Genomic DNA, 245,597 nt, shown 5'->3' with positions numbered 1-245,597 from the left:
CTTCAAATGAAAGGTGAATGATGGGATTACTGTTCTACCAATATTACTTCCCATGATAGGTTCAACATATAAGACTAGTTGTAAGTATTTGTTATGTCTAATATAACAAATAGATAATATTTAATAATTAGTAAATATAAAATCAGTATTTGACATAGGGCAGCCAATTTAGATAATACTAATAACTATCAAAGCAAATTTTTCTTCTCTTAATCCCTGCATTCATCTTTTTAAATCTCTCAAAGGCCAAAAGAAAGGAAAATACTGAACTTAATCAGGTCTCTTACATAATAGACCCATTATGTTTAAAAATGTGGTTTGTCCGGGAGCAGATAACTGTTGTGGTTTCTAATATCCTCCTAGACTCTCTTAAAAATTCTCAGTGCTTCCTTTATTCATCTGTTATCTTGTAGGTAATGCATTTAAAATGAACTTCATATACTAGAGCTATATTTTGAATTATATACAAAAAGAGGGGGAAGAAAGAAAGGACACTGAAGTAAAGATGCTAAGCAGAAGTACAGCATTTGCTTAAATGATGAGGCGGTAATCTACAAACAGCAGAAGCATCATATAATCATAAAGAGGATATGGAATACAGAATCTGAGGACGTATTAGCTCTATGACCTTGGGCAAGCCACTCAGTGTCCTTATCTATAAAACAACTATAATAATACCCAGCTAGTTTTTAAAAAGTTGTTGGGAGACTCAAATGAGATAAGATTTGTGAGAGTGCTTTGTAAACTAGTTATCCACACAAACTTGAGGCACTGTTACTGTAGGAAGGAAACATCAGCATCTATGGGCAGATGTACAATACCTGAGAACTGAATGAGACAAGCTTATGTGAATGAGACAAGCTTATGTGAATAGAGTTGGTTATATTCAAGATGTACCCACCACCGAAAAATAATTAGTACCTAGATTATATTATAAAGAACTACAAATCAATAAAAATCGAACTGGAAATTGGTCAAATGTTATGGTAGACATATTGTGGGAGATAAAACCCAAATGGCAAATAAAACATGAAAAGTTGCTCAACTTTATTATCAATTTTAATCTGTAAATTTGCAAATTTGCAATTTACAGATTAAGAGCCCAACAAGACAATATTTTATAGTTACTCATATCGGTATATATATTAAGAAGTTTGATAATACTAAAGACTGGTGAATTTACAAGTCAAAAGGGTATTATACACTGATGGAGGTGATGTAAATTTGTGCAATTACTTTGGAAAAATTTGGTACACCAAGCCATTCCATTCTCAGGTAGGTATATACTTAGGGAAATTCTTATAAATGTGTACCAGCAACATGTTTGTAATAGCAAAAATATAAAGCAATCCAAATGTTCATTTCAGGACAATGGAGTAAAGAAATTGTGATGGTGTACCCAATAAAATATGTCAGTAAAAATAAGTAAACCATAGATGTATGTAACATTATTAGCTGAATCTTGAAAATATTGAATGAAGAAATCAAGTTACAGAGGAGTACATATAATATGAAAGTTTTCCAAAGCTGAATAAGAAAAACCTAAACAATCTATTGTTTAGGAATATGTACGTGTGATAAAAAGCTTCTATTTAAAATGGAAGAGGGTGCTAAGAGCAAAACTCAAAATAGTGACTGTCTCTGGGAGAAAGGCAAGGGGATGGGATGGAAACAGAGCACGCAAATGCTGCTAGTAATGTTTTAGTTTTTAAACTAAGTAAGGGGTTCCTGGATTTTCGTTTTAATGTTTACTAGTAACATATATATATATATATATATATATATATATATATATATATATATTGCATATAATCTTTCGTGAGCTTCAAATATGTCATAAGAGGAATCATTCTAAGATATTTGAAATATTCTTGTGCAAGTTAAACAATGCTGAGAATGTGCGGTATTTTAAAAGATACTTACTTAGCAAAACAACAATACATTTTTTTGGCTTCCAAAATTTGACTTACATGTGATTCATTTCCAGTACATTGTAGTATGTGAAAGTGTGAAAGTACAGCTGTGATGCATTGGTGCCTTTGCCTGGTGAGAGATGAAAACTGGCCATGTGGATTTATCTGTGAAAACTTAAGAAGAGCCATTGCTTGGGAGCTTGGATGGCAGGTGAAGTAGGTAGAATTTGCAAAGGATGAGAGGTTTGTCAGCAGGTGGGGACGAAGTGAAGTGCAGTTTGAACTGTTACTGTTAATGCGACGTGCGTGTTACCCATAGGCCTGAGGACATCCAAATGACATTAAAATCAGAGGGCTCCTTACTGAGAAAGCAAATCAGCCAGAGGAATTAGTTACATGACTTGAATCAGTGGTCCTCAAACTTTGGCACAAAAAACCTTTCCAAAGTTTTATAGGTTTTTAAAGGAATCATTGTTAAGATCTTCGACTTGCATTCCTCATCTTAAAATTGATCCCCCTAAAAAAAAAAAATAAAAAAATAAAATAAAATAAAATAAAATAAAATAAAATAAAATAAAATAAAATAAAATAAAATAAATAAAATAAAATAAAATTGATCCCCCTAAGGTGCCTGCTCTCCGGGCCTCACATTGGTCCCCCTTTCTCAGCCACCTTTTCCCACTTGACAAAAGAAAAGGTATCACTGTTAGCCATCCCTACTACAGCATTGCTCTATGGTATAAAAACCATCTGGGGGCCAAAGGGACAATTAAATTCATTGGTGTTGACGTTGCCACAGTCAAGGAACCAGGGGCTTACATAGCACATGTAGACTTGATGTTAAGAACGCTCATTCTAGGGATGCCTGGGTGGCTCAGTGGCTGAGCATCTGCCTTGGGCTCAGGGGTCCTGGGATCGAGTTCCACATCAGGCTCCCCACAGGGAGCCTGCTTCTCCTTCTGCCTATGTCTGTGCCTCTCTGTGTCTCTCATGAATAAATAAATAAAACCTTTAAAAAAAAAGAACTATCTCATTCTATCATTAATATTTGCTCGTGGATACATTAACTAATTGGAGGAAAAAAGGGATCATCTATCTTGTTATGAGATTCATTTCCAGGGAAATTTTATTTTCAATGTTTAGTATTCTTCTGTTATAATTTGTAATATGCTTATTTTGTTATTAATTGTCTACTACTAACAATTTTAATAATGAAAACCAAAAGAAAACTCTTGACCATTGAATCTTACAGTCACATGAAATGTAAAAATGTATAAAATTCCAATTTATATTTATATGCTTGCTGAAGAGAAACATGATAGGATGAGCAATGAAGACCTCAAGCACAAAAATATTTTATGTAAGCATAAAAGTCTATGGAGAAAGTGGAATAAAAATAGAAGTTCAAGTAGGAAAAGGAACTTGTAAAATTTCCCATTTAGAGATAAAGTGGTTCATGTCTTTTTGATGGTGGCTAAATATCAAATCTTTAACATTTGGGATTCCATTAGATACACTTGGTAAATATAATGATTTAAATTGTAAATTATAATTATTTTCAGTACACCAGCAATTACATCCCTTGTAACTATTTAAATATATGCTAAAACATAACAAATTCCACCTTAAGAATACATTAAAAGGCAAAAAAAAATTAATTCTTTTAGGAATTTTGAACAAATATTTTGGAAAACTGCTGATTTAGATATCTAACAACATCACACTGCAAAACCTGGCTATGTCTATGTCTGACAGAGAGACATGCTTGCAGACTCACTTCACTTCCTCCAATTTTTCTCTGATTCTGCTGCCTCCACTTCCCACCATCCCTCACAGCCCCTCCTATCCACTCTTGTTTCCCAGACAGACTCAACTCCTTCTCCAGTAACATTTTTTTTTCTTCATATGGTACTATGGTACTATGATGGCATAGTACCATCAATTAGGCTGAGGACAAATTCTTCTCTTCCTGCTTTTGTTCTGGAGATGTTCTCTTTCTAGATATTCACCTTTGGTTTCTTCTTTCTCTATCTTGGATCTTACTGGTCCTTTGCTCTCTCAGGTAAAATTTTGAATTGACTTCTCAAGTTCTGAAGAAACAACAAAGAAGCCTGTTGGAATTTTTTTATCAGAATTGTATTGACTTTAGAAGAAACATACATGAGCGTTTCCTATCCATGAACATCATGTATGTTGCAAATGTAGATCTTCCTTAATGTCTTTCAGTAAAAGCTTTGTACCTTTTCCATAGAGGTTTTACATATCTTTTGTTCCATATATTTTTGGATTCCTTATATCTCTTCTTGCTGCTGTAAATAATTGCTTTAAAATATGTCTTCTGTTTGTGGCTAGTGTATAAAAATAACCCCGATTTGCTTTAGTTGGTATTATATCCAAATACCAGTTGATCCTTGATAACTTAAATTCTCTTATTATTTCTAATAAATGGCAAGTTTGCAGAGGGCAGGGGGTGGTATTCCATGTAGACAACTAAGTGTGAATTTTAACAATTTTGTTTCTTTCTTTTCTAATTCTTATTATTCTTACCTGACCTACTGCAGTGGCTAGGACAAGCAGCTCATACAGTGTTAAATGGGAACTGAGAAAGTGAACATGCTTGTCTTCTTCCTGATTTTAAAGGAAATGTTTCTAATGTTTAACCACTTCTTTATCTCACTACATATACATCTTGTTACTTTGGATTTATGGCCTTCATTTATAAGAATTAACTCTTTAAAAATTGCCTCTCCTGTGTTCTCTCTGTCCTGTCAATTAGGGACTACAATTAGATGTAAGTTAAATCTTATCCTATTTCTTCATCTCTTAACCACTGTTTTATATTCTCCAGTTTCGTGCCTCTTTGTGGCTGTATTCTGAGTATTTTTTCCATCTTCCTATTTATTTATCTGAGTCTAATTTTCCCTTAAATTTAACCACTGAGTTTCTTTCTTTCAACAATTATATTTTTCATTTATAAGAGGTCTACTTTTGTTACTGTTTTATATCTTCCTTGTCACTTTGGGTAATCTTTTGTTGCCTGAGCATTCATCTGATTCTATTTTTAATTTATTTCAATATTTTTCATAATTGACATTCTGTATCTGGTCATTCTAATATTTGTGGTTTTTGAGGATACTAATTTATGTTTCCACTGACATTTACTCATGGTGACTTGTTTCCTTGTGTTCTGTAACCTTACATTGAACTTTCGAAGGTAGCTAATCTCAACTTTCTTCCAAAGAAGATTTGCATAAGCTTTTGCTGGGATCCATAAGGTCCTAGAAATGGGAGACCATTTAGCCCAAATTCCTAGGTTTAATATCAAAATCTCAGGCGCAGGTCCTTCTAGTTGCCTCTGGCAGAACAAAACCACATGTGTATGTGCATAGCATGTGTGCCGGTATAGCTTATAGCTCCGGTTTCAGCTCCTGGTTGTTTGTTTATTTTGGGGTTCTTTTGGTTGTTTTAGTTCCTTAAAAGATATTTCTTCTTTCCTGAGATTTTAGCAATGCTACAAAAGTTATACTTTATGGAAAATTTATGTTTTACACAAACCTGTTCAATAATAAGAGGAACCACAGTTCATGAAGACTGCCATATTGCTGATACAGAAGTCCAGAGGAAAGAGTATTTTAAATACCAAAAATATAAGAAGTATATAATATTCTGCACTGCAGTCTTAAACTGCACACATTTGGTTTTAAGGGAAAATTGCTATATTATCTTTGTTTTTCTCCTACCACCTGAAAAAAGTTGTTCAGGGTCCCAGTAAGGTTACCATTGTTCACCTTTGTACAAAGATGAAATTTTTCAGAAGATAGAACAAAGAGCAATGGAGAATAAATAAATTGGAAAAACCTTTTCTCTCCCTTTGGGATAGAGGATTCTTAAAATACCTGCCCCCTGGGATTTCACACTTGCTATAGACAAAAGTGTTGTGTCTCGCATTCTTCTCTTTTCTTTTTTGGAAGTTGCCCTGAACATGTTTCACCAGCGTATACTGGATGTTTGGCAAGCAGATGACTTGCCCTTTTAGTTTAAAGGGTTTTTTTTGGTTCAAGAGGAACCACAGCAGACATGAAGCACATTTCTCTGTGATGTAGGGACTACACTGTAGTCTCATCCATAGATCCTGTTCTTTGTGTTTGCCCTCCTCCCTAAATGTCACTTTTTGGTTTTTCTTCTTCAGGGAGGGTGAATATGTATTGCCTATAGGAAGGAGAATGGATTGAATACTTGGTACCTTGAAGGACTAATGTAATCGGTGACATTCACAGAATACTTCTAATCTGGTTCATTTCCTCATAGGTTTGCCCACTTGCAGTTAGCCATGACTGTGAGGCATGCTTTGGCTGATGAACCATGAATAGAAGTGTCTGTATAGTAACGTTAAGAGCAAGTGTGCAATTTGCTACAATTTTGTTTCCCTCTGTCCCAGGGACAAGCAACTTTCCAGGTAGTGGATGGTACAATATCCTGGGTTGCAGAGGGACAGAACTAAAGAGAGCCCCAGATATCTTGTGATAGACATGTGTTAAGAGCAAGAGATATGTCTTTGCTGTTTTGAGCCTCTGGAGGCAATTGTTTGTTGCTACAGAATCATGTAGGCCACCCTGACTTATGCAAGTACAAAACCGAGAGACAGGATTTAAAGTATAGCCTTAGACCTGCCACCTAGTATCCACACGCCAAGTTGCTTTGTGTCTCTAAACCCAAGTTCCTTCACCTGTCACGTAGGACTGATCATTCTTCCCCTGTCTGCTGCACAGGCTTGGTTTTGGTATCCAACATTTGTGAAGGTGTCTGAAAAATGTAAAGGAGGTGCAAATATATCCCAGTAGTATCATTAACAACATTGAATTGGTTTATTCCAATCAATATAAGGCCAACCCCAAGAGGAAGATGTTAAGGAAGTTATGAAAACCTGAGAAGTAAATCAGTTAATAGTGTAATGAAGACTTGACCATTTCAGCATGAAGTAGTGACATGTCCATCTAAAATATCTAAATATACCTAACTCTGGGACATGAACAAGGGGTAGTGGAAAGGGCGGTGGGTGGGGGGTTGGGGTGACTGGGTGATGCACACTGAGGGGGGCACTTGGCAGGATGAGTGCTGGGTGTTATGCTATATGTTGGCAAATTGAACTCCAATAAAAAAATAAAAAATAAATAAAAAATAAAATAAAATATCTAAATAGCTACACACACTTTATTTTGCAAGCATAAACTTCTTTAAAAAGTCTTTAATGCTTTTGAAATGTTATTGTAAGTTAAAGAATTAAAACTAAGAAAAATAAAACCCAAGGTAATTTTGGAAGAAAAAAAGTTTATTTTGTGGCCTTAAAAATTATATTTTTTGTGTATATGATATCAAGGTGATCATGAAGTTGGCTTGCTTACTGTAAGTTCCAGAGCCAAGCCTATTAGACTGCTTTATTTCCAAACTTCTTCAGCCATTTCCTCACCACAAAATTTCGAGTTGTTGGAGTTGACCCTGGTCTTCCATCAAGAGTGCCACATTAGAAAGAATAAATCATAAAGTCTTATAAAAATACCCTTCCTGTTATTTTCTGAAAATGAAAGGCAGGAAAACATCCTGTGACCACTTTCCAGAGTTTTTGAGCCAATTTGGCAGCTGTACACTAGTTCACAAAGACCATCAACTGAACACTAAAATTGTTCATGAGAAGGAACTCCAGGTCTTACAGGATTGTTGTTTTTGGCTTGTCATTTGCTGAATTATGAATGGCCAGGCAGGTAGGGCAGGCTCCATTTAATTCTGTAAAGTGCTGTGTTGACTGGTGCTATCACAATAATGATGATGATGTGTAATGAATAATTATACACGAAAATCTGAGCTCCTTCTTACATGTAAGACACTGGATTGGATTACTTATCTCTGTCCTTTCCAGTTTTCAATGGGAAATCTAAAAGATTTAGAATTCATTTTGAGCTGTATAAGCTTTCCTGACTAGTTATGCTCCAATTAAGTGTTAAATAATAGCTAATGCTAGATGAAAGCTTACTTATTGATGACCACTGCTCTAATTATTTTCCATTTGTTAACTCTGCCATGAAGATAATTTCATTTATTCAAACCATTTCTTTATTACTTACAGAAACCATTCATTTATAAAACATGCACTAAATTCTTCAGCTGAAATACATAAAGTATAAGATAGTGTATAGTATCAATAAGAAACTTTGTCACCAAAAAAACAAACAAACAAACAAACAAACAAAACTTGTCACTTGTGACTCAAATACCATGGTTCTGACTTCTTGAAAGGATACTTATGTAGGTTTGAGGGTATAGTCATCAGATATACATCTTTATTTTTTTATGTCCTAACAATCTCTTCATCATTTGGAGTTTCAATTCTTTGTTTTGTGGATGTTGAGATAACAATGTCTCTCCTTCTCCCTAACATGGTATAAATAAATTCTGAGATTTTACCTGCAAGTTTAATGTGTCTTCCTTAATGTGTAACACTAAATACTTTGAAGAATTCACATACTAATCATATACTGGATTCATATTTTAAAAGTGTCTAATGAAAATATTCTTTTAAAATGCTGTACCTAGGGGCAGCCCCAGTGGCCCAGTGGTTTAGTGCCACCTTCAGCCCGGGGTATGATCCTGGAGACCGGGGATCAAGTCCCACATCGGGCTCCCTGCACGGAGCTTGTTTCTCCCTCTGCCTGTGTCTCTGCCTCTCTCTCTCTCTCTCTCTCTGTGTCTCTCATGAATAAACAAATAAAATCTAAAAACAAAAAAATGCTGTACCTAGGGAAAGATACTCATATTAAATAGAAAAGAAAACTGGTGATCTCCCTGCTGAAAGAATTTTCCTCCCAATGCCCAATATCTCATTTTTCTGTATAGTTTTTATTTAATTGAATTCTACCTTGCTTCCTTGCTTAATACTTTCTTATGATCAGGCTAATAATAGAAATTACATACAAAATTATATGTATTTTATTATCTAAGTTGTAATTAGTTTCCACTTTTGGACATATTGACGAAAACTAAATTTGGCTCTATTAGCTGTGCTTCAAATTCATAAAATTAATAAAATTACAAGAATGGCTATGGAAATCTGGATTATCATAAATTGCTTTTTAACATAATGCAGTGTTAACAAAAATGAGTTGTGTAAGTTGAAAGTATCTGTAGAAGTAAAAAAATACTTAAAATGCTCTTAATGTATCTTATTGATTTTTTCCTAGATCTTAACTCATTAGAGGAAACAAATTATTGATTAAGCATTTAACCACCTTTTTATTACTCAACAAGATATTTCGCCTGAAAAAATTTTGATTGTCCCAGAAAATTCATTTTAATGAATGACAGATTAGATTTGTTAAAAGAAATTTTACTGGTTATATTTTGAATACGAGAATGGTTTAGTAATTATCACCAAGTGTACAAGGCAGATGCTATGCTATATTTTTCTAAGGTATAGAATTAAATCTATTGTAAGCAATGTTAGCAAAAAAATGTCTGGGCTGATGGCTTCTTTATGGTTTAATCAGGTCAGAATTTTATGACTATTGGCAAAATGTATTATAGAATTTTCAGAGCAAAGAAGATTTAATCATTAAAATTTTAGAAATTAGAACAAGCTTTAGAGAATATCTACCTAGTTCTATTCTGCAGTTTTGTAGAAGAGAGTAGAAACAATGTAATCATTATAAAACATAAAAATAACAAAAGAATTTACTGCTTATTAAGTACCTTTAATATACTACTGGGGTATACTGATAATCTCTTCTTTTTTTAAAAAAGATTTATTTATTTATTCATGAGAGACACAGACTGAGAGAGAGGCAGAAACACAGGCAGAGGGAGAAGCAGGCTCCTGGCAGGAAGCCCGATGTGGGACTCACTCCCGGATCCCGGAATCACGACCTGAGCGGAAGGCAGGCGCCCAACCACGGAGCCGCCCAGGCATCCCTGATAATCCCTTCTAAAACATCTTTGGTAATATGATAACTTTCCAGCTTTTATTTCTTATGTTTTTGTATAAACATTGATAATACTATATGGCATGATATACAATTCCAACATATGATAAAAAAATTCACACAGTTGTTTTCTGATGTGGCCTTTTCCATGACAACATTTACTTCAGGACCTGAATTGATTGTTAATGATGAACTACCGCAATATTTATTTTTTCCATCATTTCAATACTGCTTACAGTATTGGCAAGAGTTCATCCAGGTTGCAATACATGATCTCCCCAAAGGCCATCTCCATATGTTTATCTTGCTAGGACAAAAAGAAAAGATGCTCAGCACTGAAGATCCTACCAAGCTACTTGTTTTCCTGCCTCCAAGATCCAATTGTCATAGTTTGAATAAGACAAGACAGTAATCAACCAGGGGCTCAGTGGTTGTGACAGTTGCAATGTCTTTTAAATGAAGTGCTTCCTTGATTACACTATGCTATAGCTGTGCCCACCACAGAATAAATATAGTCCTTCGTCCACTGAGAAAGTAATTTTATTTCTTCTTTGTAGTAGCAGCAACTTTTCTCTTCATATATAAACCAAGATCTAGCTTTTAAGATAAAGCTCTTGAACAATAGTCACATTTTCCTGTCTAAAGCCAAGAGTCAGCCTCAATGCTGTTGAATTTATTTGCAGGTTTTTTTCCAACAAAAGTTGGAAGTATAATCAAACGTACAATTTCATCTGTTGAATATAATATCTCTAATTTTTCAGATGAAAAATACAAAAAAAAGCATTGCCACCTCCACCCTCAGCCTCAATACTCTCATATACTTTGTAACATTAAATAATTTTTTAGGATCATCATTATTTATTTCTGTGGCTACATTTCAAAACTTAAATTAACAAGATTAATATCAAAGGGTTATACAACACTAGGTAAAATGTCAGTCTGATGCCATAGTAATTAATTTAAAAAATGAGACTACAAATTTAAAACTGTTATTATGATCATCATATTTATGATGGTATGAATAAAGTTATTCATTCTAGAATGCTAACAAGATATCTTTCATGTATCATTAAAATAACATGTCAAATACTTGGCTAAATTATTGAAGTACTTTCGATATTAATAATTTCATACAAATGTCTAGCATGAATAACCAGTCAAAATTAATTAATGATCAATTAGGATAGATTATTTCTCTTGGCTCTCAATTGCTTTCCTAATAATCAACTTGCTTTTTTCTAAAATAGGTCAGTCAGCAATAAGTCTTAGTCATTTCACACTTCTATTTTTTAATAAACCAAAACTGTATAAATAAGTGATTCTCCTGTAAGTTGTTCATCCTTATGGATATTATAAATCATGTTTTCATCCTTTAAATTTGATGTGCTCATTTTCTCTTTAATTATTGTATACTAATGTGATAATACTGTAGTAATTTTATTAGTTCTACTTCTAATATATTTTATGAAAATTGATTTATTCTACAATTAATGATATTTGACTTCAGAGCACAAACATTCCTCTCATTAAAGTATTGATTAGGGGAAAATTATTTTCAAGATGTTTAGCTAAAAGTATAAAAGGGTACATAAACATCTTTCATTTTTTAATTATTTTGTACCCTGGTTTCAATTTTTGTGATTCTATGTTTGCTATACAAATCTCTTATTAATTTAAGCTAGAACCCAAGAGATTAAGAATCAAATTATTTGACTTATCTTTTAGCAGAAGATATAATATCAGCAAGAAACATGTTACCTGCAAGCTATAGTAAAGAATAAGAATCTGAAATATCGATTAAGAATAAGTCTTAATTCTTAAGAATTAAGTCTTTGACTCATAGGCATGTCGAAGAGATGGTAGATTTATGACAAGGGGTTAAGCTCTTCTATGGTTACTGTATTTGAGAAATGTCATTCTCTCTATATATTTCTAGAATTTACCACTTCATTTAGCAATTGCTAAGTTACAGGTGAACATTAAAATGGAAAAATGTGAAAATAACTGCAGAATTAAGATAAACAGAATTATTAACCTGAAAACACAATTCTTGAAAATTCTAACCAATTATTCTTAATGTTAAATTTATCATTTAACTTAATTGGAGCCAATTCCTTTCTTACGTACATTACTGAGAAGTAGTATGTATCTTCCCAATGGCTTTGATTTCATAGCTTACATACCTACTCTTAAATTATTTCTATGGACCTTAGTATACTAACTAAATAATGTGCTTATGAAAGCATTCCATTTTTTTTTTGTTTTCTATGCCTTCTAAATATTCTCCCCACTTAAAAATGGAATTGAAGTCTGTTTGCTTGGGTACTACTTAATCTTTTCAGTAGCTCCATGATATAAAGTATGAATTAGAGACTTTACATATAATAATAACAGCAGGTGCAGCTAATATTTACTTGGGCATTTTCATTCTGCAGTGATGATATTTAGGGTGATGTATGTTCTATCTTATTTGATCCTCACAGCTCTGAGGCAGGTGAATACATGAGAGGAAGGGAAGAAGATTCACAAATTAAGTAACTTGCTTAATTCACACAACTAATAAATGGCCAACCTGGCTGGGACTTAAACCAGGTCTGTTTGACTCTAGAGCCTACTACACTACCTTTCCCCTTGTGATAGAAGAGAAGAGAAGAGAAGTACAATAGGAGAGCCTGTGTCTGATAGGGTTAGAGCCATATGTTTTTTTGCTATAAAGAAAAAAAATGTCAAAACTCTAGTTTCTACCACAGACACCACTCTCAAACTTGGTAAGATTCAACTGGTTAGGGGAGGTGAAAAGTATGAGGAGAAGTTAAGAGAGCTTAGAAACTATGTGTCCCTGAAAGAAGGAAACCCCAGATCAGGCTCCAAGATCAGGATGACCTAGGACTCACTCCTGGATAGAGATTGGAGAAGCAGTGAGGCCTCAGAGAAGGGATGCTTGTCTCAGTAAGTAAATGTGCTGGAAAAGGGATCAACAGTTTCCCTCACCTCTTTGTAGGAGTGGAGAGGATCCCCGCACCCCCTTCCATGCCCAGAGGGACAGGTCCTTGCTAGCCCTCCCAGAACCCAACATAGCTTGGGAGCAGCATGTGGATCTCTGCATGCCTCGAGAGTGGCACTGGGGTTGCAGAAAGAAGTGGACCTGAAGGGCCTTGCAGTGAGGGCACATCCTCACTCAGCAACTGGTGGGAACCTGTCATTAAGGAGCAGACAAGATAGTAGCCATCTCAGCAGATGCCACTGAAAGTAGAAGTTGCTGGAGCCACACTGTACAAGTCACACTGTACAAGATGGCCACCCCAGGGAGAGAACAAAGCTGAATCAACAGATCACCACAAGATGAAAATGTTGAACTTATTAGAAGTATGTACACCCTGTTCACATAAACAGAATCTTTAAGAAGAAGCTGAAACAAGGATTGCTTTTAATTCCTATGGGTCACCCAAGTGTCATCCAAGATTGAAGGATTTACTTGATTTCATTCTTTTGTTATTTAATCCATGACATCATTAGCCTGAGGATTTTAAATATTCATTTTGCCAATTTGAGGGAAAAGGGCAGTTTCTGATTATTCATTGTTCATCCGTGAACTGCCCTTATCCTGGGCTGTGTTGTGGAGGCTGACCCCTGTGACCCGCATCTCCCAAGCTCCTTTGCTGCTGGCCTCTGGTTGGTTCAGCCAGAAGGAGGCACTGGTAGTAGTTGAAGGATGGGGGACTAGAGGGGTCTGTGTTTCTTCCTCATTCCTTCCTGCTTTGAGTCGTTGCTGTATGCCTACTTCAAGACTCCAACTACCTTTGGGTTTCAGTAGTATCACTTCTTCTCTTTACCCTTCTAGGCATAGGGACACCAATGGCTTCCCCTGTTGCTAGACCTTAGGTACCTCACTATGGCTGGTCGTTTCCCTTCTCTCAGCTCATATCTCAGGGAGAAGGCCCTTCATTAGAATCTCTTCAATCTTCCTGAGTTGACTTCTCTTCTCTCCAGGTATCCTGACTGATATTTTTAAAGTTTGAATTTAGAGTGTCTTGGTAGGAGCTAATAAAGATTCAGGTGAGAACTAAAGCTTCCATTACCTTAGTAATAGTCTGGGCACATGGTTGTGACCAAACCACATGTAATTCTTGGCCTGATAGGGCTCTAAGATGGACTAAAATGTCTAATGTATAAGGCTTCATTCCTCCTTCATTCCTTCACCACCAGATGTGGTCCTGCCTCAGATACAGCTGGTATGTTTGTTCAAAGCTGATTGCTTTGACAATTCCATGTCCACATGGACATTGATGTTCAAACTTCTTGCTCTAACACCACCATTTGTTTTCAAATGTATAAACAATTTGACTTGATTAGCATAAAATTATTTTATTACATTTACAAACATTTCTATAGTACTATATTGATACAAAATAACAATAAACAAAATATTAATATTGGGTATTGATTGCAAGTTGCAGTCATAAAGTACTTTAAACACCCATGTCTTGGGCATGAGCTAGAAAACAATGAAAAAATTTGGATTCACATAAACTAGTAATGGAAATTATACTGCTTTTCAACCACTCACCTTGTACTCTCAGGGTGTTTTTTATTCAACAAAACAGTGTTAAGAAATAACTTCACTCTTAATCTTAGGAAAATCAAATTAACATGCACATGTGGTAATACATAGGTAGATATTCAAATTGAGTTTTTTTAATGGCAGTTTTTAAAAATAATTGGAAATGTTAAAACAGTGATATTTGAATCAAATATTTCTGAAAGTACTTCTGTGGATCTCTCGGATCAGTAAAGGCCACCACCTGAAAACTACTATATTGGGCATTGTGTCAGATTTTGCTCTACTTAATATAAGATAGCGACTTAACAATACTTAAGATGACCAATAGAGCTGCCAAATGTAGATTAAAGCAAATGCATTGTGTTTTTCTCTTGACAATAAACTTAGTAACTAATAAATCATTCAGTAAAAAAAATTAAGCTGCTAGTATAAGGATGGTGTATGAAGCTAAAATTGTTTAATAAAAAAAGATGTTTAAATATTCTAAAATTCATTATGGCATATATTAAACATTATTCTAAGTAAGAAGAATAATTTAATGAATTCTCATGAATCCATCACCTGGGTTCAACACTATCAAATCATAATCAATCTTGCTTTATCTAAGTTGCTCCCTCCTTCCAGCTCCAGCCCTGATGAATTGGAAGCAGATACCAAACAGCATATCACCTCTTCTGAAAATATTTCAGTAGGCTCTATAAAAGACATAGGAACATAACCACAATCCTATAATTTAAATAATTCCTTACTGCCATAAAATATCCAGCCAGCAAATTCATAGTTCTCTTATCACAGCATAATATTTTTATACTTTGTATGAATCAAGGTCAAAATATGATCCATATATTGAAATTGATTGATACACTTCTTGAGTCTTTTTTTTTTTTAAGATTTTATTTATTTGAGAGAGAGACTTCATGAGCAGGGGGGAGGGGTAGAATCAGACTCCCAGGAGAGCAGGAAGCCAGAGGACACAGGGCCCAATCAATCCCAGGACCCCGAGATCATGACCCAAGCCGAAGTCAGATGCTCAACAACTGAGCCACCCAGGTACCTCTTTTTCAGTCTCTTTTAATCTCTTTTTTACTCTTTCCTACAATTTATTTGCAGAAAATAAAGTAGATCATTTGATCTGCATAACTTCCCACAGTGTAGGTTTGTTGATTGCATGTCCCATTCTTCTGTCCTCTGAATTTGTAAATTGGAGTAGGATCTAGACTAATAGTTCTCAATCCAGGCAGTTTTGACCGCAGAGGACATTTGTCAATGCCTGGAAACATTTTTGGTTGTCACAATGAAGGAGAGTTCTATCGGCGTCTAGTGGGAAGAGGCAAAGGATGCTGCTAAACATCCTACAGGAAGTGGGTCAACCCCATTCCCCCAACAAAGAATTATCTGGATAAATTGTCAATAGTGCTAAGGTTGAGAAGCTCTGGAGGCCTGGTCGCATTCAAGTTTGATTTTATCCCCAACTTTTCTCAATTTGTCTATTTTTATCATCTTCATATTTTAGTACTGATTGCACTAAAAAAATATTATGTCTAACATATAATTTGAATTACACCATAGATTTAAAAAATATTGGAATGACTTTAGAGAGACTTCTAAACTACAGTTAGGATTGGCCTTTATCTTAGTTCCCTGATCAGATTATAGTTTTATTCACTAATCTACAGTTATACTCAGAAGAATTTGATATCTCTCTACATCATGGTTGGGGTACAAAGCTCATTTCTTAAATAATACTCATTCCTAATTAGTCCAGCTGTCCTTCTGATACCTATTTCCAGAACCCATTATGAAAGCTGAGGAAATTTAGTATTTACTAAAGTGCCTGAAATTTTTTGAGAAAATTAATACAAAAAGCAATAACAATTTGGCTCCTCATATGTACAGCTATAATTAAATTTGAAAATAAACAAGCCATCTGTCCTGGTTTTTGAAAAAATAAAGCAACATCATTTAGAAAAAATTGGAAAGAATATCTAATTTGCAAATGATTCAAGCCTTAAAAAGTTAATCACCAAAAAATGCACTAAAGAAATAAAATTTTTACTGAAAGCAGCCTAGTTTTTTTGTGCGTGCGAAGAGAAGAACATTTCTGAGTCCCAATTCTGCCAGTCATCTGAGTTCAGCTTTTATGTGTCTATGCTCTTTGGTCTTTTTCTGTAAAAAAATTTTTAAACAGTGAGCAATGGAATGACATGCATTTACAGAATGTGTGGTGGATGAAAGAGCCCAGTAATCTTAAATTCTGAAAATATTTTTATCTCAACAATTGAAAACAAGATAAAGATGAAGAACCCTATGAAATATTAACTGATCTTATGCTGAAATTGTCCCAAAACTCTATTTGTGAAATATCAGCTCAGTTATCTTCTCAGTAAATGCGTGAGTGGTCTACTTAACACATGGCAATGTCTGAGTCACCTACATGAAGATATGGACAGCAAACCCATATTCTAAAACTGAACAATCTTTATAATTTTTATTTCTTTGGTAATAGCACACTTATCTATAAGAAATTTCTCTTAAATATTTTAAGATTTATAAAAATAATTTTTTAAAATGAAATATTTTATTGGGCATAATTGGTTGCAAAGGACAGAAGCTGATTCAAAGTAGCTTAAAAAAATGAACTATTTTTCCTCAGGTACTTGGAAAATAAGTGTAGTAGACCCTACTAATGGTCACCCCCTGTCCCCAACATCCCACCCCAAACCATTCTTTCTCTTGACAGAAAGGCCCATCTCTCACTGGGCAGGTCAAAAGTGACGTACCCAGCTTCCCAACTTCCCTTGTAGCTAGGGTATGGGCATGTGACCTAATCCTGGCCAATGAAATACTAAAAGTCAACTTGGAACCCCCAAAAGGACTTTTCTTTGCTATTTTTAGTCATGGCTGCGTGAGGATGTGATGCTGCCATGGTTACGCAAGAGATGTGGGGCAAATCTGGAACAATCTACCCCTGAACTCTTTGTTAGCTGAAATGCAATGATCACTTCTATTGCAATGTTTTGTTATATGTAGCCAAAGGCATTGTAATTGATAATACTGATTCCAGGTATGGTTAGGTTCAAAATAATGAGGGATACTATCAAATGTTTATCTGTTTTTCCCCACAACTCTTTTTCCCTCAGATTTGGCTGCACTCTCAGGCTCTAGGTAGTGGCCCCAGACAGGTATAAACTAACATCAAATTTACTGATACCAGTTTTACCTTAAGGAGAATTTCCTCCAAAAGAGTTCCCAAAGCCTTCTAGGATTTAGTGAGATTCATCTTCTTGAGTTCTATACAATTTCTCCAGCCAAAGACATGAGATAGTGACCAGGTCTCCTGAGACCACTGGAGCTGAAGGTAGAGTCCACCCGACACAACCACACACTATTTCCCAATGATGCTAACTGACAATGAAAATGGATGTTATATAGACAAGCAAGACAAATATGCAACAAAAAGTCCAAATGTTTGGTGCAATAATAAAAATAAATGTTTACATGGGACACCTGGCTGGCCCAGTTGGTGTAGACTCTTGACCTCAGGGCTAGGAGTTCAAGCCCCATGTTGGGTGTAGATATTGCTTAAAAAATAAAATCTTAAAAATAAATGTTTATATTGCCTAAGCATAGAATGTATAGGGGAAAATGTAGTCTTAGAAATAAGAAGACTATTAAAAAAAAAAAAAAAAGAAGAAGAAAGGAGGAGACTATAACTATTGAATGAAACTTTTAAATACATAGATCAGTAAGCTCCTAATATTTCTGGGTATCATGTAGGCACTGAAGATACAGAAAGTCAGATGCGCAATACCTGTCCTCCCAGTCTAATGAAGAAGGGAAAAGAAATCAGCGATTACTATGTAGCAGACAGGTGTCCTGAGCATTGTGTATCGTGGTCTTACAAAGGAGTGGCAGAGGCAAGGTGAGGTGAAAGCTTCCACAAAACTTTCCAAGAATTGGTAAGACTATGACTGTGTTTTAGAAAGTTGAAATGGTGAGAACTTCCTGAGCAAAGTCAGAAGCAAGTGAACTCTTGGTTCCTATGCTGGATCCTAGGCTACTTCCAACTCCGCTGGTGGCCTTCCACAAGCTCTCTGGCCTCTCTATTCTCTCATCAGGAGATAAACAGGGAGTGGGTTGGGAAGCAGGGAGAGTAGATAAAGTAGGACTTTTCCAAGATTCTGTACAGATTAAAATGGATTATTCTATTATGTTATGAATATCTCCAATGGGTATGAAAAAGGCTGAAAAGTGAGGCCTTTTAATTTTGACCCATTGTGAAATTGACAACTGACCCAGTTTTCTAATTATTGCCAAAAAAACACCTGATTTTAATACTGAATAATCAGAGTCATCACGTTTGGAAAATGTTCCCCTAAAATTAACTGCCTTTTAGTTAACAACCCATTTTCTAGGGATACATTTAGCTCTTTTTTTCCTCCCAGTGAGTTCACCAAAAAAGCTATGTTTTTAACGTTACAAGTTCATTTAGTGCTTTCCTGAGTTGTGTTGTTTTGACAATACTCATTTCTTTTTAAGACTAAAGCTCTCTTGATCTTCCTTTGAGTCTTCTAGGACCCATTCATACTCATTTACTATAATTATTGTGAAAATCTGCATTACGAAGCCTCCACTGAATAGTACAGTAAAGTTCAGAAAATGAAATGGAGAAAGTGAGGGAACAGACCTTACCTAGGGAGGTTAAAGTTGAGGACAGAAAATTTCCCCTGAGACACGTCCTATCATGAGAGGATAACCTGTGTCAGACTACTGATCATCCTGAACTTAATACCTATACTTCTTTAAAAAAATCACTTTATCTCTTAGTATCTTTTATTTAATAAATACACATTCACTTAAGTCCTCCTCTTAAAAACTTACATATTTCTAAAACGTGTCCTAATGTTCATATTAACTTGGAATGGACCTATATGTATACACATCTTGAATTTCATCTTAGAAAGCATCTTGCCAAAAAAAAAAAAAAATCTTGCCCTTTAGGAATGAAGGAGATTCCCATCTCTTTTCCATCTTCTCACTTCTATAAACCACATTGATAGCAATGGAAAATTCTAATGTCTATTTAAAGCCACTTTTGAGCATGATGGAGAAGCTAATATTTGTTGATAAATGTTGGAAGATTTCAGTTTTGAGGCTTAGCATTTTTAGTGTCCTATACTGGAAGATTTCAGTTTTGAGGCTTAGTGTTTGTAGTGTCCTATATTTCTCAGTAGATTCAGGAAGTTATATTCAAGAAAGGAAGCCCTTATTATGCTTCTGTTATTCTTTCAGAAATTACAGTGGAAGGAATAGAAATAAGCTTTGGAAATATTTGAAACCATATAGATCTATTCTCTGACTATGGACCTGTTTATTTCAAAGTTTGACAGCAAATCTGTAAGAAAACAACAGTGTCATACATATTAACTGTGTGGTACATTAATTTAAGAATATTCATTATGACAAGTAATGAGAGGAACAGAACGCTCTATTTGTTTAAGTGATCAGAAAACTCATTTGGAGGAATAATGGGCTTTCTCTGGGAGTCTGACATAGGAAACTATGGGAGGGCTCATGCAGCTTATTTAAAGTATGTCTTTGTATTTGCTTTTATTGGAAAGTTTCAACCTTTTGTTGATGAACCCAAGTATTTATTTAGAAGACAGAGTGTTCTTTGGCGGTGCTAACCTAACTGGATATTCAACTTGCTGCAGTCAGTGAAGTGGAACACCCAGCACAAAGAAAAAAAAATTATTTCAATTTAATATATATTGGGATAAAAGTACTCACCTTAATTTACCACTCTGAACAAAAGGGATCTCCCTTCCTCTGAATTCCACACCATTAATGGAAGTTCTGTTAAGATTTGTAACTCCATGGGGCAACATGGGTTGACTGGTGACTCAGTCAGTTACATGTCCAACTCTTTTTTTTTTTTTAAGGTTTTATTTATTTATTCATGAGAGACACAGAGAAAGAGTCAGGGACACATGCAGAGGGAGAAGGAGGTTCCCTATGGGGAGCCCGATGCGGGACTCAATCCCCAGACCCGCAGGATCACAACCTGAGCCAGAGGCAGATGCTCAACCATTGAGCCACCCAGGCATCCCCAGTGTCCAACTCTTGATCTCAACTCAGGTCTTGATCTCAGGGTTGTGAGTTCAAGCCCCACATTGGGCTCCACACCCAGTGTGAAGCCTACTTTAAAAAAGAAAAGAAAAGAAAAGAAAAAGATCTGTCATTCCATAAATCCCAGATAGTATTGCCCCAATCAGTTCTTCAGCACTGTATGGATATTTAACCAAATGGAATGTATGTTCGGCACACATGTCTACGCATACATGCAGGAAATAGACCAAGGGGTTGGAGACATTCCATTCAGTGGTGGTGACATCACCTTACTCTGTGAAAATTTACACATCATATATCCTCAACGGGGCCATCAGTCTCTTTATCATCTTAAGACCAAATCAGTATAAAACACTTTTAGGTTTGTTTTGAAATCCAGTGTCGAAATAGCGATAAATGTTATTTAATCCTATACAAAATTTCAAAAGGGAAGTCCCACTTACCAAGAGAAAATTGCTTTTACAGAGCATTTTATTTCTTTTGAATATTAAATACCCAATTATACCTCAGAAGTTGGTTTATCGTGCTGTGGTGAGCCTGATTTTCCATTTAACATAAAAGAACAGATGTTCTGTGCACACCAGAGATGGGGGGGGGGGGATCTGCCTTCCTTCCCCTGTCTCCCACCCACAACCCCACTGGCTATTTTACACACTGTAGATACACATCCACTCTCTGAATTGTGCAACACAGAATTAGGCATAATGCTACCAATTTCCTAACATTTGGTCATCATATTGCTAAAAAAAAACAATCTTAGATTAATAATAGAGGTGAAGCCCTCACACAAGTTTGTAACATCTGGGTTGGGGTGGGGAGGAGTGGAGGCAGAGAGGTAAACTTCAGAGGCAAGAAACAATTTGTGAGAGTTAAAACAACAATTTGGAAAATGTTATTTTGAATCTAATTACATTTCCAAAGGCGATCAATGACTGAGGACTAAAATCTTGATTCAAATTAGTAACAAGTAGAGTGAGACTTTATCTTTCGGAAATTCTGAAGACACAGGCAATAAAACATTTCATACATGGCTTCTAGTATATTTTGTTTTGATGTATCTAATAGATTTTGTTTCAATTTTGAGTGATGTAGTTATTAGAGTTTAGTGCTGGTTGGCTTCTTAGAAATGTATAGTTAAGACAAAAAAAAAACTGGTTTATTTGTTTGGGTCTCATTTTCAACAGCTGGGGGGATTAGAGAGTGGAGAAAAGAGCTACCCACAGGGCAGCCCTGGGAAGTGGAGACTGTCAGGGTTCAAGGCAGAGAAGGTGGATGGCTAAGAAGTGTCCCAGAAGGGTCACCCAACCCAGCAGGGGTGGGGATTAAGGTCAGCAGCTGTGTAGGTGGGGCAGGGCAGAAGCAAGCTAGGGGAAGGCAATAGTGTCAGTGCCCAGGAAGATTTCTAGATACTATAGTTTTGGTGTTTTTTTTTTTTTTTTTTTAATTTTTATTTATTTATGATAGGCACACAGTGAGAGAGAGAGAGAGGCAGAGACACAGGCAGAGGGAGAAGCAGGCTCCATGCCCAGGAGCCTGATGTGGGATTCGATCCCGGGTCTCCAGGATCGCGCCCTGGGCCAAAGGCAGGCGCTAAACCACTGCGCCACCCAGGGATCCCTGTTTGTTTTTAAATAGACTAGGTCACAGGCATTAAGGAAGGCACTTAATGGGATGAGCACTGGATGTTACACTATATGTTGGCAAATTGAATTTAAATTTAAAAATTTTTTAAAAATATAAATAAATAAATAAATAAATACATACATACATACATACATACTGTGGAACCAAATTTGGTTTTCAATACTTCAATTTCCTAAGTAAGAGCCTTGTAGCAGACACTGCCTGTTACCTACCTGTCAGCGTTTTCTACCATCCCAAGAGTCAGACTCCTTCAGTTAGAGAGGAGATCTCTTGACCTTAGGAAGGGTAGGCCTTTACTTCTAGCCTAAGGGTGAATCATGAGACTCAAGACCAATGGATTCATTGATCCATTGATTCTATGTGTCATCAAACATCTATGAGTCAGGCACCATCCTAAGCATTAGGGATACAGCAGTGAACAAAACAGACCAAGCCCCTGCCCTTGAGAAGCTTATATTCTAGTGAGAGGAAACAGTTAACTATATACATAAGCAAATACAGTATGCCAGATGGTGAGCTAGGGAGAAAAATTGAGCACAATGAGGTAGGAAGGGGCAGGCCAAGGTGTGGAGGATGGTGGTTTCTTTACATGGGGTGGCTAGAGACAGCCTCAGTGAAAGGGGAGTGAGTCACCCTGGCATCTGGAAGCAGAGGTCGCTTCAAGCATAGAAGCCTTTAGGAGGAGGCATGCTGGGTGCATTCGAAGAGCAGCAAAGAGGCCAGGCAGGGTGTTTGGAATAGGATGAATGAGGGTAAGAATGAGTGAGGGAAAGATCAACAGGGAATACACCAGTGAAGGTTGGATGGTATAGAGCCAGGGTAGACTTTGGCTTTTACCCCAAGCACAACGGAGAGTCCACTGAAGGTTAGAGCAGAGGTATCACATGATAGGGATTTGTTTTGAAACAGCTCTCCAGCTGTGATGTCCCCTGGTCAGTGAGTGGTCTAATGAAATATAAAAGGACATCTGCTAGGGAGGGCTCCTTCTGCCAAATTCTTAGTCAACTAAGCATTATGAATAAATGCCCTTCCCTTTACTTTTTCTGCCTGGAACTTGAATGTGATGCCTTGAATTGCCTTGCCTGTCTATCATGAATTGAGGAAGTATCATGCTAAGGATGGAGGAGCAGAGCTTTAGAAGGAGCCTGAGTCTTTGGTGACACCACTGAACCTTCATAGGGGCTCATGACTACCTACTGCCAACCTTTTGCTAGACCTATTTTAATGGGTTATTGTTCCTTGTAACTGAATTCCAAACTGTAACTGACATCGAAAAAATTTGAAGAAAAAATGATGTCTTCCATCACACACTTGAAATGACATTTAAGTACTAAAAAGAGTGGGAAGAGCATAATCTAAGAATATGATGTAAAATTTTAAATTGAATCAATTTAGCTTTAAAACAAATCTCAAAATTGGATTTTAATTCTTTTTTCCCTACGGACCAGAAAAATCTTCATCACAGACTAATCTCTAAAGCAAAAGGACAGAACATCTGGACAGGTCAGCAAACCAGGCCCTTAATGGGCACGATCCTGATGCAGACACTACCAGGGTTAGGGTAACACTTCAAGGTTGGGTAACCATGTTGTTGAGGTTTGCTAAGGACAATCTTGGTTTGTGCTTGCTGTCCCTACATGATTATTAATAGCACCTTCTTTCACCCTCAAAAGTGTTCTTGATTTGGGTAATAAATTATAAGATCACCCACAGACACACATATATGCATGTATCTACACAGGAGTAAATTAATCACACCTTTGTGAAAGGATTTACAAGGAACTACACAAGAGATTTTCTCTGGAAATGGGACCAGATTTGTGGAAGAATTATTTTTAATATAGTATTTCTTTGAGTTTTGTATCAGCTACTTGTTTTATTTTTAAAATTAAAAAAATAAAACTTAAAATAATCAAAGGAAGTCCTGCAAGTTATAAGGATTCTAAACTTTTATTTTTCCTATGTAGGTAATCAGTCACAGACCAAAATGTCAGACTCATTTGGAAAACAACATTCAAATGAGACAGAAAGCTAATATTTGATAATTAATGTCAGTTACTCAGCTTTGAGAGTGTATTCAGTTCGCAAGATAGGATCTGAGGTGCCTGGTTGTGGTGCCAACTGTGACACCTCATTTCCTCAGCACTACCTGCCGCACACGATCAACATGCTTCTTAACACTATTGTAGTTAGGGACTGAAGACAGAATGGAAACATTTCTGTTATGTCAACATATGTTATGCCTACTATGCAAAAGGCACTGGGTTGGGGTCTGGGTAATGAAAGTGACCAGCTCCCGGCTCAAGTAGAACTTACAGTTAGGTAGGAGACACAGACAATAAACAAGCAAATACATACATATACAGGGAATTACAGATTGTGTAAGTATTGTGAAACAAATGAGAAAAGTGCTAGAGAATAAATATAACACAGATTTATTTTGCTGGAATAAAATAATAACAATAAAAAGCCTGAAAGCTTTTATTTCCTCCTACGAGAAGAATTAGGTCCAGGAATGGAGATAGGACTCTGTCAAAGAAGTTCAGTTCTGGTTCCACCACATAATAATACTAGGACTATAAAAGTGACAAATATTCTAAGCCTCATTTTTTAAGTTGACCTTCTTTTGTCATAAGGTTGCTGTGAAAAACAAGACGAAATTAATCAATGTAGGTGAGATGCTATATAAAGTACTATTTATTATCTACTCTGTCAACAAATATTTATTGAGTACTGTCTTTGGGATGGGCTTCTGTACTAACAGCATGATATATAAAGCTTCAAGAAAAAAGGCTGTAATCACAAAAATCTGTGATTTGGGGGGATAGATAAATATATGTAACTCTGTGTGTGTGTGTGTGTGTGTGTTTATATATGTGTATGAGGTTTATTTTTTATTTTTAAACAAATGGGAGTAAAAAACTCACATAAAAGATTGATTTTAAAAGCATTTTCAAAGTTTTTCTTGTGCATTACTAGAGACCCAACCCCGTATTTTTCATGATTTATGCTATCGTAAACAATGAGAATAAATATTTGCAATGTGATACTGAGGCTCAATCTTTGTTATTTCATTCAAATCACCAAAGATTAAGTAATCATCAGCATAAATTAGGGTGAGAAATCCATGCATATATGGTCAATTAGTTTACAATGAAGAAGTCAAGAATGTGCAATGGGGAAAAGACAGCTTCTCCAATAATGGTGTTGGGAAAGCTGAACAGCATGTGCAAAAGCATCAAACTAGACCGTTATACTATACATAAAAATTAACTCAAACGGAATTAAAGGCTTGAATGTAAGACCTGGAGCCATAAAACTTCTAGAAGAAAACATAGGTGTAAAGTCCTTGACATGAGTCTTCGTGATAATTTTTTGGATCTGACTTAAAAAGCAAAAATAAATAAGTGGGACTGTATCAAACTAAAAGGCTTCACAGCAAAGGAAGCCATCAACAAAATAAAAAGACAATCTACTGGGCAGCCCCGGTGGCACAGCGGTTTAGCGCCGCCTGCAGCCCAGGGTTTGATCCTGGGGACCCTGGATCGAGTCCCACATCAGGCTCCCTGCATGGAGCTTGCTTCTCCCTCTGCCTGTGCCTCTGCACCCCCCCCCCTCTCTCTCTCTCTCTCTCTCTCTCTCTGTGAGTCTTTATGAATAAATAAAATCATTAAAAAAAAAAGACAATCTACTGAATAGAAAAAAGTTTGCAAATCATATATCTAATTAAGGGTTAATATTCAAAACATATAAAGAACTTGTACAACTCCATAGGAAAAAAAATACCAAGCAATTCAATTTAAAAATGGGTAGAGGATCTGAATAGACATTTTTCCAAAGAAGGCATACTGGTGATCAACAGATAGAGGAAGAGATGCTCAACATCCCTAATTGGGGAAATGCAAATCAAAACCACACTGAGTTATTACTTCACACCTGTTACGATGGTTATTATCAAAAAGACAAGAAATAGCAAGTGTTGACAAGGATATGGAGGAAAGGGAACCCTGGTGACTGTTGGTTTGGACTGTAAATTTGTGCAGCCTCTATGAAAAATAGTATGAAAGTTCCTTAAAAAATTAAAAATGGAACTACCATATCCAGGAATTTCACTTTTGGATATTTATTCAAAGAAAAAGAAAATACTAATTCAAAAAGACATATGGATGCCTGTGTTCATTGCAGCATTATTTACAATAGCTAAGATATGAAAATGACCTGAGTGTGCATAAATGGATAAATGGATAAAGATGTGGTACTTATATACATACCAAGTCATTATGTTGTATACCTGAAACTAATGTAATATGTCAATTATACCTCAATGAAAATAAATAAAAAATAGCAATTTTTAAAAGAATAAAATAAATTTGTAAGAGATATTTTTGTTTATTTTTTATAGATGTGAAAATCAATAATTTGTACAAACTACATGATCACTTTCTGGAATTTTAGTTTATAGTAGCACAGTATCCCATGATGACAATGCCAGACAAATAAGTTTTTTCTACTAAAAAAGAAAAAATACTTTCAGTTTAAATTCTGGACTATGCAAAGTAAAATATTTGTAGATGAACTGAAGATGATTTTGCCAAAACTGGAGTCTTTTAAAGAAGAGAATGTGTTGGAAAGATTGTTCTTATAGCTAGACTTTCTCAAGAGTTCAAGCAGAACCTTTGCCTATTTAAATTTAAATTAAAAAGTTTAAAACATCTCTTTGCACCTTTAAAAGTGAAGAGTCCATGGTGTTATCTGAGTCATAAAGAGTTATTTGGTTCACAAGTTCTATAACCGGTATGCCTGAAGAGATTGAATTTTTATGACTCGATGAGATATTTTGATATGTTATCTCTATGCCTGTAGGTACTTGGAGATTACCCACGTCCATATACCCTCTCAAGTGGCCTATTTCTTTTTCAAAAGTGTCTCACATTCCTACTTAAGTTTAGTTTAATATTTATAGAGCATATTATGTAAATGCTCCCTGAATCATGTAGTACTTGAAAATATTCTTGGAACAATTAAGGAGATGTTCTCAAACAAAATTGAATAAGCAACTTAAAGAAGTACATAAAACTTACTGAAGATTCATTTTGATAATTTTATAACAACTTAAAAATTCCAGGCTGCCTTATACTCTTATGCACATGGCCCTCTCTGCTTAATTGGGAGCTAATTATTACTATTTCTAGAATATTATAGTTTCTGCACCCTTCCTTCTCTTTCTCTTACAAATTGACATTTGTCTTCAGCAAGAGACTAAATGATATGACTTTCAACATTTCCCTATTCATAGCTCATAACAAGAGCTAAGGTTGTCTCATAACAACCTTATGAATAAGGTTGTGACAAACGCCAAAGCCATTTATAGAAAGGAAGCATGTGGATTACTGGTTGATAATTATTTCCTGTCAAGTGGTCACACCAATGGGAGCAATGACCATGTACACCAATGTTCAACACCACATCTCCACCTGGTATGGGAACTGGTACCTGACGGGTGTTCAGTAAAATATTGATTGGATAAATTAACTCACCTTAATGTTTGGTCTGGCTAATATTCATGACACGGGCTAGTTGCATAATCATGGTAAAATCAATGTGATAGGAATCAGAATTTGGCCCATAACTCGATATAATACTGAATAAGATGCTTTGTTTCTCAGGATGTGGCTTTTTAAAATTGAGGTACAATTAACATAACGTTGTATTAATTTCAAGCCTGCAACATATTGATTCAACAATTACATAGATTACTCTGTTCACCATGGTAAGTGTAGTCACAGGACTTGGCTTTTTAATTATAAAATGAGAATTTCAGATGAGATCACTGTTTTGAACACTTTTTTGTTTGACAGTTTTGTTTTAGTAATGAAACATTTTTTTAAAAGATCTCTTAAGTGAAATATTAATGTCTTATGCAGCTACTAAAAGCAGAACAAATGTGGATTGAAACAGAGCCAGAACCTCCCTTGCTTGGCAATTCTATCCTTGAGTCACCTTTTTTGGAACCCTATGGCTCCAGAGAACACAATTTGAGAGCCAATGGACTTGGTTGTTTTTAATATTCTAGTTTGAAAATTTTATAACAAGCATGAAAAAATGTCATAGTGAAGAAAGAACACATAGTTCTCAGTAATCACTGAAATCAAGCTCCAGCACTGCATTACTGTGTGATTTTGTGGTTCAGATTCTTGTCTATTAGATAGAGCTAGGTTGCTTAATAGTGGCATGCCGATCAATGACTAAGATAACTTAGGAGGCAATGATTCTAGTTATCTATTTCTATAAAACAAACCTCCCCAAATGTTGGTAGCTAAAACAATATCTCACAATTTTGAGTTCAGGATTTCAGGCAGAGGTTGCCTAGAGGATTTTCTGTTTGCTTAATAGTATTCAGAGTATTCAGCTGGAAAATGTGGGCTGGGCTGGAAGGTCCAAGTCATTTTCATTCATGTGTCCTTAGTAGGGATGGATGACTGGGAGCCTGGACTCAGCTGAGATCATCAACTGGAATGCCTACTCCAGGCCTTCCCCAGCATGGCAGACTCAATGTGTCAGATTCTAACAGAGAGGTTCAAGTCTCGAAGAAAAATGTTCCAAGTGCCCTCCTCAGTGCCCATCACCCAATTACCCTAGCCCCCTGCTTACCTCCCCTTCCGCAACCCTTTGCTTATTTCCCAGAGTTAGGAGTCTCTCACGGTTTGTCTCCCTCTCTAATTTGACACTTGATGGGATGAGTACTGGGTATATATACTATATGTTGGCAAATCGAACTTAAATGAAAACAAATTTAATAAAAAGAAGAAGAAAAAGAAAAATGTTCCAGCAAACAAGACTTGCCCACATGGCCTTTTATGACCCAGACTTCTAAATCACAAAGCATTCCTTCTGCTCTACTCTCTTGGTCAAAATTGTCACTAGGTTTTCAAATTCAAAGAGAAGGGCCAAGCTCCCATCTCTCAATGGGAGGAGCATCAAAGAATTTGCAGCCATGTTTTATTTAATTTTATTTCTGAATTTTTAAATTTTTTTAAATTTTATTTAAATTCAATTAATTAACATATAATGCATTATTGGTTTCAGAGATAGAGGTTAGTGATTCATCAGTCTTATATAACACCCAGTGCTCATTACATCACGTGCCCTCCTTAATGCCCATCACCCAGTTACCCCATCCCCCACCGCACCCCTCCAGCGACCCTTGGTTTCCTGTGATTAAAAGTCTCTTATGATTTGTCCCATGTTTTAAAACTGCCAGAGTTATTCTAGTCTTTAGTATCTATCTTATTACTGCAGTAGTCAAGGAAAATTCATAGGAGTGAGTAGTACATTTCTCTCCACCATCATATGTGGAATATTGCAAGGGATTCCACATTTTTCTGAAAACTTTATACTGGGATTAAATGAACCAAGCTAAACCAAATGACTACTGGATTTTTTTAAGTTCTGTACTTCAGGCAAGCCTCATACCTGTGCTACAAAATGTTTTTGGCAGAATTCTTGGCCATCGTTATCATTCTGTATAAACAAGGCTTCTGTTAGGATACACTAAACCACTCCAAAATTGTTTGGATAATGGAAACAGGACATGCATATTTGGAGGGCTGCTTTTGGAATTGTGACTCAAAGAGTTCCCAGCATGCAGGTTTTGTTATACAATTCAAATCATTTGAATCTTTTTCCCCTGCCTCCCAGTAATACTAGAAACACATACTCAATGTAGAATGTCTGTTGTCTAGGGAAACATACTGAATGTACTTTTGGACACAGCTCTTTTTAAAAATTGTATTATAATGTGGGAAGAGAATGTGAAAGTGTTTAGGAAGTGAAATTACTTATTGTCCTTGATAATGATAAATGGACTTGGCTGGGCTTTTTCTACTCAAATGAAAGGTAACAGGGAGTATTGTTCCACCACCAAAAATGATTTTCTTTCTTACCTCTGTTAATTCTACGTGTTGCTTGGGGAATTCCTCTCCTCATGTGGAATATGTAACTCAGAATTTGTGAAGACACATAAGGGAAAATGATTTCAGGAATCAAATTACTCTGGTGGAGAACTGCCACAGAATTTTTTCATAAAACCAAATATGAGAGTTTTTCTAATGCCTTGCGTAAGACCACTCTGTACCACTGGGTCTGCGGTCAATAATAACATAACCACTAAAACATGTCTTTAAATTATCACGGCAGTCTCTAAAACTACTAGTACAGGTTAAGCACTTGTTTAAATTAAGGTACTAGGTCAACAAGAGTTCTTGCTAGCCGCCCCCCAGAGAGGGAGTAATTAATACTTAGCAGCAAGTGCTGTGGTGTTGTTATCTTAATAACTTGCCCCTCCTTTCATAGGGAAGGTAACTGTGGCTGGAGCAAGGAGCAGTGCTGGTGTGACAGACCAGAGTCAGGTCCCAGAAAAGGGAGCCTTGAACCCCGAGAGGCAGCACATGATTCTGTGGACAAGAGGCACAGAAAGAAAAGCTGAGGAGGGGAGCAAGATGGAGGGGTACACCCATGTTAAGTGCCAATTATACTGTTTTTGTTTTTGTTTTTGATAAGGGCGAACCTATCTCTATAAGATTCCTGGTTAGGAAAATAAAATCTAGTTAACCACGTGGTTATAGTTAACTTCTGTTCATCAGCCTAACTTGGTTAAGTGTGGACAAGATTCAAATGAAATGGCATAAGCAGTGTGTAGCCCAAAAGAAGTTCTTGATAAATGAGAGCTGTGTCATTAGGGTTCCCCAAAAGAAACAGGTGGCACATTCCAGGTGATTAGTTTGAGAAGAGTTTTGGAAAGGAACTCTATAAATGTCTGGGAAGAATGTAGTGAGACCCGAGCTAAGTACAATGGGGCCTGAACTAATAAGAAAAGGGAGCAGTTGTCAGAACCTGAAGACAGAGAGAATGGTTGGAGAGGGCTGCCTGACAGGAGCTGTGACTTTCAGTAAATAGATGAAGCCAGTTTATGGAAATCCCACAGGGAAAGAACTGGGGGAAAATAACCCTACTAGAGCGAAAGAGTTAGGGAATACACAGTGATGACATTCACATGGGTCAGCCCCGCAGGGGCACAGAGCAGGATGCACGAGGAGTGGATTTAGAGGGGCAAGTGGAAAAGGGACCCAGAATAAATGAGAAAATGAATGAACAAATTCCTGCCTATGACTGCTTCAGGTTGGTATTAAAAGAAACCCAATTACAGTGGCTTAAAAACCCAAAATTATTTTCTATATAAAAGAAATCTGAAGGCAGATTTGAAGATCTGAAGGCCAAGATTCCCAAAGAGGTAGTATTTTTCCGAGTACATTTTTTTCCTTAAATAAAATGTATTTCTAAGGAAGAAGGTCAGCATTCTCTTAACCAAATGAATGGACTTCAAAAACCAAATTTTGATGCCTGAGGAAAGCTAGATTTATGGAAGAGCCACGTAAGCTGTCTTATCTGTTTCCTAGGCTGGATTTGGACTAGCCAAATAAACTAGTGATTTGAAACAATATTCTGGATAGTGGAGGAAAAAAAACACAACAACAACAAAAACCAATGACTGATGTACTCTGTGTGTGTGTGTGTGTGTGTGTTGGAAGTTAGCTTCCATTTTTAATTTCATAAATCTCTCCCCATCTCACCTGTGCAGTTTACAAATCAATCATAATCCTGAATCAAATCCCAGTTTGTCCCCTCAAAAATAGCTCTAAAATGGCCCCAAAACTTCATTAAATCTAAAGCTCAAATGAATTTTTCCCCTCAAGTTAAAAAAATAAATAAATTCAAGAGAGTACAAAGGATAATACATCAAACTCCCATGTTCTCTCCAGTCATAACAGAAAATAGACATCTAAAAAACATTTGCTCCTTTTAAAAGTAAAAATTATAAAACAAAACTTCCTTCTCTGGGCCAAAGCCAGTGATATAAGAAAAGTGGAAGGGAATACTAAGGACAGAAGTTTGTTCAAATTCAAATTTGGGCCTCTGGGGGAGATAGCCTTGCAAGTTTTCCACATACCAGCCACACTCTGGCAGGGGGTGGCCACATCAGTGTGAATTGGAAAGTTCTCTCCATGGTAGATATAGACAGAAATACAGCTTTCCAGAACTCTTCTAATTCCTGTGTGTCACTGATTGGTCCCAGGGTTTCCTGAAAGTGGAAGTGGGAAATGAGGTAGGGAATAAGGATCAAACATTAAGATTGCTCTGTAGAAGTCAGCAGGCATGAGCAGGATGGTTCTATAGCAGAGGCAATGGCATCAGACCCAAAGTAGAGCCAGATGGAAGATATGGGTGAGACCTAGGAAGCCTTGAGCACCAACAAATCCTAAGACTAAGTCAGCTTGGTAGCACCACTCAGCCAGACCCATTAGAAAGACCAGACAGTAGAGGACAACAGTTGCCAACTTCAGCTGCAGATGCCAGGAAGGAAAGCATGACCAGGCAAAAAAGAGAGGTCACTGGCAGGCATCCAAATTCCCCTCACTCCACCACCATGAGATACCTTCATCTATCCCAAACCAGAAAATTAGGGTAAGTCTCAAGGACAAGTCTTTTTACCTAGCAGGGTAAAGATACTATTTAGATCACCATCATTGGTTGAATGTTAATTGCTTTTTAAAATATGCTTCATTTTTATAACAATATGTTCACATGATATGATACATAAACTGAACCAATGTACAGAGATTTACAGAAATAAGTCCTGCTTCCCTACACCCCATTGCTAGTCCCCCAAGAACACTCCTCCCAAAGGACATTATTTTAGTTGACTTCTGGTGTATCTTTCCAGAGTTTATGCTATTACTAGCAAATGTAAATATATATTCTTAATCTTATTTTTCACTGTCTTAAATCAAAGGTAGCATAACTATTTTTTTTCTCATTCAAAATACATTAGTGGGATTTCCAAATCCATATAGTGTATAATGTACTCATTGTTTTTTTGGAGAGTATTTCATTGTAACGATGCTTCATAAACTTATTCAACTCCTTCCTTAAGGATGGGCACAGATAAAATTTTGCTATCACAAACAGGAGTACATTAGATAACTTTATAAATGTGTTATTTTTGTCTACATGAGAGATATCTTTAATAAAAACCTAGAGGATTGAACTGTAAATGAATATGTAAACTGGATGTAGCCGTTATGCCACAGCAGACAGGAACATTGCCAAGTTTAATGGTCTGAGGCATCCAGTGATTAGTATCTTTTGGGTAATCAAAGTAGGTCAATTAATGAAGAAATAAAGAGGTCACATGACCTTGTTACATCTAAGAATACTGTTAGTAAGTTTGTGACTCTACTTCACATGCACACATACATGTAAGTACATATTAAAAATATAAAATTGGGCTCATAGTCTATATACTCTTGTAACAGTTGCAAGAAAGGGAGCCCCTGAGGCAGCCCATGCAAAGGGCTTACTGACAGGATTTACAGAGAATGACAAGGAAATTGTCTTGGCAATCTAGGAGTCTGGTCGGGTTAGGGCAAGCCCTTTGTGGAACAGGCTGGAGTGTGGGTCTGCATCCGAGGCAGCTGCCGAGACTTCCCTCCATCTGTCTTTTCACTCTGCCTTCTATCGCTCTCTCTACTTGTTCTTAACTTCTGCTCCCTCATACTTTCAGCTTCCTATTTCTCACGTGGCTCCTCCAGTGTCAATTTTACCTTATGACCTTGTAACTGAGCTCTCACCCTTACTGTCTCATGATCTCTGGGTTTTTAGAACAAATTTCAAATTTTGCCCTGCTCATTTTTCCATCAAGCCTGTCTATACAGATAGTGGGTTGTTGGTTAAGTCTCCTGTTTGTTTACTCTTCCATCTGTTACTCACTCCTGAGTCAATCAATGGCAGGACCTCGTGGTCCAGCAAGCCTCATCCCCCACCCTCCTGTGGCAGGAGGAGCAGGTGGGGTGGTTTCCCTTACAACCAAGAGTGATCAGGTGGGCACATTAACATTTCCAATGTCCAGAATCAAAATATTTTATTCAAGTCCTTTAATATGAATTTAATATGATAATAAATGACAGCATAGTCATCTATCATATGGAAATTCTGTGATTTATATTATGAATTCCTATTGCTAGACACTAGAGAATATATGTAGCCAGGGGAAAAGTATGAAACAGTGATGAGCGTTGAAGGGAGGTCAAGAAATTGATCAAAATCTGATCACCGTTTCCCCTTTATGCATGTGTAGAAAGATTCAATATTGAGGTATTAACTGATGTGTGTGTCCTCTCCTCCCACCCCACCCCCACCATCCTCCTTTGCCTCTTGTGACTCTCCTCACTGCCACTGAGACAGCTTCTTGGAAAAGCTGACACAAGAGAAAGGAAGCACAAGTAGGTGATTCTCTGTGCTTGGGTATTAAAGTAGGCCTTTGGAAGGATAGCAAAAATAATTGCCTTGAAAGAAAAGGTGTTTTGAGTTGCAAGACCCTGGATTTTGAAGACTCCAGAACAGAGTAACAAAGAAAATATCCTCAGGTCAAGACAATATTTCCCATCCTTTCAGCTACCGTGTCCATAAGAAAGAAGAATCAGAGCACACTTAGACACTGTTATTTTCTGGAGAGGGAGCCTGGGCCTTGGTCCCCACTGCTGGGGCTGCTCCTCCTGGAGCCAGGAAAGGCAGCAGGCCTGATGGGTGCCCTTTTAGCATCGTGGTGGAGAAACAAGAGAGGAGATAATGGGGGAGGAGTCTCTGCACAGTGGAGCCTAAGACTGTTCACATGGTCCCCCCAAACCTAGGAGAGCTTGGAAAGCAGTAGAATGCTTTCCTGAGAGACCAAGCATGGGCAAAAGCTGTTGACAGAGAGAGCTGGACCTAAGTGACTTTGTTATCAGGAAGAAACAGGCTCCACATGTACCCATGATCTGAGGCCAGGTAGGAAAGAGGTTATTTCAGATATTTCTGTCCCGGGACAGAAAAGGACCAGGGACCAGACCTACTTCATGATGTCTTGGAATTTATTACATCCCCTGGATTAGATACAACCATGGGCATGGGCAGACTGCATTAGATTATCAGGATAATAGTACATAAAAATAGAAATTAAGTTACTTACAGAAAAATGAAATACATCTTAAAAATGTCCACTTGTATCCTGACACATATTTTTCATAGGTGCAAATATTTGAGCTTAGAAGCCCTTTAGAGTTCATCAAACACTTGGGGGGAAAATGTCCTCTGTTCTTGTAAGTGTTTTTACATTTCATTAATAGTTGAACTGGTGTCTGGCTCCCAAGAGGTTTTGATAAACATCTCAGAAGTGGACACATGATGTTCATATTTTTTGAGGGGCGATATTTCAGACTTGGCATACTTTAGCAGTGGAACTCTCCATACAAAATATGAAGGACCTCAATATACAAACAACTAGGAGGGGTGTTCCAGTGGAAGATTAGCCCCTTCCCCAACTCTCCCCTTTTAACCCCTGAGGTGGCACTGAAGACATCCACTGGAAACCCTGGTGACTCAAGTATAAGCTGGAAAGCCACCACTTCAGGCTGCTTCAGTCCTAATGTCCTCATAAGTAAGAAACAAAAAGGTGACATCCCACTTACCTGGCTGGTCCTCAGTCCCTATGTCTGTTAAGTAGCAGGATGTACTAACTCAGTAGGGTAATAATCATTAAATCTCCCAAGTGGCTTTAGGGATAGCTATGCTTACTCCTCCTCACCCCTACCCTGCCTCCTGCTAAGATCAGTCTGAAGTAGGGCCCAGAAATCTGTATTTTTTAAAAACTCCCACCCCCACCCCATTCTAATACACAGCCAACATGAGAACCATTGAGAAAGATGATCTGTGAGGATTGCTACCAACAGTAAAATTCACATGAATAGGAATTTGGAGTGGAGTGCCTTAATCTGACAATCCACGGAACAAACTCTGGAACAAATTCTATTCTCTCTTTAAGAAAGTAAGAATTTCTCTCTAACAAAAAAGTGTCCTTGAAATAATTGTTTGTCCTTGGCTCTTTGAAAAATCATGGCTGATTGCCAGGTGGTGGGTATAAAAGAAGGATGATTTTGTTCATGTGAATGTCAATATTGCCTTCAGGAGGTAGGAATGTTAAAAAACAATTTTAAAAATTTGGAGTCTAGTTACCATATAATTAAATCAAATCTCGGCTAAAATCTTGCCTTCTCTGAGAAGACTATTATCCTAGTTTTGTTAAATATTTAAAAATTAACCCATAAGGAAATGAAAATCATCATTTTAATCCTGCCTCATATTTGTTTAATAATCTCAAATGATTAATTTTCTAATTAAGGAAATGGAATTGATTTTGGAAAGTTATCATGTAGTATTCATGGTTGAAGTGTTCAATATTTCATAATGACATTTAGCCCAGTTTAATAAAAATTCTGCAGTTTTCTAAAAAAGCATTCCCAAAATGTGTCCTATTGCTTTTGCAAGAGGTTAATAGAAGTCATACACATGAAATATTTCTATATGGAAAGAAGTTTGGGAAACATAGCAATCATCTATAGAAGTTTGAGTTTGAATTTCAATACCTTAATTAAAGTTCTTAGAAATGTCCTTTATAATAGGTGCTTTCACCTCAAACTATTTATAGACCTAGAATAAAAGGCAAAGACATTTTTTTAAGCTGTAATTCCCAGCCTCACCTCTGCTTACTCAGAAACTGCAACCAGGGGAAACCCACTTCTGATTCTTGGTTCTCCAAGTGGAAATGTTGACAGATTATATGGTCATGGTAAGCAGTTCTCTGGGAATTGAGCAGATCAAGGTCTTAGTAATAAGGTTTCTGTAAGAATTCCGAGAAGGAAGCAGATGAAAAGACACAATTTGGGGGCAAGTTGTTGATTTTTATCCCTTCATCAGAGTGAAGTCTGTTGCATGATATAGTAGCAGCACTCGCTAGCCACATGGGGCTATTTAAATTTGAATGTAATTAATTAACATTACATAAAATTTAAAATTCAGCTCCACAGAGGCACTAGCTACATTTCATATGCCCAACAGCCACAGATGAATGTTTCCATCATCACACAAAGTTTCTTTGGAAACATAGGCCTGGAATATGGGTCCTAGCAATTGAACCCTAACTCTGGGTCAGAGTTTTGTATTCTCCTGTTGGTCTGGGACCTTCCCCATCTACCTACACTGAGAAGCCTTGGCAATTGGTTTTCATTTTGTATTTCACACGATTTTCTGTCTCCAGTTGCTCTCTTAGTCTCTACTGTAATTTCAGTTGTCTATTTTATTTTAATGATTCTGAGAGTGAGCTGGGCTCAGTTGATGGCTCTTCCTCTTGTCATGGTATTGACTGGGATCCCTCCTATGCCCACAGTCAGCTGGAAGCTATGTGTGACCCAGAGTGTCCCAAATGGCTTCAGCCACTTGCCGGGCACACCAGCGAGGTGACTGGCATGGCTGGGAGCTGGCTGGGTCTCTCTCTTTCTCTCTCACTCTCTCGTACTATTATGGTTCAACTCACGTTACCCCCATAAACAAGTGAAAGCAGAAGCCACCAGACTTCTTAAGGGCTGGGGCGAGAACCTGCCCAGCCTCGCCTCTGTTAGGGGGAGTGAGATGGGAAAGGAAAGAAGAAGCCTCAGTTCTCTTCGTGGCCACAGTAAAGAATCACAGGACTGAGAAAGGAAAGTAAAGCAGAGCAAAGTTCTATTAAGGTACACTCCAAGGGAGGAGCCAGCCAGTCAAGAGAGACAAAGGTCCCAGAAACTCAGGGTGTGGGCTTTTATCATTTTTTTTTTCTTTTGGGTGGGTCTTAGAGTTGCAACATTTGAATGACAGGACTGGATTATATAATAATTCGCCAACTACGCATGTCCTTTCCCAAGATGCATTCAAAATCCCTGCAGGGGTAGGAAACAGGCAACGTTATTTCTATTCTAGAGACATCGGTCAAATAAGGACAGGAGGCTGCTTTCTGCAGAACTGCAAAAAGCACAACAAACTTAACTCTTCCGCTGGGATGCTATGACCACAAATCTGCCGCTCCATGGGTGGAATGGGAGGGTTCCCTGCGGTCCTCGGTTGGGGTGCCCCATCAGCACCTCGGAGGTCCATGCCCCTGTCGCTCCTGCCTAGCTTCCTGCCTAATTACTTTCCCTGTGTTCTATAGGTTACAGCAAGACCCCAGATCAGCTAGAGTCAAGGGGAAGTAAACTAGTCTTCACTGCTTGATGGGAGGGACAGTTATCTTTGCAGGCAATCTACTACACTCTCTAACCCCCTCTCTGGTCATCCCATAAGACAGTTCTTCCCCCCCCCCCCAATAAGACAGTTCTTAAGGACCAATATATAACACAACTGTACAACGAGTAGCAACAAACTTTTATTTTACAGTTTTTACACCCAGTAATATAGAGCCATAAATAATAGTCCCACAGCATCTGGGACCCAGAGGTGGAATCATTACAAACTGCTGTGGTAAGAAAGGTGGGGCAAGTTCTTAGATGGGCAATTCATAAGTAAAAGAAATATGTGATGCTAAACCCAGTCATAATTTCAGAATGCAAATGAAGAACAAGATATGTCACTTTACAAATTATGTTTTCCATAGGTAGAACATTAGTAACTTTCACAATGAGAATTTGTGTGTGGAGAGGGTACTATAAGCCTGTGGGATTATACATTTAAAGAACTTTTTAAAGGGCACTTGGGTGGCTTAGGGCATTAAGTGTCTCGTTTGGTTCAGGTCATGATCCCAGGGTCCTGGTATCCAGCCCCACTTGGAGCTCCTTACTCAGCAGGGAGCCTGCTTCTCCCTCTGCCTCTGCCTGTTCCTGTCCCTGTTTGTACTCTGTCAAATAAATAAAATCTTTTTCTTAAAGAACTATTTAGAGAGCATTTTGGCAATATATATCAAAATTTAAAAGGCGTATTATTTAAGTCAGCACCTCCACTTAGAGGAATTTTACCCTCATTCCAATAAATCCTTAGTCAAATCCCCCTTTTAGTATACTATATATTTACTATATATATATATTTTTTAACTTAAGTATAATAACATACAATGTTATATTAGTTTCAGGTCTACAATACAATGGTTCAGCAGTGCTATACATTTGTCAGGTCTCATCAAGATGAACATACACTTAATCCCCTTTATCTACTTCATCAATCCTCCCACTTCCCCTCTGGCAACCACCAGTTAGTTCTCTGTATTTAAGAGTCTGGGTTTGGGAGTACCTGGGTGGCTCAGTGGTTGAACATCTGCCTTTGGTTCAGGGCGTGATCCTGGGGTCCTGGGATCAAGTCCCACATTCGGCTTGCCACAGGAAGCCTGCTTCCCCCTCTGCCTAGTCTCCGCCTCTCTTTCTGTGTGTCTCATGAATAAATAAAATCTTCAAAAAAAAAAGTCTGGGTGGTTTTTTTGTTTTGTTTTATTTTGCTTTGTTTTTGGTTTGTCTCTTTGTTTATTTGTTTTGTTTCTTAAACTCCACATGTGAGTGAAATCATATGGTGTTTTTCATTCTCTGAGCTTTTTTTTGCTTAGCATTATATCCTCTAGGCCCATCCATGTTAGTAAATTCCCATTTTAACACATTCCCTGTATTTAATCATCTTTTTCCTCAAGGAAAAAGAAATATCAAATTGTATGATTACAACTGTTTGCAAGTAAGCCATATCAGGATAGGCATGCTCCTTGAAAAGAATTTCACATCATAAATTGAACATCCAATCATTGTAGAGTTTATGAGAAATCATTAAAAAAATCTATATGTGTATACTTGAATACATGCAGGAAACTTCTGAAAAAAGACTATGTAAGAAATTTATCAGGGGTAATCTCTGGAAAGAATATGGGGGGCTTTTACCTATATCTTACTATTTGATCTTTTTTTTTAAAACAATACAAACAAGCATTACTTTTTTAATTCTTCAAAACTAATTAAATGGCAAAGAAAGAAAACAGCAAAGAAAATGAAAAAGAACATTTAAAAAATAATATGTTCTAAAACAACCTCATATGAATGTAGTTAAATGAATGATCATTTTAATCTGAAGCTCATGCAATCGATGGCTTTTTCATACACAAGAAAGACTGTAGGGTTTGGAACCAAACTGAGCAAGGAATAAATCCTAGCTACCCAACACTTAGAGTAAAGCTTTGGGCAGGTCATTTAAGCTTTCAGAAACTCAGTTTTCACATCTGTCAAATGGATATAATCAGACCTTCCTTGTGAGCTCATTCTTTGCAATCCTTGTTGATAAAATACTTGGCATCCTGCTTGTCCCACAATATTTCCTCAGTAAAGCATTGCTGCTGTCATTACACTAGATATAAGCTGTAATATCTTAGTCTCAACCTTGGTTTCCACATCTGAAAACAGGAAAAGTCAGTACTTATTATATGGACTATAATGAGGTGTGCTCAGGCAACTGGCAAATAGTATTTTTAGTATTTCTGCACAAATGTCGTAAATGCTTCTCTGGAGTGGCTTCAAACTCACGGAACAGAGGAAAAATATTAGTTCCCATTTCACCTAAAACATCGTCAGCCTACAAAAGCCACATCTAGTTTAATGTCCTCACAATTCTTTTCTTTTACTGTGTGGCTCACAGCCTTGTTAGTTGATTCCTATCAATGTATCTTTGTTTTTGTTTGTTTGTTTTTTAAGATTTCATTCATTTATTCGTGAGAGACAGAGACAGAGAGAGAGAGAGAGACACAGGCAGAGGGAGAAGCAGGCTCCATGGAAGGAGCCTGATGCAGGACCGGATCCCGGGTCTCCAGGACCACACCCTGGGCTGAAGGCAGGCGCCAAACCACTGAACCACCCAGGGATCCTTCAATGTATCTTTGTAAGAAGAGTTCTATGGTTTAAAAATCTTAAACATATTTCTCAGTCTTTTCAATTTGCTCTATGAGCAAATTCTATAAAGCCTGTACTTCTAGTAGATATAACCATATTCAACAAATTTAACAATGGTTCCTTAATATCATCCAATGTATAACCTGTATTCCAATGTCCTTGTTGCCTTAACATATATTTTTCAATCAGAGTAGAAACAAGATCTGTATACTGCATTTGGCTATATGTCTCTTAAATATATAAAACAATACTTACAGACCTAAAAAGAGGAATATCCAAGTCCATAAGAATAATGAGAAAATTTACATACTTCTTTCACTAAGTGATAAAAAATAAGCAGTCAAAAATTCATTCCTGTACAACGTTGGTTAGAAATGTAAATTGGTACAGCCATTATGGAAAACAGTTCCTCAAAAAATTAAAAATAGAGCTACCATATGATCCAACAATCCTTCTTCTGGGTATATATTCAAAGGAAATGAAATCGGTATCTCAAGAGATATCTGTACTCCCATGTTTACTGCAGGATTACTCACAATAGCTAAGATATGAAAACAACCTAAGGCCCATGGATAAATGAATGGATAAAGAAGATGTGGCATGTATATACAACAGAATCTTATTCAGCTATGAGAAAGAAAGAAATTCTACTATTGCAACAACATGGATGAAACTAGAGGGCATTTTGCTAAGGGAAATAAGCCAGAGAAAGACAAATACTATACGGTATCACTTATATGTAGAATCTTAAAAAATCAAACTCCTAAAGGCAGAGTAGAATGATGTTTGCCAGGGGCTTACAGTGGGAAAAATGGAGAGATGTAGGTCAAAGAGTACAAACTTTCAGTTATAAAATGAGTAAGTTCCAAGGATCTAATATATAGCATAGTGACTGTTGTTAGCAATATTGTATTGTATACTTGAAATTTGCTGAGTAGATCTCAAGCATTCTTACCAAAAGAAGGAAGGAAGGAAGGAAGGAAGGAAGGAAGGAAGGAAGGAAGAAAGAAAGAGGAAAGGTTAAAGGGAAAAAAAACCCCACAAAACATTAAATATAAAGAAGATTTAGGGCAGCCCTGGTGGCCCAGTGGTTTAGTGCTGCCTTGAGCCCAGGGCATGATTCTGGAGACCGGGGATCAAGTCCCCTGTCGGGCTCCCTGCAGGGAGCCTGCTTCTCCCTCTGCCTGTGTCTCTCATGAATAAATAAATAAAATCTTAAAAAAAATTTTAAATAATGGGATTTACAGATTTGCCCTAAATTGCATTATATAGAACACTCAACCCAACAGTGATGTTAGAATTCACATTTTTCCAGGCGTATGTTGGAATATAACTTTGTTGACCACAGGCTAGGCCATAAAGCAAGTGTCTACAAATGTGCCAGGATTGAAAACAGAGAGAACATGCTCTTTGATTGTGGTAGGATTAGACCAGAAATCAATAATAAAAACTAGAAAATACCCCTAATTTTTGAAGATGAAGCAAATACATTCACATAAATTATGAGCCCAAAAGAAGTCACCATGGAAGTGTCTCAAATATAATAATATGAAAGAATATCTTAATAAACTCGAGGGGTGGATTTCTTAATCAGGAAACAGAAGTCATTCATTACAATGAAAGCATTGAAAAATTGAGCTACATTAAATTAGAAGTGAAAAGTATAGCTCCTTTGGGCAGAGTGTAGTTAGTGACTGGGAGGAAATACAAAGGAAACTTCTGGCGGAGGTGTGCTGGTAATGTTCAAGTTCTAGATTTGGTTAATGTTCACTCGAGTGTATTCTGTGTTAATTCATCAAGCCATACATTATGAGTATGCTCATATACTCATGTATATGAAATTTTACAGAAACAGTATTGTAAAATGTAAGGTGCCTAGGACAAATCTAACAAAGAGAGCAACTTCTTTAAAGAGAAAAAATTAAAACCAAAACATTAAATAAAAGGTGCAAAGAGAACTTAGACACTGTTACTATGGGTTTTTTGGTTTGTTTTGTTTTTAAGATTTTATTTATTTATTCAAGAGAGACAGAGAGAGAGAGGCAGGGACATAGGTAGAGGGAGAAGCAGGCTCCCTGCAGGGAGGCTGATGTGGACTCAATCTCAGGATCACACCCTGAGCCAAAGGCAGATGCTCAACCACTGAACCACCCAGACATCATGAGACTGATGCTATGTTAATAGACTGAAAGATTTACTAATGTGAAGATGTCAGGATATTGACAAGCCTATTTAAAAATTGTATATGGAGAAACAATGACCTAAAATGAACCCAGACACTACTTTTTTCACTTATTTTAATTTTTTTTTTAATTTTTAAGTAGGTTCCACACCTAGTAGAGCTTGAACTTACAACCCCTGAGATCCAGACCTCAGCTGAGATCAAAAGTTGGACATAGAACCCACAGAGCCACACAAGTGCCCCTTCAATTATTTTTTTAATTGTGAATAAATACATATAAAATTTACCATTGTAACCATTTTCAAGTGTACAGTTCAGAGACACTTAGTGCATTTCCACTGCTGAGCAGCCACCATCATCATCTATTCCAGAACATTTTCATCACCCCAAAAGGAAATCCCAAACCTATTAAGTAGTTAATTTCCATTCCTCCTTCCCCACAACTCTTGGCAAACACTGATCTGCTTTCTGTTTCTATGAATTGGCCTATTCCGGGTTATTTCATATAAACGGAAATATGGAGTATACGGCTTTTTTAATATTTCATTCATGTTATAGCATGTATCAGGACTTTATGAGTCCTTATGGCTAAGTAATACTCCATTGTACAAAATATGCTACATTTGTTTGATAGTTTCTGGGTGGCTTCTACCTTATGGCTCTCCTGATAGTGCTACTATGAATACTTCTGCACAAATTTGTTTGAACGCTGGTTTTCATTTCTTATGGGTATATACCTAGGAGTGGAGTTATATGGTAATTGCCGAGTCATATGGTAATTCTATGTTTAACTTTTTTTAAGATTTATTTATTCATGAGAGACACAGAGACAGAGACAGAGAGAGGCACAGACACAGGCAGAGGGAGAAGCAAGCTCCATTCCATGCAGGGAGCCCAACGTGGGACTCGATCCTGGGTCTCCAGGACCACACCTTGGGCCGAAAGTGACACTAAACCACTGAGCCACCCGGGCTGCCCCTACATTTAACTTATTAAAGGACTACTAAACTGTTTCACCCAGTGGCTATACCATTTTAGGTTCTCACTGGCAAAGTGTGAGAATTCCACCCTGGGCACCCATGTAGCCTTCTAGAGTCCCAGATTGATGCAGAAGATTTTCAAGACTCTTCTTCCTCAAAGGATCTCACTTCCCAGCCTTTCTCCCAGGCTTTTTGGAGTGCCAGTTGTTTGCCTCAACTGATATCCTTAGTCCCAGAAAGTAAAAATTCTACCTGCAAATGAGAGAGAGAGAGAGAGAGAGAGGCAGAGACATAGGCACTGGGAGAAGCAGGCTCCCTGAAGGGAGCCTGATGCAGGACTCCATCCCAGGACCCCAGGATCATGACCTAAGCAAAAGGGAGACGCTCAACCACTGAGCCCGTGCTTGTAAATGTTTTTGAAAAATCCCTCCATGTTGCAGCTTCTATGCTCCAAGAGAGTTCCAACTTAGGCAAAGTAAAGGCAAGTCCGTGTCTAGTCCTTCAGGCAGTAGCCAGATGGATCAAACCACAAGCAAAATTCTTTGAGAGCAAGATCAGCTTTCCTTGTTCCATGGGCTGTGGTCTTCCAGAGCACCGCTCAGCAGAGGAAGTAGAGTGTTTTTACCTCCGGGACAAAAGGAAGTTAGAAATGCCACAGAGATCTTCCACCAGGTTTTGGTTGCTTCTTCTTAGTTAAGTATTTGCTTGATTGCTGTAAGCTATTGACTGCTTTCCAGAGTTCCAGTAGATTCTGACAATTTTTGTGGGTTTTCAATATTGAGGGACAGGACCTTGGAGTTCCTGACTATGTCATTATTCCTGATATTCCCCACTCTTTAAGAAATAAAATAACATGGGAGTTTTTTAAGTTATTAAGAGTCATTATAAAACCAGAGTAATGAGCCAGTTGGCTTTATTTTAGGGTAGTCAAACTGATCAGTAGAAAAGAAAAGAAATCACATAGGTGGGCTTCAGTGATACTGTTAATATTCCATTTTTTAGTTCTGTTGATGGGTGCTCTTACATATAGTCTTTTGAACGTATCCCAGATATTACATGATGAAATGTGTTCACATTTCAACTACTTGGGCACTGAGAAATACACTTCTAAATAACCATTGGATTAAGGATGGCTTCAAAGTAAACTATGAACTGTTTAGAAAGCAATATAATGAAATCACTTCCGATCAAAATCTATGAGACACTGCTGCAAAAGCCATGGTAAAGAATGAAAGTATTAGCCTTAAATACTTCCACTACTAAAGAATAAATAACAAAAAAAGAGTGAATTCTTAGTCTACATCTCAAGAAACACTTAAAAGTTCAGCAAAATAAACTAAAGGCACTAGAGAGATAGGGTTTTAAGGTAGGAAAGAAACAATAAAGCTAAAAAATTTTTTTTCAAAAGACAAATAAGGCTTTTAAAATAATAAAGATCAAGAAAATTAAATTCCTCGAGTCTGAGATAAAATAGATAATACATGTTGTGCTCAATTTAATAAGGAAGCAAACAAGGTCCTGTGATGAAAAAATAATTCTAGAGAATTAATAGCGATGGTACAATGGGGGAAAGTTTTCCTAATCTAAGGATAAGAAGGACTCAGTCTAGGGCTAGGACATTTGAGGGTGGTGATGGGAAGATTTCTAGACTGTTCTTGAGATCAGATAGAGCATGGTGTGCTGAACTTAGTTTCCATGTCTAGCATTCCATAAACCAGGATCACATGTGATAGTGCAATACCTGAGTGAATAAATGATATCACAGAATCTTTCTTTGCAAATAACCACAAGTTGGCAACAAGAAGGAGAAATGAGAAATGCATCTTATTAAGATACATACGATTAAAATTGTGTATGTAGATAGAAACTAAATAATCAAGCCCTGGAAAATATCTGAAAACTGATCCCAAAGGGGAAATTTTTGTGTTCTTTCTTCCTGATAAATTTTCATATCAGGGAAATTCTACTTGCTTTGCTTATTTCATCATGCAACTTAACCCTTGTGTTAGTCACTTCCTGTGTGTTCCAACCACTGTGTGGATAAATTGGATCCCCAGCAACCAGGAAGTATATGAATAATCTCTATGAAGCTCTTACTCACCATGCATTAGTGATTTGAATACTAATTAGTATTTGTAAAGTAGGAAGAGAAATACAAGTGAAGCAGTGGTTGATTTTCATTACCTGATAGTAATGAACATATGCAATATTATTGTGAAGAGTAACATCCTAGTGTCCTTTAATCTTACCAATTTAAAGAAAATGTCTTTACCTCATTCTACATGGAAAGATTTGGAACTGATAAGGATAATTAAAATGTCGTCTTCAAAAGGGATAAAAATAATAATGAAACTTATCCTTCCACTCCTAGTATCTTCCTAATTGTCATATCCATGTACACAAGGACTTATTCAGTGGATTCAGCTAGATGTCCACAACTCAAACATGTTCAGAATATTAAACATCATCTTACCCCCAGCTCAGCAGGTGTATCATGGAACTCTCCATCTTTCCCTCTAAATCTACTCTACTGTATGTTCTATCTTCATTTTCAGCACAAATATGTACCCACTTTTCCAATCCAGAAAGTTGGGAGTCATCTTATGTCTTCATCTCTTGCCACAGCCATTAAAAAAATAAATAAATAAAACTCCCTGTCCTGCTGATTCTACCTCCTAAATTCTATTTAAGTCCCATATTTTTTCCATCTCCACTACCACCACTTCAGTTCAGTTCAGGTGCTCATAACAGCTTTCTGAGTCCTGTGATAGCCTCTTCATTGTCTCCTGACTCAACTCTCTTTTTCTTACTCTTCTCCAACTCTTTTCCAATTGATCCCTATAAAATGCAATTTTCATTGCCTTTCTCCCTGATTTAAAATTCATCATTGTTCCCTATGATATTTTAGATTATACAAAATTTTTAGCTTGGGTTCTAATGAACTGACCATCCCCTTTCTCCCATATGTACCTGCAACAATAGCCATGCTGAGCTACTTGTATCAACCTATATACCACACAGTTTTATTCCTCCTGTACATTCTGCTATTCTCCCTGCTTGAAGCACTTGCCCTCTTCCTCCTATTCTCATGTGTCTTCAACACTCCACAAACCTGGCTAAATCAAATCTGACCATCAAGATTCAGCTCAAACATCATTTCCTCTAGGGATAAAGTGTTCTTAATCTCCCACTTCCAGTAGTCTGAGTTAAACAGCCTTCTTCTTTTCACTACCCTATAGTGTAGATCAGGAATCATTTTCTGTGAAGGGCTAAATAATTAGTATTTTAGGTTTTGAGAGTGTAGTAGGCTGAATGGTAGACCCTAAGAAGATCCAGGTCTTAAAGCCAGGAACCTGAGAATATCGCCTGATTTAAAAAAAAAAAAAAAAAAAAAAGATTCTTGCAGATATAGTGGATCTTAGGATGAGGAAAGCATCCTGAATTATCCAGGTGGGGCCTAAATTCAATGACAAATGATTTATAAAATACACAGAAAGGAGAAGACAGGTAAAAGAGGAAGAAGCAACGTGACCACAGAGACAGAGACTGGAGTGAACAAAAAGTGGATTGCTCTCTCCCTGTAGGGAATGTAGCCATACTAACACCTTGAGACTTTGTACTTCTAACCTTCAAAACTATAAAAGATTTAATTTTTGCTTTTAGCCACCCAGTTTGTTATAGCTGCCATAGAAATCTATGTCAGGAGCTATACAGTCCACAGCCATGTACCTCTGCCACAGTAGTGTGAAAGCCGTGAACAGTAAGTCAATATATGGACAGGATTGTGTTCTAATAAAAACTTCATTTACAAAAAGGGATGGTAGGACAGATTTGATCCACAGGCTTGACAACCCATGTTATATTATAGTGACTGTCATATCTGATCATCACTCCTCTAAAATATAAGCATACTGAAGACAAGGAGTGTGTCTTCTATCTTAGAATCTCTATCTGAAGAGTCTCAAACTTTAATTCTAATAGTGACCAGGTAGGTAAAATTAAATAGTGAAGTTGCCCAGAAGAAAAAGTCAAAGTGTCATCTAACAAGGGCAACTTTTACTCAGCTCCTGGCAGCTACTGCCACATGGGCCCTCCCAAATTAGGCCAAATAATATGGTTTTAAATGTAGTCTCTGAGCCACAATTTTTCAAGTTTGCATAACCAAGGCCTGGCATAACACATAGTGAATACTTTGTTGGATGAATTCATGTATTCACAAATACCAACATTCTAACACCAAACAATGAGGGTATTATAATTATGTTAGTTGGAATTAAGTTCAGCCACATGTGACAGAGACAAAAAAAAATTAATGGTTATAAAATTGTATACTTTGAATATGTGCACCTTATTGTATGTCAATTATACCTCAAGAGAACTGTTTTTAAAAGGAGATAAATTAAAGGCAAGAGTACAAGTTGCGGGGGGGAAGCATTAATGGTATAAACCATAAAAATGAGATTTCTCTCTCAAGTAAAATTCTGAGCTGGTATGGTGCTTCTGCTCCCTGAAAATGTGGGGACCAGTCCCCTTTTCACTCCTCTTTTCCTAAGGTGTTGCCTTTGTCCCAAGTAAAGATGTAATACAAGATGGCACACTACCACAATGTGTATTCCAATCTGTGGGAAGGTGGAAAGAAAGAGGCAAGAGCAGATTCCTTTCCTTTGAAGATACCACCAGGAAGTTGTCCACATAATTTCTGCTCACATTCTAAGGGAAAAAGGATCCACACCTAGCTGCAATGGAGGATGAAGAATGTAGTCTTTACTCTGGGCAGCCATGTACTCAGGTAAGAGTTGACGGTTCTTTCACTAGGGAAGAGGGGGAAGAATGGATATTGGGGGGCAACATAAGTATGCAGCAAAACCAATGAAATAACTTACATATTGAGAACAACAGGAAAATCTGATTTAAAAACTTCAACCACTTCCCAGCAGGACATAATAGATCATTTCAGGCTAATGCTGTATTGCAAAACTAGAAAAGGCCAAGTAAATTCTAAAAATCATACTTTTAAAAACCTCAGTGATCTATGGAAGCAAGACTATCTTAGTCTATTCAGGCTGCCATAACAAAATACCTTGAACTGGGTGGCTTAAACAACAGAAATTTTCTCCCATTTCTAGAAGTTGGAAATCCAAGATCAGAGTACCAGTACAGTCTGGTGAGATGGCTCTTACCGTCTTGCAGATAGTCACCTTCTTGTCATATGCTCACATGGCCTTTCCGTGTTGTGCATTTATGAAGAGGGAGAGAAAGAGAGCAAGCTCCCTGGTGTCTCTTCTCTTATGAGAGTGAACAAATCTCATAATGAAGGTCCCTCTCTCATGACTTCATCTAACACTAAGTATCTCCCAAAGCTCCATCTCCAGATACTACCATATTGGGGCTTAGGGCTTCAACATACATATTTTGTGGGGATCCAAACATTTGGTGGCTAGCAAGGACTAGGTGACTATGATGCATTCATAGAGAGTAAAGAACTTTGCCAGATGAGCTGTCAGTCACCAGCTCTTCTTTCCGTGGAGGCATTGGTGATCCTAGGTTCAGGATAAAGGTCTGGTTTACCCAAAAGGAATGCCTTTGCTCAGGGTAAAGAAAACTAGTAAGTTTTGGGATCATGGGGGCTGGAGTGACAAACTGGAGGCAGCCATGGGGAGCCTCAAAAGCACAGGGGATTCTAAAGCTATGTCCCTCTACAAAGTCCCTCTACTTCTACTTTGTAGAAGTTAGGCTTCTACAAAGCAAGGTGAAATATCCTGCAATTTCACACACTTGGGAAGGGGTCCTATCTGAAGCACATAGCTGGTTTCCACAACATATTTGCCTGAACAAGGCACTGTCTTCCTCCAAAGGTGATTCATAGGGAGGGACCAAACTATGCTCTGTCAGCATGCTATACTCCTGGCTAGAGGAGAGTAAGTACCTCCATCTTAGAAGAAGAATCTTGATAGTACCCTACAACTGCCCTCACACAATGAAAGACAATTATTGATGAGATCTTTAGAAAGCTAAAATAAAATTATTTCTAATTTTATATATATCTAATTCTATATTCGGTGAAGATATCTTTTAACAATGATGGTGAAATAAGCACATTTTTCAGACAAACAAAATTAAGGGAATTTGCTGATACAAGGTCTTCTCTAAAGGTAAATTAAAGAAATATCTTCAGACAGAAGGAAAATGATTCCAAATAAAAACATGAAAATGCAGAAGAGAATGAAGAACAACAGAAAAGGAAACTTAATTGGTAAATACAAATATGAATTGTACAAAACAATAATCATAATGTCAAATGAGGTTTAATATTATATGTAGAACAATAACACAAAGTGAGAGATAGGTAATAGTAAAGTTGCAACTTGTTTTAGTCTATTATAAGATGAGAATGTATGTTGTATATCTAGGCGAACCACTATGTGAATAGTTAATGACAAAAAATATAAGATAATAGAAGGGATAAATGGAATAATAATTTTTTTAAAGTTCAATTAGTCCTAAGGAAAGAAAGAAAAATAGGAAAAAAGTGACATAAAACAGATAGCTTCAATAGAAAATGAATGGTGGGCTCCTGGGTGGCTCAGTTATTTAAGTGTCTGACTCTTAATTTCGACTCACATAATAATCTCGGTCATGGAAACAATACCCATGTCAGGCTCTGGGCTCAACACTGAGTCCGCTTGTCCCTCTCCCTCTGCTCCTCCCTCTGCTCTCGCTTTCTCTCTCAATCTCTTTCTAATAAATAAATAAATAAAATCTAAAAAAAGCTTTTTTTAAAAAAAATAAATGGCAACATGGCATATATAAACTCAACTATCCAAGTAATTACATTAAGCATAAATGAACTAAATACACCAAGGTTTATGGTTGTCAGATTGAATTAAACAACTTTATTGTGCCTAAAGACTCACCCTTTAAAGATAAAAACACAGAAAAGTGGATAGTAAAAGAACAACAACAAAGCCACAAAAACACTAAACCAAAAGAAAAGTGGTATATCTATATTAAAATCAGACACGGTAGATCTAATGCAAAAAAGAATTATCACAGATAAAGACAGCTGTTTTGTAATTATAAAAGGGGGAATCCAGCAGGATGCTATTATACAATCCTAGATTTGCACGTTCTACATAATAGAGCTTCAAATATTGAAGCAGAAACAGACAGAATTAGAAATAGCAATGAACAAAGCCATACTCTTAATGTAAAACTTTAGTATATTTCATTTAATAGCTTATAAAATAGCTTAACAAAAAAGTCTATGTAAAAACATAACACAATCGACCAACTTGATCTGACTTACATAGAATACTGCATCAAAGGACGATAGAATTCACCTTCTTTTCAAGTGCAAATTGATCTTTGCTGAAATTATAACGTCTTAACATTCTTTATGTCATTCTTAGTGTGCTATTTTTCCACGATAGAATCAAAGTAGAAATCAATGACAAAAATATAACTAGAATAGGGATGCCTGGGTGGCCCAGCGGTTGAGCATCTGCCTTCAGCTCAGGGTGTGATTCTGAGTCTGGGGATCTAGCCTACAATTGGGCTCCCTGTGAGGAGTCTGCTTCTCCCTGTGCTTCTCTCTCTATGCCTCTCATGAACAAATAAATAAAATCTTTAAAAATATATATACCTAGAATTATGCAACTATTCAGTAATTAAATAATTTAACAACAATGAATTTGACAATTTAGGTGAAATGGATAAATTCCTAGAAAAATCCAACTTATCCAAACTGCCAAAAGTAGAAAATCTGAATAATTCAATATCTATTAAAAATAGTTAACCCATTATTTTAAAATCTCCCCCAAAGAAAATTCTAGGTTCACATGGTGCCACTGGTAAATTCTTGCAAAATTTAAGGAAAAAAAAAATAACACAAATCTTGCAAACTCTCAGAAAATAGACCGTTTTTCAAATGCAAGTTTTATGAGACAAATATAACCACAATTTCAAAACCTGACAAGGACATTACAAGAAAGAATTGCAGACCAATCTCTCATGAACATAGATGTAAACATTTTTTTTTTTTTTTAGATGTAAACATTTTTAACAAAATTTTAAACAATTGACTCTAGTGACATAAACTGAACCTATTGTGGGAATGTAAGATTGGCTTAACATTTGAAAATTAATCCAATGATATTAACTAAAAACAAAGAGAACGTTTAAATGAACATCTCAATGAATACAGAAAAAATAATTTGACAAAATTCATCTCTCCCTCATGTTAAGAAATAGTCTTCACAAACATAATAATAGGCAAACTTTCTAAAACAAATGAAGAATATTAAAAAAAAATCAAGGGGATCCCTGGGTGGCTCAGCGGTTTGGCACCTGCTTTTGGCTCAGGGCACAATCCTGGAGTCCCCGGATCGAGTCCCACATCGGGCTCCCAGCATGGAGCCTGCTTCTCCCTCCTCCTGGGTCTCTGCATTTCTCTCTCTCACTCACTCTATCATAAATAAATAAATCTTTTTTTAAAAAAGTGTTAAAAAAATCAAGAGCAAACACCAAACTTAATGGTGAAAAATTGAAAACTTTCCTTCTATGATTGGGAATGAAACAAGGATGCCAGCTATTACTACTTATATTCAATGTTTTACTGGAGGTACTAACTATTGCAATTTTTAAAAAAGATATTAGGATTTGAAAGAAAGAAAAAAAGCTGTCAGTATTTGTAGACTGCATGATTATATTCCACAAAAATTCAAAAGAATCTATAAACTATTTGAACTAATAATTGAAATCTGCAACGTTGTTGGATATAAGATTATTTAAAAATCATTTGTATTTCTATATATCATTCACAAATACAAAATTATATTTTAAAATATACTATTTACAATAGTATCAAAATATATACTACAAGGTTGTCTGGGTGGCTCAGTGGTTGAGCATCTTCCTTTGGCTCAGGGCATGATCCAGGGGTCCTGGGATCGAGTTCCACATCAGGCTCCCCACAGGGAGTCTGCTTCTCCCTCTGCCTATGTCTGTGCCTCTCTCTGTCTCTCATGAATAAATAAATAAATAAAATCTTTAAAATATATATATATAAACTACATAGGAACAAGAGATTTGCAATGCCTAAATATTAAAAAGTATAAACATTCTTGAGAGAAACTAAATATCCAAGTAAACTTAGAAAAACACTTTTAATATTTAGATAGCTCAATGTGTCAGTTCTTTGCAAATTAATCTATAAATTAACACTATCCGATCAAAATCCCACCAGATTTTTTTTTTTAAGAGAAATTGACAAGCTGATTCTAAAATTCATGTGGAAATGCAAAGGGCCAAGGATCTCAAAGGTAATTGAAGAGGAAGAGCAAAGTTCGAAGATTCATTGTATTTGAGAACAAAACCAATCATAAAGCTATAGTAATGAAGACCTCATGGAATTGAACCAAAGTTACATAAACTAACCAATTAACTAGATTAGAGAACCCACACAAAAATGGTCAGCTGATTCATGACAAAGGCAATAATGCAATAGGTGAAGAATAATATATTCAATAAATGTCGCTGGATGAATTTGGCATGTGAAAATATATATTTATGGACCACTTTCTCTCCTATTACTCAGATATTAATTTCAGATGGATTGTAGATTTAAATGTGAAAATTAAACAATATTGCATTTGGAGGACAGCACTGGAACACATCTTCATGACCTTGAAGAAGTTATTTTTTTTAAGATTTTTATTTATTTATTCATGAGAGACAGAGAGAGGAGAGAGAGAGAGAGACAGGCAGAGGGAGAAGCAGGCTCCATGCAGGGAGCCTGACGTAGGACTCGATCCCAGGTCTCCAGGATCATGCCCTGGGCTGAATGTAGCACTAAACCGCTGAGCCACCCGGGCTGCCCAAAGTTAGAGATTTCTTAAACAAGACATAAAATGCACTAACCATAAAGAAAAAAGTCCCCATATGTATATATAACAAGGGATTCATATCTAGAATGCATACAAACTTGCACTATAAGAATATATATATATAAGAATATATATAACTATAAGAATAAAGTAGACAACCCAAAAGAAAAATGAGGAAAAGATTTGAACATTTCACAAGATAATATCAAATATATAGAAAAATGTGTGAATGAGCACTTCAACTTCATTACCCATCAGGGACTTGTAAATTAAACCATGCTGAGATTATCAGTACATATCTACCAGAATGGCTCAATTAATCCCAGAAAATTCCAAGATGGAGAGGATGTGTAGTGTTTGGGACCCTTCCACACTGCTGGTAGGTTTATAAACTGGGATAATATTTTTGAACATTTTTAGGCAGTATCTATCAAAACCAAAAAGGGTACATGCACTATTATTTCATAACATAAAGCACACAGAGGCAGGCCCAACCCATGCTATTAGCAGTCGGGATGATGGTTACCCCAGGGGAAGAAAGGATGAGTACTTGATAGGAATACAAAGGAGTGTTCTGGGAAGCAAGGGATTGCTGTTTCTTGATCTGGATGCTGGTCACATGAGTGTATCTAGTGTTGAAAATTCATTATGATTTACACTTATGATATGAAAAGTTATTATCTGTGTATATGTCTCCAATAAGAAGTTTAATCGAACAACTTATTTTTACAGAGGAAGTAGACTAGATGGTAGAGACTTAAAAACACTACTCATTTTCACTTTATAATAGTCATGTTCCAAAGAAACTGTCTTTTAAAATCACCTTATGATCTTAGCCTTGAGTCACCTAGTACAATACATCTCTTAGCATAACCTAGGAAATCAGTCCTGCATTGCTGGGGATGAGGGTAGGGGGGAGTAGGGCAGGGGGCAATCCTTCTTCCTAATAAGAAGAATTATTTCTATAAACTGTATTTTATTTTCAGGTTCAGTTCTCTCTTGCCTATAGTTATAAGTGTTCTCTTTTCCCTCTCTGCTTCTAGAAACAAAATTTTACCTAAAATAGTGGAGCAAAATTGCCTATGTATTCTACGTCCTAGAAAACAGGCCCTATTTTGACAGAACATCAGTTTCATAATTCAATCCTCACATAATTACATAATTCAAACTCATTATCTAACAATCCCCCTATTTTAACTCTATCTTTTTCTGTATATTTTAGTCCATAGCAACGTGTTTTCTAGCTCTCCCACAACCATTTTGCTCAGGGGAGATGTCTGAAAGGTTCCTCTTCACATAATAAACTACCAAGAAAGAAAAGGGCTTGAAGATTTATGAATAATAGGTTCCAAGAAGCTTCTAGCCTACTGGTCACTTACTGCACATTCAACACTTTTTTTTTTTAAGATTATTTATTTATTTATTCATAGAGACAGAGAGAGAGAGAGGCAGAGACACAGGCAGAGGGAGAAGCAGGCACCATGCAGAGAGCCTGAAGTGGGACTTGATCCAGGGTCTTCAGGATCATGCCCTAGGCTGCAGGTGGCACTAAACCGCTGTGCCACCAGGGCTGCCCCTCAACAATTACTTTTTGAGAGCCCTTAGGGTGCCAGGCAATGATGGAAGCACTAGAGATACAACAGAATCATGGTCAAGCATGTTGGTTTTGAATTTTGGGGTTCCAAGTTCAAGTCCTAGCGATATAATTTGCTATTTCTGTGAAAATGATCTGTTTACTTTGCATTTCTGTGACTCAGTTTACTCCTATATAAAATAGGGATCCAGTAATGCCTTTCCCCTGGCCTCATTAGGAAGGTAAAATAGCATAATCTGTGAAAACCATTTAGAACCATCCTTGGCACATCGTTAAGTACTTGATACACATTAGCAGTTATTACCAGAAGAGATGACAACAAACGATTTTTGCCAAATTGCCTGTTGACAAAGTTCACCACCATTACGACTGCCTGCCATATCTTCTCCCCTAGTCACTCCACCCATGGTAGGAAGGCAGTGACAAACACATCAGACTAGGCCTGCGGCACTGGAAAGTCCTTAATCCATACTGGCTCCTGCCCTTTACAGATGAAGACTATAAAACCCAGAGATGTTGCCCCACCCAAAGAGAACCTCACACAGCTCATTAGCGGGTGGAGCTGGCCTTAGATCCTTGGTCTCCAAATTCCTAGTCCAGGCACTGGGCTGGAAACACCTGCAAACTGGAAGCCTGGCTCATTCCTTCCTATGGCCCACATTTGACCCCAGCAAGGGGAGCAAGTAAGTGGTAATCCTCGTGGGTGGTAGGGGTGCAGGGCATCTTGCTGTAAGTTGTCTATTTTTAGCCTCTCTATATGGCCTCCTCTCTGCAGACTGACTCAGGCTAACAGACTGCTGTGGGATTTAAGGCACTCTCCATGGTGTTGCTTGGTGGTTGCCATGCCAACGAAATTTTGCAGAAATAGAGTTTTATAGTAGATTATTCTGGTGGAGGCTTTAAAGCCAGATTAGAGCTCCGACTCTGAAGCTGAAATGATGCTAGTGATTAGTAATGGAACATAGTAGGCATGCCATTATTACTTGTTTGAAAAACAGAATACATAAATGCAATTAGGTGCATTAGGGAGATAAAGATGTAGCAACAAAGAACTTATGTGCTATGTAAAGTCAATACTTAAAGTCATTCTGGAGCAAGTTTACTCATATCCTCCTTGGATTTTCATAATTAGCTGACATTCTGTGTCAAATGATTTGTTTGATTGCAGAGGACTGCCTCTGATCTTCAGGCCACTTACTAGCTCTGCAACTCTGCAACTCACAACTGCACAGATACTTGCTGCAGTCATGGAAAAGGTAACGGGAATCTGATCTGGGGTCCTCCTCTTAACTGGGGAGCTTATTCACATTTGAGAGGGTCTGTGTTCTGTCCTTCTAAAGTCCCTCTTTGGCAAATGTAATCACCATATTTAATAAAATGCATTTGTCACTTAAAAAGCCTCTGTGGTTCAAGAAACCTGTGTTTGAAAGGCTGTCCTGGTCACAATGAGTGGATGCTATTAGATAAGGAGCGGGGCAGGGCAGCCCATAAATCTCCATTCAGTTCCCAGGGCTTTCAGCAAGGCTACTTTGACAAACCTGTCCAATAGTCTCTTTCCCTCTTTAATGAAATCTATTTTCCCTATTAAGCATTTGGCCTTCCTTCTCTCCTCCTCCTTGCCTATTCTTCCATCCTGCCCATCATCTTTTCTTCTCTCCATCCCTCACTGCTTTCGCAGTGGCAGCACAGGCTTTTGGAGTCAAAACGATTCAAATCCTTACTATCTCTGATGCTTGTTAGTGATGTGACCTTCAGCAACTTTCTTTTTATCTAAAGTGGCATTTCTCCCTTGTGCTACCAATGTCTGCCTTGAATGGTTATTTTAACAATGAATTATTTCTCAGATTTTAGGGAACGTGAGAGTCACCTGGAGATAGGTGAAAATGCAGATTCTCAAGACCCACATCCATAGATTCCAGATTAGGTCTGAATCCCAGACATCCGCATTTTAACAAGCTTCCCAGATTTCAAGGGCCTTACTTTGAGAAACATTAGATACGCGCATAAACACGGAGTAGCAGGACATTTAGTAGCAGGAGACACGTTGTAAACATTCCAAAGGTAGAAGCTATGATCATTATTCACTCAGTAGACATTTACTGAACATCTACTATGTACTAGGCATGATACCAGGCCCTGTGGATATATCCCACTTAATTTCTTTACTATGAATTGAACTTGTCCTGTATCTATGCCTTGTCCATCCCCCTAGTTGTAAGTTCCTAAAGGGTGGGATAAAGCAGCATAATGCAGTATAAAAGAATATAAATACTAGAAAACATGAATTCTAATCCTAATTCTATTATTTACTAGCTATATGATTTCAGGGAAGTCATTTTCTCTCTCAGAACTTTATTTTCTGTGTCAGAAATTAGAAAGGCTATGAGAATAGTGGTTAAAAGTCTGGAGTTTGGAGTCCTGGCTTTAATACTTTCTAGATGTGTGATTTTGGGGAAATTACTTAGCTTTTTTGAGCCTCAGCTTGCTAGTAAGTAGAAAGGGAATTCATTTTCAACATTCATTCTTCAAGAAATATTTACTGAGCACTTTGTATGTGATAGGTACTGAGAATACACTGAAGAGTAAGACAGACAGGGTCCCTGACTCATGTAACTTGTGATTGAATACTGGACATAAATAATTAAATAAGTAGCTACACAAATAATTCCATTGTGATAAAGTCTGTTGTGATAAATTTTACTAGCAGGAGCTGGCCTAGCTGGGCAGAAACAGGGTGGACCTCCTGGGAAACGGGGCAAGGAAGTTGAGCCCTGAAGCATAAATAGGCATCTGGAAAAGAAGGACCTGAGACTGGAAAACTGGACTCTTGGAGAAGTAAGGGAATACCAATGTGGCTGAAACCGAGTGCACAAGGTCTCCTCCCCTTCACAGGTGTCGGAAAGAGAAAATGAGATAATAAAATGCTTAGTACGGTGCCCAGCATCAACACAATGATCATGGAGATAACACACCTTTTGGTTTGTTGTAGACAGTAAATGAAGTACTGTGTAAATGAGAGGTTCCTAAAACTAGTATTCATCAGAATTACCTGCACGACTTGTTAAACCACAGATTGCTTGCTCCCACTTCAGTTTCTGATTTGGTAGGTTTGGTGTGAGGCACATGATTTGCATTTCTAACTATTTGCTAGGTAATAATGCTTAGCTGCTGGTTGGAAGTGGGAGGCTATCCCTTGAGAACAACTGCTGTAAACTGTTAGGTCCTGAATGCCTCTATCAAAGTTGAATCTCCCACAATCTTCAACTCTACATCTTACATAGTACAACTTCTCCATAATTGTTTGATACTCTCCTTGATACTTTAAGAGTGAAAGGGGACCTTGAAAACCGCCATCCTCTAATTTTTACAGGGGAGAAACTCAAGGACCAGAGGCAGGAAATTGCCTAAGAAATGGGAGGAGCCTGAACCCAAGAGCTTTTTTTCTCAAGGGCTACTTTTGGCACATTCTGTTCTAAGGCAGGTGCCAGGAAGCCTCTGAGAGAGAGAGGCTTACCCTGTATGCTGCTCCCATCTGCTAGATGACCAAGATGAGGTTGCCCTCCATTACATGCACATTTCACACTGAAAATTATTTTACTAAGTGAACTGATTTTTGGAATAAACATTTTTGAGAGAGTCATCAGATAAATTCAATGAAATCTTTTCAAAGGGAATGCACCCCAGCAAAACAGCCCATGTCACCGTTTACATGGAAATGAGTACACATTAGTTCCCCTTCTTTTTTTTTTTTTTAAGTGCAGTCTCCTCTCTTGTAACTAAAATAATGAGAGCTGATTTTATCAGTGTGTGTCCCGGTCAGAGTGTGTTTTACCCTCACAACCTCATTTGATCCTCATCACCACATTAAGAGGTAGATGCTGATCCTCTCCATTTCACAGACGAGAAATGCAGGGCACAGAAAAGTTTAACTTGTTGCAGGTCCTAGAAGTCAGGATCTGAATCCCAGAATTAGGATTTGAATCACGTCTGACTCCAGAGCTCGGGCTCTTAATTACATTGATGTGAGGATTCGCTTGTCCAGAACAAATAAACAAAATCTAAGATAATTATGGAGACATTTACAATGGAAATAAAATCAGTTTTGGAAGGAGTAATATAGTAAGCTCTGAGAACAGAGACACCCTTTAAGAGTACAGAAGATGCATTGAAATATCTATACAGATGAACAGAACCTCTCTAACAAAAAAAAAACAAACCCAGCACTAACTTTTATCCTGGTTTCTTATTTCAAGAGTTAGACTAGGAATACCCCCCAAACAGGTTAAAATAAAAAGCTGAGTCACCAGGGTCTTTCAGAAGGAAAGAAACCTCTTTGGGAAGAGAAAGCTTCTCCTGCGGGGAGGGGCGGGGGCTGGGTGCCTGCGGACCCGGGAGGCAGAGGCGCGGTCCCCTAGAGATCCGGGGGAGGGGAGGGGGGAGGGGAGGGGGGAGGGGAGGGCGCGGCGGGGGAGGGGAGGGGAGGGAGGGGAGGGGAGGGGGAGGGCGCGGCGGGGGCGGGGAGGGGGAGGGGGAGGGGAGGGGGGCTTCTCGTTATTTCTTCACGACCCACACACTGGCTAGATTTAGTTCTGCCGGCTAACGTAGCCTCGGGATGCTCGTCTCGCAAGGCGAGGGTGGACTCGAGGTTATCTGGGGACTTCCCGGCCCCGTGGCCTAGGACCGAGAGGCCCGAAGAACCCCCGCGCCTCCCTACGGGCCGATCAGGGAAGATCCCCGGGAGCCGCGCCTCGCCCTCACCCACACCCTCCCGCTCCCCCGCAACTGGAAAGTGCCGACTAGAGCTGGGCTGGGCCCGCGGGAGCGCCGCGCCCCCGAGCCTCGCACGCCCCCCCCCCCAGCGGTCCCGGCGTCTCCCCGCGTGATGTCAGCGGGCGCCGGGGCCGCATCCCGCTCCGCCGCTGGGGGCGGGCGCTCGGGGCTCCCCCGCGCGGGGCAGAGCGGCGCGGCGCTCGCGGGGCCGGCGCTCGCGGGGCCGCGGCGCCGCAGGCCTCCCCGGGCCTCCCCGGGCCTCCCCGGGCCTCCGCGGGCCTCCCCAGGCCTCCCCCGCCCCGGGGCGCCCGCAGCCGCGCCTCGCTCCGCCCTGGACGCCGCCGGTCCCGGCGCGGGGGCGCGGGGGGGCGCGGGGGGCGGCGCGGGCCCGCTCAGCCTGATTTACGGCTCTGCTGAAAACCGCTTCGCTCCCGCAGCACCAGCACCGGCCGCGGCGGCAGCAGCAGCGGCTGCAGCTGCAGCAACAAGTCGGGTGAGTGGCGGCGGCCGGGCCGGGCCGGGCCGGGCGGGGGAGGGGAGGGGAGGGGAGGGCAGGGTCGGGGAGGGGAGGGCAGGGTCGGGCAGGGTCGCGTCCTCTCCGCGCGGCGGGGGCGGGGGGCGGGGGGGCCGGGACCCTCGGGGCGGCGCCTTCGCGGGCCCAGGAGGTCCGGGCTGTGCCTGCAGCCCTGTGGCCCGGGGTCTCCGCTGGGCCCCTGAAAGCAGGAGTACCCCCGGGGCGGGTGATTCCCCATTCAGGGACGCCGGCCCTCTCCCGTGGCCCCCTGGAGCCCCGACTCCCCCTGCCTTCACCTCTCCGCTGCCTCTTCGGGCCAGGGCTTGCATCCCGTCTGCACAAAACTGGCCCCAAACAGCCCGGCGTAGCACAGGAAGAGGGCCCCTCTCTAGGGGCCGGAGGCTGGGGAACCTGGAGGCTTTGCCCGCCGGCTGGGGACCGCCTGCGCCTGGGCTTTTGAAGAGGTTGAGAGCCCAATAACTGCACTTTCCAGTCTAGTCCCTTAGTTGAGCTTCCTCTTTTGGGGGCCCAGTGCGTGTTACATTTAAGTAGAAACCATTCCTGGAGGCAATAGGTAAGCCCTGTTTGCAGAGTAAGGCTGCTAGCAGTCATCTGTTGCTAGGGCTAAGATGATAAATTCCTACAAGGAAATAAGAACCTCCTGTCCTCCAAAGAGTTATACTGATACCTGCCTGGTTCACGTATAAAAACAGGATCAGAGACGAAATAAATCCATTCAGAACACTGTATTTTTATAATGTCTTGGCCAGGGCCAGAGCCCCACTTGGGTCAAAACATATCTGCGATCTTGAGTTCCCAAATGTCAGTAAATTTGGAATATGGGCGGCTATTATTGTGACGATAACATTTTGATTTATGCCATCAGAGTAAGCAAAGGCAAAATCTGAGGTTGAAAAATTTCCCGCTGATGGCGTGTCTAATGCCACTGTGCCTAACTTCAGTAATATCTTCCCTATGGTTGAAGGAAGATCAGTGAACTTGCTCTCTCAGGACAAATTTTGACAATTCATGTGACTTCTCTCTCTCTTTCTCTTTTTTTTTTTTTGGAATTCATGCTTATCAGGAGTGTATCGGTAAAATAGGGCATAGGTTTGCAGTTAGAGTATTAATAAATTCAGGAGGGCAGGATACTTGAATTCCACTTCAGAATCTGCCACTTGCCATCTGGCTTTGAATTAATTACTGTACCTCCTTGCTCCAGTTTTCTCATCTGCAAAAAGAGGACATTACCCACCTTCCAGATCTTGGACAGGGTTTGGCAGGCTTTTTTGTAAAGGCCAAGCAGTAAGTGCTTTTGGCTCTTCAGGCTCTCGAGGTTCTGGCTCAACTACTCACCTTTGCCTTTTGTGCAAAAGCAGCAGCAGGTGTCACAGAAATGAGTGAATGCGGCTGGATGTGGGCCCCCGATGGCAGGTTTCACCTTTAACATAAGACAGTATGTGCAAAAGTCATTTGAAGGCCAAAGCCCCTGCCCTGGTGGAGATGAGCTGCCAGGAGCATTTTAGGGGCGTGTTTTAAATGGGCTTCTGATCTACCTGTTTTATTTGTCCCCTGAGCAGGACTTGAAGAGTGATGCAACAGAAGGCTTTTGAGGACAGCAGATACCCCTGGCAGGAGTCCTTCGAGAATGTCGCTGTGTGCCTGCCGTTCCGCTGCCCGAGGTGTGGCGACCACACCAGATTTAGAAGTCTATCCTCGCTGAGGGCCCATCTGGAATTCAGCCACAGCTACCAGGAAAGAACCCTCTTGACAAAATGCAGCCTCTTTCCGTCCCTCAAAGACACGGACCTGGTCACGGCCTCAGAACCCCTGAAGCCCGGGAAACTGCAGGGCAGCAGCCACGTGGCGAAGCAGAAACCCAGCTACGTGAGCTTCTACAGCATTTCGCACGAACACTCCCTGGACCGGAAGCCGCTGGAGGTGGTGGCCGAGCGGCCCGTGTCCTACCTGCAGACCTACGCGGCGGCCGACCTGCGCGCAGACCCGCTGGAGGGGCAGCGCGCCAGCCCGGGCCTGCCCGCCGCCTCCGACACCAAAGCCGCTTTCGAGGCTCACGTCAGAGAAAAGTTCAACCGGATGGTCGAGGCCGTGGACAGGACCATCGAGAAGAGAATCGATAAACTCACCAAAGAGCTGGCCCAGAAAACCGCCGAACTGTTGGAAGTCCGGGCTGCCTTTGTGCAGCTGACGCAGAAAAAGCAAGAAGTGCAGAGGCGGGAGCGGGCCCTGAACCGGCAGGTGGACGTGGCCGTGGAGATGATCGCGGCCCTCCGGCAGCGGCTGACCGAGTCGGAGGAGGAGCTGCTCAGGAAGGAAGAGTAAGTGGTGCTGTGCCTTCACTGTAGGCATCTCCCCACCCCACCCCCAAGTTACAAGCACCTGTAGAGCCAGGATTGCTGTTTATTGCTTGCAGGTGCTTTGGCTGCATTTCTCATTGAGACAGTTGCAAGTAGCATGCACAAGGCTTTTGATCTTACTTACCTCTCTGGGTATAGTCTGCAACCCAGCAGCAGGAAAGTCAAAATATTCAGCCCATTCTCGCCTCGGGAAGTACAGAACGTTTTTACAGAGAGGAGTAGCACAGTCTATCCACGGTGGGCTCTGTTCCTGTCACCGACTGGTGAGCCGGGGGCGGCGAATGGGAAGGCAGAGAGGGGGCGCTAACCCAGCCATTGCTTCTTGATCGCCCCCATGTAGCAGAGTCAAGAACAGGAGATGCTGTCTTGTTCAAGTATAAAAATATGCCCTAAATACCAGTAATTTTGGCTGCTTTGCCATTTTGGATTATCTGCTTGTGTTAATTAAATGTTGGTAGCTGAGAATCCATTTAATTATAGCTTTTATTTGGAAGAACCCAGAAGAGACTTCTGATAACTGCTGACTTCTGTGACTTAAATTTGAGAATTTTCTTTTTGTAAAATGATATGTGATACAAGAGTAAGTCAGGCCTGCTGGCAAAGAGTTGACAAGTGGTTTTCACAAGATATAGGTGGTCAGAGAAACTATTACTTTAAAAGACCTCATGCTTGGAAAAGCATTCCCTTATCAGTAAGTATAGCTTCAACTCAAACTAGGAAATCATACATAACAGTGCAGTGTATTCCCCAAATGCAGAATGCTGGATTTAATTTTAAATGGAGGCTGAGAATTCATAAAATCAAAGGGCATAAAAATCAAAGGGCATACACTAGGATAACCTAGAAGGAAGGACTCAATTAATTTGGATTATATTATAGAGGTAGACTTAATTTCATACTTTCTGTGTCCCCTAGCACTCTTTTATCATGTATTGTCTCTTAACATGTAGTAATTAAAGCTTCTCCATTTGTTGAGAGGCTGAGAAACCCTATATAGTAAAGAGATCATCACCTAGTATATAAACATCGCCTACGTTGTACCTACAGGTAAAGTCTGCTTTGATCAACTAGAAATTTTTTAGATTGCATTGTGGAGACAGATTCGAAAAAGCCACAGATCTACTTTACTTTTAGGGAAATGATCTATAATGAAAAATGTCTCTCTCTTAGCTTCTGGAGTTTCTCAGGGAGAAGGTAGTGCCATGATGACCCATTGCAGCCACCAGGGTGATTAACATTGCATCCCTGGAAAAATGGGGTTCCCCTATGTGCCAAGGAAAGCTTAGAATTGAATTTGTGGTATTTCCGTTTGAAGAGCAGTGAATTGAAAAGGAAAACAAACTAAGTGTTTGCACATATCTGTCATATTTCACTTATTAATTATACAAGTAATAGTGAATTTAGAATGATGAATTTGCTGGTGGTTGCCTGCAGAGAAGCCAGTATGATGGAAGGGAGGGTCATATAATTAGATATAGATTATCGTCAAGGATCTTTTATTTGGGGTTGTGGGTTCCAGAGTGTCTTCTTCTTAAAAATCTCTGGTTAACTAACTTAGTAAAAGTGGGCCATGCATGGATCTGTTATGATATTAATCCAGTGTTGTCAACTGAGGACCACTTCAAAAAGTAGTACATGCTTGTAAAAAAAAAAAAAAAAATTTAGCAGGGTAGAACTGTATGTATTAAAAGTGTCCCTTCCTCTCCAAGTATACCCTGCTCTGTCTTCCAGAGACAGTTACTGTGTAGCTCATTGGATGTCCTTCCAGACCTTTCCTATGTCAGTACAATCTTATGTACTTTGTACAGAGTTGCTGTATTTTCCCAGATGGAATCATGACACATACTATTCTGCATTTGTTTTTGTTTTATTGTGGTATGTTGTAGGCATCTTTCACGCACTAAACCTCTGAGCCACCCAGGCTGCCCCTCTTTCACGCACTAAATATAGGATTATGTCATTCCTTTTGGCTATTGTATGGTATTCTGTGGTGTGTTGCATCGTGGCCGATTTCTTCAGTTTTCTGTTAATGAATACATGGTTTTGTTCTATTTTCCAGTATTAAAAATAGTGCCTCAGTTAACATCCCTGTGCATATATCTTTAGGTTTTGTGAGTATATCTGAAGATGAATTATGAACTGGTTTTTAGTATGTCATTTTGGACTACTGGCGGGGGAGGGAAAGCAATAACATTGAAAAAAAAAAAACAACCTTAAATTAAAGTACAGTGAAACTGCCTTAAACTTTTAAACATAAAATTAACAAAGTCTTCATTTTTTTTAAGCCTTCATTTTGCCTGTCCTGTCAGTTTCTCTATTCAAGTCTCAAATAATCACTCTTTCTGTACACAAAATAGCACTGAAAGAGTCTTGTTTATAGGAAAGACACTAGAGCTCTTGGTCTGAGAGGGTGACTGTGGCCAGCTCCCTCAGGGTCTGTAGGGTTCGGCCTCACAGACACCCACCCTTGCCTCCAAATGGGGATGCGGAGCAAGCCAGCTGCCCAGCTGCCACGCCATTGAAACCACGTTAATTTGATGAGCTTTGCCTGGCTGGGACGTGCCCCTTCCCTCCTCACCATCCCTCACAGAGCTGTGTTTTCCACCTAAGAGGTGACCTTTTAGATATGGGAAGATCCTGTTTGGCCAGACAACAAACCAGGAGTTGTGCTGCCCTGCTAAACCCTTCCAAAGGAGCTCTCAAGATTCATTTATGAGAGAAAGCAAGTGGTTACAGTCCAATTTGAAGTGGACTTAAACTCTGGAGACTCTTTGAAACACATGGTAGATTCAGTTTTTTTAAAAAAAACCCTCAGGCATCTCTACATGAGGCTCTCGTGTATGGATTTTTTCCCCTCAACTTTAAAATCCTTTCTCTCAAGCCAAAATGAAAGACTCTGGGGCTGTCTATAGGTGGAATCACCTTGCATTGTAGAAGTCCTTTATAAGCTCTGTAACAGAGGAGATGGTTTAAGTAGGCAAGATCTTGTACTTTTTTGTGCTGGTGAGCCTCATTGTATCCCTGGAGAGAGTGCGTTTCTGAGGTGCAAATCCAAGAGACATGTTGTACATCATCTTTACGAAGTTTCTGCAACTTTAAAAGTCCTAGTGAGGCAGGCATTTACTTATTCAAAAGCTCTAGGGTAGCACTGCCCTAATCAAGTAAATCAATCCCAGCCAACCTTGCAGTAAGATATCCCTTAATAAGAATGGACAGACTTGGATGGTAGCACATCCTTGTAATAATGGCAATCCCAAGTCTTTCTGTACCTCCTTTGGTAAACCCTAACTAAGGACCTGTGATGTGCCTGGCATTATGCTAGGTGTATATGAGGAACATAAAATTCATGCTATTTTCCCCTAGGGAGCTAACATCCTACATAGGAAGAATAAAACATACCTGTGAACATGTCCATGTTTGGACCCAAGGTAGTTAGAACAAATGGTGAAATATAAGGTGTGGTTTCAAGATGATAAACCATTAGAGAACAGATTTTTTTTTTGTTTTTTAATGTGGAGAAGCCACACTGAGGAAGTGCGGATGAAGGGCAGTATTTGCATGGGAGGCCAGAGGCGAGTGACATTGAAGGGACAGCAGAGAGAAGAACTATTAGAGATGGCCCCCAGAGGACATTGTGTGATTTTTGGAACTGGAAGGTACCCCTTGTCTCCTTCAGGATAACACTCATTTAAAGAGGTGGAAAATAAGGCCCAGAACAGTGGAATGACTCGCCCAAGAACAAAAATTAAGTAGTAGAGCTGAAATTGAAACCCATATTCTCTCTCTGCTGAGTGCTTTTTCCATTAATTCACTGTGTCGCAGCCAGACTTTTGAAAATGTGGTATTTGCCCAAAGCGTCAAGACTTATGTAATACTGAATCTGGCCCATTTTGGAATGGGCTGGCTTCTTTGCTGTTTTGAGAGAGCTGCTATGGTGACATCATTTATTTTTCTGATGGGATTAAAGGAAAATTCAGCTGGCATCAAAGGTGTTGGGAAATAGGAAAATGTTGGTGTCGTAAGTGTGGTTATGATATTAAGTTCTGGAATACCAGCCCAGGGCTTTTAACTTGACTCTGGATGTCCGTGGCCAGTCAGATGGAGCATATGCTACTGCCAGCCTGTGATTATGGTGAGGGGCCTCTGTAATTCTATCTCGTCTTCATCTTACTCCCTTGCGAACTATGATAGAAATCATCTTTCCCTTCTTCCTTCATTATTTGCCCTGTTCCCAGCTGGGAGTCAGCCAGGAGATAAAGCTTACACTAGGTGCCTGCTGAGTGCCAGGTACTGTTCTAGGTCATACAGTGGTAGACTGAATGAGTCTAGTTTCTGCTTTCATGGCAGGAAGAGAACAGAAGGTAAAATTAAACATTAAATGGACTGTTAGGGGTATGATAAAAGAAGCATAAAGGGATGGCCTGAGTCAGGAAACGTGCCTTTAGGTTTCTATCCAAAGCTGGCTTTTTAAAAGGGATGCTGGCCTTTAAGAGGTAAGTTTGACTTGGTAACTTGCTTTGCACAGCTAACCCGTCTTGCCACTTAATTATAGCATTCCCATTTTTGATCAGCTAAAGCAGTGAGTAGACAACTTGGTCTCCAGATGGATCCATAGCTAGGAAACAGGCCAGGAAAAATCATGTTACATGTAAGGTTCAGTGGGACAGGGAGGGGTCTGTTTGCTCCACATTTTAGTGTGTTTGTATAAATGAGGTTCTCTCTTTCCAGGCTACTTTCCATGCAGACTTAAAACTAATGTGGGAAAAACTGAACATCAAACATGCCCCCCGATAGATGGTAAAAGTTGGAGACCAAGGAAAATATTGTTTTTCCCTGTCTAATGTCAGTGTACCTCCTTTCTCTCTCTGGACCAAGGGGCTTAGATGTAGTGTTGATCTACTTATTACCAACAAGAGTCATTTGACTTTCTCATTAGAGTTATTTTTTAAGCTCTTAGAACTATATGCCTTTTGGTTTAGTCAAAGAAGCCTAAAAGAGAAAGGTGAGGCAAAGGGCCAACAAAAGTAGAGATGACATGGCTTCAGATGGACAGCAGGTGCAGATTCCAGCCTCTTTGGCTCCATGGGGTACACAGGAGCCCATCACAAGCCCCAGATTTGCAGCCAGACTCCCAGCACTGGAAGGTAGTTGGCTCCATCTTCAGGATTTGCCTCCTCGCTGACATTAGGGTCTGTCTGAGGTGCTCTGTGATCAATAGCTAGCCTATTTTTAGCCAGAGGTATTTTTACCATTTCACATACCTCCAAAGAGGTTCATAAATCAGTAATGTAAAATGAAATTTAAATAACTTGGTAGAGCTTTGCCTTTGGGAGGAGAAGCTGATTTTAAAGTGTTGTTTAAGAATAGAAGAGAAACATCAATTTAGATCCCACCCTCAGTCCTGTGGGAGGTACCTGGACTGTGGATTACTTTTTGGTTTTATGCCCCAGTACTTGTCTGGAAAAAGATAAAAAGAAACCTCAGGCTCTTTTTGTCAGTTAAAGATTTTCCACTAAAGATGTGGTTGTACATTTCGTGCATCCAGCAGAAATCTGTTGTGCCCCTATTGTGTGCTGGGCTCGTGTTTGGTGCTGGGGCTACCACAGTGAAAGAGCAAGCAAGGTCCCTGACCACCCAGATGTCACAATGGAATGGGGGTAAATGGCATAACTAGTGCTGTCTGCAGTTTGCGATCTGATAGGATGTAACGTTCTGCGGGAGCACACAGCAGGTCACCTAACCCACACCTAGGCATGTGTGGAAAAGCTTTCTAACACAAGAGCCCTGAGGTTACAAGGTGCACTAAGAACTGGGGCTAAGGAGAGGCAGGGGGAGGGACCCCAGTGAGAGAACAGCATGTGCAGAAATAAGAATCTGGCTCACAAGCTGAATGGAGTTCCCTGGTGCTGCAGCAGAGAGGGAGGTGATGTGCATTCATGAGGCCCAAGGGGACCATAAGGCTATAAGATGGCCATGAAAGCTGGAAACAGGGAAATAACTGTAAATTACAGTACATGATATGATCAGTGTGTTGTCTCCTATTAACAATGCATGGTTCAATGGGTATGTAAAATTGCAGTGAACACCACGGTGCATTAATACACATTTCCCTCTATCTCTACACCTGCTTTTAGAGTGGATTTGTCACATGATCATGTACCTTTAATTTTTTCTGAATTATCCTATCTTTAAGCCACCTCAGAAGAAGTAACGGGGGGTTCAGTCTGTAAAAAAAAAAATAAATATCACCTGTTTCAGACCCAGGCTATCCTGTAAATGAATGAATACATGAGGTAACAAATACTTTTTCTAAATAAAGCTTTGATTACACTGAAAGGGCTATTTCACTCGATGCCCTTTTTGTTTCTGAATCTCAGGATACTAACAGATTTCTAGCTCTGCAAGTCTTTCTGCCTAATGGTGAGCTTCAGGCCATTTCTAATCCTATACTGGTACTTTTTCCTTTAGTATCAAATATTGATTTAAATAAGCATCTTTTCCACCAAGGCTTAAAACCTTGCATTCTATCATATTTAGCCTTTTTAGAAAATATGTATATGAGAAATCAAAGTTGGGGCTGGAAGTGGCATAAAATCCGTTTCCCCAAAGCTGGTTTTCACCACAGCCTTATGGGATTTCACTCAGGCTGTCTTTTCTTCCATCTGGCCCTTCAGTCTTCCCCCTGTATTCTAAGTCACAGGGTTGAGAACCTAAAATAAAACCACACAAGTCTCTTCCTCTTCTCTCTGATGACATTATATTATTCTTTCTTTTAGTCATTCAGCTCAGCTTTGTAATTACATATTTATTGCAGCATTTGTTTCTTTTAATGTTTGCTTCTCCCACTCTATCAACTTAGCGCACCACCAGCCTGATCCAGCCTGCTGTCTGTTTTTGAGGAGCTTGTGAGCTAAGCATTTTTAACCTGAAAAAAATTCAAAGGAAAAATAATAATTCACAATATATGGATAGTACATGAAATTCAATTTTCAGTGTCCATAAAGTTTTATTGTTACACAGCTTCTATGGTTCCTTTGCATTAGGCAGAGTTGAGATCATATGGCCTGCAGAGCCCAAAATATACTACCTGGTCCTTTACAGAAAAAGTGGGCTGACCCTGGGTTAAGCAGTAAGCTTCATGAGGACAGCCATGGATTCCTGAGTGTCCCAACACCAAGCCCAGTACCTAAGCTAATTCAATAAATGTTTGTTGAGTTACCAAATAGTGAAACAAATAAACGTGTGGACGGTGACTACATCTTACTGGGGTTCCAGCCCTCATTGTCCACCCCTCTCGCGAGTTCTGAGGTTCAGGATAATAATTTGTACGCAGCCTGGCAGCACTTCTCAAACTTGTTGACCCCACTTCTCCTTATGTCGCTAAAAAAATAATCTGAGGGCCTCCAAGAGTTGTTGTTTGCATGAGTTTTGTCTACCAACATTTACTGTGTTAGAAATCAAAACTTATAAAAAACAATGAGTAATTTATTTAAAAATAGCAATAAGAAATCTGTTACTTGTCAATATAAATAATATATTTCTATGAAAAATAACTATTTTCCCAAAAACAATTTAGCTAAAAGAGTCACATGGTTTTATAAGTTTTGCAAATATTTTTAATATTGGATTTAAATAGAAGGCAGCTGGACCTTGTTACTTTGCATTTAGTGTGTTGCAAAAATATGTATATACATATATACATATGTAGTAAGAAAAGGGAGGGGTGCTTTAATAGTTTTTTTTTAGAGAACAGAAGATATTCTGCTTAGATACTATGTCAAAAGTTGACAATTGGTAGTTTCTCCAAGAATCATGGAGATTGCAATCTGAAATCCTGTCAGTCAATATCTTGTTCTCCCTTATATTGAAATCTATTGGTCTGTCTTACCCTTTGAATGGATATTTTACTGTTTGGTCTAATTATCCAAGAGATTATAAATGTAAAGTGGTCAAACCTCGCTCTCTTTCATTCAGGAAATTCCCACGATTCCTTGGGGGAAATATGAGGTGTTTCTGGATATTGTCAGCCCAGATTGAACAGGATGTGAAAGGGGAATCTGAAGTTGTATACACATGCTAGTCCATAATTAGTCACTGGGTTTTGTTACTGTTTTTATATAATACAGACACCCAAACATATTCTCAGCATGAGGCAGTCCTCTAGCTGTTGTCTTGTATAACATCTTATTTAAAATTAAATCATCAGGCTTGTTTTAACTGTCTTTTCTTTTTCTTTCTTTTTTTAGTTGATGTGAAACACTCATAAACTGAAATTAAGTTAGTATTGACGCCAGGTTGGTTGAAAAATGCAAAGGGTGTTAACTTCTCAGCTTCAGGGCACAAGGTAATTGGATGAGAGAGAGGTTAGAAAGAGATGCTTCTCTTCTACAACATGACATAACACTCCAGAATCAGCTAGGAGCATTAATGTTCATTTGCAAAAGTTTTATATAGAACCAGTAGCAGAACATTACATGATTTAAAAATATAGCCACAGTCATAAACTGTACTGTACTCAAGATTTGTTTTCTTGCTTTTGAGATGTTAATCCTGTGGGATTAAGCTGTCAAATATTGCTGTTTTACATTCTAAGCTTACAGCCTGAGAGCCCCCAAATAGTAAATATGCATAGAAAAAAAAAAAAAAAAGACTGGAAAAATATACTAGGATGTTGATAGTAGTTACCTCTGGGTATTGGGATTATGAGTCATTTTTTGTTTGTTCCTTGTCCTTTGAAAATATTCATTACAAGAAATATGTATTTAACATTACATGTCATGTATTATATTGAGTGATGGGTTTAGAGCAGAGAACAAAAAAGCTGATTTGGCCCTTGCTCAGTTTTAGATATTTTAATAAGCCAATTTTTATGTTTCCCCAAATAAATGTAAAATGTTTATAATATAGTAAATATTATAAACCAAAATGAATTGAAAAAATACATGAGCTCTTTTTCTCTGTTTTTCTTTTGGGTAGGGGAGAGGGTTATCGGTTTTGTTATTTTCCCTATATGTACAGTTTGGAGACTTGTGTCATGATTCAGGTATCCTAAATATCACCTACAAAGTCTCTACAGTGGACTTAATTCTGAATGGATGGGAGCCTTAATGTCAAGAAGAGGAAGGAATAGCCATATTCTAAAAATAGCCAAGGTCTGTTTTTTAAAGGAAATCAACTGTTCCTCAGAGCCATGAGTGGATGTAGCATGTAGCATGCTGGATGTAGCACCCGGATGAACTCTCCATTATTTTGCTCTTATTTAAAGTTACTTAGGAGGCAGATCAAAGCTGGATGATGATAGAGCTTGAAAATTGGCTGGTGTCTGTGGCTTCAACAGTTTGGAAAGTGCATGTCTTCCACTTAGGGCTCATACGGAAACATCTGGAAATAAACTTGAGACTTGATGAAGGGAGAAAAACTGCTTTCCAAAAGGATTCATTTCTTTTATGTGAATATTTCTTAGCTACTGAGAAGGAATAGAATTATTATGGGATTGGGGTTTAGGTTTGATCCTGGAAAGGAAACTAGAAAAAAAAGGGGCTAGTATAATAAGCAATCTGTAATGAATCATGTCAGAACCAGTCTCTTTTCTATTTTTATAAATATATAATTTTCCAAGGTTTTGCAGAGACTTTTGACTCTGTAGGAAGTGTCTGAAAAGTTTCAGTATAGCCAAGTGTGACATTTGTGAGAGAAAAAAAATCACAACTAATTGTAAAAGTGAGTCACTGACTAGTTGTGTAGAAAAAAGGAGCTGGAAACTACTACCAGATATTTTACGGAAACCTTTTGCAAAATTTCATGAGTCAGACTTACCTGAAGTTCTGCTCTCCAGAAATTATAGAGCTAAGTGGAAGGTACACAGAAGGCAATGGATTTCATCAACTATCTAGAACAACTGCATGAGGTTAGATTTTTTTTTTTAACATTTTATTTATTTATTCATGAGAGACACAGAGAGACAAGAGACATAGGCAGAGGGAGCCTGTTGCAGGACTCAATCCCAGGACCCCAGGATCACAACCTGAGCCGAAGGCAGATGCTTAGCCACTGAGCCACCCAGGTGTCCCAGGTTAGATTTTTTAAAAATAGGATTTCTTAATCTGAAATGAAAGAGTCTGCGAGGACAATGAGCAGTCCTTAGAATCTTGGTTCTAAGATTTCTAAGACAATCTTGTAAGTTGAACATGGCCAGAAAAAGCAGGGAGTGCTCCTTGACGATCAAGAGAGATTCTGAAGACCTATAAAAGGAACACTATATCCACCAGGTAGTAAAATGATGGAATTCATTACCCCGGGTGGGCATGGCGAAACATACAAAGGGAAAGGCTGAAAGGATCTTCATAATTTCTTATTGAGAACTGGATGCAGAGTTGTGATGATAGGTCATGCTGATGACCTGATGCTTGGCCTGAGAAAAAGGGCAAGCACCTGTGCATATGTGTGTGTTTGTAGAGTTGCTCATGAGAATGGCTACCAAACTGTTACAGATGGTAGTCTCAGGATAATGGGGTTTCAGATGGTATTTTCTTCTTAATATTTCTAATGTATTTAAATTTTTATAAAGAGTTGCTTTCATTATAAATTGGGAAAGTATTATTTTCATATGTGCGTTAGGAATAACAAGATATAAAATTCTAATACAGTGATTAAAATGTCTGGATTTGTGAGTCAGAATGAATTATGTAGGTAAAGGCATATTGTTTGAGGTATTCTGCTCAACTTTTTTGGGGGGGAAGGATCGCCTGCACATTGATTCTCCTCTTTCAGCAAAAATAGCTTTCCCACAGACCCGAGGTCTACCTCAGGATGGCATTTCTTGGGCTGTTTCACTTTTAGCTCAAAAAGACACAGTTGGACAAGGTGACTCATTTTATGCCCTTCAGTGCTCAGCATGGCCTTTGTTTCCATACTTTCCCTCCCTGTGCTCTCTTCTCACCCAACAGCTAGACTTTTGAAATGAAAGTCAGAACTTTTCTCAAAAGCGGCCAAAGGTTTCCCATGTCATTTGTAAGAAAATCTGGGGTGGCCGCACGCCCCCACCTACCATCCTCCTCTTGCCTGCCGTGCTCCAACCACGCATCCCACCATCGGTGTGTCCCCCGAAGGCCTGGCTTGCTCTATCCAGGAATCTGCCTGGCTTATTCCTTGCCTCCTTCCAGCAGAAATCTGTTCACGTTTCTCCATCCTGAAGGTTGCCCCTGACCTCTTTCTAAAACACCGTTCACACTTTCCCTTCCTCTGTTACCAGTTCTGTTCTCTTGCACCCAATTTCAGTTTTTTCCTTAGTGCTTATCACCACTGACATAGATATTTATTTCTGTACTTGATAATGACTGACTCTCCCGAAATGTAACCTCCAAATGAAATCATTACAATGTAACTTCATGTCTTTCGCCAATGCTGCGAGGGCCCAGCCAAGGACAGTGCCCCACATGTAGTAAGCACTCAATAAATATGTGTCAAATTAATGAATGCCTGATTTCTCCACCTTGTGTTCTGACATTTTTGCCTTGCAGAGAAGTTGTTACATTCAACCATTTCCTGGAAGCAGCAGCTGAGAAGGAGGTTCAAGGGAAAGCTCGGCTCCAGGACTTTATTGAGAATCTGTTGCAACGGGTAGAACTGGCGGAAAAGCAGTTAGAGTACTATCAGAGCCAGCAGTCCGCCGGCCTCTGTCGAGACATCAGTGAGCACATGGTAAGTCATGCAGGCCCAGCCACCAGGCGTGCAGGCCTTGGGTAGGATGAGACGGACGGGGTCAAGGACCCAGGAAAGGGGAGCTGGGGAGTGACTTGCAGGAACCTTCTAGACCTCATTTGAAAGCACAGCACCGGCCATGCCTGTGGTATGAAGTGATGCAGGTGAATCCAGGACACGGGAAATAAGCAAAATCCACGATGCACAGTTGTCTTCGCCCTGCCACTCCACACCAAGATGGATAGGTAGAGATAGTTTTATATTATAGATTAACAGTGTAGGAAGTGGCCAAAGAACTCATCGGTCTCGACCTGGGTGCCCAAGTAGATTGGAAGGTATTAGCCTGTTCTGGAGCTCTTCAGGAGAATCTTAAGAAAGCTTTGGCCTTTCCTTGTAACAGCAAAATCTAACCACGTACCTCTTTTTTTCCTTAAGGGGAAGGATGGCACTATGTGATAGACTTTATAGGTGAAACATTCTTTAAGTAGATTTTCAGAAATTCTTAGAAAATTTCACAGGTGGCAGTTCTATAATACATTTTTGTATACAATTATATATGTTACTTCAGAGACCTAAGAAACCGAGAGTCCAGATAAGAACCATGAATATGGCTGAAGGTCCAGATGCTACTAAGTAGCTTGATCAAGATTCCCTGGTCTCTTTGGGGGTGGGGAGAGATACAAATAACCACGCCCAAATGAGGGAGATGAACCCTCCAAACAATTTTTTTGATATCAGCAACAAAGCCAAAGAAAGGATTTTTGAAACCCCACAGTGGTTTATTTTTAACATTTTCATGATCTCTTCAACTTTACTTATGCTTAGCCCTTCCCCAAAAGATTCTAAAATGATTCTTTTACTTCCCCCCCAAATGGACTGTACACATAAGGAAAAGAAAAATAGGAAACATTTATGCTAGCCAAAATGTTGGTAAAATTGCTACTGGTTGATTAAAACGTTTAGTTTGAGCATTCTGGAAGCCAAGATTGAACGGAAACAAGATTAAAAAAGAAAGAATGAGATGAAAAGCAGGCGGATAAAGGAAGGAAGGTGGGAGGGACAGATAGACAACAGGAAAAAAATGGGGAGGGAGGGAAGAAGAAGTGTTATATAACTGTACTGTAATGTACACTCAGCGCAGTGTGGCAGCAGGAACTCTAGAACTTTCCAGTCAGGAACAAAAGTATACTGGAAAGAAGTAAGTTTGTTACCTCTGTGAGGTTCCAGTAACTGTAATCAAAGCAGTTTCAGCCACAGTGACATGTTTATTATTTTCCTCTTGGTGTTCGTGGTCTCCACAGAGGGAGCTTATACTTCCTTCCTCGATTTTTCTCTCATCTCCTTGGGAAACTGTGAGTCCAGTCATAACTAACTATGGCTAGAGGGATACTCTGAATTCCTTTCTGCCTTCTTCCCACCCTGCTCTCTATCAGCAGGGAGTGTGGCATTAGATCATGGAGCCTAGATGTGAGGTGAAAAGGCCTGGCTTCCAGATCATTCCAACCCTACTCCTTGTCTTCCTGGGCCTATAATTCTTCTATAAAATGAAGCAGTTGGACTAGATGCTCGCTAGGATCTTGGCCTCCTAAATTCTCTGATCATCACCTGATTTGGTTAAGAATTATAAAAGTGTAGCATTATTAAGTTTTAGGCTTACAGATAACCCAGAGCTAAGAAATGGGTAAAATTCTACTGTACCAAGCCAAGAGGATCTTAAAGAAAGGGAGAAAGCAGTGGAAGGCAAGGATGAAGAGAAGCAGCATATTCATTCTCTCTTATTTATATTTCTGTGCTTGTTTTCCTCTGCTCAGCTTATTTTTCCAGCTTGAAAATTAAGCATCTTTTAAGAGACATTGCCAATGATTATTTTCACCAGATGGTACACACCGTCAAAAGTTGGACAGTTCTCCGCTCTTCTAGTCAGCTGTGTATATACGAGGTTATATGTGTGTGTGCCTGAACACACGCAGCGCACACAAGTATACATATAGAGACATAGATAAACAGACACACATGTACACATACATCCATATATACATATACAGCAGGAAATTAGTCCATATGTTTATGCTTCCTGTGTCCCAAAGGTGACACGATCTGCCTTCATCAGACGTGATCTACCTGAGGAAGAATGGACTAATTGAAATAAAGTACAATGCAGTTAAGATGATTGTGGGGAATGTAGAAGTGAGAGCTGTCTGTAAGTAGGACACAGTCACGCCACATGAGATGGACTATATGACTGTTGTCGGGAGGATACATCGCCCTGAGAAGACTGAAAACGAGGCACATTGTTTTTGAAAGGATTGAGTGGAGACACATTTTCCCCGTGTTCATGGAAGTCCTCCAAGCTCCTCTTTGGACCATAGCATCGCACGTGACCAGGTAGTCTACAGACCCTCAGACCACTACTCCCTTATCCTTCATCTCTTTAATCTTAATAGTATAGATGCATCTGTGAAATTGGAAACAGTATCTTTGATGTAATGCAAGCGCAAAGTCTGGCCTCCCAGGGTTGCTGTGGCTGTCCACAGACAGAAGAACTTAGATCTTTTAGCAGGAAAAGCTTGGAATCATTGCTTTGTTGACTGACTTGGCCCAGCTTAGTGAGGGCACAGAGCCCTGAGAAGCCCTAGCTTCTGGATCCTCAGCCCTTCCCAGGAGAGCTCCTTGCCCCAGTGTGCCCCAAGATATGGAGCAAGGTGTTCTGACCCATAGCCTCCACGCTGCAGCCTACGACAGCTTGGAAGCCATCCTCAGCTTGGGCTGGCTCTTCATCTCCCCTAAGGCTGCACTGCAGAATCACTGTCTGCCCTCTTCCCTCTTTTTCTTATTACCACCTCCAGACAGCAGTGAAATTTCTAGATTGATGTATGAGTTGCTTCTTTCCAAAGTGTGTTCTAGCTTTAAGATTGTTTTATGCCTTAGCAAAACTCCCCCTCACATTTAGTGCCTTTTCTGCAATGATGTTTCGGCATCTGTATTTTCCCCCTTAATTCCCTTGAGAATTTGTGTTCTTTTTTCACCTGGCTGATTTCTAAAAATGTAACATGCTTACTCAGATATTTGTCTTTATGCTCTGAAAAATGCTGTCGAATTAGACATAAAGTGACCTAATATCCCATCTGCCCGAATCATGCACGGAACTGCTCAAAGGGAAGGCTATGAAACAGCTTGGGTAATCTCATTTTAAGTGTTGCATTCATTTCTTGCAGGTTGCTAAATCGGGGCTAGCAGCCATGCATTCCATATGTATTTACTGGGGACACAGCCCTGACTGGGTACTGAGGGCTCAGGGCGAATGGGGTGGGTGAGGCCCCTGCCCTCAGTGAGAAAGGGCAGTGCCACCAGAAACAAGGCAGCACATAACTAGGATGATCTCAACCCCTGTAAAGAAAGAAGTAAGAGGATGTGTGAGAGTGACCCACTATCCCTCCGTGATCAGGAGAAGCCTTGCAGAGGAGGCTACATTGGGACTGGGAGCTGCATAAGAAGACCTCGACGGCTCAGTGAAAATTGGGAAGTGGCTTAGGAGGGGACAAGCTTGGCACATTCGAGTAACAAGATGAAGTCAGAGATGCAGGAAGGCTCTAGATTGTGGCAGGGCTTCTGAATCACAGAAGGAGCTTAAATGGGTTGCAGAGCATAGAGGGAAGCCATTGAAGGTTGAAAGCTGGAGGTGATCTGTGTTTAGCAAAATCACTCTGGCTGGTGAGTGGGGAATACCCTAGAGGGTTGCAGGACTGAGAGACAGGTTAGAAGGCCTCTATGGTGTGGCAGGGGATGGCAGCTTGGGGAGAGTGGGGGCAGAGAGAAATGGTGGGCACAGGATAGATCCTGGGGATAGCGTTAACTAAACCAGTTGGACTTGCTGAAGGATTCAGTTTTAGCAGGTGAAGGAAAGGGAGGAATCAAGAATGAATTCAAGATTTTGGCCCGAGCAGTTGAGTAACAGCATTGCTAAAATACAGAGAGGGGAAGTGAAAGGAGGGCTGGGTGTCCAGTGTCTCCACCCTGGAGCAACTGGAGACCCCATATTTGTACTCACTTTGGCTCTCAGTGCACTTACTTATATTCTTCCAACCCAGAATCTTCTTTAAGGACTCTCTTGATCTCTATCCTCATACAAAGTATTTGGACTAGGAGAAAGTAGAGGCAGGGAGGTAAGCTAAGGGGGACAGGGGTTTCCATCTGCCTAAGGCTGTGGGACCAGAAGGAACAGTGGCCTCTTGTGTTCACAGGGTGGAGGGCACATGAGGCTCCGCCCTACCCCAGCCTCATGATCTGTAGGATCACTGGAGAAATTCTAATCCAGCCACGGATTCCATTTAACTTTTTTGTATGAACATGCTGGCTCTTACACAAACACACACTCTTCAAGGAGACAGGGCAGAGTGAAGTCTTGCTCGGACTTAGAATGTGCTAACTTGGGTTTGAAGCCCAGCTCAAAAACTGGTAAAGCATTTCAGTATCAAACCAGCTACTTAACTCTTCGGCCTCACTTTCTACATCTGTAGAATGGGGATGACAGTGCCTACCTCCTAGGGTTGTTTTTAGGGTTAATTGTGGTGGTTATATGATCAACATTTTAGCCAGTGTGTGACATACACACCTGCCCAAGTTATGGTATCTGTATATAGGTGTATAGGTGGGGTTTCTGATTCATCTTTACCCATATTTATTTGTACATTTCCTTTTCAGTAATACACAGTAAACTCTTCTAATTTCCTGAGGTCTCAGCAGGGTCAATCAGTGACATTCAAAGGCACCAAAGTTTTGGTTCTCAAAGCATTTTGGAAGTTGGGGACCTCTTTGAACATTTGATAACATTGTTAGCTTTTTCCCCAGGGAGGAAAGTATGTATATGCATGTAAACACACACACACACACACACACACACACACACACTTCACATAAAATTCCAAGGAGTATTATATATACATATGCAACACACCATCAAACCTTATGCTTATATACATATATAAAGTGAAAAAAATTGTTATGCCTTAAGAATAATTTTAAAAAGCAGGAATAATTTTATTTATTTATTTTTCTTTTTAAAGATTTTATTTATTTATTCATGAGAGACACAGAGAGAGAGAGGCAGAGACACAGGCAGTGGGAGAAGCAGTTCCATGCAGGGAGCCCGATGTGGGACTCGATCCCGGATCTCTGGGATCACACCCTGGGCTGAAGGCAGTGCTAAACCCCTGAACCACCTGGGCTGACCAAAAAGCAGGAATAATTTTAAAAAGCAACTTTTGGGATCCCTGGGTGGCGCAGCGGTTTGGCGCCTGCCTTTGGCCCAGGGCGCGATCCTGGAGACCCGGGATCGAATCCCACATCAGGCTCCCACTGCATGGAGCCTGCTTCTCCCTCCGCCTGTGTCTCTGCCTCTCTCTCTCTCTGTGACTATCATAAATAAATAAAAATTAAAAATTAAAAATTAAAAAAAAATAAAAAGCAACTTTTAAAGGAAGAAAAACTCTCTAAACTTTTTTTTTAAACACAGTTTACATATATACATACTAAAGTCCATTCAGGGAGCCCAGCTGAGAAACCCTTATTGGTGGTCGTGGGGCCACGGCGGGATGATGGAAATGCTGGTACCTTTGGGCTTTCCAGAAACCGCCAGCCTGATGTTTGCCTGAGCCATCTGTCCCAAGTTCTTTGTGTATTGCATGACCTCAGGACCCTTCTATAAGGAAGGTGCCTTTTTCTGTCCACCTTTATTCATCTCCTGTTGAATCTAGCCAGTGGGAACAGGGTCCGCAATAAAGCTTATCTCATCTTGCCTTTCTGAGGACATGAGCCTCAAAAGTTGGTTTAGGAAAACTTCTTTCTGACTTGCTGCTGACTCCAGCTCGAGCTGCAGGCAGAAGACCTGGGAGAGTGACCCCATTACGCTGAGCCTGGTTTCTCTGATTATTTGAATAAAGAAGGACTCATATCTTGGCCACATGGGGCCCCAATACCAGAGTGGCCCTTTCTACACATTTTCTTTAGCATCCTCTTCTTCTGTTGGTCTGTCTGCTGATGTGGCAGCAATTCTTATAGTGAAGGCTACATGAGGGAGGTCAGGAAATGAAAAGGTTGGGAATTCACTGGCTTTGCCTCTAAAGTGAATGGTGACATCTGGCTCACAAAATGATAGTTACCAATTTGTTCTGCAAATGATATTTGAGCCCAGCCACAAAAGTGCATGCAGATACTTTATTGGGAGTGGAAAGTAATCTCAATGATAGATGGCCTCAGGGACAGTTGTGGAGTTGGTCCTCATATGCTCCCACTTTAGAAATGATGTATTTTAGGCAATAAACATTTTATGCCAATTTTCCCTTTAGTTGATACACTGTGACCAACCACAGCTGTAGTAAATTAGCTTCACATGCCGCCTGAATGAATCAAGAAATAATGGCATATCAGTCTAGTTTTAAAAGACATGTTTCTTTAAATGTTGCTCCATTAGAGGGCTCTTTGACATTTTGAAATTTTTTAGATCTACTGATAAAGGCTTCTTGGAAATCTCAGAACAGGGAGCTACAGAGGCTCCTTGAAGAAGCAGAGGCTGAGCAGGAGATGTTCTTGTTCCCTGGCCCCGGTGGAAGGTGCCATGGGCATGCTACTGATAACAATCCCTGGCTTCCTTTAATGGGAATGGTTTCTTAAACACGAGTGAGAAAGATTTTTAAAGCCAAATCCAACCTTCAAGGGAAGTAATGTTTTTTCTTATTTGTTTTCCTTCAGCTTACAGATATCTCATCAAATAGGAAACCCAAATGCCTGTATGTATATCTTTTTATACTTGGGCCATTTAATAATGTTTGCATAATGTATTTTCCTGTTATGTTTTATATATATAATATCTGTATTATAAATGGATTTGAGAGTCTCAGATGAAAATGTACCTTACCTGCCCAGGTGCCTAATTTTGTAAATTGTGGATACAACTTTTAACTATGCTAATAGTCTATTAGTATATGGCAGTATGATAGTTGTGCAGGAGTATTTTCACAGTATCTTGTAGTGGAACTTTCTCTTATTGGGGTGTAGTGTAATCATAATAGCTGTGTAGTAGTATTAATGTAGTATACTATATTAGGTATATATAATATAAATATATGTATAAATTTATGCTAGGAATCACATATTTTATAGTTGTTCTACTACTACTACTACTACTACTACTACTACCACTACTACATATAATCACTTAAAGAGTCAAGAGGTTTGTATTCGAGTCTCATCTTTCCACAGACCAGCTGTATGTATTATCTTGGATAGTCCCTTACATTTTCAGTGTCTCCGTTTGGTCACTGGTAATAGAAACAGTAATATCCTCCTGGGAATGTGGCATCATGAGTTCATTTCAGGAAGACCACAGGACTATTTGAAAGAAAAATACCAACTTTTATTGGTATAATACTGGCAGCATTATTATCACTCTAGTGTGCAGGAGTGATTGTGCCATGGATGGTTTTTTTTTTTTTTTCTTTTAAGGTTCTAAACAAAATCTTTCTTTCTGCTCATCTCCTTCTGCTCAACTGTCTGTAGAAGTAGAGGGCACCCACATCCTGTGTGTAACCACGTTGATCTCAAGACCCATTTTCATCCAAAAGGAAGGAGCTACCTGAGAAAAGCCAAGGATGACAGAACCAGCATGCAGCCTGCTAAGTCCATTCATGAACAGGCTGAGTCCCCAAGAGAACTCTGCAGACCATCGAAGAAAGGGGAGCCTCTGGGCTTTAGCCGGAAAGGCAACATCAGGCCCAAAGTGGCCAAAAAAAAGCCAACAGCAATTGTGAACATCATCTGAAAGGGTCGTGGCCCTGGACTACCATTGCTGGGCTTTGCAGAACGTTGTTCTGGGAGCCAACAATGCCCTTTTGGATGCATCCCATAGTAAGACACATTGGGAAAAAGAAGGGCATAACACATTTATTTCACATCTATACAGGCACCTGGATTAACCAGAATTTTTGAAAGGGGAATCTTGGGGAACCAGAAATTTATTATAGGCTCCTTTTAGAAGCAAGAGGCAGATTATAGAAAGATTTGAGGAAAAAAATGAAAACAGTCTTCTCCCAAAATTTTAGTAAAAGAAAGCTCCCAAGTTGTTAAATAAATTGACCACTCTCCAATAGTTTCTGCATCTGGGGTTCTGTGCAGGGACCACACAAGATTCAGACACGAGGAGAAAAGTCTTCTGTGTCTGCTGCTCCCTAACTTGTGGGGCAAAGGATGGGAACACAAAATTCTCTTAATAGCAGTGAAATAGTAATAACTTTTAACTTTGCCCTCAGTTATTTTGAAAGCATCCAAAATAAGGATTCCTGTTTCCCCAAGTATTCTGGTTAATCGAGCTTTCAATGTCTGGGTTGCTTCCAGGATTCGTTTTGTTAGACTTCAGTTCTCATTCCTAGTTAGTTTGATTCAGGTTTGTTGTTTCTCTGGATGTATGTTTATTCTGGCTTTGGGGCGCCTCTGCTCTCCTTCAGCTGAGCATTCTGCACCCCAAGACTGAGCTGCAGCCTCTATCTTCAGGGCTGTTAGTGTTACCTGTGGTTGGCGCAGAAAACCCCCCTAAAGCCCTTAAAATCTTAAAAGTCTTTGATCAGCGCCCATCACCAGTTGCAGGTCTGCAGGGCTGGAGCACCGGTGGATGGCACGTCTAGTGTATCATGAGCCAGCCTGGAGACATGGCAGATGTTACTCAGCCCTTTCCCAAAATCTGCTTCCCTGGTAGTAGCAACAGCCTCCAGGGGCTGTAGGCATGACTATCCACTTGCTGGTCTCATTTTTCCACCTCCCGCTGCTCCTGTGCCCTTTGATGACTAAATATACATCCTTACCTTTCAACCAGGTGTGTGAAGTGTTCACTGTACACTGCTTTCTAAAGTAGTTTCTGAAACAAACGGTGCATGTGGGATCCACAGTCTGAGACTGTCCTCCTCTCCCTCCCTAAAATAGCCTTTGTTTCCACAAAGAACCATCTGTTAAGAACCTCCTGCTTTATGATTTTCTTCAAGAATGAATTTCCATTATTTTTAATGTTAACAATATCATCAGGTCTTCTGTAGAGTTTACAAGTGCTGACATCCTTCTGGAAAACAGAGTAGTTATGTCCACAAATGTATACATATATATAACACAAAATATATATGTTGAGTATATTAATAATTTATTTTTAAATACTCCTGCAAAAGGTGTGTGTTTGTGGTGGGTGGTTTTTAAACTATATACATTAGTTCATGTAAGTTGAATTCTTTTATTTTGAAAATTAAAACTGTAACTTAATTAACATTAGTAGGATGATTGTTACTGCAATAAGCATCAGATTATCAATGCATAAAAATAGGTATTAAGCAGTTATTAAAATGCCAGTAAACTGAAAAGTGTAACTTATCATTATACAAACATTTTGAACCTATCATAGTGAAAATGTTGATTTTTGACCTTCGCTTTGACATCTGGCTCACAGGGGTGGGCCATTCATATGGTGTATAGGCAACTATCAAGTGGGGAAAAAACATTGCTGTGAAGTGAATATCACTGTTTAGGCTAACATTGTAAAAATTGTAATGTTACAATTATTTATTTGGAGAGTTAGTCTCCTACAAAGTTATTTATTATTGATGTTTATACCATGATTGCACTCTAGCCTTTTACATACTAAAAAATTGACTTGTTAGTTGTATTGCATGCCCTTTGTCCCGTAACATGTGTGTGCAATGACAACAACTTGTTTTTAAAGGTGGTATAGCCAGATTTTTTTTTGTTTTATTTAATGTAACCCACATTTTCAGTTTTTATTTAATATGCCTAGAGGGCATGACAGCCCTCTTTGACAGTGGTACTCCGTGATCTTCAGAAAGCACCATAATGTCATATCTACTCTATGTACATTACCCAAGACAAATGATTTTAAGAGTTACTATATTAAAAAGTTCTTTTTAATTCCAACTAAATTCTCACCTTCATATAAGGAAATGTATTCTCACCTTCATATGAGGAAATGTATCTTCCTTAGAGACATAAATTTGCTGTTGAAACATGGGAGCTGGCTCACTCTAAGGGATATTCCACTTACATGCCATGGCCTGAGCCATGTACCATGTCCCACTTGGGTCTTATTTTTAAATATATATATATATATATTTTTTGTCCACATGGGCAGTCAGCCTGCGAGTTGATTTTTGAAGAAATTACCAAAGTTTCTGGGAAAACATGTTCAAGGCTAAACTGAAGAATGGATCTAATTTTATTATTTGTTTTGTAAGGAAGGAATCTTTCTTTGAACTGGTCTTTCATTCTTTCTTCCCAAACTAGGTTATAGATTTTCATTTGCAAAATTCAGGTTGCTTAGACACTGTTTTCCAGCATTCTGCAGGGTAGATCAGTTGTATGGAAGTTGGAATGTTCTTTTCCCAGAATTGAAAAGAAAAAGTTTTTAGATTATGAAATAAATATTATAATAATAAAGCTATATTTATGAATAATGTGTTGGTATGTTTTGTCCAGTTTAAATGTTTCCGGGGAGCCAAGTGTGCCGGTCCATTAACAGGAAACAAAATGGTTTATCGTGAATAAGCTGTTCACTCTACATAAAATCAGCATGCCCTTGTACCTATAATCTTTCTTGAGAACTTAGCATGATCATTTTTATTTATCACAATGCCTATATCTAAAAGTTCTTTTTACATATGTTCACACTGAGAAGTCCTCATTAAAAGCCCATTTGGTGCTTTTCTCCCATCTTCCTCCACACTATGAGTAATTTTCCTACACTCTATTTTTAAACTTGGCAACTCTTAGCAAAAACCATGAACAGATTTCACAGTGTATATCCCAGCTTATATAGGCTATACATGTCAGTCATTGCAAGACCCAGAGAGTGATTACAATAGATAATGGAGAGAAATACTGTGTATCACTGGTAGATTACTCAACCATGGAATTAGGAAAATTTGGGGGATGCCTTTTGTTTAGGACCATTTAGAGCTTTTAGGGAGATATCTGTTCTTACACGTACTCCTGTTAAAGTTGCTGGATTCACCAGGTTATAATATTCTTGAAAAATAAGTGTAACATTCTCAATTATCTCTGGGCATTAGAAAACATAAATAAATCCCAGTATCTTGATTCTTTTTAGGCTGAATCCTTAAAAAATGAATTCCAGGATGGCATACATGCAGGCCCAAATGCAAGCCCTGGAACAACTTCAAAATTTAAATGAGGGAATGCTTTAGAAACTGGATTTTTCTTATGTGTATGGAATTAAAGTGGTGAACTTTTTTTCATTCCTTTCTGTCCATGCTCTATATCAATAAAATGGACACATCTGAAATTTTCATTTAAGAAAAAGATCTTTAGGATGCCTGGGTAGCACAGTCAGTTGAGCATCCAACTTTTGATTTTGACTCAGGTGTTGATCTCAGGGTTGTGAGACAGGGCCCCATGTCAGGCTCTGCGCTCATCAGCGAAGTCGGCCTGAGATTCTCTCTCTCCCCTTCCCTCTCCCCTTCTCCCCGACACACACACCCTCACTCTTTATTTAAAAAGAAAAAAGGATCTTTACTGTGTAGTGCTATGATGTGTTTACTCTGCATTTGTAGCCATTATTTTAAGACATTTTAAGCCATTCCAAGAAGCAAGTTTTTCTCTTAGAGGAAACTCACATATAGGCAGGCCTAGCTCTACTGCCCACACTGTAGTGGGGACACTGATAAGTTTTGTATATAGGGAGGCAGGTGTTGGGGATGTTGAATGAGAGTTTTGGTAACCCTGTCCTTTGGGAAGAGGAGACATGATTGCTATCCCTGAATATCTGAAGTGCTGCCACATGTAAGAATATTTATTTCGTGTAGTTACACAAGGCACTACTAAAATCAGTGAAAGTTCTACAAGAGCAGACATTAAGTCATTGAATGAAAAATAAGTGCAACACAAAGTAGGTCACCTTTTGAAAAGTGAGCTTCCCATCACTTTGTGGTTGATGGGATTCAGCTTTGGTAGGGAATCAGACTGGATTCCTCAAAGAACACTGAGCCCTGGGGTTCTATCATATGTGCTGAAACTCTATTATTGAAAATGTTGGCTGTGTCAAACAATATTGATGTGACAAACTGATTTTGGAAATTTTCCTTCACTGACTTGGACTTTGTGAAATCTCCGGTGACTTGTTTCCACAGCTAACCTCATAGAATGCTTTTGAAGTGGGTAGGGATGAGGAGGTATCATTTTCTCCTTTTAGCACATGCAGAAACAGGGAAAATGGGAAATAGACACTTGGCATTCTTCCTTCAATGGGAACCATGAGCTTCTTGAGAAGCATCTCACCTCACTGAATGTGGTTTTAGTGTTTAAAGAGAAGGTATGCTTTTTTTGGTTACAACAGAGCCCCTGAATGCAAGCCAGCCCTTCATCTAGTGTTCAGTTGAGTCAACAGTGATGCTGTCCAATGTTGGGGTTGGGAGGGAATTAGTAAGAGATAACATGTAGTATATCAGGCTCCATTATCGTGCTGCCTTCCTCAAGCATTTTTCAGGTGGTTTTAATGATACTTGACTTTCGCCTCTTAAGACTGTGACTTCACCATATTTTACATAAATGAAGGTGGGGCTTGTAATTGTTGGAAAATGTTGTCCAGGGCCCAAGAGCTCCTTCATGACAAAGCCAGAGTGATACCCAGAATACCATCTTCCCGAATCTCATCCCGTGTTCTTTTCACTACATTGTGCCATCTCCTTGAAAGAGTCCCAGAAAATGGCCCTAAGTCTGTGCATTTGTTGATCACACAATGTTTCCCAATGTCCTAAAATTCAGTTTAATATTTATTATCAACGATTGCACCTCTTTAATGCAAGCTGCTGTGGGGGGATATAAATATCACCACTTTGTAAATTCTTGATATCCTCCTTGTAACAGAGCCAGCCCAGCTTGGCAAGAAATTACAGTTTCAGATCTGTCAGAGTTTACAGCCCACATTTTTAGACACTTCAAATTGGTAGTTTGCAGACTGATGAGAGAGGGGCACTACATTTACCTTACTGGGTATATCACAGAAATAGGTGATTTTATATATCTCAATCCCTTGTCTTTGTTCAAGGCAAGGGTGTCCATTTCCCTCATTCTCAACAATGCACTCTTTTGATTTTATCCCTATTTAAATCTACCTGTAACTTGACAGCATAGCTGAAATTTTTTATATAATCCTAAACACAGGGCTAATGGAGGGAACCGGATTTCTACTGGGGAGGGACACCCTAGCATAAACACAAAGAAGTTTGAGGTAGGGGGATGGCAAATGAGTGGGGATGCAGAACAATGCCCCAAGCTTGCCTTTGTGCTCTGACTCTGGCCTCCCTCTCCTATTTCCTCTAGTTCCTCCTCAGTGCTGACTTGCCCCTCACCCGCCACTGGCTTCCTTCCAGAGCCCTCAGATACCCTGCCCTCCCCCTACACAGCTGTTATAGCAGATTATGCCCTCTGCCTGGAATGCTCTTTTTCTTCTCCACCTGGTTAATTTCTACTCAGCCTTCAGATTCCAGGTGAATTGTCACTTCCCCAAGGCAGTCTTGTAACTCTTAAAACACCACGTACCTTTCCCCAGTAGGACTAATCCCAGGTGCCTCTTTAGACCTAATAATGTGATTCCTTGACTCACACCTGCCTCCTTCCCTAGTTCGTCATTCCATGAACAAGAGGCCATGTCTACATCTTTTATCCCCAGTATGTCCCCAGTGCCAAGTGCAGTACCTGGTACAGAGTGGGTCTTCAGTAATGAGTGTTTGCAGAGTATGTGAGCATCAGTGCCGTCAGATATGTTAAAAGAAAAAAAGAAAGAAAAGAGAAAAAGGAAAGAACAGTGAGAACGTACATTTTCTTCTAGCTGGGGAGGATCAAAGAGGAAGTGGCATCTGAAGGATGAGTCAGATCAGGAGTGACAGAAGAAAGGAGAGCATTTTAGGAAGTCTGAGCAGAGTCATAGGGGTAGAAGGCACGAGGACCAGTGAGACCTGGGAAATAATTTTGTTTCACTTGTGTAATATACAAGCCACGTTTGCCTGTCTGCGAAATCACTAGAATTAACTACACATCTAGGAATGCATCCATCCAACCAGCCATTTCACCTTATTCATTGGGCCTCTGTATAAGCCAATCACTGTAGTACATACGAGGGATATAGGCTGCCTCCTGACCACATATATTCGAAGTGACTGGTGAAGTTTTCTGAACCATCAAGGCCAATCTCAGTCACTGTCAGCCTCTGGAATGGTGTCCACATTACCCTGACTGGCCTTAGGGCTTTTGCAGTCTTCCAGGACCACAGTATGTAAACAGAATCCCTGATTCAGTCATTCTCCCCTGTGACACTATTTATCTTCTTCATGACATGGATTACTATCTGAAATTATTTGTTTACTTGTTGAATGGCTGCCCGCTGCCCCTGCCTCATGGAAGTGCCTTGCCTGTCTTTTTCACTGAATACAACCAGATCCTGATTGACGAAGATTTGTTCAATGAACAAATGAGTTGGTTCTAGAGAGAACTCTTTTTAGGAGATCTGATCTAGAGCAGAGCTAAGGAGTAGCTCCCTCTCTGTTTTCCTATTACAAAATAGGAAAAGAGACTTGGAAGACTCCCTCCAGTATGTGGAATAGAGAGAGAGGAATCTTTGGGTGCTTCATATGGTCTGAATGTTCTTTCTCAGATGACAGTAGTTCATAGCTGATACTGGTCTTCCCCCGGATAGCCTAGGTTTCTGCAAGATGGAAGCTGAGCTCACAGGTAGCTCCGTGTCCCCAGATGGTAACAAATTCTTCTTTAAAAAAAAAAGATTTTTTAAAATTTATTCATTCATGAGAGGCAGAGAGAGAGAGGCAGAGACACAGGCAGAGGGAGAAGCAGGCTCCATGCAGGCAACCCAATGTGGGACTCGATCCCGGGTCTCCAGGATCATGCTCCCGGCAGAATGAAGGCAGGCACTAAACCGCTGAGCCACCCAGGGGTCCCCACAAATTCTTCTGAGATTACTCTATAGCAGTGATTCTCAAACATTCGTGGGAATTATGATCACCTCGGGAATTTGGTGAAAATACAAAGGCTTAGGACCTGTCCTGCTTCAGCAAGCTGTGACATCTGTGTCAGCTCTCTGGCTAATTCCAATACAGACCACAGTCTGAAAACTACTACTGTAGTGTATGGCTACATTTCCCAAAGTTTGTTCCATGGAACACCTGTTTCTCAGAATGTTAATAGTTAAATAAATGAGTTAGCAGGTTAAACACATTTCCCTACTGCAAGTAGTCCAGAATCATTAAAATGCAAATGTGCATTGTGAATCTCCTAGAGGGGAGAAAAGTAAACAAATGCTTCCCAAACTTATCTGACCATGGATCTGTTTAGTTCTAGAATGCACACAGTAACATCTTTTGCAACTACAAAAGTAGTTAGTGTTCAGAATATACTTTAGGAAACACTTCGAAAGTACAACCACTGGGCACCCCTCTCTCTCCTTAGGAGAACTTCAAATACTCTATCTTAAAACTGCTCACAGTTAACAGCTGGAGTGGCCTATTTTTAGGTTATTTTTGAATTTACCTAAAACCTTGTTTCTTAAAATCATCTGTGGACGGGCATCACTTAGCAGTTTGTTAGAAATACAGAATCCCAGGTCCCTCCCCAGAACTATTGAATGGAATCTGCATTTTAATAGGATTCCTGGATGATTCATTTGCATCCATATAGAGAAGTAGCTCTTAATTAGGGGTATAGAAATACGTGGAGAGCCATTTAATATGCAATTACTGGCCCACTTCTCACCATCCCTTATTCGAATTTCTGATTTACACTTATAAAGAGAGAGAAGGAGAGAAAGTGCCCCCTAGGCAATACTCCTATACTCTAGATCTTCCCTTCTTTAGCCTAGATTTTCCAAGACTGGACTCCTGAGAGAAACAGGGATAGTAGTCCTCGATCTTTAGGATACCCAGCAAATAGCAAACACTTCCTGAAACTTAAAGTGTTTCTCAAACAATACGTTATATAAATTAATTTATTGGATATAATAGAAAACTGGTTGTGACTCAAATTAATTAGTGTGAAACTTGCTCGGGATTTTATCATGGTTTTTAGGCTTCTTAACATAAGTGAACTAAGAGTAAAGCTCAAGGTTATCCTGTCCTGTTCTCAAGAGCTTTCACCTTCATCTCTGAAATAGTCTGCTAAGTGTACCACCCAGTGGAGCTTCCAGGTAATCATCTTTTTTTGTTGTTCAGACAGCCTTTCCTAGTTTCTGGCCTTTGCTATGTACCTAGATTCTTTCCCTTGACTTGCTCTTGGTTTAAAGTAGTTTTATTGGGATGCTGAGCTCAGTGGTTGAGCATCTACTTTCAGCCCAGGGCATGATCCTGGAATTCCTGATCTGGCTCCTTGCTTGGAGCCTGCTTCTCCTTTTCCCTCTGCCTGTGTCTCTGCCTCTCTCTGTGTCTCTCATGAATAAATAAATAAAGTCTTAAAAAAAAAATAAAGCAGCTTTATGATGTGCCTCAGTATGGTTTTCTTTATATTTATGTTGCTTATGGTTTATTCTTGAATCTGTGCCAGAATGTCATGATTTTGTGTGTTGATATCATTTTTCAAATTAGGAAAATTCTTGGCTTTTATATCTTTGAGTATTTCTACCTCATTTTCTCCTGTCCTAGGGTTTCATATTATATGTATTAATACTTTTTGCTGTGTCCCACATATCTCTTGTGGTTTTTCTATTATTTTCCATTCCTATTTGCTCTATGCTTCAGTTTGGATGTTTTTTTATTGGTCATTCTTCCAGTTCATTGATCCTGTCTTCTGTGTCTAATCTCTACTAAACAAAATATCATATGTATTTTAAAATTCTAAAGTTTTCATTGGATCCTTTTTAGAGATTAAAATTCTCAAAATAAAAAATAAAAAATAAAAAAATAAAATTCTCTGAAAAATTCTCCATTTTAACATTTATTTTCTCTGAAAAAAATATTTTCTATATATTCTTGGACATATTAATCACAGTTATTTTAAAGTCCTTGTCTACTAAATGCAGTATCTGTATCACCTGTGGTGCTATTTCTACTGAATATTTTTTCTTGTGGTTTTCATAATATGGTCCTGACTCACACACATCATGTCTAGAAATTTTTCTTTGAATGCTGGTCACTGTATATAAAAATTATGTACCTCCAAATGACTTCTTTTTTTTTTAAGATTTTATTTATTCATGATAGACACAGAGAGAAAGAGAGGCAGAGACACAGGCAGAGGGAGAAGCAGGCTCCATGCAGAGAGCCCGACGTGGGACTTGATCCCAGGTCTCCAGGATCACGCCCTGGGCTGAAGGCAGTGCTAAACCATTTAGCCACCCGGGCTACCCCAAAATGACTTTTTCTTCCTTCACGTGGGTTCATTTTTTCCTCTGCTAGGCAAATGAAATTGTGACTAATTATCTTAAGATAATCAGATACTGAGCTGAGTTGAGACTGATTTTTAGTATTGGTAAGATTTAGCATACCTCTGGTTTGTTATTGAGGTGTTGTCCTTCAGGGTTTCCAATTGAATGCTTGGTGGTGTGTTTACTGTTTACAGGATCTAATCGTTGTCTCTTCAGCATTATGAAACAGTGGAAAACTTCCTCTGATTTTCAGAGGTTTTGGCTTAGCTTCCAAGTCCTAAAGTCTACTCTTTGTTTCCCAGAAGTCCATGAAAAACAAATGTTACTTTGTGTTTCAGAGTTTTTATGCTTAGCTTTTTAAACACTTGCCCTCATAGCCTCAGAAATTAAATGTCTCTCAAATGTCTCTCAAATGTCTTGAGAGACTGTGTGTTTGAGGACCCTAAGCCTCTAATAACATTCTGCAGCCCCACAAGACCATTAAAATCTCTGTGGGCTTTTCTTTCCCACCGCTGTCTGGGAAAAATCTCAGATTGCCAATCTCTTTGAATCTGCATATGTCCCAAAGGAAAAAGTCACTGTAGATTAACAATGAGCTGAAGTTCTGTCCTCTTGAGAAATTTAGCCATTCTTGTCTTCTTTAATTCAGCAACTGGCTGATGTCTTTAAGTGAATGAATCTGTATGTTAAATAGTATTTGTAGTTGTTCTTGAAGGAAGCATTGGTCAGCCTCATACTACTCCATTCTACCCAGAACTAGATGTTCTTATCTTGCTTTTTGAATTGACATTTTGATCACATGATTTCTGTGGCTTTTCATTTTGGTTTCACTCCAGATTCTGTTTCTTGGATCACCTTCAGCTCTGAGCAGTGCAGATCTCTCATCCCTCCCCAGCACAGGTTTCCAACACAAGACAAGTGTCTTAGGCTTCCATCTGATCAAATGGAATATTATCAGAAAAACAAAACCCTATTATGAAACTATAACAGCATAAGCTGAACACAGAGTGAGCTAAATGCAAGAAATAGCTCCTAGTGGAAGAATGATTATTTGTAGTCCAGTGATGTTCTCCTAAAAAAAAAAAAGCGGAGGAGTATTTTCTCGAGGTAGTCATTCTCTGAAGAATTATCTTTATCTGAAATATTCCTATGTTTTCCTAATACTGAATTTAAAAAAACACATGTCTGGGACGTCTGGAGGACTCCATCGTTGAGCATCTGCCTTCAGTTCAAGTCATGATCCTGGGGTCCTGGGATCAAGTCCCCACATCAGGCTCCCCACAGGGAGCCTGCTTCTCTCTCTGCCTATGTCTCTGCCTCTTTCTCAGTGTCTCTAATGAATAAATAAATAAAATCTTAAAAAAATCAAAATAAGATAAAAAACACATGTCTGATATCTTAAGAAGAGAGCCTATTCCAATTTCTTGATGACAGAAAATAGGAATAAGAATGGATTAAATATTTTTGAAAAGCTTTAAATCCTGAAATATTAGGTGACACATGACCACTCAAAATAAACTTTTTCTATTCACATGGAAGTCTTATGAGAGAAAGGGAAAGAGAGAGAGAAAAGCAAGTTGAGCGGATATGTAATTATACAGCATGAGGTTATTACTGTGATTTGATGTGCTTCTCCAAACCAATTATAAAAACCCTTGAAGGCAATGCCCCTCTGTAGTTCAGTAACCCAGAGAATTTCAGATTTGAGACCTAATAGACCTATTTTGTTCACAAAAGAATTATTGGAAATAATATTAAAGTATGCATTTCTATTAAAGAGAATCAGCCACAAGAAATGTATGTACTTTGTTTACCAAATAACCACTTATATTGCTCCTAAAAATGTCCAACATTGATCATCAATTCCTTGAATCTACTTGAATTAAACACCTACCTTTCTCCTTATTTTACGTCATTACAATGTTTATTCATACATCAGCCTAATGCTGAATATTACTGGGCATCCTGTCTAAAGTGCTTAGAATGGATTGTTTTAGTGCTTTGTGCCCTAGTAGTCATTTTTAAACATACTGGTAATGATTCCAGTGGGTAAAATGTTCAGTACTCTTTCATAAATAAAAACTACCCGAAACATGAACAAAATGTCCATTCTCATTTCTTTGCTAATGCCATGTTTGAGTCAACTAAAGTTCTTTTCTACAGACTTTACCTCTGAAGGATGTGGAAAGTGAAAAAAAAATGAAAATCAGCTCATCATAATAAAAACATTAAAGCATTGCTAATAGTTGTCAGATATTGTAGAGGAGGAAATATACTTTTTCCCTCTATCTTTCTAGGTTTTTGACGGTGACACCTCCCCTCTGCCCCATAATAAAAGATGGATTAACAAGAGAAAAACAATTTTAATTATATGTGTATGTAGGGGAGTCTCACAAGGGAATGAGACTCAAAGAGTGACCAAAAGCAGGAAGCCATGATACTTTTTAGACAAAGAAACAATAAATTTATGAAGAATTGACAAAGCAAAGAAATTGGTCTGAGGATAATAAAATGGTGAAGAAGTAACAAGATTTGTTCATATAGCCTTATTAGCCCTAAATTCCCTGTCTGATGATAAGGATGGTTTCTACCCTCCAGGTACAGACAGGGTAACTTTTACATGTCAGATTAATCTTCTGCTTTCAGGAGGGGAGAGGAAAGTCAGAGTATTCTTTTTGCATTGGCTGTTTCTCAGGGACCTTTAATTCAAAATAATCAATATGCTAAAGGAGCATATTTGGGGCAACATTGTGAACCCTTGTAATAGCTAACTAAAGCATGATGCGCATCATCATCCACAACTCAGACATTATTGTGGCATATTTTATTGGAGATGGGTAGGACTCCCCTTTCTTTTTTATACATGGGGAAACTAAGATATGAATTAATAGTGTAATTTTCCAAGAATCACATGGAGAGTTATTAGCAGAAAAAGAACTACAACCTGAGTCTCTTAATTTTTCTTAAAATTGAAACTCCTTGAAAACAGGGAACAAATTTACTTTTCTTTAGAAACTTACTTTCCTCTTAGAATGCATCTGTATAAAAAAAATAGCTAAATCAGAATCTGTGTGTATATTGTGTATTGTGTGCCACCCTTACACAAAAAGAGAAAGGGAGGAATAGGAAGTATGTATTTGTTTTGTTATTGTTTTATAAGTAGGCTTCATTCCCAGTGAGGCTTGAATTCATAAACCTGAGATCAAGACCTTAGCTAAGAGTCAGATGCTTAACTGACTGAGCCACCCAAATGCCTCGGGAAATAATGTATTTGGAAAAGAAACAATGGAAAGATAAACTAAAAACTAATAAAAATTAGTTCTCCTTTTAAAGGAAGGGAGAGAAGGGGAAGGAGGTGACAGGGATACAACCAAGACTTCTCTGAATTACTGTGTTTCATAATTTTGATTTTGGAATCAACTAAATGTTTCACATAATGAAAATTGATTTAAATGTATAAAAATTGAATACGATGACAAAAATGCACAAATAACTAATGGAGTAAAAAGTAGGATCCAACATGATTACAGTCAAGAGGGATTTTAAGCAGTCTTTTAGTGAGGATATTTGAATATATCACTGAAAGACTCAACTCTGGTCAGTGTTTCTTAGTAGAGGAAAGCCAACAGCAAGTGTATACATTCTGCTTTGATACAGCCTATTCCCAAAGATTGTATAACATAGGTCTACTGACCAATCTCAGGACTGTGTCATTTTTAAAGATGGTATATACTGGTTCTGATTTAGGCTATATAGTCAGATTAATATCGGATCCACTATTTACTACTTTTGTCACCTTGGGCAAATTACTTCTCTAAGCTTACATTTGCATGTATATGAAGTCCACATAGAAATAGTTCTTATCTCAAGGACCTGCTGTGAGGATTAATATAGATAATACACATAAAGAGCCAAGCACAACCTCAGGTAAGTAGTGAAAGCTCAATAAATTTTAGCAATTATTTAAAGAAACAATACTTTAACAACTAAAAATAACTGAAAAACACATAGATCTATTTTACATTAAAAATGTAAACTACATTATACATACAAAGGAGTATATATAATATATGGAGTTATTATCTGGAGAATAATAAAATGAACCCTTAAGTGTCCCTACCTAGTTTAAGATACAGAACATTTATAAGGAATTTTAAAGTCTACAAACAGTACTCTCTTTAGTTTTGTTTCAGAATTTTTTTAAAATGCTATTTTACTCTATGTATCATTTGTGATTGTTTTCTCTTTTTTTAATGTTTCTTTATTTGAGATTCATACTTATTACCTGCATTTCATTCAATTTCTTGGTTGCAGGGTGTTCTATTATATGAATGCACTGCAATTATTTTTTAAAAATCCATTCTACTGTTGATGGTATTTGGATGCGTTTTAGTTTTTGCTATAACTAGTGTCAAATGACAAAATAATACAACTTAGTAATGAGTTTGATGTTCTTTATTCAAGAGAAAACAATCCATGGATTGGGAGTGGGCGGTCCAGTGCCTCACAGGGAGTGGAGTACTCTTCCCTCAGGGATTTTGGGCAAAGGTGACTTTTATAGAACGTTAGAAGCAGTGATGCACAAAGAGGTCATGACGGGTTAGGACGCTGGGGATTTCTTTCTAAGGCTAGCACATCCTTTTCTAAAGTAAGGTAAGCTAGCTAAAGCTCAGTTGGAGGATGGTGATGCATGTATGTTAGGTTTCCTTGACAGTGAGGCGTTTCTGGAAATGCAGGCTGTGAGGCGGACTGGGGGGATAGGTCGGTCTCTATTTTGTGAGTTCTGATATGCCTATTAACTCTATTGGTAACAATGTTGATGTGAACATTCTTGCACATTTTCTAGGTGCAAATGCACAATACTTTCTCCAGCACACATTCATATGCATGGAATTGCTATGTTAGGAAATGCACATTTAACTTTGCTGGGTAATTACAAGTTGTTTTCTGAAGTAGTTTACTAATTTGTCATCACTCCAACAGGTATGAATGTTGCTCTTATTCACCTCCTTGTCAGTACTACACGTTGTCAGTCTTTTTAATTGTAGGCATTTTGTTGGATATGTATTGGGATTTCATTTTTGTTTCAATTTAATTCCATGATTACAAGTTAGTTTGATTTTTAAATGTTAACTGCCTACTTTCTGTTGAGTTAACTTTCTTTCTCTTTCTCTTTTAAAAAATTAACCTGTAGAAGATCTTTATCTTCTCTGACTTTCTCACAGTTTTGTGGGTCTTTTTTTTTTTTTTTTTTTTTTGTATTTTTTATGTTTGGATGAGCAGAAGGTCAAAATGTAAATTTTGAATGAAAAAAATTTTCATTTTTCAAGAGGTTTATGCTTGGTACATTTTTGTTTCTTCAAGGTCATGGAGATAGCCTCATGTATTAATGTTTTATTAGTGAGTATGATAATTGCTATAGGTTTTAGGTATGTACCCATTCTAGGTTATTATAGTTCCTTTCAAGTTTTGGTTGCTAAGAGATTTTCTTTTTCATTATGTATACCACAAATACATGCAAATTTGAAGGGATGTTTTCTTTTATACCTAATGAGTTTTATTCTGTTTTTCTGCTTTAACCTTCAAATATAGAGAAGTATGGTAGCTTATATTGTTTTATGTTATAATATTAACTAAACCTAAATTCCTGGAATAGATTCTATGTGGTCAGTATATATTATTTTTATACACTTTATTGCATTTGAGTGGAGATTGATTGGCCTATAATTTGCCTTTCTTACATTGACATTGTCTTATTTGGATATCAAAGTTAGATTATAATTTACTATTTTCTGGAACAGTTTATGAAAATTTGAAATTAATTCATAGTAAATATTTGTTGGAATGCACCTGTAAAACCACCTGGGGCTATATTTTTTAGGTTTTTTTGGTGAGAAAATTTTTAAACTGCTGATTCAATTTTGTATCAGTCATAGGATTATTCAGGTCCTTTACTTCTTGACTTTGTCAATTTTGGTATACTGCAGTTTTCCTTTCTAATTTATACACTTAATTAAGCTTTCAAGTTTCTCAAAATAATTTATCTTTGTCTTCTCTCTCTTGTCCTTGATTAATTTTGTCAGAAGCTTATTGTCTTATTAATGTTTTTAAGGAATAAAGTCTTTCCTTTGTTGTTTCTTTCTACTGCTCTTTTCCTTTTTATATTTCATTAACTTTACTTTTGTTATGTTTTATCTTCTACTTTATTTGAATTTTTTCTGTTATTGCTTTTCTAATTTCTTAAATTGTAAATTTAGCTTACTGTTTCAGGTTTTCTTCTTTTCTAAGATAAGCATTGAAGGCTATAGCTTTCCCTTTTAGTACCTCTTTACTTATATCCCACAAATTTCAGTGTGAAATGTTTTTATAATTTTCAATTCTAAGTATTTTCTATTTTTATTATGCTTTCTTTTTGGCCCATAAGTACTGGAAAGTGTATTTTTAAAATTTCCAATTGAAAGAATTTTCCCTCTTTTTATATTTTGTAATTAGTCATGAATTTGTTATATACCAGATCGAATATGTGATGCTTTGACACTAGTCCTTTGGAATTTGTTGATGCTAGCTTTATGGCCTAGCACATGATCAGTATTTATATATATTGAAAAAATATATTCTCCGGATGTTGGCTGCAAATCATATACATATAAAATTATTTATTTGACTATTCATTATATCATCTATATCCCTACTGAAATTATATTCTCCGGATGTTGGCTGCAAATCATATACATATAAAATTATTTATTTGACTATTCATTATATCATCTATATCCCTACTGAAATTATTTTGCCTCTGTGATCCATTAACTATTGAAAAAACTGTGCTAAAATCTTTTACTATAATGTTGCTTCAACTTTACCCATTAGTTCTGTCGATGTCCACTTTATTTTAGGCTATATTATTAGGTACAAAAAATTTGGCATTTTGTGCCTTCCTGAATAATTCTTTCATTGTTATATAATGGTCCTTTTTATCTCTGTTAAAGTTTTTTTTGTCTTTTTTTTTTCAGATTTTATTTATTCATTCACAAGAGACTGTGAGAGAGAAGCAGAGACACAGGCAGAGGGAGAAGCAGGCTCCAGGCAGGGATCCTGTTGTGGGACTCGATCCCAGGACTCCAGGATCATGCCCTGGGCTAAAGGCAGGCATTAAACCACTGAGCCACCCAGGAATCCCCAGTTTTTTTTTTGGTCTTAAAGTCAATTTTATCTGATGTTTATAGAGCAACAGCTCCTAATTTGAGTTGATATGTGCTTGGTTATCTTTCTATCCTATTACTGTCAGTCTTCCTTGTCCTTAAGTTTTGGGTATGTCTTTCATAAATAACATATAACTGAATTTTTTTCTGGTCTGATTACTTGCTTTTTGATTTGAGAGTTTAAACTATTTATAATGATATGGTGACTTATATATCTGTATTAATACCCCCACCTTCTTATGTAATTTCTATTTGTCTTGCTTTAAAATTTTCCCCTCTTTTTGCCTTTCATTTTGGATTGAGTTTTTCTTATTCTTATTTCTTCTGCTATTTGTTTGGAGGTTATCCACTCTATTCTCATTCTGGATTAAACTCAGTTTTTATTTATCTAAACCACTTTATCCTCTCTCAGTCATGAAAGAGTTTCATTGCATTCTGAACACTAAATTGGTAGTTCTTTTCTCTCTGCACATTGACGATATCATTCCATTCTCTTCTTATTTACATTGTTACTGTTCAGAAGTCAGTTGTCACTCTAATTTTCCTTCCTTGGTGAGTGATCTTTCTTTTCTCTCTGGCTTTTTTAAAGATCTTTTTTGTTTGTTTTTGGTATAGTGTTCTGAAATTTTACCACAGTGGGCCTAGTTATGGATTTCATTGTGTTTTATAGTTTGGGGGTAAATTGGACTTCTTGAATTTGGGAACTGTTCTTTCAACTGGCTTCTTTCAACAATTGAGACAGAGAAGTCTCAACAAATACTGTTTTTAGAATCTATTTGCTTTTCTAATTTATCTATTTCTGGAAACATGAGAGAACATGTATTAGTCCTCATTCTATCCTCTTTCCTCTTAACTTCTTCACATATTCAATGACTTTGTCTCTCTGAGTTGAATTTCGGATACAGTTTTGACACTCTTCCCAATCAATAACAATTCCTTTAGCTATATCTAATCTGCCATTTTATCTAGCCATGAATTTTCCATTTAATGCTTAAATTTTTAAATTTCTCCGTATTTTGTTTCTTTTTTTGAAAATCTTTTCATTCTTTATCATTTCCTGTTTTATGGTTATATCCTTAAGTTGCTGTTTTTGTCTTTATATATATTCTTTCAGATTGTCTGTTGGTACTCAACACCTTCTAGCCTATTTTCATTGCATCCCCATATAGCAGGGACTAGAAGCCTTGAAACTATTACCCAGAATTTCCTGCCAATTGAGTTCCAATTTATACCTGCTAGTGAGAGGTACCCATGCACAGTTTGGAAGGCAGAGGGAAGCAGAGTCTGTGATTCTTTTTAAGACATCAGGCACATACATTAGTTTGGGCAGGTATTAAATTTTTCAGCAACCTCCAGATTAACTGCCACCTGTTACTTCAGTGCTGTAGGCAGCTGTGACCACTAGTATCTGTATTAGTCAGCATACACAGGTTATTATTCTTCAGCAATAAATTAACCCTGAAATCTAATTGCTTAACACAAAAAAGTTTTTTTTTTCATTTGAACACCTGATATTCACCATGGGTTGATAGAATACTTTAGTGTACAGTTATTTAGGGATCTAGGCTGATAGAGCTGTCACCACCTTTGTAATGGCACACACTGATCCTTGCATCCTTCTAGATAACCATGTCACAGAAGTGAAAAGACAAGAGAATTACATGGAATTTTCTTTTTCCTAACCCAGAAATGATGCACCTAAATTCTCACATTTCAGTGGTGTCCACATAACTGCAAGGAAGCACAAAATAAAGGAAAGCAAATAGAATACTTGGCAATCTCCTCTGTTTCTGGCAGCTTTTTGAGTTCTTGGCCTGGATGATTGAAGTAATATCCTGATTCCCTGAAAATTGGCAGTGAACTTGAAAACAAGTGATGGCCTTCTCTGACTTTCTCTCTTCTGTCCCTTCCAATGGTTTTATAAGAGCCTAATTTCCTAATTAGGTCTGATAAGCACTTAATCCCTTCTAGAGTAGTTTCTGTTTTTCTTTCTGAACTTTTATTGAGAAAGCATTTTGTACCAGAAGCAGTTCCAGGAAACAAACACTCCAAGATGGGAATGTGCCCTACTTAGGTTTAAGGTCATTGATAACTGATAGTGATAATTCATGACATTCACTGGCAAAATATGTATTTATATATTTCATTTATTTTGATTGGAATGAAATTTTTTTTGAGAGGAAATCTTTGGGAAGCCAAGTGACTGTTACAATTCATTGTTAAGGTAAGAATAATAAAAATGGCTAGTGCAAATTTTTTTTTTTTTGCTAGTGCAAATTTTAACTGAACTTACAAGCTCAGGGTTTTAAATTCTTAGGTTTAGACATAGTTGAAAAATCATAATTCATATTGTCCTTAAAATACACTATCTCTTATAATTGTGGCATTAACATATCTTAAAAATATAGTTAAAGTGTGATTCTACATATTGCTGAGTGATAATATAAGCATAGATATCTTTTACAAAAATTATAGCACTGATTGAGACCCTAAGAATTGGAATTGGGAAATTTGCATGAGTAAATCCCTCAAATCCCACTAAGCCTTACTGCTTTTCTGATTTCCCCTTGCTTGACAATTCTATTACAACTTTACCTTAGGCAATTACTTTGGAAGGGGATGCTGATCTTTTTTAAGACCCATCCATCCCTACCCTATACTGTCTCTAAATTGGCAACCAGAGTGAAATTCCCAACATGCTAGAGGGGAACAACTACAAAGTCTAACCAATAGGGGGGAGCTTAAATGCCAAAAGAATTGCATAATATGGCTGATTTATAATGGTAGAAACTTGGAGAATATGTGTGAGAATGGATTACAAGTATACTAGACCAATTAGGAACAGATCAACATTTTTTATTGAGGTACTTTCCAGAAATTCTGGATTCATTGTGTTAACTTAAACAACTGAGAGTGGCTTTATTTGGTTTAGTTGATTTTAACTGAAATCGATGGTGACCTACATTAAATGAAGTTGAGTTGCTAGAACATTCTTGATATAACATAGAAGTATGAATCTAAAGGTTTAGGAGGACAGAATATTGGAATGGATATATCATGTGTGGCCTGCTCCTCACTCTTTCACTTTATTCTCTCAGAAGGTCCATTGGACACTTCATAACCAAGGCAATGAAAAAAGAATATGTATTCTTGGAAAGCTTTTCAATAGCTGTCTTCTGCAATTCAAAGATAATGATGGGAAATGCTATAACTGAAAAGGGCTCTACTCTTTCATTGTAGTGAGGATGAGGGGATCCTGAAGTGGGAGAAGTGGAGTGGCAGCACTTAATTTCTAGAGACAAAGTAGATGTGGTTACTGTAGGAAGTGGTAGGACCAAAGCAGTATTCAGAATAGTTTTACCCACAGACATCTTTGGGGGCACCTGATTTATTATGATGTACCTTGGACTGAAATAGATAGGTAGCCATTTGGTTTGATGATAAGAGACCTAAGTCATCAATAGTCATATTCTTATCCACAATTTCCAATCTGAGCTAGTTCACAGGGCCCTGTGAATGGAGGGCCTTCAACTTGATGAAGGATCTTAAAACAATGGCACAATTATGTGCTGTAAATCTGTTACCTAGCCATTTTCAAAGGAATCTGTGGGCACTTACCAGGGTGATTTGCAGTACATAAGTAAAATACCCCAAATTTTCAGAAATTGCTTTTCACTGGCTCTGAGCCAATGCAAATCAGTAAGGACTCTAAATATTCCTATGGTCCATTAGTTAGAATGGGGACTTTAGAGTTTAGGTAGAAAATGGAGTATTAACCTAAGTTCATATCACAGCTGGCCTAAGAGGTCTGCAAAACTGTACTGTGTTAATCTCAAAAAGCATGGCTGAAGTAGATTTAATGGGCTACTGGCAATCCCCTCACACTGGCATCCTAACCTCTGGAGTAAAGACTTTTTTAAAAAAGATTTTATTCATTTATTCATGAGAGACACACAGAGAGAGGCAGAGGCTAGGCAGAGGGAGAACCAGGCTCCCCTTGGGGAACCCAGTGCAGGACTCAATCCCAGGACCACAGGATCACACTTTGAGCTGAAGGCAGATGCTCAACCACCTAGCCACCCAGGTATCCCTGGAGTAAAGACTTTTATGATAGGAAAGACCAAAAGGAAATCCTTGTCCATTATTTGCTTCCCCCAAATAGTAAACAGTGATTAATTTTGGATCCCTGAAGTAATTGCAAGGATCAGCTCCACCATCAAACTCTTGAAAGCTACAGGGCTATTAATTCATTTCATGTCAACATTAACTCATCTGCTTGGTCTATACAGAATACAGAGGAGTCTGGAATAATAAGAGCAGATTATTGCAATTACAACTGCAGATATTACAGGTATGGACTCTTTGCTGGAACAACAGCTGCTACTCAGTCATTGATCTGGATAATGTTTCTCCCTCTCTATTCTGAATAGTAAAACACATCAAAAGCAGTTGGCTTTGATCTGCAAGGGGCAGCAGTATACCTTCATCATTTTCATTCACAGCTATGTCAATATTCTGGTTTTGGACAATAATCTAGCCCAAAGAGACCAAGATTTTCCCACTATTTTCTACAGGAGGGTGTGTCCATCCATATGATGACTCACGCTGATTGGACCAGGTGAGTAGGAAGTAACAAGTACAATAGATGCCTTGATAAAATACCTGCATACTGGAGGTGGGAGAAACACCACATGAATATTCAAGTCATGGCTTCTTGGTAGAATTTCTGGGGATTGAGTGGCCTGGGAGATATGATATTTCCTAAAAAATGGAAGACAAAATACTATACTTTGTATAGTATAGTATAAATATAATCTGTTTTTATACCCTTACCATTAGGAAGGTTCAATATTGGGTGGGTTTCTATAGATTTTTTTATTGGAGTTCAATTTGCTAACATATAGCATAACACCCAGTGCTCATCCCATCAAGTACCCCCCTCAGTGCCTGTCACCCAGTCACCCCCACCACCCACCCACTTCCCTTTCCACCACCCCTTGTTCGTTTCCCAGAGTTAGGAGTCTCTCATGTTCTGTCTCCCTCTCTGATATTTCCCATTCATTTTCTATAGATTTTAAAGGCAACATACACCACATTTGGATATACTACTTTGACCCATTAAGTAATGACCTGTCAGTTTGCAAATTTTGAAGGGGCCTACCTAGCTGGTCCATACTGCTGTGCATGCTGCTCTGCTCTTTGAGCCTTATGCCCAGGCAAGCCAGCAGCTAGAGATACTGTATGGAGATTTGAGAAACACATATAAGATAATCACAGTGCAGATCCATAGGATTTTAGAGAAAAGTCATGCCCTTCTGAAAATATTTATTCTTTATTTATGAAATAATTCTTAATGTTCTACTCAGTCCTAGTGAAGAGTAAATGCTGAAACAGGTCACCATGTGACCATGCGATCTAAGTTGTCCATTGTGAGTTAAATGTTACCACATCCACTGAACATAAAACCAAGTGTTCACAGATAACTCCATAATCACAAGAAAGAGAAAGATCTGTCTATGAGATTGAATCCAGCAGATCTTCTGGTGTCTTAAAGACTTCCCTGTGACTTATTGTCTGAAGAAGGAAATATCTAGACCTGGCTAATGGACGACTTCATACAGTATTTTGGTACCAGCTAAGAAGGGATTTATTATAATGGTGAATGAATTCATTGTGAGAACTAGCACATATAATAGATGTTCCATAAATATTAGTCCAACTCAGCAATTTCCAAACCGTTCTGTAGGATGTCACTAAATAAGACACTCAAAAAGAATTTCTGGTCTAATGAGTTTGAAAGAATTTGAATAGAAACTTAAGAAAAACCCACAGGAGCTCTAAAGGAGATAAGATACTAAGATATATTGTGAATTTCAACATCACCTAAACTTATTTGACCCTAAAACCCTTTCTTCACAGAGCATTTCATGAGAGTAATGCTTTTCAGAATCTGCTTTCTTAATTGTGGTTTTTAGCGATTCAGGCTTTGACTGAGTATTAGTTTTGATAGCCAGGAATTAAAGTGTTAAATTTTTATAGTGACTAGCATATAAGATGTGTTCATGTTGGTTTTCCAGATGACTAGAATTCTTAGTTCAGAGAGAGATTTTAATAGAAAATCCTTGCCATGAGGGTAATGTAGGTGACACTACCCAAAAGGAGTGTATAAATCAAATTTAATGATGATTTTTCCATTTTGTAATAGGGATTAGGGTTACAAGGAGATCACAGCTCTGTGAATCCAATTAGGACATAATGAAATGCGCTCTTTGAGCTTACAAACCAATTGATTTAGAGAGAGAAATAATTATAATAATAAGCATGATATATTTGGCATTATGATTATACATTAGGTTACTCAGATTATTAAAATCATTCTTAATTTCAAAATTGAATGTACCTAGTTTTGCACAATGCGTTAAAGTTCATGGAGTCTAAAGTATATCATACTTTCTTTTGAGATACCAGTGGAGGAAATAATTATAAACAAAGATAAAGGCATGAGGTTAGAATAAAGAAAAAAATAGATCTTATTACAAATGACTCTGTTATAAATGAGCTTTTATAACAGACCATATCAAACATTATTATGTGTAGAGAGAATAAAAAATGATTGGTCAGGCCAAATTTCTGAAAACCCTATTAATTTGATCAGCCACAAGTGAGTGTGCTGGTCCAATGAAATTTAGTTTGACTTTTGTCCTCTTGCCCATCTTTGCTACCAGCTTCAACATTTAGTGTTGTTTGTAAGATATAAGGGGGTAGATTTTTTTCTTCTCACAGGAGCCATGTATATAGCTCTATTGTAGTTATTACATGGTATAGACTAGCTCTTTTCAACCTGTGCTTTGGGGAAGAATTAATAATAATGCCCTCAGTAATTTATTATACAGAATGAATTAATTCCCTCTTATGCACCAAGAACTGTGATAGCTTTGTCTCATCCTTGGGAGAATTGAGAAAATAGACATTCAAATAATTTTCTGTAGGGCTTATTCTCTAGCAGAACCTCTGTCCACTCTGGATACTGATTGCAAAATACCAGTCAGTGAGAGCTTTAAAAACTTCTGCATGTCATCCTCACTGATTCTGATTCAGTAGAACAGGCATGAGGTTGAACAGTCTGTGTTATAAAAATCTCTCTATGTATCATTGAGAGATACATAGAAAGATTGACTTCTTGTAACCAAGGCTAGGAACCACTGCTCCAGGCAGAGCACGAGCACACTGGTTCCTAAGCTGCCTTGTGAAACAAAAGTGCTCCTGTTGGAGATTCTCAGTGATATTATTAAAGGATTTCAATTGTCCTAGAGTTAAAAAAAAAATATTCCAAAATTTCCAAACTTATTTTAACACAGAAATATTTTGCTGAATATCTATAGTCATCTTGTAAAACTTGAGTGCAACAGAAGCAATATGGGAAATGAGACTGGGGGATGGCTGGTGATATCAGAGTGTCAAATTTAATAGGATCTTTTCCAGTTAATTTCAACACAACCTTGCCTGCTATATCATATTTAGAAATCCATTTTTTTTATCTTGAAGTTTTAAATTTATTATTTATTTATTTTTAAAGATTTTATTTATTTATTTGAGAGAGAGAGTGAGAGGGAGAGAGAACAAGCTAGGGGGAAGAGCAGAGGGAGAGGGAGAAGCAGACTCCCCAGTGAGCAGGGAGCCCCATTCAGGGCTCAATCTCAGGACCCCAAGATCATGACCTGAGCCGAAGGCAGAAGCTTAATCAACTGAACCACTCAGGTGCCCCTGGATCTTGGAAGTTTTTTAATTTCAAGAGTCCTTTGCTTTGTAAACAGTAAACCCTATTGTATTTATTACAATATAAGTTCCAGAGGATGCAAGTTCTGAATGTCTTTTTTCACTTAACCATAAAATTAAAAGAATAAAAAAAAGAATAAATTTTTCTTTATCCTTGGAGTGTGGATGAACTTTCTTAATAAAGCACAAACCAAGAAGCAATAAAGAAAAGGTTGATAAATTTTATTACAAAATTTAATAGTTTTGTGCAGCAATTATGTCTAAACATGACATACACTCATATATGATAAATATATGGTGATACACCTGCAAACATAAATGATGAAAATATTTGTAATATGTATTTTAGGCAAGGGCCAATTTCTTCTTCTCTCTTCTTTTCTTTTAATTACATCAGTGAAAGAATGTATGAAGACAATGTAGTACACGTACACGCACACACAACACACATACACTGGAATATTATTCAGCCATAAAAAGGGCCAATTTCTTTAACATGCAAAGAACTCTAATTCCTGTAAGAAGACAGGAAACCTAAGGGAAAATGTGCATGTGAACAGGTAGTTCCCAGCACTAACAATGAATTCTCAATAAGTATTTGAAAAGAGGGAATTAGGTACAGTCTAGGCAAAGGCTTTCATGCTTACTGTTCCTTCTGCCTAAATTGTTCTTTTGACAGATCTCCTTTTGGCCCATACTCTTACCTGTGAAGATTTTGCTGAAATGCCACTTTCTTATGAGATGTACCTATGTAGAATCATACCCTCAACTGCCAGCATTTTTAATTTCCCTTTCCTGCCTTATTTTTCATCATAACACTGATCACCATTGGATACAATATCTATTTTTTTATTTCTTTAGTTATTATTCACTGCTCTTCACTAGAAGCCAAGGTCCAAGAGATCAGGGAATTTTGTTCCTTGCATTTCCTGCTCTCTCCCTTACACAGACTGGTACCGACACCTAGTAGAAATTCAATAAGTATTTGTGGAATAAATGAGTGCATGAACAAAAAGATGCTCAAGTTTGTTATAATTAAAGAAATGCAAGTCAAAACAATCATGTTACAACAGGTTTTCATTTTGACTCTAGAATGGTAACTTGTCAACAATCAGTCAAAATGTTATGAATCCTTCCCTTTAAGCTAAAGCCTATACTGGAATTTTGATTCTTGTAACTCAAGAACCAAACTCTTCATCTCTGTCCCCAAACTAGCTTTTGTAGTTCACTTTCTCTATTGATGGCATCACTGTCTTCTAGTCCTTAACTCTCCCTTTTTCCTCTGTGTTTTGATGCCAGCTCCTCTGGATGGCTCCACATTCTTTAGACTCCCTGCCACGGCCTTGTCCAGTGCCACAGTAGCTGGAAACACAGCTCTGCACCTGCTACTGCCCTGTTCAGAAGCTTCTGTGGTTTGTTTTACATCACAGCAGTCCAGATCTTCCACAAACTAGTCAACAAACCTTCAGCTTCCCCTCCTAAACATGCACAGCCCAACATACCGGAACTTCCTCCCTTTATAGTTGTTGGGTATTCTTTTATGAGATGGTCCATCAGGTGTGGTCACCAGAGGGGAAACAGGAGAAGTTTAGGAAGACTAAATGTGTTGTAATCACAGGTCCTAGAGACTGAAGTCACACCAGCCAGCCAGGGCCGTGGGAGGAATGCCAGATTTTGGTCAGATGGCCTAAGACCGAGGCCAGAGGAAAGCCTATACAGAGCCTTTTTGGGGGTTTCTGTAGGAGAAGCAAGGCAAGACATGGTAAACAGCTTAGGATTGGATACTGTGAATAATTTTGAAAGGCTGTGAGCCTTTGGGGTGGTCTCTAGTTGCCTGGGACCTAGCCTTGGGAAGAGTAAGGCTGAAGAATATTGCCTCTTAAGGTGCACTGGCCAGATAGAGGAGAATGGGCTCTAGTTTGGTTGGTTTGCATATCAAGGGCAGGTTCCCAGTAGGTGCTTGCTAGGTCTAAGAATTGATTAGTCCCAGGACAGGCAGTCTCTCCCCAGCCAGAAAGGTTTTTAAGATGGCAAAACATCAGAATACACAAAATAAACAGTATAAATGATACAGTACTTCTGCCTATGCTGTCTTCGTGACCTAGAATACTTTTTGCCAGACACTCCCCTTCCTCCACATCAGTAACTAAAAGCCTACTTCGCCTTTAAGTCCCAATTCAAATACCAGTTTCCCCCTGGGAAGTTTTCTGATTTCTCCCAGCAGGAAACACTATTTCCCAGTGTGCTCCCTTAATACTTAGTACTTTTCCTTTTACCTCCCACTTGGGTAATTTGTATCCTTGCCTTTCCTCACTTCACAGTGTTAACCCAGAGGAATGCAGAGCCCTGCTAAGCACAGCCTATGAAATGAGGGGGCAAACAGCTCCTGTCCCTCTCTATTGGTGCTCTTCTAGATGCTACAAGGCAGCTTGTGTGTGGGGAATCTTCGTTGGTTCTGTTGCTGTAGTCAGTGGCAGATCAGAGTTGCCCTACTCTTGTAGAAAAGTCTTCGGAGTTACTGAGAAATGGCTCTGGAGACCTAAACATATGGGAAAATTCATAGTCACTGTATTTGAACATCACCGAGGTCAGTATGATGAAAAACCAGGAGTGGTACAGGACTCTGGAGCTTTACTCACAGGCTAAGTCACAGAAACAGTTTTTAGACTATCTCTCACTTGGCTTGCTGTGTAATTGATTCCCTGCATGGTCTTTCCGGAGACAGGACCTAGTAGGAAGCATGTCAGAATGTGGATATTATGATACTCTCTTTACGTGGCCTCTCCTACCTCTGCTCTTCAGTGAGAATATTGACAGTACTATTGTGAGGTTGGAAATACTCAGTTTTTAAAGACTCCCAGGATGTAGATATGTACTCAGAAACACATGCTAGATCTCACAGCCTGTCTTTCTAGCCCAACATTAGAGGGGCCCATAGCGGCGCTATGGGATCCATGGGGTAAAACTCACCTGAGTAACAGCTCCACACCATATTGCTGATTGTGGCTTGCCCCTCCTGACACCCCATACCCTAGATGTGTTCTCTTTCAGGGACTCTCCCAATGGTATGCTGGTAAATACTAACGACTGTTTTGGGAGGGAGGTGTGGGGAAGGCCCTGATTTATAGCATTTGATGCTTTCCATGGTTTAAATACCCACACCATGGTCAGTTTCAGCCTACAAATGTGCAGCCACTGAACAGGGAGCTGGGAAGAGAAGTGCACGATGGCCTCTCTAGCTGGCAGGAGTGGACTCTAGCACACCTCTGGGTGCTGATTCTGACTCCAACCAGGATTGCCTGTGGTGTCATCTCTAGTTATGGACACTAAGTTCTTTCCAGAAGCATCTCAGCCCCCTGGTAAATCAAGTGGATGTACAGAGTGAGAAGTGAAAGTGGTTGTCACTATCGCCTACGTTCCTGTCTAGTAGGGTATGTCCCAGGCTCAGTCTTGACCCATTTGAGAAACCCTGTTTCACATATTGCTGGTGCTGACCAAGTAGGTACTAATTGCTGTTTAGTCCTATGCCTCTAGGAACTCAAATATTTGTTATGTTAAAAACTGAATTGTTATAAGCATATTTGCTATTTAAAGAGATCGTTTACCATAAACTTCCTTAGGGATTAGTGAATCCTTTTGGTTCTTCCTTCACACATCCCTATTCAAGAACCACCCCAAGAAAAACTAGATTTTGTCCTTTCAAATAAATTAGGAGATAAACAATTTTATCTCATTGTTGGTAACAAGTTTGGGTCAGTCTATTACTCTTCTCTCTCTCTCTCTCTCTCTCTCTCTCTGTGTGTGTGTGTGTGTGTGTGTGTGTGTATCTCTGTGTGTTGTGGGGTAGAACTGTCTGGATGTTCATATCTTAGTTTTCCACAGTTCAACTTATTGGGGACATAGTAACATCCAATGTGTCATTCTTCTAACTTCTAACTTCTGAAACTTCAGAAGTCTCAGGAATTGGCTTGTAATGTCAGGAGGAGAAATGGACCTCTTTCTTATTGATGGGCTTAGGGTTACTGTCTTTCTTTTGCTTCTTGGAAACCAAGACAGACTAAATCTAGATATTTGCCTACCACTAGAAGGCATAATTGGAACTGAGGAAAAGTTAAAGTTCTGGCTTTCTTGCCCCAGCATTGCTTACCATAGAAGCTACTCAGGTTCAATCTCAGTTTGGTGGCATGCTTACAATGATGGTGCTGATGCTGACATTGTGGTGAATGCAGGCCAATGGGCAGGTGGTAGTTACTGAGCAAACTGTCCTGAAAATTGGTGACATTTTTACATTTATGTTTTTCTGGTAATGAGAAATAGTCATTGTAGGAAACTTAGAAAGTACAGAAAAGCATAAAATCATCCCAAATCTCAGGAGAGTGACAGCATTAAAAATAACAACATTGGAATGGTATTGATGTGCATAGTTTATATGAATCTTGTCATTGATATTCTTAATGATACTGTATTATCCTGTCATATGAATTTTACTGATTTTGCTACAGCTGATTTAACTCTTACTGGTCTATATAAGCATGACTCCACTATAATAATAAATCTTGTCTACCTCTTTGATTATGTGGTTAGGATCAAAGTATAGATGTAAAATTGTTATATTAACAAGTAAAGACATTTAAAAAGGTTTTTTTTTTTGTATAGTTGACACACAATGTTACATTAGTTTCAGGTGTACAATGTAGTAATTCAACTTCTTTATCTGTTATGCTGTGCTCACTACAAATGTAGCTACCCTCTGTCACCATACAATGCTATTACAATATGATTATATTCCCTATGCTGGGCCTTTTATTCTTATGACTTACTCATTCTACAACTGGAAGCCTGTGCTCCCCACTCTCCTTCACTCATTTTGCCCAATCCCCCAACCCTTTCCCCAGGAGAAGCCATCAGTTTGCTTTTTGTATTTATAGGTCTGATTCTACTCTTTGTTTATTCTTTTTTTGTGTTTCAGATTCCACATGTGAGTGGAATCATATAGCATTTGTCTTTCTCAGTCTGATTTATTTCATTTAGCATAACACACTCTACATCCATCCATGTTGTCTCAGATGGCCTGATCTCATCCTTTTTATGGCTTCATAATATTCCAGCGTGTGTGTGTGTGTGTGTGTGTGTACATATATATGCCACATCTTCTTTATTCATCTATCAGTGGACACTTATGTTGTTTTCATTATCTTGGCTATTATAAATAATGCTGTAATAAACACATGGGTGCATGTATTTTTTCAAATTAGTGCCTCATTTCCTTTGGGTAAATACCCTGCAGTGGAATTATTGGGTCATATGGTAGTTCTATTTTTAATTTTTTGAGAAACCTCCATAGTGTTTTCCTTCATAGCTGTACGAATTTACATTCCCACCAACACTGCTTGAGTAAAAAGTAAAGACATTTAAAAAAAGATTTTATTTATTTATTCATGAGAGATAGAAAGAGGCAGAGACATAGGCAGAGGGAGAAGCAGGCTCCTCACAGGGAGCCCAACACGGGACATGATCCCAGGACCCAGAGATCACAACCTGAGCCAAAGAAAGACACTTAACCACTGAGCCACTTAGGTCCCAAGTAAAGACATTTTTAATGTTCTTGTTTAGTAGACCTGAAACTGCTTTTGAGAAAGGTTTTAAAAGATTGTATTTCCATGAGATTCCCATCTTCCTTAAATGAGTGAAGGCCCCCCTCATTTTAATATTAATAATATAAATCAAATGGAATGGACCCTTGTGAGGTTTTTACCTTAAGCTTTATCTGCCACAAAGCTAAAATTCTGGAGAAAACTGGAAACGCTAGTTTGGTGACATTTATAAACAGTCACCCATCACTCATCACCAAAGTGCAAGTTGCCAAAATAGGAAAGAGAAAGACATTGGCCATGTTTGTGGGTCTGTGCAACTGCTTAGCTAACCTGGATAGCTTGCTGGGTGAAATTTCTTTGGTTATTTTTCTTTCTGTAACACCAAACATAAGGTATCTGACAAACAAGATGTAATATGACAAACAAGGTGTGGCTTAAGGTGTATTCCTGAATGAGTGGCTGTCACACCCATCTTCCGAGAAGGTGGTAATAAGGATTAAGAATTCAATCCTATCATTTTGCTGCTGTTTTTATTTATCATGTAGGGTGTAATTATAGCGTTTCCCTTTTAAATGGCTCTTAAATGTGTTTGGCCAAAGGGGAAAACCAAAGCAGTTGGTAAAAATCAAGTGTTTCACCATCTGTCTCTATCATGTTTCCCTGGTTGCAGTTCCAGCAGCCCTGTTGGGGAGGACTAACTTCTTTTTACAAATAGGCCAAATCTATTGATTTTGGCCAACAGTCTCAGATTTAGAAAAACATAATGGCTTTCCCTTTATCTTATCTTTCTTATTACTTATGAAATCATCAAGTAATAGTGTGAATAATAAAAACAGTACCCACTCTTGGGTATCCTTCCAGAATTTTCTATATAGAAACAAAGATATGTATGTATATGAACACTTAAAAACAAACCCATGCAGTCATCCTACACACATGCATACTGTTCTTGGTTTACTTTATGACATATCCTAAACATCTCTTTGTATCAATGAGTAGACATCTTTTCTTTCTTTCTTTCTTTTTTTTAATGGCAACATGGACTACGTATGTCTCTAATGCAATTTTTTAAACCAGTTCCCTATGATGGGTATATCCTGTTTTTGATGGTTTTAATCATTGCTACAATGTCGATTCCAGTAATACTTTGGGGAGTATATGTCTATGATGAATTTCTAGGTCAAACGGTATGGGCAACAAAATAATCTTTCAGTGATAACAACAAAGCAAAACAGGTCATGAGCTTCTGGATATAAGAATGAGGTAAGAATGGGGAAAATTTTAAGGAGGATTTCATAGAAAGAATAATCTGATAAATTTTCCAGTCTGCCATTGAAAATAGGCTTAAGTATCATTTGTTCTTTTTTGTTGTCGTTTGCTTTTTTTTTTAATACCCACTGCAAATGGAGACTCCAGTAATGATACTGAGATCCAAAAGTTATACTTAAAAAAAAAAAAAAAAGATTTGATATAGAAGAAAGAATGGGAGACCTGAGGTCATGCTATGGTTCTTCACAAATGCCCTATGATCTTTGGCGAATCACCTATTGGAATCTCAGCTTTCTCAAATGTGAATGGAAAGAATTGGAAGATCTATAAACTTTCCTTTAAAATGGTTTTCTGTGTTGTGTCTGTGACATAGGGCTTCTGGGAGAATTGCTCATGAGTGGACACGCCCAAACCTGGAAGCTACAGCGCTCCAACCATGGACTCTGTTAGTGAGTTCAGCCTATGCCTGGATAAGCACTGCTGGATGCAAAGAGGCAAATAGAAGACACTTTAGGAGAACATTTTTCATGTTTCCCATACTGTCTTTGTTGTGTGGCCCCAGACAAGTGCTCACCAGCTGCAGGAGAAATTTGAGCCAATATTCTACCTGACTCAGCCCTCAGAATCTTCCAGAGTAAGGAGCAACCTTAGGGATGATAGAATGTTAGTGTTCCTGCTATAGTTTGAGAAACCTGGTCTTTTCCATCTTGGAGTCTGATTTCCAGAGAGTATTTCACTGAAATAGACACTTTGGCCTTCATAAATCTAGCACAGAAAGATTGGTCATTGATAATATCTGGGTTCTCTTTCTAAATTCCTCACTTAAACAAATAATTAATATTTTTAAGTTCCTTAAAAGGCCACCACTTTTTAGACCACTCCAAATAAATTAATACCTCCATATTTTCAAGTTAGCCCAAGACTGGGTAAAAAAGTAAGTGCTCACTAACAATAGCAACTACTAATACTATTATGATAATGGAAGGTGAGCAATTTTGTAGAAGCCAATTAAGATAAGGTTCATGATCTGGGAAACTTTCAAATATATCAATAGGTTTGAAGAGAATATAGGTAGAAAACATAACTTCTTTATATCAAACAGTATATAAAAATTTCACTCCCTAGCACATTTTACTATAAGTTTTAAAATTTACACTGCGCTCTCTCAGTAAACACAGACTAGGCATATATTTCTACTCACTTTTCTTTGTTTCTTTTTCTACTTATTTTTCATTCATCATGAGGTTTAACAAATCTGTGGATTTGTCCTTGGCAAAACCACTTCATACTTTGGGTTTCCCCTGAAATCCCAGATTACCAGACACATCAAACCAAAAGTAAGTACAAGTTCACCATAGATATGATATGTTCCTCTAGGACCTGCTGCTTGATATCTTTTAAGTTCAGTTGGGTTTCTTTGAGGAGGGATAATAACAGTGTTAAGGAAAAGGCTAGGATAACTCAACTAGAACCAACAAATTACTTATGAACTTAATGAGCTTTTGGAGGTCCCCAGAATTTAAGTTCCTGAAATGAATTTCCTCAGACAGTAGACAGATGATTCACCAACTATGGCCATCAAGGCAGGCTGAGTCATCAAAAGTCAGTTGAATCACCTGCTTTCAGCTGGCTGGATATTTCTGTCTCTTTGAGCACAAGTATTAAGCACATAAATATATGGAGAGTATGATATCCTTCTTAGGAAAAACCATACAAATTGCTCATGCACAGATGGACTGCATTAGTGAAAGCAGATCAGTAATTGCTCTTATTTCCTGATGATGAAAACACTGCCCTCAACACCTACCTCCCAGATTCTCTTACACACCAGATAGATAAACCAAGTGAAACCTGACAACATTCCAGATCAGGATTGAAGAGACGGAAGGCCAACTCCATAGAACCACACGCTAGTCCAGAGAACATCATGAGATGTCATTTGTGGAGCTTGCTTCTAAAGTCTGGATGTTAATTTGAACCATACACACATACACACACACACACACTATTGAGTAGAGAGATTTTGAAAAAAAAAAAAGTTTCACAATGAGGGAGTATTGAAAGAAGTCAGCTAACATTTTTACTGGAAATACTGAGGAAGCATTTCTAGGTGTTCAGTTCTCTTGCATGATTTTAAAAGCTTTTTTTTTTGGCGGGTAGGGTGGTGGTGGGGGTTGGCTGCCGAGTGGAATGGAGATTTAGTGGAGGCCAGGTGGCATTAGAAAAAGAATGAGGTCAAGAAACATGAAGATTCTTCAGCCATGTGATCCAGATGAATAGCCAGATGAAAAAGTTGTATTCGATTAGTGTTTCCCAAACTTGCTTAAATATGAGGATTGCCTGGGGCACTTGTTAAAAATACAGCTATCACTTGCCTCACCCAGATCTACTGAATTCAAATCAACAGGGTGAGGCCTGAGAAATGACTTTTTTAACCAGCACCTTGGGTGATTCTAATGTTCAGACAAGTTTGGGAAACACTGTATTAGGTGATCAGCAGGATAGCTTTCAGCTCTAAGATTGCTCAAATGACCCTGCAAAATACCCAACCTTTTTTTTTCTCCCCTGTCCAAACTGGGGAGGTAAGAATCAAATAGAAAACAAATAAAATTAGGTTGTGGGAGGAAAAATATTGGTGGGGCTGGTCTGCCACTAGATTTTAATATATATGAAGATTGTCTTGGGTACACTGTACTCAATCTTAGATCCTGAAGGGTTCTGTGTAGTGCCTACTCTAAATTGACACCTCCGCTCAGGAAGGGCCTGAGAATTCCTTAATTCTGTAGTTTTTTTTTTTTATTTTTATTTATTTATGATAGTCACAAAGAGAGAGAGAGAGGCAGAGACATTGGCAGAGGGAGAGGGAGAAGCAGGCTCCATGCACCGGGAGCCCGACGTAGGATTTGATCCCGGTCTCCAGGATCGCGCCCGGGGCCAAAGGCAGGCGCAAAACCGCTGCGCCACCCAGGGATCCCCATTCTGTAGTTTAAATAGCTCAAGATCCTTCTTGAATTTTCTCTCTAGTATATTAACAAGCTCTGAAGCCAACAGAATGAAGGCATCAAGAATGTCAGTAAGCAGGGTAAGCACCCAAATCAGGCAATGACCTCACCTACTCAGAAAACCGAGCCAAGCTGGTTCAACATGAAGCTGGAGAGTGTGCATCAGTTCAAGGATGTTGTCATAGGATATTAGTCAACCAAGCAAGGAAGTATCCCAGAAATCAGAACAAAATTAGTTCCCCATTGCAGGGTACAAACTCTAGATATCCTCCTTGAGCAGTTTTAATTTCTTCTCACTAAGCCATCTGCTGACAAGACACATTGGAGCAAATTTGTTTAGAAGATCAAACATTCACAAATCATAAATTCATTCTTTCATGTATTTAGTACTACATATTGAAGAAATTCATCTATTCATGTATCAACATTGCTTACTGAGTCCTCCAGGCATTTTCTAGGTCCCCTGAATAGAGCAGTGAGCAGGACATGTTCCTCGGTGCATTCTAGAAGATGTTCTGGAGCTTGTATTCCAGAAGGTGAAGGGGACCAGAATATGCTGCCCCAAAATTTGCCACTTTGGCAGAAATATTATTTTGACCTGAACTAAGACACAGCAGATGTAGGTAAAAAGCTCCTTAGCCTCCCTCATCTATCTAAAAGTGAATACAAAATTCCCTTCATGAATGTGTCCCCTCTCCACCCTCCTATATCAGGAGGAGAAAAACAGCCTTTATCACCTGAGACAGACATAGTGCCCACAGGGACACATAGTGCCCACAGGGACACAGAGACAGAACATAAAGACTCCTATCTCTGGGAAAGGAACTAGGGGTGGTGGAAGGGGAGGAGGGCGGGGGGTGGGGGGGAATGGGTGACGGGCACTGAGGGGGGCACTTGATGGGTTGAGCACTGGGTATTATTCTGTATGTTGGCAAATTGAACACCAATAAAAAATAAATTTATTATTAAAAAAAACAAACTTTAAAAGAATAAGAAGGAAATAAAGCATGTCTACACGGTAAAAAAAAAAAAAAAAAAAAATGGTGTCTACGTCCGTGGTCTAAGCGTTCCTTTGGGATTCTCACTTTATTTCTTGAGGCCCTCCCTACATATGCGTGTGAAATAACCCCTTGTCTCCTGTTAATCTTTTGTCCATTTGATTTTGAGGACCCCAGGTGCAGAAGTGAGAGGAAGTTTCTTTTTCCTCTCACACAAAGGGGAGATAGACAACACACAAGGGAACAAATAAATAATAAGACCCCGTCGGAGGTGAAGTCTGAGCCTTCTTTTTATTTTTATTTATGATAGTCACAGAGAGAGAGAGAGAGAGGCAGAGACACAGGCAGAGGGAGGGAGAAGCAGGCTCCATGCACCGGGAGCCCGACGTGGGATTCGATCCCAGGTCTCCAGGATCACACCCTGGGCCAAAGGCAGGCGCGAAACCGCTGCGCCACCCAGGGATCCCAAGGTCTGAGCCTTCCTTGGAGGCCTCGCTAAGGAGATCCGGGAAGGGCCTTGAGATGGGCGCGCCACCCCAGGTGCCCATGTGTCCGTGTCTGGTGGGTGGAGGAACTGAGGTCCCCAGTGGACCAAGGACCTTCCCCGGGGAGGGGGGAGGCTAGAGGCCAGCTTTCCTAGTGTTCAGAGCTGGTAAGCTTAACTTTCCGAATGCTAATTCCCAATGAAGAGGTTTTATTATTGCCTCACAGATGCCCTCCATGTATTTCTGTGAGCCCTTTTATATTGATTGCTTGTGGGATTTAAGTGCTGGAGCAGTGTAAGACTCTCTAGTGTCAGCACTGAGGAATCCTCGCAGCTCATTTTCAAAAAAATTAAAGGACAACAATGAGCAAGAAATACTGAGGTGCTGTAGAAATGTATGCTTTTAATCTCACCAGACAGAGACTCTGGGAAAATTCTTTGTTCCCAGTCAAGGGAAATCTGAAATGGTTTGATTGCCAGAAAGGAGACCCGTCCCAATTGTTATTCATTCTGTTCACTGGCTTGAAAGTTATTTTTACCATGCATCTTTACAGCCACATTTGCCTCCAGACTACTGATAATACTTGAATCCTTCCACAGAAAGAAAACAATGAAACTCTTTTTTTTTTTTTTTTAAACATATTTGACTCAGTCTGCTTTGGTTTGTTTCCCATGAGCCACATGGATGAAGGGCATGTTCAAATATGATGCTGTCTCCAAAATATTTAACAAAAGATTAGTTATATCAAAATGATTTTTCAGCATTAGTACAAGATAAGTTACTCATTCTAATGTTCCTATGGCATGTTGTGCTCTCCCCTTGATGCTTGGAAGGTAGGATTTTACGCCTGCAGCTGATGGAAATAATTACTTTAGTATTTGTTTTTCCATACTGTAATACTTCAAGACTGACTTTCTTAATCAACCTGACTAATGCACTAGTCTGAACATCTTTGTGAGGTTCACTTTTGTACATATAAAGGAGCCACCGCCATCTGGTGTATTAGAGAAGATACTACAATTAGCATGTTACTTGCAATCCCACCAGGCAAGCAGCCAATTTTCCAGACCATGAGAATTTTCTTATAGACAGATGGGAAAGTTCGAATGGCCACACAAATTTAATAGAATAAAATATTGGTTAACTGGTACTAAAGTAACTAAAATCCTTAATTAAGTTATTTTCTTGATGATTGAAAAGAAAACAGTGCACTATACTCTGCATTTAGGGAAAATGAAAGCAAGTGTCAATGAAAGAAGTAATGGGTCTGTGTCGAGGCGTCGGGAGGGCCTAGGTTCGTGTGCAGCGCCCTTCGGCCGGCCTGAGCCCCAGAGTCAGCTCCCCTTTCTCGCCCAGCGCCCCCAGGCCGCTCTCGGGGCTCACGGAACAGTACCGAAACATATCCACAAACATCTCCTAGGACAGGAAGGAGAGCACAGACCCTGTTTGGATCAAGCCCACCGCCTAAGCCTGAATGATGACTGCGGAGTCAAGGGAAGCCACAGGTCTGTCCCCCCAGGCTGCCCCGGAGAAGGACGGGATTGTGATCGTGAAGGTAGAGGAGGAAGACGAGGAAGACCATATGTGGGGGCAGGATTCCAGCCTACAGGAGACGCCGCCTCCTGACCCAGAGATTTTCCGCCAGCGTTTCAGGCACTTCTGTTACCAGAACACTTTTGGGCCTCGAGAGGCTCTGAGTAGACTGAAAGAACTCTGTCACCAGTGGCTACGACCAGAGATCAACACCAAGGAGCAGATCCTGGAGCTGCTGGTACTGGAGCAGTTCCTTTCCATCCTGCCCAAGGAGCTCCAAGTCTGGCTGCAGGAATACCGTCCCGATAGTGGGGAGGAGGCTGTGACCCTTCTAGAAGATTTGGAGCTTGATTTATCAGGACAGCAGGTCCCAGGTCAAGTTCATGGACCTGAGATGCTCGCAAGGGGGATGGTGCCTCTGGATCCAGTGCAGGAGTCCTCGAGCTTTGACCTTCATCATGAGGCCACCCGGTCCCATTTCAAGCATTCATCTCGGAAACCTCGTCTCTTACAGTCACGCGCTCTCCCTGCCACACACGTTCCTGCCCCTCATCACGAGGGGAGTCCCAGAGACCAAGCGATGGCATCTGCACTATTCACGGCAGATTCCCAGGCAATGGTGAAGATCGAGGACATGGCCGTGTCCCTCATCCTGGAGGAATGGGGATGTCAGAACCTGGCTCGGAAGAATCTCAATAGGGACAACAGGCAGGAGAATTATGGGAACGTGTTTTCCCAGGGTTGTGAAAACAGGAATGAGAATGAGGAGTCAACCTCAAAGGCTGAAATTGCAGAAGACTCAGCGCCACGTGGGGAGATGACAGGAAGATTCCAAAAAGATTTTGGAGAAAAACGTGAACAGCAGGGCAGAACAGTAGAGAGGCAGCAGAGAAACCCTGAGGAAAAAACTGGAAGAGAAAAAAGAGATTCGGGGCCAGCTACAACCAAGGAAAAAAAGCCCGCCACAGGAGAGAGAGGCCCAAGGGAGAAGGGCAAAGGTTTGGGAAGAAGCTTCAGCCTGAGTTCAAACTTTAACACCCCTGAAGAAGCTCCGACGGGAGCAAAGTCCCATAGATGTGATGAATGTGGTAAATGCTTCACAAGGAGCTCAAGCCTTATTCGCCATAAAATCATCCACACTGGAGAAAAGCCCTATGAATGTAGCGAGTGTGGGAAAGCCTTCAGTCTTAACTCCAACCTGGTCCTGCATCAGAGAATCCACACAGGAGAGAAACCTCACGAATGTAATGAGTGTGGCAAAGCCTTCAGTCACAGTTCAAATCTCATTCTCCATCAGCGGATCCACTCTGGAGAGAAACCCTATGAATGTAATGAGTGTGGGAAGGCCTTCAGCCAGAGCTCAGACCTGACAAAACATCAGAGGATCCACACAGGGGAGAAACCCTATGAATGTAGTGAATGCGGAAAAGCTTTCAACCGAAACTCATACCTTATTTTGCATCGGAGAATTCACACCCGAGAAAAGCCCTATAAGTGCACTAAGTGTGGTAAGGCCTTCACCCGGAGCTCGACCCTCACTCTGCATCACAGGATCCATACCAGAGAACGAGCCTCTGAGTACAGCCCTGCCTCCCTTGATGCATTTGGTGCATTCCTAAAAAGCTGTGTGTAGAGCAAGAATTTGTCCGCAAGCCATTTCCCCCTTTTGTTTCCAAAATTACTTCAGAGATATGTGTGCCCACGGAGGGGAAAAAAAAGAGGGCCTTAACAGATTCAAAGGAAAAAAATCACACTTCAGGATCCTTGTAGTTCCATCAGCAGCGTTCCGCCTTTGCATTGTCTGTGGGCATGTAATCCTTCCACACGGCCCCTGCAGGGAAAAGCTAGTCATATGGAGAATCCACACGATATTTCCATGCAAGATAAAAGCACACATAATGTCAAATGTCAAGCTTTTCAGTAATGAGGATACCTATTAAGGCGCTCTCAGACTCAGCAACCACAATATAGGATTGAAAGATTAAGATTGGCTCTGCAAAAGTGATACTGGGGTTTAAAGCTGCTTGCCACAAACAAGCCCTACTTGGCCAACAACTTGTTATACCTTATTTCTCAAAAACAAGGAACAGTTAAACTGCATTGGGACTTGCTGCTCAAACTAGTTATATATATGATAAGTTATATATATGATCACTGGTAGCCTGCCAAAGCTATAGAAATCTAGGACTGTGCTGATGGGTATCAAACCAAAGATTTCTAGCTCTTCCTGGAAGAGGGTATGTGCACCAGTCTACAGTTCCAAAGGACGCAACAAATGTAGATGGTTCTATCCTCATCACTGAGATAAATTCTACTGAAATGGCAACAATGATTCAAAGCCCTTCTCTCCCTACTCGAAATCCCAAAAGCACTATTCGCACTCTGAAATGCATTTCTCCACTAGTTTTAGCACTTGACTGATTGTAGACTGTCTTTTAATCCTCCATTGTTTTGCGTTTGAAAGTTTTCATCATGGCCCCTCCCTCCCCAAAGAGATGCTTCAATTGTCAAGGGATCTGTTTTATCCCAGATAGCACTGGAGACAGTGCTGAACACCTAAGAGGCACTTGTTATACCTGACTTCTGACAGTACTTACACGCTTATGATAAAACCCTGTGTGAATCATGAGTACCAGAAGTAAGTAGCCTGGCCCAGCTTTTGAAGAGGACCTTTGGAGTCCAAGTCATGCTAACAGCTCCAGGGTCTGATGCTCTTTTTATCCTGACTATAAAAGAAAGACACTGGCTCGCTGCCTGCATAGACTCTTCCTAGACACAGATTTGTGAGTAAATACCATGGAATGTCAGAAACAACTCTCTCGTCATTATCTTAAGAAAAATAGGAATATTTACTAAGGCCGTGTCTTGACCTCTTTCTGGGGCAAAAGATCTTCGCCAGAATTTTCTTCAGTTAGCTGAAGGACAACATGATCATTTAGGCACTTTCTGAATCATTTATAACTAAAAGTACAGCACAGAAGATGTGATTTTTGTTGCATTTCAAAAAAAGGAAAGGTGTAAAGGGCATTTTCCCCCCACACTTTCCAGAAACTTGGTAAAGGCATTTGATACCATTAGCTGGCAGTTACCCAACATGTTTGTTGCTCTGAGAAGTTCACCAACAAGCTGAGATGTGGCTGTATCATGGTTGAACTGCACAATTTTTTCTGTTTCTCATCCCCTGAAGACTGAGGGGAGGCTATGAAACTGATCTTTTCCATCGAAACAATCGACAGCCTAGAAGCTAATGACAGATGGTTTTCGGATACACACATGGGAGACCCAGCTATCATGGGCAACATAGGCAGTCCTTAGGGACTTGGGTAGAAAGGTCTTTGTTCATGAGAGCATGCAAATGATGGTGGACAGCCCTGCAGAAACTTAGAAAGAGACCCAAAGACTCTCCCCCTAATGGGAGAACCCCACATGAGTTTTTCCATCAAGAAACAACTAAAACTATCCTTCATCAGTTCTTTGCTGACTGACAGCTCAAGCCCACAAGACAGTATGGCTTTATAGGGAACCAGTGAGGTGGGGGCAGCTGTGGCTTCAGTTCCAGACCAAACAAATTCTGTGCAGCAGTGATTCTTTGGCCTCTCTTTCTAACTGGGACCAACTACAACTCTCCTGGAGCTTCTAAGCCGTTCCATCAGTGTTGGCCTGCAGAAACTTAAAGGAGGCCCATTGGTGACCAGGATATTTCCATCCATCCAGTTTAAGAACGACAGAGGAGATATTCAAGAAGAGTATATATACCTAAGTAGCTTTTTTATACTAAATGAAAGTAGAAGAAGTGCTTTTTTAATGTTTTCTTCAAAAAGCCACAATGGAGGCTTCACACAAAATTGCTGGTGCTTGTCAGCAGAGACCCCCTGGGAAGCCCTGGGAGCACTGGGGCACTTGGCCCAGGCACAGATCAACGCACCAGCTGTTCTGAAGAGGCAATGAACTTTGGTTGGTTCCACATTCACCTTTCTTTAGCCACAATCACATGCTGACATAATGCAGCCACCATTTGCATTTTTTGAAAAGGAAAGTTCATTGCAACCTGCGCCTTGCATCTTTGTCCCACGTTGACCATGGGATGGTCACAGTGGTTGCCTTCAGATCTTTAGCAGACGCATTTCTTCAAGCAGCCATTTGAAAATGTGTTTTCTGAAGAAAAGAGGCTATGGCTGTTGATTAAAACCATTCATGTCATGTCCATTTATCAGCTGCCCAGTGCAGAGTGTAATTGGGTCATGGTCAGAAAAGCTTATTACCACAGCTCATTAGTGTCTGGACATTCAGAAGTTCTTGACCAGCTGAAGCCTTTAAGTTGAGTACTCTGTAGTTAACCATTAGCATGCTAGTTGACCTAATGGAAGTTTTTTAAGGGTTTTTAGGAATATACCTTAAATATACCTGCCAAGAAGAGAAGTAAAATTCTTCAGATTGTGGGGAATTTGTTTCTGCTCTGGCCTGGCAGGCAAGGCTACAGCCTGAGAATCAGAGGCATCTGTGAGGCATCTTTGATATGTAAGACACTTAATATTCTATTAAAGACATAAAAGTGAAACTGCTAAATATGTACAGAGAGCTCGCCATGTCTGACATGTGTGACAATTGACATCTTACATACATCAGAGAATTCATTCCAGAAAGGAACCTCATGAATGCGATAAATATGGCAAAGCCTTCCATCACATCTCAGCCCTTAGCATCAGAAAGCTCACACTGTAAATAAACTTTATTAATATTGTATGTGAGGAAAACTTTCATGTAGACCACTCATTGCTTTGGACAGAAAATGAATTCCGTCAGTGTGTTCCAATCATGTAATGAATTTCAGAAACACTGCAGAGGAAGCTCAATCTTAACTCCAGAGGATCCACAAAAGAAGGGGAAAATGTGGGGAAATGCTAAAAAGAAGGCAAAAATTGTTCCTGCTCGGTAATTTCTATATATTTTGTAAGACCACAACATCAGTGTCCCATGTTTGTACCTCTACCCCAGGTTGTCGTTCTGTATATTCCCTATAAAAAAATGTATTTTATTTTAATCTATTTGACAGAACACATACTCCAAAAGAGCAAAGTTTTGGAATGAGTAGTTAAAGAAGTTGATGTGGGTATAGACAAAAAGTCAGTTTACAGAGCTGAGGAGCAGGGGAAATGAGAGAAAACCTTCATAGTTGGCTTGGAGAGGAGATTAGGAGAGAGGTTAATAGGACTCTAAAATGGAACCATTTCTAGAAACATCTGCATCTTCCTGAACGTTTTCAAAGCCAGAAAGTGGACCCTTACCTGCCATGCCAAGAAAATAGGTCTCTGAGCTTATAGTGGTGGGGCGAGAGAGGGCCTTCTACGTGAATTGAGAGTTGGTGAGGTGCCCTGGAGAAGCCAGCGGGACCACTTAACCTGGTGACCAGATTGTGGAAACCAGTCCTGCTTCCCCCACTAACTCTGATCTTCATGCTTAGGAAATTTGGGATAGCAAAGCACCATGATGGACCCTTTCCTTGAAAATAGGCACTGATGCATCCAGTTTCTTACACAGCAGTAAGTTTTTCTAATACGGCTGGAGAACCGTTTTTGCAGCATTCCCTTTGACTGTGCTGTGTACCTTCCCTGCCCCGCACTCACTTCCTGGGATTGTTCTTTCCCTGCCATTGGAAGGCTTGTGAAGATTCATAGTTGTGAAGGAATTTTTTTCCTCCTTTTTATCCTAGAGTTGATCACCTTTTATTCTGGGGTCTGGTCACCCTGAAGTCCTCATCCTGAAGCTAGCTAACCAGGTTTATCCTACCATCCTCATGGAAGATTTGTTATGTGAATTGGAGTAACAGTATTAAAATGTAGTCAAATGGTGGCAGCAATACTTGCCAGAGGAGCTATATTTTTGTGAGTCCCACTCTGAGCAGCTTCTGAGAAATATTTATGAAGGGGCTGGGTTCCCCACTTGGGAAACCAAATGAAGGTCTGCAGGTTGCAAAGTGAAATGTAGAATCAGAGAAGAGGAATTTAAGTGGTATGAATAGATCTTTTCGTAGAAGTTAGAGTAGATTTTTATTTCAACTACTACTGGAGAATTCAATAAAAAACATTATTTGAAAAGTTTTCCTAACATAGGTTTAGGTTTTGTTTTTAGAATGGACACACTACTGTACATTTAAAAGCAGTTACTTATTTTGCTACTCAGATTAATTTTTTATTCTATCTGAAGATGAAATTATCTGTTTTACTTTTCAAAGCTTTGTAAAACAAACCTGAAGTTATAGGGAGGATAAGCCATCTCCGATTCTGCAGGTCAAACAAAAGTTGGGGAAATATTTTGGACATCTTATCTGACAGAATGTCTTAATGTGAGAGTTTCATTTCACATTGTCTGGTTCTGTTTAACAGTGGATACCATAAACTTCATGTTTTTCTCTTTATCCTGAAACGGTGGAAGTTAAGGAGAGGCACTAGGTTGACTTCTACACAATATTATTTTAACAGCTTAAAAAAAAAAAAAGTCGTTAAGATTTCTCCCCTCCATTTAGTTAAAGAATCATGGCTCACTTCAAGTTACATAGAAATTATTAGCAAAGCTAATTGGCCCTAAAGTTAAACTTTCTCCCTTTAGCAAGCACTCATTAAGTAGTGAGGCTAAATGTTTTAAGATAGTAAGAAAAAAATGAGACCTGTGAGTGATTGAAAGGTGACATAAAAACTCGGATTTTCATTCCAGTTTCAGATTTGGGTTTTAAAGTTCCTTCAGTACAGGGAAGGGACTAGGCAGCTGCAAATTGCCCTGACTCAGGTGTGTTGGTCAGTGCTCACTTGTTTTTCCCTCACCTCAACCTCTGAACAGTTTAGGTAAGGTTTCTTTCTGCCCTAGCAAGGACAAAGCATGTTAGGCTTAGAGCTGCTTCTGCTAGTAGCAGGGGTTCTTCCGTGAGAACAAATAGATGGGGGTGGGGGGGAAGGCAGCAGATGGTGGTTGTGAAGGAAAATCTTGATCTAAAAATAATAAGAGTTTAAGGGTAAGGGGGGGCACTGCAAGCAAAATCAGCGATTATTTTAAAATGAACATACGTATTTTTATTAACTTGTAGTTAAATATAGATTATTACAACCAGGTCAACATGATAAGCCTAAATCTATATAGAGAGCTAACTCAGGCAATGTCTTGTTTATCTGTAGACTGGATAAGACAAACCTTTCCTGTTTTGTCAGTCCCTAGTTCCTTAGATTAGAATAAATTAGACCAAAAGAAGAAACTCGTCTTTGTATACCCGCAGAATTAAGTTATTGCTATTGAAACCTGGCCTTTCATTTCACTAGTCTTAGAAGAGTCCAGATGCTTAGTAGATGTTCAATAAGTGATTTTTAAATTGAATTTGTTCATTTCAAATCCTCATTAACCTTTCTAGGAAGGCTTCTTTGAATAAATAATGGAATCTTAGAGGAAAAGTTGGGTTTTTTTAAAGCTAAGGAACTCCTCTCTTGGAAATAATGTGAAAACTTGATGGAGGACTAAAATTTCCATGAGAAATGGCAGCCAAATAACAGTTACATGCATTTGTAGTCAATGGTCCATTTTAGGAGGCCGGTGATGTCTGACAACTGTTAGAGCAGATGGGGAAGGAAATTGTGGGGAATTGTAATAAATATCTCTATGTCGTTTCTCTTCTGGGTCATGGTAAAACAATAAATTATCACCTCTAGGTGGCAAAAAAAAAAAAAAAAAAAAAAAAAAAAAAAAAAAAAAAAAAAAAGAAAGAAGTAATGACTGAGGTTGAGGTTTGGTTAAATAAGAAAATTCTAGAATATGTCCAGATTGTCAATAATAGCACATGAAAAATGTAACATTAATTAATAATTAATATTACATTAATGTAATAATAATTTTATGCCCTGTAAAACTCTAGTCATCAGTTAGGTTCACTACTTCTTAAGGTAGAATGATTTTCTTCAGTTTTTAGTCTGTAGGAGAGAAGTATTCCCTGAAATTGTTTGACTCCTCCTTAACCCCTTCGATGCCCAATGTCTTGCACTTACTATGTTCCTACTTGTTGAATAGTACCAATTAAATGAAAAATTCTAAAAGGATAGCTAATTGGAAACCAGTAAGATCTATTCCCACAATCGGCAACCTTGGGCCAGGAATTTAATATATCTGAACAGGCTGGTCAGAGAAGTCTGGTGAAATAGTGAAAATAATGTGTCTATTTCATAGGTTGATTAGGAAGATTATATGCCAAGTTCAATGCATGGTATATAGTTGGTGCTCAAAAAAGTGTTCCTAGTACACACACACACACACACACACACACGTGTACACACACGCCTCAGACACTTCAAATGAGTCCTATAAGCAGATGATATTCACTCTAAATTCTCTTATATATTCACTATAACCTCCCTCTAGCTAAGAAGGAGAATCAGTACCAAATTAAAATGTGTATATGAAAATATATATTCTTTGCTCTGATAATACTTTCAGGATTAGAGATCATTTGGGATGGCTTATTTTTAAAAAAGCTTTCCTCAATTTATACCCATAGACACAAGTATAGGTTTCTGTGGGTGTTTGGGGCTAGGATTGAATGGAATCAGGGAAGAGTTTAATTTGGTTAAGTAACTGGCTGTTTTGCAACTAATGATTTGTAAGTAGCAGTGTGGCTGAATTTTTTTAACACAGTTTCTGAAATTTATCTTAAAAAGTTGATCTATGGTAGGCTTTAGAGTAACTTCATCATGATTTTCTTGCTTTCAGGAAGATCCGTTCATATAACAGAGTAAATGTCAAATTTTAAATGGGAAATCAATATTCTTCTCTGAGAGGCTTTGAGAATAAATAGCTACTTTAAATCTTTCTTAGGAAAGGGTTCCATGAGCACGTGAAATGACAGGAGCAGATAAAGTTCAGAAGGAATTTTTGGCAAGATATTTTTAACACTAGCTATGTTTTCCAGTAAGTTAACAAACAGCCAGGACATTAGGGTATAATGTAACTCATGCACCTTTTTCCTTCTAAATTTACATGTATATGTGTGTCTGCATTATAGGCAATTCAATGGTTGTGAGATTGATAGCAAAAGCACTTTTCTGCAAAAATCCCTTGTAGCTTCTTTCCTCTCTTTTAAAAAGAACCAGAAATGGGGAACCCTGATAAGTATATTCTTCACCACTAGGGGGTGACAGCTGATAATGAATCAGCTTTCCTTAACCTGCGGCAAACCACTTGGCTTGGTTTGGAGGTATTCCAGTGACGTTTCTTCTCCTACTGACTGGGTGGTGATGTTTGGTTTGATACATTTTGTTTGCTGAACATGTTCCACACCTGGTAGGATTCCTGCTGTGATGCATAACATGGGCCTGATGAAAGGACAGCCAGTGCTGGACAGCTTTGTAGATGTCATGTAACTTTCTGGAAAATTAGTTAACAGGAACATTTATTCACTCATGCACTTATTTAATAAATATTGGGAGTCCCCGGGCCTGTGACAATGCTGGAGATGCAATGGTGAACAATGATATATAATCTGTCCTCATGGAGGTACTATGGTAGGGGGAAAAATAACAAAAACCAGGTAAACAAACACATCAGTAAAATAATTGTGAGCTTTAACAAGACATAAAAGAAAGTTGAGGGTAAGATGTAGTATAACAGGCTAGAAAAGAGATACTATATTAGATCCAGCATTATTTTTTCTAAGGCTTTGCTCTTCTCCATCTAAGCAGCAGATTTCAGAGACACGGTTATTTTCCACTCGTATAGATTCTGGCATGTTCTCATAATTCAGAATTTTGGTGCCTTCTGAGCTTAGAATATCACAGATAGTTGATAGCTGGCACTAGCATTTCCCCCTCGGTACACTTCTCACAGACATTTAGAAAACTTCATTAGGAGAAGCATCAAATGGAAAGAATGTGCCTGCCTCTTTCCATTCTGCACTTCAGAATGGAAATTTCTGTGATGTAACCAGCTAACTTGCATCCATTTTGTCTGAATAGCTGGATCACTTCTTGGGAAATATCACACACACACACACACACACACACACACACACACACACACACTTCAAGTAAAAGATATTGTTCATTTAAAGTTATCCATCATGGAAAAATAAGAAAATAATCCTAATGCTAATATAAATATTGGTAAGGCTATAACCTTGGTGCTGTTGAGATTGCAATGTCTTCCAGTCATTACAGATCATTTAATGCCATTTATAATTTTCTTGAGTTCTTTTCTTACCTGAAAGACCCTCCACCTCTATTCTCCATCAACTTGAATCCCCCTCATCTTTCATCTAGTGGTTCTCTGTCTCTCTCTCTTTAAATTTTCCAGCATGCCATATGTGTTCCTTTTTTCTTTATTCCAGAAGCACTCATGTGATTGAGCAACTTGTTAAATACTACATCTTTAGTATTTTATAATCATTTAATCTCTGTTAAAAGAAGATGTTGCCTGGCTACCCAACAACCCTTCCTTTCCCAGCCTCTCTTGCAGCTAAGGATGAGAAAAATGACCCAGTTCTAGCCAATGAGATGTAAGGGGAAATATACTGGTATCTTATGAGATGTATGCTCCATGACAAAGGGGAAAGGGTGTGTGGAGACCCTCTCTTGGCCTTGGCTTCTCCCTTGTCCTTCTTTGGGATGAGGTTATGAAGGATGTAATGGCGGGATCTGCAGAACCATCTTGTGAACAAAATGGGAAACCCAGGAGACTGTTGGAGATGCCAACCCAGTGCTCTTGAGAATGTAACTGAAGAACCAGCTCTGGAATGACCACTCTTCTCCTTATTTAATTTAATGTCTTTATTATTTGCACCACTATTATTTGCTCTGCTATTCCTGGAAGCCAAACAGACCCTGGCCAACACAATCTGAATAATGCAATCCTTCAAAACCATCATCTCATTTTTAATTATGATACTCCTGAGAACTTGGCCCAGTGCTCAATACAGAGTAGTGAGTAAATAAATCAGTGCAGTCTGCATGTTTTACCTCTGTGGATTCTACTTTCTCACATTCATTACCAAATGAACTCTTTGAAATTAATCTCGTATGCTTATTTAAGAGACTGCTGAATTAGGATAAGGAAATTGCCCTATGTGGGCCTATTATATAAAATGCATATATGTCAGAGGGTAGCTTATGCTCACTTCACTGTGGCAGATTTTAGTGATTATGAGCTTCTGAAATACAAGCTTTTAGAGGGAGAGGGCTTTCTGTTTTATTTTTTCTACCAGTGCCAGCTATGTTCCTTGTGCAAAGTATACAGACAGTGGGTAAACTGGTTGAGGGGAGAGAGGAGGGATGAAAGTTGGAATCACTGGCTACCAGCTTTGGCTACTTGGAAGGTATTTGACTACTTGGAAGGCTACTTGGAAGTAGCTTTGCATTTGGCTACTTGAAAGGTCTGAGAGATCATTGTAAATTTCTTGAAGCAGAGATATTCCATATTCATCTTTGGATCTTTTATATTAGTGTTTCTAAAAGCATAGTCTGATCATTCAGATTCAACTAGAGCTTTGCTAAAATTCACATTCCTGGACCCCACTCTGGTAACTACAGAAAGAAAACCTTTGCAAGCAGGCCTAGGAATCCATTATTTTACTCACTTGTGAATCTCTGCCCCCCTTCTTGGCAAAGTGCTTCCTCGATGTTAGATACTCAGTAAATCACAGAATGAAACAAAGATAAAGCAGTCTCTCAAACTCACATGCAATCTCTGCAGCCATTCCTTTAAAACCTAATATTTACTTGATGAGGCACAATATTCCATTTGAAGTAGAAAAGCCCCTTTTTGAGAAGGGCAAAACATTTTCTTTGACAACCAAGAAGACAAACTATTTCGACGATTCTCTTGGTCTCAAGTATAAACAAATTGAAACCAAGAGTAATATTTATTTTAAAATATGTGGACACTTAGGAATGAAGACGAAACATTCTAGGTCCTCAACTATATATATATATATATATATATATATATATATCCTGACTTCTTCTCTATGCAGTTCTTCCCCATGTATTCCTCCCTGAACCTGAAGGATGAACTCGCTTTCTAGACAGGGATAGAACATACCTATAGCAAATAAAATGGTGAGCACAGATCCCTCTTCCAAGTGGTAATCTGGCTACCATCCTGCTCTTCTGACCCCAGTGGGAGGCCACATCATCTCCATACCAGCCACAGCCCCACTTCCTTGAAAGCTCTGGTTCAAGCCTGTGATGTTGCATGTGATCCATCCTGGCATAACCAGATCAGCTGTAGAAAGAGACTCCATCTGGATTCTTTCTGCGCAGGAGGAGAGGAGAAAAAGCTCTTGCTTGAGTAGCTGATGTTCAAGGATCTGTTTTAGTAGTAGTGTGTGGATTCAGAGAACTGAGGAAGCATCTGTTTGGAGGGAGTGGAGAGGTCTTTTCTAGCCAAGTGTTTTGCACAACAAACTGGCTAATGTGACCTCACCGTAGCTATCCAAACTTATCTTTCTCCCTCCAACAGAGTCAGGCCAGTTTCTTCCCTCAGCCAGCATGCCCCGCTCCTTAAGGACTGATATGTATTTGTCCAAGATCTGCTCCAACTGGAATTCCTTATTCTTTTCTCTTCACCGGTAACGAGAATAATGCTGTTAGTTAATAATAGTCAAGAACTATTGAGCAGTTACTATGTGCTTTATAGACATTGTTTCTTTGAGTGCTTGTTACAACTCCAGGAAGTAGGTGGTACTACTATTATTCACATTTTATAGATGAGAAATGGATCACTGGGCGGGTGGGGGCAGAGATAAATTACTTGGCTAACGTCATCCAGCCAGAATGTGGCAGAACTAGATTCAAATCCAATGATGTCTGATTCTGAAGTCCACGCTTTGAGGCATCATGCATGCATTGGAATCTTTGTGTGTGTGTGTGTGTGTGTGTGTGTGTGTGTGTGTGCGCGCGTGTGTGTGTGTGTGCGCGCGCGCGCGCGCGCGAGCGTGCACACATGCGCTCCAAGTCCCTCATTTTCCATGAAGCCCTCTTTAATGTTTAATATTGATTATTATCTAAACTATACATATTGGTGTTTTAAATCATAACATCATGGGATGTCAGAGAAAGCAGAAATTCAGAGGCCAGCTAGATTACCACACTTCTTTTTACAAAGGAGTAAATTGAGGACCAGAGAGGTTGTTCTTGTCAGAAGTCTTCCAGAACGCAGTCATGCACTTAGAGCAGAACCTTGTTGATCCCAGAGCTTCCTTCTAGAGTTTCTGATTCAGTAGATGAGGTGCAAGGGTCTGGGAATGTGTGTTTTTAAAATATCTTCATGATTGAGTCCAACCATAAAGTTGGGAATCACTAATATTCTGTATTACTTAGTGTTTCAAGTGCGTTTGGTGTTTCATTTATTTTATCTGCGTTGTTTTATCCCTCAAATCGTACAGTATTGAGACCTTATTCTATACTTCAGTATCCCCTATCGTATCCACCTGGGAGCTAGACATATCTTAAGTGTCTAGCTTGTGAATTGAAATGAGGAAAGTTTTAGATACTGAGTACTTGATGAGGAGGTGGCAGGGAAATGGATTATGGCAATTAGTTCCAAGGCCACATAGAGCAAACGCTCCACGTGGGAGGCAAAATAGGTGGTGATTATAAGATTTGGCTTGTCTTATTTGCTTCAGTTCATAATGACTCAGAAGCGTGGTTGGCCAAAGATTTCAGATAGTAGAGTTCTGATTTCTGATTTTCTTTTGCTTTCTTGGGTACACATGCTTAATAAATGTGATCCCCAGATGTTCAGGACATGTCATGTTCTGCTAGGAGCACATGGAATCAGGCCCCGGTGACACTCTCGCCTAGGAGTGGTAGAGCCTTATATGGAAGCAGAGTGTACTTTTCGCTTTACTGGGGGATCTTTAAATAGCAGGGAACAGCAACTCAAAGCTTTTCAAAGAGCTACTTAAAGTTATTTTTCTCCATGACAACAGCCTGCCAATAAGGATAGAATTTAAAGAACTAGGACCCTGAGTAGAAAGAGAAAAGGAAAATTTCCCTGCTAGATTGAATGCTCAGAGATGAACCACAGCCAGAGTGTAAATTCCATACATTGACTCACATCTATTGAACAGATGAGATGAGCAATCAGAGTGCACTCTTTAATTATCTGTGTGCGAGATCAGGAGGATATTTAAAGGTGTTCACTTGGTGGTAGATGTGGTGGAGGGAAACACTCACAGTCATATGCTATGACTGCTGATGTTGAAATGATGGATTCATTTTCTTCGGTGTTATCCTTAGGGGTTTGGAGGACTAATTTTGTTTCAGGTGCTTAAAGATCAACTTCTGAATAATCCCCTTGGGTTTCCTGTGCCTACACCTTGCAAACTCGCCCTGCCTCCTGAAATCCACCTCCCAGGATAGGCTGTAGTGAATTCAACTCCTGATTTCCTCTTTTCCACCAAATGAAAATATTCAGATGATTTTTCAGGGAGCCCCCACATAGTTATGTTGTTTTAACCAAGATTTTATTTTTCTAGAGTAGTTTTAAGGTCACAAGTTGGTGAAGGTAAAGAGATTTCCCATATACCCCTGCACCTATATATGCAGAGTCCCCCTCATTATAAAAATCCCCCACTAGACTGGTATATTTACTATAATTGGTGCACTTATATTGATACATCATAATCACCCAAAGTCCATTGTTTACGTTATGGTTCACACTTGGTACATTCTGTGGGTTTGGACAATTGTATAATGACATATTTACATCATTACGGTATTGTACCAAGTATTTTCACTGCCCTAAAAATCCTCTATGCTCCATCTAGTCATTCCTTCCCCAACCACCCAACCCTGGCAACCACTGATTTTTTTTACTGTCTCTGTAGTTTTGCCTTTTCCAGAATATCATATAGTTGGCACTATAAAGTATACAGCCTTCTCAGATTGGCTTCTATCACTTTGCATTTAAGTGTCTTCTATTTCTTTTCATGGCTTGATAGATCATTTCATTTTAGTGCTGAATAACAAATAGTCCATTGTCTGGATGTACCAGTTTATTTACCCGTTCATCTGTTGAAGGACGTCCTGGTTGCTTCCAAGTTTTGGCAACTATGAACCCTAACTCCTGCTCTAAACATCTGTGAGGAGGTTTTTGTGGGGACATAAATTTTCATCTTCTTTGGATAAAGGCCAAGATGTGCAATTGCCAGTTCTGCTGGATTGTATGGTAAGAGTATGTTTAATTTTATAGGAAACTGCCAAACCGGCTTCCAAAATATTTTTTTTTGCATTGTCACCAGCAGTGAATGAGAGATCCTGTTGCTCTGCATCCCTGTGAGCATTTGATGTTGTCAGTGTTCTGGATTTTGGCCATTCTATTGGTATGCCATTGTTATTTTAATTTGCATTTCCCTGATGACATATGATGTGGATCATCTTTTCATATGCTTGTTTGCCATTTGTATATCTTTTTTGGTGAGGTGTCTATTAAGGTTTTTGGCCCATTTTTTTTAAATGGCAAAAATTTTGAGGTAAAATTGGTATATAACATTATATACATTTCAGATGTACATTATAATCCAGCATCTGTAGCAATATTTTTAATTGGATTATTTGTTTTATTATTGTTGAATCAGATCAGATTTTATTTCTCTGCCACATTTATCCCCCACTTTGGAAGGATTTGTGGGATTTATCTTCTACTCCTAATTGGTCCCAAGAATGAGGATGGACTTGCTCTGACTTTCTTAACTTTCACCTCCAACCAAGTCCTAGTCAAACTTAGTAGCATTAGCTTTAGAATCAATCAATTCCAGAAATGAAATAAATATAATTTTTTGTTATAGGGATACCCTCTATAGTGTTCCTTGCAAATGCTCATCTGGACTTTAACCAGTGACAGATAGCTCTCTAGTTTGACAGTGGCAAGTTTCACCACCGACCAGTATCAGAGATTACCATCTGTCTAACAGATATTATTGGGCACCCTTTATATGTCAAGCTCTGAGCCAGGCACTGGAGCAGTGAATCAATCAGGCAATTAAAATCTTCCTTGTGGGGTAAAAGTGGTTTTTCTATAATGACCGGCTCTAGTCCTGCCTATTGAAACAATTTAATTGGCCATTCCATTTCTCCAGAAGCTTGAAGATGGCAATCAGACCCCCTTGAAGTCTGTTGTCATCCTGGTCACCCCTTTCTTTGGACACACTCCACTTGGTCAATGACCCTTTCAAAGACGGCTGCTCAGAATTTCTACTTCCTGGGCACTTCTGCCTCTGTTAGGGTACTCAGGTCTTAATACAGTCACCTGAACCTGTGGAATTACATTGCTTGACCTGTTTCCTGAGGCTAGAGGTGCAAACATGCATATGTATATATCCCTTGGGGAGAAGGAGTTGAAAAGATTAACTTCGACCTAGGGAGTTGTTTTTCTTCTGCTTCTTAACCAGAAAAATAAATGCGATTGTAGCTTTGAAAACTGAAATGCTAGCTTTTAAACAACTTGCAAATAATAGACTTCAAGATTTCAAGGGGAAAATGGGCTCCATAAAAGTTCTGTGATAGGAACCCCTACATTGTCCTTTTAGTTGGTAAATTGAGAATAAGTGGTAAACAGAGAATAATCGCCTCTAACTACATTTCACTGAGAACTAATGTCTCTCTGACCAGTCAATAATGTTAACTTACAAAAAAGTGAGCAAGGTTTCTCCACTGCGACAACTTAAATCGGTAATGATTACAGCCCTTGGATTTTTTCGCCCCTCCCCCACCTTCCAGCTTGACTTTGGGGGCGGGGGAGGAGCTCAGGCTGGCTCTTACACTAAAGCATACTCCAAGCCACCCAAAGGTTTGTGATTGATATAACCAACAATCAGACAGTCCCTTTACTCTTAGACTTGGCTTCTTCCAGGGTTGAAAAACATCAAACTCCCGGAAGAGGTGACTATTTTCTCTTATTTCAGGACTCTGAAGGAATGATTGTTCTCCTGACTGATTATTCTCTGCTCCCATTTCCCACCTTGCTCTGCTCCCTGGATATGTTCTTTGCCTTCCTTAGCCCTACTCTTGGCCCCCAGAGGCTGGCCCTTGCTGTGGCATCTCCTGCCTTGCCTCACTTGCTGTCCACTTTGGCCAGTGGGAGGCCTAGGTAAGAGGGTGGGAAGAGAGTGAGATCAGTGTAGATCTTTCAAACCCTGCGCTTCTGTAGTGTGTCTTTAGAAGTACCTGTGCCTTGGGACACCTGGGTGGCTCAGTGGTTGAACATCTGCCTTTGGTTCAGGTCATGATTCCAGGGTCCTGGGATCGAGTCCCTCATTGGCCTTCCTGCAAGAATCCTGCTTCTCCCTCTGCCTATATCTCTGCCTCTCTCATAAATAAATAAAATCTTAAAAAAAATTAAAAAAGAAGTAACTGTGCCTAATTTCTCCAAATGAAAGCTCCTGCTAAGCAGCCCCTAATTTAGGAGGATTCCAGCTCTCACTAGACTCCAGGACCTCTGTATCCTCCTCTGGGCCCTGTCCCCTAGGACAGATGATGGCCTTCTCTCATTGTTGGTCTCTGAGCACCTTAACCCCCTTCATTTTTTCTTATCCCTACTCTCACCTCTGTCCTACCATTACAGCCTCTTCATTCAAATAATCTGAAATGAATTCTTTCCTGCCTAGGCCCTGACAGATAAACCTCTGATGTTTGAGTTCCTTCTCTAAGTCATGGAGCATCACGTCATTGACACTGGAGAAGCTTTCCTCTAGGCAAGTGCAGTGCCCAGTTCCAGGACCAGAGTTTCAGCAGTTCCAACCTGGCATCTCCTGGAATCCACTGGAGAGTCTTGAAAAAGATAAATTCCCGAATGCCATCTATTAAATAAGACCCTCCCAGGGTAGAGTCTTACAATTTCTACTTTTAAAGAAATCCATGGAGCCTACTTCTCCCTCTGCCTGTGTCTCTGCGTCTCTGTGTATGTGTGTCTCTCGTGAATAAATAAATAAATAAATAAATAAATAAATAAATAAATAAATAACATCTTAAAAAAAAAAAAAAAAAGAAATCCATGAAGCAAGAATGGCAAGATAGTGATAATCATTCAAGTGGGGGTGATGGGTACATGGGGTTCATTGTACCAATTTCTCTACTTTTGCATATGTCGGAAATTTTTCTAACAAAAAAAGAATCAGGCATGCAAAGTTCTTAGCTGAGAACCACTGATTCAAAGTAGAGGTCTGCAGTCTATTTAGCTAATCTCATTCTTCCCTGTCTCCATTGGCTGCCATCACACCACAGTAGGGTCTCCATCTGGGGAAATCATGAGATAAAACAAAGAGATCCTGCATCTTGCAGTCCCTACCTCATACGTTTATAGATTAGGGTTGAGCAGATTTGGCCAAATCTCTTGGTCTTTTTTAGATAATTCCCATAGACACAGTTTGTGACCTTTAGCCAAACTCTGTCAGTGCAGAATTGAAAACCCAAGTTAACATACTCTGGTGTGGTTCTCTCCTCTGTACCTTCTTTATGAGAAGTTCCTCAGAAGCCCCATCATTCTATTTGTTCCATATAAAAAAAGGACCCAGAATTTTGAGTAACAAATTCAGGTTTCCAATCTCTGCCTCTGTATGATCTTGGGCCAGACACTTAACTTTTCAATTCCTTTGATTGCTTTAATTTCCTAGCATAGTAGTTAAGAGCATGTCCTTGGCTTTGAATCATGCCACTTTCTAGCCATGTGACTTGGGCCAAGCTGCATAACTTTTACATGCCTCAATTTTTCCATCTGTAGAATGGAGAACTTCACAAGTTCTCAACCTTCCACTCCCTGCTCTATTGTGTGTCCTGGACAGAGCAGAGAGATATTAATAGAAACTACATCACTGGGCTGCTAGGAAGAGTAAATGAGCTAGTAAAGGGAGTAGCATAGCACCTGGTGTCTAAGTTCGATGTCAGCGGTAGCTGACGCTCTTACTATTATTGCTACTTAGGTTTATATTTATAACTTTGGAGGAATAGGCAGAAAGAAACATAGCAACAGTTTCAGATATAGAGCTTCCAGGGATTTTCAAAATCATGATAAGATTTGAGGACTGCTGCTGCAGATCTTGCAGAAATTAATGGCTGTAAACTTGAGGAGGGGGTGGATAAGATCCATTCAAACAAGCCAGCACAGTGGACTCCCTAGTTGCCAGTCATTTTGTATAGCTCTGGGCTTCTGCACCAGCCTGGGTGGAAGTGCTGGCTGAATCTGGAACTCCTCTCCTCCTGCTCTGGCCTGGACGGACACCAGCGGCCCAAGTTACTGGGTTTGATGTGTGGGAGGTGATAGTGAAGGGAAGAGCAGAGGAGCGTGGAGGATGCTCCTAAATCACATAGAAAAGACAAAATGCCGAGACGGCCTTGGCTTATGTGTATCCATTCTCAGCCAACTTGAGGACACACGGCTTCATTTAACAAACTTGACCTCATGTTCCTGTCAATTAAAAACTATGCAAATGTGTTTTGAATTTTTAGGCAAGGGTGTATTACCTCCTAATGCTGACTATTAAAATTCCTGATAAAATCCAATCTCTGAAAGTTGGACATCATGAGGAAGAAAGTCAAGGAGAAATGTCGGCCTTTTAATAACTTAGCACAAAAACACATTTTAATGAATAATTTTACCCTAAAGAGTACTTCCTTAAGTCCTCCTTTGGCTGGGAGCAAAAGGCTAAACTTTTCTTTTCCTAACCTAACCTAACGTAGCCAAAATACCTGTACACTCTAGATGTTGTTGCTGCTGTTGTTGTTTTTAATGTAGATCTGGGCTTTACAGGAGCCACGTGCTTGCTGAGTGGCATAAACTGATTCAGCCTTATGCTAATGTCTAGCAAATGATTAAAAGCTTGCTTTTCCTTAGTCTTTGCTCTGAAATACTGGTCACTTATACTCTTTGCCATGTTCCGTTAACTTTTCCTACTCCTTGTGGCATGTGTTTTAAAATCACCAGCTAAGAAAAGTCAGGTCTTCTGTGATTAGTTTTGATTTGTGATTGGCAAGGAGACATGCAGTCATAGTGAAAAGACTATCCTATTGTTCTGAAGACTGTCAGGGTGTCACAGTAGGGTGGCTACCTGCCTTGTGATGTGCCCCAGTAACCATGTCTGTGCCATAGTCCTTTCTTTGAGGGGAGGGGATGATTTTCTTCACAAATTCTCAACCTTCCACTCCCTGCTCTATTGTGTGTCCTGGACAGAGCTGTGTGACACTGCCTTGCTGGCCTCAGTGGAGGGCTTAATGGTAGGTAAGTTGACCTAAACTGAGCAGTCTCACACCTCACTTTAGGTCAAGGCTGTGAGGGGCACCCAAGTGGGTCTAACTAGATTCCTTCCTGAGGATTTATCTCCCTGTACACAACACTTTTTTATGAAAATTCTCAAACAAATTCTAAAAGTGTTTTATAGTGAACACCCACCACCTAAACTCTTACCATTTAGCATCTTACTACGTTTGATATATCATCTATCATCTATCTATCTATCTATCTATCTATCTATCTATCTATCTAATCTATCCATCCTTTTATCCAGCTATTAATTCAAATTATTTTGTACATTTCAGAGTAGATCACAGACATTAGTACACAGACATTAGTACACTTTATAATACATTCAAGTAGAGTTCAATATTTGTTTACAGTGGGTTTTCCTTTTGACATAAAAATCACATACAATGAAATGCACATATCTTAATTGTACATTTGCAGAGTTTTTTTTGGACAAATATGTACATTCAAGATTTATTTTCATCAGGAGTGGAGGAGTGGAGAGAAAGCTTCTTTCCCTTTTGGAAGGTGAGGCTCAAAGATGTGAGCCCAGAGTGGGGCAATTATGACTCTAGCTTCAGATTCTGAAAGCCAGCTGGAGATAAGAAAGCTGACATATCAATGTGGAGGCAGAGCTAAGAGACAAAAATAATTTTGAAAGTATTGTAGTCATTTGTACCCTTTTTTTTGGCAGTTTGGTTACATGAGCCCATAAATTCTCATATTAGCCTAAACTATTTTAAGTTGTTTTTCTTTTACTTGCATCTAGTCCTGACTAATACATATATACATATATAATACATATATATATATATATATATATATATATATATATAGAGAGAGAGAGAGAGAGAGAGAGAGAGAGAGAGAGAGAGAGAGAGAGAGAGAGACTGCCCTCTTTAAGGAAGGTATTATTATGTATCTATTGCAGGTCTCAGCACCCCAAGTTGGGAGAGGTTAAGAAGGTCTAAGGTCTCTTATAAATCTAAAGGACCGTGGATCTGGCAAAATGAAAGCATTGGCCTCACCTAGGTTCTGACTATAGATCCATCCAATGTGGGGATAAGAGACAATTTCACACAGGCACTAGCAACTTTATTCAACACACACTCTTTAACATAAAAATAAAAGTAAAACATGACATATGTTTACCTTGATATTGAAAACACAGTCACTGATAGAAGAAAGGACCCTTAGAAGCAGGACCCTAACATACTAGCTAATTATTTTTTCTAACTTTGAATATGGCCCAGTTTGTATGGCTTTAGCTAAATAATTACAGAAACAGAGCCGGTATGTTTTCACAGTTAGAGGTAGAATAGGTTGCAAAAATGCCAAAATGGGTCCAATCTGGAAAATGTTGAGTCCATATGTGAGAGAAGGGAAGGGAGACGAAGGCTTTCAATCATCTGAGGGGGAGTAAAGGAAGTATTTTATTGCCCAAGAGAAATTTCTACTTTTTTTTTGGATTTTAGTTCATACATATGATACTATTTATCAGTTGTGTTATTTTGGTATCTATGGCCAGAATTTATTACTCTTTCTCTCTTTGTCTCAGATCAAAATTAAAATTTTCTCTTTGCTGAGTTCTATGAGTCAGGAAAGTGGTTACTTTGGGGGAAAGGGGAGAGCTTGTGGATGGGCAAGAGTCCATGGAGGGCTTTCAGGGTAGGTGCCTAGTTTCTGTTTCTTTATCTGAATGGCGGTTACAAGCGTGTTGTGGTTCTTTTTATATGAAAATAGGCATTCATTTTGTGTTTTATAATTTACAATAAAAATCTTAAAATCTGAAACAAATATATAGAGACAAGATTTGATAAATCCATGAGGTGAGTGCATTATTCATGCACTTTTATGTATTGTTGGAATAGTTTATACTATAAAAGTTTAATTAAAACAGTTTTATCCTTGACCTACAAGTTTTCTTTAAAGGGACAGAATTTTTATGTAGGCTTTTATTGCTGAGATCTGTCCAAAGTGACAATAAATGGCAGTCATCTCAAAATTGTCACTAGCACCTTCTCCCTTGAAAAAATGAGTCCCCTGAAATTAGTTTTTCAAATCTCCAGATTTTGTAGCTCCTCAACTCTTTTGTGAGTCTAGCCTGATTCATTTTACATAGAACATCTGACCTTTACTATATAGTTTTACAACTTCCTATTAAATTTTATCTGACCAGATCTACTCATTGCCAAAGTGAATGGGAATAATAAAAGTAATCATTTGGGTAATTTATGTCAAAGCTTTCTTGCTCAGATAATTCAAAGAAAAGCAGAAAGAAGAGTGTGGTGGTGATTGTCCTCCATTACCTGATAATTCCCTTGATGCCTCATTTTGTTTGGATAATGAGTTTCTTTATTTTTTTTCCAAGACTTCATTTTTTAAGAGCACAGCAAAATTAAAAAGAAGGGACAGAGATTTCCCATACACTCCCTGCCCCCAAACATGCATAGCCCCCCTCTTAACAATACCCCCTGTCAGAGTGATACATTTATTACCAATGATGAACCTACATGGACACATCATCATCTTCATCATCCAGAGTCCGTAGCTTACATTAGGGTTCACTCTTGGTCTTGTACATGCTATGGATTTGGACAAATGTATAATGAATGTATCCATCATTATGGTATCATATGGAGTAGGTCCACAGCCCTAAGAATTTTGTATTCCACCCATTCATTCTTCCCTCCACCCTGAAACCCCTAGCAACCACTGATCTTTTTACTGTCTCCACAGTGTTGGCTTTTCCAGAATATCATATCGTTGCAATCATGCAGTATATAACCTTTCAGATTGGTTCCTTTTACTTTGTAATATGCATTTAAGTTTCCTTTTGTTTGGTTGTAGCACAGTTTACCCATTCACCTACTGAAGGACATCTTGGCTACTTCCAAATTTTGACAACTATGAATAAAGCTGCTGTAAATGTCCATGTGTGGGTTTTGTGTAAACATAAGTTTTCACTCCTTTAAGTAAATACCAAGGACCATGATTGCTGGCTCTAGTGGATTGTATGGTAGAGTATGTTTAGTTTTGCAGGAAACCACCAAACTGTCTTCCAAAGTAGTTTTAACTTTCTACATTGCCACCAGGAATGAGAATTCCTGTTGCTCAATATTCTTGTGAGTATTTGGTGTTGTCAGTGTTCCAGACTTTGGCCATTCTAATAGGCATATAGTGGAATCTCATTGTTTTAATTGCGGTTCTGAAGCATATTATGATATTAGCAGGTCATTGGTGATAGCAATAGCTGATAATGTTTAAACTCTTGTTATGTGCTGGGCACTGTACAAAGTACTTTACAAATATGTGATTTAATCGTTCCACAACTCTTGTGACCTAAGCACTATTATTGTCTCTAATTTAAAGATAAGAAGACTGAGGCTTGTGAGGGTGACATTCTCAAGTCATATAGTTAGCTTGGGACAGCAAGCCTGGTTTATAAGATTATAAGGTATAAGATTTAAAACTCCTGAGGCATTGAAGCCTCCACACTGGCTTTACGGACATGTGACCTGGGGAGTCATACTGGCCCTGTGGACTTAGAAGCTCTGTATTTGGTTTAATGCTCAGAGGTCACTGTCTTGAAACTTTTTTTCTTTGATTTTTTTAAGGGGTGGGAAGAGAGAGAGAGAGAGAGAGAGAGAGAGAGAGAGAATCTTAAGCCTGACCCAGGGCTTGATCTCACAACCCTGAGATCATGATCTGAGCTAAAATCAAGAGTCAGATGCTTTAATGGACTTAACCACCCAGGTGCCCCACTGTCTTGAAATTCGTAATAATTTATGTACAAAGAGACCTGCACTTTTCATTTTATACTGAGCTTGGCAAACTATGCCCTTAGGGTAGAGGTTGGGATTTGACACCAGAGGCTATGCTGTTAACCACTATCCTACTCTGCCACTTTGCACCTCTGTAAATAAAGCTAGGAGAAGAAAAACAAAGAAACAAAACCAAAAAACACCTCAACAAAAATAAATGAACAAACAAAACAACTAGTGACAGATGACTGACTGACATAGCATGCACATGTAACTAAAGATGGTAAGAAGCCAATCTGGGAAAACTAATTTTAATATGTGTGACTTAGATACAGTTTTGGTAAATAAAATGAATATGAGTGACTTGTTCTACTTTAGGAAACACACACACTCCCATGATATAAAGTTCATTTTTCTAGTTCATTGCATGTACTTGAGACAAAGGTGTTTTCTAAAACAAACCACTATTTGGGGAACAGGGGGGCAACTCATCAAATTTGGAGATTTGTTCTTTGTTGTCTCCAACAGAGGAGTCTTTCTCACTGCCCAGGTTTTAGACCTACAAACATCTATCCTTGTGCCAAGTGAAGCTTCGACACAGAAAGTTCCAGAAGAGCAGTGGCTGCAGACTGGAAGGCGACACTGTGAGCATCCCCAGACATGAGTGATCTAGGGATTGTGCCTTTTTCCTGGGCTCTTTCTCTGCCACTTGTTCCGATGTGGGTCCTGATACCCCCTGTCGGCTGACGGCCATAGTGCCTGTGCTGTCCACCTACCATGATTCTTACCCTTGTTTTGCTTGTGGTCTCCGTCTGTGCTTGCCTCCTCTCTTGGCTTGCTCAATTTGAGCTTCTAGTTAATAGTCTTTCTCATTTAGCCTCAAGGGTCCTCCATGGCTTGGCGGTGAGATGAAGGTTGGCTTCCACTCCTCCCTGACACGACTTGCTCGGTGGAGGGCAAGGGTGAGGGCTGGAGGCCGCAGAAATGTGGAAGCTGGTGCTGAGGCTCTGCCCCTGGTTCCCTGCAACCAGCCGAGGCATCTACTGCCTGCCCGTGGACAGCTTGGAGGCTTCGATGCCTCAAGAGTTTTAACTCTTATAGCTTAGCATGACTTCTTAATCAGAAAACGGAATCAGGAGAGAAACAGCTTTGCTTGCCACATGGGGGCTTGGCTGAGGTCCACTGGTAGTTACCCATGTTCCTCTTCTCGCCCCACCCCGCTCAACAATGCCCATCATTGTTTCAAGAAGGTTTCACCTGTGTCTGGTGAGAACTTGTCTGGGCAGGTCGGCACCAGCACCAAGCCGAGCGGTCGGTCTTCTTGGAGCTGGAACGTGATTCCCAACGCCCCGCATTCCAAACTGAAGGATTGCCATGCCTAAGTAATCTGTTCTTCATTATGGATTAAGGATGGATATTTAAAAATAAAACTCTTACCTATCCCTAGCCCCAAGGTTTGTTTATCTCTTCGTCATCAGACACCTGTCAGGTCTACTTTGTCAATACAGAAACTGAGTTTCAGGGAAGTTGCTATTTGCCCAAGATGGAAGATGGGCAAATCAGCCTAGATTTTTCTTTGCCAAGAACAGTGTTTCTCCATTACTGCATCACATTACTTCTATCAATAAACAGATTCAGATTAGAATGAAGGAAGTTCTGTGAGAAAGCTTTGTGTTGCTTTCAGGATGAAGGTGTGACTAGTAGTAGCAGTAGTAGCAGCAGCAGCAGCAGCAGCAGCAGTAGTAGTAGTGGTAGTAGTAGTAGTGATTTTAGCATATGGACCTAACTTGCCAGCCTATTCAGTGATAGTCAGTTATGGTCTGGGCTGGTTGGAAGGATCCTGTATCAGAGACCAAGGAACTTGATGGGAAGGAAAAATGCTGACCCCTCCAGGAAAATGAATTGTCCCTCAGCATAATGAACTTGCATTTCACTGTTAACTACAAAGCAGATCTTGTTCTCTAGACTCTTCTACTGATCAAAGTTGAAGGAATCTTGGAGAGAATTCTCAAAGTGGAGTACATGGCAATGTGTCAGGTCGTTGAAGCTACATGTTAAATTATGACACATCTCCCCAGATTGTGAGAAAAAATAGCAAAGAGAAGAAATAAGCAAAACATGTTTATCTATTAAAAACATCAACATCTTATGGGGAAGAAGGCACTTTGGGCCTGAATTTTGAGGGGGGTGAGTGAGTAGAGAGAGAGGGAGAGGAGAGAACCTTAAGTAGGCTCCACACCCAGCATGGAGCCTGACTCGAGGCTCAGTCTCACAACCTTGAGATCATGACCTAAGCCAAAATCCAGAGTTGGATGCTTAACCAACAGAGCCACCCAGGTGCTCCGGGCCTGAATTTTAAAGGAGAGAAAAACTGCACATCTACAATGAGTCTTTTGGGGTCAATACATCCCAGGTACTAACCCTAGGAATTAATTTTCACTCTCTGGTATCTTTGTACTATTTCTGTGAAAAGTTTGAAAAGGATTGGTCATTTTTAAAACTAATTAATTAATGTATTTTTTATTGAAGTTCGATTCGTAAGGATTGGCCATTTTAGTAGACTAGTTGAAACTAACAGATGATAAATGATTCTCCTGTGGTCACAGCAGGACTGCACCCAAGATCCCCTGAATCCTTGTCTACCATTCTTTTTACCATTCCATAAACCTGATCTTTGTTGTGGCAGTGTTTCTAAGAGGAGAGTATATTTTCCTACCTTAGGCAGACTAAAATGCAGAAATAATGCCATCTTGGATAATGTAGACCACGTGTTACAGCAAGCATCACTCCTCATTGCCTGAGCAATATGGGATCTGGGTTGTGGAGTGGTTTCAAGTGAATGTGAATGGAATCTACCTAGGTCCGGCAAGGGGCTTTCCAAACACGTCTCAGCTGCTATCTTGTCACTAAGGCTTTGCCTCTTCCAAAGTAAAAAATAAATTCTAGTTATTAAAATAAAAATGCTCAACCTCCTTAAACATTAAGCAGTGCAAATTAACAAACAATAAGCTACAATTTACTGGGAATGCTTTTTTTTTTTTTCAAATAATGAAAATACTCAATAAGGATGAGAAAAAACAGAGTAGAATACATATTTATCCTTCTCTGGTAGAATAATTTGATAATATGTACCAAAAACGATGGAGTTTGCATATGTTACCCTTTGACAATGCAATTCTACTTTTAGAAATTTTCCTCCAAGGAAATAAACATAAAAGCATACAGGGATTGATTAAGTTACAAAGATGTTCATTTCAAGGTACCTGAGAACAGTGAAAAATTGGAAAGAATTTAAATGTCTAATATTTGGGATTTGGTAAAATAAATCATAGTACCAATATGTAAATTATAATGTACTATAGAATATAGGATACCATTGCATCTTGATTCCCCCATTGAAATGATGCTGTGAATGTTAAAAGGCATTAGAGGAAGGTAGTTAAGAGTAGAGATTCTAGAACCCAATGTCTTGAGTTGACAACCTGGTTGGACCACATACTAGCTGTGGGATATGGGGCAAGTTTCTTAAATTCTTAGTGCCTCAGTTTCTTCATGAAGATAATGCTATAGTGTTATACTTCCCTCATAAGAAACAAAGTAGGCGCTCATCAGATATTAGACATTGTCAGATAAGCAACTACCAAGAGGGAAATTGTTTTTTTTATTTATTATCAACTGGAAATAACAGGTTAACAAAAGTTTGTATAGTATAACAAAATATTTTGTTTTAAAAGATCTCCCCAGGCTCTGTACCCAGCACAGAGGGTTTATTAACAAAAGGATGCTGTCTTTGTTATTTTGAATGTCCCTCATGGCTGAGCTGTGATATATAAATGCTATAGATTTCTCAGGTAGTACTAGGATGAATCATTTAATGAGAATTTATTGTTTACATTTTCTAAGAACTTATTATAATGGGAACAACTTTTAAGTCTCTATATTCTAAAACTGTCCTGAAATTTATAATATGATCAAGATGCAGGTTGACCAAAAGTACAGTTGCTGTTTAAAAATAAATGTAAAAAAAAAAATTAAAAATAAATGTAAATAATCCAACAATAAAAAAACAAATAAAAACAAAAGATCTCTCATAGGATGCCTTGGTGGCTCAGCAGTTGAGTGTCTGTCTGCCGTTGGCTCAGGGTGTGATCCTGGAGTCCCAGGATCGAGTCCCGTATCAGGCTCACCAAGGGGAGCCACTTCTCCCTCTGCCTGTGTCTCTGCCTCTCTTTCTGCATCTCTCATGAGTAAATAAATAAAATCTTTTAAAAATTAAAAAAAAATAAAAGATGTCTCAGAGAGTGTAGGCCAGTGGTTCTTAAACTACACGCCAAGGCATCCTAGGCCACTGTAGGGAATTCACCTGGGCCCCACAGGGGATTTTAAAATTTCAAGAGAAATACAAGCGACACTTCTGGACACGGTGTGAACTACTACTATTAAGTTGTTTGAACCTAACTACATAATAGATGCAATTTATATGGATTTAAAGTACCAGAAAAAAATTATTGAAACACTGAGTGCCATGAACCGAGGAATTTTGAGAACCCCTAAAGTAGCCCACAGAATTTTCCAGGTGTTAAACGGTACTGAGAGGCAGCATTATGTGTGCTTTACATTTTCTGTGTTTGATTTGTCTGAACTTCCTAATTTTTCTACCATGAACCCTTATCATTTGGGTAAGATAATAGAAGTTATTTTAAAACAAGTTCTCCCTGCATGTAGCTGTGCAACAGCTGTTTGCTGAGTACTATTTGGAGCCAATTTCTGGGCTGCACACGGGAGGGCAAAGATGCCACACCCTCAAGGAGCATGTAATCGAGGGTGAGTCAAGAATGTAAACTAATGGTTGCTGTTCAGTAGAACCAGCTGTGAGTCAGAGGTGCCAATTGATGTGGGAGCCCTGACTCTGCTGTGGGAACCTAGAAAACCTTCACAGAAGGCTGGCGTTAGGTGGGTCTTGCCGAATAAATGGAACTTTTCTAGATGGAAAAGATGCAGAAGAGTGTTCCCCCTTGTAGCGGATGCCACTTGGCATGATAGGAGACTGGGAAGGCAGGCAAGTGTCAGGGGCCAGGCCCTTGTAAGGGATGGGTAAGCACTGGCAAGTCTTAGCAGAGGAGTGTCGTAAGTGTTGTGCGTGGAAGGGTCACTCTGGAAGCACTGTGGAGAGAGACTGGGAAGCCAGCGCAGAGCTGGCCAGGGGGAGGGGACCAGGCAGGAGGATTTTGTAATAGTCCAGGAAAGAGGTCACGAAGCCCTAATTGACTAATGACGGAGATTATATAATAGGCCCCTGTGGACCAAATCAGCCAAAGCGAATGATCCAGATGTAGCATGTTATTCATCTCAAAGTATGTTGGTATCTTGAAAAATAAAAATTTTGTTTTTTTTCTGATGATAGACAATACATGACCGTGTAAATATTTGGAAAATATAGGAATGTATATAGAAGAAAATGAAAGTGTTTATAGCCCATGAACTGGAGCTGAGCTAGGTATAGGTAATATGTCACATACAAAAAACAAAATATTACACATTATGTATAAATATGGATATCTAAATCTTACATGTATATATATAGTTTATTTAAAATATGCACATTTGGTAAAATAAAATCTAACTTACAGGAGGATAATAAATAATAATAATTACCAAGTGCTGGGATGCCTGGGTGGCTCAGTGGTTGAGCGTCTGCCTTCGGCTCAGGGCGTGATCCTGGGATCCTGGATTGAGTCCCGCATCGGGCTCCCTGCATGGAGCCTGCTTCTCCCTCTGCCTGTGTCTCTGCTTCTCTCTGTGTCTCTCATGAATAAATAAATAAAATCTTAAAAAAAATTGCCAAGTGCTTACCAACTGCTAGGCACTTTTAGAAGCACAACATACATAATAGCATATTAAATATATAATATTTAATTTGATGCTGACAACAATGCTGTAAGCTAGGTCTGTGTGTATATTACCATTTACAAGTAAGGGAGTTAATGTTTAGAAAGATTGGTAACTTGCCCATGGGTCTGCAATTTGTGTCAGAGCTGGGATTTGAACACAGCAGTTTCTGTCCAGGACCCGTCTCCTTAAAGCCCTATGGTACAATTGTGAGTGATATGGTCAAACTTTTGGTGTTTGGTTGATTAACTTTACATGGTGACATATGATGCTCTATCATTGCATTGTCCAATTGAACCTAATTGGACAATGATGGAAATACTCTACATCTGTACCGTCTGGTAGGAAGCCACCAGATACGTGTGATGTTAAGCACTAGAAATGCTGCTACTGTGAATGAGGAACTAGATTTAACATTTCACTTAAATTTTTAAAAAATATTTTATTTATTTATTCATGAGAGACACAGAGAGAGTGAGACAGAGACATAGGCAGAGGGAGAAGCAGGCTCCATGCCAGAAGCCTGATGTAGGACTCGATCCCAGGACTCCAGGATCATGCCCTGGGCTGAAGGCAGGCGCTCAACCCCTGAGCCACCAAGGGGTCCCCATTTCACTTAATTTTAATGAATTTAAATTTGAGTAGCCTCCATGGCTAGTAGCTGTTCTTTGGGCTGCGCAAACCTATAGAGGATAAAAAAAAAATGGCACTAGCTTTGTTTGTTTCTGATTTTAGTCCCTTCCCATGCTCATCTCTTCTAAGTCCAGAAAATATGCCTCTATTTATATTTCTTGATTTGAACATTGGATTGGCTACACGGTGTAAGGTGAGGAATTCGTTCATGCCCTCCCCCCCCCATCCTTCTCCCCTTCTGAGTTGTGTTAATTATTTTGGCTTTCCCACTGGCTACCTATAGATTTTGGTATCAGTTAATATTCCTCTGATTTCAAGTGGGAAAAAAGAGCCAAATAAATGCTATTTGAGTAATAAAAGGGGATTTTATGGGCTCATATAAACTCTAAGATTAGAGGCAGAACTGCTATTAGGAAAGCTGCATTCAGAGCTCAAACACTGTGAGCAGGACTTGGTTCCAGCTCAGCTCTCTTCAGTATGTTAGCTTCATTCTTGTACCCTTTGTAGTGGCCACACCCGCAGGAGCTGTAGCTTCATATCCTCTTAGATGCTACACTAGCAGGAAAGAATGCATATGCCTTTATTCTTATGCTATCTAACTGTGGCCACAATAATGCTGAGTGCATGTGCACACGCACGCACACACACACACACACGCACACACAGAGTCTCGGTGTTCTACAATAACAAGTATATCTTTAACTCATGTATCTGTGGTTGGCTGAGGTCAGCTGATCTAGGCTGGGCTTGGCTGAGTGGCTCTGCTGATCTTGGTTGGGACTGGTCAGAGCTCTGGGCTGGGCTAGCTCAGGGATGCTCCATGTGTCTCTCATGTTCCTCCTGGGACTAATGATGACAGAGGCCCAGGAGCACAAGACCAGTTATATAATAAGTAGATCCCATTAGCTAATAAAGTCACATGATTGCACCTCAAATCAACAGAATGAGGAAGTATACTCTTCCCATGGAAGTGAGAAAGAAGGAGGGAATATTTATAAACAGGTGAGCTTGGCTAGCTCCTTTCAAAACCAGTGATCGTGGCCAAGGGCCTGGATCACACAATTTGGCCTAGGTCTAGGTCCATAGTCCATGCTGGGGACAGAGGTTATAGTCAGATTCATCCAAAATATGTTGTCTAAGAGTGGAAGAGGAATAGTTACTCACAAGCAAGAGCAGAGTTCTACTGGCCACATGAAGAGGAGATGGATGTGAGATGGCACACCACAATGATTATGACTTTATACAGTATTTTAAATTCTGTTTCTTGAGCCTTTGGTTCTAGATAGTATCCCCTAACATCATACTCATGAGTTCTCCTTCAGCCCACATCTCCCACTTCTATCACCTTGATAGAAGAAAGAAAAACTAGGTAATTAATAAAGGTGTCTGGGTGTGAGTAGTGAGGTTCTCTGCCACTGGCTAGATGTATTTCCTCAATTAGCATCTCTCTCTCAAGGTGGAGACTGACTGTGTACATGGGTGGTCATGTCAACTGACAAACTGTCCTTTAGGGTATTAGCATAGGAAATCATGCAGATGGTGTTGTTTGCCCCTCAAAACACCAAACACAGAGGGCTTCACTGTGGAACACCAAATCCCAAACAAAAAGCCTTAGTTCTGCCCAGGTAACAATCTTATTTTCTTCATAGGGGAGATCTTGAGGAGCCAGTGAAGTTTCCAAATATTCTCTTGCCAGCCTATTTGCACATACGGAAAGGCGAATAAGGATGAGAAAGGCCAAATGGTACACCTGCTCTCAGAACAACCTTGATGTGGGCTCCTTTTCCAATCCTGAGCTCAAAATGTGTTAATGCTCAGTGTGGAGATTCCCCAAGTCTTCTTTGCAAAGAATATCTCTGTCCTTTCTACAGCCTTCTCCTGAGTAAATCTGGGATGCTTCTTTCTCTGTTTTGCTTCATCCCTCAGTACTATTCACTTCCTTTCCATCTTACAGAAAATTATCAAATCTCAGCTGACAGTCCTCTTTTCATCTCCAGCATGGTCTTCAATGCATTCCCTTTGCTGACTCTTCAGCAGAATTTTGAGAGTATAGGTAAACGCATGTGTTCAGTCTTGAACACACACACATATAATATTGTGGATAGATAGAATTTTTAAGACAAAATTGAATGTTGCCAATTTTGCCACTGGTTTGATTGAATACTGTTCTATAAGTATCTCAAAAGTTGTTTGTCAAAGTCGCTCTGGGAAAATGGGAGATTCCTTTTGCTCCTTTTTTGTCTTTTGGATAAAATTAAGAGGATTTGGGCTTGTTGTGCTACCCAAATGAACAAATGAGTCAGATTTCAAGTTCAGGGATGATACGATCTATTACATAGAAATAGGATTGAGATAGTGTTGAAAAGCAGGAAAGGTACCCATGAAAATCAATTGATTCTATCCTCTGGAGGTTAAAGGCTTGCTGTTATTTGTTTTTAAAGACTTTAGTTATTTATTCATGAGAGACACAGTAAGAGAGAGTGAGAGAGACAGACAGACAGAGAGGCAGAGATACAGGCAGAGGGTGAAGCAGACTCCATACAGGGAGCCCAACTTGGGACTCGATCCCGGATCTCCAGGATCAGGCCCTGGACTGAAGGCGGCGCTAGACCACTGAGCCACCCAGGCTGCCCTGTTTGTTTTTAATCAATTTTAAGCCATGCTTTATAAAACTAGAGCTTTCTCTTCAAGTCCTGAGGGTAGTTGGTGAGGAAGGGTATCAAGGAAGCTGGAATAAGAGTAAATGACACAGAAAGGAAAGGACAGTCTTATGTTGGATCTAAAATCTAGCAAATTACTAGGACTATGTATAAATTTACTATATGCCAATAATATTCAGAATATCTAGGTTTACTGAGGATGGCTAAAACATACAGAGATTAAGAGGAAGGGTTTTTGCCTGGTGGGCTTCCCATTAAAGAGATGTACATCATTAAGATAGACACTTTCCAGGAGAGAATGATGACTCACACGGGGATGACTTAAATGGCATCTGGTTTCCATTTTCTTTGTTTCTTCTCTTGGACTCCATTCAGAGGCACTTCCTTCCAGCTGGAGCTTTTAATGGCATAATGTGAAGGCAAGATCCACAGAAGTGGGTTTAGAGGAGGGACTTGAAGGAGAAAATGCAGATCGTCAGGGGAGACTATGGAAAATTACACCCAGATGGGAGGTAACAGAGAATGTACACACATCCAGACTAAAATGTACCGATTAAAGTATTTAGGGAAATGCAAAGGAGTATATGATTTTTAATATGAGATCACAAAAATTGGTACTGAATAAGAAGTCAGAGTGATAGAGTCCTGATTGTAATTAGTAGCACATTAATGCAATTTCTGTTTCCAGCCTGGGAAAAGATGTCGGCTTTCTTTATTTAAATGAATGTAGCCTAGCATTGCTTGTGGTTTTGCTATGATCTATTTGTTCTACACACTAACTCCATTCATGGTGGTGATACCCTCCTTCCTACTTCATAGCTGGAGAAGCACTATTGAGCCTTGCCTGGTGTTCCAAAATGGTCTGTGATGAATGTAGAGCTGCCATCTGGGTTGAGGGATTGGACTGTGTTGTTATAATAACCAGCAACCCATCAGAGCCCATACAAGACTGGAGGGGTGGAGCAAGCAATTGGTTTCCCTGCATAAGCACTCCTTCTCGTGTTTCCCTCCTCTTGATCCATCAGCAACAAGAAGGAAGCCCATTTCTCTCTCTCTCTTTTTAAAGATTTTATTTATTTATTCATGAGAGACAGAGAGAAAGAGAGAGAGAGAGAGAGAGAGAGAGGCAGAGACATAGGCAGTGGGAGAAGCAGACTCCTCACAGGGAGCCCAATGTGAGACTCCATCCCTGACCTCAGGAGCATGCCCTGAGCCCAAGGCAGATACTCAGCCACTGAGCTGAGGCATCCCATCCATTTCTCTTTTAAAGATGGGAATCTATCATATTCTACACCTTTCTTTTTTACATTGTGTTCCTTTCAAGCAAATAACACCTCATGTGAGTGATCTGCCCTCTTCCCTATGCCCAAAAAGCCCTTGGGAGTGGCCATATTAATGGAAGTGGATGGTAATGGAAATAGGAGCCATACAATGGCTCTGTTCTAGACACCATGGTGGGTAGAGCTGATTCAAACTGAGAACAAGTCAAAGATTAATTATTGGACACTTTATGAAGACATGACATAGTCCAGGTGTCTGTGGAAATATGGATAATAGGGTTAACAGAGATTACTTTTGACAGTGGGGTTGGGAGAAAGGAGTACAAATTACAGAATATTGGTCAAAGGAGAATATGGAATGTGTGTGAAGGATTCTTTGCCTCATTGATGTAGGTAAATCCAGAGGCAGTGCGGTCTTTCCTTGCAGGCCAGGGGTCCACAAATTCAGATGCCAAACTAACCAGGCAGACACCATAAATATGTGAATCTAGCCAGGTGTAAGGCAGCTGAGAATGATAGAACTGGTGATAAACTGAGGGCATGCCCCACCAAAAGTCTTTCTATATCATAATAAAAGTTCAGAGTCAAACAATTCAAGTCATTGCCTGCAAATCTTCTCTGCCATCCAAGGGTCTCCCTGTGACACTAAGTTTAGACCCAACTACCTCTTCCACCCCAGAGAGAGACCCAAGCTTTCTTCTAATGACACAATCACATCTGTGTAACTAACAGATTCTTCTAGAGTTGACTCTCCAGAACTGTGATAGAGGTGGGCCTCAAAGACAAATATACTTTTGCTCTCTGAAAGATCAGATTCTTTAAAATTCAGTTTCATTAGCCTCCACAGGGCATTCTATCATGTGTGGGCCACGAAACCAGCAGTGAAAAAGCTAGCAGAACTGGCTGTGTCTGTCACTGCTCCAGGGATGTTTCTGGAATTTAAGGGCTGCTGTAGGCAGATGAGAAAGAGGAATGCCACTGTTTCACATGTTGGACTCCTGAGTAAGATCTTGTCTGAAAAAAGAAAGACCTTTGAATATTTTTACCATGCAGATGAGCAAACTCCATCCACCTCTTCAGAGAAGGATGTAGCTGTGATACCCTGCCTTGGTGTTCCTTCCGATGTTCCTGTGATGGAAAACTCTTCTGCTCTCCTTTGCTCACTACAGTCAACTCAGAACACTTCACTCCTGGTCACCATATATGTAGGCATTTATCCCACACCAAACAACTCTCTAAGTCTTGGCAGAGACTGACTGAATGACTCACAAATTTAAATCAATTCTGACCCAAAGGTGAAGGGCCCAGTCCCACAAGACTGCTTTCACTTCAGATGGCAATCTCAAGGGTAGGCTGTCACCTGTACTTCTGACTGGCCAGCTATGAATGAGGGTTCCTTTGACCTCCTCCTCAAGTTTGATACTTTGCAGTAATTTAGGGAAACATTACTTATGTTTACTGGCTTATTTTTTTTTAAGATTTTTATCTATTTATTCATAGAGACACACAGAGAGAGGCAGAGACACAGGCAGAGGGAGAAGCAGGCTCTATTCAGGGAGCCCAACATGGGACTCCATCCTGGGTCTCCAGGATCACACTCCAGGCTGCAGGTGGCACTAAACCACTGCGCCACCGGAGCTGCCCTGTTTACTGGTTTATATAAAAGGTATAGCAGGAGGGAAGAGATGCATAGAACAACGTATGGGGGAAGGAGCATGGAGCTTCCAGGCCCTCTCCAGGTATGCCAATGCTTCCAGCACCGCTAAGTATTCACCGACCTGGAACCTCATCAAGTCTTGTTCAAGAGTTCTTATAGTTTAATTTCCAGCCCTCTAATCATTTGGTCCTTCTGGTGACCAGCCTCATTTTGAGGCTATCTAGAGGCCCCACCTTAAGTCACCTTATTAGCATAAACTCAGGTGTGCTGAAAAGGACTTGTATGAATGACAAAAGATGCTCATATCACTTAGGAAATCCCAAGGCTTTAGGAACTCTGTGCCAGGAACCAGGGACAAGGACTAAATATATTTCTTATACTACCTCACTTCCACTCAGAGGTCTTCCCCTTTGGAATGCAAAGACTTATCCATGCCCATCCGATCCCACTCTAGTAAATACCGTGCCTCAGGTGTAGCTGCTCAATAAGGATAACTAACTGAAATAAAGTCACTTCAGTCCTAATTAAATTAATAGCTGACTGTAAAATTTTCCAGAGTTGAAGAAAAGACAATCCTGGAATTGAATGGTCTCTACAAGTACTCTAATAGGATTAAAGAGAAAATAATAAATCCTTACACAGTAAAATTACAGAACACAGAAGAAAAGGGGAAAGACTTACAAAACTTAAATTAGAATTTAATCCCTGCACAAAATATCTGAATTCTCTCCTTTAATAAGCAAACCAATCATCACGTATTTAGGTTATATTAATTTGGAATGGTGTAAGTCTTGCATTTTGAATACTTCAGTATTCTCCAACATCTTTTTACTACTAGGGAATTTAGGTAGACATTTGAAAATTTGAAAATAGACTTTCTTCTTGTTCCTTCTGTTCTGTTTGGGACAGCCTGTGTTCTGTGAAAGGAGGTCTCAGCCCTTGGATTCCCCAAGACAGGATTTATGAGGGATCTGTGCTCAAATAAAGACAGCCAGAAGGAAAGTAGCAAGCACAAAGCAGTTTGTTAAAGCAGAGGTCCACTCTCAAGGTGGGAGAGTGGGCAGATTTCTGTGAGATGGAACCAGCTCTGTGGTTGTTTTGGAGTTGGATACTACAGGGACTCTCTGGGCTAGGAGGAACTGTGACTGAGCAGTAGAGCGGTCTTTAGTGGAGGCTGCTTCCAATCATTTGGGGGATACCTCCCACAGGCTGGGAGGGAGGATTTTTGCCCCTACAAGATTTGTACAGAACCATCATGGCAGCCTTTCTTCATGGAGGGAGTGTGGCTGTACCCACAGGGCACATACATTATAATGAGTCTAGGGGTTACCCTGGGCAGAGGTGGAAGAGGAGAGCGCATGCTCAGTATCTGCGACTCTTGATCTGTTTGCCTCTAGGTCTTGGAAGCCACAAGGTCAGGATGTTGTGCTCCTGGGCTTTTAATGTGTAGCTTACTTCTCACAGTCCTTGCATCCAGCTCATGTCTCTATCATTCCCCTTCAAGGACTTGGGACTCTGCCTCTGAGTGTTCCTTCCACTGTTCACGTCTGGCTTCTATCCAATATTGCTTTTGCTTTAACTCAGTGATTCTCAAACTCCAGTGTACACAGGGGTATTTTGCATAGGGTTGGACTGCCACCACCAATCAATATAAAAAGAGGATTTTGAGTCTATGAGATCACCTGATATCCAGGTAGCTGTCATAGCCCTCACCTCCCCTCCTACACACACGCCCACAGGACACACACACCTGCCCACTACCCACCTACATGCACACGCACGCACACACACACACACACACACACACACACACAGCTGACTGGTGAATTAAACTGTTTGCTTTCTGTATGTTTTTCACTTTCTCTTCATTTCAAACATGTAGTCAGGCTTGTTATTTCTTGCTTGAGGCAAGAAAAGAGAAAGCCTGCTTTTCAAAGAATGAGTTAAGAAGGCCAGGGAAGGAGGACAGCCTCATGGCCACCATGAGCTATGGGGGTCTGCAGACACAGTGCAGTTATGCAACACTGCTTGGGGTGGGGGTGGGGGTGTATGTACCCAGAAGTGGGCTAGACCCCTGGAGCAGGTCTCCTCACTTCCCCAGAGAACCTCACCCTACATGTGGCCTGGAAGCAACAGAAGTGGAATCTGGCTGGGTCACCTACACTGGGGACAATTGCTATCTCAACACTAACCAGTGCAGACAGATGACAAGTACTGGAGGAGTCTTCCCAATGCTTCTACACTGCGTAAGACCAGACTTTTGTAGAATCTCTGTGTGTGGGGTGTGGGAGCTGTCCCAGCATGGCTGGGTTAAATTTCCTGCCAGCTTGGTGGGCTGGTTACTCAGAATCCAAATTTAATTTGATGTAAGGAAATCTAAAATATTCATGTTTCTTGAACACATGAATTTATAGACTGAGATTTGCATCTATTTTAAGTATTTGTTGAATGCCTTGCTGATGGGAAGGATTCCCTGACAGCTACCAGAGATCTATCTCTGCCAGCTTGGGGTGGATATGCACCATGCGCTGAGCAAAAGGAGCGAGGAGAGTTGTGCTCAGGCAGCAGTAGGAGGCCATAAAAGATGAGCCACACCAGTTTCCGTCTTTCCAAGGCCTTGTTGTAGATTGCTTAGCTTGTGCCCTTTTCCATCTCTGCCAATATTTGGGGGGGAGGGGGGTTGTTAAAATACACATATTCAAAAACAAATCAACAAACAACTTCACTCTAGCAAATCATTTTATTAGGCTCAAGATGAGTTCCTGCCTGCAAAGCTCTCAAATGCCAGAAAATGTGGGCCGGGCAGCCGCCTACTTCCCATCCCAGTCATGCTGCTTAGGGTTCTCTTGAATGGCTAATTACTGGTCACCTCACCTTCTTGTCAAAGCTGAAAGATTATACTTAACACACAACGTAAGCCGTCCCCTGGACCTCACTTGTTTGGACTGGCAATCACGTCTTCTGTTCACTTCCCTACTTACCTAAAGTTTTAGTAATTGCCCTCTGGGCTCAAAAGAGCATCCCACTAGGCCATTGAAATGTTGAACAGCCCCCTGACATGGGGAAATGTTTATCTGCACTCAGAGAAAGAACTAGGACAAATATGTGCAGCTTTGGTTCATGACAGGATGCAGATTTCTTATGAGCAATTTCCTAACCTTCGGCTTAGTAATAACTATAATCAACTTGGCACGTTGAGGGTTGGTTAGAAGTGTCATTAGGCAGTAACTAGAAACTTCCAAGATGGTAAACAAGTCAGAATGGAGATCTTTTGCACAATGTAAACATATGCCCAGTGTTCCCTTGGGCTTTGCAAAATGCACGAATACTTTCTCAATCTATCTTTGTAGGAGCAAGAAAGATACAGCCCTTTGTCTAGCTCTTTCCCAATTCTTCCTGCTGTGGGATACTTAAAGGTGACCTTACTCAACCTTGGACACACCTTTCCAGGGTACGTTTGGATGATCTATTAGCTCTTCTTCCAATGGGTGAGAGACTCAAACTGTGTCCATTTTGGGGCCACTTCAAAACTCTGACTCTAACAAGATATTGATGGAGTCATCAAAGAGAAACCAGGCACACTTTATAAGGAAAATTAAAAGTCTCTGAGCTCAAATAGCCCTAATATTATCACTCCCAACTGCTAGCCATGAGACATTTGACTTGAGACAAATATACATCTAGGCCTCTCCTGTAGGATAAGGATTCCAATGTCCTCTGGACTTACTGTGTTCTTTTCTGCTTTGGGTCCTTACACATATCATTTCATCTGCCTGCCTAGACAATTCTTACTCATGTTTAATATCTCATTGCAAATATGATTATCTAAAAAAAGCCATTCCTGATATGAGCCCATATTCTGTAAGACCTCATTACAAGATCTCCCACTCAAAGCTCCCTTGTCCTATTTCTTCCCAACACACAAGAGGATCATAATGAAGTCACTTTGTGTGTAATCTGTCTCCACTGGTGGAATATGAGTTCCATGGAGGTAAGAAGTGTTTATCTGGCTTACAGTGGCATCCCAAACTCATTGCACACAGCCTAAGTCACAGCAGCTGTTCAAAAAACAGTTGTTGAATGAATGGATATCGATTTGTCTCCTGCATTTGGTGGCAGGACTTGTGGGGTAATGTCTCCAACAGAGTCTGCACTTAGAAGCAGTGAAATCGATTCATTTTAGCTTTCTTTCTCCTTCCTCTGTTCCACTGGAGTTTGACAGATGCATTCATCTGCAAACTCCAGGTTGGTCATATCCTGCTGAAGAGCCATAATTTTAGAGCTGGTGAGTAGCTGGATCACTACCTTATGGCCCCTCATGCTACAGACCTGACAGCTGAAGTCAGAAGATTAGTCGTTAATTGTCAGGTCACATAATCTATTTGGTGTCATGTTCAGCAAGGGGTGTCAATCTTTTGCTTCTTGGTCTGCAGCTCTAGCCTCCTTCTCACACTCAGTATGTACTGTATTTTACTTTCTTAATCTTCAAACTTTTCTCAAGCTCTTGCCCAGCCAGAGGCATTCAGTAGATTATCCAAGTGGCAACCTGACAGAGGTCTGCTCTGGTTGAAGCTTTTCACAAGGAAAAAAAATCCTTGTTAAATTGAACATATATTAACCATTCACTGAAAGTAAAATAATCTAAGAAATTTGCTTTAAATCTAAAAAAAAAAGTGTGATTCATTTGCCACAGGTAGGGCACCTATAATGAAAAAAAGAAATATGTTTTTATGTTTTATTTTCCAAATCCAATAAGAAGTTTAGTGTTTTCTTCTTTTGTTTTATGATTCATCAGAATTTAGATGGTAACACTTTCAAATTAATTCATTGCATGAGTCAATGCAAAAAGTGATCAAAATTGTGGGTTTTCTTAATTCTGATGCCCTTGACCTTTGACAATTTATGGGTAATTTGGAAGGAGTGGAAGCTAACTGTGAAGTTTTGATTATTTTATTTTAACCGGTTACATGACTGAGTACCAGAAAGTTGTTGAAGATATTTACCAAACTCCCATATAAAACTCCTGGGAATTCATGAGCATCCTGAGAAAATCAATTTATTAGGCCTCAAAGAGAAACTGGACTTATTTTCCACTGTGGCCTGGCCTACCTACACTTTATGTAATCAGAAATTCTGAAGAAGTACAGAACTATTTGAGAAAATGAAATCACTCTTTCGGAAGCAATTCACCCATTTTGGTGCTATGAATCATGCTTTAAGCTTCTTTGCTTGCTTTTGATGCTTAAACACGGAAGGTTCCCGAATGATCAAGGATCTGTCATAGCAGTATCCTTCAGTTTCAGTCTTTGGGCAATGTCTGTGTTTGCATGGCTCTGTGACAGTACACTTTATTTTGTTGACACTGAGGCCCATCATCCACAGTATAAACCTGACTGAGTGCCCCCTCAGTTCTCAAAAATATTGAGTTCCCCCAAACAGCAGTAGTCTCTTGGATCTCATCATTCAGTAACTTTAGGTTAAAAACTATGTTTTTATGTGATGAAATTTTGTGAAATTACATTCTTTACACACTTTAAAATTATTCATAAAGTTCATTTTAACTTTTGCCATTTGAATACAAAAAATAACAATCATAAAAGAAACATCTAGAAAAGCACATAGAAAAAAATCCGTCATCTTAGCACACAACAGATGTGCACAGCCAATATTTTTTGTATATATTTCCCATTTTTTCTATGTCTATAAGTACATATGGGTGTGAAGATTTTTATATGTATGTTTTGTGTGTATATGCATGTGTGTGTTAAAATGATAGAACCTATTGTTTTATAAACTTGTATTTTAAACTTTGCAGATTGATTGATTTGAGAGAGAGTACACATGAACGGGGAGGGGTGAAGGGGAAAGGGTTGAGAGGGAGGGCAGAGGGGGAGACAGAGGGACAAGCAGACTCCCTGCTGAACACAGAGCCTGACATGAGGCTCAATCTCAGGACCCTGAGATCATGATCTGAGCTGAAATCAAGCGTTGTCGGACATTTAATCAACTGAGCCACCCTAGCGCTCCTGTATTTTAAACTTTATAATATATTAACATATTTTATGATGGTAATGATTATTATTGGTAATGATTATTACTGTGTGCCAGGCTCAGTGCTAAGATGTAATCTTCATAGTAACCCTAGGAGATACTATTGCCACTCATTGTACATGTGAGGAAACAGACAATTAAAGGGGCTAAGTGCTGCTTGAAGTCATGAAGCGAATAGTTGGTGGAATCAGAAGACATCTCATTCCAGAATCTGTGATTTAACATTACACGATACCACTTTCCTTCTCCAGACATTAAATATTCTTATATCATATGTTTTTATTAACACTATGTTTCTTAGAGCAATTTAAAGTTCATAGCAAAATTGAGGGAGAAGTTGCAGAGATTTCCCATGTACCTCCTGCCCCCACACAGATAATCCTCCCCAACTATTAACATCCCCCACTGGAGTGGTACGTTTGTAACACTTGATAACCCTATGTTGACATAATATTATCAAAGTTCATAGTTGACCTTAGGGTTCATTCTTGGTGTTGCATGTTCCATGGGTTTGGACCATAATGACATTATCCATCATTATGGTATCATGCAGAGTATTTTCACTATTCTAAAAATCCTCTGTGCTCTGCCTGTTTTACCCCTTCCCACCCCTTTCTGTCATATTTTAGTGGGTATATGCTGTATTGTAATACTTATGAGCCTATTATTATTATTTATATATGATACTTCCAGTTTTCTAGTAGTGTAAATGACACTGTGATGAATATCCTTTTCAATAAATGTTTGCCCATATCTTTGGTGAAGTTCCCCCAAAAGGCTGACCTGGAAATAAGGACCTGCGCACCAGTCGCTTATTTGGGAGTGATTCAGGAAGGGTGAAAAAATCAGTAAGGAGAGTGAGAAGGGAAGGGAAGAAAGTCAATACAGGTGGGGTGTCAATGAGCAGGTTACCACCGTGGGCAGCCAGGCTCAATTCCACTGTGACCTTTGGGGTCTAGAAAGAACTCTCCTCACAGTTGTCCCAAGAGACGCTGAGGAATCCTTAACTTCTGGGTATCATTAGTTGAGTCCTACTTGGAACTTTTCTCCAGCCTCCTGTGTAATCTGGCACACTTCCGTACCCAGAAAAGACCGCAGGCAGAGTGTGGCCAGTGCTGGCAGCTGGAAACCAGGTGGTGTGCACAGTAGGGACATGGACAGGCACTGACCACATCTGCTACAGCATATATCTATGATACTTTCCTTCTGGATAAACTTAGGATATCTTAGGATATCCTTGCCAAATTGACCCACAGAAATGTTGTACCAATTTATACATACCTTCTGTGCTACAACCAATGTTGGGTCTGCCATGCTTAGTCAGGTCTGCATCTACTTTTCATGTATAAAAAGTTAGTGTGTTTGCATTTTCAATTTATTAACATGGAAAGTTTTAACTGTTTATATACTTTCATCTGTAGTTCAGTTCCCTTAATGGACTCAAATTTTTCATGTATAATTTTTTAAACTATTAAACATTTTTGTTAGTATATTATGTTAATATGTACTAAGGCAGGGATCAGATAGTTGCCCTATTTTTCTCATATTGATTTGAAATTCCACTTTACTAAGTTCTTATGTAACAGATCAATTAATTGAAAAAAACACATTAATGGATTTTTCGATTGATTTGTATTTTCTTATTTTTACTGGTATCCATGTTCAGAATACTTTTTAATTTTAATGTATATAATATATACTAATCTTAATATATGTGATTAATTTTAATTCACTTATTAATTTTAATGCTACTCACAATACTTATTAACTTTAAAATTCATATTTCCTTTATTCATATTAATTTCTGACCATATTATATTCATATTACTATTGCAATATCCAGGCTACCCATTGTATACCCACCCTTGCCGATATTCTGGCACAGATGTACAACAATCCTCGTGATTGTTCTCTAACTTCTTGCCCTCTTTAGCATTCCAACCTTTGAGTCACACTCTTAACGTCAACGAGAGAGAAAACATTACTTTATCTTGAATTTTTATTATAAATGTAACTTGAACAGGAATTTGAAATTGTCTTGTCTCTGCACGAGGCAACACTCTCTTCAGTGGGATACGTTATTTGATTATAAAATAAAATTCTAGAAATTGGTACAAGTTGAATCAACCACCAGAGACTCCTTATGTTTTCACAACTGCAGTATCAGTAGCATAAGAATGGAAATTGCCTGTAAGTGTTCAAGCTTCGACAATATGCCTTTTCTGATTTTGTAGCTACATGGGGGAAGTGAGCCAGAACTGGGGCACACAGCATTATAAGCTGCCTGTTGCTTAGATACCAGGCTCGCTGACTCAGTATGTGCTTGTCATGTGTTACACTTACCACTTGCCAAGTTGTGCCCCTCAAAGCCGAGTCCATGTGGTCTCACCCACCATATCAAAATGTCAAGGGGTTACTTGTTATCAGGACTTGAGAAAATTTAGTGTTCTAGGACAAGAAGCCTCAAAATGGTCTCCTGACAGTATCATATTGAAGGAATAGATCTTTTCCAGAAAGCATTCCTATAAGTTTAGTTAGGGGTTGAATTGTGCTCCACCAACCCCCCCAAATTCATATGTTGAAGTTCTAACCCCCAGGACTTCAGAATGTGACCTTATGGGGAAACAGGGTCTCTATAGAGGTAATCAAGTTAAAATGAGATTGTAAGAGTGGGCCCAAATCCTATATGACTGGTGTCCTTATAAAAAGAGGGAATTTGGGCACAGAAACAGACATGCACAGAGAGAAGGTATCTGTGTATAAGCCAAAGAATGCCTGAGGCCACCGGAAGGTAGGACAGAGGCCTAGACTAGCTCCTGCCCTCACTTTCACAGAATGAGCCTGTGGATATATTGATCTTGGACTGCTGACCTCCAGAATTGTGAAACAGTAAATTTCTATTGTTTAAGCCACCCAATGTGTGGTACTCTGTTATAGCAGCTCTAGCAAACTAATACCTTTTCCTGTCTTTTTTACTTCTTTGTATGCTCAAAGCATATTGGTTATACCTCTAAATGAGTTTGTCACATTTTATTGAGTTTTAAACTTTTCTAATTATTTTTGAATAGATAGTACATGCATATGGGAAAAAATTCAGAGAGAGCAGAACAGCATTAAACAGACTTAGAGTGGAAACAATTCTTGTCAGTTCCTTCCTTGCAACACTCTACCCTCACTCCCCCAAGTGCCTTTTCAAGAGGCAACCACCATTATCTATAACTTACATCCTTGATTTCATGATCATTTTTAGTTTCATTTCCTGTTTCTTCTCACTGACCATAGGCCCTTGGGGGAAGGGATATTGCTTCCTTCTGTGTAATCTCAGCTCTCAATAAATCCGAGTTTAATGAACTGTTTAGCAGCTAAGTTCAGGCAAGCAGATGCAAAAATTCAGGCTGGGTTGTAGGCTCTGATTGTGGTTAATACCTAAACACTCCTGTTATTTAATCATTTATACCATTAGGATAAAGGAGTATCTGAGCAAAGATTTTGCTTTGGGGCAGAACCAGGAGATAGTGAGGAACCTGGTGATGTTGCAGAGAGTGAGTGGAAAGAATTTCACTGAAGAGGAAGTGAAAACTGTGTTGCTCTGACTTCTCCTTTGCTATTCATAATGATTCCCAGTAATGGGCTTTGAATAAGAGTAACCCAGATCCTATTCGTCAATCTGAGAGGCAGTCCAACTTCCTGGTCATTGGAGCTCAGATTTTGGGGCCAAACTGTCCCTATCTTTGTAATATTAGTTGAACCACTAGTTAGGTTTGTGACATTGAACAAATGATTTAACCTCACTATAACAAAGTTCTTCATCTGGGAAATAAAACAATAGTATCTCCTTCTTATAATTGTTATAAGGATTAAATTGGCTAAAACCCTTAGAACCATGACTGACAAAGAGTAAGCACTATAAGTGTTGGATTTAAGATGATTTTTTAAAAATATTCTTATTTATTTATTCATAGGGGGGTGGGTGGCAGAGACACAGGCAGAAGGAGAAGCAGGCCCCATGCAGGGAGCCCGACGTGGGACTCGATTCCAGGTATCCAGGATCACACCCCGGGCTGCAGGCGGTGCTAAACCACTGCGCCACCGGGGCTGCCCAGTGTTGGATTTATTACTAAGTCATTCATCAGTTGTCCCAGTATGGGTTTATTAGTATATCAGTTTGGATGCTTTCTGGCTCCCAGTAGCAGAAATCCAAGCAAAAAAAAAGCTTATGAAATAAGGGAATGTCCTTATCATCTCTTGTAATGGGAAGTCCTGAGGGAGGCTGGTAATTCAGTAACTCCTTAACAGCATTAAAACTCAGGGCTGTCTTTGAACACTAACATTTGATGGAAAAGCATGTTGACTTTTGTCTATGTCTTGTCTCCTCAGGGTCACAAAATGTATATCACGTTGGAGGAGTCACACACTGACATTACAAAATTGAGAGAGTCAGACAAGGGAGTGTCCCTCCCTCACCACATATCTCTTTTAAAGAACAAGCAAAAAAGTTTTCTAGAAGTCATCAGTTTTCTCATGTCTCATTGGCCAGGATTATATCATGTGTACATGCTTAACCAATCATCAGAGTGTAGAATGAGATTCCCATGGCCATGGGCAGAAGTACCTTTTTCTTGAAGGACATGACCACGTGGACCAGAGTACACAAAATTAGGGTTCTGTTAGCCTAGAAAAAGGGCAGTAGATTGGCAAAAAGTGTCCCTATTGTAATTAGGTTGTCTTTCAATTTCTTGGCGGAGTTGTTGAAATTTCAGTTTGTTTATTTAGTTATTCTTTTTTTAAAAAGATTTATTTATTTATTTATTTATTTATTTATTTATTTATTTATGAGAGAGAGAGAGAGAGAGAGAGAGAGAGATTGACAGGCAGAGGGAGAAGCAGGCTCCATGCAGGGAGCACCCATATGGGACTCGATCCCGGGACTCCAGGATCATGCCCGGGGCCCAAGGCAGCGCTAAACCACTGAGCCACCCAGGGATCCCCTATTTAGTTATTCATATATATTTTTTTGCCTTAATGTGTTTTTACAGACTCAGTTAATTTGTCATGGAAAATTATACTTTTTGCCGTGTGTGTGTGTGTGTGTGTGTGTGTGTGTCACGGGGAGAGGGAGGAAGATAGGGGTAGAGTATATTCAATTTCTTCATGATAGTCTTTATTTGACTATCCTATGGGAATTTCAGACAACTTAAAAACGGAACATATTTTCCCCTAAATTGACATAACCATGAAGGAAGAAGAGGACACAGCTCTGTCCTGTAGAGTTCATAGTGCCATAGCACCAGTTAAACTGGACGTGCCACCCTTAATTTCTTTCGGTCCTGCCCTACCAACTTAACCAGCTTTTTATTAGCCATTTCCATTGCCAACCCTCCTTATCTGCTTCCTCATCCTCGAGTAAGCAGCGTCCCCTCAGACAATGCCTGTTAGTCTATATCCTGATGAGGATACACTTTACCACAGAGTTCCACCACTTACCCTCTTCCCTTCATGAAGCCCTCAGGACCACCCTGGCAAGATGTGGTCTTGCTCCATGGTCAGCTCCTTGTGTCAGTCATAAAGGGCCAAAAGTTAGCTATCATCTCTTACCTCTTCACAAACTGGTTTGGAAGGACCAGAGGCCTTGCTATTGGGATGACTTGGATCCAATAAACAGATATTTAGAATGGCATATAATTGGAACTTCCATTAATTCAGACTTCCTTGCCATGAACTGATATTAAAGAAAACCACTTTCACCTCATGCAACCTTAAAAAGCAAATCATACAAAACTAGAGATTCCAAGTAGAAAGGAGGGACCTAGCATTCTTCTCTCAAGCCCACCAAGCTGAGGCCAGATTCCTGGCATGGAGCTCCATCTAGGAAATGCCCCAAGTTCTTTAACTGGAGAAGTGGGAGTCACATTTCCTCCCAGTGAGTTCACTGGCCCCGAGGGCACTGTGCAGGATGGAACCTTGTGTCTAAAAGGAGCTGGCCTTCCTGTGACAGGCCCAATTAAGCTACCAGCTGTGATCAATTATTCAAAAGGCCAATCAGGTGCAGGCAGCTGGGTAGTGTGGGGGCTGGACTGGAATCTTCCAGAAAGCTAGCAGACTCTTGGCTGCCTAAAACTTCTATTCAATTTGTATTTATGGAGCCCCTCTTAAAACTCACATGGATCTTATTGAAGCTCCTGCATCTGAGGGGTATTAGGATACTATAACGGAGGTAGCCAAGATCAGGGTTTACCCTCTGAGAAGTTGTGAAGAGGCACATTGAAGAACATTTGGTGTACCCATCCCATGTCTGTTTTCTGTGGGATGAGGAAAGGGTCCCTGTGCTCCAAAGACCAGTTGTCTATCATACTCTTTGCACTCAGGAGAAAAATCTTCTCTTAGGAAAGGACCTCTAATTCCTCTACCTTGAAGTATCACTGACTGGTGACACATTTTAGTTGCTTTTATGCAAATCTCTCTAGAGAGATATAGCCTTAAACTTTGGTTTTCAAACTATGTTCCTCAAAATAATCCAAATTCCATAGAGTTTCCACAGAGTCTGGTTTGAGAGGCAAGGTATTCCACAGTTGGACTTTTATGTAACATTTCCTTCCAGGTATTAAAAACTTGGTTTTCTAAATTTGTAAGCTGAAGATTAAAGACTTAATTTGGGGAACCAGATGACAATTGAATAGATATTTTGGAGGGTTGAGAAATTTTCTTGAAGCTTAGAAATTCCACCATATACTTTTTGCTCACTCCATCAAGCCCTGACTAAAGTTAGATCTAAAGTAGATCTAACAGATGTTCTGACAGATGTCAAAGAAGCCAGCAAGATAAACTAAGATCTTGTGCTAGGAAGTCCAAATACAGACTTCTCTAATTCCTTCTCCATGGAAGCTCTGGAGAAAGACTGGAATGTTTAAGTCAGATAGTTCAGGAAGTAAAATTAGGTGCTGAGCTGTACCAAGACTTTGAATTGGTTCTGTAGTTGAATCAGCCCTGGTATAACAGATGAATACTGTTTCAGCATGGTTTGGATTTTAGAAGGCAGAGAAACACAATAAAACTGCTTCATGCTATGAGAGCATCTATACACTGGAAACCATTCACATTTCCTATTCTGCTTTGTGGGTCTTAGTGGACAGTGTTCATCATTCATTACTGAAAGCTGAAGATAGTAGTCTCTTAAAATCCAATTTACCATTTTATGATTAAGTACTTTTGTCACCAGAAGCATATAAAAGGTAAAAAATTCAGTATTTTGCTATTAAGTTTATTCTCTGCCCTAATTACTATGCTATGTGAGGCATAGAAAATGGAGCAAGACTCAGTCCTTGTACTCACATGCCTCATAGTCTAATGGAAGCTACAGATCATAATGTAATTCTAAGAAAACTGCAAGTGGGAACATAAGGTGGAGAGCTAAATAATGGATGCAAGTCTGGAATAAGTTTTTGAGATGAGAGAATGGAGGGAAGGAAACTGTATTCAGGAAGACAGTGTTGAGGCAGAATAAATGAAAAGAGATCCTCATTTAAACCTATCCTGATGAAACTTTAGAACACCAAGAATAAAATAAAGATCCCCAAATTTTCCAGGGCAGAAAATATAGGCAACTAGAAAGTCCAGGAAAAACTAAATACTTGTAAGAAAGTCAAAATTCAAACAGGAAGCAAGATTATGTATCACTAAGTACTTAGAGCTTTCTCCTTTAGGCATGTGCAATTATATCTTCTTCTTTATAGGTCTAATTACATTACTTGGGATTATGGTGAATAATCTTTATATAATCTTAATATCATTAGCATTGTTTATGGACATGACAGAATAAGCTAGGTTGTGCTGCAAATGACCCCAAGTCTCAGTTGCTTCCAACAACAAGAGTTTATTTCTTGCTCACTTTAAATGTCCATCACAGGCCAACTGACACTCAGATATATGCTACTTCCATTTCAGTATGTCTGGAATATTGTCAGCCTCATGGCAGAGAGAAAAGAGATTTGTGATCCATGTTTCTTGACACTCTACCCAGGAATTCATCACTTTAATCCACATCTTATTGGCCAAATCACTCCTTATTTTAAAACAAGGGGTGTGTGTAATCTTCTCACAGAGAGAGACACTACAGAGATGAAACAAAAATATTTGATGAACAGTAATACAAACTCCCATAGGCCACCTTTCTATCATTCAGTAATTCAGTAACCTCCTTTTTCCACATGCTGAGTGTACTCCTCCATCTCCAAGAGAGAAAACCAGAAGTCTCAAACAGGAACTTGGTCTTTACCTGTCCTTCTAAAACAAAGACCAGTAGCTCCAGGTGATATGAGGTGGTCTGTGTATCAGATCTGGATGTAGCTCTTTTTGTTCCAAAGACACACAGATGTCAACAGTCTCTACAAACTCTAAGATCCTCTTGGACATATGTTGTCGGGGAGAGGGTAGGATTTCTTGATTAGATGTTGATTCTACTCCCTGGGAATAGCTCCTAGACATTTTTCTCCTTAGTCCTTGGCCTATCATTTGGAAGACTTTTCTTTCCACTGTTCTCTTTGATTATGTCTCACAGAGAATTGTAGAACATGGTCTTCTATAGGCTGAAGAGTGTTAATCCCCTACTTCAAGCTCAAGCAGGAAGGATGGGAAGAAAGGCAAGGGTTGTTCTAAATCTCGAACAATCTCTTTGGATCTAGACTCGTGGTTCTCCTGGTAGCACAATGATTTCAACTTGTAACTTATCTATTTGATTCTTGTCAAAAAGTTCCTATTCTGTTTTGAAATACGTGTCTGTAGATGTTTAATTGCTAGTAGCTTGTCTCTATCTGATTTCTCTAGGAGACTCACATTCTCAATCTCTTCTTGAGCCATTTTGTCTGATTAAAAGGACTTACTAGATGCCATATTCATAGGTTAAAGTTTCCGAAAATGACATACAGCAATTTGGTTCTTGACACAAGGCTAAATTTTAGTAGAAATTTTTTTTTTATTCAAAGTCTTTTTCTATGCTTTACTGAGTGGAAATAAGAATCAATTATATCTTCCAAACTGTAAAAATTCCCAAGTTTCTGAATTCTCTCTCTCTCTCTTTTTTCCCTTTCCAGACTGATCAATTCTTTTTGATCTCATCTCTCCTTTTTTTTTTTTTTTTTGGCCAAAGGGGTCTAGTAACAACCAGCTAAAGCTCCTAAAATACTGTTTGCTCACATATTCTTCTAAAGCTACAAGATCATTAAGGATATGTTTCTTCATCCTTTCACCTTCAATAGCAATTTCCTTGCTTTCCACTAATGAACCCTAGAGTCAATGCAACTTATTTTAGTTTATGTTGCTGCTGCTGTTGTTTACAATAACACTTTGTGTCCATTAATAACTTTTGTATCAGTCAGGATGGACAAGCCTATACTGAGATAACACCTGGCTCCCAAATATCATGGCTTGCAACAAAAGTCTATTTCTTGTTTTCATTACATATCCATTGTGGGGTGGCTGTCACTCTGCTTTATGTCACTTTTACTCTGGGATCCAGACTGATGGACCAACCATAGCTGGAACATTTATTATCTCATGGAAGAAGGAGAAGAGATAGTGATACATGTGTTATTACTTTAAACTTCTGGCTGGAAATGGCACATATCACTTCCACCCACACTGGCCAAAGTGAGTAATATGGCTTACTTCTGACTTCAATATACAGGGATATATATTCCTCCCACAGAGGGGAAAAACCAGAATGTTTAATAATTGGTAATATTACTTACCACGAGTACTCTAAATTTTAGAGTCAACGGGTAGACAAAGTATAGATGATAACTATAGTTATATTCTATAAAATGAAAGTACTAAAAATCTTAAACACGTGAAAAGAACATAGCTGCCAAAAGTGAAGTGAAAGTGTGTGCAATCTATCTCCTTAACCGGAAGCCCTGCCTCAGGTTTTTGGTTGTACAGGCTTTAGCTTGTACTCATGGTGATTATACAATTTATCATGTGGATCAGCACACCCTCAAGAGTGAAAGTTGGTGCGATTAATCATTACATCAGGAAAGCAGGTAAAAACAAAGACCATCCCGTGCAAACCAAGATGTATGATTCCCTTCCTGAGCTTCCTACTGAGCTCAAGTTCCCAATTACAGATTTTTCTGGAACAGTATGAATTCTCAGTTGTAAAAGAATAAGCTCTACACATCAATCATAATTTGGCAGCACATAAGTGAAGGGTTGCCAGCACAATTGTTGGCCAAGACACATGGTTGAATTCACTTTTTTGACTATTGTTGCTGGCACCTAGATACCACTGTCAATTGTTCTACCTTTACTTTTGTTTTTTATGACTAGGAATCTGCAGTTTTGGAAGAATGAACTTCAGATGGCATGCTTTTGCATGAGGCCTTAGATCCAGAAAATCACATGTTCATTGTGCCAGAAGAGCTTTTTATTTGTTCAACAAGTATTTATTAAGTATGTTTTACATGCTGGGCACTTTACAAGACACTTGAGCTAAAGCGGCGTGGGTTCAGACTTCTGATGCATGAGTTGCAGGTAATTTTCATACATCTGACTTTTTTCCCTAATGATACAAATTTCTTGAGGGCACAGCTCAGTCCTTATGCTTTATATTTTTCATGGAACCAGGCCCAGTGAGTAGAATAAACTTCAGAATATTTGTTCCTCTAAGATAGGATCGTACTCTATTTAGTTTGGGACATAGCAGGTGCTCAATTATGGTTAAATGAATGGGTATTTATTGAGTAATTTATTTCTTCAGTGCTATTCCCTGGATAGAACAAAATCTAGTTTCCCACCCAAAGAGAAATAATCAGTTGCTTAAGGAAGTCCAGTTGTATTTGTTTCAAAAGTACTCTTACCAGAGAAGTTGAGGGCTAAGCTGTATTCCTCTCATGAGATAAATGCAGTCTTGCTCTCCGCAAAATCAGTGACCTTACAACAGAGGCCAAAGGGGAAGTGTTTTTCCCCCTAAGGCATATTTAGCACAGCCTTATTAGAAATGAAGCATATAATGGAAATTTTTTCCCATCTCTTTCGAGATATTGGTCAGGAATTCGTCATGACAGAGTTGTTCAGTATTTATGAAATTGTCAAGTTGAGAAACACATCTGCTCATTTTTTTTCACTCTGAAATTACTTCACTTAGCAGAGGGGCTGGATTTGGCTGTTCTCTCATGATTTAAATGGCCCGCACCTCATTAGTGTTGCCAACATTTATTTAATAAAATCAAATCAGAATAGCATTTAATTTAGTTTTAATAAGATAGTTAATATATGTTAACTAAATATCAATTGATTATTAAAGTGGAGAGTGCTGAGGTGTAACAAATATGTGAGATATAAATCTTGTTGCTATGCCATTAATTCAGAATTACATAAGCAATAAATGTCTAATTAGATTCTTAGTAGTGATGAGTTGTAAGCATTTATTGAGATTCCATAAGATCGATGTTACAGACTTGTGCTGAGGACCACAGCTTAATTAACTCTTTCATTCTTATTTTCACCAGCCTCTGCCATTGTTTACTGTATGGGGCACTCAAGTGGAGGAGTGGTGGTGGAGTGGGGGAGGTGATCTGAGCACAGCACCGGGCTATGATTCCAGACCAGCCAATAATGAGAAGATAGGGATGGCCATTGTCTCATAGGCTTGGATTCCAGGACTTTTGCTAATGCAATCACTGATTTCTAAGGTCCTCTTCCTACAGATAAGTTTGGAGACTCAGCATGAGGTGGCAGTAGAGTCAGACCATTTGCATCAGGTGAAAAGTGGGCCCAGAATTAATCCCATCCTGCATGGGGGAAGAACAGAAAATCTCTTATGCAGTGTGATTTTAGGAATCCTTGCTATTCCAAAAATATCTATCCTACTTCTCTCTCACACTGTCTAAAACTCATTATGCAATTACTCTTTTGGGTTCAGGTTACCCTTTGATTTCTGGATTATGCAGGATGGGCAAAAAGTCCGGAAACGTAGGTAATTATACAAGATAAATGGATAATGGTCATAAAAAAGGCAAGATATGTTCAATGATTTTGCATAATGTACTCACTGTGTTGTTTCTTGTTAAAAATATATATCTCAACACACTGTGCAAAACTACAAGAAACACGATTTGTGAATGCAGTGTTTCCATCAATTCTTGTACATGCATGCACCTGTGATATATTGCCTTATTTTGTGTCTCTGATTTGCGCTTAATGAACTTGTTTCTTTAGCATGCCCCCAAAGAAGTAACCAAGTTGGTTCAATCTATAAAAAAAATTTATTTATCTGTGTCACCAGATTTTATGACCTCTTTGTATTTTAAGCTAATACTAGACAGCTCTCTAACACCATTTGGAAAATTAATCCAACAATTTATTTGGCATAATGTCATGGAGACTTTGGCTTTGGAATCAGACACACCTGAATCTGAGGTCTGTGTCTTGTCCCTAGTGGTATTAGCTTCTGCACATTACTCAACCTCTCTGGGCATAATAATACTGACCCCATAGCATAATTGGGGGGATTAAATGAGATAACATATTAACAGTGCCCAATGCAGTGTCCTACATTGTCTGAATAAAACAGACATTGATATCCTTTGTTCTCCGCTACTTTCCTCTACCTCTTTCCCTGCCTCCCATTCTGTCTCATTGCCTTTGACGCATGAACATTATCCTCTCTTTTCTTTTAGAGGAGGAGAATACAGTACTCCAGTACAGATGGGTGTAGGGCTCCAGGCTCTAGAAGCCAGAGGTGGGAAGTAGAGGAAGAACACAGAACCATGGAAAAGAGAAGGGAGCAGAACCTAGGAATGTGATTCTTTGCTGTTCACATGTTTGCCATGGCCCACCCTGGCCTAGTTCAAACTTCCAAGGGACCGAAGCTGTAGAGGTTGCAGGCACCCCATTGGTCTGTTGACAAAGTTGAATATATCTCAGAGCAACTGCTTTCTCTGCTGGAGCTCCCCTGGGGCTAGGCCACTGCCTAGTTTGCATTCCAGAATTTGGCAGCACTGAAAATAGACATCACAACCTGCCTGGGGGTAGACATCCGTCACTGGACTTATATAGTTGTTTAGGCATCACTACTTTAGTCATTCATTGACTTATTCATTTGCTACCTCTCCTGGAATCTTCCTTTGTTTCAGGCTATCTGCTAGTCTCTATGGATAGGATTCAGAGAGGCTCACACCTCCATAGGCCCACATCACCTCTCTTTGTGTTTAGGAAACCTATGCCTGCTATAATAGGAACTCTCCAAAGGAAAGGAATCATTGAAATTCTCATCTGTAGATTCAAACTTAGTGAATAAGAAATTTAATTTTTTTCCTAGGAAATTTGGTAGCAGAAGCTATGGGCAAATATTTGATTTTTTTTCTTCCTATTTGGTTTTTCTCTCCTTGTTAGTGAGACTTGGGTACGGGAATTCAGCTGTGGAAAAAAAGTCTGATTACCAGGCTCTTTTTTTTTTTTCCTTTTTTTCTAGTTAGGTGGTTTCCTCTGCCAGTTATAATCTCTGCCAAAAGTTGAGCAAGACAAAGAGAATTAATTAGGTAAATTTTATTTTATTCCTTTTATCAACAAATATTTTCTATGTCTCCTACTGTGAACTCAGTGTTTTTCTGAGCACCATTGAGGATGTAAAGAGATGGAGAATATTCCCTGCCTTCGTGGAGTTCTCTTAGTCTTCTGAAGGAGACAGAATTCAGGGATTTGAAAAGATAGAAAGCAACTGTGTAGGAAACTTTTTCATTCTCCCCAGTATGAGACCAGAGATGGAAAGCAGCACAGGTTTTACCAGGTTCTCCAGGTATAATATTGAAGGAAGGAAAAGAAGGAGGGGATAACTAAGTTCTAGAGCCATCACATTTTTCTTTATATTAACTATCCTAAAAAAAAAATTAACTGTCCTTAACCCTCCAGACAAGTCTCTGAGACAGGCCTTAGCCCCATTTAATCTATGTAAAAATAGATGCAGAGAGGATGCAGTCCTATTTCTTAACCTCTCTATAGTCCCATAGCAATTAAATGGGAAACTTGAATTTGATTCTGAAACAATTTGTCTTCAGAGCTTTCATACATAGAGCACTCTGGGACACCGAATGGGGCTTAAACCAAGTCTTGACAGATGGGTAGAGTTTGCCTCATTATGAAGGAGGAAGACAAACATTTCAAGAAGCTCCCATTTGGAGGATAGTGAGTATAGGCTGATGATACCAAAGTGGACTGCAGATAGTGAAGGAAAACATTTTATTTTAAACTAGCTCTATTCTCTGGCATGTTTCAGGAAGAATCACTGGTATCAATAAATAGTGTTTAAAATAAATAATAAGAACAAATTTGGAGTTGTACCAATGTTTAAGGATTATAATAGTCAATAACGATCTAAAAATGTTTCTCTTCTCTATATGTATAGTTCTGCATGGGATATGAGTCCATTGTTACTGCTGCTCCACTTGGAGTATGCTGCACGGAGTGGCCCAAGTTCTCACTTAATCTACTTCTCAGTAGATCAGCTGCACACTGACACCAGCAATTTGAAATATTTTGTGATTTATGTGTTTCAGGAACAAACAGATGCTTTCTGCAGACTGTGGACCTTGGAAGTGAGGGGGTAGTTTAGCAATCGACCAGGAAGATATATAAATCATGAGCCTACGTACTTCTAATGAGCCAGGCTCAAAATACATAAAACAACATTTGAGAGAACCACGAAGAGAGGCTAATCCAGAATCATAGCAGGAGGTTCTAATCTATTTCTCTCAGAACTCGATAGATCAAGTAGACAAAAGAAAACTAGTAAAAGTGTAGAAGATTTGCACCACATAACTTCAAAGCTCGATCTAAGGGTAAATACAGAGCCTTGTACATAAGAGACCAAGAATGCATTCTTTTAAAGCACCCATTGTTTATAAAAATTAATCACATACTAGGTCATGAGAATAGTCTCAACAAATTCCAAAGAATATATTCATATGGTCTATGTTATCTAACCACAAAGAAATAATTAAATTAGAAAAAAAAAAACAATAAAAAGACTGTTACAAACAACAGCAGCTGTCATACCTTTAGGGGGTAAACATACTTCTAAAAATTACCTCAAGTGTTAAAGAGGACAAATATGGAAATTAAAAACTATTTAGTACTAAGTTAAAACAATAGTATTACATTTTAAAATGTAGCTAAAAGCAGTACTCAGTGGAAAATTTGCTGTCTGTAAGTTCAATTCTGTGTCAATAAAGGAATTGGATTTTTCAGGAAACTTAAAAAATTGTATTTTTCATAAGGAAGTCAGAAAATAATAAAACAATAGTCTATAGCTAACACTATTCACAAATAAGAACTGAAAATGCAGGCCTATGCTATCTCATATCCAGATTGTTATAAAGCCATAGTGATTAAGGTAAGGTAAGATGGTGTTGGTACATGGATAGAAAAATAGATCATCAGGACAGAAAAGAGAACCTAGAAGTGAAACAAAGCATATATGGGCCCTAGTTCTGTAACAGTGGAGGGGGAAAAATGAGATAAATCAGAGAGAGGGGATGAACTAATAACCCTTCATATGAAAAATTGGTTTTCCTACAAAAAAAAATTAAAATTCGATCAATACCTCACACCATACATAAAAACAATCTCCCAATGGAAAAAATACAATATGAAAAAGAACTTTAAAAAGCATTAGAAGAAGATATTAGGGAATATTTTAGGATCTCAGGATAGGGAATGATTTCTCTCGGCAAAATTCAAAAGCTTAAACTGAAATAAAAAAATATTAAATTTGACTACTCAGTGTTTTTTAAAATCACAATAAAGTTAAAATATAATTGACAAAGTAGAAGGAACAAAGGTACTGTATTTTAATGCATTTGAGAGATGAAAGATTGTAATCTAGAATGACCTATGTTACATATAAATAAAAAGACCAAAACAAACAAAAACACCAAAAGCAAACCCTGAAAGAAAATCATCAAGGCTACAAATAGTCAATTCTCAGAAGAGTACATTTGAATAGCAAATATTAAAAAGAAAATGGCATGCACACAAATGTAAATGAGTACAAGTAAAACTGGGAAAATCTGAATAAGTTCAGTAATGTATCAATGTCAATATTCTGGATGTGTTGTTATATTATAGCTCCGCAAAATGTTACCACAGGGAAAATGGGAAAATGTACAAAAAAATCCCTTCATGTTATTTCTTACAATAGAAAATGAATCTACAGTTGTCTCAACAAATTTTTACATATAAATATAAAAAGATACTCTCACTGGTAACCAAAGAAATTCAATTTTTAAACAAGATACTATTTACACATATAAAATTGGTAGAAATTAAGAATTGTGACTATCATCAGAGTTGGCCAGGAAGTGACTATTTAGAGAAAAGGGAATTCTAGTATTTTGCTGGTGGGAGTGTAATTTGAAGAGCAATGTTGCAATAACTCTTAAAATTGAAAGTGTGCATAATCAACAAATTTACTTGTAGGTGTATATCCTGGATGTATTATTTTGCATGTGCCCAAGGGGACATATATAAGGATGTGTTAGCAATTGGTAATATTAAATTGAAATTGAAATTGAAAACAACTCAAATATCCATGAATGGAAGAATGGATAAGTCAGTTGTGGCATATAATGGAATACTAGACAGCAATTAAAATGAATGAACTAGATCGTTGTGTATCTACATGATAGTTCTTGAAGATAGAATGTCGACTGAGAAAATAAAACTGCAGAGTGTTGCCTACACTACAAAACCATTCATTGTAAGTTTTAAACACACAAAAAAATTCTATACTGTTTATAAAATTGTATGTAACAAGATATTAAAGTATAATAATACTTTATATAAAAGTATAAATATACTTTATAATTATAAAGTATAATTCTTTCTGTTTCAGTTTAAAACTGGAACCCCAAGTCAAAAAGCCAAAGTGCTCCCACATTTTAAAATAAAGCCCAGCTTTCTGGTGATTGATCACAACTTTAATCTTTAAAAAAGGATGGAGAGGTCAAGAGAGATAAAGGGGAATAGAGAAAAGTTTGCTTTGGAATAAGCATCCACTTTGGAATAATGAGAGGCCTCCCTCTATAATTTTGAGAAAGGTTAGGTGTACAGTTCTATCTTACATTAGATGAGAGGGGCTTTGCTGGGACCACTCAGAGGTTGAGAGTCTCCAAGTTGTTTGTTGAGCACAGTAGGCTTGTATGAAACAGATCCTGAGCAGTCAGGGGTTCAGAGGACATGGTTGGGTGCAGTGTTCCCAGGGTCCAACAGAAGAAAAGCTGTGCTGGGAATGGCCTGGACCAGAGTCAAGAACGCATGAGTATTTCCCATGGACAAAATGGGCCACAAAGAAGAGCCTGCCATTGATTAACTGATTGATAAATTGACTGATTGATTGATTCGTTCATTCAACAAATATTTATTAAGCGCCTATTATGTGCCAAGCACTGTTTTAAGTATTTAGATCAGTGAACAAATAGGCAATGATCCTCATTCTTATAGATCTTACATTTCAGTTGGAAGAGACAGACAGGAAAGAATAAATATATTAAATACTTGAATGATAAAGAGTAATACAATGTGATAAGTACTACAGGAAAAATGAATAGCTGGACAGCAGCATCGAAGAATACAAAAGAAAAACATTTTAACAAGCAGTGCCTGTGGCTCAGGTGGTAAACGTATGCCTTAGGTTCAAGTCATGATCCCAGGGTCCTGGGACAGAGCCTTGCATCAGGCTCCTTGCTCAGCGGAGAGTCTGCTGCTCCCTCTGCTTCTGCCCCTCCCTCATTCATTCTCTCTCTCTCTCTCAAATAAATAAAATAGTTTTTTTTTTAAAAACAACATTTTAGCAAATAGAAAACATACCATATCCTAAGAGAGAAAGACCATACTACACAGATGATAACTCTCCGTTAATTAATTTAGAACTATAATGTAATCCCAAGAGAGACACCAATAGTTTGTAAGGTTATTTAAATTAGACTGATTCTAATGTCCAGGGGAGAGATTGAGAGATTTGACAGTATGATAAGAAAAAACATCTTCATGGAAAAGCATATCATAAATGAAAAGACAAATAACAAATTGGGAACAAAATTTCCACCTGATAGAACTAATTTTGTTAATAAACAAAGACCTACAAATAAGTAAGCAAGCTAACGACTCAGTGGGAAAAATGGGCCAGGAAAATGAGTGAGCAATGAAAAGAAAATACAGATAGATTGTTAAGTGTATGAAGTGATGCTCAACCTCTCGGAATTTGTTTAAAAAACGTCAGCGTGATACCACTTCTCACACAGACAGAGATCCAAAAGGTAGATAACATGCCGTGGGCCGGAGTCCAGGACACGGGCACGCTCTTACATTGCTAATAGAGGCAGACACTGTTGCTTCCTCTGAAGAGTAACCTGAAGGTGACTCTCCACAATCAAAATGCCTCTAATGTCCTTTGATCTAGAGATACCACTTTTAGGACTTACCTGGAGATATACTTTTACTGGAGTGAAGTAACAGAGGTACAAGACTATTCACTGTGATATTATTTTGAATATCGGGAAATTAAAAGGGGCTTAAATATCTATAGAAAAGGGACTGGTTGCATAATGTCCATCATAGTATGCAAGCGACCATGAGGGAGCTGCCCAGAACAGTGAGGCAAAGCTCTCTGAGATACAGTCAGCGGAAAAAGCAGAACAAATCAGAATATAAAACATGCACAAGTTTGTTAAAGACATACATGTGTGCTGTACATTCCTGGAATAAGGTAACTGGTGGTCACCTCTTAGACCAGGGACTGGGTGGCCAAAGGGAGAGACTTTTTTCACCATGTGCACCTTTTGAATTTTATACCACGTGCTTGATTTGCTAATTTTGAAACCATAAGTGACTTTTTAAAAAGTCAATGGGTGAAGCATACAGGCAAACTAATTAGAAAAGATCAAGAAAACTGTTGCCTTAGAGGTGTCATCATGATTCTCTGAGGTGAGTCTGGAAATGAAACTAGTCCACATTTAAGTAGAACTGGGTTGGGGTTTTTTGGTTTTGTTTTTGGTTTTGCTTTGTTTTGTTTTCGTTTTTTTTTTTTTTTTTTTTTTAATTCTTCTGCAAATTCACTTGAAATCCACCAGATGGCACAAGAAAATACAGTGTGAACAAAACTGGAGTGGCTGGTGCAGGTAACAAATCGGGGCTGGTGAGAAACCAGACTAAGGAGAGCAGAGGTTTGCTCCAGACTGAGTCCTGCTGATTCGCACTTCAGTCTAGCCAGGGGCCTGGGGGCACGATGTTGTCGCATGCCAGACAGGGGATGCCGGGGACTCGGCAGGTGGTGCTGGCGATCACAGACATGGAATTATCTGTATGTCACAGCCTCGGCATCAATGGCTCATTGAAAGTTCACTTCTTCCATGTAGAATCCTCTTTCCTTTCTTTTTTCCTCCTTAATCCATACTTAATGCCTTATGAAAAGAGGTATTTGTTTCTTGGTAAGCCACGTTTCTTTAATTAAAGGAGGAGGGTTGGGAGAGGTCTCCTGGAAAAGGAAAAAAACTCTGGTTTCACAATATGCACTATTTATGAGGGTGCTTTGCTGTTGAAACCTATTAGAGGCCAGCCCGGCCCGGTTTGCCTCTTGCCCTCCCAGGAGACAATTACTGTCCTGCATAACAATTTGAAGCAAAGATCGGATGTGGTCGAAAGAACAGTTGCGGCCCTCTCTCGGGCAACCGTTTCTGCTTAGATTTCTTAATTGTTTCCACCACTTCCTTTCCTTGGCTTGTGGCCTTCTGTGTTCCGTAGGATCCTGAATTTTAATAAAAGCCTCCCATCCCCTCTGGAATTCACATATGCAAGCAGACACCCCCCAGACCCTGGAGACACAGCACCTTAGAGCAGTGCTTTGGGCCCAATTCGTTCAGCACCCAGGGCACTCGGGAGTCTTTTCAATGCCACACCTTTGCCTTCAGGGCCTGTGGGAAGAAGGGGCACCCAATCCAAGCCGCCCTTGCCTCGCCCACTCCCGGTCATCACAGCTTTCCCTCCTCCCAGGCCTAGCCTTCTGGTTTGTTCTTAGCCCCTTAGACAACTGCCAATTGCTCTCTCCTCTCCTCTTCCTTTGGGTCTGTTGGCGGTGTGACCTTCTGGGAGACTCTGCACGGTAAAGCAGGGCATCAGGGAAAGGAACTCGGCAGGACGATTGTTTCGTGGGTGCAGTTCTTAGCACTGAAGTACCCAGGCAGGGAGAGGTTTGGGGGACACTTAGGGCTACCACACTGGATAATCCACTTTTATTTTTTTTCTTCACTAAAATGAGAGACCAGCCCTGCTACTGCTGCTGCCTCTGCTTGGCGGGCAAGATGCTGGAGCTGAAGATTTGGGTGCAGCCTGGACCAGGGGTCGGTGTGCGGGCCCAGGAATCAGTTGAAGCTCATCTCAGCACTGGGACCTCAGTTTGGGAACATACTCACCACCCTGGGCCTCAGCGTCCTCAGCTCTACAATGGGGATGACCGCAGCAGTCAAGCCCGCCCCAAAGAACTCTTGTGAAGAGGAATCAAATCAAATCACTTATTTAAGAGAATCTCAAGGTTGTAAATGTTCTGCATCCATGGGATATCAAAACAGCATCTAAAACCACCATGCAACTGGCTTAGGTACTGGGAGATGCACTGGTCAAAATATCTTGGCCGTGGTGGGGTCCAGGAACCGGACACGGTGGCTCCAGGGGGTGTGAGGTGATCGGAGGCTGAAGGACTGTCACCGCTGAGACCATGTGCGGGTGGTGGGCTGACACCGTGGCTCCCTCCAACCCGGCTGAATGCAAGAGAAACTCCTTCTGCCAGAGAAAAAGAGCTGCCTTTTAGGGAGCTGAGACCTTTTAGTTAAAATACCATGCAAAATGATGATGGAGGTGTCACAGCAGTGTTCCTTGCCCAAGAATGACAAACCAAAATCCAAAGCGTGCATTTCCCTAGCTGTATCTTAAACACTTCCCAGCATCTGCTCGGTCCCTTTCTTTGTTTTTCAGACAGACTTACGCACGTAGTCGTTAACAAGTCTGGAACTGCGGACAGACTACTTTTTCTGCAGGAGGACCGTCGATGCAAACCACGTCCTGTACTCTTCCACCACGTGCAGCAGTATTTTATTTCAGCTTCTTTTTCAGAGACCACCCTCACCTTTACTGCAACAGCCGCATGCCACCTTACTGTTGAAGGAACAGTCTGTAGATCACAAAGAACTTTCACAGATAAAATCGGCTAGCCCGCACAGAGCACTCTGCCATATAGAAGTTATCTCTCCTCTACAGATGAAGAAACAAGCTCAAAGGGGTTTGCTGATTTGTCCAGAGTTGTCGTGTGTCAATTCATAGCCAGAATTAGGGCTCAGCCCTGGGTTCCATCTCTCCTTTAGCAACTGTGTAAGAAGTCCCCACGGTCCCGGAGTCGTGGAGCTTCGTCATGCTGAATAGGAGAAATGACACGTGGCATCTGTCGTGCAGCATTTACTCATGCTTCATGTGCTGCTCTCCACTAGCTGTTCTAAAATGTGTTGGGGTGTGTAGCCCCAGGACTGGGGGGGTGGGGTGGGGTGGGAGGAAGAGCCTTCCCTGTCCAAATACGTTTGGAAAAGGCTTTATGCTGTACCCCCGGCTACCCCACAATGTGCACATTATCATTTGAAAGGCCTTGAGATGTCTGTTTTACCTTATTTGACTGCGTATTTCCCAAGCTTATTTGGGCACAGACTTCTTTATATAACATCTATTAAAATCCTGCAGAATTAGTGTGCTGTGCATGAAATACACTTTGGGAGAAGTGTTTAAAAATGATTTGAGTGAAGTTGAGAAAGTCAGAGAAAGTAATCAGAGGAGACATAAATTAGTCAAGAAGAAGTCTGTGGGGACAGAGGGGAAGCCTGGGTGAAGGATATTCGACTGGGAGTCCGTGGGCTTGGTGCTACGCGCTTGTACTTGGTCTTTGATAGATGCTCGTGCGGGTTCTTGCCCCACTCAGCCTCAATCTTCCTGTCCCTGAATTGAAGGGACTTGTCTGACAGATCTCTAAAGTTGTTTCTCACCGTTATAGGCCATCATTTTTTCCCGTGAGATCCTGAAACTTAACCCTGTGAACGTTTTTATCTCAAACTTTTTACTTGATCTAATTTCAAACTTACAATAAGTTGTGAAAATGAAACATGAACAATTTCCGTATCCTTCTTTTCCCAGAGTCATTCATTGTTTACATTTTCCCCATTTGTTTCATTATTTTCTCTCTTGTGTTCTTTTTTCTGATCCCTTTGAGAGTAAGTTGGAGACATCATGCCGCTTTACCCTTAAATGCTCCAGGGTTAACTTTCTAAGAATTAAGACATTTCTCTTATATATGCACAGTATGTTTATCAAGATCAGGTACTTACAGTGATACAAGACTATTAGGTAAGTCTCAGTCAATAATCAGATTTCACCAATTTTCCCCATAAGATATTTATGCTATTCTTTTCCTTCCCCCCTGATCTCTGCTACCTTCTTATAGTGGGCAAGGTAAAGTCTATATTGAAATCGTTTATCCACCTAAAATAAGATCAATGGATTAATCATATTTCCCCTTTCCTCTTGTTTTACTACTGGATAGAGGGGTAGAAGACACAGAGTGGGACTGTTTGAAGAGTGTTGAGAAACACACTTTAGCCTTATATTGACCTGCACAAGAACAAATGCCCCTGTGTTGATTCTGTCTTTACTGAAAACCATAAAGAGTTACAATGATGAAACTTCTTTGATTCTTGGTGAAAATTAGCACTTTCTGGGAAAAAATGTTAGTTATTCATTTCCTTATTTATTTTCACTGTGGATATGTAAGTACCTCCTTAGATTGCAAATACTTTTGAATTGTATCTGGCAATTCCAAGGCATGTTGAGAGACCCAGTTGGCTAGAGAAGGTTTATATGGGAAAAGTATGGGAGAGGTGCCTAAAAAGGTAGGTTTTTTACAAGCCTTAAATACTTACATACTTCACCTAGGATTTTATTCTTTTGTCTTTTCCCTAGAGAGAAAGATCCCATCATGATCTTCCAGCATGTTGGTCTCCCCTCTCCCTACCTTTGCATCTCTCATATCCTCAAATACTCTCCTATGTTGAATGCTGAAAGTCTAACGTCAACTGACAGGGATTTGCCCTTTACCTAAGACACCTATAACTTGGGGCATGGGGGAAGGAGTTCTGCAACAGGAATACCATGATGCTGTAAAATACCTCAATTTTAATGGCCATTTTGACATTTCAGCCTGTTGTTTTATTGATTATTTCCCTCTTATGTGCATTTGGTTGTCATCCTCTTTACACTTTTCCTCGGATTTCTTCAGTCTGATGGAAACCTTAAACATGATAATATGGTCTCACAATAAAGGGTCTCTGCAGGTGCTGAGGAAATGGAGCCAAGGCTCTCCCTTCCTACTTGAAGACAAAGGATGGGTCAGGTGCTAGGAGGAAGGTGATTGGAAAATATGTGTGCATGTAGTTTGGAAATCTCCCTTTTCTTGCTCCATCTTTTGGAGAATTTTTTCCTCTCCTCTGAGACCCATTTGGACAGAATTTTCACTAAGTCAGGTGTCTGTGGGAGACCATTCTTATCTGGAGCCAGAGCTGAGACTGGAGGCCAAAGGGAAGCACCATTTCAGGAGTAGTCAAGTATATTGTGTCTTTGGCTCTGGAAAATTAATTCCAAAAGGCACATGTAGCCAGCATTCTTGTCCTTTTAAAAAGCAAATAGTGGACACATAGCCAGCAATAACCAACAAATGCTGAATATATCCAAGTCCATCATCCCCAGGCACAAGTTAGTTGCTGTAGAGAAAAGCCAGCAACCCTTAAACCCTTCTTTTGGCTACAGATGGGTGACAAAATAATAAAAGAGGGGGATTTCAGAATAAGATGAAACAAAAATTATAAATGGAAATCATTTACTTTTAAGGGCTCTGAAAAGAGGTAGTGTTTCCCCAGCACCACCCCCACCCCCAACCGGTATAGACTTGCTTGACACAGTAACTGGCATGTCCGTCCTCAGGTAGAAATACTCCAAATAAGAAACTTGCTCGTGCAATTGTGTTACTATGGACTCGTGTGATATGTCTGATGAATTGAGTTAATTCATTCTTTAACTTAACTGGCAAGATTTAATGGTTCACATTTAAAGCATGAATAACCATTTTGTTCCTTGAAAGACTCCAGTTTAATGCCTCCTGATGTCAGTGTATTTTGCCCAGGGTTAAACTTGCTATATGAATTATTCACTGCTTGATGGAATGAATGGGACCATGTTTGCCCACAAAATGTTAGCTGTGGTTATCTGACACGATGGGGCACAGCAGATGCCTACAAAGGACAATGGATAATTTAGAATGTGGTTCCAGGGCCCAGCCATTGCCGTTAAGATCTTTAGAGGAAGCATAGCACCTTCTTGTCTTGCGCCACACATCAAGATGGCCTTAGTGAGCCAAGAAACTCTTGGCCTTAAAAAAAAAAAATCCAAGTATGGCTCTGCAATGGGCATTTTTGTCTTTGGTTATGTCTTGGTTAGTGGAGGGTAGAAGGTAATGGGGGAAGCAAAACATTTAAGAAGAATTTAACATAAAGAGGAAAATTAGTAATTTTCATTATGGTGATTTTACCAATGTGAAAATCAAATATTTTTAGTAAAGGAGAAATAATGTGTGGCTAATAATAAATAATCTTTGATTTTAGAGTAAAGGTGATACAGACTCCCCTGGCTTAAGAGCATTTGGGGTGAGTTATCTTCCTAGCTATTATGCCCAGCCTTGCCACTGAAATGTTTCTGGTTTAATAAGAACGATTTATAATCTGGAGAGACAGTTAATGCAACTTAGTGGGAGCTGATAAATGAACCACTGAGTTTACTTATACAAATAAGTGGGACATTAATCTTGACTTTGAATTTCCCCATTGGGTTCGCTTTATAACAATTTGTGTGATATTATTGAGTGACAGGAAGGAATGATTGGCAAGTTTTAATGGTTGGCAAAACTTTTCTAAATGTCTCTAAACTTTGCAAACAAGACAAAGAAGCCCTGAGACTGAAATACAAATTAAACTGGCTTCCATCCTGTCAGTGTTCATAACTTATAACTTGTGGGCAACTTGTTAAGTTAGCACAACATTCAAAATGCACCCGAGACAAAGCTGAAATCCCAGCTGGGCTTCATGTTTCTGTACAGCTGAGTCAGATAACTCCAGCAGGCATCCTGGCATCTGTGTCCTCATTGTAAGTCTACTGGAGAGAGAGAGTGTCCTCCCCTGGTTCAAACAGCTCTGGCTGAGAGGTATAGTACACACTTGCAAGAGTCCATCCCTATTGTGGATGAAGAGTTAATTCTCAAAGAAGGTAAATCAAGGGCTGGAAAGTCACCCTTGGGAGGCTGAACAATGGCCCCAAAAGATGTCCACATCCCAATTCTCTGAAAATGTGAATATTACCTTGTATGGCAAGAGGGATTTGCAGAAGTGATTAGGATAAGGATCTTGAGCTGGAGAGATTATCTTGCATTATCTAGATGGGCCCTAAATGTTCACAAGGGTCCTTGTATGAGGGAGCCAAGAAAGTCAAAGGAGGAAGTAGGAGAAGTGATAACAGAAGTAAGAGTTTGGAGTGATGGGAGGAAGGAGCCATGAGCCAAGGAATGTAGGCATCATCCTCCAGAAGCTGGAAAAGGCAGGGAAACAGATTCTTCCCTAGAGACTCTAGAAGGAACCATCCCTGCCCACACTCTGACTTAAGCTCAGTGAACTGATTTTGGATGTGTGACCTCCAGAACTGTAACAGAATACATTTGTGTTCTTTTAAGCAATGAGGTTTGTGGTAATTTGTAACAGCAGCGATAGGAAAGGAATCCAACAGCCAAGGGTCTTTACTTCATTTGTTTCATTGTTGTCATCCTGCTCCTCACCCCCACATCAGTTTTAAAGCCTAATTTCATGGTGTCATCCTTGAAACAGTCTTGCTAGTTCACTGCTAAAGCACTATTGAAATATGGACTCTTGTGTCACTTCCTCTGAATCAGAGGACTTCTTGTGTTGGTGGAAGCACCGTGCTCAACAGAAAGGTCTATATTTCCAAAAGGAAGTGAAGCCTTCCACTTTATATGGTGGTGGTGGTGGGGGGGGCTCAAGTAACTGTTGATGGAAGGATCAATAAATGAATGAAGGAAAACAGAAAAAAGCCACTGAAAATCAACATGTAACTCAACTGTTTCTGCTTAATGTTAAATGAATTTCAGTGCTAATTCTTATTCCCCACCCCTGGATTTTAAGTTAGCCTTTGTTTTCATTTTAGTCCAATAAAAATGCTTAAGAAAAACCTGAGTTTTGTCCTCTAAAATAACTCTTTGAGCATTTTTTTGATATGTCTGCATGTTTTACTTATTTTCCCCTGAATCAGTATCAACTAGAGTGCATTTCACTACAAAAACTCACTTTGTAAGAAGTATGTTAGGTCATCATGTTCCTGCTAGTCCCATCAGAATAGCCTGAGACCTAGTGTTGTGTTTTTGATTCTCAGCTATTTTCCCCATTAAAAAAATTTTTTTTTAAGAGAAGGAGAGAGAGGCCAGGGGAAGGGACAGAGGGAAGGGAGAGAGAAAATCTTAAGCAGGCTCCACACCCAGCACAAAGCCCGGTGCGGGGCTTCATCTCACGATCCTGAGATCATGACCCGAGCTGAACCAAGAGTTGATCACTTACCTGACTGAGCCACCCAGGCACCCCCCTATTTTCTCTATTTCTTACTATGGAGAAGAAGAGTTAGCCAAATATTACAGAGAGGATACTTAGACAGTTATTAAAAACACTAAAGTCTCCTGAGCTTTTATTGACAAACTCTAGGCCTTTTCTAATTTTCATCCATCTTGGAAACCCTCTCTTCTTCTCTCCCTGTGACTTTGCTCTTCTCTGATTTCCCTCCTAACTGTCCAGTCATCATGTCTCAGCTCCTCTTCCATAGCTTTCTCTTTAATAGTATGCATTTCTCCTGTGCCAGTACTCACATTGTGCTTTCTTTCTTCTCTGTGCTCACTTTCATTCTGATGACAGTGTAAGACTCTTTTTATCCCGATCTACAATCCAGTATCTGAAACCACCCATCAGACGATGCTACTTGGGTACTTCATCACCTGCCATGAACCAGCAACCTTCAAGATGTACAGGGTCTCTTCTGTCCTTGCATATGTTGTTCCCTCTCTGAAACACTCCTTCCTCGCTATCAGGCTCCTGCAGATCCCAACTTAAGTAGCACTTCCTTACAGAAGCATTCTCTGACTACCCAGACTACATTGGCTCCCCATTGCAGGCTATCTTAGCACCTGGTGTAAGAAAAGTTTTTAAAATTTTTTTGAAGAAAAAAAAAAGAAATAAATGTCACCCTTTAAGAAGGAAGTCAGTTTCAATTAAAGGGAAATCATGAAGCACATCAATTGGGACTAAAAATATTTTGTTTTTCAGAAACCATTTGTAAAATACTGATAAGGAAGCTGAATTTACAACTTAGTGAACTGAACCAAGAGCTTCAGTTAGGTGACTCGGTGCCTAAGTAGAGGTCCTAAGTATGATCAAATGTGATACGCTCTGCTTGCTAGCATGCAAAGTTGTTATACTGTTTTAAGACAGAGATATCATTACCCATCTGACATTGAAACCTCAATGTTTAGATAATTGTGGAAAAGCATAAACCATGGTTGGTGTAGAAGACTGTTCATGAATTATATCTATTGTTAACTATTTTAGATATAACTGAACTTAAAATGAACTCCTTTAGGTTTTCAAAAAATGTTTCCCTCCTATAGCTCACCTCTTTATTTTGCCATAAAAGTAATTAAAAAAATCTCTCATATGATATAACTTATATGCAATAAAATTCACCCATTTACATGTACAGTTTAATGGGTATGGGTATGTTGAGAGTTGTGCAACATTCACTATGGTCAAGAAATGCGATATTTCTTAGCTGTCTTTCCAATTACTCTCTGCCCCCAGCCCTAGGTGACCACTAACCAGCTTTCTGTACCTATAGATTTGCCTGTTGGGGACATTTCAAAGAAATAGAATCACACAATATGTGATACTTTGTGACCAACTTCTCTCACCTAGCAAAACGTTTTCAGAGTTCATCCATATTATGGCATGAATCAGTACTTCATTCCTTTTTATGACTGCATAATATTCTATTGTATGGATGTACCACATTTTATTTGCCCATTTATCATTTGATGGACCTCTCTGTTACTTCCACTTTTTGGAAATAACACTGCTGTGAATATGGGATAATTTCTGAGCCCTGAGAACTGCTTGCTCCTTTTTCTTCTCCCTGTTGTTATTTAAAGATAAAAGATGGCTTGACTATTTCTAAGTCTGAAACTACAACACAGAATACTATTTATTCTTTGACAACCCTATAGATTTTATTACACCTATTGCTATTTGGTAAACTATGTGTGACTATCCAGTGTTAATCCATTCCCTTGTCTGTGAGCTCTGTGAGGCCAAGGATCAAGTTGAGTTTTCTTGTGCCTGAATCCCTGGCACCTCGCCCAGTGATTAGCACGTATTAAATGTTTCTCACCTAACTAATTTTGCTTTGCCCCTAACCACAGATTAGCCTCTTATCTCCAGTTCCTCATTTCTATAAATGACATTACTCATTTCAGTAACTTGAAATCTAGATCAGAGTTGTATTTGACTCTTCCCTTTTGCACTTCTTCCTCTACATCTGATCAGTCAGCAATTTTCTTGAAATCGTTTTTCAGACATTTGGAGAATGAGTTCTGATGGGAAAGGTATCTAAAAAAGTCTGTGGGAGAAAATAAAAAAGTTCAAAGAGAAGTTTCCGGAGGTTGATTCTCAACACTTGTGTGCATTCCTTTTTTACCACACTAGCCAATCTAGACCCTTACACTTGGCCTCCCTGTCTTCCTTCTCTCCAAGGCTAAGCTATTTTGTAGAGTTTTCAACGTAATCTTCACAAAAAAACAATTATATCACTTTACTTCCCTCTTCATGAATCACAGTGGTTTCCCACTGGCCACAGACTAGAAGCCCTCAACCCAGAGTTGGAAGATTTCCACAGCATGATTCCCTATATTATGTGGCAAGTAGCTACTTCAGTTTTTTCTAGCATTCCCCACTCTTTTTTATCAGGGGCTTGATTCTGTCTACATAGCTCATTGGTCCCTTTGGCCCTGGATTATTGGATCAATTGTTTACCACCTCCTCAGAAGGCAAATACCAGTAATTTGGAACACTTCTGTCCATGTCTCACTGACCGACGCAAAGATATATTTGATTCAATAATATATGTTTTATATTCCAATCTAAAACAATTACTTCAATTTTTCCATCTTCATTCCCAAAAGTGAGTTACTCATAACAACATTCTATAGGAAATTTCCTATATACAGGAGCTCTTTACTTTCCTGTCATAGAGAAGATCAGTAATAAATCTACGGCATACTGTGCTTTTTACAACCTATCTTCCACCACACTTGCCTTGGCAAGGCACCATGGTGCCTTGTGTATTGTAAAAGCAAAGGTATGGAGAAAGTCCTATATATTCTTAGCATAGAATTTCAATCCCCATTCCTCTATGCCAGAAATGTTTGTTTTTGTTTTTAGTTTTTTTTTAAAGATTGTATTTATTTATTCATGAGAGATAGAGAGAGAGAGAGTGAGAGAGAGAGAGAGGCAGAGACACAGGCAGAGGGAGAAGCAGGCTCCCTGCAAGGAGCCTGATGTGGGACTCAATCCCAGGACCCTGGGATCACGTGCTGAGCCAAAGGCAGACACTCAACCACTGAGCCACCCAGGCGTCCCGACATATTTGTTTTTGATAAGTGAATAATTAGATAAGTCATTCAGGTTTGAAGATGACATCCTTACCCCAAAGAGTGTGTTGGGATGACCACAGACAGTTGCATAACCGACTTCCAGAGAAATTTAGCCTAGTTAATTATAACAGCTTTTGCTTCATTTTGTAGCACACACCACTTTGAATTGTTTGGGACAGCAGCAGAGATTTGAAGAATGGATTTTTAAAAATATTGTATTTATGTATTCATGAGAGACAGAGAGAGAGAGGCAGAGACACAAGCAGAGGGAGAAGCAGGCTTCATGCAGGGAGCCTGATGTGGGACTCAATCCTGGGACTCCAGGATCATGCCCTGGGCTGAAGGCAGGCGCTAAACCACTGAGCCACCCAGGTGTCCCTGGACAATGGATTCTAAAGGGAAAGTGATTGGCATCAAAAAGGAGCTGTGAGAAAAAAATACAAAGATTCAAATAGGAGTTTATTGAGGCTGATTTCCATCTGGTCTGACTTCTAACCCTCTCCCCTGTCTCCTCACAATGTTTCAGTAAAATCTACATTGCTTGCCAATGCTTAAAGGAATGGATTTGCTATTTGGGACTAAATCTATGCTGAGTTAGACCTTGAAGTCTGTGTAAGACAACAGCATCTGTCCATGGGAGGACAGCCATATAGGATTTGCATACATATTAAGTAAATATGCATGAAGTTAGTGTGTTTGTCTTATCTTCCTAAGAAGATATAATATTCCCCTTTATCTCCAGATTATCCATAGAGGAAGTATTCAGTGATAACTTTCTGATTAAAGAGGAATGTGTTGCAATGTAGTTTGTCTTTAAAGGAGAAGAAAAGAAAGTTTCATAAGCACCTGCTGGGTATTCTCTTTGTAACAGGTGTTTACATGTAATCTCATTTAATCCCTGCCTTGAAAGTAAATACCTTTAGTATCATTCTAATGAAAATTATCTTCATTTTCTAGATGAGAAAACTAAGGCTCAGTGGACTTAGGTAATTTGTCCAGATCCGTATCACTAGGAAGTGACAGATATGGGATTCTAACCCAGGTCTGTTTGACACTGAAGTCTTCTTTGAATTATTCCATGTACCTCAGTGAGAGAGGGAGGGAAGTGGGGAAGAGAGAGAGAGAGAGAGAGAAAGAGAGAAAGACAGGAGATTGTATTGTATAAAGACAAGCTCCTTGATGTTCTCATATCATTCATTTTCCCATTATATATTAATTATGTGACAATGAGTACTGGGCTTCCTGTATTTAATTTTGTGTAGCATATTATGAATTATAGTTATGAAGTATATCTTTTAACTCAAAGAACCATCCCCCAAACCCTTTCTAATTAGCATGCCATGGGTAGGTTAATAGCCTAGCTTTTCTTTGCTGCCACAAAGATAGACTCTTTTACCCATTTCTGATTATTTCATTTCCATAAGTAGAGAGTTGGGGATGAAACTGTTGTCCAGTTTCTTTAACAATGAGCTGTCTCTGGATTTACTGCCTCAAAAGTAAGAGCTTGCTATAATTGTGCATATTGAATATATTATGTCACTGGATAGCAAAATTTTGGGCTATCCTTAACAATGCCCTCTCTTAAAATAGCAACATGAAAAACGGAGTTTTTATTTCAACTCCAATGATGACAGTGGCTTACTTCTTGTAAGATGAATTATTGGTTAACAAGTTACAAGCACGTGAAATCAGGTACTCCTGTTACAGGAGAAAGTCACTGTTTATTGGTGACCATTCAAGAATGCAACCATGAGGCAAGGTTGTCATAAGACCAAGTTGCTACTATGATTCCTTAATGATAGCCAGTCCAGTAACAATGCCATTTTCAGAAGCCAATTACCAACAAAGTAGTGGTGGATTTTGTGGTGGGTTTATTTGGAAATTGTTCTTGGGAGTCTTGAGAAAAGAATCTAACTTCTTCTTCAGTAATTAGTGTGTTACTACTGATTCAAGTCAGATTTAGTTTTCTTTTGAATGTATAGTGTATTGGAATATATATGAATACCTGGGCTGGCTGAAGAAAAAAACGTTACCTTCCAAGATAAGTTGGCTAAGAAAAGTAGTCAAATAATTTTGTGCAGATCTTTGTGTTCCTGATTTTGATCAGCCCATGTTTGTTTGTGCCGACCTCCCCTAGCTTTGCTAAGTTAGTTTTTCAATTGCATTTAACAGGCACCTATTACAGAGTGAGCGCTGCTTGAGTAAAATTTGAATGCAGTATTGTTTTAGGAATATAAGGTTTAGCGAGTCTTCTTGTAGCTAAAATGGAAGGCCTCCTCTTTTCAGCCACAGCCTCACTTAGACTTGGGGATCAGTCACCCTCAGGTGGGCAGGGGTTCTCCTTAGATCTCTGCATTCCAGAAGTCAGCTTGAGCCCTTCCAGCCACAGACTTCTCAAGATTTGTACACATTCCTCAGGGCTGCAATTCTAACCTCATTTCTGGTTCCAAGTTCCTCTTTCGATGGAATCCCACGCTAGCTTCTTCCATCTTTCCCTTCTGTCAGACGAACTAGGCTCTAAACTATCCAGATGTAAAGATAAAAAGCCTTTGCACAGCAAAGGAAAGTTGACAAAACCAAAAGACAACTGATAGAATGGGAGAAGATGTTTGCAGATGTCTTATCAGATCAAGGGCTATTATCCAAAATCTATAAAGAACTTATCAATCTCAACACCCAAAGAACAAATAATCTTTTTTTTTTTTTTTTAAGAACAAATAATCTTTTTTTTTTTTTTTTAAGAACAAATAATCTAATCAAGAAATGGGCTGAAGACAAACAGACATTTCTTCAAAGAAGATATACAAATGTCCAACAAACACACGAAAAATGCTCGCTATAACTTGGCATCAGGGAAATACAAATCAAAACCACAATAAGATACCACTTCACACCGGTCAGAATGGCTAAAATTAACAAGTCAGGAAATGACAGAGGATGCAACCCTCTTACACTGTTGGTGGGAATGCAAGCTGGTGCAGCTCTCTGGAAAACTTCCTCAAAAAGTTTAAATTAGAGCTACCCTATGACCCAGCAATTGAACTACTAGGTATCTACCCCAAAGATACAAATGTAGTGATCCAAAGGGGCACCTGCACCCCAATGTTTACAGCAGCAATGTTCATAATAGCCAAACGATGGAAAGAGCCCACATGTCTGTTGATAGATGAATGGATAAAGAAGATGTGGCATAAATAAATAAATAAATATATATATTATATGTAAAATGGTGTATGTGTGTGCGTGTGTGTATATATATATATATATATACATATACACATATATATAACAGAATATATATATAGCCATCAAAAATGAAATCTTGCTAGGACCCCTGGGTGGCTCAGCGGTTGAGTATCTTCCTTTGGCTTGGGGCATAGCCCTGGTTCCAGTCAAGTCCCACATCGGGCTCCCTATGAGGAGCCTGCTTCTCCCTCTGCCTGTGTCTCTGCCTCTCTCTCTTTCATGAATAAATAAATAAAATCTTAAAAAAAAAAGAAATCTTGCTATTTGCAATGACATGGATGGAACTAGTGAGCATTATGCTAAGTGAAGTTAGTCAATCAGAGAAAGAAAATTATCATATAAATTCACTCATATATGAATTTAAGAAACAAAACAGAGGCGCATAGGGAAAGAGGAAAAAATAAGATGAAATCAGAGAAGAAGACAAATCATAAGAGACCCTTAATCATAGGAAACAAACTGAGGGTTGCTGGAGGGGTAGGGGATGGAGGATGGGGTAACTGGGTGATGAACATTAATGAGGGCACATGATGAAATGAACACTGGGTGTTATATAAGACTGATGAATCACTGACTTCTCTATTCTGAAGCTAGTAATACACTGTTAATTAATTGAATTTAAATTAAAAAATAAACTATCAGGCAGCCCCGGTGGCGCAGCGGTTTAGCGCCGCCTGCAGCCTGGGGCATGATCCTGGAGACCCGGGATCAAGTCCCACGTCAGGCTTCCTGTATGGAGCCTGCTTCTCCCTCTGCCTGTGTCTCTGCCTCTCTCTCTGTCTCTATGAATACATAAAATCTTTAATAAAAATAAATAAATAAACTATCCATATGTAAAAGGTGAACCCCTTTCTTTGAGTTCCTCAAAAAACCTATTCACTCAAGGCATATGTGTTACTGTTAATTATAACTAGTAATATAATCAGTTAGTTAGATTGACTAGCTGAGATATTGAGAGTCAAAGTAGCGCCTTCTAACAATTCCAAACTGTGTAAAGATATTTAAATTTTTTATTTCTTTTATCCTCAGAAAAATTTGGTCTTTTTTTTTTAAATAAAAAGCAGTTTATGACAAAGAGGTTCCATAATTCTATAATGACTTCGTTTAGCCAGACTATAAGTTTCATGCAGAAACTTCTCATAGAGGCACTCAGTTTTCTCAGTTGACAAACAAAATACTAATGGAATAATTGCATGGCAAAATGAAAAAATTTCTCAATGCTAGTTTAACTTCTGGACGGTGTATGATCAAGGCTAATGACACACTATGCTAATAAATAGTATGCAGTGGAAAAATACATCTAATGAAGTTGTGGGTAGCACTTTATCCACTTTAAAAAGTTTGTTTTTATACCTTTCTGTTTTTTGTACGTTCCAAAAAGAGCCATTTGATCTAATTGAAAGCAACTGTGAAAATCAAGTCGGTTTAACATCAGTTATAAAAATAATCTTTTAGAATGAACTGAGTGACTTAAGGAATATGCAGTTTATTTCATTTTTTAATGTCTTTGATCATCAGAACAAATTCACTGTAATTTGCATAGATTAAATTTAACTGAAGACTTAGCTGGGAATTGAGATTACTAGGGAGTGAAAAGAACACTCTTCTGTGGGCAAAGGATTTTTTTCAGAGCTGTTTGGCTGAAATGTTGTATACATAAAGGTCTAATGTATTTTGGCAACTCTAACTCCGAGATTTACATCTTTTGCTATTTCACTTTTAAAAATATTCAAAAATGCCTTTTATATGCCTTTTCAGCCATTTAGTTTCATTCTCTACAATATACCCTAGACATGGTGAACTTGATTGCCTGAAGAATGAATTAATGAACGTTTTATGTCAATGCGAGTTTATTAACAACATTTGTGACATTTTCAAATCAATCCTTCTATGTTCTCCAATTATGACCTCATTGTGGTCCAGCACCATCCCAGGGGAAAAACAAAGGGAGAGGGAGGACCAACATACTTAAAACTGACTTCATAAAAGCAGATTAATAAGGAGAAGTATATCTAAATTATATTTTTTGTTGTTACATTAAATGCAGAATGCAAATGCATGTTCTTTAAGTGTTTTGGCAATTGTTCAGAAATGTGAATTATTCTGCCAGAAGGCAAGAATGCTTTCCTTTGACCTCTATATCCATAGTTAATTTACTTGTTTTTTTCAGCATCGGCACATTTTAAACTTTAAAGTAAATATTATTTACACAGCACATGTATTAACAATCAACAGTCTTAAAACATCTCAATGATGAAAATATTAAATGATTTTGGATGAAAGGTTATTTAATGCTCTAGCCAGTTTTCATACTATGTAAATAAATATAAAATGTAGATAAGCACGCATTCATATTACATATGTTATACATATATGTAATTTCCTGGTCTTTGACTCTCCTAATCACTAAACCCTCAATGCTCCGTTAGAAGTCAAATCCTGGCGGAGCGCCTGGGTGGCTCAGTCAGCTAAGTATCAGACTCTTGATTTCAGTTCACGTCATGATTTCAGGGTCCTGGGACTGAGCCCTGAGTTGGGCTCCAGGCTCAGTGGGGAGTCTGCTTGGGATTTTCTCCCTCTGCCCCTCCCCTTGTTCATGCATTTGCACTTCCTCTTTCAAATAAATAAATAAATAAATAAAATCTTTTTTAAAAAGAGTCAAATCCTGGCATGCGTTTCTGGGTGGCACTGTGTCCCTCGCTATATCAGTAGTTCCTAACAGGTAAGTCAGGATACGTTGATATATTGTCTCTTTCACAAGAGTGCCATCAAACTTTCATTGCTGCATAAAATTTATTTTTGCTTCAACTGAGGATACATATTATGTTCTGTGAAAAGTTAGATGAAACATTGTTGGCAGCTCTTGCAACAAGATTTAAGGTACAGTGTTCCAAAAATAAGGGGTAAAAGGAAAATAATCCTGTCAACCCCTGTGATACCCTGATGACAGTCCAGACCTATATTGTCCAATATAGTAGCCATTAGTCACATGTGGCTATTGTCTTGAAATATGGCTAGTCCAGATTGAGATGTGCTATAAGTGAACAGGACACATCACATTTTGAAGGCTTAGTGCAAAAGAAAATTGTGAATATCCCATTATTACTTTATGTTGATTACATATTGAAATGTTCATTTTGAATATATCATGTTAAATACATTGTTAAAATTAACTTTATTTCTTTCCACCTTTTAAAAAATGTGGCTACCTCGGTGTCCATCGAAAGATGAATGGATAAAGAAGATGTGGTTTATGTATACAATGGAATATTACTCAGCAATTAGAAATGACAAATACCCACCATTTGCTTCAACGTGGATGGAACTGGAGGGTATTATGCTGAGTGAAATAAGTCAATCGGAGAAGGACAAGCAGTGTATGTTCTCATTCATTTGGGGAATATAAATAATAATGAAAGGGAATATAAAGGAAGGGAGAAGAAATGTTGGGAAATATCAGGAAGGGAGACAGAACATAAAGACTCCTAACTCTGGGAAACGAACTAGGGGTGGTGGAAGGGGGGAGGAGGGCGGGTGTTGGAGGGGAATGGGTGACAGGGCACTGAGGTGGACACTTGACGGGATGAGCACTGGGTGTTTTTCTGTATGTTGGTAAATTGAACACCAATAAAAATTAATTAAAAAAAAATTAAAAAAAATAAAAATAAAAAATGTGGCTACTATAAAACCTGAAATTCCACACACAGCTCTCATCATGTATTTTTTGGACAAGCGTGGTATGGAATCAGATGTGTATTAGAACATGAAAGAACTGCCTTATTAATATATAAGAAAACATGGTCAAATCAGTAAAATTTCTCAATAGCTGCCTAGGGCTAAAGGATGCTTGAATAGAAATACTATTATATTGTGGCCATGACTATGTAAAAATCATTTAGGACTGGTTCAGTCCTGCTCTGAACTTTAAAAGCCCTTCAGTGTGTACATGTACCCAGGAGGCCAACGACAGGCAATGTCTCCTTCAGTTGTAGAAGCTCTGCACATTCTCCATCTCATCTTCAATGGACACTTCACTGTGACTTTCATAAGATTCACTCCAGGTCAGGTGTCTCCCAACTCAGATAACAGAAAGGAGCAGGAGAAAACAACCACTTTTTAGCCATTGGATGTCTAACTTGGACCATCAGCTGTGTTTGTAACTTAGCCCTTCCAGGGGGGGACGCTCTTCCCTCCTCCCCACCCAGAATCACTCTCTTGTCAAAGGGGATTTGCCTTTGGCTTGGTGTGTTCCATACGTGGGTCTTACTGGGGGAGTTGGCTACTAAGCAAGCCAATCCTTGCATATGAAGCTATTGTCAGACAATTAAGCATGTTTTGAAGGGATCAGAGTTCAGAAGTAAAAGATGAGGGCCTGATCCTGCTCCAAATGTGCGTTAACTCTTTGAGGGCTGGTGGCTCTTGTAGGATGTTCTCACTCACTGTGCTCTGGTTTTTGGGCTGCTTCTTCCCTCTCACTTGTTCCATTCTGGAAAATTTCAAGCCAAAACATCTGTTTTGAAGTGCTATGCTCCTTTCTGGACAATAGTTTTTTGGGTTTTTTTGTTGTTTTTTTAGTTCTTGGGTTTGCTAATTTCCTCCTTATCATCCCCAGATGTTTAGTCCCCCTCTCCATACCTTATTTTTTCTCATTTTAGTAATTGTGCAAGCCCCAGAAGAACTGCTGGCAGATATTTCCCCACTTTGGGTTGCCCTGCAGAGCTCTCACCAAGAATTCTACCTTTGTTCTTTGCCCATCATTCAGTGGACTTAAGCTAACATCCATGAAGGATTTGGGGATTAGGGGAAGATGGTAGCCAGTAATTTCTATCTTTGAGTTGATATGAGTCTTCTTGGAGCCGTAGTATCTGCACACAGGTGGATCTATGTAAGATGGAAACATGCTTCACAACTTAAAAGTTTCTGTCATCATTTTGTCTATTAAAAATAAAGCAGAGGAAGCATAAAAATGTGTTTTTTTTAAATAACAAAATTTTGTCATTTCTATTTTTAAAAAACTAAGGTAAAAGCATATAAGCCAGCCATAATACCATAGGGCAAGAACCCATAACAGTCCTTATATTGATTATAAATATAATAATAACAACCATCAAACCTAGTGTCTTTCAGTTTGTAGGTGTTTTTACCTGCAGTCTGGGAGTCAGGGGTCTTTGGAGTAGGATAGTTAGAAACTGGATTCTAGTTTGGATGATGCTCTGGAAAATGCTGTGTAAACTTGGGCAACTGATTTTCATTCTATAGACTTCTGGTGCTTTTTTCACATTGGTGCTGATTTTGTGTCATTTTAGGTTTCCCAGAAAATTAAATGCAGATGAGGAAACATGAACATCTATGTTGTAGTAAGAAAATTACATTTATGCCAATTTCAGAGAGGGTGAAATAGACTCAGAGAGGTTAAATTCTTTATTCAAGGTCACACCACTGGTTGGTGACAGACTAGGGGTCAGAGTTCAGGTCTTCTGCTGAGGTCTGGTAGGAGCCTTGGTGGGCAGTCCAACTTTGTGGCTGCTGATCCCTGAGGATGGACCCCCAGGCAGTGGCCATCACCTGCCCTTCAGCTCCGTGCCATGGGTCATGGGAAGCTCCACTTCGAATTGTTGGCTATTTTGATTGCTGGCTTCTTGTGACCTTCCCCCACACTCCGGACTGTGATGTGCTGAGGAAGAAGGACATGTATCTGTGAATGAAGAACTAAAGCCAGGTCTCTGGAGGGTGAGAACTGGGACCACCAAACTGATCTGAGCTCTTCTTGGAAAGAAAGATATTTCTGGGCCCCCAGAGGCTAGACAAGGCTCCTGTCTGGAGGCGATGCTTAAAGTTGAACAGAGTTGAGGAAAGGGCCTGTAGTCTTCCAGCGTGTGTTCTGAATGTCATGTTGGAAAAAGAGAAGAAAAGGGAGGGAGGGGAAAAAAGGGAGGGAGGGGAAAAATCGCTATTGTGTCTACAGAGATTTAGGACTTAAGCCCTCCCTATAAAAAAGGAGGGATGGATTTGACTTGGCTGAGAAAGCAGAAGGGGGTGTTGACATTTGCTTATTCATTCAAAAAGTGTCTCTGAAATGCCCACTATGGATAGGCAAGGTGCTGGCAAGGTGGCAATCTATGGGGCGTGGGAAGAAATTACAGCTCAGTGGGAGAAAAACACTTAAATACATGAAGAGAAAGAAGGAGGGGGAAAAATGGAATGATTTATTCATTCATTCATTCATTCATTCATTCATGAGAGACACAGAGAAGCAGAGACATAGGCAGAGAGAGAATCAGGTTCCTAGCAGGGAGCCTGATGCAGGACTCGATCCCAGGACCCTGGGATAGTGACCTGAGCCAAAGGCAGATGCTCAACCCCTGAGTCACCTAAATGTCCCTGATTTACACTTTTTTTTTTTTCTGATTTACACTTTTTTTTTTAATTTTATTTTTTATGATAGTCACACAGAGAGAGAGAGAGAGGCAGAGACATAGGCAGAGGGAGAAGCAGGCTCCATGCACCGGGAGACCGACTTGGGATTCGATCCTGGGTCTCCAAGATCGCGCCCTGGGCCAAAGGCAGGTGCCAAACTGCTGCGCCACCCAGGGATCCCTGATTTACACTTTTAAACACAAAAGTGTGAGTAGTCGAGAGAACGGAATTGGAAGATGACCAAATGGGATGAAGATCCTGGTCAAGGTGCTATGCAAACGCCATTCTGTTTTCCCTGGCAGAGGCTCCATCCTCTGGCAAGAGCTGTAGGGTCAGTAAAGCCACATGCAAAACTGGGGAGCAGACATGCGAGCAGGGCTCTGCGTGCCCTGGTGGTCTCTCCTTGAGGAGGAAGGCCTGGGGACAAGTTTCTGAGGGTTTGTGCCACAAAGAATGACACTGTGAGGGGAAATATTAAATGGTTAATTAGAGCCTGCCCACTTGAGAGAGTCTCCATTTACCCACCAGGGGCCCCATCCAGTCACTTATGAATCTCTGCAGTGTCCCGATCCTGTCGGTGCCCCCTGATAGAGCACAGGATAATCTGAGCTACTCCTTTGGTCCTTTTTGCTCAGCTCCTGTCCTGTGTGGTTGCTCAAGGACTCACATATTTAACAGACCCACTAGACACTAGGAGTTAGGATTCACACTGCCCTCAGGATGGTTTCCTCCCTGGTCTTGGGGGAAAGTTAGAGCTTCCTTAGAACATGCCCTTGACAACCTATCCTTTCTCTGTTGAATCAGAGCAAGCCTACTTGGCTCCATAGTTCTGAAACAGCTCCCTCGGACAGGCAGCCAAAACACTTTTGAATATCTCTGCAGGCAACTTAAGCCTATTGCTTTCAGTTCTAAGAGTCTGTAAATGTTTCATTGACAGGATGAGTTACCAAGGAAGGCCGTGCAACATCCATTCTCGGAGATCAAGGAGGATCATCCGCTCTGGGTTTGGATGAGTTTCTTTTGCCTACAGATCTCTTTCCAGTTCTATTCTACAGCTTTTGGTTGTGCAAAGACAATTCTTAACGGATCCCAGTCCTTTCAAGTTTGCTGTTAAACTCGAGTTTTGTTGCAGAAGTACAAGTTTTGACCTGTCCTCCCTGATATTAACCAAATAAGAGAAAACAGTCTCAAATGTGTTGTTTGAAAGGAAGGAGCCCCAAAGTTTTCATCTGCAGAAATCCTGGTGGAACCTTGAGGGACAATCTAAGGAGACAGTGGATATTACAGAATAGGGTATAAAGTATGGTGGCTCTTTCAAAACCATCAAGAGGGAAAGGAATGAAGACATCAGCAATACATGAAAGGGTGTCCTGGTGAGTCATTATACTCAACAAAATATGAACTGTTCTTTCCTTCTCCATCTGATTCATATTTACACTTTATATTCCCTGTTCATTTTTTTTAATGTTCACAAGGCTATGAGCAATGAGAACTTATAGTTCTTGTAGGCAGAAGTAAGCCCGTGTTGATCCTTGAGGTATTTAATAGACAGTTAGTGAGACCCTGTCTCGTGAAATGAGAGTTCTGGGGGATCCGCCTGGGTTTACTTTGCCACACACAAAGCCTCCAGACAGTGCTGGAAATGCAGATTTAGATTGCAAAGGGGGTTTGGACTAGAAACAGTGATGCAGAGGGACGTCATAATTTAAGTCGTGGGTGTGTGGTGTGGATGCACTCCAGGGAAGCAGGTGCAGGGAGCAGGAGGGGAGAGCAGGGGGACCAGGAGTGCTGGGTTAGCACACGGGATGGGGAGGGATGGCAGGCGACAGAGGAACATGAGCAAGAGGCACCTTGTTACAGCCCTTGAGGGAGCCAGGACTTTGAAGGAAGGCGTGATCTGCAGGGTCAAATGCAACACAGATATTTGGCCAATAAAAAACCATGAGAAAGCCATCAATGCTGGTGGCTCTGAGGCCTTAGGTGGCTTCTGAGAAGGTGATCACATGAGAACCTTGACACAGAAACCTGAGGGCAAGGTGCTCAGGCATCCACAATGAATAATTCTGATGGCCTAAGAAGATTGGTGGTAAAGTGAGGGAGCGGGGAGGATGAGAGACCAAGTTCAACTAAATGGTTTGGCTTTTTAAGAAGGAACATCCTTGGAACATCTGTGCCAAGGAAGGAGCTTCTGGGAAGAGAGACTGAGGGAGCTGGTGAGGCCTGGGGCGAGGGATTATCGAAGGAGCTGGAAAGAACCACATTCATAACAAATGAGGAGAATCTCAGGTATTGAAAGGAAATACCTATGGGTGAAGATGAGGGGACCCCCATACATACACCTTCTCACCATATAAAATCTAAACAGTCCTGGGGCACTGTGGCCAAGGCCACGGACTTTGGAGTCAGCCTGGGTTCAAACGATGACTTTAAGGCTAACTAGTCTGGGTGACCTCGGGCATGTTACTCAAGCCTCAGTGCCCCAGTGTCTCCATTTTCAAAATCTAGAAAAGAATAGTACCTACCCAGTAAGATTATATAGGTATTTATAGATCTATAGATGGATGGATGGATGGATGGATGGATGGATGGGTAGATAGAAAATGCTTAGAACAGTGTCTGGCATCTACTAAATACTATAAAAATTAACACAAAATGAAGAGAAGTCCTGGAAGTTCAAGGGAAGTCTCAAGCACTTAACTGAGTCAATCTCTAGGAGAACACATCTCATTGAAGTTTCCCTTTGGAGCCGGTCCAAGCTGTGCTTTTTAGTTTTGCTTTTTGTTTGTTTCCCCCCCATTTAACCCTTTGTTTAACGTGGAAACCCAAACCACAGTATCTGGTATCTTTGTGGTGACTAAATGTTTCTGGTCCAAGCCAGCAGGGAACCCCAGCGGAGATCCTGTCAGACATTGTCTGATGCTTGCATTCAGGCCTGGGAAAAATGTGCTTGACAAGCTTGCATGTAAAAAAAACTCTCCAACTCTTAAGAAAATTGAGTTTTAAAACTGAAAACTCAGAGATTTGAACTATGACTAATATAAAGTATTTGAGTCAAAAGGAATATAGTTTTATTTATAGAAGTAATAAAAGGAGTATTCCACACGAGCATGTTATACACAGAACATTTCAGACACAAAGAGATGGAAGTGAATTTTTATAGATCATTCACATCGAGTCTATGATACTTGGTTACCTATTATCATCTTTATTATTTTTAAAATATTTTATTTAAATTCAACTTGCCAACATACAGTATAACACCCAGTACTCATCCCACCAAGTGCTTGCCTTAGCTATTATCATCTTTAAAAAACAGAATCTTGTCTCATCTCTTGAATGCAAATTAAACAGTTCAGGCTTAGTTGGGCCAGGTCACACAGAATCTGGAGCTCACTCTCACTGTGCTTTTACCTTGACTCTTAAACCTGCTACACTCATGGGAGACCAAACAGTGGGTGATGACTCAGGCAAAAAACCACCGCAAACAGACCATCATTCAAGGCATGGCAAGTGTAAGGGAAAGATAAACTTTAAACAAAGCTGTGTTTATTATACAACACTGGCCCCCATTAGAGCACTTTGTTTCTGTAGACAAATACTCCTAATACAGTTTTTCCACTGCTCAAGAACCTTCAATGGCTCCCCAGTGCCTATGGATTCACAATGGCAACATGTTGAGACTGTGCTTTTCTTGCTTACAACTAGCCGTGATGACTTAGCTGAAACTGTCTAAGATCTGATTGGGATTCAGGATATATTAATTGGAGAGACAGACTGAAGGCTTTATGACAGTGCTGGTGTGTGCTTTGTTTGGGCACTAAAAATCCAAATATTTTAGCCTCGCATTCAACTCCCTCCATTACTTGGCATCAATTTAGTACCCCCAGCTTATCTCCCACTCCATGTCTACTCAAATGGTCTGTTTTGGGTACACTGCTGTCTCCATGGTCCATTAAACTCATCTGTGCTGTCCTATCTCTCTGCCATCTTTCCTGCTGCTGTCCCAGCCAGTAGTTCCCTTCGCATTGGCCAAAGGAAGCCCTCTTTTCTTTATGCTGTTACACTTATAACTAGTTATCTTTTTATCTGGCCCTCTTATTCTATTTAACTCTTAAATCAATAAAATTCAAACTGTACGATAAACTCTCCCAATCCATGGTTTACTTGGAAATAACCATTGTTACCAGTTTGATGCGTGTCTTTCCATGAATTTTTCTGTACATTCACAAGCCTGTGAATACATAGTTAAATTATAGTTTTGTTAATTATTTTTAATGTTCTGTACTTTATTTTTTAATTGCTTATAAATCCCTTGAGGGGAAGAATGGAGGGTTGTGGATGTTTCATCCCCCACAGTTAATAAGAATTTTTGAAAAGCCAGCAGTTTTCTCAAAACAACATTAGAGCAGGGTGGGATTGATATGTGGGGAAATGGTGGTAGAGAGTAGGTTCTTCATACTGGAACATTGGCCCTAAAGACGATTGGATTTGAGTTCAGTATTAATGGTAAAACTCTCTCAATATTAGGTAACTAGTTGTACAACAACCAGGAGATGTAGGTTCCCCCATTTTACTGATGAGAGCATGGAGACTTGAAGTGATCAACCTAATTTCCTCAAGACCACACAGTTAATATGTAACACAGCCCAAATTTGAACCCAGATCTTACTGGCTCTGAAGTCCTATCCTTCCCATTAGATTTTACCCCCTTGGAGACTGAAAAGAATGAGCATAGTCAGGACACTTGGGTGGCTCAGTGGCTGAGCATCTATCTGCCTTAGGCTCAGGTCATGACCCCAGGGTCCTGGGATTGAGTCCTGCATCAGGCTCCCCCCAGGGAGCCTACTTCTCCTTCTACCTGTGTCTCTGCCTCTCTCTGTGTCTCTCATGAATAAATAAATAAAATCTTAAAAAAATAAAAAAACAATGAGCATAATCATGGTGAGAAGGACACCTAAGATGCAGAATTCACTTACTCTGTGGCTGCTAGAGGATAGACAAGTACACAGGCATGCCTTTTGACCTTCTGCAGTCCTGCTGAGGAATCAGATTAAAAGAACTCCTCTTTAGGCATTCCAACTTCATGAAGCTTGCCACTTTTCTTACATGTGCTGGCATCTTCCTCTTAACTGCCTTTGACCTTTGAAATTTGCTGCCTTCTTGAGTCTTCGATATTGCCTTTAAGGGCTTCTTTCAGTTTTTTTGTTTCCCTGTCCTCCTCTGGAGCCATGGTACCGAACCAGTAATTCACAAGCGAGGAGACTGCAGGTGAAATCAAGCTGATATATAGTAAACTGGGAGACATCTAAGGCAATGTCCCAGAACTGGTTTGGTCTCTAGATTTTTCTGTTTTGCAAAATAGAGCATAGGGAGGTCTTTGGGTAAACTATTTTTTCCTTTATCTGCTTCTCTTATGTTGGACTTCTCCGGATTTCACCATCAGCTCTCTTTCATTCAATACATCTGACAGTCTCTTCCTGGATAAGCTTGGCCATGCCCATGGCTGCTGTTAACATTCCTACAGTATATGCATGGCCCTCAAAGCTCCAGCTTCTGCACTGATTCTCCTCTGATTTCAGGTCCCTGTTTCTAATGCCAACTTTGTACCCCCGTCTTTATTTCTCATGGCATCACAACACCAACCTCCTTCCTTTTTCTCTCCATGGCCACATTCTTCACTTCATATTGCTCATCTTACTGACTGTCTCCATCCTTCAAGCTCTATAGATCAGAAACCTGGGAGTCATCCTAAATCCCTTCCTCAGGTGCCTTCTGGTGAGCTGGCCATGGTCATTCTAAATAGCTCTTCTCTATAGCCATTGCTGCTTTTTTAGATCAGGCTACTTAATTCTTGCCAGGACAGCGTATGTCATTAACCTTCTTATTGTCCCTCTGCCTCAGAAAGAGTCTAGTACACAAATCTGCTTGAAACATCTCAAAGGAGCCCCAGTTCTTAGGAGACAGATGGCAAAACCCTTCTAGTTATGAGCCCTGCTGCTCTTAGGATCTCCTCCTTTGTGCTGTATCTTTTGCTCCAGCTAAAATGAACTACCTTATTTCACCAAATCTAATGGTCCACTGGTGGTGAAACATATCATTATTTTATGTTGTGCTAAAGAAAGACAGGGGAAAAAAACACCATCAAGTAAACTGTAACTTATCATCAATTGTAAGCTAAATCTCAACCTCTGAGGTCTTAAAAAAGGAAAAATCGTGTGGCCTAGAAGCAGTGAAGTACAGTCCTTGATGTTTCCCTTCTGCCCTACCATACTCTCTCGTGGGCCATTTCCTCTGCCCATGATGTTCTTGCCTACTAGAACCCCTTGAACATCAGGCAAACTCCTGATCATCCTTCAGGATCCTACTTAAATAATCTCCCATTTGGGGAAGGTTTCCCTGGCCTCTCTTGACAGTCGGGAGCTCCCCTCTTGAATGCTGTTATGGCGGCTAGGACATGGCCATCACTACTTGTTCGAAGCCTCTCCACTCTTGAGGAGCAGAGACTGTGTTCTACTCATCGTTATTTCCCTGTTGGAGAAGTGTTGGGAGTGTTGGGAGAGGGTAGGTATTTAATTTAATTTGTGTCTTAGCTTGGGCTGCCATAACAAAATACCATAGCCTGAGTAGCTTAAATGACAGAAACTTATTTCTCACAGTTCTGCAAGCTGGGAAGTCCAAGATCAAGGTGCCAGCAGGGTTGGTTTCATTCTGAGGCCTCTTTTCTTGGCTTTTAGGCAGCTACCATCTCTCTGTGTGCTCAAGTGACTCCTCCTTATGTACTCATGGGGAAAAAAGAAAAGCAATTTCTCTGATCTTTCCTTATATTCCATGATGTGTGTCCACCCTCATGACCTCTTCTAAACCTCATTACCTCCCTAAAACCCCATCTCTAAAGATAATCACATTAGGGATTAGGGTGAAAGCATCACATGTGGCAAACTGTTAGGCTTATTTAAATAATTGTTCATTCTTTTTGACCAATGACTTGAAAATGTCTCACTCTGAGGCCTCAGGTGCTTTTTCCCACCACAGGTAAGCCCTATTGACCCAATTTCACTCGTTTGGTCTGTTCAGTTCATTTCACTGTGAATGTTCTTGTAGAGGTAATTTATGATATTTCTAGATTTGTGGATTATTATAAGCATAATGGGTTTTTAAAAATAATTTTCACCATAGCTGCTGATTTTGCTAATCACAAATTATTACTGTAGTCTGTATAATGGGTGAGGAATCAAGCTGACTAAAAAGCTGGTTAAGTGGTTTTCTCTTCACTTGATTCAAAGGAAGGGAAAATCTGATCAAGGATATTGAGTCTATGGTACAAGTCCATTTCATTAGTATTAACTTCTTGATGCAAGCTCATTAGTCAGAATTTGGGGCTTCCAATGAATATAATTGCATATGTTCATAATCTAAAGTAAATCCAATTTGTGACTTTATCTAAAAGATTTGATTCACTGAACGTTGTCAAGTAGTCATACTAAGTGTGGTGGGAGATGGTATTTCATGATTAATAATACCTAATAGGAAGATTAACTAAAGAATATTTGAGATGGTCAGGTACCGTCTCAAGTGTGATTGGAGTATGATTGGAGTCAATGGCTGTGTTCAAGTGCATATTGAGTTCTAATGAGAAAAAGGAAGAATTCTTGGTTATCAAAAGAAGTAGCAGCCAGACCAATAAGATCAATATGTAACAGGTAGCTCAAGTTGTGAGCCAAGTTCTTTCAAATTGGTTTTAGACAATGAAAACAGATGTTTCAGTTGCAAAGTTCAACTTTCTTCTTTGTTGCCAGTAAATTTTATAACAACTTTGTTTTTGACACGTCCAATTGAAATGTCCGTATATGCCTGAGTTGTATGTCAAAAACAAGACTATGCATGGACTTTCTTCAGAGAGTTAGAACAAATTATTTTAAGATTTGTGTGGAATCAGAAAAGACCCCGAATAGCCAGGGGAATTTTAAAAAAGAAAACCATATCTAGGGGCATCACAATGCCAGATTTCAGGTTGTCCTACAAAGCTGTGGTCATCAAGACAGTGTGGTACTGGCACAAAAACAGACACATAGATCAATGGAACAGAATAGAGAACCCAGAAGTGGACCCTGAACTTTATGGTCAACTAATATTCGATAAAGGAGGAAAGACTATCCATTGGAAGAAAGACAGTCTCTTCAATAAATGGTGCTGGGAAAATTGGACATCCACATGCAGAAGAATGAAACTAGACCACTCTCTTTCACCATACACAAAGATAAACTCAAAATGGATGAGAGATCTAAATGTGAGACAAGATTCCATCAAAATCCTAGAGGAGAACACAAGCAACACCCTTTTTGAACTCGGCCACAGTAACTTCTTGCAAGATACATCCACAAAGGCAAAAGAAACAAAAGCAAAAATGAACTATTGGAACTTCATCAAGATAAGAAGCTTTTGTACGGCAAAGGATACAGTCAACAAAACTAAAAGACAACCTACAGAATGGGAGAAGATATTTGCAAATGACGTATCAGATAAAGGGCTAGTTTCCAAGATCTATAAAGAACTTATTAAATTCAACACCAAAGAAACAAACAATCCAATCATGAAATGGGCAAAAGACATGAAGACAAATCTCACAGAGGAAGACATGGACATGGCCAACATGCACATGAGAAAATGCTCTGCATCACTTGCCATCAGGGAAATACAAATCAAAACCACAATGAGATACCACCTCACACCAGTGAGAGTGGGGAAAATTAACAAGGCAGGAAACCACAAATGTTGGAGAGGATGCGGAGAAAAGGGAACCCTCTTACACTGTTGGTGGGAATGTGAACTGGTGCAGCCACTCTGGAAAACTGTGTGGAGGTTCCTCAAAGAGTTAAAAATAGACCTGCCCTACGACCCAGCAATTGCACTGTTGGGGATTTACCCCAAAGATTCAGATGCAATGAAACGCCGGGACACCTGCACCCCGATGTTTCTAGCAGCAATGTCCACAATAGCCAAACTGTGGAAGGAGCCTCGGTGTCCATCGAAAGATGAATGGATAAAGAAGATGTGGTTTATGTATATAATGGAATATTACTCAGCCATTAGAAACGACAAATACCCACCATTTGCTTCAATGTGGATGGAACTGGAGGGTATTATGCTGAGTGAAATAAGTCAATCGGAGAAGGACAAACAGTGTATGTCCTCATTCATTTGGGGAATATAAATAATAGTGAAAGGGAATATAAGGGAAGGGAGAAGAAATGTGTGGGAAATATCAGGAAGGGAGACAGAACATAAAGACTCCTAACTCTGGGAAACGAACTAGGGGTGGTGGAAGGGGAGGAGGGCGGGGGGTGGGGGGGAATGGGTGACGGGCACTGAGGGGGACACTTGATGGGATGAGCACTGGGTGTTATTCTGTATGTTGGTAAATTGAACACCAATAAAAATTAATAAAAAAAAACAAGACTATGAAGAAAGTGAAATTTGTCTTTGAATCCCTACCACTTATTTATTCTGTACCTATTGCACCATTTGGATCTTCTTATTTACTCCCCCCTCCTGATCCAAATCACGACTGCCTTCCTCTCGCTGTAGGCAGCCCTAAGCCCCCTGAGTCCTTCTACCACCATCCATGCAAGCCTATCTGTTCAGTATCCTCTTTCTACTCACTCCAGTGTGGCTAATCTTACCCTAAGTATTAGGAAGACACACAAGACAATGAAGTGATTTAATGGTGAGATCTAGACTCATAATTTGAGGGATATTGTCAAATTGGAGCATATTTAAAGGACAGGAGCGTGGAGTACTTGACACAATTTCACATATGTGAGCATTTGAAGGCACTGTATGAGATTTGGGGAGAGGGATTTAGTCTGGTGACTAAAAAACTACAAAAGATGAGAAAAGCTACCCTCAGATTTGTGAAACTATGTCATCATCATCATCTTTTATGAAAATCTTTGGCATGCTGAATATTTTATAAACATTAGCTCTAATTCTCACAGAAAACATACAAGACTGGTATTAATGTCCTAGATAAGGATCAGGCTTGAATCGTAAGAGTCAAAAGGCTGTTTAGAGGCCATCCACTTGGGACACCTGGGTAGCTCAGTGGTTGAGTGTCTGCCTTTGGCTCAGGTCATGATCTTGGGATCCTGGAATCAAGTCCCAGTCGGGATCCCTGCTGGGAGCCTGCCTGTCTCTCTGCCTGCATCTCTGCTTCTCTCTCTCTCTTTCTCTCGTGAATAAATAAATAAAATCTTAGAGGCCATCTACTTTAACATTCCGCCCAATGCAAAATCAATAAAAACTAATTCCATGTGCCATCAAATAATAGGACTGAAACGAACAGATAGCAGTTGCAAGAAAGATTTTTTTTATCAATCTGAAATAGAAATTTCTAACAGAGTTGCTTTAAGATAGCATGGCTTTCCATAAGAGATGTGCAATTCCAGTCACTGGAGGTGTGGAAGCAGGGCTGGACAACTATTGACAAGAACACTGTGGAGGAAGGTCAAGCCTCAGGAGCAGAGATGAGATAAAAGGACTTTGATGGTCCCATTAAAATTCTAATTCTGAATCCAAGCCATGAATGACATAGAACTGTTAACAGTGCATTCCCCCTCCTGCTCACAGCCTCCATGATTATGAAATTCCCAGAAAGAAGTCATCTGTAATATGTGGGCAATCTGTGCGGTTTAGATGTGTCTGTGTGTACAGGACACTAAAACCAAGGTCAGCATTAAAGCAAATGCTCTATGATGCATATGCTCTAAAGCTCACGTCTTCCACTTAGTTCAAACTAAGTGGCTACAAAATGGGTCTAACTGGGGTGAAATTAAGGTGTTGGCAGCTCTGGTTCCTTCTGAACATTCTAAGGAAGTATCTATTTTCTTGCGTTTTCCATTTTCTGGAGACCACCTGTATTATAATTTGGGTCATGGTGTCTTCCTTTATCTTCAAAACCAGCAAAATAGTGTCTTTAAATCTCTCTCTGATTCTGCTTCTGTAGTTACATTTTCTCTGATTCTGACCTTCCTATTTTAAGGACCCATGTGACTTATACTGGCTCCATCTGGATAATCCAGGATGTTCTTCCCATCTCAAGATCTTTAACTTCATTACATCTGCAAGGTCCCCTTGCTATGTAAGGTAACGTATTCAGTTTCCAGGAGCTGGGACATGGACATCTTTGGGTGACCATTATTCTGCATATATAGTCATGTAAACTCAAGTAAACTATGATATCTCTCAGCCTTGTTTTTTCATGTGCACAACAATGATGATGGTAATGGGTTTCTCAAAATATTGTGAATATATAATAAGATAATTTATTTAGAATACTTAACATTGAGCCTGGTACTATCCTAAGCACTTAACAAATTATGCTTTAAGAAACAAGGTGGAAAGACAGAGTAGAATCAATCTTATGCAAAATGGCTGTCACTGACTTAAGCTGCTTCCTCTGTTTGAACACACAAAGTGAAGATGACAAAGCCAGTGTAAGGGGGGAAAATAACAAAATGTATCTATTGCCAAAAGCATTATCATCTTTCACAAGCCTCATGTCTCTGTTCCTCATACCACCAAAACATGATCATGATGTATACCCATTAAATGGAGAGCTGATGACAATTCTCAAACTCAAAAGGAACATGAAACATCCTCTGATTGGACGCCTCCCACAACCAATATTCTCCTGTGCCCAAATCTGCCCATTTCATTTTAGACAGCTTTAATAATTACAAAGTTCATCCAGGTATTAAGCTAAACTGACTCCTATAATGTCTTTCTTGTAGTTCTATTTGTGACTGCTCGCTTATCATACATTTAGTGATTCTTCTCATAGACAATGTTCTTTAGCCTTTTGAAGACAACTATCCTATCTTCAAGACCCTTCTGCCCCACCCTTGAGCTTTCTCTAGAGCAAACAAACCCAGTTCCTCATACTAAGATTTAACATAAATCAAGGTTGTTTTTGAAGCAGCAGAAAAAAAGAACTGAAACAGTAGGGTTTTTTTTTCTTTTTTTCTTTTGGACCACATCCTCTTATTCATCTTGAACATTAGGATGAATAGACTATGAATATGGGATGGAGGAAAGCCAAAGAGGCTCTCCGTGTTACCACCACTAATACCCTAGTTCAAACCACCATTATTTTTTTCCAGGACTGCAATAGCCTTTTAACTAATTACTCCTTGCTCCTCTCTTCCTCCTCTTCTTCCTCCCCTTTTTTCTCCCTCTCTTTCTGGCCTGTATCCGTATCATATAGATAAGTTTACTGATACAGAGAGTTTAAATAAGTAATTTACTTAAGGTCATGCAGCAGTAAGTGGAAGAATTGACATCAAGACCATTTTCATTCACAGCCTGTAAGAAAATGAAGGACAGCCTATGAAATCAACAATTAGGCTATAAAATCACTCCACATGAAATGAAAAATAATGTACATTTGAATATAGCTTTAAAAGACTTAAGAGTTCTGGTCTAAGAAAGATGGAATAAGCACACTGCACCCCATCTCTTTTACTGAATGCTATTGTAAGTCCTGGACTGATTGAATGAGTCAGCTGTGTGAAACCTTTAAAAAAATAAACAGTAGCATGCAGATTGAGGAATAAGACCTGAATCTGAAATTTACCCTAAACTGATAAACTTACCAGTTTCTTCCTGCAGTTTTACAGAGCCTGACCTTGAATGCAGCCCAAAATCTGAAAGGCACCCTGGCTGCTGTCAGGACGAGAACTAAGAGAAGGTCTAAATTGCTATTTCAAGAGACAGGGAAAAAGGAGATTATATGAAACAGAGAGAGTGGAGAAGACTCCAAGTTTTGGCCCCATTTTCTCCCATTCAAACCCCAGACAATAAAAGAGTAACAGTGTTTTTTTGTTTTGTTTTGTTTTGTTTTGTTTTGTTTCTCTCTCTCCTTTTTCTGCTTGACCTTAGTCACAAGAAGTGCCCTGCAGAGTAGAAGAAATAAAGATTCAATTTCTGACTGGAAGTCCCAGTGAGTTGAAGCATATTGGTGAAATGGCAGAGAGAAAGCATTGTGAATGAATACTGGGCCTACCTCTGATATGTACATATGTGGACCTGAGTATACCCTAGGATTAGAAGACCAGGTGACAAGTTAGGCCATATCCCAAGTACCAGACTGGCCACTGGGTGGTACATGTTTGGGACTGAATAACACTGAAAACACTCTGAAATTGAACTGACTCTGGAAACATAGCCCATAGAAGGCAAGTCAGAACTTGTGGCTTGAACGGAACCTGGACAATTGCCTGCCAAAACAAAAAAGTCATTTCCCTCAGGATTTAAACAAGATTCCAAATCTCATAACATAACATTCTAAATGTCTAGGACTCAATCCAGAGCTATTTAGGAGAGGGGGGCAGAGAGAGAGAGAGAAAACCCAGGGAAATCTTAACTCTCCAGGAAAACACAATGAACAGGTGTCAACTCTGAGATAATACAGATTATTTGTAAGAAAGAAGGGTAAATGCTCTTGAAACAAATAGAAAGGCAGATTATCTCAGCAAAGAAATAGAAGATACTAAGGAGAATCAAATGGATATTTTAAAAAGTGAAAAATAAAATGTCCAAACTGAAAAATTCACTGGATGGGCTCAATAGTTAAACAGAAATAACAGGGAAAAATAGATCAATGCAAATCATGCAATATTAACAGCACAGAAGAAAAAGATTTTTTAAAAATGAACAGAGCTTCAGGGAACTGTGGGAAATACCAAAAGCTCTAACATGAATGTTGTATCATCAGACTCTCTGAAAAGGAGAAGAAAGAGCAGGGAGTAGAAAAATTATTTGAAGGAATAATGGCTGCAAAAAGATATTTTTTTTAATCCAAAAAACTCAGTAAATTCCAAACAGAATAAATTCAAAGAAGTCCATCTCTAAACCCAGCATAATCAAGTGGCTGAAAGAAAATAATCCTGAAATCAGTCAGAAGAAACCAGTATATGAGTATGTCCCTCACATAGAAGGGCAAGGATACAAATGGTGGTAGATTTCTCATGAGAAACTAGGTAGGCCAGAAAAAAGTGATATAACATTTTAAAGGGTTGGGAAAAAAAAGTCAACTCCAAATTAATAACCAGTGAAAATATTCTATCCAGTGACTATTTTATTGTCAAGAATGAAAGTGAAGTAGCATTTCTCAATGTAGAAAAGCTAAAAAGACTGCGTCACAAGCAGACCTGCTCTAAAAGAAATGCTAAAGGAAACTATCCAATGGAAGAGAAATGATATCAGAGATCTCAGGGAGAGGGAAAGGTTGATAAAGTAGGAGTACAAAATAAATGCACTGCAAGCATGAAAAAAAATTTTTTGAAATCAATGGTAGTATTGGTTGCACAACAGTGTACTCTTGACACTGAGCTACACACTTAAAAATGGCTAAAATAGTAAATTTTGTGTTATGAGTATTTCACCACAATTTCAAAATTTTTTAATAGAATAAAATAAAAGCAATTACTGTATGTAAGCCACCATATTAATAGACCAAAAGAAAAAAAACCCACATAATCATGTAAGTTGATGAAGGAAAGAAACACTTTACGAAACTCAACATCTATTCATGATAAGGGATTCCTGAATGGCTCAGCAGCTGAGCGTCTACCTTTGGCCCAGGGCGTGATCCTGGAGTCCCAGGATCCAGTTCCACATTGAGCTCCTTGCATGGGGCCTGCTTCTCTCTCTGCCTATGTCTCTGTCTCTTTCTCCGTGTCTCTCATGAATTAATAAATAAAATCTTAAAATTTTTTTAAAAAAATCAGCAAGTTAGGAATAGAAGGAAACTTTTTAAACCTAATAGAGGGCATCTACAAGGATCCTAAAGCTAATATCATACTTACTGGTGAGAGACTGAATACTAGCCTTCCAAACTAGGAAAAAATAAGGATCCTATTCTCACCAATCCTATTTGTTTTTTTTTAATTAACTTTTATTGGTGTTCAATTTACCAACATACAGAAAAACACCCAGTGCTCATCCCGTCAAGTGTCCACCTCAGTGCCCGTCACCCATTCCCCTCCAACACCCATCCTCCTCCCCTTCCACCACCCCTAGTTCGTTTCCCCGAGTTAGGAGTCTTTATGTTCTGTCTCCCTTCCTGATATTTCCCAACATTTCTTTTCCCTTCCTTTATATTCCCTTTCACTATAATTCATATTCCCCAAATGAATGAGAACATACACTGTTTGTCCTTCTCCGATTGACTTATTTCACTCAGCATAATACCCTCCAGTTCCATCCACGTTGAAGCAAATGGTGGGTATTTGTCGTTTCTAATTGCTGAGTAATATTCCATTGTATACATAAACCACATCTTCTTTATCCATTCATCTTTCGATGGACACCGAGGCTCCTTCCACAGTTTGGCTATTGTGGCCATTGCTGATAGAAACATCGGGGTGCAGGTGTCCCAACGTTTCATTGCATCTGAATCTTTGGGGTAAATCCCCAACAGTGCAATTGCTGGGTCGTAGGGCAGGTCTATTTTTAACTCTTTGAGGAACCTCCACACAGTTTTCCAGAGTGGCTGCACCAGTTCACATTCCCACCAACAGTGTAAGAGGGTTCCCTTTTCTCCCCATCCTCTCCAACATTTGTTGTTTCCTGCCTTGTTAATTTTCCCCATTCTCACTGGTGTGAGGTGGTATCTCATTGTATTCTCACCAATCCTATTTGTTATTATACTGTAGGTTCTAGGCAACGAAAAACAAGAAAGAAAAATAAAAAAAAGTTCTACAAATTGGAAAGGAAGAAGTAAAACATCCCTATTCATAGTTGACATTTCCTACATAGAAAATTATCTATATAGGAAATGACATGGAATCTCCACAAAAGTTTCTACAGCTGAATTTAGCAAGATTGCAGTCTATAAAGTCAACACACAAAAATCAATCATATTTATATATGCCAACAATACAGAAATTGAAACAGATAGAAATAAAATAATAGCAATTTCCACAGATTCCTCCCAAAATGAAGTATTTAGGTTTAAATCTAAAAATCATGTGTAGGCTTAGATCTACAAAATGCTGATGAAAGAAATCCAAGAAGACACAAATAAAAGAGAGACATACTGTGTTCTTTTAAATCTCTTGGATTATTCTCAGTGGATTGGAAGACTCCAGAAGAGTTAAGATGTCAATTCTCCTCAAATTGATCTATAATTTTAATGCAATAACAGTGGAGTTGTGTGTGTGTGTGTGTGTGTGTGTGTGTGTGTTTTGTAAATACAGAAACACTGATTCTAACATTTATATAGAAAGGGAAAGGCACTGGATTAGCCAAAACATTTTGAAAAAGAAGAACAAAGTTGGAGGACTGAAAGTTCCTTTTTTTAAAGACTTACTATAAAACTGCAGTAGGGACACCTGGGTAGCTCAGTGATTGAGCATCTGCCTCTGGTTCAGGTCTTGATCCTGGGATCCTGGGATTGAGTCCTACATCAGGCTCCCCTCGGGGACCTGCTTCTCTCTCTGCCTATGTCTCTGTCTCTCTCTGTGTATCTCATGAATAAATAAAAATCTTTTAAAAAACCTACAGTAATCAAGACATGTGACATTGGTGAAGAGATAAACATATAGATCAATGTACAGAACAAGAGTTCAGAAGAAGATGCACAAAAATATGGTCCATGGGCATTTGACCAAGATGGAAATGCAATTCAGTAAAGAAAATATAGTCTTTTCAACAAATGGTGATGAAACAGTTGGATATCCCTAAGCAAGATAATGAACCTTGACATAAACCTCACAGCCCATACCAATGTTAAAAATCGATGATAAATTTTACACGTACAACTATACAACTTTTTAAAGGAAGCATAGAAAAAAATCTTTGTGACTTCAGAGTTAGAGAAAACATTCTTAAATTTAACACAAGATGCATGATCCATAAAAAGAAAAAAATAAGGGTAAGCTGGATTTCATCAACATTAAAAAAATTTGCTCTATCAAAGATACTATTAATAGAGTGAAAAGCCAAGCTATACACTTGGAGAAATAATTACAAGTCACATATATGCCAAAGGACTTGTTTCCAGAATATATGAAGAATTCTCAAAACTCAAAAATAAGAAAACAAACTACCCAATCAAAAAATGGGCAAAGGACTTGAACTATACTTCACCAAAGATGATATATAGATGGCACGTAAGGATAAGGAAGGATGCTCAACACTATTAACAGTTAGGGAAATGGAAATGAAAAGCATGATGAGATCCACCACACCTATAAGAATAACTAAAATAAAAAATATTGATACACTCATACACATCAGTAACAATGTGATGTGGACTGGAATGTGTGTAAAATACTGCTGAAATGTCTATATATAAATCCAAGGGCTTCCATACTGACATACTTGACAATCTTTCACATGCTATATTTTAAAGGAATGTTTCACTTGGCAAACTATTCTGTTTGAAAGATTACTCTTTGTTGTGATTGTTTCCCAGTATAATTCCATCATCAAGAAATGTTCTAATTGAAAAAAAAAATATGGACAATGTCAAGTGCTGAGAAGGATGCAGAGAACCTGGAGCTGTCATATATTGTTAGTGGGAATGAATTTAATTGCCCTAAGCTGGAAAAAAACCCACAAATGTCCTGCAACAGATCAGTAGATGATCAAATTGTGATACAATTAAATACCATTCAGGAATGAAAAGGAATGAGTTAAGGGCAACTGAGTGGTTTAGTTGGTTAAGCAACTGACTCTTGGTTTCAGCTCAGGCCATGATCTCAGGGTTGTGAAATGAACCCTACGTCAGGCTCCATGCTCAGTGGGGAGTCTGCTTAGGATTCTCTGTCTCTCTCCCCCTCATCCCTCCCTGCCATGCACTCTCTCTTTCTCTCAAATAAATCTTTTTTTTTTAATAAAAAAATTAATGATACGTGCAACAACATGGGTGAATAGCAAAGGTTTCGTGCTGAGTCAGCGAGAGTCTTAAGAGGTTGCATACTGTATGGTTTCAATTAATGACATTCTAGAAAAGACAAAATTAAGATGATGGGGGAAAGATTGATGGTTGCCAGGGGAATGGGGTAGGAGGAGGGTGTGAGTAAGGAGGGGGCAGCACTGGGCATCTTGAAGGCACTGGGGAGAAGTTTAACAGGAATCTATAGGTGTGTTAAGATGCATAGAACTGAACATCAAAGAGTCAGTTTTATTGGATGTTAATTTTAAAAAATAGAATTAAAGCTTTATACATAGTGGGGCACCTGGGTGGTTCAGTGGTTGAGCATCTGCCTTTGGCTCAGGTCATGATCCTGGAGTCCTGGGATCGAGTCCCACATCGGGTTCCCTGGATGAAGCCTGCTTCTCCCTCTGCCTGTGTCTCTGCCTCTCTCTGTGTGTCTCATGAATAAATAAATAAAATCTTTTGTAAAAAACCCACAACTTTATACACAGCATTTTATATATAAATGAAGAAATAATACTCTTAAAAAGAAGAATAAGATTGTGAAACATAATAGCAGGCAGAACTAAAATGGTATCACATGAATGTAAAAAAATTTTTTTGGAAGAGTGTAAGTAACTTAATGAAAGTCACAATTTAATGAGAGACCATGGGATTCGAAGTGTCTAAGGTCAGTGGTTAATAGCATTGGACAAGGACTCCAGATGCCTGCTGGTGAATCCTGGCTCTACTCTGCCTTCCAGTGTGGGATGTTACCTCCCCCAGAAAATGTAGGATCTGCTTGATCAAGTCTTGTCTCATGTATAGAAAATGCTTAGTATGTCACCTGGCATGTATAGTAAGAGCCGAAGAAACGAGTTCTTAACCACTTGGAGACCTGGTTTCTCCACTGGTAACTAAAATAACGCCTGTGCCATCAAGGGTTTAAAATAGTACTCTGCAAACATAGTTCTGGTATGTTAGTATTTCCACAAAGAACGCAAGTCCTTAGGGTTCATATTTGGTTTTAGACATGGAGGAAAAAAATTGAATTTAAGTTTGATTTAAAAAAAAACAAAACACAGTCTTCCTTCTCCTCTTCACCCCACCCCCACTTCTTTCTCAGTGTGGTTGCCTCATAATCACTTCCTGAGTAGATGTCCAAGAATGTTTTAAATCTCTACTCAGAGGTTCCTTATGCAGTAGCAGTGAAGGTTACATGAATCTGTATGTGTGTCAAAATGCACAAGACCCTACATCGGAAAAGTCCATTTTGTTGGATGTCAACTTAAATAAATGAGAAAACAGAACACAAACATGTATGCTTAGCATTTCTGATATAAATGAAGAAATAATACTCTTGAAAAGAATAATAAGTTGTGAAACATAAAAGCAGGCAGAACTGAAACGGTATCACATGCGTGTAAAAAAAATTTCTTGGAAGAGAGTGATTAAGGAACTTGACAAAAAGTCACACATCTGTTAAGAGACGACGGTGGAATTTGAAGGCAGGTCAGTATATATCCACTTGGTCTCAAAGACAAACAGGAGTAATCAAGATAAGGAACAACAAGAAGGGTAGGAGAGGAGCAGAGAAAAACTAGTAATTTTTCTGAGCAGAGCAACTCTGGTTGGCTCCCTGCCTTCACGTACTTGTGAAGCAGAAACAGAAATGACAAGTACCCTGCCTATTATTATACGTATAGATCACCTTGATTACTTTAAGTGATGTGGCTTAATACAATCGATGGGCCGCAGCTTTTTAAAACAGGCGAAGTGCTTTTCCAAGAATTGACGTCAGCAGGGCCTTGTAATTGTTCCTCTCAATGGCTCAACTGCCACTACAGTCACAGATGTTCCGGGCATGATGGGGACTGCTGCTTTCCACCCGGTAGCACAGGCACACAGAAGCTGCCCTCTCCCTTGGGGTTGGCAGTGGTTTGGTAGCCACCTCTGCTTCTAGCTTATGAGCTGTCTGCATCATTTCCAGCCAGAGGTGTAGGATAGTTGGGGGATGTCCCTTTGTCTTGCTTGCGTTTATGAGACTCAGGGTTAGAAAGGGAGAGCTTGGAAAAAACCTCAATCCACCTCAGCTTAGCATAGGTCCTGTCTCTCCTCATAATCAGGAGGCCGCCTGCCTAAATAATTTAATTTGTAAGTGAGCTTCAGAAAGCCCTTTCTTCCTACTCCAATTCATATTCCCATGAGCCCAGACATGCTGCTAGAAATACCGAGATTATTAAATCTGGACTATTACTTTAGCCAGATTTAATCTATTGATCTTTTAGCAAAGGGTAAGGGACTCAAGGAAGACAGGTTTTTTTCTTTTAAGATTCATTTATTTATTTGAGAGAAAGAGAGTGAGCACAAGCCAGAGGAGCAGAAGGAGAGGGAGAGAGAAAGTCAAGTAGACTCCCCACTGAGCGCAGAGCCTGACATGGGGCTCAGTCTCACAAGCCTGAAATCATGGCCTGAGGCGAAACCAAGAGTCAGACACTTAACTGACTGAGCCACCCACGTGCCCCAGGAGAACAACTTTCGATGGAAACTTTAAAGCAGAGGTAGCAAAAATGATTAGGAGCAGCAAAGAATACATGGGCGTGCTTAAGTGTGCAGGGTGGAGGTGGGGGAAGGAAAGCACAAATAAAAACAGAAATTAACAAAAACTGTTTCACCCATGCCATCAGAAATGTACCTACTCCTTCTGAGACTCGTAACTAAGAGAATGATTCAATAATTGATTATTCTCTGTGTCCTATCTTGTTATCACGCTTTCAGTAATCTTTGTTGGCTAGCAGGAAATCTGAAGATACTGGGTTTTAGTGATAAAACGGGATGTATCATCACTTTGAAGTTGGCTGTTTTAATTTTGCCTTTATTCACCACAAGAAAAACTTGGAAAGCTGTAAACCTTTGTGTGTTTTTTCCCCTGGCTGTGTTCCCATGTCCATAAATGATACTTCCGGAAAGACAAAACTCAAGTCGTGTCCCGGATGTGATCAAGACTGGAATATTATCTAGTATCTGAACAAAATTCTCATTTTCTAAGAGAATACTTACTAAAATAGCTCTTGAAAGCCAAGATAGCCTGATTGGTCTTCCCACTGAGTTTGAAGACATTTTGCTCTGAAATCAGCACATACTCCACTTTTGTGACAATTGGCCAAGCTCTGGGGTTGGGGTTGGGGTCGGGGTGGAGAGGGGTGGGGGGGGGTAGGGAGAGGATGACTGTACATGTGAAGTCAAGAGATGACATCCTGATTTCCTACAGAAATCTTTTTGTGTAAACTGTGAGAACTTTGCTGAGTTCAAATAAATACTTTGAAGTCTGGGATGACTGGATTTCTCTCTTTGTCTAGAGTAACCTCAAACTTCAGCAAGTGTCACTTCTCAGGAGGTACACAGACCTACCAGCTTCCTCCAAAAAAACGAAGGGTAGAATTTCTTCTCTAATTAACAGAGGCTCTGATACAGATGCAGATAATTCACCACGTTATAAAGCCCCTGGTTAGTACCTCAAGTTCTGTTCATTGTGTGGTTAACAGTGGCGGCTCTGGAGTCAGAGAACTGGGTTTAACTCTGTGAGTCTAGGTAAGTTACTAACTTATGCTCATTTTCCTGTCTGTAAAATGGAGGTCATAAGAGTTTGTAAAGCACTTCATCCTGTTCCTGGAACATAGTAAGGGCTAACTAAATGGCAGGTATTATTATTATTATCATTATTGTTGTTCTGGGTGTTTTTTTTTTTTAAATCATTGGCATAATTATTATTCCTTAAGTGGATATGTTTATTTAATGGGCTCCTCAGAGTTGGAGCCACTCCACGAATCAGGGTGAGTAGAGAGCTAAAATAGAACTCCAGTACACCTAGGGCCAAGATGGTAATTAGGTTTTCAGCTTAGAGTACTGATTAGTTGCTAGTAGCTTCCAAGAAGACTGTGTGAACAAGAATTCTAAGGCTGTTGATGAGATTAGCAGAGTGTCGTGATGGATTATCAATGTCTGCCACCAGTGTGAGAGGAGAAAGGGCAATACTCTGCTTGTTTGCCAACCCTCACCTAGAAACTATGGGCCATGGCTCAGCTTCTTTCTGGTCTTTTAAAAGTGCAGAAAAGTATATCTCCTTCCTGGTTACCACAATCTGAACACCCTGAATGTTGAAAAGGAATTCTTATTGGTAGTAAGCTATAACCCAGTTCAAGACCAAATACTGAAAAGTCTGTGTGTGTGTGTGTGTGTGTATTTTAATTTCATTTAGAATTTCATAGCTTCCTTCTGGGGAAACTATTTGGTTATTAGACATCACCATCTGAGTAACATGGTGGTCTACTCTTTCCCAATAATGATGATAATGGCTTATATTTTCAGAGCACTTAATTTGTAAAATGCTTTTACAACCATTAAGACACTTTATATTCAACTATTTGGCATGCAGTAAGCACAAAAGGAAGGGAAGGCAAACTGGTGCGGGTATTTCTTAAGTCTCATTTCAAGTTCATTGATGATTCCAGCACATATGTTTTGTTTCCAAAGTGCTGGCGTTTCACTTCCAGGGTAATGGTATCTGCCTCTTGCTGTGAGCCTCCCTCTGGTTCTTGACTCCTTAATTTATTTTCCTTTCATTTATGATTCTTCCCCATGTAATACATGTTTATCTGTCGTTAAAATATTGCCCTCATATTGTGCGGCATGCCCAAGTATTTCCTCAATGAGTCACTTATGGATCACAGGGCCAATTCTGTTCTGAAGACAAAATACCAAGGCTAAGATTAGTTCCAGTTTTGTATTAATGATTGCAGATTCTTAAGGCTTAGAAACTCCCAATTGTTGCACAGATACCCAAATGGTCAAATGGTGGCCTATGTTGAAGGCAGGCTCTCATTCTTTTTTTTTTTTTTTTTTGTACAGAGGATTGTTATCCTGTCCTCCTAGATAGTTTCTACTTCAGAAGCATAATCCATTCTCTCCCACTCATCCAGTCTCAAGAGATTTGGAACTATTTTGCAATAAAAGATGTGTAAGGTTGACCCTCCCTGCCCACGCTGCTCTCTGCTCAAATGGGTTGAGTCAGTATTTCCTCTCTCCCTAAATCAGCAATAGGCCAGCTGGGTTTGTCTGATAGACTAAGACCCAATTAAATGAACTTCTTCAGACTTCATCTAACCAGGAAAAAAGACAGTTAAGCAATGATTTAATTAATGAAGTCATAGAAGACTAGAGAAGCCAATCAGATCCTAAAACCTCTTTCCTCCACAGCAATATTTTCGGAAGTTTACATAGTAGAGTAATTTGTCTCGTAAAACTTTATATAATAGGGAACAATGTTTTGTCCTCCATTGATCATATGGTAACCTAGATGGATCAAAATTTCTTAGATGGAGAAATAAGAAATATTATTTATTGTTTATATGACTTCAAAGCCCAACACAACATTATTAAATGCAGTGTGGCCCTATATGTCTCTCTCTCTCTTTTTCCCCTTATTATTTAGGTTTGTTTTTTGAGTATAGCTTACATACAATATTACATTAGTTTCAAGGCTACAACATAATGATTCAACAAGTCTTAACATTATAACATGCTCACTGTAAGTATGGCTACCATCTGCCACCATACATCACTATTATAATACCATTGATTATATTCCCTATATTGTACCTTTTATCCCCATGACTTATCCATTCCATAACTGGAAGCCTGTTTCTCCCACTCCCCTTCACTCATTTTCCCCATCCCCACACCTCCCTGCCTCTCTGGCAATCATCTGTTTTCTGTATTTATAGGTCTGAGTCTGCTTTTTGTTTGTTTGTTTATTAATTTGTTGTGTTTTTAGACTCCACGCATAAGTGAAATCATATGGTATTTGTCTTTTTCTGTCTGACTTATCTCACTTAGCGTAATGCCCTCTAGGTCCATGCGTATTATCACAAATGGCAAAATCCTATATCTCTTACATAATTATTTTCGTTGAATGTGGGTTTGGTATTATGTCGTTGATATACATTAAAAAGTGCTCCAAGAAACAACTGCATGAAATGTAATTTTGCGTTAAATGTGGACATACAATTTGAATATATTTTCTACATAATTTGGTGTCTTTCTTTGGTGCTCTTCCTGAGACATTTCTTTTTTTTTTTTTTTTTGAGACATTTCTTGAAAAACAAAGCTCCATGAAAAGCAGTGCTTTCCTTGAGTAACTGATGTTTTTCTCATTAAGGACAATGACAAATAATTGATCAAGTATCTCTTTTTGTTGTTGTTGTCTTGCCTATTGGGAAGCTCAAAGATAAATGTGTGGTTCAACTTCAGTATGAAACTTTGAATATATATAGTTGGAGTTAGAAATCGCATACCCAATGCACATATGTGATGTCTCATTAATAAAAAGACTAGAGGGAGGGGATGGCTTGTACTGGTGTGTGTGGTGGCTCCTTGATGTCATCAATGACAAAGGATTTTTCTTTCGAGTTTTGGCTGGTATCTTTATTAATCTAATGCCTAGTGCCTCATGTCACATGATGGCCATTACAGGGCCAGACCATATGTCCACATCCAATTCAAGAAAAAAGAAAAAACATGAGCCAGCAAGTTCTCTTCTCTTTGACCATTTTAAAAGGAAACAAAAGCTTTTCTAGAATGAATCTATTTATATCTCCATGGCCTTTCTGGGTCACATGACTACCAAACATAATCAGTTATATTAGCTAATTATCATAGCTATAACAACATATTTTATCTGGTTCCATTTTTATTAATATTTTGATAAGCAACCTTAAATTTAAGGAATTGAGAAAAGTTTAAGATATGGCTCTTGCTTTCTTTTTACCATCTTAGCCTCTAGTAGAGAGGCAATTCAGGATGACAACAACAACAATAACAACAACAACAACAATAATAATAAAGTCAATAACACGAGGCATTCATCATGAAACATACAATGAGTGATCTAAAGAGTAAATGTTGAAGGATCCAAATAGTGATAGCAATACACTGAAGGACTAGATAGTAAATGCTGAAGGATCCCACCATGATTTAGGATGACAGGATGGGTTTTGAAGAGTAGAAAGGGTTTGAGGTAACTCACAAGGATAGAAAGAGATATTAAAGGTCTTCTTTTGTCATTAAGCCCCAGAACTACATGTGTTCTGCTGTAATTTTATTATCTGCCAATCTGCTCCCTATCTTTTTCAATAGAAAGTCCATTTTGGACTTTAGAGATTTTTTAAGGATCCATGACCTATCAGCTACCTGAAAATCAGAAGTCTAGTGATAAGGCAAAATAACATTAAAAAAAACTGGGAAGGACACCTGGGTGGCTCAGTAGTTGAGTGTCTGCTTTCAGCTCAGGGCATGATCCTGGAGTTCCGGGATCGAGTCCCTCATCAGGTTCCTGTAGGGAGCCTACCTGCTTCTCCCTCTGCTTCTCTCTGTGTCTCTCATGAATGAATGGATGAATCTTTTTTTTTTTTTTAAAGTTGGGGGCATGCCTAGGTGGCTCAGTCAGTTAAGCTTCCAACTCTTGGTTTCACCTTAGTTCATGATCTCAGGGTCATGAGATGGAGCTCTGCATTGGGTTACACACTCAGCGAGGAGTCTGTTTGAGATTCTATCTCTCTGCCCCTCACCCACTGTGCACTCTGTCTCATAAATAAATAAATAAGTAAATAAGTAAGTAAGTAAATAAATAAATAAATCTTTTTTTAAAAGTTGGTAGCTGATGTAAGGAACTAATGAATAAGTATATCTATAGGGTATAGGAATTGGATGACCTTGGGGAAAAGGGGACAGCAGGAGATTTGAACCCTGAGGCCCTGGGTTTGGTTCCAGTTGACATTTACTAGCTGTATAATCTTGGACAAATTGGTTAACTTCTTAAGCCTTGAATTTTCTTGCCTGTAAAATGAACACGGTAATTTCCTCCACATTGACTTGCAATGATCGTATAAGCCAATGTGCTTAAAAGTGTTGTGTAAAGTTTAATAACGAGGTACAAAGTATTATTTAAATGTGACATTCATCATGAGGCATTCATCATGAAACATACAATGAGTGATCTAAAGAGTAAATGTTGAAGGATCCAAATAGTGATAGCAATACACTGAAGGACTAGATAGTAAATGCTGAAGGATCCCACCATGATTTAGGATGACAGGATGGGTTTTGAAGAGTAGAAAGGGTTTGAGGTAACTCACAAGGATAGAAAGAGATAAGTCATTTGAGCAATAAGAGCAATAAGGTAATAGGAGATTACCATCTACTAGAGGCTAGTATCTCAATGACTTGAGATAGTCATTTCAGCAATAGACTTCTTCATACAGATTTGATTATTATCACTTTATCAGAATGTCCATCTAACTAGGTTCAATGCTTCCCATTTACTTCACACTTGGTATTGGGAATCAAAGCTGACAAGTCCACATTTGCCAGGGCTACTAAGCATACAAGGACCTCTGAAATAGTGGACAAATGTTAGGTGCTCTGGTTCTTCTATAAGTGGGTTAACTCCCCTAGAAAGCTTAAAGAAAATTCTCAGATGTCAAGTCAGTGGAATTCACTCCAGGTATGCACACAATACCAGCTCAAGTAAAGTTCACACCCATGGTCAAAGTGGGTTTATAATGAAGCAAGATATTACTTTCCATTTTGAAAAAGTCTGGAATCACATCTGTAAAAATGGCATGAACCTCTGAAGAAAGGTTTTGGGGTAAGGATAGCATGATGATGTTCAACAGTGGTTCAACCTCCTTTGCTAGATTTGTCCATGGAAAATTTAAAAATAATTTTGGAAAGAGCAGAATAATGAGCACCCTAGAGCTCTCATGCCACTAGCCTCCTCAAATAACTAACAGAAATGAGAAAATAGCTCATTCATATATTATAATGAAACCACCACATGGAGCACCAAGTACTAGACAGGATGCAGGAATTTTTTTAAATCCTAATGCTGTAAATATGCAATAAAAGGAAGAATAATACACTAGTGAGTTTAAAATAGAACTGAGAAGGTCCTATCCATTCTATTTTAAGGAAATCCAATGAAGTATGTACTGGTTTTCCAAAATTGTTGTAGAGTGTTACATGGAAATTCATGGATGCCTATCTCAGACCCACCCCACTAGACCAAGGGAAAATCTTGCAGACCATGAGAGGTTGTATCCAAGTATATTGCTTAGCATGCTTGACTGGCTATTATAATGTTAGGGCTCCGCATCAAATTCCAGACATGGTACTCATTCTCATTATTATCCATTGACCTGATTATTTAGTTGGAATAAAAGATTTTAAACAAATAGTCCAGATGGGAGACCGACACCAACAATGCAGTAGTATAATCATTTCAATGAATCTTACGTGCAGTTAAGTGCTGGTTTCCTGGATATCCTAAAATTTACAGTTCTGTTTCTGGGAAATGAAATAAAATTTTATGTTTATTACATTGATTTGTGACATTCTTCATGGATTAATAATTCTCTAGAGATTTTAGGGGACATATTTTTAACATGGTCTTAGGTATATCCTCGATGTCCAGATCTTATATATAGTGTCCAATTTAATCCTTATGGCCAGTCCAGAAGGTAGGTGTTGTGATCATTTTTCCATAGACAAAGTAGAACTTGGGTAGGTTAACCAACTGACTCAAAACCACTATGAGAGACTTGGAGTTCTAAGCAAAGCCCACCAATTACATAGCCCCTTCTCTTCAATTATTTTTAAAATCATTCTTTTCCCACAATAGCTTGTGGTCTCTGGATAAATGACTAAGGATACTTAAATGTATATATTGCTGCTTTCTTATAACCACAATGCCTCGGAAACAGGGTGAGGAGGAATTCTGGTTAATTGGATTTTCTAATTAGCTGAGGGCTAATGTTTTCTTTAAAAAATCTTGCCAAAACAGTTCTTGAAATGCATCCATCTTCTTCCTTGGCTTAACAGAATATGGCAACTAAATGCAACTTTTTCTATCATCAGGTCATAGTCTAGACCAGATCTTTGCTCAGCTTTCGCCTAATCAGAGAGCCCTCCTATGACTACACTTGATTAAAAAAAAATCACTTCCACTCTCCCCTTAGCCTTTCACCCTTGCACTGCTTTGCTTTTTTCACTTGCAGCATGTATCACTAACCAATATGTTATATATTTTTTGTCTATCTCCCTTCAATGTAAGCTTCATGAGAGAAGGGCCTTTAGGACATTCAAAGTTGTGTCTTCAGGGCCTAGGATGGTGCCTGACATGTAGTAAGTACTCAAACAATATTTATGAGGTGAACAAATGAATCCAGTTAAATATGAATTCTAACCATTTAGTCCTGCTGTTGAAGTAAATGGGGCTGAATCTGCAAGTGCGTGACACCCTAATTAGGGTTGGAGTTATTGATAATAAAATAAAAAGTAAAACAAAGATGTTGCTGTGTTATCTGATTCTTCCTCATACAAACAGACACAAGGCTGCAATTTTAGTAAATCAAGGCTTCTGGTCAATTGGAATCAGTCCATCAAGGTGTCTTACAATTTGAAGGAAAGAATTGGTTTCTTGTGTGCTCTGCTTTCTATGCTGTGCATTCTTTTACTCTGAGCATGCATCATGTAAACACATTCACTGTTGAACAAAGGACACACACTTTGACAATGACTCTGTTTTAAAGAAAGCAGGTTCCTATTTTGTTGATATACTTTAGAGATTCCTGCAAGTGGAGCAGTCTCACAGAAGCCATCCATTTGCAGTTTACTTTCTTGCACCATTTCTGAAATGCTGTTGCCAGCATAGTCCCTATTTTGCTATGTGACTCTGGTTAAGTGGTTTTTCCCCTTCTTGCTTAAAAAAGGTAATCTACATACTGCTTTTGGAAGGCATAGGGAAAGTAACTGAACAGTAGGAGAAAAACCTGTTCTGAATAGTATTATGGATATTTGACAAATGAAACTAGGACTTTCAATGGCAAATTAACTGAATGGAGTTGTCATAGCAAAGGTGCATGTGTCTTTTGATGATGAAATAGGCCCCAGCTTGGGACACCTGGCTGGCTCAGCGATTGTCTGCCTCAGGTCATGACCCCAGGATCCTGGGATCGAGTCCTGCATCAGGCTCCCTGTGGGAAGCCTGCTTCTCCCTCTGCCTAGGTCTCTGCCTCTTTCTGTGTCTTAAATAAATAAACACACAAATAAATAAATAAATAAATAAATAATTTTTTTTTTTTTAAAAAAGGCCCCAACTGCTAGATTTTCTATCATTGTCTTCAGATTGCAAGCCCAATATATTTGGAAGAATGGATGAAGTTTTAGACTGTCTGAAAACTTTCCTGAAAATCTCATTATGAGACCCTGCATCATAATTAAAGGGAGTCAAATGGTAATTAAGAACTTGGACTCTGGTACCAAACTGCTTGGGCTTGAATCTTGGATCTGCTACTTACAGGCTGGATGATCTTGGGCAAACTTCACTGTATGATAAAAGTTGGGTCTTGACACCCTCGCACCCAAATCCCTCTAATGGCTTCCCAAGACTTCAGCACAGTCTATGTGGCTGTGTACTGGTTCCACCTTGGACCTCTTTGCAGGCCACTCTTTTGTTGCTTAGTTTGCTTCAGTCTCGGGGATCTTACTGGCCCCATTTCAGGGCTCCTACACTTGCTGGCCCTTCACGAAAAGGATCTTCTCCCACGTATTCTCATGGCTGGTTCTCTTGCTTTCTTAGGGTTCCTGCTCAACTCTCACCTTCTCAGAGATGCTTTGTCAGATATCTAATACTCATCATCCTTGAGCAACCATTATAAAACTCACTCTTTATTAGCCGTGCTGCACCCTACCCTATCCTGACACTAAATATAAGCACATGAGATATCAATGTTGTCCACTGTGGAGCTCCAGGGTCTTGAATAGTGTCTAGCACATAGTATATGCTCAATAATATTTGTTTACTTCAGGAATCAATATCTTATCTGAATTGTTTCTATTAGAGTCTCTTTCTCATTGACCTGGAATTGGGTGCAAAGGGACTAAGCAACAGGTGCTACGACTATAAAGTCTTGCTTCAAAAGCTAAGGCCCTAATATCAGGAAAGCAGTTGTAGTCACCCTATGAATAAAAGAGTAGAGTTAGGAGGAGAAGAGAGAGAGAGAGAGAGATTTGGATGTTCCTATTTTCAGGATTCTAATCCTACTAATTCTCTTTGCCTAAGAGACTTGAGTATATTTCTGTTTTTTTGCAACCACATGATCCCTAATATAGGAGTGAAATAAGTTGACCCTGAATGAGAGATTTTGGGTCCTACAGGGCAGAGGAAATGCTGCTCTTTTTATATTTGTATCTCCAGAGTCCACTGCAATTATTTCTAGAACCTATATGATAAGCGATTAATGTATACAAATTTTTCAATTGAGAACTTAATTCCAATAATGTAGATGTAACAATCCCTAGTTTACCCTCCCAAGACTATCTTCTGTTTTCTACTCCCTTCAGAGTCCTTCTCATCATCTAGCTCCTCTCCCTGAATATTTGCCTCAGCATTCTTGTACGGGACACATGAAAGATTATTTAAAAATTAAATCTTTTCCACATCAGGTATGCACCAAATTCTGATGAAGAGAAAATATAATGGAGTTTCTGGGTCAAAATGTGAAGTTCTATTTCCCCAAAAGGACCAGTTACAACATCTTTAATAGTGTGGTAGGCTTTATAATTCTTTATCTTCAACGAGTGGACTTCAAATTATTTTGTGGTAGCTTATTTTTCTTATGTTGGCACCAGAAATATAGTTTAGCACCAACCAATGAAAATTTTGCTCTTTAATATCAGAAAGCAATTATTTTATAGAAGAAAATTAGGGCTTGCAGTGAAACATTTCATTGTAACCATCACAAATGTTGTCCTATTAGGTAGTTCAACCCATACTTGAATCCATGGTTCTATCTCTTCATCTCATCTCCCTTTACCACAATCCCTCTTAAAACAGAGCTTCATTTTGATGGGTTACAAGTTTCATCAGGTGCCCTGTGATGCAACCTACTCTATTTTCCATCAAAGATTCCCTTCTGCTGATAATACTCTCCATTTTCCTGTAGTTCATTTCATCATTCTATTGGCTTACTGGTATTATCTTTTCTACCAAAGATGGAATCTCCTTATCTTTGTATTAATATCTTCTCAATTCTTGCATGAGCTGCCATTTAAATAATAGTTTATTGCTTTTTGGATAAAATAACTATTCATAGTGGTTGTGAAATTAGTTACCCATTTATTGGGCTCTTATATTTCATTCCTTAATTGATATCTTCTCCTCTCCTCATCACCTCTTCTTCTGGGTTCACTGCAATTACTGACTGAGAAATCCTGATCTGAATGGGATAAAGAGGAAAAAAATTGATACAGTCTTTTATACTTTGGCAAATCAAAATCACAATTTCAATTGTTATCTTCCATTAGATTGATTTTCAGGGTCTATACTAGCTGATAAGTAGGACAAGAACACACCAATTCAACCATTTGAAGATTAAATCTATTGTTTTCATTTCTCACTTTTGAGAACTATGTAATCCAATTTGACTTAATTTGGTTGCAAAAGTGTCTAGACTTACAATGTGAGGCATTCCAGGTAAGGGGAACAAAAACTCACAATAGGGCTGTGCTGTGTCTAGGCTATGATTTTAAAACCTTGAGACATGACTAATGGAGGGACATACAACCACAGGAAACTCTAAATTTTCTGTCCCAAATCCAACACTTGCTACCTCCCTCTGGAGACATTCCTGTCTCACGACTCAAGGAGCCTAGGCATAGGAAAAAAAAAATCCACTTCCTCTGTTTTTCTCCTTGTGTGCACCTGCCTAGGTAGAAACACTTTCTGGCTTCTTAGCCCAATTAACATGCAACATTATGATTCTGTTAAGTTCTGAATCAATGCTCTTATGCTTAAAACTATCTTGCTCCCCCATTTGAGTATGGATGTGGTTTGGACTTCAGCTGTTCTCTGTTTCATGTAAGCAATTTTGGTTTTCCCTGGCACATGGTCCATCCCTATTGAATTCTAGATGGTCAGGAATATATAGGAGGTATTTGAGAAGAGCCCCCACAATGAAGATGGATTTCTAATGTGAGGAATTGGCTGATGTGAGGTCTCATTGGAGGTTGTAGTGGTGATTCCAAAATGCCATTATTTCATAATTTGTAAGGGTAACTGCAGCACTATCAGCACAGCATCTGTAGGCATCTGACCTCAGCCAATCAGTCCCTCCATGGAATTTTAAAAATCAGAGTTGAGGAAAGAGGGCCAGCCTCTCTTCGGTGGCAGAAGGTGTGAAAATAGAGATTTGAATGTTCAATGGTCATATTTCTTATCATAAAGGAAAAACTGGTTTGCCATGAGAAAGTGTGAAATTGACCCAGACAGAGATCAAAGACAAGGATGAGGCAAGAAAGCCCACCCCTGGATCACATTGTTCCTGAGATCCAGAGGCACTGCTCCCATGACCACAGTTTGATGTTCAACGATTTCTTTGATTACATAAAATATGTCCAGAAAAACCTTCTAATAAACCCTTTTTTACTGGACTGAGCTAGTTGCAGTTGGGGTTTTGTGTATTTGCACTCGAGAGTCCTAAGTATGCATATATACTTAAAAGTTCATAACCAGCCAACCGCCAACCAAAAAAAAAAAAAAAAAGAAGTTCATAACCAGACATCAATCAGGCTATTCTAATGATATGTGGGACAAGGGGAGGCTTGGCAATTAATCCAATTGTATTTTTTTCCCCAATCTGCCAACCACAATTAAGAGAGCAATAGGCAAGAATCACAATTTTTCTGGTTCTGTGTTAAGGGTTGGAATACAGTTTTCAACAGGAAGTCTCCAGATTAGCTTCTATGTATTTTGATCTCTTGTTCATCAACAAATTCTCATGGCCTCTCTCTTACTGACTGAATACAAATGATCACTGGATGGAGAGGAATGGGCAGAACCGAAAGTAGGGTGTTCCTCTAAATATCTATATATTTTTTCCTTTTTTAACCTTGAGACTGAATTTTAAATACAGCTTTTACTTTCAAAAGTAATACTCTCCTTGAACCCTTTAGAATACATGCTACCTGTTTTTTATAAATTTAAATCCCAGTGATGGTTGATGATTTTATTTCAGTTCTCTCTCCCCACATTTCTGGAGCATTCCGAAGATCAGAATATTTTCAGCTCTTGGCATACCCAATCTCTATTCTTTGTAATTTTCCAACTTTTCCTGCAATGCGTGTGATGCAAAATCAGCTCTCACAAGTCGATAGTTGAATGAATAAACAATCTTATAAGAGTAAAGATAAGGTTATGAGTTTACGAAAACTTCTGTTCCACTAGGTGGTGCTGGTTGACATGTCGTCTACCTTGGAGTGTTTTAAAGGCCTCAATCTGTCACCATTTGGTTGGCAGTAGGAACTGATGAGAATCAGAGTTTATTTGTCCAAGCCAGGAATTTCTGAGTCTCCTCTGGGCCTTGGCCTCTGACTAGATATGTGGGCCTCTTAATTTCTTTATTCTTAAATAGGCTAATGGCTCTGTGTGAGAGGATGTAGTAAGATGTCTTGCTCTCTCGCATCTCAGAGGCCCACTTCTCTAGGACTTGAGATTTGGGGAGCACTGTTTCATAAGACCTAGATGGGAAAGAGGTTGTTTGGCTAAGAGTGAAAAGACCAGTACTGGACACCTCACTATCACCTTGCCCACTGATCATTAGCATTTGGTCCCAGAATTTTTGGTGACCCTGGGAGATATGCATATGAGATAGCATTTTAGATATGACTTCTACTTTCAAAATGTAAGAAATACTTCCCTAGAATCCTTTAAGATATACTTACAAAGGGAACTTTTAAAGAATTCATGTTTTGGCAAGATAATGTCTAATGTAGTAGTATTCAATTTGTCAGGCATTATCAGAGAAAGAGGTATTGCATACAAGCAAATTTTCCAGATAATCAAACCTTATTATCTTCCATGCCAAATCTTTAGAAAATTTTGCAGTATTGAAGTAGATAAGAAATAGTACTTAAATGTATTGTGCATGCTGTGCTTTTTAAAGCATAATACACTAAATTTAATTTATTTAATAACTCACAATAATTTGTTTGTTTGTTTATGTTCTAAGAGTTATTTTGGTATTTCTGCCCTAAAAAATTGCTAAATGCTTCTACCATTCTTCCTTTCTTCCTGACACACTCCACTCTTTCTATTTTTCAAGTTTGCAATCAATGGCATATCTTATGCTCAGTATCAGATTGACAGGCTGCTCAGGATGGGTTAACACAGGCATTAAACTCCTCAACCAAAGCACTGCATTCTAATATCTTTGGACAGAGAATCCTGCATCCTTCCTGCCTTCCAGGGAGTTCGTTGGATTCCTGGACACTTCAAACCCCAGAGACAGTTTCCTAGCCTATGGTCTAATAGGAGACCTCACTTTGGTTACAGTCACTCTCCAAACACTTCCTTCCCATTCATATTCCGAAATGGAAATAGCTTTATTAAAGACACCAAAGAAATAGCATTAATGTAATAAGATAGGGAGAGGGAGGAAGAAATCTACCAAAGTCAGAGCCACAATGGTAGGTTCTTACCAGAAACTGAGAGGGCAGAAAGAGAAATAGCAGACAAGACTCCTCTATTCATAAGATCAGAAACCCAACCCAGATTGACCTAGGGTCCAACATTCACTAAAGAAAGGAGGGTCTGGAAAGCTTCAGAAGAAGTGGATACAAGGGTTCAAACTGCCCCCAAGACCCAATTGTTCTTCATCTCTGACCTACTTTGCTCTGTCTTGGCTGCATACACAACTTGCCTTCTCCATTCATGGCTCCCAGCAGATCCAGGCTTCTATCCTCCTGGCTTCCAGTCAAACAGAAAGAGGGCTTCTCTTTCCAATAATTCCTACAAGTATCCCAGAATTGACTCATTGGTTGGGCTTAGGTCTTATGGCTCCTGAAAGTGGATTGTTATGATTGAAAAGCTACAATAAATGATTAACTAGATCTGATCCACATGTTATCTCTAGAAATAAAGGGTCAGACAACCGTAACTACCTAGATCTAGGATTTCGAGTTTCAGTGTAGTCACTCCCCAGAGGCTATTTTATTGTTACCAGTGTAGATATGAATGGATGCTGATAGAATAAAACCAACATGTATGCTAAAGGAGCTAATGGAGATGAGACAGTAAAGCCTGGACACCAATCTACTTACTCCTATTATGACTCAGTGTAATTCTACTACACTCTAGCCATGCCTTTCCTTTGGGTGCCTCCCTCCACCCATACATTCTCTTCTTACATCATCCCTGCCCAGGTAGAATCAGGGATAGGAGAGGGAGAAGGCAAGGCAGTTACTAAAATCCCCATTAGCCAAACACACTGAATTCTTCAAAAGCTTTATCCTGTTTGGTAGTTTCTTAGCTACTCCAGCTAATTTTTCTTTCTTTTGAAGGGCTTTCAATAGGCCCAACATCATGACTGTTTTTCCAAGGACATGGATATTGTTGAAAAAAAAAATGTAGCTCAATGTCTAGTCTTCTATTACTCTGATGGCCAACTATACTAACATACCAGAGGGACTACCTGTGGTGTAAATCCAGATCATCCTTCTCACCTAATTCCCCATTATTGAATTAGAAGTTGGAAAAGTTCTAGAGAACCCCATGGATATCATCATACTTTTTCTCTTCCTTTTCTTCCTTCTCTCCCCACTACCTTCCCTCCCACAAAAATGGACTGAGATCCTATGTTCCAGTCACTGAGGATACAACCATGAAGATATGAATCAAAGCCTGACCTTGCTCACAGAGCTCACAGAGAATGGTGTAGACAGGTAAATGGGTAGTTATAATACAGAGTGGTCACCACAAGCATAAAATTAGATATAGGGTGGAATGAGCAGAAAGATAAGGACCTTCCTACTGGAAGGTTCAGAGAATTGGTTGGGTGTATTACCATTACTGCAAGGTTCTCAGGACACACTTGCCTTCTACTGATCCCCAGGAATGCCCCACATAATATATGGGGCAAGAGGGAAAAGACCCCAACACATCCCTCAGACATTAAAGAATAGAGATTCCTAACTTGAATCCATGAGCACTGGTTTTAGGGGGTGAGGATAGTGCCTGAGGTTGTGTGCAAAATTCTTCATTTTTGTGCATTTTTTTCTGGGAGAGCATTTATAACTTTTACCAGAGCCTCAAGAGGACCATGATCAAAAGGATTTAAGAGTCACTACTCCAGGGAGAAAGGGGGAGAGAGAAAGAGAGACGCAATCTCTGATGAAAGATTTCTATTGTTTGATGGGGAGCCAAGGAATGAGGGCGATTCCAGCTGAGCTGGACTTGCATCATCTCACTTTCCCTGAAACCATTTCCAGCTAGAGCTGAGATTCTCTAGAAAGTATACTAGTAGATTCTTTTTTCTTCTTTTTTCTTTTCCCTTTAATGATGAAGAAGCCTATTGCATGTTGATTATATTAAATTAACCACTGCCTATTCCCCCACTTCCATCCTTTCCCCAGGGAATGTTGAGCAATATCCTGACCGGACTGCATGTGTATCTGGCGTGTGTCTGGTCTTGTGAAGAAGATGAGGCTTGGTTCCAGTGCCCCCTCCTCTGTTCTCCTGCCTAGACCCTCATCCCCAAAACATGTGTCTCTCCCCTCAGGGCCTATCCTGTGTTCCATTCTTCTTGTTCATTTTCATCCTCATCAAAGGATTAATTAGTAACTGAGGTATTGGGTGACAAAGGAAGAACTCATGATTACATTTCAAGAGAAGATTATCTAATAGATTTGGAAAGTTCTTCAGGAATCAAAGGGCAGTTGAATGACTGCGGAGGAGCTGATATTTTAAGGCATTAGAGACTCTCAAATCACACTACAAAGGTGCATGATGATTCATGAAGGAAGTGTATACTCATAGGCTGGGATCACAGCAATGGGCCATCACTTTTTGAGAGTCACTGGGCCTCCCGACAAGTGTTAAGAGAATTGGACCAGATTCTCTCTAGTGTGTCCTCTAGCTTCAAAACATCAGAGAATTGAATGAGTTAAAAAGCTCAATGTACAGATAGATTCCCAACAAGAAGAAATCTCCAAATACAGAATGAGAGATACTGACTGCCCTATCATGGAGATGTTGATATAGAAGCTAAAACAACTGCTTGCACAGGATATTATAGAAAGGTTTCGTGTGTACTTATTTGTTCATTCAACAAATACTAATAAAGCAACCTCTACATGTCAGGCACTGATGAGTCAGCATTGAAACATGACACTGACTGTTTCTGCCTTAGTAAGTCGGCACTCTAGACTCGGGGCCCAGCAGGTATCATATGCCTACAATGGTCAGATATGACAACAGGGAGAGATGGGGTCTGAGGCAAACTAGAGAGTATAAGCCCTACTACAATGCATTCAAGTGCTAAAATTATACTCATTTCGTGGGTCAAGTAAAATAGGTCTACAAGATGTATTTAACATTGATCACAAAGTGGTGATTCGTGGTCCAGGTAAAAACAAAGATTAAGTGCTTACCATGTGCTAACATTGTTCTAAGTACTTTACACATATTAAGTCACTTATTCCTATAATTAAGGCATTCTTGTTAGGAAAAATTATTACCTCCATCTTACAGATGAGAAAACCAAGGCACAAAAAAAATGAAATGAGGAGCCCGTTACCTGGCGAGCCAAGAAGTCCAAATTTAGACCCATTTTTGACCCTCTATGTTGCCTCCATAGGTGATTTCTTTGATTCTAAACTTCTTGATTATGTGAAATTGGTCTTATTTGATCAAACTAAAGAAAGTGACCAACTTTTGTTTACTTCTTTTGTACATGACCTGTTTCATACAGGTTACAGTGAAGAGAGTTAGAATCCATTTTAGACTTGAGCCAGAATGACTTGTGACATTTCATCTCATTACAAAAATTGTGTTCTCAAAAGTAGGCAAGCCCCAAAATGTCCTAGTGTCAGATTGTGTCCTGACCTGCTGGGCAGCCAAAGGCTGGGGTAGAGCAGTGAATAAATAATTTTCTATTTTACATGTCAAAAGAACAAGTAAATTATTCATTCCTTTATCTAATAAACTTGCTGGCCTTGACCATAAAGCAGTAAACCTTAAGAAGTGGAAGAAATCTGATCATCAAGTATCACGGTTAGTTCTATGTGATGTCAATTGGATTTACAAGAAAGCAGTAGCTTCACGGTCAGATAACTGAAAATTTCGGAGTTACAGAGAGTCAACCTAGGTTTGTTACTTCAAGATTTGTCAGATTCTTTGCTGTGCACTGGAAATCCGTTTTGCATTTCTTGGGCTAGGGATGTTCTGTAAATTAGATTTGGAAACCTGGACCTGGTCTTCCCATCTGATTTCACACATGTGGACCTGAGGAGCCTGGAGAAAATGGATGAGCCACCCAGGGTCTCACAGCTGATAAATGATAGCCTGATTTAATGATAGTACTGAACAAAAGACCATTGAATTTTATAATCCTGATAGCCTAGAACTGAAAGAAATCTTAAAGAGTATCTAATTTAAACAATTAATTTTTCTAGAAGAGGAAATACAGCTCCAAAGAGAATAAATTACTTGCCCAAACCTTTACAAGCAGAGTCTGGACTATAGCTCAGGCTTTCTTCCTTCTCCTTAGAAGCAGACAAAACCAAAATTAATTTAATTATGCTTGCCGGAGTGATTGTTAAACAAGATTTTCCATGTACTGTGTAAGAGCTTCTGCTAAATGTTATAGGACCTTTACATGCCAGACACTGAAATACCACGTAGCCTTAGTAAGAAAGCAATTGAGAGATGGCTGGTGATTTCACATTATGTGAGAAGCTTTAAAATTTGGAGGTAGGATGGTGCTCTGATATCTGTACCTTTAAAATTTTTTAATATATCTATTTATTTATGAGAGAGCACTTACACACACACACACACACACACAAGAGCAGGGGAGGGGCAGTGGAAGAGGGAGAATGCTTGAGCAGACTCCACGCTGAGTGTGGAACCAGATGTGGGGTTTGATCCCAGGACTCTGGGATAATGACCAGAGCCCAAATCAAGAATTGGCCACTCTACTGACTGAGAACCCCTGACCCAAGGAACCCCTGATAGCTGTACTTTTTAAAGTGCCTCAGATGATTCTAGTTTAGAATGAATGGGAAACCACTAACCTAGAGCAAAACAGGATCTGGAGTTGGACAGAAGGAGAGGATGATGGCAGCTGAGGCCTCAAGCAGGAGTATGCCCAGGTCCTCCACAGAGAGGAGACCTTGGTGCTCATCTCCTCATCACACACACACACACACACACACACACACACACACACACACACCTTTATCTGTCTAGTCTGTCCAGAAGGGGAGAAATACCTTGTGGGAACAAGACAGCAGCAAGAAAAGATGACTAAAGGGATCACTGCCTAGCCTTGGGCCCAGCTGGTTCTTGATGGTGGGGATTCATGGGAAATCTTATCAGCATGGCCCTATGGTTTTCTTCTGGAATACATCATACTCTGAGCATAGAAGTGGAAAGAACAGACCTGGGAGTTACTTAGAACTTTGGGTAGACAAGATGGATTTGGACTCTCAATAGCCATAGAACTAAGGGGTGATGGCAGCCGGTTGATAGATTCCATGAAGATTGCCCTCGTATCATGAATACAACAAACCAGTGATGACTACAATGAACAGATCCCACTACAAGTGGGCAATATTATTCCACCACCCAGGAAATGCTATCTTGAATAAATTCCCTGTCCAGGACAATGGTAGTACACTATGTTCATATGTTCATATCTATGTTCCCTAGATTCTTTTAAACCTGACTTTGCCATCCTTTGGCAACTATTTTTTCATTTCAGACAAATTTTAGACCTACAACCATCACTCCAATTATTTCTATAATAATGACCTTCTTATACATTGTGAGATTGCCAAGTCTGGCCATGACACAGCTAATTATGAACTTGTGACTCAGGGGCCAACATTTCAAGACAACCTTTAGCCAGTTCCAATAAAAGTCAGCAGCCAGCATCTTCTAGCAATTATTGTAATTTATGTACTAAAAAAACAAAATAGCAATACTCAGATTTCTCTAATTGATTCTCGACTAACCACATGAGAATAGAATCTCATTTATAGGGGAACCAGCTTCTAGTCCTGATCACAGCGAGTCTCAGAATGAAGTGCTAGCTGAGATTAAATTGTGGCTTTCTTTCTTTCTTCTTTCTTTCTTTCTTTCTTTCTTTCTTTTTTATTTTTTTATTTTTTATTTTTATCCCCCTTCTCTTTTTATTGGACTATCCGCCGCCCTAGCCGGAACCCAAGAGTTAGCATGTACAGTGTGCCTTCCAATTGAACTGCCTGGTTGTCTATGACTCAGCTGTCCAGAGAGCCACAGCTGGCTTGGTGTGGATTTTAAAAATCTCCCCTCTCTCAATCTCTCTCTTTCTCTGTCTCTCTGTCTCTCTCTCCAATTACACAGTGTGAATTAATAGCCAATTCCTTCCAGTTGGCTGTGAGGAACACAGAGGGAAACTCCTACTAGTTTTCTGGCTGCAGTCTTGGGCTGAGGAAGTAGCTTATAAGGTCAGTGTCCCAAACCAAAGCAGACAGCAGTACAAATAAACAGCCATGGGGAGACAGACACGGAGTCAGGAAAATCCCCTACATGACTAGACTATCAGTTTCAGCAGTGCTGTGGCTGGAATGTCAGGTTCAAGCCTGTGACACCGAGGTCAACGTGTTTGCCTTGAGAACATAAGTGATGTTCTCAAGCCGATTGCTCCTTAATCAGTGACCATACTTTACTAAAGAAAGAAAAATCATGCATGTATGGGACGGTGGAAGTCAGTTTCAGATAATTGCAAAAGTTACAAAGAGCATTTCCAGGATTTGAGTTAATTGAGGTAGAAGAACATTGTAAATTAGTAAACAGCCTGAATTGTAGAAGTTCTCAAAAGACAAGTGCCAGTGGGGAGTGGTCCTACTGGGTGGTGTTCTAAAAAAAAAAAAAAAAAGACATGTATTTGAGCTCCTAGATGTCAATTAAGTTCTAGCTCCAACTGCAGTTTGCTGTGATACATGTTACCAGAGATGGATTCATCATGAAACCAATGAAGCTTGTATTTTGGGACTTAGCTAAGGGGCACTCATGATGTGTTTGCATGGTTGTATGTTGTAAAATTTGCAAAAGTAAATTGTTTCAATATTCTTTTTCTTAGAGAGGGATCATGACTTGTGTAAACTCTAGACCCTGAATCCACCCCAGTTCAGAAAGGTATTGGAGCTGGCGGTGATGGTAAAGGGGATTGCCTTTGAAGCTCACTCTTGATTCAGGAGTAGAGGAGGTACCCTGCTGTGGGGGTCCAGTTTTTCATTTTCAAGGTGATTTAGGGCTCCTCTTTCTTCTTCCAGGCCAGGCTCCCTTGTACCCCTCAGAACAATTCGATGCTTCCTTACAGACACCTCCTATATTCATGATCCTTATCTTAGAAGTAAATGAGAGTTCATATGCCTGGCACAAATGAAGGACTCAACAAATGCTGGCAGTCATAGACAAATTTTGTGTACTCAGAAAGGTATCCCCTTTCATGGGTACCGCACATTCCTGGTCATGACGATTGTCTTTGGGAGGGCATGTGGCTCAAGTCAGGCCTTTCAGAGTTCTTCCCTAAGTTATTTCAACTGAAAAAGAGTGAAGAGGACCTAATTTCTCTTTTCCCAAAGCTGTAAAAGATATGAACCCATGACTGATGACAGATGCATTTCCTGCCTTGTGGAAAAGCTGGTCTGAGAATGAGTGGAGAGAGAGCCAGTAGCCCTGCAGTCCCTGAGTTCAGCCAACCTCATTCTATCTTCCCACAGGTTCATAAACCAATATGTTTCCCTTTTCTTCTCAAGTAGGTTTCTCTCTCTTGTACCCCAAATTATTCTGGCCAATACATCTTTTACCTGGAATCATATTGTCATTAAAAAATTTGTCCAGCTCTGTTTCTTTTTCATTAGGGCAAGGCTTCTTCATGGATATACTCTTTGCAGAGTCATTTCTAAAATGAAATTTTATTTATTTTTTAAGATATTATTTATGAGAGACACAGAGGAGAGTCAGAGACATAGGCAGAGGGAGAAAACAGGCTCCTCGCAGGGAGCCTGATGTGGAACTCAATTCCAGGATCCCGGGATCATGACCTGAGCCAAAGGCAGATGCTCAACTACTGAGTTGCCCAGGTGCCCGTAAAATGAAATTTTAATCTCTTTAATCAACACACCTCACAAGAAAGGATTACTACACATCTTTGACTCTAATTCAACTACGACATTGAATACCTATTAGGTCCATGACAACTGGCTCCCATTTGGACTAGATGAAGTACCTGGAATCTGGCTATGCTTACAATGCAAAATAAACAAGCTACAACTTCCCCAGGCTCTGTCGCTGACAAGGAGGAGAAACTCTTTGGTTGATCAGTGATGGCTGCAACCTCTGGAATAAATTAAGTGCCGCATAGATGCTGGATTTAAGATTATCTGGGAGCTTGAAGGACATTTTGACTATCACAAGAATAAAACACAGAACTAGATGTGTTAGGTGTAATGACTTTGCTCTCACTGAAATTACTCACAAGAGATAACTGTTCCATGAGGGGCACCTTGGGTTGGTGACTTCCTGCGTTGATAGGTGGTGTGACTGGAGGACATCAGTTTTTACTGGGCACATGTAAGTGTGTACCACAACTCAGACCAATTTTGTCAACATTCAAATTAGCGTTGCCAAGAATAAGATCTTTCAATTAAACAGTTAAGAATGACTTGTAATTTGTTTATAAATAATGTTTATAGTTGATATATTAAATGATACTATTAAAGACCTTGAAAATAGCCCTTTTCATAGGTAATTTATATATGTTCAACTTGAAATCCAATTTTCACAGAAAGTAGGAAAACATGTATTTCAGCCCAGTTTAAATTTTCACAAATTACACACTCGAAAGATCCAAATTACGGAGTGAGTGATAGAATGGTAAGTTACTCTGAATAGAGTGTTGGGTTGGAATTCAGAAATTCCAAGTTCTTGTCTTAGCTCTGTCTCTGATTTACTTCAATTACTTGAGCCTCAGTTTCTTCATCTGTAAAATGATAGGATTGGATGACATAGTAACCGCCATTTATTAAGCTATTACTGTGTGCTAGACATTGTACTAGAAGCTTCATGTACATGATTGTACTGTCATTTATTTCTCCCACTAATTCTTTAATAAGTAATGCTTTTTAATCTCTAATTCTGTACACGTAAGGAAATGGAGGCTTGGAGAGATGAGGAAATTTTCCTAAGCTCACATGATAGTAGGAGGCAGAATAAAAATTCACTCTGGGTTAGATCAAGCTCCAGGTCAAAGCTTCACACATAACCACTATCTGATACTATTTTTCTGGAAGGATCTCAAAGATTCTTCCAGCTTTAAAGTACTCTTCTTCTATTTCTATGTAACATTCTATTTCTGGATGAATTGGGTTTCCTTTTTATCTGAATGTATTTGAACCAGACTGTGACAGTTAATTTCCAGTTCACCCAATTGTAATAAAAATGTGATCTCAGACCTATTTATCCAGTT

General features: G+C 39.3%; 2 protein-coding genes across 8 annotated transcripts; both read left to right on the top strand.

Annotated features, from left to right (window-relative positions):
* Positions 1 to 60,709: 60,709 nt before the first annotated feature.
* ZNF365 (zinc finger protein 365) lies at positions 60,710 to 188,859 on the top strand. 7 transcript variants are annotated; one of them, XR_005986967.1, is made up of 6 exons: positions 60,712 to 60,929; positions 62,531 to 63,289; positions 74,848 to 75,028; positions 104,233 to 104,276; positions 172,829 to 173,032; positions 182,811 to 182,922. XR_005986967.1 is itself a non-coding variant. In XM_041750268.1 (5 exons), the coding sequence occupies exons 2-5, from the start codon at positions 62,544 to 62,546 to the stop codon at positions 183,040 to 183,042; spliced, it is 1,203 nt and encodes a 400-aa protein (XP_041606202.1). In that variant the 5' UTR covers positions 60,710 to 60,929; positions 62,531 to 62,543; the 3' UTR covers positions 183,043 to 188,859. The 7 variants fall into 7 exon arrangements, 6 of the variants coding, with proteins under 6 accessions (XP_041606202.1, XP_041606203.1, XP_041606206.1 ...); XM_041750268.1 differs by lacking the exon at positions 172,829 to 173,032 and having other exon boundaries at positions 60,710 to 60,929; positions 182,811 to 188,859; XM_041750269.1 differs by lacking the exons at positions 172,829 to 173,032; positions 182,811 to 182,922 and adding an exon at positions 108,734 to 108,776.
* LOC121488036 (zinc finger protein with KRAB and SCAN domains 1) lies at positions 120,052 to 128,005 on the top strand. Its single transcript, XM_041750266.1, has one exon. It carries the CDS (start codon positions 120,257 to 120,259, stop codon positions 121,946 to 121,948), a length of 1,692 nt encoding a protein of 563 aa, XP_041606200.1. The 5' UTR covers positions 120,052 to 120,256; the 3' UTR covers positions 121,949 to 128,005.
* Positions 188,860 to 245,597: the final 56,738 nt, after the last annotated feature.

The sequence above is a fragment of the Vulpes lagopus genome, chromosome 3, assembly GCF_018345385.1.
Source record: "Vulpes lagopus strain Blue_001 chromosome 3, ASM1834538v1, whole genome shotgun sequence".
NCBI lineage: Eukaryota > Metazoa > Chordata > Mammalia > Carnivora > Canidae > Vulpes > Vulpes lagopus.
The sequence above is the reverse complement of the archived record's forward strand: the minus strand, read 5'-3'. Positions and strand labels throughout refer to the sequence as shown.

Coding starts and splice junctions, on each gene's coding strand:
- ZNF365 (XM_041750267.1), top strand. CDS start 62,544: ATGCAACAGAAGGCTTTTGAGGACAGCAGATACCCCTGGCAGGAGTCC. Junction 75,029..81,775: donor GAGACATCAGTGAGCACATG/GTAAGTCATGCA, acceptor GTTTTCCTTCAG/CTTACAGATATCTCATCAAA. Junction 81,814..82,582: donor AATAGGAAACCCAAATGCCT/GTATGTATATCT, acceptor AACTGTCTGTAG/AAGTAGAGGGCACCCACATC.
- LOC121488036 (XM_041750266.1), top strand. CDS start 120,257: ATGATGACTGCGGAGTCAAGGGAAGCCACAGGTCTGTCCCCCCAGGCT.